Source organism: Ochotona curzoniae, unplaced genomic scaffold (assembly GCF_017591425.1).
Source record: "Ochotona curzoniae isolate NIBS_2020 unplaced genomic scaffold, NIBS_Ocur_1.0 contig_66, whole genome shotgun sequence".
Taxonomy (NCBI): domain Eukaryota; kingdom Metazoa; phylum Chordata; class Mammalia; order Lagomorpha; family Ochotonidae; genus Ochotona; species Ochotona curzoniae.
In genome coordinates, this window is record NW_024466512.1 from 19,889,917 (window position 1) to 20,093,231 (window position 203,315).

The 203,315-nt window shown below is 53.1% G+C and overlaps 1 protein-coding gene and 1 non-coding gene across 6 annotated transcripts; both read left to right on the top strand.

Annotated features, from left to right (window-relative positions):
• Positions 1-9,072: 9,072 nt before the first annotated feature.
• SH3PXD2A (SH3 and PX domains 2A) lies at positions 9,073-197,234 on the top strand. Of its 5 annotated transcripts, XM_040992165.1 has the most exons (15): positions 9,073-9,144; positions 61,340-61,420; positions 96,289-96,364; positions 113,679-113,755; positions 119,505-119,596; positions 134,957-134,985; positions 152,204-152,248; positions 158,136-158,267; positions 181,323-181,436; positions 184,493-184,576; positions 187,930-188,047; positions 190,272-190,609; positions 191,889-191,938; positions 193,933-194,052; positions 195,239-197,234. In XM_040992165.1, the coding sequence occupies exons 1-15, from the start codon at positions 9,073-9,075 to the stop codon at positions 197,210-197,212; spliced, it is 3,402 nt and encodes a 1,133-aa protein (XP_040848099.1). In that variant the 3' UTR covers positions 197,213-197,234. The 5 variants fall into 5 exon arrangements, with proteins under 5 accessions (XP_040848099.1, XP_040848100.1, XP_040848101.1 ...); XM_040992166.1 differs by lacking the exon at positions 184,493-184,576; XM_040992167.1 differs by lacking the exons at positions 9,073-9,144; positions 61,340-61,420; positions 96,289-96,364; ... (1 more) ...; positions 119,505-119,596; positions 152,204-152,248 and having other exon boundaries at positions 134,928-134,985; positions 195,239-197,219.
• Positions 133,719-133,792, top strand: LOC121164418. The gene has a single exon (XR_005885087.1). It is a non-coding gene; the product is annotated as a small nucleolar RNA SNORD36 (small nucleolar RNA).
• Positions 197,235-203,315: the final 6,081 nt, after the last annotated feature.

A 203,315-nucleotide genomic window follows, 5' to 3' on the forward strand; every position in this document is an offset into this window, starting at 1 on the left:
ACTGCTTTCTCAGGCCACAAACAGGGAGCTGAATGGGAAGTGGGGCTGCTGGGATTAGAACCAGGGCCCATATGGGATTCCAGTGTGTTCAAGGCGAGGACTTTAGCCACTGGGCCATGCCACCGGGCCCAAGGAAGACTTTTGCTTTGTTTTAACCACTCCATGAAATGTTGGCAGAAATATAGGACTGATGTTCAAGTGGTGAGAAATCAGTGATGAGGAAAAATGACAAAAGAGCGGCTTTCATGAAGCAGTAAGCAAGCTGAGCCAGGGTTAAGCTCCATCATCTGATACACACCCTGTGTTAGCCATCGTGCGGAAGACCACATAAATAATGTGTCCCCCCTGTGCAGTTCACTACTTTTATCACAGACGTATATAGTCCTAAACCTACATCCCAAGTACAGGAGTATTTTTTGATGATCACCATGTATCTGAATGGTATCCCACAATGCGCTTCTGTGCCTTGTGTTGCACTCACTCACCAGGATCATGCAGAAATTTATCCAGGATTTGTTTAGTTTTACTTCATTCATCCTTTTCATTTACATTAAGTTGTAGCATCCATGCACTGAATATGCAGCTCCAGCGCACAGTGTGCAAAACTTCGTTGCGATAAAGAAACTGAAAACAGGCAGCTCAGACGTGTCCACGCATGGGTCTTTATGTAACTGGTAACTATGCCTTGGTGCTTCAGCAAGTTTATACACAATTAAAGAGGATATCTTACGGAGCTAAACGTAGTCAGTTGGTTCCTTTTGCAAGGCAATGAACAAAGATTTAGAACTCAGAGATTTCAGTTGAAAGGTTCCCAGCAATTCCCTTTATGTTCCATTTAAGAGTTATTCATTAACTTAACAAATATTCAGTGAAGTCCCTCCCCCAACCCCACCCCACCCCTGCTGCAGTAACCTGGTGACTAAAGTCCTCACCTTGCATGCCAGGACCCCATATGGGCACCAGTTCGTGCCCTGGCTACTCCACTTGCCGTCCAGCTCCCTGTCTGTGGCCTGGGAAAACCCAGGGCTTTGGGACCCTGCACCCATTTGGGAGACCCAGAAGAAGCTCCTGGCCCCTGGCTTCGGATAAGCTCAGTTTTGGTCATTGCATCCACTTGGGGAGTAAACCATCAGATGGAAGATCTTTGTCTATGTCTCTCCTTCTCTCTGTAAATCTGCCTTTCCAATAAAAAAGTAAAGCTTAAAAAAATTTAGTGAAACCTTGTGTATCCAACACTGTTCTCGGCTCCGGAAGTGTGTCTTAGGGAACTAAAGAGGCCCAAATTCTGGTGTTGAAGAGTGTACGCTATGACAGTTTAGTGATATAATTCATTCATTCATAATCAGACCTTGCCTACTTGGTTTCTTGGCAAGGTTTTTCTATTCCCATTGTGGAGTTTGGAGCATTGGCCACACTCCATGTTTTACACAGCACAGACAAATGGCCAGAAGTCTTGGCCTGATACATTGGGATTTCCCAAGGGTCTCCTGGCACAAGTGATCTAGCTCCTAAAATGATCAACAAGCTCCTCCAGTGGAATCACAGAATCTCTTGTCACAAGCACCTGCTGTAACCGGGGAGCACAGGCAGGCTGCTTTGTTCTAGCAGGCTTGACTGTGCCATCGGCTCTGACCTGTGCTACCAGCAGGCAGCTCATCACCCGCACCCTGCAAGGTCATGTGCACAGGTGGAACCTGGCCTTGTGTTGTTTGCTTAGAAGCAAAGAGTTGTGTCAAGGAAATCAATGCCAATCAATATGGCTCTCCAGAAGTTAACTGTTCAGAAAGTGGATTCCTATCTTCTCAAATTAAAGCAAATACAGCAACTCCAGAAAAGAACAAAACTTCCGACTCCCATAAAAGTAAAAACAAACAAGCAAACAAGAACAGAACAACTGTAATATCTGTAAGACTTTGAAGCTGCCTTCGTGTGAGTTATATTTTACCTTTGACGAGTGTGTGAGTAGTAATATCATTGGTAAGAGAAGCCCAGAAACAAAAGATGACCCAGCAAGCCCTGCCTTCAGCCTCATCTCACAAACATCTTCCTTCAAATGTGAAGATGTGCTTTCATAATGGAAATTTTATTTTTTTCCATTGAATAAATACTTATTCCATGAAAGAGATGCTAAACAAATATTAAAATTGCAGTGCTTTGAAGGGACTCAGATGTCTTGGTTTTACCATGTGTAATTGCCATCAGCTAAATTGTGAGTTCTACAAGGGAGCAATTTTCTTGTCTGGGACCAAATTTCCATTTGTGGGGGCGGACATTTGGTGCAGCAATTAAGATGCCACTTGGGGCACTTTTTAGAAATATCTAGGGTCCAGATTCTTGGTTGGTGATGTGCATGCTGGAAGGCACCAGATGACAGCTCAAGTGATGGGGTCCCTGTTACCCACGTTAAAGTCCAAGGTGGAGTTCCAGGTTCCAGGCCTCAACCCCATTCAGCTCCAGCTGTTGCAGACATTTGGGGAGTAAGCCAACAGATGGGAGATCTTCATCTGTCTCTGACTCTCTCTCTCTCTTTCAAAAACAATTGAAAAATAAATACATGAGGATAATGCTTACTGAGCACAATTCCTGCACAGCCCATAAAAGGGGCTTAAACAATGGCTGGAATTACTACTGTTGTTGTGGCTATTATTATCATTATTACAACTTGAGGAAACTTTTGATATGGACTGAATCAACTTCATCTTTTTTAAAAACAATTTTTAAAAATTTTTATATTTATTTTTATTGTAAGATTTACAGAGAGAAAGGGAGACAGAGAGAAGGCTCACCACCCACTGATTCACTCCCCAAGTGGCTGCAACGACTGGAGCTAAGCCAGAGCTGAGCTGATCTGAAGCCAGGAGCAAGGAAACTCTTCCGGGTCTTCCACATGTGTGCAGGGTTCCAAAGTTTTGGGCTGACCTCAACTGCTTTCCCAGGCCACAGGCAGGGAGCTGGAAGGTAAGTAGAGCAGCAGCAATATGAGCTGGCGTCCAAACGGGATCTTGGCCCATGCAAGGCGAGGACTTCAACCACTAGGTTACTGCACCAGACCCAGCTTCCTCATTTTACAGACAAAACAAAAAAAGTCAGAAAACTTACTAGTCTGTCACTTCTCTTTAACCTTATACCTGACAAACTGTACCAAGCAGAGAGGCCCCCTGCCTTGTAGGGTTCCTCTCACTCTACCCCAGTAGTATCTTTCAAGCTCCTATGGTCTACTACAACACTTCTTTCCTTCCTAACCACCAGGCCCACTACCAAGTGACCATAATGAATCCTTTTAAAACCTGTAAATTTTAGGCGCTGAAGTTGTAGCATAATGGCTTAGGCTATTGCCTGTAATGCCAACATTGTATATGAGTGCTGCTGGCTTTATCCTGGTTGCTCTACTTCTGATCCAGCTATTTGCTAATGCATCTGGGAATGCAGCAGAAGATGCCCAGTGTTTGGGTCCCTACACTTCTAGGGTGATCTAGAAGAAACTCCTGGCTCCTGGCTTCAGCTTGGCCCAGTCCTGGTCATTGCACATATTTGGGGAGTATAGACATGAGCCAGTGGAAGATTTCTGTCTGTTTCCCCCCCGCCCGATCTTGTTTCTCTGCCTTTCAAATAAGTAAATCTTGTTTAAATGCAATTTTTAAAGTATTGAAGATCTCTTTTATTATTATAAGAGAACATGGGGTCTGCAGAATTTTTTTTAAAGATTTATTTATTTTTATTGGAAAGGCAGATATATGGAGAAGAGGAGAGACAGTGAGAAAGATCTTCCATCCAATGATTCACTTCCCAAGTGAGCACAACGGCTGATGCTATGCCAATCCAAAGCCAGGATCCAGGAACTTCTTCCAGGCCTCCCACACAGGCCATGCCACTGGTTCATTTTTAAAAGTCGAAACTTCCCATTCCCACCTGCAGGGTTGAATACTTAAGCATATGTTCACCACCCCACTTTGATAGCATTCATCACAATTGAAATTCTAGATGCATCTTTATGATTTTTAAAGCAATATGTGTCTTCCTCTAAAACTCACTAAAGACAAGGAGCATGTGTGGTTTACCCACAGCTGCATCTCCAGATCTCAACAGAGCAAGTGATACACACCGGTAAGTTGGTAAGTTAACAAATATTCGTTCAGTGTATTCAGTAAGCACATGAAGGCCCTGAAAAAGCAACCAGTGATTGAGTAGCTGGGCTTGTATGCCTGGCTTTCCAAAATTTTTGCACCAGTATGAACTCATTTTTGAATCCATTTGCCCCATGAACCTTTTGAAGTACCCTCCCTCACAGTTTGGAACACACGGCTTGCCCCTACCAATCCTTTTGCCTAGACCGAATTCCTTAACTTAGGAAAAAAAGAAAGGATCAAGCTGGCGTTACTGAACTCCACTCCACGGTAATTGACTGGATGGAGGACACATGGTCAAAGTTAGGCCAATCAGAGTCTTTTTTTTTTTTTTTTCCCTCAGTGATCTGAGAATGGGACCCTTAAGGCAAACAGTCTCAGGTGAGTCTAGAATTGAAGGACTGGCAGAGACTGGGGCCGTGGAGCATTCCTACTGTGTGAGTGCAGACACAGAGCACAACTCTGCCATCAACGAGTGAAACAAACACCCTCTGTTGGGCAGAGAAACAACAGGAAGAACGTGCCACTATACTCCTCCAGAGAAACCCAGAGGCCTGCGGAGTCCGTGAGACACGCCTTACGTCAGGCCTAAGGCTCCCCCTCCTCTTGAGCCAGCTCAGCTTCTAGTCCTGGTTAACCAGAGTCTTCACCAAGACCTGCGCTATTCGCATACAGGAAGCAAGATGCATCAAGTTGAGCACAATAGTCTGCTGATGATGGTGCTAATCCCAGCCAGATTTGTCCAGGCAGGAAAACCCAGCCTGCTACAGCAAGGAGGGAACCAATCCTGAGGTCACCTTCCGCTTTAGATAGAAAAGGGGTAGGGCTGCAGTTGGAGCTAGACTTGACGTTAAGAATCTTGAATCATTCATCCAAGAGAAACTTGTGGATTTCAACATGACTGTAAAGGACAGTCATGTCTATGATATTTCTGAATACAGAACTGAAAGGAAAAAAAAAAACCAAGACCAGTCAAACCAAAAACAGACTCATATTTTGATTATTTGTGGCCTCAGGCTATTTTTAAAGAAACTGCCTTTGAATTTCCCAAGGGATTTCCACACTCCCCCCCGCCCCCCGCCTTTTCTATTCCTTTTCTTTTTTTTTTTTTTTCTGGCTCCTGGAAAATCCAGAGAATTTTGAAAAAGAAAATCTGTTGTGATTTATGGTCACAATGGGTCTATACAGACAGATTCTTTATAGCACACTGATGCTGATAACCCCCACCAGGCTGGAACACACCTCCAAGGGTCGTGGTAATTGAGAGGGATGCTAGGACACCGTCTACGCTCTGGTTCCTGAAGGTTTTGAGTACACAGTGCACTAGAGTAGGGGACCAGATTTCTAGTCAGGGTTAGAGCCACAACCCAGAGTTAGGAAACTATATATACTTATTATTTTCCCTGTGTGAGTCTGTGTCCTTGTCCTCTACAGCTGTACCAGTTACCAGATTTCCTTCCTGAATTCCAGGGGCATGCTCATTTATCAAGGCTGGAATTCCAAGTGATTGCATGAAAGAGTTCTGCTGTCCAAGGACCCTCATAAGAGGGTCTGCGACAATCAGTGACACCATGCAAGGACACATGCCTCCGTGTTGCGGATGGACATGCCTGATCAGGCATCAGATAAATGGCTTCTACTACCGCGTCTTTTGGCAGAGCGGGAGGGGTCTGCTCTGTGGCTGACATCAGTGAACAGCAGAGCTGAGCAGACAGCAACTCCTGCACCCTCATCCTGGTCCGGTGTTCTTAGAAACCGAGGACAAGAGAAGCCTGGCCAGCAGTTTGCTTCCCTGGGAAGATTGGGCCTCCCTGTGTGCTTTCAATTTAGGAAAAACCACCCTCCAACATATAGAAAAGTATTAGAGCCAACTGAGAGAGGAGAAGAAGAAAAAGACAGAGGAAGGAGGATTAGGAGGAGGAGTATAGCGCAGGTAGCCTGGACCAATCATGGCCTGTGCACTGGCATTTTCCTTCCAGGCCGTCCTGTTCTCTCTGTCAGAGGTCACCCCTCAGCAGTGACTGCACACACCAGCTACAGCAGTTATAGCTGCTGAAAACCTCTATGGCCAGGAGGGGGCCCCAAACAGCACTCCAACTTGCTGATTTCCTGGTAATCAGTGGCTTAGACCTCAAGCTAACAGTCACCCACCATTGTAGGTAGAACATTAAAAAGACCAGAAGCAAAGTTCCCCAGAGACCAGAGCCAGGTAGTGGGTCCACGGTCACAAGACTGACACCAAGCTGGGGTGTGTCCCGCTGCGAGACTTGGTGCTCCAACTTCTGCCACTCAACGGTAACAGCACCTACTGGGATTGGCTGAGATGCTGCTCGTTTTAGAAGACAAGTGTCAGTGAGTGCTTGGCCTTAGGGAGGTCTAGGCTGACTGGGGAGTGAGAGCTGGCAGGTGGCAGGCTACAGGCCACAGGATGGCAGAAATGAGGGTAGGCTGGGGCTGGGAAGGAGCAGGGTGGTATGGAAGGAAAGTCTGCACTCCTGACTCTCGAGATCCTCCCAGGGCTTTGTACTGGGTATGCAGCCACGGCCTACGTACAGGGAGGGAAGTCAGATTACACAGGAAACACATGAGGGTCTGGCCACTGTAGTGGGGCAATAAATGAATGGATGAGCCGTTGCCGTGGACTGTCTGGGGAGGAAGAGGGGATTAGGCATGCACTTTGCTTAGCACTCGGCAGTGCTCAGTGCTCTGTTGTGTGTTGTCATCCTTGGAGTGGTCTCAGAGACCCTACATGGCACAGCAGGTGGTACCCATGGCCCTGCCTTGGAGGGCTGTTCAGTCCTCCTTGCTGGGGAACCCAGGTGACTTGCAATGCTCATGTGAACGGAGGATTGCAGCCAAAGGACCCAGGAGCGTGACACGCTGCAAGCTTGTGGGTTGGACCATGTGACAAGCTTGCCCTCCTGCTCGTCAATGGGGAAACTGCTGCTCTGGGACTAACTGGCTGTGGGGTGTCAGGCAGCTTGCTCAGCTTGTTTCCTGCCTGTGTAAGAGAGAGGAGGAAAAAAGCAAGCCCTCCGGTTATCCTGGTCCAGACTGGTGTGATTAGTGGGCGGGGTGGGATTCCAGGTAGGAGGAAAGTCAGAAGGAAATCGCTGGGGGTGCCCTGGGTGACTGCTGTGATTCACAAGTTCTTCCTTCCCTCCAATTGCTAAACACCAACTCCCCTCCCCAGTGGTTTCTCCAGGTTAATTAGCTCCTCTGGGATGCTTTGGCAGCCACAGGGGAAGAGCAGCATGCCGTCACCCCCAGGCCATCCCAATTCAGCATCAAGAAGGCAGTGCCTTCCCAGGTTCTGGGGCTCCGCCTGAGGGCCTGTCTTGGGATTCCCAACCCTTTGCGGAACCAGCCCGCCCACCCAAGGTCAGCACATGCAGGGTGTTCCTCTCATCTCCACATCCTGTGTTGCCTGGACCCCAGCACACTGGAAACGCGTGGTGGTCCCCTGCACCTAGCAAGCCCTGTATGCATACAAAGTCTAGTACAATAAGATCACAAGAATCCCCTTCCCACTTCACATGTTTCTCATTGGTCCATGGTCACAAAGCTTTATTGTAATTGTGAAACAATTGGATTAGTTAGGAAAATATTACTCCCTGAAATATTTGAAAGCAGAATGGGAAAAATGTGGAACTAGACGTGGGGGTTGATGGGGAGGCGGGGAGAGCTACATTGAATTAAATAATAACTCTGCCCCAAGTGCCAAGATGCACAAGTGGCTTGCAAAGCCCACTTTCCAGGCCACACAGGGAAGAGTAGAGACAGAAGGCTGGAGCCTGGAGCCCCGTGGATTTTCCCACCATTGTATGCTGCCTTCCCTGCTGCCCAGGTCTCCGGGGAGTCCTGGCTGTCTTAGGGCATTGGCGTGCAGGAGTCTGTGGAACTCTGTCCTTGGTACATGATGTCACAGTAGTTACACAGGCCCGGATCGATGGACTCCCCCGGCGGAGGATCGATCCTCTTTCCTAGGGGAGCTGGCCTTCTGTGGCTAGCGGGGGAAGGGAGGAGGGGGAGGGGGGTTGGGGGCAGGTTGCTCCTTGCAAACCGGCTGCCCTCCTACAGCCGGCTATCAGTTATTTTCCTCCTGGGATAGGAGTGGTAGGGGGAGCTTAGAGTTGGGACCAAAAGGCACAAACCCGGAACGCTGGGGGGCATGGAGAGGGTTCTCTGGGTTCACTCCCCGCGCCCCACCGCCCTTCCAAGCCACCCGGAGGGGTGTGTGCCTGTGTGTGCTGGGAGAACACGCCCAGCACCGCGCCAGGCCGCGGGCCGCCCTCGGTGCCCGGGTTGGGGGGGCGCGCCGGCCCACCCCCACCGCTCGGGACGCGGCTGCAGCCCCCTTCCCGGCGCCGCGAGCCCCTCCCCCGGCCGCCGGGAGCCCCTCCCCGCGCGCTCCGCTCCCTCCCCTCCCTTCCCCCGGCTGCCGTCCGGCCCTGCCTCCTCCTCCGCCTCCTGCGCGCACAGCCTCCGCCAGCGCCGAGCCCCCCGGAGCCCGAGCGCGGCTCAGGGGCGCCGCCGGCCCCTCCCCAGCGCGCTGACAGCAGGCTCCGGGGCCCCCGCCCCGTGCCCTCGCCAGCGGGACACACCCCCGCCCCTCCTCTGCTGCGCCAGTTCCCGCCGGACCCCACCGGGCGCCGGAGAGAAGCGGCGGGCGATCCGAGCGCGGCGGCGGCGGCGCGGGAGGCAAGGCGGGCGCGGGGCGGGCTCGCGGGAAGTCGCCCGGCGCACGGAGCCCCCGTGCCCTCCGGGATCGTCTCCTGCCCCGAGGTCCGAATTGTGCGCGTCGGGAACCTCGGGCAGCGATCAGCGCGCAAGGCCGAGGTGGCGGGTGGCCCCAGGACCTGGGCAGCGGGAGAAGGAAAGCCGGAGCCCGGCCGGGATGAGAAGGTGACGCCGCCGGGGGGCGCCACTCGCTGTGCTGGGGGAAAAGATGCTCGCCTACTGCGTGCAGGACGCCACCGTGGTGGACGTGGAGAAGCGGAGGAACCCCTCCAAGCACTATGTGAGTACTGCCCTGGCGGGCCCTGCGAGAGGCCGGCTGGGGGTCCCGGGAGGGCCCGGGTGGTTCTCGCTGCCCGCGCTGTGCACCCGCAGAGCTCAGAGCCCACGGGCGGCCCGGGTTTGGAGTTTCTCCACCGGGCTGTGATTTCCAGGGAAGTCTTTTCTGCTCCTTCTGCACTCCCCCCCCCCCACCCCCCCCCCCCCCCCGCATCCCGCTGCCCCGTTTCTTTTTTTGGCATTGGAATTGGCAAGTGGCTGCCCTTGTCTGTCACAACGGTGAGGTCATATGTCCGCCTGAGCTTTGATGGGTGGGTGGGTGGGTGGGGGAGCTCTTGTCAGCCCCTCGCCGGGCAGCCCCCTGGGGTCGAGGAGCCTCGGGGATTCACTGCACGCAGGCCTAGCTGATCCTTCTCCCGCCCCCCGCCCCCAGGCTTGGCGGGGAGAAGGAGTCTGGCGCGCTGTCCCCCTGCTCCTGTAGGGCTCCCTGACCTCCCCTTGGTTCCCCAGGTCAGGGTAAGGGGCGGAGGCGAAAGGAGGCTGCCGCGCCCCCTGCTCCACCTCCATCCTGGGCACTGAGCCCCTGATTTCCTTCTTAAAGCCATTGTGTCCGCCGGTGTGAGGAGAATTGTGGCTTTTCCTTTTATCCCTCCTCTGGACGTGACCCTTAACCGGGTTCATTTCCTCTTAAGTGATGCGCTGTCTCCAGACACCGGGAGGCAACTGCTGGCTGTGGTCCCGCAGGAACGGCCGGCCGCCCCTCCCCCTTCCTGCCCCAGATTTAATGAGGAGAGTGAAGGTTGGCCCGGCCTGCGCTCCAGGGTCTGGGCCATAGCCCCCTTTCATCTCAGCTGGCCCTGTCTTCCCATCTTTCACACCTTGCCACGTAAATACGTTGTCCTTGACACCCGAGTCCACCTGTCTAAGCGGCGTCTGGGCTCCTGAAGTTGAGAGGAAAGGGACTCACAAGGACAGAGGATCGGCAGCCTGCATCTTATTTGCAAATGAGCATTTCAGATGCTCAAAGCATTAATTTCAGCAATTAAAACAAGCTGTCAGTGGCTGCCCTAGATTGTGTGTTGGTCTCCAAAGTGCCTTTTATTTCCCTGTTGGAGGGGAACTGGAGTTGGTGGTGAGACCGGCCTCAGGCTACTCATGCTGCCTTCTTCAGCAGCAGCTTTGAGTGCTGGGTTTCCTTCCAGCTGAGCAAGCAGGGTAAGGCCCAGGTTAGGGAATGAGGTCAAAGTGGAGGTTGGTTGCTGACCAGACAGGGAAGAGGTACAACCCAGGGTGGGGTGGGGGTAGGGGAAGTTGTCCCTGGCACTGATCTTCCACTACAGTTAGAAGAAAGCTGTTTTTTGGAGGGCCTGGCCACCCCATGTGGAGGGATCGGATGTCCGTAAGCAGCATCTCAGGATTTATTATCAAGTCAGCCTTCCTAATCCCATGTCTCAAATGTTGCAGGCTAATTTTGAATGGCTCTCTTTGCTATCCCTCCATTGTGCTTGGCAGCCTGGCCTTGCTTTCACCAGATGGCACTCTCTGCCCTGAAACCCAGGCAGGTTCTGGGTTTTAGACCAAAACATGGACTCTTAGCTTGAACCAATGAGGCCCAGGGTCATGGATGCAGGGCCCACTGGCAACAAACCAGCAGGAGGCTGGCACAGGAGTCGGGGACCCGCTCACTGCTGGTAGTGCCTCAAAGGCAGCTAGTTCTTGGGACTCAGGTAAACTGGTTCAAAGTTCGACTCGGCCGCCAATTAGCTGTACCACCTTGGGCCAGGTCTTCAACCTCCTCGGGTCTTCAAGTGAGGGTAATAATAATGCATTCTCCCTAGGGCAGTGGGGAGAATTAAATGAGATCATCTATGTGCAGCACTTAGCCCACCCAGTTCCTGGCACAGAACAGGCACTCATTACATGACTGCTTATTACTGGTACGATTCTGACTAAGAAAGTCCTTTTTTGAAAAGCAGCTATTAATGGTCTGGCTAAGAGGAAGAAAGATTCCTGGTGCAGAGATGGAGAATAACTTGTTCTGTACGGAAAAGACAAAAGAAGTGCTGTCCAGTTCCCTTGAAGCAATCATTTCCTCTCTTGCTAACAGACAGAGTACTTCCCGGGCCATCTCGGCTTCCCCTGTTAAGAAAAGATGACTTTATGTTTGGGGAAGGGAGTGATGTCAGTGACCAGATGGGACTAGACCGAGCTCTGAGCTAAGATTCTAGAAAACAATGAGAGGAGGAAGGGCTGTATGTTGTGGGATCATGGAGCTGGCAGGAATGTAAGGATTTATTTGCCCTCCCTGCTTCGCCCACCAGTTCCCCAGTTTACAGATGAGAAAATAGAACCAGATACCCAGCAGGTCACAGCACCTGGGGCTGTCTGGCTTCTTGCCTAAGGTGTGGGTTTCACTCTTTCAGCATATACTAGGTCTGTTTGGGGTTGACCAGGAAGACAAGTACCGAGTAGTGGAGAGGTTCCTACACATTTAGGGCATGAATGGATAACCTAGGGTGTCTGACAGCAGGAAGAGTGTGATGGGTCCAAGAAGGGCAGGAGGAGCCAGCTAGGGGAGCCTGTGGCCTCCAAGGCTTTAGAGTGCCCTCTGTTGTGGCCTTTTCACAGTGAATAACCCATGCCTTCAGGTCAAGTGCTGTGGGGAAGGCACTCTGGCATGGTTAGCTGGTAGAGCTAGTGGCGTCCAGATCCACGGATGCTCTGGTGCTGCAGAAGCAGGCCTGCTCCCAGCCTCTCCTTCCATCACTGGGGAGTTTGGAGTCTGTGGTTTGGTTAAATTGCAGAGCAGAGAGGTTTTATTGGATATGCACATTAGCTGGAGCTAGCTGATGAGAGGCCTGGGGCCTAGCTCCGCGATGCTGGGGACACACTGCAGAGGTCCTCTTGGGACATGCAGTGAAGGACACACTCCTCCCCACCCGAAGGGGCAGCCACTCCCACCCCGAGTGTCTTAAGACAGGTAGCTTGAGTAACCTCCATCATTGGATTAGTAGAGCCAGCCCCCTTGAGCTTCCTTCCTTCTTTGGACTGGCTGGGGTCAGGAGGGCAGCTGTTCCATATCAGCCCCTTGGCATGGTGCTGGGCTCCTCTCCCAGTTTGTCTGAGCTGCCGAGGAGACAGTGGGTAAACTGTCTGTGGCCTCAGACCACTTGCCTTTAAAGTGGTCCCAATGATACTGGATGCAGGCTGCGGCTTCCTTCCCTTGAAGGTTTTCCAAGAAGGAATCCGAGTTTGGTGCTGCATAATTCTTTGTACTCCCATGTACGTGTTGGTATTGGTCAAGGCGTATGGCAGAGAGAGAAGCTCATTAATCTAAAGCAAACAAGAAATTATGTCTGTTTGGGTTTGGGAGGTGTTGTGCTTTCACAGTCGTTTCCTCTCCTGATTGTTTATTTCAGACGGATACCAGTCGTGAATGCTCTGATCCTGCACAGGACTTGTTAGAGAACACAACTAGTAGCTAGGATGTTACCATCCATGGAGCCAAGCCCTGGCCATACATGTGTTGATGGGATTCCAGCATGGGGGCAGGTTATTTGATTTTTTTTTTTGGCACATGGGCTAACTTGGTCCTGGCGAGGGGAACTAGCTCACAGCACAAGGCAGGCTTGGGTCAATGTAGGTCAGTTCACCTCCCAGGGAGGCCATGGCTAAGATGGGATGCCCTTTCCTTGGGTGGGGAGGCCAGGCTCAGGCCCATGTGACAGTGAAGGAGCAATGTAGAGTGGTGTTAAATGTAGGATCCACCCTATGGCGATAACTCATTCTCCTGTGTTTAGATTATCACAGATTTTGGTCTTGGCCCTGGCAGCTACATTTTTGGGAATTGGCCTCAAACTCATTCGTCTCTAGGCCCTTCTTCACCCCCACCCCCAACTCCACACCCAAGCCCCTAGACCTTAACCACAGCCTCCCAGGAGTTAGGTTGTACAGAGCCAATTCTGGTATAAGGTGTGTGGTGCTGGGCACCCCAGGGCTTGGGTCCCACCTCAGGCACTCCCTTGCCCCATACCTTTGGGCTGATTGCCCTGCACCTCACTGTCCTCATCTGTACCCTCAAGAGGCTATTTTGGGGAAATATTTGAGATTATTTGAAGTGATGCTTCTGCCCTGTACCTATCCCCCAATCTAGTCATCACTGTTTGAAAAAATATTTCAAAAAGTTGATAAGAAAGTGGTACTAAAATGTTTCTTTTTGATACAAAAAAATTGGAATCCATGCATAGCTTGTGCTTAATAGGAATTTCTCATGGTTGTTTAGATCTTAAAATTTATTTTTAGTTTTTTTTAGAAAGATGTAGAATGATAGAGACAGAGACAGGTGGAGATAGAATTTCATCCACTGGTTGCAGAAGGTTAGGTTGGGCCAAGAGGAACTTGGGAGCCAGAAACTCAGTCCAGATCTCCCACACAGGTATCCGGAAACCAGTTACTTGAACCTTCACTGCTGCTGCCTAGGGTGTGCACCAGCAGGATGTGGAGATGGAGAGTGGAGCTAGGTTGCGGACCCAGGCATCCCAAGCAACATCTTAACTGCGAGGCCAGATGCTCTGCCCCTCTGTGACCCTTTTGAAGACCTGTTGTATGCTAGTTTCCATCTAGTATTCCTTGTCACCAAAGCACCGAAATACATTTAGCATGCCCTAGGTGACACTGAGAAGAAAGGGAAGACGAAGGCAGAAAGGAAGCCCAGCTGTTCCTAGTCTGATGGGAAACTGGGCCCCATGCCCCATGGACAACACCCAACACACACGAGGAACAGATAAACACAGAGCAGCTGTTCAGGCCTGGAGTGGATTCTGGACCTGAGCTGGGGGACCTAATGAGGGTGTTCCAGGGAGCTAAGCAGGAGAAGGCAAAAAAAGTGGTTGGGAGAGGAGAGACAGGTCTTCCAGGGACAGGCAAGGTCAGAGAAGATCTTATCTCCAAGGTCAGGGCTCCACTCGAGTTAGCCCTGTTCCCTACTTTTCCTCTGTAATATTCTCTCTCTCTCTCTCTCTCTCTCTCTCTCTCTCACACACACACACACACACACACACACACACACACACACAGGAACAGTTCCTTCTCTGGGCAGGGAGGTGATTGAGGGGTGATTCACGGTTCTGACAAGGTTCCTGCTCATGGAACAACCGACCACATCCGTCAAGGCCGTTGGAACGGGGAATGCAGCCAGGCATTGATCGTGGTCCTGTGTAGAGCAGGGGCAGAGGGCCGTGGGAGTGGGTGCAGCAAAACAGGGTTGGAATCACTGTGTGTGGTGGTAGGCAGAAGAGAAGGGAAAAATAAACCCATTTGATGTCATAGAGAGAGTGATTCCAGCTTCAGAAATATAAGCAGCAGCTGCTACATTTTCCAGAGAAATCTTCCAGGGCCAGTGTGAGTTAATGGACAGGGGAGGCTCTGAATTGGAGAAGGGTTGTCAGGCCTTCTGATGCGGGGTTTGCAGAGTGGTTCCCTGCAAATTGCCTGTTAATTCCTCAGTCTGAGTCACCAACCAGACTATTTCTTGACCAGAAAATTCTCATTGGCCACTTTGTTCCCTCATGCCCCTTAATTAAACAGAATAAAACATGAAATTGAGTTTCCATGTGGTAGTCACACTTAGCTTGCTTCTGAGAATCCAGGAAGGAGATAACGGATGAGGATAGGGACCCAGGAAGGAGACAGGAAGGACAAAGGGTGTGTGTGGAAAAGGAGGTGGAGATTCTGGCTTTGGAAACAGGTTCTGAGCAACGGTTCAAGAAGTTTCTCTGCCTCGACAATTGCCAGAAATATTGGAAGTGCCAGGAACAGGGTGGTCAGCACGTTCAAGAGGCAGATTTCTGGAACTGTGAGTTAGCCTGCTGTCCGGGCTGGGTTTCTGTGTGTAATGGAATCAGGCACAGGTAGAAGGCAGGGGAACTGGACCACTGGAAGTCCCCAGGCACGTCACCTTAGCAGCCACAGGGGTTGAGACCCTGGCTGTGTGCACAGTGCTGATCAGACTCCAGTCACAATGTCAAGATGTACAGTAAGAAGAATTAACAGATGAGTGCCTGCTAGTGAAAAAGATGCCTTTTAGAGGAATTTTATTTGAATAATCACACAAGGTTGTTTATATTCCTATTTTCTAAAAAAAAAAAAAATTACCTATCTGTTCATTTCTTTAGAAAGTCAGTTACAGGGCCCGGCGCGGTGGCACAGTGGTTAAAGGTCCTCGCCTTGCACGCCCGGGATCCCATATGGGCGCCGGTTCTAATCCCAGCAGCCCCGCTTCCCTTCCAGCTCCCTGCCTGTGGCCTGGGAAAGCAGTCGAGGACGGCCCAAAGCCTTGGGACCCTGCACCCGCGTGGGAGACCCGGAAGAGGCTCCTGGCTTTGGATCGGCATAGTATCGGCCCGTTGCGCTCACTTGGGGAGTGAATCATCGGATGGAAGATCTTCCTCTCTGTCTCTCCTCTCTGTATATCCGCCTTTCCAATAAAAAAATAATAAAAATAAATCTTTAAAAAAAAAAAAAAAAAAAAGAAAGTCAGTTACAGAGAGGAGAAGAGACAGCAAGCAAGGGAACATCCATTGGCTAGTCCACTCTCCAGCTAGCCTCAACAGCCCAGGGTTTGGACCAGGCGAAAACCAGGAGCCAGGAGCTTCATCTGGGTTTCCCATGTGGGTACAGGGGCCCAACCACACGGACGATCTCCTTCTGCTTTCCCAGGCACATTAACAGGGAACTGGGTCGAAAGTGAAGCAACCAGAACTCAAACCATCATCCATATGGGAAGCGGCACTCCAGATGATGGCTTAACCCATGACACCACAACATTGGTCCCTTTGTCCCTATTTGGTAGATGTGGAAATGGAGGCTCAGAGAGCTTGTTGGGGCTCTCAGGGTCATTCTGTGGCAGCCTGGGATTCTCAACCTGGTTCTGCCACCTAAGAGTGTAAGCTGGCCACTTTGTTCGCCACCAGGGCTGGGTTGAGAGAGAGAGGGTGTGAAGATAGCCAAGTCCCTTCAGCATCTACTGAGGGGATGAGGGGTGTGTCTGGAGGGGCTGAGTTACCAGTGTCACCTGGGCTATAATTGTGTTTCTATCACTTACTGCCTTGGGACTGTATGTAAGCTACCTGTCTCTGTGCCTTCCCTTGTCTGTGAAAGATAAAAGATGTGGGGGAAATAGGTCCTTGTCCAAAGCATTGTGGTGAAGATGAGGTAAGTTCAGAAATGTATAATACTTGCAACAGGGCCTGGCCCAGATGGAGCCTGAGGGAAGTTAAAAAAAGAAAAAAAAGTCCTAACACTGGCTAGAGGAAGTAGACTTCAAGAGAGGGCTGTCTGGAGAAGGCAGGCCTTGGGATGGGCTTTGGGTCATCAGGGTTTTTTTTTAGCTGGGACAGAGTCAAGTGAGGTGGGAAAAGCTGGACCAGCATTGTAAGATCCTGAGAAGTGCTGGAGGTGGGATGTGCAAGGCAGATCTGGGTCAAACCTCTGGTGATTGTGGGGGAGGAGGATGAAGGATGAGGGAGAGAAGGAGGTGTCAGAACTAACCGTAGCTCTGGATGGTAGCCAAAAGACTCCGAGTTCATTGGGCAGGGACCTTGAGTCCTTCCTTTTCTCCCAAGGGCTGAGGATAAGGGAGCTGGAGATGTGGTAGGGGGGTGGTGGGGCGTCCAGAACTGGATACAGGATTGCTCTTGCTCCATGGTTATGACAGAACCAGGTCCAGCCCCTGGAACTCTTCTAGTCCTGCTTGGGGACTACTGGGTTAGCCGCTGAGTTCAGCCCCTCCTGTTTATGGCTATTGCTGCTAGGAGTCAGGCAGCCCTGTAAAAGTGGATTACACCCTGCCTCTTGGGGAGGGAGTATTGAGAAGGGGGAGTGGCAGGGAGGGATGTCTTGGAGTTGCCTTGAGTCTCCACCCAGGAGGGTCCTGGTTGTATCTCACAGAGGAGCTTCTTGCAGGCCCTAGTGACAGGAGAGAGGACATTGGGCCCAGAGCTTATGCTGAACAGCCAGCCCTGCCAGAGCCCATGTATCTTTGAACCTTGTCATCTGAAACACCCTTCCTCCTGTTCCAGACCACTGTGAACTCTAGATTTGAAATCCCCTCTCCAGATCCCCTCTCCACTAATTGGACCTGCGACTCAGTACCAGGTGTGCCGCCAAGCCTGATTCAGTTGGCAAACGGCCTCCAGGCTATACCTGGGGCTGTCGGCGAGTCCTCTCCCAGCAGCCCCCATAGAGCCATGGAGCTGCTGCTGGCATCCACAGCATCCTGGCGAGGGTGCGAGAGCCAGGGAGCATGAATAAACTGCAGATGCTGCACCAAGGTTGAGCCCCTGGCAGTCACTGGGCTGGCTGAAGCATCTGTGCCCTCCTGTGAAGAATCTTCTAGAACTTCACCCTGGGACCTGCACTTTACTTCTTTCCAGCTCTGTGTCAGTGTGAATGGGGAGAGAGACCCATATTCAGCCCTGCCTCTCCCTCCCCAAGTACCTGAGGGGAGGAAGTGACTTCCAGGTGCTGAGTTAGCAAAGGGGAAACAGCTGGGCTTTCTGTCCACAGCTTCTACTGCTTTCCCTGGCCCTTTGCTGTCACTTCCCTCTGGCAGGGTGGGGTGAGGAAGCCACCCTCCCATGGCTTGGGTGAGGCACATGGTGGCAGGGGAGGGAGGCCGGAATCCCTTCCTCTGTGGGTATCGATGCAGTATAAATTATGCAGGGGAGGGGGTTGGGGCTGCTGGGCCCATGAGCCTCAGATCTGTCTCTGGGATTTCTATGTGTCAACTTCAGATCTGATGGAAACTGATCATTCTCAGATCTGACTGCAAACTGTGGGGAGCCATGCTGACCGTGAATTTACCCAGTGTGTTTGCTCACCAGTGGTGGGAAAAGGGCTTGCATGGTGCAGCTCTGCCTGTCAGTGCCCGGGCCCTGGCAGAGCGCCCTGGCAGTATCCATTTTCAAGGATTATTCTCACTTGGTAATCATTAAAGGAGACCTTGACCTGTATTATGTCACCACTGTTGTCCCAAACATATCACTGGTTGAATTCGTGTTTTGTGCCAGGCTCTGCCAGGCCTCTAACTTGTAAAAGCTCCCAGCACAGGGCCCAGCACTGTGGCCTGTGGCTAAAGTCCTCACCTTGCGTTTGCTGGGATTTCATATGGTCACTGGTTTGTGTCCTGGCTGCTCCACTTCCCATCTACTCCTTGCTTGTGACCTGGGAGAACAGCAAGATATAGCCCATTAGGATATATAAGATATAGGGCATTAGGACCCTGCACCCGTGTGGGAGACTGGGAGGAAGCTCCTGGCTGCTGGCTTCAGACTGGTTCCCGCCATTGCAGCTACTTCGGGAAATAAACCTGTCTCTCCTGTCTCTCCTCTCTGTGAGATCTGACTTTGTAATGAAAATAAATAAATCTTATTTTTATTGGAAAGTCAGATCTCACAGAGAGGAGGAGAGACAGAGAGGAAGATCTTCTGTCCAATGATTCACTCCCCAAGTAAGCGCAACGACTGGTACTGTGCCGATCTGAAGCCAGAAACTTCCTCCAAGTCTCCTACAAGGGTGCAGGGTCTCAAGGCTTTGGGCCGTCCTTGACTGCTTTCCCAGGCCACAAGCAGGGAGCTGGATGGGAAGTGGAGCTTCCGGGATTAGAACTGGCGCCCATATGGGATCACGGCACGTACAAGGCGAGGACTTTAGCCGCTAGGCCACCGCGCCAGGCCCATCTTTTTTTTTTTTTCTTTAAATAAAAAAGGCTCCCTGCACAGCCAAGAAGGCTTGTGTTAGTAGCCCCATCTGACACACAGGGAGCTGAGGTCATGTTGGAAGTAGAACACAAACTTTGTGAGCCTGGCTCACCACCATCACCATGCCATGCATACCTGCTGCCCTCCCAAGCTACCTCCAGATCACAGGGGCTTCTGCCAGGTTGCCTTCCCATGTACAGGGCCCCTGCCAGGCCCCCTGCCTTGCCATGTTTGGTTACTGAGAGATTCTGAGTGCCTCTGTGTTGTATGTGTGGCTCAGAGTGGCTGCATTGTAAACTTTCATGGCAGGCCCTTTCCCGACCCGGCTTTATTCTGTTTCCTCATGGCCCGGACCCAAAAAGCTATTTTAAGGGACTTGCCTGTGTGGGAGAATTTCTCTTTGGTGACAGCAGAGGAGGAGGAAAAGGAGGCCTTGCTGCCTGGCATGGTGCTGGCAGTGAGAAGGAAAATCTGAGCCCTCAGCCTGGTGCCGGGCACCGAGAAGGGATGTAACCCATTCCTCCAAAGGCAGAGTGCAGCTGGCCCAAGCCCTGCTGGGCTGGCAGGCATCCTCGCTCTGGGGGTTCGGGGCCATCCTAGAACCACACCCGAGCTGTGCTCTCAAGTGAGATTAAGGAGAGGTGTGATTGTCCCCTGTTGGCAGCTTGAGCACAAGTGGCTTTGTTTTCTCCTGCAATTTCTGAAGGTGGCAGCTTCCAGGCTAGAGAAGTGGGCAAGTCTGAATATAGCAGCCAGGGCTGCTTGTCCATTGTCTCACAGAATTCCTACAGCCGACTTCGTCATCATCTGTGTTTTATTGAAGATGCAGGCTGGAAGAGGGGCGGCTCCTTGCTTCAGTTACTGTGATCAATGCAGGAAGCTAGCATTTGCACCCAGGTCTCTGCAGCAGCATAGGGGCCCCAGGGTGTCACAGGGGGAGGGTTCTGGTGTCAGGCAGAAACTCCACTTCCCTGCTTCCCCCCTTCCTCAGGCCAGAAGCAGGGGCGCATATCACAGCTAAGTGTGCTTGGCCTCTCTCTGCCCTCTCTGCCCTCCAGAGGTAGCTATCCTAAGCAGACCCAAGGGGTCTGTACTCTGGTTTGGGGCTCTGTTGGGATATGGAACTCTGGCAGTCCTGCCCTTGCACCCTTAAGAATGGTAGGGAGTGAAAAGGGGGCATGGTGAAGTTGGAGCTGATCCAGTACAAGACAGAGGACATGTGGCATCATGCTGGCACCAGCCATTCCTCAGGGGGCTGGAGGACTGGAGGCACCTCATGTGGACTCCAGGTAGAACTGTAAGGGTTTGGATTGAACCCCTGGCACCTGCTTATTCTGCTCTTCCATCCAGGTGCCTCCCTTAACACCTTGTATTTTTGAATCCTGTGGTTACGATAACAGACTTATTACTGGGAACAGACCCATCTTGCTGTTAACATTCTTATTTTTGAATCCTTCTTTTTTTTTTTTTAAGATTTATTTTTATTTGAAAGTGAGAGATATACAGAGAGGAAGAGACAGAGAGGAAGATCTTCCATGAGATGATTCATTCCCCAAGTGACTGCAACAGCTGGTGCTGTGCCGATCTGAAGCCAGGAGCCAGAAACTTCCTCTGGGTCTCCCACATGGGTGCAAGGGCCCAAAGCATGGGCCATCCTTGACTGCTTTCCTAGGCCACAAGCAGGGAGCTAGATGGGAAGTGGAGCTTCCAGGATTAGAACCGGCTTTCAAGGCGAGGGCTTTAGCTGCTAGACCACAGCGCCTTGGGCCCTTGAATCCTTCTTGTTCAGGGCCACTCATGAAGAGCTGGTCCTTCAGGGTGTCCTCTTTTGGGGGACGGTCAGATAGCACAGCTTTGTGTTGGGGGCAGGGCCAGGTTAATATCCTGGACAGTTTCAGCCCTGAATCTGGTTCAGGCAAAATCAAGTTCTGAAAAGAACAAGTTCAAGAGAAGATGGGTGCTGAGGGCAGGAGGAGAGGGACGGGACATTGATGACCTCAGCCGGGCAGGCGCCGACCCTGAGATTGACCGTGCACCTGCCTCTCACCAGCTTGTTTCTTGTGGCCGAGTTTCTTAGCTCAGTGATCCTCAGTTTCCTGGTCTGCACATTGCCTAGCCTGTGTGGTGGTTGCTGTGTTCAATGTTTGGCATCTCATAGCTGCTCTACAAGTGACAGGTATTGTTATTAATGTCACCATCAGGATCCTTCATGATTTCATTCCATTTCTGTCACCTTCCCCAAATTTTCATCTTAAAGTGACAGCTCCTGTCTCTAAGTTTTTATGCTGCTAATTGACTTCTCATTTAACTGTCCCCCAAAAATGGCATTGCGTTGTTGAGAGTTTTTGGTATACTGGTGCTTAATCATATTCTTTCACTCATTCATTCAATACCTGAGTGTGTTCTATATGTCAAGTCCTGGCAATGCAGCAGAGCAGTTTGAAGTTCATGCCCTTTTAAAGTTTGTGCTCTGGCCAGGGAATGAGGGGATGGCAGACAAAGAGGCTGGGTGAAGTAACCATGTATGAACTGAGAGGCAGATGCTGTAGAAAAAGCCAGAGCAGGGTTGACGGTGCAGGGAACGGTGGTGGTAGAGGGGCCTGTGCTGAACATAGCTGGGAGAGCCCTGTTGCCTATGTGACTCATGAATAAGAATCAAAGGGCATAGAGAAGTAAGACCTGTGCATATTAGGGGCTGGTGCTGGGGCCCTGGTCATGCCTGGCCTTTCCAGGGAAGAAACTGGGGTGACCCAGTGGAGTAAGAGGGGGAAGAACAGTTGGCAGAGGGGAGGTCTGATGGAGGCTTGTACCCACCACCCCTAGCCCTGGGCAGTCTACTTTGCTCTTAGAACATGTGACCAGTGATCACAACGTGACTGGGGAAGGTACCCAACGTGATTGAGGATTGGCTATGGACCCTTTGGGGAGACTGCACTGTGTATCATGGATAGCAACATCAGCATGTCTGGGAGTTTAACCACTGAGTGCACATGTGTTCTGTACCTGCTGTATGTAAGGCAGTATACTGATACAGTTCCTGCATTCCTGGGCCAACAGAGCCAGGAGAAAGGCACTCTGGCCAGGTCTCCCATATGGGTACAGGGGTCCAAACACTTGGCTGTCTTCCACTGCTTTTCCAGGCACATTAGTAGGAGCAGCCAGCAGAAGTAGAAGTAGAGCAGTTGGGACCCAAACCGGTGCCCATATGGGATGCAAGCATTGCAGACAGCAGCTTAAGTCACCATGCCACAACACTGGCTCCCAACATAGACCTCATTCTCCTGAAGCCCTTTGCTCTCACCTCACACTACAGTATCCGACAGTCACTTGTTTGAGCCCAGAAACACATTTCTCTCTCAGTTCCTTTCCGAATTAAGACTATCTATAGGTAGAACCATCTCCATAAGAACCAATCTCTCCAGTTCTCTTGAGCTCTGGGCTAATCTGGGAACCCCCAAGCTGTGTATAATATCCAGGGAATTGACTTCCAGTGGTCCCTGCCCCAACCCGGGGAGAGGGATGCCCCCAAACTGAACACTCATGACAGTGCTGAGTATGTGTCAGCCATTTTCAAAAGCACTCTCCCATACCCCTTCCTGTGACAAAATCACTTCTGCTGCTGTGGTCCTTTCCTTACCGATGAGAGAATAGAGGTCCTTCACTGTTCACAAGCTAGGAGGCAGCTGAGAACTGGGCTTCGAAGCACACAGTGAGTCTCATCTGGGAAACGTCTCCTGAGCTGGCCACCCTTAGACCCTCTGCTAGTCACTAGGTGTTGTCCACTTTGCAAGAGTGGAGTTGCTAAGTGTCCCTCTTTCTTCCCTGAGACAGGAAAAGCCATTTGTTACTGGAGCCTGACACTGCAGGGGGTGAGCATGCTGTCTGGGCTTGGTTTCCTGGGCCATTTGCTGGTCCCGCCCACGGGGCTGCCTGGGTGTGGAGCTACTGTTTGGGCTGCCTGGGTCTGGGGGCTACTGTGTTTGTAGGCGGAGGCCAGATTAGGGTGTCTGGCAAGATGTCTTTGACACCTAGAGCATTCTAGTCTCAGCGTGGCCCACAGGTGGCTGGGGCTGTTGGCTTAGCTGGAAGGGGGTGGCGTCCCCACCCAGCCTGGGGAGTGTATTGTTGGAACTAAGTGGGTTTCTGGCTCTATTCTAGCCCCAAAATAAACAGCAGCTGTCCCCACTGCTGGCTGCCAGTCTGCTCACAGCCCCAGTATTGGTCTTGCCCTTTTGGGATTGATGACAGGAGGCATTGGACCTGTGACTTTGCCCACTTGCCAGGTAGCTAGTGTACCCGCCATGTCATCTCTTAGGTCTCTGGGCCACCTGTTGGCATTCAGTCCCTCTGCCTGCAGTGAGGCAAGTGTGGTAGTGGTTACAGAAACAGGCTCCAGCACCTAACACCCTCTTGGCATCTGGCTCTGCTCCTCGGCTGGCGACCTTGGGTGGGCTGATTGGCCCTGAGCCTCAGTTTCCTCGTCTGTCAAAGCCATCAATGGTGACCATGTCCCAGGCTGTTGCGAGGGTTAGGAATGGTACTCTAGAGGAGCAGGTGAGGTGTGGAGGGCAGAGTGCCTGCTGGGAATCCTTGCATTACCACTTGAGAGCAATGTGGCTATAGGAGAGGTGCTGATCTTCTCTAGGTCTCCATTTCTTTGCTCATCTGTGAAATGGGGATAGTCAGAGCATTTCGCCCCAAGCTGCTGGTGAGGATTGAATATGGAATGGTACTTGTGAAACCGCTCAGATCTGTGCTGACTCGCATGGAGAGCTCAGGGAAGGGCACTTGCTCCCATTGTTAGGTAAGGCAAGAGTCTTCTAGAAGAGGCATTCGCACGTGCATAGCCAAGTACTCACGGGGTCACTGTCTGCTCTCAGCCAGCTTGTGGTCTGTGCAGCTGAGCCAGTTGGCTTGGCTTCATCTCAGTCCCACAATGGGAACTTCCGCTTTCAGGGTTGCTGGTTGTGGTGGAACTGGTTATGAAGTTAGGTGGAGGTATGGATAGGGAGCACTGTTTATTTGATAAATACAAATACATTTGTATTTATTTACTTTTTAATTTATTAACTTTAAATTTTAAAGAGAAAGTGAGGGATTGTCCACCACCCCTGGTTTCCTGTCCACATGCCTTGACCAGGCTGAGCCAGAAGCCCAGAACCCATCCCCAGTCTCCTACATGGATGGCAGGGCCCCAAGTATTACAGTCACCACCTGCTGCCTCCCAGGGTGTAGATTTAGTTCAGGGAGCTGCATCGGAAGGAGAGACTCTGAGACCCAAATCAGGCACTCCTCTATGCGATGTGGGAATCCCAGCTGGTGACTAGGCCAAGTATTCACCCTGGGATCTCTCTTTTTTGCAGGTGTGGTTTGGCTGATGTAATAGAAGAAATGGAAAGAAGGTTGTCCATGGCCCTTAGCTGGCCCATGGTTCCCTCATGGGGTTGACCAGTTGTTGGAGCTGATGTTCGTGCCCCAGGATATTGCACAAGATTCCCACAGTTTTTCTGTGTGCTGGCCCACTTCATTCTCTCCCTGGCTCTGGACTCTGGGAAACTCTTGCTCTTTTTTGGCTCTTCCTTACTTTTTCTTTTGGAAAACAAGCGTACTAAGAATTCTCATTAGAGAGCATCCACATAGGAAAGTCATCATTCACAAAAATAAAGTCATGGTGTTTGGCCCTAATCGATTCTGGCTGCAGTGCCAGGTGCCTCCATGGATACACCAATGCCCTAGGGAAGGAGCACTCACCCAGAACCCAGCATTTGCATTCTCTGCCCTGGAGCCTGCTCTTTTAAGAGGCAGCTAGTCTTGCTGATTTGCCTCCCTGGCCTCTGTCAAACCTTGTTGAAGGGCAGAAGGCAATGTAAGTTCCACCGTCAGCATTTGGAGGTACTTGGGACTTCTGCTAGGTAGAGAAGAAAGTGAAACATTGCTGTCCCCAGGAGGAATGTTGCTAAGAGGCTTGGAGTAAGAGTCCTGGAACCAAGCTGTGAATATTCAAATTTTAGCCCATCTGTTTCTTGCTGTGAAGCCTTAGGCAACTTACCTAACCTCTCAGTGCTTCCTTTTCCTTATCTGTAAGGTTGTAGTGTGGTGGTGCTGGGGGTTTACTCACAGTATTTCTGGGAAAGGAAACCCTGAGAGCGAGGGGAGAGAGCACACTGCACACAGAGCCTGGTGTGGAGTTGGTGTCGTGGAAGCGTTGCCACCATTAGAGCACCCCATGGCACCCCATGGCACGTGGAGTCTCCTTCCCATCAGCCTGGAGCCCGTGGGATCTGGCAGATATCTGCAGGGAGTCCCTGGGAGCGCCACGGTGGTTCTGTGACAAAGGCATCATAGAGAGAGCCTGTGAGGTTGAAGGGCCAGTGTGAGAGCTCAGCCCAGCAGGGCCCTGAATGCTGACCCTATCCACCATTTCACCCCTGGGTGTCTGTGGCCAAGTCACTCATGGCCCATGGGATCTTCAAAAACACTGGCTCTTGAATTCCCATGTGATATTATTCACCTTCAGTGAATAGTAATTGCCTCCTTTAAACAAATGTGAACTCCTCAGACTATTACAGTCCCTGGCTCTTCGCCAGTCCCTGGGAGAACCCAACACAGCACATGGAACACCCAGTTGGCACCCCCTTTAGCTGCATGGCTTGGCGAGGGGAAATGGGTGTGGGGTCAGTCAGTGGGTTCCAGTTCTATGAGCAGCCCTGATGGGTATTGCAGCAGAGCTGTGGTTGCAGAGGGCGACTGTGTCTGCCAGTTTTTAGCATAGCTGATTTCCCGCAACCAGGTCCTCTTTTCACGATAAGTTTACTGCAAACCTAAATCCCTGATGCAGCGAGGTGCTTAGGAGGTCCTTTATTCCAACAGGGTAGGAATGGGGCTGGGAGTGGAGGAGGAGAGAACAAGAAGGGAAATGTCTCCTGCCATAGTGGCAAGATGGGGGCTGCCAGGGCAGGGGAGGGGGCAAGATGGAGGAGGGCAGGGGAGAACCATGAAAGGGGAAAGGGGCACACATGGGGGCGCATTTTGTATAACCCAGATGAGTCTGGGGGGGGAATGCGAGGAGAATTGGGAGGGGCTGCGGGTGGGCCCTAAGGGGTTGGTGACTGAGACTGTCACAGGTGATTGCCACGGGTGATTGGTAAGTGGGTGGGAATTTGGGGGAGGGGCCGCGAGAGAAGGTGGGTGAGCTTCTCAGGTAAGGTGCCATGAGGTTACATCTCATTAGTGGACAACTGGAATGTCGCAAATTTCGAAAGCTGTGGGAAAGGGGAAGCAGATATAAAATAGTTCACTCCTCTCAGTGTCCCTGTGTGCCCCGCTGTTCATTTAGGCTGTGAGCACCTGGCTTGAGGGACCCTGCTAAGAGATAATGCAGGCCTGGGCCTGTGGCTACTTTCACAGAAAACAGGCTCAGAAGAGGCTTGGGACTTGCAGGAGCATGGTGGGTACCACTGTGGGCTCACCTGAGTGAGCAACACAGCAGCTATGGCATCCAACACGCAGAGAGTTGCCATTTCAAGCATTCAGCTTCCTCTCCCAGCTCTGTGGCCCCAGTGAAGCTCACTCTAACCTACCCGAGAAAGATCAGGGTGACTGAAGGCAAGTGGCCAACCTGGGGACACAATTGGAGCAGTGCAGTGTGTGGGGGGGTGGGGTGAGTTGGCAGCCTGCACACAAGGCCTTGTCTTCTTATTTCCTTTTCAATTTTGTTTACATGAGAGGGATGCACACCCAAGTGGCACCAAGGCCTTGTTTTAAGGTCTGCTTTGGAAGGAAATGAGCTAACAGCAAACTTCTCCTGCAGACAGCTGGTGGAGCTGGGGCTAACAACCCCTGGCTGTGACTCCAAGGTCCCCAGGTCATGCTGTCATCCTAGAAATTTCTGGGATTCTCACTGCAGAGGAGTCTAGAAATAACCTTATTCAACACAGTCTTTGCTAAAAAGTGGGACATTTCCAGAGTAAATCATGATGTACCAGACTGAAGAATACTTGGCAAATCCAGGAACTTCTCAGGGCTCATGAGGGAAGGGGCTCAGTGAGTGCACCCAGGAGTGAGGAGCTGGGCCCTGGAAGCATGGGAACCTGACCTTATATAGACTTGCCCCGGCAAAGAAACAAACAAGGGACTTAGGGGCAGTAAAATCTCCTGTGCTCTTCCACCAGGGTCAGAACAGGAGGAGCAGCCTGGTGAGTATGCAAACAGAGGCTGGGGGTTGCAGGCTGCTGGGCCTGCTAGGTGCAAGGTGATCTTTGCAAGTAAGATAAGGCATGGCCTGTTCATTTGCAGAATTCCCATCTGTGACAGATCAGCAAGGAGCTAGACATCAGGATCCTAGACACCAAATTTCCATTGGAGGGTGGAAAGCAGGGGTGGGCATTGTAACTCAGTGGGGTAAGCTGCTGGTGAGGTGCTCACATACCATAATCAAGTGGCTATTGACACTCCTGGTTACTGCATACTTCTTTTTCCTTTTCTTTCTCTTTTTTTCTTCTTTCTCTTCCTTTCTTTCATTCATTCTTTTCTGTCTTTCTCTCTCCTTCCCTTTTCTTTCTTGCTCCCTTCCCCCGCCCCCAACTTATTTATTTACTTGAAAAAGTTAGAGCAAGAGAGAGAGAACTTTTGTCTGCTGGTTTATTTTTCACATGACTACAATGCCTGGGACCAAGCCAGCCCAGGCCAAAGCCAGGAGCTTTTTCCAGACCTCCTGCATGGGAACCTTCCACTGCTTTTCCAGGTCATTAGCAGGGAGCTGGATTAGAGGTGGAGCATCCAGGACACAAATCAGTGCCAATATGGAATGCCAGCCTCACAAGTGGCCGCTTTACCTGCTCCCACAACCCCAACCCCATGACTCCACACTTCGTATTCAGCCTCCAGTTGATGCTTCTGGGCAGTGTTTCCTACCTGCTGTGTCACCTTGGGAAAATTGCTTAGTTCCTCTGAGCCTCAGTTTCCCCATGCATAACATGAGGATAATAATGTAGCAGAAATTTCTGGACCTGGCAGCAAGTCGAGGGTTAGATACAGCACACGTTGGGTGCTTAGGGTCTCCTCTCGGTGATGGCCAGCAGTAACCCACGTGGACGCTGCCCTCGCCTCTGCTCTTTTGGGAGCCGCTTTATGGAGGTCAAATTCCTGGGTTGTACAACCAGCCCCTTTAAAGTGTGTAATCCAGAGGCTTTTTTAAAAAAGAAGATTTATTTATTTTTATTAGAAAGGCAGATATACAGAGGGGAGGAGAGACAGAGAGGAAGATCTTCCATCTGATGGTTCACTCCCCAAGCAGCTGCAACAGCTGGAGCCGAGAATCTGAAGCCAGGAGCCAGGAACTTTCTCTGGGTCTCCTACACAGGTGCAGGGCCCCAAGGCTTTGAGCCATTCTTGACTGCCTTCTCAGGCCACAAGCAGGGAGCTGGTTGGGAAGTGGGGCTGCCTGGATTAGAACCAGCGCCCGTATGGGATCCTGGCATGTTCAAGGCGAGGACTTTAGCCTCTATGCTGTCACACCAGGCACTCCAGCAGCATTTAGTGTATTCAGAGTTGCACAGCCACTGCTGTAGTCTCTTTTTTTTTCCCATTAAAAAAAAATATTATTGACAATCTTTGCATAGTTAATTAGGGTAAAAAGGTTCAAGGGCTTGCTGTAGTCTCTTAAAGAACAGTTTTTCCTCTGAACAAAATCATGTCTCTTTTAGGGGTCATTTCCAAGGGTCCAGCCACCAGGGGCAGACACTCAACTGCTTTCTGTCTCATTGGATGGGCCTGTTCTGGTTGTTTCCTGTAGCTGGAGTCCTTTGTGATTGGCTGCATTTACTGACAATGTTCTCATCAGCCCTGGTCTTGTTTGACGGCCTGTAAAGTGAGTTGGAATGGTTCCCTGGGGTGGCCATGGGGAGTTGTGGGCTTGGAGAGTCCTTTAGGCAGGATGGGGCTGGTCCAGAGTCTCAAAGGCAGTTCCACTGGACCCCGTGTGGCCCCGTGGGGTTCTCTTCCCACACCACTTTGAAGCCTGCCCAGCCTGGGCCTTTCTGGGAGTGTTGAGCTTTATTCCCATCACTTCCTCAGGCCTGGTCAGAGCAGTGGGGGTGGGGTAGAAATCTGGTAAATCCTCTGTTGACCTCCCCCCTGGGACTCTCCTTCCGGGAGGGAGTGGAAAGCGAGAGAGACACAAAGTGCATCTTTATTCGTTTTCAGGATCAACGTCAATCCCTAGTCCCCTTCCCAAGTGCTGGTGAACAGTTGCTGGCTTCCTGGTCAAGTTTTGCTCTATAGAGATCTAGGGTCATGGGACTTCTGTGTTGGGGGCAAGCTGGCAGAGAAGTGGCCCAAGTGTTGGAGTTGTCTGTGTGAGGAATCAGGCTGTCTTGATTTGTCCTCCAGCCAGAGCTGGACCAGTGTAAAACTGGTGAATCTCTTGGGAGGCGATCTGCTGCACATCACAGCATCGCAGCCATGATGTCAGCACATGCAGAAGTCGGTCTTCTCACTTGGGAGGAAGTAGGTAATTTAAAAACTCCCCCTTTCTTAGTGAACATTGAGTTTGCTTACAAAAATTTTTGTTTGTTGTAGCACATGGAGCACTACCCTCAATATCTGAATGTATCTTGGAAAGTTAGGTTAGTGTGTTTGTTAGGAAATTAATATTATTGATTTTTATTTGTTGTTATTTTCTCTGAAAGGTAGGAAGAGAGAACAAGAACAAGAGAGCAAGAGGAGTGAGGGAGAGATCTTCCATTTACTGGTTCATGACCCAACTGTTCAAAACAGCCAAGGCCAGGCCAGCCAAAGTTGGGGAGCTGGGCATTCAATCCAGGTTTCCCATGTGGGTGGCAGGCACTCAAGTACTTAGGCCACCACCTGCTGCCTACACACACACACACACACACACACATATACCAGTGTACTTTTAAAAGTTTGCAGAAAATGGAATTAAAAGAAAAGTCTATGGGGATGGCATTGGCATAGTGATTAAAGCTACAGCTTACAGGGCCAGCGTCCCATATGGGTACTAGTTTCATATCTGGACTGCTCCATTTCCAATCCAGCTCTCTCTGCGAATGTTCCTGGGAAAGCAGTGGAAGATGGCCCAAGTACTTGTGCCCCTGTACCCGTGTGGGAGGCCTGGATGAAGCTCCTGGCTGTTGACTTTAACTCAGCCTGGACCCAGCAGTTATGAGCATTTGGGGAACGAAGCAGCAGATGGAAGATCTCACAACAGTCTCCACCTCTGTAACTCTGGTTTCCAACTAAATCAATAAATCTTTTTTAAAAAGTCTGTTTTGGTGCAAAAAAAATCTTGAAATCGATGTGTGTATATAGGGTCTTCCAAAATTTTGAAGAAAATGAACATGTTGGAAAAACTGCATGAGTTTGGTTAAGTGACTGTTGAAATAGCAAGCGAAGATCAGCTGCAGACTAGCCTAGAGCCAACCGCTTTGATTGGAGTTGAGCTAGTTTACTAGGAACCACGTGGCACTGTGACAGCCTAGTGATGATTTCCACTGACAGCAGTGCCTCCCTCAGCCACCACTGTGGCTCAGGCCTCCAATGTTGGGTCCTACTAGCAGCTCCCTGGTTGTCCTCCAGCGTCTGAGCTTAGCCCCTGTGACCCTGACACATCTCACCCCACTCACTCTGGCAGAACCAAGCCAGGATCATCACCTTGCACATTTCTGAGTGGTTTGCTTTCTTGCTCAGAAACCTGGAACGATTCCATGTTGCTTGTTTCGGTCCTCTTCCTGCTGCTGTAACTGAAAACCTGAGACTGGGTCATGTGTGAAGCAGAGGTCTATTTGGTTCACGGTCATGAAGGCTGACAGGGGCCTTTGGACTGTGTTATACCAGACAAAGGGCAAGCAGGTAATGAGGTTGCAGGAGAAGAGTGGGAGGGGCTGGGACCTGTTAGAGTTTATCACTGCTCCACTCCCCAGTGTGAATTCAGCACATCTCAAAGGTCCCACCTCTTGGCTCCTTGCTCATGACAGATCAGTTCTAGCATGAGTCTTGGGAGGGGCCATGTTATAACATTTGGCCCATGATGTGAGCTCAAAGTGGGATGGCCTCGAGAGTCTGTCCTTGCCTTTGTGAAGCTTCCAGAAGGGCACTATTCACTGGAATCCAGGCGATAAAGTTAATGTCCCCCAGGGCTTGGTGTGCTTGCCCAGGAGCACCTGTAGCTCTGCTCGGACTGCTGGCTGCATGCCTGGCACTGTTAGAGGGCTCTGTGGGTATTACATCATCATGTCTTCCCCACAGCCCTGGGCGGTAGGTCATTCCATCACACCTTCCTGGTCTTCCCCCAGAGGGCAGAGATTTAGCCAGAGAGGCAGTTTGCAACCTGTACTGTCAGTCCTTAGGTTGGGAAGAGAGGAAAGAGGGAAGGGTAGGTCATCTCTAGGGAAGCTACATTTGGTGTGGATGACAGACGATGAGGAGCAAAGAGGTGCCCGTAGCTGGGAAGTTGGAGCATGTGGCTGTTGAAACCGGAATGTCAGCGTGGGAGTTCAGTCTCCCTTGTGAGCACCCAGGTCTGCTAGAAGTGTTAGCTTGACACTGCCCAGAGTGTGAGGATATTTCGAAAAAGTTCATGGAAACTGGAATCACAAGATGCACTTATTTTGGGGCAAAAAGCTTTTTAAATCCACACAGATGAAAGGTTTTCAGAAATTGAAAAAAATGCATGGTATGGAAAGCACACATTGTGCATGGATTTAAAAAATGATCTGTCCAGAAAATAAGTTTATCTTTTGTTTTCTTTTTTACTCACTGGGAAGAGAGAACCAGGGGTTATTGTGGCATAGCTGGTAAAGCCAGTCGTGGCCATTGCGGCTGTTGGGGAAGTAAACCAACAGGTCCAAGATCTCTCCCTCTCTCTCTTGTCTAACTCTGCCTTTCAAATAAAGTAAAATAAAATTTAAAAAAGGAAAAGAGTAAGCAAAGGAGAGAGCTGGATCTCTCTTACCTGCTAGTTAACTCCCAAAAATACCTGCATGACCAGAACTAGACCAAACTGAAGCTGGGAACCAGAAACTCAATCTATGTCTCCCATGTAGATGGTAGGGACCCAGTGGCTTGAGTCATCACCTGTTGTTCCCAGGAGCTGAGATCAGGAGCCAGAGCCTGGAATCTAACCCAGGTGCTTGATATAGGAAGAAGGCCATCTTAACTGGTAGAACAAAATGCATGCCTTTTAATTCCACTTTCAGTTCCACAAACTGTTTGAAGTGCTCTGTTATGTTTGAGGCTACAGTCACACACAAGACTCAGGAAGACACTGGGGGGACCGGTCGGCCGGTGATGGCATGGTGGTGATGCCCTTAGCTGATGCCTGGGTCAGACTTTGAAGTCAGCAAGGAGGATGACAGCCCTTTGGAAACCCCTTCACTTCCTTGTCAAGTTCGCTTTCATGAATCCATGCAGGGTGAAAGCAAACAGCTAGAGTGAAAGAGAATGGCAGGGCAAGCCAATGCCCAGACCTATTCACCTGTTACAGGACCAGGACCCCTCCTAGGTGAGGGTGTTCGGGCTGCAGACTGCTTGCCCCGTTACTCCCTTCTGCTTAGGGTTAGGGCTGTGTAACCTGCAGTCTTATCAGCAGGATGAACCCAGAAGGCAAAGTGAACAGGTAGGGATGAGTTCACAGAGGCAGGCTGAACTTGGCTCCCAGTGTTTTTCTGTCCTGGTTTCCTCCCATCTCTCCCCTTGGAGGACTTTTTCCCACCTCTTAACTGAAGCTGTCTGCCTGCACTAACCTAGTTTTGTCCTTTCCATTTTCCTCTCTCTGTTCTCATTCTTGTAGGTCCCTCTTTTCTGCTTAACTTCTTTGAACTTCTGTCTAGAGCCAATGTGTTCTCTAGCCATCCCTGCCTGCTTCCTGAGTTTCCAGGACTTAAATCAGTGGCAGCTCCAATCTTCCCACCTCCACAAGAGTGGGCTTTGACTTCTCCTCTGCATTCATTCAGACTCTGTTCTGTTGATCAGTGGCTCAGGTTAGGTCCCCAGGGAGCTGACAAGGAAGAACTTCCTGGGGCTCCTGCACCCCAGTTCTGGAAACTGGTTCCATAGTCTGTGAGCCTGGCCTGGTGTGAAGCCGAGGGGAAAGTCTGATGATGATCCCCTCCCCCCTCCTTGTGCTGAAACTGCTGCCCGTGGCCGGTGTCTGCTTGTCACCTGCACTCCATTCTGTTCTAAGTCACATGGCTTAAGTCCAGGTGGATTTCTGTGGGTGCCCCTAGCCACCTGGCGGCCCCCCAGCATCTCTGCATACTTACCTAAGCCATTGCCATTGCCTGAAGCGTGTCCATGACCCGTTGACATCGTTTATGGCTCAGCTCAGATGGCTTGTTTAAAAGGCCTTCTGGACTCATCTGAGACCCAAAGGTTCCCGCCATGTGGATCTTATAAAAATCGCTTGTTCACGTGTTGAATGAGCACTTGGGAAGCCCTGTGCCAGGCACCATGGGAGGAGGCAGCAATCTGGGTCCTGTCAGGGCCTGTTCTGGACCTTGAGGGCAGCCCTGGCAGCATTTGCCAGTTCCATGTAGAGGTGTGGCCTTCCCCATCTAAATGTGCCAGTGTGGCTCCTGCTGTTCTCCACTGTGAGGCCTTCCTCCCGCTTCTTTTTATTCTTCCTCTTTAGCCGCAATCCCCACCCCTGTTCCCTTTCTCCTCTGATATCTCCTCCAGTTGGTTTAATCTTACCCTACAAGTCTAGGGGCTGACACCTGTAAAGCCAGCTTTCCTTATGGGCATTGACTGGGGTCCAGGCTGCTGCAGTGCTTGATCCAGGTCCCTGCTGATACACCTGGAAAAGCAGCAGAGGGTGGCTCAGGTGCTTGGGCCCCTGCACCCCTGTGAGAAACCAGAAAGAATTTCTGGCTCTTGGTTATGGCTTGGTTCAGTCCCATCCATGTGGTCACTGGGGAGTGAACCAACAGATGGAAGATCTCTCTGTGTTTCTCTTCAACCCCCTACCACTTCTGTTTCTAACTCTGCCTTTCAAAAAAAATAATAAATAAGTCTTAAAAGTCGGATTGTACCGTTCATGTGTGTGGTTTGTCATCTGGTGGTACCATGCTAATGATTTTGTTCGGTTATTTCCCTTTTGACTCAGTAAGATCTGCTTGCATTGCTGGATACGTCTTTGTCTTCTCATTTGCTTCTGATGGCAGTGCAGCATCCCACACCACATGCACCCATTTGCCTTCTGGGCTCTCCCTTCTCAGGGAGACCCAGGCTGCCTCTGGTACCCTGTGCTGCAGACAGGACTCCAGCCAACTGCAGCCCTTGCAGACTCTGCAGAGAGCTCTCCAGCACAGACGTCCAGGACTGGGGCACACGTAGATTTAGTCAAGCGAGTGCTGCCTTCCCGCTTTTCTGAACAGCCTGGCAGCGAGCATGGGCTCTGCTCTCCCTGCGTCCTTGCCAGCACTGGACATTCTTCCAGACCCTGCAGGTTGTCCGTGCTTCTCCCCAGGCACCCCCTGCCCCCAACTCAGGCATGCGCTGGGAAGTAGTGCATTTCCACCCCTTTTTGGCCCTCCTTCCTGGCTGCTCTCCCTTGCCTGGAATGAAAGTCCTTGTTAGAATTTTCTACCCAGTTCTCACTCATGAGAGCAGAAACCTAAAACCTTCCTCCATTATCTGCAGAACCTAGCCACCTTTTCAAAAACTAAAACCTCCTTTGTTTTTCCACCTAATCTGAAATAAATCCCTCTTATCACCTTACCCTATCCCCTTGCTGAGCGTCTGGAAGCCTCCTTGTTGCTTCTACTGGACTGCCCCTGTCCCCAAAGAGGTTGCTTCACTTGAGTAGTCTGCCTGTGGTGCAGCTGGCAAAGGGTGCAGCTGGTTGGGGGGGAAGGAACGAAACCTTCCCCGGATGTGACCCCAACCCCAGAAGCCAGGTTTGGGATTAGCTTTGTTGAAACTGTGGCCTGTAGCCTCATGTGCAAACAGAACTGAGTTGGCTTTATCTGTTGGGGATAATTAGAGAGAAGAAAGTCCTCCACCAAACACTTCCCGACTTTTGGCCTGAGCCACCCACCAATAATTCATCATGGCTGTTGCAGGGCATCCTGCATTGCTCTGGGGTATGCTGCTGTTGAAGTCTTTTTTTGTGCTGGTGTTTGTGTTGCCTGGTCACAGCAAAGGCTTGAACACAGCTGTAGGCTGTGGATTTTGTGCATGTTCTGAGCTGGTCTGATTTCTCCACTGAAAACTGAGCTGTGGGCTTGCAGCACTGGGGTCTCTCTTACTCCTCTTCTTCCAAGGAGCCTGCCGCTCCTCAGCCCATCGAGCTTGCACTTAGCAGGTGCTCAGTAAATACTTGCTGGGTGGCTGACACAGGATTACATGTTAATCCATCATTTTCAAAGGCCAGAACAGATCCATGTAAACAAACAAATAAGATCCTTCCCTTTAAACAGTGGCACTTTAAACAAACAACAACAGCAACAAAAGCAACAAAAAATAAATAAAAAGTGGTATTTCCAAGCTCAGCGCAATGGCCTAGTGGCTAAATCCTCGCCTTGTGTCTGCTGGGATTCCACATGGGTGCTGGTTCTAATCCTGGCTACTCTACTTCCCATCCAGCTCCCTGCTTATGGCCTGGGAAAGCAGTAGAGGATGGCCCAGAGTTCTTTGGGACTCTGTACCCTCATGGGAGACCTGGAGGAGGCTCCTGGCTCCTGGCTCCTGGCTTCACATCAGTTCAGCTGAGGCCATTGTGGCCATTTGGGGAGTGAACCAGCAGATGGAAGATTTTTTGCTGTCTCGCTCCGCTCCCTCTCTCTGTAAATCTGACTTTCCAATTAAAAAAAAAAAGAAGAAGAAAGGAAGTTTAAAAAAGTGTGGCATTTACCTTACAAATGTTTGTTTTGAGCTCATTTCTTGCTTTTGATGGGTGAGGAGACTCCCAGGGGAGTTACTCAGGGAGCCTCTTCAACTTAAGAGCCATAATAATAAACGCTTTGGGGGAGCCAATTTACGCGCTCACCTATGTCCCAGAAGTGGGTTAGAAGTCAACATTTTAAAAGGCTCCTCTGTGCACTTACCACCCGCATCTGCAGGGCTGGCCTCCTCTAGCCATGTGTGGTATCCCACAGATCACCACGAAATAAACAGTGCCTTGAAAACACAACACTAAAGAAAAAAAAAGTGACGTCTATGTATTGTATCAAGGAGAGCTAAACATTATGGAAAAGGCCAAATATTTCCACTGTGTTACGAAAATAAGAACCCGGCAGCATGAAACTTCCCACTCAGTGGGCAGAAGGCGTGGTGGAGACTTCAAAAGGGGATTAGAGCTCTGTAGCCAGCGTGCGCTGCCATGGGTGACTGCCCCGTGAGAGCAGCGAAGCGCGTGTGTCCTCCATCTGCAGCCACTACCGCCTCTCACTTGGGAAGTGAATCAAAGCTCCCGCGTAGGGATCACAGCTCACCCAAGCAACCGTGCAGCTGAGCCTCAGGCTGGGAGGGAAGGGGAAGTGCCAACAGAAGAGTTCTTTGTTCTCCAAAAGGCAGGTTCACAGGAAGGACCTCTGTTCCCTGGGCTCAAGTGATGATGGGCACTCAGCGATGAGAATTGTGGCTCTAGCAGAGGCCCTGGGCAGTATGTTGGCCTGGAGGGCCACTGAGCCCAGAAGAGCAGTGTGTGAGGGCTGAGATTCTTTGGATTCCACCCACCTGCTCCCATCAGCAGGTAGCTTAGGGCAGGCAGTAAGGCCAGGCAACCTGACTTTAATGGTAAAGAGACCCAGGCATTTCTTGCTTTTATTAAAAAGTCAGGGGCCCGGCATGGTGGCCTAGCAGCTAAAGTCCTCGCCTTGAACGTGCCAGGATCCCATATGGGTGCCGGTTCTAATCCTGGCAGCTCTACTTCCCATCCAGCTCCCTGCTTATGGCCTGGGAAAGCAGTCCAGGACAGCCCAATGCTTTGGGACCCTGAACTCATATGGGATACATGGAAGAAGTTCCTGGCTCCTGGCTTCGAATCGGCATAGCATCCACATTGCGCTCACTTGGGGAGTGAATCATTGGACGGAAGATCTTCCTCTTTGTCTCTTCTCCTCTCTGTATATCTGACTTTCAAATAAATAAATAAATAAATAAATAAATAAATCCTTAAAAAAAAAATAAAAAGGCTGAGTTACCTCAGGGCTGCCTCTGAGGGAGGATGGTCTTTTAAAGCTTCCAGGCCGCTTTAATGAACTGGGGAAGCTCATTTGCTGACTGTTGGTCAAATCTCACTGGACTCACTGTGTGACAATGTTGTTTGTAACCCGTTGGGGAGATGTCCATGTGTGCAGGATGGACCTTTGCTCTGCCGGCTGACTTGGGACCTGGCACTTGCCAGCTTGCCGGCTTTCTCTCACTCAAAAGAGTCCCTTCATGCTGACCCCGCCACCTACCCATTGGCTCCATGACCCAGATCACAAAAGCCACAGTCCCGGAGTTTCCTGTGATGGAGACTCCCTCTCCCATTCCCTGAAGACCCGCCAGGGCTCCATGCCCTTCCCCCCATGCCAGGCTTGCAGGAATGAGTGCCTAGTCTCCCACCTTGACTGAGCTTTAACTCTGTGTCAGCAACTGTGCCAAGCATTCTCTGCCCACACCTGGGTCACGTCTCACAGCAGCTCTTTCCTGAGTAGGAAGATCTCTGTGTACTCTTGTGATCTCCACTTTACAGGAGAGGAAGCAGAGACTTAGGAAGGCTTGAGAACGCTTGCCCACCATCATGTGGACAGTCTGTGGTGGAGCTCATGTTCAAATGTGGGCTCTGTGACTTTTCAGCTCTCTCTTTCTCTCACTTGCATGCGTGCTTTCGCTCTGTAAGTACTGTAGGGAGATGACAGGATGTAACCCTGCCCTCCGAAGTCTCATAGTCTAGGAGCTAGCATTGTGGCAGAGCAGCTTAAACTGCCACTACCTGTAACTCAAGCATCGTATAGGAGTGAACTCCTGTTCGCTCTCTGGCTGCTCTGCTTCCAAACCCAGCTCTCTGCTAATGCATCTGGGAAATCTGAGGATTGGGCCCCTGCCACCCATGTGGGAAGCCAAGATGGAGTTCCAGGATTCTGGCTTTGGTCCATCAGGTTGTTGTAACTATTTGGGGAGTGACCCAGCAGATGGACAATATCTTTTTCTCCGTTTCTTTCTGTGACTCTTCCTTTCAAATAGGTCAATGAATATTTAAATAAATATTAAAAACTGTCTAATTTTTCTATTGAGAGAAGACTTCTTGGAATGCTAGTCCTGTGGGCCCTGTAAAAGCAGGTGTCCCACAAGCCAGGGACTTGTCAGGAGGTGATGACAGGAGCTCTAGGGCATGGAGTGTGCTGTGTACTGAACCATTCACCCATGCCTTCTGTGCATGACCTCCTTCAGTTCTTGACAGCACCCTCTGACTGTATGAATTCAGGACTGAAGCTCAGAGAGGTTAGGAGGTCTACCCAGCACCATGCTGCTCATGGGTGTTGCGGCTGAGCCTCACATCGCACACCATTTGCACTCCCAAGCATGTTTTTTTTTGCACAAGGCCATACCAGAGACTCTGTTTAAGTGAAGTTTTGAGGGGGCGACAAGGCTGTGGAGGGAAAGAGGTGAGACAGGAGATGAGGAGGGCGTGGGAGTAGAGGGAGCAGCAGAAATGACACCAGCCCCTCCCTTGGGCAGGCCAGTCTTCATCACCTCCCCAGATATTTGGCTGTGCTGTTAGGGGTACTGATATGCAGTTGCTGGTGAGAGCGAAGTTTCCTTGATCTGGGAGTGATGCCTGCCTCCTGCCCCTCTCCCATGTGGAGCTCCCTGGATAACTCATTAGATGCGGTCATCTGCAGTGGGTGTGGATGTGTCAGGATGACAGATTAGCCCTGAGACACGCTTGTGTGCAAGGAGCTGGCTTCCTCCCTTGATCACATCCACACACTCTGCTTCTCCCCACCTCCTGTCCAAGCTGGAGGACACTCTTTCCTTGGTCCGTGACTGCTCCCCCTTCCCCACAGGATGCAACTCTTAACTACCCTCCTGGTGACCATGCCACCCCTTGCTACCCTTGTGAAAAGTATCACCTGGGATCTCATCCGAGGTCTCATCTGAGATTAAGTGCCTGCTGTGTGCCAGGGATCATGGCAGGTGCACGGATTCCTGGATGAACAGCAGTAATGATGGGCAAGAAGAGGAGGGAACGAACAGACTAGCTGGGATAAACAATATTTGCTGGAGGCATGGGAGTGGATATACAGTAATGGACTGAGGTCAGGATCAGCTGGAAGGGGACAGAAAGGCAGCCCTGTAGATTGGGAAAGACAGAGAAGGCTGTTCAGGGCAGAGGGAATGACATTTGGCAAAAGCCCAGCAAGGAGTTGGCAGGGAAGTGGTTCAGGATTTTCAGCACAGTTCTGGAGGTCAGTTTCCGGTTACTGCTGTGGTGCATTCTACGGGTGGTCAAAGTGAGGCCCAGCCCGTTTTCTTCTAAACATAGGGTAGGGAGGTCCTGGACCTAAGAGGGTTAAGGCTGCCACCAGGTTCTAAGGTGAGGTGTGCTCAGGGCACTGGAAGATCTTGTACTTGGTAGGGGTCTGTACAGTGTGGAAAGCACAGATGAGTCCAATGGACCTGGGTGGGCTTCTGGATTTTCACCATCAGATTTTGCAAGTCCCCAAACCTGTCACAGCACAGCATCCTTACTTGCAGAATGGGGGTGACTGGTATCCCTTCAGAGCCCAGCATGCTGTGGGCCTGAGTAGATATGAGGGGTGTTTATTAACTATCTATTTCATGAATATCTGACTGTGCAAAGCAGGTCCATTTACGAATTGTTCAATTTATAAGAAAATCTCATGAAAAAAAAAAACTTGCTGATGATTTCTTTTCCACGGAGATCTCATCTTGTGGGTTTGAAAAATAAAGCCGTGTATTGTGCAAAGCCAGGAGTACCACTGCTCTCTACTTCACACAGATCCAAGCTGAGCAAGCATGTCAGCGTTGGCATGGAGAAATGAGTGTCTCCAGGGGTGGGGCTCTGTTCTCTGTCGCTGGCCCAGGTGGGCAAGTGACTTGGATGGGATTCTCATATCCTCATTCTCAAATTTATGAGCAGCACAGGGAGGAAGGGGAGAGTGCTTCAGAGAGCGGAATAGCTTTCAGACCACCTTGAAGAGGAATGGAATTGGATGGGCACAATATTATGAGTTTTGAATGAACAACTAGAACAGAAGTTAAGAAAAACAATTGTTTACATCACCATCAGAAATAATGAAATGCATATATCTCATGAAAGTGAAACTATCTTACCTGTCTTCTTACACTTATGCCTTCAGCCTCGGTCCACCGCCATCATGCTGAAGCAAAATCCATGGTAGGTTTGGATCCGGGCAACCCAGCAGTAGGAGGTAGGGGTTTTCGTATATGTTGAGTGTGACCTGGGAGAGTGGCTGGTCCTAGGGAACAATGCATGAGAGGTACCTAGGGGCATCCCGTCAGTCATGTTCCATAGGACTGTGGGCTTCCTGCACAGGACAAGCCTGTATGCCTCATCCCGGGGATCAGCAGGAAGGACTGGGTGCAGAGATGTTCTTTGTCACAACTCTGAGGGTGAGTGAGGCCTGGAGAGCTGCTATCTGCCTGTGTATGGCTGTCCCTTATAGGGCTGTTCCCTGCCTGCACCTCTCCTGCCTGTACCCCAGCCTGCACTGAAGTCTCCTCCCATCTCCCACTCCAGGGGGGTTCATGGGGCACCCCCTCAGGCTCTTCCAAGAGCAGTCCTAGCGTGAGATTCCGTTATGAAGTCTGGATCCAAGCTCTATACCCAGTTCCAGATGTGTGACCTTGGACACATGGCATCCAATCTCCGAACCTCAGCTCAGCATTTCCAGGACTTGTGTAGCTGTCGCCTGAGCCTGGTTATGCATGGCCACCTCAAGCACAGGGACCTTGCTCTCACATGGATTCTGTGCCTTGCTCAGATGCCACGAAATTGTGGTACTGGCCAGCATGATGCTCCTGCCCCTATCAGGGCCAGACTCGATCAAAGCCAGCAGTGCCCCAAAGGCTCATATAAAGCCCTGAAATGGATAGAAACTTCTGTACCTTACTCTGCCCAAGGTAAAGTATCCCTAATGGCAAACTTGGACTTGTCTTACTTGGGGAAAGGGTGGAGTGGCAGCAGACTTTGTTGGGAGGAGTCTTTTAACAACCCAGGGCATCCAGCCAGAGGCACCTTTAGCCCTGGAACTTGATCGTGTTGTGTTGTGTGACAACGTGCTCCCTGAGATGGGTCGGACAACGTGGGTTCAAGAGTTTGTATTTCTCTGTTTATGTGCGCTGGCCAAGGTCTCCCTGAAGACTGCCTCCCTCCTGCCAAGACTGAGATGTGGCTGTTTGTATTCTGTCAGTACTGGGTCTTAGCAAACTTGAGTGATTTTGCCAGTTGGGCTGGAAGAATAATGTCATTGAGTGGCACATGGGCTTTGTTTCATTACGCAGGAGGCTGAGTGTCTTCTCTTGCATGGACTGGCTGTTTGTCAGGTGAATGCCTGCTGGTGTTCTTGATGCGTTTGCAGTTTTCTGGTTGGGTGGTACAGCTCGTTGCTTTGGATGGAGAGGTATGCCCTGTGGGGAAAGGGCTACCTGCCACGGGGTTGGGAACATGAGTGGTCTTATTCTCTCTCAGTCATGAGTTGCAAGTACACATCTTCACCCTTGCTGGGGAGGATCACCCTGTGCTGGTTCTAACTTTTCTAGGGGTTCTCCATATCAATAAGTATAAAATTGTTGATATCTTACACCCCATCCTCACTCCCGAAGACTGAGCTTACGTGATGAATGGCTGAGCAGGGGCTTGATGTTGAACTTACAGAATTAGGGGAGTGGAGCAGCCATGGCAGACACCCGGGAAGAACTTGGGGGAAGGGGAGTTGGGCGGGTGAGGAGATGGAAGGATGGGGGTTTGTGTAGGGAGCATATAAGGATAAATTAAAATAAGTGGGGGAGGTTGATGGGGGAGGTAGTAATTTGATGGGGATATATTGGGTGAGTGGGAAGTGATTTTGGGAATTGTGAATGTGGAGGGAAGATTGTGGGTGTGGTAGTTTTGATTTTGGATAATGGTTTGATGTTTTGTTTTAATTAAATGTATGGGGGGTATTGGGGGGTAAGGGTTGGGTGTTTATATGGAAGAAGATATAATAATAATTTTTGGATATGTTGAATGGTTGGTTGATGGGTGAGGGGAGGATGGGGGATAGGGGGGAAAAAAATAGTGATGGGGGGTTATGAAATTTGATGATGGAGGGTGGAAAGGAGGAGGATAGTAGTTGAATGATAAAGAGTTTGGGAAGGGTTGGGGAGGTGTGGTAAGTTTGAGGTGGTAAGGAGGAAGAGGGGTGTTAAGGTAGGTAGTGGAGGAGTGGAAGATGGGGGAGGGATATGGAGAGGACTAATGGGGGGGGGGGGGGGTGGGGGGGGGGGGGGAGAAAGGAAGAGAGGGTTAGGAAGGGAATATGGTGGTTGTTTTTATAGAGGGGAGTGATGGATGGGGAGGGTGAGGGGATGTGGGGGAGAATGATAGGAGTGGGGGGGGGAAGGTGGGTTTGAAGATATATTAATGAGTGGAGGGAAGATGTGGGGTAAAGATATTTGTAATTGGGTTGGTTAAGATGTGGTTTGTGGGTTCGGGGAGTGTGAGGTGGTAATGGAGGGGGGATGATAGATTGGGGAGTTTTTTTGTCTTTCCCCCCAGGCCTGACCCCCTGGTTAATGCTTCAGGGGGTGGGGATTCCATTTGGCTAGTGATGGCAGGGATCCCAGTGTTCTGGCCCAGTGCCCCGGCCCTACTCTGAGTGAGGCAATCCTGACTTGGGGCTTTGGTGGGAAGGCTATAGCTCACACCTTTCCCTGCACTGCTCTGGGTGTGAGCAAGGGCATGGGGAGGGGGCCCCGTTCCCTGAGGGTGGGTGCTGGCCAAGTGAAACAGGCTGAGGTCAGAGGGTGGGGGCCGCCCTCCCCAAGGGAATGCTTGGATGACGTGACTCTGGGGGCGCCCCAAGGAGGCGGCGAGCTGGTTGCAGGTTTCCTCTCATCTCCAAGCCTTGGTCTGATGAGGGATTGAGGAGTCAGGGTGGGAAGCCTGGCCACATGCAGCCCCTGGCAGGCTGCCCTGGCCGCTGCACAGGGCTCTTTTCCAACCAGCTTGGCACGTCCCAACTGCCATCCTAGGAGGAACTGGGAGCAAATGACATCCTGGAATTGGCAGAGAGCAGGTTTCTCTCTGGTTCCATCGCAGCAAGGGGCAGGGAAGAAGGGGCTGGGGGCTCAGCACATGTGTCCTGGTCCCCTACTCCCTCGTCCCACTGGCTCTGAATCTTAGCCAAGTTTGAGAAAGGGAGGGAGGTTTGAATGGTTTGCCCTCGGATCTGGTGCATGGGAGTGAATGGAGCATGAAAAGCAGCCTGACTTTTAGCGCTTCAGCCCTCTCCTTTCTCCAGAGTCGCTGACATTCCCATGCTCAGGGTCTTTGGGCTCAGTGGCTGCTTGAGCTGGCCCCTCACCTACCCCAGTGTCTGTCTCCAGGGCTTCCTGACTGAGCTCCACCTGGGCACCCAGATGCCTTCAGTTGGGATTTCTCAACCTCTACATGTCCGCTGCTTACAGCCTCCTGCCCAGAGCCCCTTTCTCTGTCAGGAGCCCCATGCCCGTGGCCACCTGCATTCTCTCACCCCCCAAGCCTGGTTGCACTGCTATGCCTGTCCCTTACCTCCTCTGTGCCCTTCAACCTTGCTGTTCCCTCCTGGAGCGCTTCGGCCTTCCAACACCGCTTTCCTTTCTCTCCAACCCCATGCTCTGCTGCCTGAGAGCTGCCTCAGCTAGCCTTGAGCCCCTGCCTCTTCCCCCTCCCACCGCCTAGTGTTTCCTGCCTCTGTCATCCCCTCACACCTTAAAGCCAGGACTGGTTGCTCACCTGCTGCTGCTCCCTCCCTGGGGCTCCAGGCTCCAGCAACCCCCACCCCAGCTTCACATGCAAGAGCTCAGCCTCCTTCATGCTCCTCCCACCCCAGCCCTTGTCTGTACCCCATCTTCTCCCTAGACATCCCACCCTTCCCAGCCACTACAACCCTCACCTCCTCACCTACCTTTCTCCAAAACCACCTTCTCTGGGAAGTCTTCTGCTGGGTTCTCAATGTGCTCTGTCTCCTCTGAAACTCAGTGTGGACATTTGCCGTCAGGATGTTGATTGAGGGGGAGAGGGGGTTGGGTAGAAAAGCAGGATCTGTGTCCTTCTCATCAGAGTGGGGTACCTCTCTCAGGAGTTGGGTTACTCCTCAAGACAGTGGGCTGTTCTGTGGCCAGGTTACATTTGTATCCTCCTGACTGTGGCCTCCCTGCCCCAGCACCTGTCCATCAGGGTATAGTGCAATTCAAAGCCCTCCCCTGGAGCCACCATCATGCTTTTGGATTTTCCAGCGGGCAGAACCGTGAGCCAAAGTAAACGTCGTTGCTTTATAAACGGTCCAAGCTTAGGTATTCGGTTACAGCCACAGAAAAATGGATTGAGACACCCTCCTGAACCAGCCTTGGGGATGCCCCCTGGTGCACGTGCAGCCACCAACCTAACATGACCATGCCTTCACCATGGGAACCCCAAGATCCACAGCCCCCCAGTGACCAGCACAGGATTTTATTAGACTTTGTATTGCCAGCATCTGGTGCATAGTTTGGCATGTAGGAAGCACTTCTGTACTGCACCAAACTGGATGGCCTTGTTGAAGACCTGCCCCACACTCAGTGTAACTGGATACAGTAGACGAGACAAGGGGCATGGGATCAGGTGTTTGCTTTTGAGGATGTTGTGATCCAGTTGAGGACAGATCTGGACATGCAGGAAGTGGACTGCCTGGCTCTTTAGTGTAGAAAGTTAGGGCTGTACTTACAAGTACCTGGAACAAGGCAGAGGACTAGGAGGCAGGGTGCCCTGTGAGGCTGGACAGGGGCACAGGATGAGTGAGATCTGATGGAAGGAGGGGATGTAGAGCCACACTTCAGGGCCAGGACCATGGGTAGAAGAACAGGTTTGCAGAGCAGTGGTTTTCTCTGGTCCCAGGCTCTCCCAGTATCAGAACAGGGATTGCGCCTTTTAAGTGCAGTTTCTTTATTCTAGAAGCCAAACAGGAGCTGATGGTGTTCCCAGTTTTGCTGCTTGATTGGGAAATGTTGACCGTATGCCAGGGTCTGCCGGGGCCAGCGAACTCTAGGCAGAGAGTGGAGTGTTTCAGGCATCCATTTTTAGTAGAAGAGAACTCTGTTTGTTCTTGATGCACCTGAAAGAGCAAGCATGTTCTTTATAAAGTCTGTTTTTTTCTTTTTACCAGGTAAGTGCCTGGACTGTGTGCCAGCATTGTTGACTGGCAGCCAGGAGGTTGCAGACCAGCATGGTGTTGCTCTGGGCTTGATGGACATAGTCCAATCCCCTAACCACACCAACATGGTGTTGCTCCAGGCTTGATGGATTTGGTTGAGTTTTTATCTACACCAGTATCTGTACAGCAGCTGAAGCACAGAGGGAGCACCTGAGGCTGCTGCAATCCTGGGAGGCTCCTGGGAGGCTCCTGGGAGGCTTGTAGGAGACTGTGATTCTTGACTACATCTTGAAAGAGTGAGGCAGGTCTAAAAGGTTTACAATGTATGTATTTATTTAAAAGGCACAGTGATAGAGAAGGAGAGACAGAAAGAGAGAGATCTTCCATCTACTGGTTCACTCTACAAATGCTTGCAGCTATAGGGGCTGGACCAGGTATAAGCCAGGAGCCAGAATCTCCTTCTGGGTCTCTCCTGTGGATGGCTGGGACTCAAATACTTGGGCCATCTGCTGCTTCTGGGTGCATTAGCAGGAAGCTTGTTCTGAAGAAGAGGTAGGATCCCTCCCCAGGCATTCTGATATGAGGTCAGGTGTTCTAGACAGCAGACTAACCAACTGCATTGCCATGTCCACCCCTTGCCTAACTTTTTAATATTAGCTTTGTTGAGTTACAATTCACTGGCCATACAATTAATCCATGTAAAATCCATGACTCAGAGGATTTTTACTGATTCATAGCTATGTAGAACCATCCACCACAGGCAATTTTAGAACATTGTTAGCTTCTGAAAAAGAAATGCCATGAGTAATCATTTCCTGTTTCCCCAATGCCACAATGCCACAATGCTACAACACCCCCTAGGTTGGCCATATCTAGGAAACCACCTATCCACATTGTCTCTACAGATCTGCTTGCCATTGCTCAACTTCCAATTGTTTTTTAATTGGAAAAGCAGATTTATAGAGAGAGGGAGAGACATAGAGAAAAATCTTGCATCCACTGGTCCATTTTCTAAGTGGGTTGCAGTGGCCAGAGCTGAGCCAATCCAAAGCTAGAAGCTGGGAGTTTTTTCTAGGTCTCCCATAGGAATGATGCAGGATCTCAAGGCTTTGGGCCATCCTCCATTGCTTTCCCAGGCCACAAGCGGGGAACAGGATTGGAAGTGGAGCAACCGGGACAATAACTGGTACTCTTACAGGATGCTGGCATTTGCAAGGGGAGTATTTTAGCCAATTGAGCCATCACACCAGGCCCCCACCCCATCTCACAGCTTCCAATTTTTTGACTTTCTGATCATACAGAGGCACACTCATTCAGAAGTTCTATTGTTCTCTTTGAATGCAGCACTCAAAAAAGCACATGAGTCTAGTCAACACTATTAGAAACGAGTCTAATGTGTTTCAAGTGCATTTAACGTCTGCTGGGCTAAGCTATAATGGCTGGTAGGTTAGGTGTTTTGAGTGTACTTTCAACTTAAGGCATTTTCAGACCAGAGGAATCTCTAGGTGGAATCATACATTATGTAGCCCTTGCAGACTGGCTTCTTCCACTTATCATGATGTGGTCAAGGTTGTTCATTTATAGCATTTGGGAGTATTTTGATTCTTTTTATGGCCAAATAATACTCTGTGGTATGGATATGGTGCATTCTATCTGTTCATTCATTCATCAGTTTGTGAGTCTCTCACTTTCTGATTAATAAAATATTGCAGTGAACATTTACACACAAGTGTCTCTGTGAATGTGAATTTTCATTCCTCCTGGGTGGAGACCTCAGGATGGAATCGTTGAGTCATGTAGTGACTCTTTGTGTTACCAGTTGAGGAACTGATAAGCTGTTCAAAGTGGCTGAACTATTTTGCATTCCTTCTAGCAATGTATGGAGGTTCCAAGTTATTTACCTCTCTGCCAGCGCTTGTTATCTGTGTGATTATAGCTGCTGCAGTGGATGTGTTGTGATATTACACTGTGGCTTGATGTATATTTCCACGATGAGCATCTTTACACACGCTTACTGGTCATTTATGTATCTTTTCTGGAGAGAAGTCTACCCAGATTCCTTGTCCATTTTTAAAATAGGCTATGTATCTTTTTTTTATATTGAATTCTGAAAATATATGCACACCTATATATTTAAGATGTAAATGTAATGTTTTAATATACATACACATATATATAGTGAACTGATTACTATGATCAAGCCAATTAACATACCCATCTTCTTCCTTATTCAGTTATCTTTGTGTATATGTGTGTGTAATGAGAACACCTGAAATCTGCTGTCATAGTAGGTTTCCAGTATATAATCCAGAACTATATTTTTTTAATGTTTATTTTCATCTTCCAGCCATGGTTCATCTCCCAAATGCCCATGACAGATAGGGTTGGGCCAGGCTGAAGAAAGAAGCCTGGATCCAGAACTATCATCTGTTGCTTCCCAAGATCATGAGCAGGAGGCTGGAATCTGTGTGGCCTGGGCTCAGGGGATATTCCGTTATAAATGCTGGCATCCCAAGTGGTGGCGTCATCTACTGTACCACAACACCCTTCCTAGGTCAGCATTCTTAAGCGTTCAAGCTGTCCGTGAGCTCTCCAAAACCATTCATCTCACAAAACTGTAACTTGGCACTGTTTGACCACCTTGCTCCCTTTTCCTCTGCCTCCCTACCCATAGTGACCATGTTGTGCCTCTATCTATTTGACGTTTTGAGGTTGTGTATATAACTGAGTTCATGTGGTATTCTTGTGCATCTGGATTATTTGGCTCAGCATAGTGTCTCTCCCAGGTTCATTCATGTTGTTGCAAGTGGTAAGAGCTCCTTCTTTTCTGAGGCTGCATAGTATTATTACACTGCCTACATAACGTATGTTCTTCATAAATTCTAATTACAAGTCCTGTGTCTGCTATGTAATTTGAAAATATGCTGTCCCATCCTGTGTATTGTCATTGTACTTTATTGCTAATGTCCTTTGGAATGCAAAAAAAAAAAATTATGAAGTCCAGTGTATCTGGTTTTCTTTGCTTAATGTACTTTTGGTGTCATTAGAAACCACCGACTAATCCCACATCATGAAGATTTGTTATGTTTCCTTCTAAGACTTCCTATGATTTTTATCTCTATATTTAGGTCTCGGATCCCTTTGAGCTAATTTTTTGTCTGTAGGGTAATTAGGGCTTCCTGCTAATTTTGTCCTGAGTTCTCAAACACCTCCTGAGTTGGCAAGCATTTTTAGCTTCTGCATTTAAGTCTTAGATCAAATAATCTCACCCCAGAGAAGCCCTTCCCTAACCATCAGTCTGAGCTTGTAGTCTGGTCTACAGTCAGTTATCTCCATGTGCCACACTATTGGTCAGTCCTAAACAATCTTGTGTGTTCTCTTGCATGTTGTGGTCTAGGTCAGCTCCATGACCACAGATCCTGGCTAGCTCATCACTTAGCTGGTGTTCAGGCTATGCTTTTTGAGAGAAAGAAAACTCCCTTTCATTTAAATGAACAAACAAAAGAAAACCCCTTATATTCTCAGTGGGTTTTGCTACTAGAGTTGGCTTTTGGAGTTTGAACTCAGAGGGCTGCAAGATAACACATCTTCTAGCAATGTTGCAGGTACACGACTTCTCCTGCTCCAGTAATCCCATTACTTCATGGGACAGCCTCTCTTGTCCTTGGCCAGTTCTAGTGGCTGGAATGTTCTTCCTGAGGGACAAGGATCTGTCTCCCTGTAAGTTGTGCTCATTTCTCACGGCCTTCCAATTGGCACAGCTGTATTTGAACTACACCTTTTGATTGTCCTGGTTATCTCTGCCACCAGCTATTAAGTGCTTTTGCACCTATAGTTGTTTCAGCTGTTTCCCTGGAACTGTGAAGGGCTAGGCTCTGACCTGCCCAGCCACTGATGTAGGCCCATGGCCTTGACGGCATGCATGTAGGGGCTGCCAAAGAAAGCTCATGCATAGCCATGGCTTAAAACTCATGAGCCCAAGTCTTCTTGTTTCCTTTTCCTCATTTGAGCTGATAAATCCCCAAACTGCAGGCAGAATGTGGAGGAGTACTCCAAGTGCAGTCATGCCTCCTGAAGACAGAGCCGAGTCCTTCTGGTACAAGTTATACTATTCCTTTCTAAAGAGGACATCTAAAGAGGTGTTTTGTTTTTCCTTCCAGCTGATTTGGTGGTCTTTTCAAGGTTGGTTCAGTCGAGACTCTCTCATCCTTGTAACAATCAGGAGACTTGCCCTAGAAGCTCTTCCAAAACCTCCAAGGTGCACCCCACCTTCCAAGACTATGATGAAAAATGTGGGGAGGGCCTGGGCAGTGGCACTTTGAGAGCACCATAGGTGATTGTAATGTGCAGCCAGCATTGGAGACCTTGGCATGCAGAATTCAGCGTTGAACTTGACGTTCCTTCCAGCTCCACAAAAGGGGAGCTAACGCTGGAGGTCAACAGAGTGGTCAGGAGCAGGAGGACAGGCTAGGACAGAGCTGTTTTCAGAAAGGGACATTGTGTATGAAGCTTTGAAAGCCATGCACATGTAAAAGAAAGGAAACAATATAGACTTGTGTGAAATAGGAAGTGAACTTTTTTGCCTATTTCTGTTCTCTCTATCCCTCTTCCCCCTCCGTAACCATTGTTTCTGGGTTGATGTTTTTCTTCCTTTATTTTTCTTTATTTATCTGAGAGGCATAGCTACAGGGATGGGGGTAGGGGAGTTGTTTGTGGCAGGAGAGAGAGAAAGAGATCTTCCATCCACTGATTCACTTCCCAAATGGTCACAAGAGCCATGACTGAGCCAGACCAAAGCCAGAAACCAGGAGCTTCATCTGGGTCCGCCACGTGGGTGCAGGGTCCCAGGGCTTTGGGCTGTCCTCCATTGCTTTCCCAGGCACATGAGAGGGAGCCGGAAAGGAAGTGGAGCAGCCAGCACTTGAACTCGTACTCTTATGAAATGTTACCTTTTCAGGCAGAAGTTTAACCCGTTGTGCCACAAGGCCAACTCTGTTTTTCTTTCGACTGTGCAGATACACAAGTGTATAGTACACATGCACCCCATAATAAATGTAATCACTTTATATAAAGCTGGTTTTGTTTCCTTCTGATTGTCTCTTCATATACAGCTGTTTTGTAATCTGTTGTTGTTGTTTTTTTTCCTTTTCTCAGGATATTGTGCACATCTTCCCACAGCAACACAGAAGGTTCCACCTTACCTTTGATAGGTGTATAAGCCAAAATTTATTTTATCTTTTAAAAATATAAGTTAGCAATCCGTGTCTTAATTTTTGAGGCATTGGGCAGCTTCATATGCATTCACAAGACACATGTACACACATGCATGTGTGTGTGGGAATAAGTTCTTGGGAGCCACATTGCTGAGTCAAACAGAATGCAAGTTTGGGGCATAGAAATTGCTGAAATTGAGGCAAGCATTGGGTGCAACCACTTGCTCTATCAGCAGAGTGCCTGGATTTGAGTGCCCGCTGTATTCCCAATTCCAGTTTGCTGCTAATGCACACCGTGGCAAGCAGCAGGTGATGAGCAAATACTTAGGTTCCTGCTTCCTATGTGTGAGGCCTTGACTGAATTCCTGGCTCAGGCCTGGCTGTATTGTGGCCCTTTTGGGGAGTGTACCATCAGAGTGGTACTCTTTATCCATCTTTGGTTCGTTTCTCTCTGTCTTTCTCTCTCCCTTTCTCTTTCTTTTCCTTTCAGATACAAAGAAATTGCCAAAATGCTGTCTGGAAAGATTGAGCCAGTCTGCACCCAGCAGCAGAATTCCTAGCGAAAGCTCTTTGCCCTGGGTCAGAAGCTATGCTTTGCTGAGCACAGCACAGAGGAAGGCCTGAGTGCTTCAGATGGTGGCAAGGAAGCAGCGGGGTCACTTCCCTTGCAGGCTGCGTGTGGGGTGGCCACTGGCCTCTGGCCTCCACCTTCCCACCCCCAGCCCTGGGCTGCTATGCTGCCCCAGGAAGAGGAACCCAAGCTGCGTGTGTTAACCTTTGCTGTGCCCTCCGGGTTGTGACTCCAGAGTGGGGCACGTTCCAGGATGTGCGTGTCAGGATCAGCGGGCCTAGTACCTATGGAGTCAGCAGTGTGTGGAGCCAGGGCCCCTCTTTCAGGAGCTTGGTGAGCTGTATGTAAGTCCCCAACAAGGCCAGGAGCTTCTTTCTTTGGGTGGCTCAGCAGAGGCTGCATTTTCTACAAGTATCCAGGACTGTACCCCCAAGGGTCACTGTGTACTTGGACTTAGTTTCCAGCACAGGCTAAGCCTCATCCCCAGCCTGGCACACTGCCACCCTTTCTGGCTCCTGGGCATTCCCCAAGTCTGTCCACAGCCTCTCCACTGGAGCACCTGCCAGCTCAAGGTGGTCACGCTTGTTTGCTCTAAGTACTGGCACTGGGCCAGAGAGTGAAGGCCAGGTTGTCAGGAGGAGGTACAAAGGTCCAGGCGCATGCCTTCCTGTGTTCTACAAAATGCCCAGTGAGTGCCATGCCCAGAAGTCTCGAAGCCCAGAGCAGGTTTCTTTACAGGCATGGTGCCAGTTGGTGCCTCCAGAACTTTCTAGGGAAAGTGACTGATGTTCTTAAAGCATAGACTACACCAGGCACCTCGAAAGCAGGGAGCAAAATGAGAAGTCACATTAATGAAAAACCGGAGTTTCTCAGGAGGTGTCATTCACTGTCATAGTGAGGCAGTGTTACTCTCCCATTTAACAGATGCAAAGTGGAAGCTCAGAGCAGATCTGATAGATTGTAAACCCTGCCACACAAAGCACTGGTCCACATCCTGGGCTCCTCCCACTTGGCTTTCTCAGTGATGTTGTTCCTGGGTCATGGAGCACTCATACTGGAGGCAGCCAATGGGCAGAGCAGCACATTGAGCCCCTAGGGCAGACCCTGGCAGTCTGGTTCCAGGACATCTGATGTGATCACGAAAGAGGATGAAGTCGAGACAGGCACAATAGCTAGTGGCTAATGTCCTCTCCTTGCACGTCCAGGATTCCATATGGGCTCCGATCCATGTTCCAGCTGTTCCACTTGACATTCAGGTTCCTGCTTATGACCTGGGAAAGCAGTAGAGGGTGGCCCAAGGCTTTAGGATCCTGTGCCAGCATGGGAGACTCAGAAGAAGCTCCTGTCTCCTGGCTTCAGATCAGCTCAATTCAGCCTTTGTAGCCGCTAGTTGAGGAGTGAGCCGACAGATGGAGGATTTTTTTCTCCTTCTCTCTGTAAATCCCTTTCCAATAAAAATAAATAAATCTTTTTTAAAAATCCATGAAAGAGGATGAAGTGCTCCAGCTCTGGAGTGAGTGGCCACATTGCAGGCTGAGCTTTGTCACTTGTTCTAGAGGGGACCTAGAGGTAGATCAGGGACCCCTGGAGACAGTGGCAATTCCTTCCTCACAGAATGACTGTAAAAAAGAGACAAGTCCATCTGGATAAAGTGCTTATCTTGGTTCTTGTGACTGCTGAAGAATTCCAGCATTCACGTGAGCCAGGGCTGGGGACAGGACACCGTTTGTGCTGCTCTCCTGTTTCTGGGGATTCCAAGAATAGCTCTTTGAAGAAAAGAAGTGGGCTTCTTTTGGGTCCATTCAGGTTTGGGAGTCCTAGGAGTCCTAGCTTATGCACCTGTTTTCCCTCCAGGAAGCCTGAAAAAAGAAAAAGCCTCCCACCCCAGAGGGGGTGACCACAACACAGCCATCCCTCATGCATGCAGGTGCTCCTGGGGACAGTCATTGTTCTTCCAGCTCTTCTGCTTTCCCAGGCCAGGCTTGTTGTTACTAATGATCCCACCACTGCTGTGTGTGTTTGTGTTTGTGTGTGTGTGTGTGTGTCCACATGCCACTGCCTATTGCTTTCCTATTTCCACCTACAGGTTCAAGTCCCCCCTTCCACTCCCTGGGTGTCTTAGAGCTGATTGCATTGATTATTTCCCATGTGCCAAGTCCTATGCTAAGCACCCAGGACATGAGCGCATCATCAGGTGTCATGGGCAGCTCCATTCCAAACCCTAACACAGGCTAAGCTTCTTGGTCATGTCTCATACCAGGCCTTGCTTGATTGGTGAGCAGGAATTTTGCTCTGCCAAGCTGGAAGAGCTTGGAGATCAGGGACTTGACCTCATCTTGTCTTTATCATGGTGCCTAACTGGGTTTCATGAGCACCCACCTGATAATGGCTCATTGCTTTGCTTCCTCACTTGTGCAAGGATGGCATTGAGCTGGGCATTAGGATGCCCTGGTTGCCTTCAGGGAGCTTCTGTTCTAATGAAGGGGTAACTCACAGAGCTCCCATGGGAGACTCTAAGAGATACCTACTGTTACTCTCAGTTTTCTGAGTCTTCAGTGGAGGCATTTAAGACATAAGAAGGCTTCCTGCAGGCCCTCTTGCCTGCATGTGCTCCCTACACCACCCTGATTTAATAGCAGAGGGCTGTCATTCCTGGACACAAAGGCAGCACCCAGTGGGATAGGTTCAGCCACCCTGATGGAGCATTGGAAGCAGCTGGCTCTTCCAAGCCTCTAGTTCCCCCGGGAGATGGCTCATTTAGCTGGAACTGCAGTGGTGCTCCTGTATCATGGATGTGTGGTTCTGCCAGGGGCCTTGAGCAGACACATGTCCCCACCACTACCAGAATCTTTCTGGGACTCATTCTCACTGTGTTTACTGAGATTACTCTGCAAACATGAGGTCCAAAAGGAGCAAGCCTAGAGGAAGGTGAACCATGGCTTCAAAAGGTTCTGCCGCCTGGCTGGTAGCCCTGTAGTCAGCATTAAAGTGTGTGTCTGAGTGAGGGGGCAGTGTTTCCCCTGTCCCTCTTCCCTCCCTAGCCTGAGCAGGGGGCTCAGCCCCTGGAGGAGGAGTTGGATTCAGAGCAAGACCACACCTGCAGAATTCCCAGGCTGAGCACAGAGCTCAAGCCATGCAGCCACCACAGATTATGAAATTTTATTTCACTGGCAGGGTTTGGGGCTGGCAGAGATCCTTGCACTGAACCAGATGTGTTTGTATTCTGCACCTTGGCCACTGGTGATTTGCTCCTTGGGGAGATGGGGGGGCAATCTTCAAGTGTGCTGTTAGGTCACCTTGGGTCTTGGCTCACTGAGTAACGCTAGCCTGGCAGGTCTCCTGTGAGCCTCATGGGTGAAGAAGTGGTCAGAATGTGCTGATAGGGAGGGAGAGGGACTCAGCTGTGTTCAAGAGAGATGGACACAGCAGGTATCAAGCACTGGTTTTGCCAGTGATTGGCAAAGGCAGAGCGAATGGAGCAAATCTAGGGATTGAAGCACAGACTTGCTAGCCTGTCTCAGGTGCTAGGTCTCTGGGGGGGCTTTCCTTCTGATGGAGGGGGATCTTTCACACAAGGCCACAGGGCCACAGCAGGGAGACCAGGGGCATGCTCAGTGTTTGCTGTGACCACTTGCAATGGAAACAGCATCCCTAGAGTCCTCTGCCCTGCTGGGTGGTCTGGATCTAGAGAACCTGTTGGGCCATGTTCTTTACCCCAGCCGCCATGGTAGAACTTAGTAAATGGAACACTTTTGGAGGCTAGGGTTGGCTGGCTGGCTGGCATCTAAGATGAGTTTTTGTTTGTTTGTTTGTTTGCTTTTTCAGCAGGAAGCCAGGGTGGTGATCATGTCCCCAGTGTAAACTCCTTATAAGCCATTGGGTTGTGTTCATTCTGCTTTTGGGGGACTTAGGCTTTAACACTGAGTCCCAGACATGGATGTACCTCCCTCCTCAGACTCCAGAAGATTTGGGAATGGTAATGAGCTTGGTTCTGAGGAATTCCTGTGACTTCAAGGACTCTGGAAACAAAGTGCTGAGTGCATTAAGAATAAAATGATTCTTTGGGCCCAGGTGCGGCAAGGGTTAGAGGTCCCCTGTACATGTCCTCTGGGCTAGGCAATCTTTGGGCAGTAAAAGATTTGCCCAGCTCTATGCAGTGGGCCTAGACTTAGCCACCTAGTGGTGTGAGCAGGTGAAGGAAGATTGCCACTGAGTTTCCACTTGGCCAGGGGCCAGGAGCTGCTGGCATGGGTCCAGGGAAAACAAGTCCTTCCGCAGCAAACCAAGCTGCAGCGCTCTGGAAATGTAAGATTCCCTCTAGCAAAGCAACTCCAACTCTCGTATTTTCTGTCCGCACAGAGAGTGACAGGTACTTACTGGCACTTTCTCATTAACTGTGGGGCAGATCCTGGGACCTCCCAGGAATGGTTAGGTGCATGTTTGCTCATGGGTCATAGCCCAGATCCTAGCACAGCCTTGACCTCCTTCTTGGTGCTTTGCAACAGCTGTACATCAGATTGGCCTCAAGGCCATTTCCTTGTGGGGAGGAGCATAGTTCAGAGAGGACAGGAACACTCTACTAGAAAGGCAACTTCGAGTGACTCAGACCCTGCTGGTGGACTCCTGAGCTGAGTGCCAACTATAGCCCTGAAATGGACGGACTACTTGGACAAGGACAAGGCCTGGGGCTTGGCTTCCAGAGAGAGGTTGCCTGTGTCTCCCTGGGAGCTGTTCCCCTCCCCACCCCCGCCTTTGGAAGACCCTGTCTCCTCTTTGGGACTACCCCAGGCAGGCTGGCGGCTTCTCAGAGGCCTGCCATCTGCCCACGGAGGCCGGGGGTGTGGAAACAGAATCCGGGGGGTTTAAATCCAGAAGGAAGGGAAACTCCACCCGGGAAACCTGATCGCAAGTGAAGTATTTGGAAGCAGGATGTTTAATTGCTAAGCCTTTCTTGAGACCCAGCTGCTGGGTAATGTTATCTAGGCTGCTGCCAGGCTGGAGCAGAGTTTATCTGGGCTCCTGACGCAGCCTCAGTAAACAGAGCTGGCTTCCTCAAGTGACCTCTGCCCTGTGTCCCGTCCCGGCACCTGCTCTGTCTCCATGGTTTATCTCTGAACTTCCACAGAAACTAGGGCCAGGCTAATGTTATGTGTGTCCTTCATCCTGAGTGAAAATCTAGGATGTGTGAGGTTTGAAAGAAGGTGAATGAGGGCCTGGTGGCATGGCCTAACGGCTAAAGTCCTCGCCTTGAATGCGCCGGGATCCCATATGGGCTCCAGTTCTAATCCCAGCAGCCTCGCTTCCCATCCAGCTCCCTGCTTGTGGCCTGGGAAAGCAGTCAAGGACAGCCCAAAGGCTTGGGACCCTGCACCTGTGTGGGAGACCTGAAAATAAGTTCCTGGTTCCTGGCTCCAGATCGGCATAGTACTAGCCATTGTGGTCACTTGGGGAGTGAATCGTTGGACAGAAGATCTTCCTCTCTGTTTCTCCTCTTCTCTGTATATCTGACTTTGTAATAAAAATAAATCTTTCAAAAAAAATAAAAAGAAAGAAGGTGGATGAGATCAAGAGCTAGGGGCCTGGCCACTGCCCTCCTAACTCTGGCCTTGTCTCTAGGGAGGCTTCTAACCAGGATTTAGACCAGCAGGGCAAGTTCCTGAACGTGGGGATGGGCGTGCATTCCCTCTGCAATAACCCAGCCATGCCTGAGTCTTGCTCTTACCTACCTGCTGAGGGCATAGCAAATGGAGGAGTGCTGTTTTGCCCAACAAGGAAAGAAGTGCTCCTTGGGAGGCTGCAAGGCCATGTCCAAGCTGGGTGACTCCCTGGCGGCTCTTTCATCCCTTCCCTCCTGCTGGTTCTCCAGAGGGCCTGCCTCTGGTAGAAATGACTCACTGTGTCTATTGTAGTAATTCTGAAGAGCAAAGGGCTAGGTACCTGCCCACACTGGGCAGGCTCTGCTGCCGTGTGCGATAACCCTGGCTGGGTGTCCGGAGCTTGGGCTGTCCTCTTGGCTTGGTCACCTGCAGGGAAGCACATACCTCTCAGGATCACGCCAGGCCTGGCAGCCCTGAAGGTCATGATGCTCATTGGGCAGAGATGAGTCCCAGGGCTTGAGAGGCTGTGCTAAGCATTCATGGCCAGTAAAGAGGATGCTGAGATTAAGACTGGCCCCTGCCAATTCCAGACCCTACTCCTGTCCCTTGGCCATACCCAGCCTGGGCCCTGGGTTCCTATGGCTCCTCTGGGTTACAAGGAGGGAGGCTGTGGGCCTGTGCTGAATTCTCTGGGAGGCAAAAGGAAGCTCCTAATTTGCAGGGAAGATGAGGGTGGGTGTTAATCCCCAGTGAAACCCCTCCTCCAGGCTCTACTTGACTAGCTCAGGAGAAAGGCCCCTCAGTGCCCACAGGCAAGGGCAAGCTTGCTCTCTCTGGGGAGAGGTGTGCAACTCGGGCCTCCTGGTATTCAGCTGCCAGAGCAGAGGTGGGGAGCAGGGCAGCACCGAATTCAAAAGCAGCATCTCTTCCCTACACAGGGACCTGTGGGAGCTGGGGTTGCAGGCAGAGATGAGAGAGCGGGAGACAGAGCTGGGAGGCTGGGAGTCAGCAGGGGGAATGGTAGGACTGTAACCTCCATGGAAACCCCAGAGTGTGAGGGTCTCCTTCGTGAGGAGTCTGGTTTTGTAGCATTCCTAGTGATTGGTCCGACTGGGTCCTGAGTCCTGACAGTTGCTGGTTTCAGGTTCTCAGACCTGCGTTCTGTGTCCCCTGTGTTCCCCTCGCTTTCAAACCACCTAAAGATGCATTCAAAGAAGGTGCTTTTCAGTCCTTACCAAAGATTCAGATTGCAATAGCCACATGCCTAAATTTACAGAGGGAAATGGTCTAATGCCCTGGTGTGAAGGGCTCCTTCAAAACACATGCTGAGATTGAATTGCCAGGAGGGGCTTACGTTACTCCTTGGGATGCCCACGCCCTGTATCAGGGAGCCCCCCTCTGCTACCAGCCCAGCTTCCTGCTTATAAACAATGCCAGGCAGTGGGTGATGGCTCAAGGCATCAGGCCCCCACCACGTGAATTGAGTTTCAGCTTTGGCTATTGTGGGCATTTGGGGCAGAGCTGAAAGGTCCTTCTTTGTCTCTGTCTCTTTGCCTTTCAAAAAAAAAATAATAATAAATGCAGTTGCCTTTGCAAAAGTGTTAGGGGACAGGATCTTTCAGAGGTGACCGGGCCAGGAGGGCCCTGAATTCATGATTGGATTGGTGCCACAATTGTAGCTGTGGGTTTCTCACTTTTTCCCCCAGCAATTTAATTGTTTCACAGGCAGAGCAACATATAAAGATCAGAAGTGACAGAGAGAGAGAACTTGAGAAGCTTTCATCCACTGGGTCTTTCCCCAGGTAGCTGCAACAGCCAGATGAGGGCCAGGCCAAAGCCACAAAGCCAGGAGCCTGGAACTCCATTCAGGTCTCCCAGGTGAGTGGCAGTACAAGAGAGCTGAATTGGAACTGGAACAGCCAGGACTTGAACTGGAACTCTTATGGGATGCCAGTGTTGCAGGTGGCTGCTCAATATGCTGTGCCACAATGCAGCCCCAGCAGTGGATTCTGATCAAATGGAGAGTTTGGTCCCATTTCCCATCTTTGCTGCTGCTTGCACACCCTTCTGCCTTCTGCCTTCTGCCATGGATGTCCCTCGCCAGATGCTAGCACAGAACCATGAGCCAAGTGAACTTGCCTTATTTTGATAACTTTCTCAGTCTCAGCTGTTCTGTTGTAGCAGTGGAGATAGATTGAGATGAGTGTGGTGAAGAGCATGGAGAACGAACTCATCAGGTCTGGGCTCCTTCGTTAGCTGTGTGATCCTGGGCAAAGTACTTCACTTCACAGAGGCTCCCCTTCTTGATATACAACATGGGGCTGGCCAGGATGGCAGCATCCTGACTGAAGACCAATGGAGCTGATGCACATGCCTGCTTTGCCCTCTGCCAGCATGTAGGGACATTCTGTTGTATTTAGTGATCGAAGTGGTTACACATTTTATTGTTGAAGATGCACATTTACATGGCTACGAAGCAAAGGCCGGCACATCCATAGTCACTGTAATAATAGCAGCTTGCTTTGAATTTGTAAGGGTGGGAGTGGCCTCTGACTTTCCCTCCTTCCTGGTCAGATGGCCACAGAGGACTCTGATGACCTAGTTTTACGACCCTCTCCTCTCCTCAGGCACAGGGACCCCTCCATGGTGAGACTGCTGCTGGAACTTGGCCGCAGGAGGGAGGAGGGAGGGCCATGAATTGAGCAGCCAAGCCCTTGGTCTCACCAGTGCCACGTGCAGACCTTGCTCCTGGCCCTGGAAGTAGGTGGGTCAGTGCCCAGGTGTCTGCAGGCTTTTCTTCCTCACCAGCATTTTTCCTTCTCACTTTGTTGTGGGCTGTTATGTTTTTTGTTGTTCTTGTTGTTAAGATTTATTTATTTTTTATTACAAAGTCAGATATACAGAGAGGAGGAGAGACAGAGAGGAAGATCTTCCATCCGATGATTCACTCCCCAAGTGAGTGCAATGGCTGGTGCTATGCCGATCTGGAGCCAGGAACCAGGAACTTATTTTCAGGTCTTCCTGCACTCACATGGGCTGGCTCCCAATGCATTGGGACATCCTCGACTGCTTTCCCAGGCCACAAGCAGAGACCTGGATGGGAAGTGGAGTTGCCAGGATTAGAACTGGCGCCCATATGGGATCCTGGCACGTTCAAGGCGAGGACTTTAGCCGTCAGGCCATGCCCCCGGGCCCATGTTGTGGGCTGTTATACTCTCCTTACAGGTAGAGAAGTGGGAACTTGAGGATCTCTAGGCAGAGGCCCAGAAATCTGCATTTTCACAGTTCTACAGGTGGTTCTGATAGATGGTCTCACATCAGAACCACCACAGGGGAACCCAGAGCCACTACCTGTCCCCTGAACACAGATGCACAGCACAGGCTGCACTTGTGTCGCTCTTCTTGACTGTGTGCCTGGAGATGTCTGAGCGGGCAACAGGGCAGAGTACAGCAGAGTGGCCCCAAGGCTAGAAGAGGGGCCTCTCCCAGGAGGGACAGAAACAGTGGGCCAGAATCTGTGGTTGTTGTAGATGGTTGTGTGTGTGTGTGTGTGTTCTCCCCTCCTGTGACCTCCTACACAAGTGAGCTTTCTAAAGTGGCTTGAGACAGCCTCTGGGATGGAGTCTGATGTCTGGTGGGGACATGGGATGCTAGCCTGGCCCTGATACACCTTTGTTGCTAGAAGCATTTTCAAATCCTCTTTGAGCTGACAAGTCCCACAAGTGTGCTTCTTGTGCAGAGACCAGCTCGGAGTTTAGTAGAGAGGCACGTGCTGAGCACCTGCTCCAGGCCTAAGCTACAGGACCCTGAGATGAAGCCTACTCTCCTGAAATGTGTGTGGTCCCTGAGATCCAAAGCTCCACTGCAGATGGATATTTGGCAGATGTTCAAAGTGTAGCTCTCTGCTTCCACAAAGTTTCAGGAAGTAAGGCCCAGGCACCTGTGGTCTTGAAAGGCCTTCTGGAAGTTTCACTCACTGTAATGTTTGAGAACCAGTGGAAATTTGCTAGCTATAGATAAATAAATTAGAATAAATAAATAAAACAATGATCTAATTTTTATGCTCATTATATAAGACATATGCATTAAAAGAACAAAGTTAAAACTACTTGTTTTAATCCTGCCCTTTTCAGACTCATCATCCTTAGCATTGTGCTGAATGCCCTTATAGGTGTGTGTGTGTGAGTGTGTGCATGTATTTAGACACATATGGTACCTAGTGCTGCACTGTGCATTCAAGACCGATGTGATAAGAAAAAAGAAGGCCAGGCCCACATAATGGCTCAGGGGCTGCATCTTCGCCTAGCAACCTCCAGGATCCCATAAGGGTACTGTTTGCATCTCTGCTGCTCCACTTCCCATCCAGCTCCCTGCTTGTAGTCTGGGAAAGCAGTAGAAAATGGCCCAAAGCCTTGGGACCCTGCTCCCACGTTGGGAGACCCAGGGAATTTCCTGTCTCCTGGCTTTGGATCTGCTCAGCTCCAACCATTGCAGCTGTTTGGGGAATGAACCAGTGGACAGAAGATCTTTTTCCTTCTCTCTGTAAATCTACCTTTCCAATATAAACAAATAAATCTTAGAAAAGAAAAAAAAATAGTCCTGGCCCAGGAGCCTCCACCGTTAGATTAATGATGCCTCACAAAGCTTGAAGCCCAGCCTTGGTCACCTGCTCACATGCACTTTTGTTTCTTCCACAGGTGTACATCATCAATGTCACCTGGTCCGATTCCACCTCTCAGACCATCTACCGGAGGTACAGCAAGTTCTTTGACCTGCAGGTGAGTTGGCCCAAACTGAGGTGTTGGCCTGCTTCTCTCTGTGGCTTCTGCAGAGGTCTCAGGGCCTGGATGAGTCTGGAGCAGAGGGAGGGATCTTAAAAAGCCTCTTGGGCCCAGCATGGTGGCCTAGCGGCTAAAGTCCTCGCCTTGAACGCACCGAGATCCCATATGAGCGCCAGTTCTAATCCCGGCAGCCCCACTTTCCATCCAGGTCCCTGCTTGTGTCATGGAAAGCAGTCGAGGATGGTCCAAAGCCATGGGAGCCTGCACCCACGTGAGAGACGTGGAGGAAGTTCCTGGCTCCTGGCTTCAAATTGACATAGCACCAACTGTTGCACTCACTTGGGGAGTGAATCGTTAGATGGAAGATGTTCCTCTCTGTTTCTCCTCCTCTCTGTATATCTGATTTTGTAATAAAAATAAATCTTTTTTAAAAAGCTTCTCATAATCCAACAATATGGGATTGAATATCCCATAGAATGTGGACTTTCAAGCCCCTCTCTGCCCTCCTGCCTTCTTCCTGTTCCCCTGTGTGTCGGGACCCTTCCAATCTGAACTGGGGGGTATCTGCTGCTTCCCCATCAATGGGTGCAGTGTGCTAGACAGGAAGTCACTCTGTCGGGGAGCAGGGACCTTGAAAGGGCCACTTGATGAGCTGGAAGAGGGCTGATGGCCCCCAGGAATTTACATATGGAAGCTTTTCTTCTCCTTCCTCCTGCTCTGTCCTCTACCCCCTCCCGTTTTGCCAAATCTCATGGGAAAGGAACGCTGCCCCCTCCCCCTTGTCAGGAGGGTTCATTTCCTGTTGTGGAGACAGGGACACAAGTGTGGGGCCACTTGTACAAGGTGCTGGACCCAGCCTTGGAATGAACATAAGCGTGGTCAGTCTGATCCACAGGGGTCATTGCTACCCCGGAGATGCTTTGCAGAGCATTAGGACTGGGTCTTTGGCATGTAACCTTGGAGCCAACGGCAGCATGTTTATAAATTGTTTTGCATGCCATGATGACTTTCATTTGTATTCATTTTTATTTCAGTGACATCCATTCATTCATAAAAAATATATTTACTTTAGTTATTTGAAAGGCAAAGTTACAGAGGGAGAGGGAAAGATAAGGAAAGGAGTCTACTGATTTACTCCCCAAATAAGCACAACAGATAGGCCTGGACCAAGCCAAAGCTAGAAGCCAGGAGCTTCTTCTGGGACTCCCACATGAGTTCAGGAGTCCAAGCTCTTGGGCCATCTTCCACTGCTTTCCCCAGGAGCATTAGCAGGGAGCTGGATTGGAAGTGGTGTAGCTGGGACTCGAGCCAATGACCATATGGTGTGTCAGAGCTGCAGGCAGAGGCTTACGATGCTGCGCTGCAGCACTGGCCCCGTCGTCCGTTTGTTTCTATGACCTATTTGTCAGGGTTGCTGATTTTGAGAGGGTGGCACTTCTGGGGAGGAACAAATAGAACTGCTGACTCTGGCTTTGGTCATCAGTGGTGGCCTCTGAACTTGGCTTCCTGAACACCTGCATGGGAAAGTGACTACATGCTTAAGTGGGGGCACTGTGAGTCTGTGACCATGTAACTCCCCACAGGGCCCTTCTCAGCTCAATGTTCTTACCTGTAGAATAAAGATGTGCCAAGTGCCCACCTAGTAGGGTTGTGACAAGGATTTTTTTTAACTGCTCCACGTGTTTCCTGATTCCCGGTTGTCTAGAGAGTTATGTGGTGCCACCAGCTGGCAAGGACACTGAGCTGCCTGGGGACTCAGAGCCTGTCTCGTGGTAGCCACTCTGTGATGGTCCTGAGTCCAGGGATGATCATGGGCCCCTCTCTGAGGCAGGTGGCAGTGGGCCTGAGGCCAGCAGGACTTGCTCTCAGAAACATTTTACTCCTATGCTTTTGGCTTAGCCCCTCTCTGGAACCCTGGAAGGCTCAGACCCACTGAGGCAGCCTGGGGTCCACAGATCCTCTGTGCATCTGCTAGAAGCCCCCACTCCTGACAAGGATGTGTTCATGCAGCTTTAAGGCAGTGTGGGGTGTTGCCTGACCCCTGGGGGTCCTCAGGAACCTGATCCATGCACATCATCAAGTTCCCATTTGTTGCTGTGTGGGCACCAGGTGGGCACCTATTTGGGGCTTTCAAAAAACAGTAGTGTACCTGGACACCCTACTGGTAGACCCCCTGGGTCCTCCTCTGTAAGCTGATTGCTCTAGTGTGGGTCCCTGCCATACATTCCCGGTTTTCTTTCTCCTTGTTCAAATGGTGTCTGTTGCCCCTGGCAGGGGCCAGGTAGCCATCAGGAAGCTCTGGGTGCCACCTCTTAATGTAACCCAGGAAGCCTGTGCAAAGTTCTACCAGGTGGACCCTGGCCCTCCCAGGTAGACCATTGTCCTCTGCGGGACTGGCGTGGAAGGGGACAGCTTTGTCCTTTTTATTCCCCAGCCATGAGTCCAGGAAGCATTTGAAAGGTGCTTGGTTACAGATCTCAGGTTTTCCATCTCTCTGCCATCCCATCGCACAGTCCCACTCTATACAAACCAAGATGCCAAGCACAGAAGCCCTCCGTGGCTTCCCAGGAAGCATCCTACATGGAGAGGTACCTGGAAATCCTTGAGATGACACAATCTCTGGCACACACCCAGGCAGCCAGCTAGAGCAAGAACCAGGCAGGGGAGTGGGTCTTGTGCCTGGAGGAGAGCCGTGTCCTTTTGAGATTACCATGGCCTTAAAAGTCCTCTCTGGGGGGCTTAGAACTCCCCTGGGGAGTGAGGAGAGAGGCCACAGGATGAGGGGGACAAGGGAGCAGAGAAATCTCAGGCAGAGTGCCAGCCCACCATGCACCCCAGGTTCATCTGAAGCCAGAATGCTGATCTCAGCAGGTTCATTTATCTCTACATGCCGTTCCTCCCTTGCCACCTGCACTCCTCACCAAGCAGCTGCCTTCCTGCTCCTCATGAGGCCCAGGATTAAAGTTGACAGATAAATACAAGATGCTTGATTAAAATCAACTTTCTAATAAGCAGGGAATACTGCTTTTAGTGTGGGTATATCCTGCATATGTCACTAGAAGTGCTTACACTGTGAAAGTTGTTTGTTCTGTATATGAAATTCAAGTTTTGCTCTGTCCTGCGCCTTCCTCGGCTCGATATGGATACCATAATACTCTGGCAGAGGGTATCAGCAGTGAGAATAACAGGATAAAGAAGAGTAATCCAGGCTGGCTCATGATAAGAGGACATGGGTGAGGTCTAAGGTCTCCAAAGCATTTATACCACAGGACAGAAGTGGCACAAGCTGAGGGACACACAGCTGAGGCAGACAAGATCCCCTCCTTCCAGGAGTCTGTGTCCAGGTGGGGAAAGACTTTGAAATTGGTCAGTCTGCTAAAGATAAAGTAAATATTAGATTGTGATTCAAACACCTTTCTATGGGGTGAAGAAGGACCACTCATTTTGCCGGGGCGGGGTGATAAAAAAGATGCCTGTGTGGTCTCCAGGAACCTGGAGACATGGAGCCACATACACTCCCGCTTTAGACTGAGGAAATATGTATTTTTAAAAAAGATTTATCTGTTTTTATTGGAAAGGCAGATTTACAGAGAGAAGGGGAGAGGCAAAGATCTTCCATCTGCTGGTTCACTCCCCAAATGGCCGCAATGACTGGAACTGAGCCTATCCAAAGCCAGAAGTCTAGAGCTTCTTCCGGGACTGCCACTGGTGCAAGTCCCAAGGCTTTGGGCCATCCTCGACTGCTTTCCCAGGCCCTGAGACCTGACAAGGCTCAGGTCGCTTGGCTTAGGTCATGGAGCCCACCTTGTCGTGGGGGTGGGTTCCTGAGCCCTGGGGACAGAGGAACCAGTGGAGTGTGGGTTAATTGGCCCAGATCCTAGGGCCTGCCTTTTAGGTGGATGTTGGTGTCGTGAACCTTGGGGGTGGGGGATCTAGCGGGGCTTGGGTCGCCTGACCCGGGTACTAGAACTTACCTGCAAAAACATGCCCTACTTAATGAAAAAGGTGGAGCAGTGGACACAGGCCCTATTGTAAAAGAATATGGCAACACCTTTGGTGCTGTAGCAGAAAAACAGAACTAATTGGATAACTACCCCAAACAAGCAATGACAGCAAAAATCTCCGTAAATGGAGCCAATGGACACAGGGAGGGTGACATCATCCTTGGATCAGTGGAATCAGCAGCATTTCAGAACTATCCAAACCTCTTGGACGGAACCATCGGAATATGTACACATTGAGACTCTGGATTGATATGGGGTGGCGGTTCCTCATCCCTGGATACTGGGATGAGTGGAAAGTCATGAGTGGGAAGTTCCCCCTTTGTTTCTCCCCTTCCCCCAGAAACAAGAAGAAATAGCAAATTTTGAAGCAATGAATTCACCCAATTTTCCCTAAACCTCGATCCTTCCCACCCTGATCAATCATGTAATCATTATTAAAAAAAAAAAAAACAACAGATCCAGGCTGTGATATTTCTGACTCAGCACTTTGCTTGTGGCCTGGGAAAGCAGCAGAGGATGGTTCAAGGCCCCTACACCCACTTGCAAGACCCAAAAGAAGCTCCTGTTCCTGGCTTTAGATCAGCCCAGCTCTGGTATTTATAGTAGTTTGGGGAATGAACCAATGGATGGAAGATCTCTTTCTGTCTTTCCTACTCTGTAACTCTGCCTTTAAAAATAAAAATAAAAATAATCCTTAAATAAATAACAATGCATACATAAATACATCTTAATAAACAAATCTATTTATTTATTTTTCATTTTCCTATTATTTGAAAAGCAGAGAGGGAGAGAAAACCTTGCAGTTACTGGTTCTCTCCTAAAATGTATATTGACAGCTCAGGACTGGGCCAGGCCAGAGCCAGGAGCTAGGAACTCCATCCATTTCCCACGTGAGTGGCCAGGACTCAGGTACTTGAGCTGCAGCTTGCCACCTGCCACGGGACATTTTAGCCAGGTTCTGGATCAGAAGCTTTCGAGTTGAGACTCAAATCAGACACTCTGATATGGGATGTGGGTGTCCCAAGCAATGGCTGAAGTGCCCCAAATTTGTTTTTTTGAGAACCAGGGTTATATTTTGTGCTAAAGTTCCTCTTTCTTCCCTCTCTTTGGCTTATCTTTCCTTCTCAGACTTGGGGGGATACCTGGATGAGCAAAAGCAGATCTGTTTCATGCCTTGATGGAATTTGCAGCATAGTGAGGGAAAACAGATGCCAGTTTTTAAAAGCTGAGCTGATGTCACAAAGGAAGGTGCTGTAGACGTAATACAGGGAAGACTTCCTGTCTGGGGTCAGACTGTGTCTGATTCATCATTAAGTTGTTGTCACTTCTCTGAGATTCTTTTGTGCCATTGATGAAAGCCAAAGTCTCTCCCCCAGTCAAAGGCATGAATGGCTGAATGTTCTCTGGGATGCACCAGGCCCAGAGGCCTGTGTTAGACCTGTGTTGTCCAGTGTGGTTAGCACTAGCCTTAGGTGGCTATTTATGTTTCTGTTCTAATTTTCTGAGGCTGAGGAGCAGAGTAGATAGAGTGCTGCTGCCTGTGACACTGGTATCCCAAGTGAGCACCAGTTCGAATCCTGGCTGTTCCACTTTTTATTTATTTATGTGAGAGGCAGAGTTACACGGCAAGAGAGAGAGATATCTTGCATCTGCTAGTATACTCCCCCAAACAAGGGCAGAGACTGAGCCAGGCTGAAACCAGAAGCCAGCAGCGTCATCTGGGTCTCCCCCATGGGTGCAGGGTCCCAAGAACTTAGGCCATCTTCCACTGCTTTTCCAGGCTTTTAGTGGGGAACTGGTCTGAAAGTGGGGTAGCCAGGACCCAAGCCAGCACTCATATACAATGCCAGCATCCCAGACTGTCCACTTATGATCCAGCTCCCTGCTAGAAAGCAGCAGAAGATCGCCCAGTCTTTGGACCCCCACATCCACATGGGAGAACTGGAAGAAGCTCCAGAGTTCAGGCTTTGGATCAGCCCTGCACTAGCTGTTGTAGCCATTTGGAGAGTGACCAGTGAATGGAAGATCTCCGTGTCTCCCTCACTGTGTCTATGATTCTTCCTTTCAAATAAGTCAATAAATCTTTAAACAAATGTTCTTAAGGCTGCATCCCCACCATTTAGAAAACTGGGTTTTGTTGTTGCTGACTTTTTAACTTTACTTGTGAGGCAGAGAAACAGAGAGGGAAAACTTCTGTGAGCTGTTTCATTTCACTCCCCAAACGCATGCAGTGGCTGGCAGGAACTTGATTACTTGATTTACCATCATTTGTGTATTAGGATCTACACCAACAGGAAGTTGGAATGGGATCCAGGAACTATGATGTGGGCCATGGATATCTTGACTGGTGGACTGAACACCCACTCCAAGCTGTTTTAATTATTTTAAAAATTAAATTTAGAAACAAAATTAAAATGTTTGTTCCCCGATGGTTTTTGCGCTTCAGGGGTACCCAAGTAGCCATGGTGGCTTGAGTGGTGCAGAGTGTTGCTTGTCATCCTTGGGCATTCTGATTGACTGCCTTGATTTAAAGCTTCCATGACATACGGCAGGCTCGGCCTGGTCTTATCAAGTCCACCCAAGAGTGCCCTGCAACCCTCCTGGCCCCTCATCAGCTAAAATCTTGTAAGGCTTCAGCAGGAAGAGGGAGACCATGTCTCCACACGATCCACCCCGTCTATCAAATAACCCAGCCCAACAACAGTCCTGATCACCAGGCTGCATTCCTGCCAAGGCCTCCAAGAGCCTTTCTCTTGTCACACTGAGAGCAGGGAAAAGGGGAGGCTCTTGTTGCCAAGTGGAAATAAGTCTCTTCTAAAAATAGCTCACCACTGCACACTACCCCTCCCACATCCACACACACACACACACACCTGAAAATGGGCCTGACCCAGAAGTTGCTGACCAGTATGAGGCTTGACAAGGAGGCTGGTCTGGTGGCAGAGGACCTACTGGGTGGCTGGGAGGCACAGTGGAGCAGGATGTGGGCTGCCCCTGCCCAGTTCAGCTACCTTCTGACTGATGGCATCAGTTTCCTTGCCCAGATCCTTCGCTGTCAAGGCCCTGGTGTGGGTTCCCTCCCCGCCCCAAGGAATCACCGGAAGGCTTTCTGAAGCCCTGACTCCATCAAGGGTTTTTTCACAACCTGACCTACAAGGCACTGGGCTGCAGTAATTGCTTTGCAAACATTGGCTCCACAACACTGCCTGGCCTTTAGTCTGAACTCCAGCCAGCAAGTGCACAGGGTCAATATTTGAGCAGAGCCTGGAAAGGCCCTTTCACGGCCCTGGCACCACGCTGCCCAGGTTCGCACTGAAAGACTTAACCTGTGGTGAATAACTTTAATCTCTCTTTGTTATTCATTCCCCCTGACTCTGCCCCTGCACACCCCACTCCACACTCACTTTCCAGCTCTCAAATAGCCCACATGATGATGGGTGAGCAAAATTGAATTCCCCAAATCGTTAATAGCAGGCCTTAGAATGGGTGTGGTGCTGACATCATTCGTGGGATCCTTTGCAGTTTTAGAATTAGGTGAGTCGTGATCCAAGTTGCTCACTTTGTAGGTAGAGAACAGAATACTTTTTCAATACCTTTTCTATTCATTCAATCTAGGTGAGCTTTAATTTGGTCTGCTTTCCAGAGCAAGCCTCAGCTGAAGTCAAACTGGAATGATCCAGATGTGTGCGTGAGGGTGCAGCCTGAGAGCGGAAGAGGAAAATGTGTCTCCTGCGGGCACCGTGCCTTTTAACCACCAGGGAGTTAATTTGAGGTCATTGAACCCCAAAGGAGAGCCAGGAGCCAAAGCCGGGGTGGGAGGGCATGTAACTTGCCAAGTTCTAGAATGATTTTGTATCAAGAGTTCCAGAGAGTTCTGGCACCTTCCACACTGGCATGACATTTGCAGCTCCAGCTCCAATGGTCATTGTGATTGCTCAAACACATTAGAGGGAGGAGATATGGGCCTTGACTGAGGTCAGACCCAGGGAGGCATGGAGAGAGGCTCCTGCTCTTGGCTGTGATGAAAATGGGAAGCAGCCTAAATGGCCGTCTATCTGTGGATCATCACTAAGTAAACCAGCCATGTTGCTACAGTGGAGTGTAGCTGTTAAAACGGATGAGGCTGGTCTTGGCTCCCTGGGTGGGTCTCCGAGACATGCTTGTGAATGAACAATGCAAGCTTCCAAACAATGTTCACAGAATGATAGCAATCAGAAAAACAACAGTCTTTGCAGAGATGTAGACAACGTATGTATGTAAATATTTTTAGGAAATATAGCAGCTTATATTCCAGGAGGCCATCTCTAGAAGGGAGACATCAGTTAGAGGGAAACCCCAACATTATCTGTAATATTTTCCTTTATTTATTTAAAGTTTACTTATTTTTTTATTAGAAAGGCAGATTTACAGAGAGAAGAAAAGGGAGATGGCCGAGTCTTCCATCCACTGGATCACTCTCCAAATGGCTGCAATGGCCAGAGTTGAACTGATCTGAAGCCAAGAGTCAGGAGCCAGGAGCCTTTTCTGGGTGTCCCACATGGGTGAAGGATCCCGAAATTTTGGACCATCTTTCTCTGCTTTCCCAGGGCATAAGCAGGGAATTGGATGGAAAGTAGAACATCCAGAACATGAACCAGTGCCCATATGGATGCTGGTCCTTGCAAGTGAAGAATTAGACCCTTCCTTTATTTTTTTTTTAAAGAGAATGCATTGTTCAAAACATTAATGTTTAATAATAAAAGAAGCACCATTAGAAGATCAGGGGAAATCAAATTTTTAATATTTATTTATTTGATAGGCAGAATTAGAGTGACAGAGAGATAGAGATCTTCCATCTACTGGTTTACTCTACAAATGCCTATAATGATCAGGACTGGCAGGCCAAAGCTAGGAGCCAACAGTTTCTTCTGAGTTTCCATGTGGGTACAGAGGTCTAGGCAGGCTGTCTTCTGCTGACTTCCTAGGCATATTGCTAAGGAGTTGGATTGGAAGCAGAGCAGCCAGAACTTAAACCACTACCCACATGGGATGCTGGCATTATAGGTGGCAGCTAACCCATGATGGCAAAAGGCAGCCCTTGAAAGTGGAAATTTTAAAATGAAATGTCTCACTACAGTATGATGACATGGAAAATACAGGTTTTAAACCTTTACACTGAGAGCATGTTTAAATGTAAACAGAGAAAGAAGATAGGAATAATTAGGAAAATCAGATTACCGCCCTTGTCACGGGCCATCATCCTAGATCATTCTTGTAGAATGGAACTGGTTAGATCTCATTGCATCCAGCCCTGGGGATCTGCCCAGATCATCTTGTCTTACTGGAATCTGTGTCCCCATCTTCCTGAAAATTCATGAGCTACATCCCACAGTGCCAAGCCCTTTGATGGCGTCATGGGCGAATCTTACCAAGGGCTCTGTGTAGGTGTGCTACAGCGATTTGGGCTTGTACTCCAGGGCCGGGATGGTTGGGTTCCAAAACTCAGCACCAACATTTACTGTCTGTATAACCTTCGTGGGTAATTAACCCTCTTTATGCCTTGGTGTTCTCATGGTTCTAATGGGATTCCTAAAAATGCCTGTTCCAATAGGGGGCTAGTAAAAATAAAGGAGACAGTCCACACCAAGAAAGCCTTTAAGATGGGGACTGGCCCAGATTCTGCCTTGGGGAGCCAACCCATCCTTAGACCTTCAGAGAGTTGTGGCAGCTTTCTTCCTGGGCCTGATAATCCAGACCCTACTACTGTCATCTGATAGCTCCACCTGCCCCCAGGCGGGAGGCAGAGGGTAACCTTGAGAGCTTTTCAGATCACTGTTCTTCACCTGCAAAGCTTTATTGTCAACCTTCTCTCCTCCCAGCAATACTTCTAGGAAAACACTAAGAAGGAAAAGCCCACAGCTTTTCCTTGCTTTTTCAGATCCCTGGGCTCCTGGTCCCTGCTGGCTCTTTCCACTTTCCACTTGGCAGGTGTTTTTTTTTTTTTTTAAAGATTTATTTTTTATTATTTTTTCATTGGAAAGGCGGATATACAGAGAGGAGAGAGAGAGGAAGATCTTCCGTCCGATGATTCACTCCCCAAGTGAGCGCAACGGGCCGATACTATTCCGATCCGAAGCCAGGAGCCTCTTCCGGGTCTCCCACACGGGTGCAGGGTCCCAAAGCTTTGGGCCGTCCTCGACTGCTTTCCCAGGCCACAGGCAGGGAGCTGGAAGGGAAGTGGGGCCGCCGGGATTAGAACCGGCGCCCATATGGGATCCCGGGCGTGCAAGGCGAGGACCTTTAACCACTTGCGCCACCGCGCCGGGCCCTTGGCAGGTGTTTTGAGTGGGGCAGGGAGGGTTGTGGAATGTTGGAAGGAGGTTCCTGGCTACAAGGATACCAGAAGCCGGCTCAAGATGAAAAAACTGTGTATTATTATTATTATTATTATTATGAAAAGCAGAGACAGAAATTTTCCAGCAGCTGGTTCTGGCCCCAGATGCAACAGTCAGGGCTGGGGCTGGTCAAAACCAGACCTGAAACTCGATTTGGGCCTTCCGTGTGAGGACCCAAGTACTTGAGCTAATACTTACTGTCACCCCAGTGTGTGCATGAACAGGAAGCTAAAGTCAGAAGCAGAGCCAGGACTCCCACTCAAGCGCTACAGTAGAGATGTGGGCATTCCAAGCAGTGAGTTAACTGTGCCCAATGCCCTGCTTTGCTCCATCAAGTTTGAATTCTGCACTTAGGTCTTGTCTAGCTGAAAGGTGTGGGCAAAGCTATTTTATTCCACCACCACCATCCTCTCTCTGCCCCTGCCTCCACCATCAAGCAAATGGAGCTTGCAACTTTGTGTGCTGTTTCCCTAGACCTGATGATTGTGTGTGGTGGCGGAGGGGGGCAAAGTGATTCAGGGCCTGGAGGTAAACAGATGCAGAGGGGTGGTGGCAGCAGGGAAGTATACCACCCACATTTGGGTTCAGGCCCAGAATCCACTACATCAGGTACTTCAGGTACTAGAGAAAGCAGAGAGGCTGCCTAACCTGGCGAAACAGCCCGGAGTTGTGGGAGGCTCCCTGGGCTGCAGGTGTGCCTGGAAAACTGCCTATTCTTGGTTTCTTGAGAACTTGGTCCTGGAGCAGCGTTTTGGGAGGCTCCTGGGCCTGGGGAGCTCAGTTGTATCCTGTTCCTGACCCTGACGGATCCTGACGTGTGCTCTGGAAGACCAGATGCTATCCTGCCCTGTGCTAGTTCTTGACCTTTTCTTGGGGCCTGGGTGGAAGCTCCTTTGTAGACTGTCCTCTGAAGTATTAGACCCGGATGCTGTTTGTTGACTTGGAACTCCTGCCAACAGGTGCAGTCTTGAGGTGTCCAACAGGAGTATGAGAATGACTTTCAGGGGAAGGAATCTGCTGTATGCAAATATCAAACTATGAGAGATACACATTTCTCAGCTGCTACTTTCCACATCCATGGGGCAGTTGTAGGTAGAATTGTAAGGTTAGCAACCACAGGCCTTTTGAGGTCATCTACCAGAATGATAAGTAAATGTGACACTCATGTTGCCATTCCACCCAAGCCCACCACAGACATCATTAATTGATCACATAAGCTTATGGCCATGGCAGACATTGTTTGTTGATCACAAGCTCAGATGTGGTCTCAGAATCTGTACATGACAGATATCTTCAGGAAGTGAGCTGTTGGCAATAGTACAATGGGATGAAACTGACCACCCTCTGGCCATTTGACAGATGAGAAAATGAGGCTCTGAGAGGGGAAGTCACTTGTCCAAAATCGCAGGATCAGCGAGTGACAGCAGGCCCAGAGCCTGGGTGCTTTGGCCTCTGCCTCATTCCTACCCTGGCTGGCTGTGGAAGGCAGAAAACTCCTGGTGGGGAAGCTGGCAGGGCTGAGGGTGTCTGCTACTGCCCAGTGTTTCTGGCTGAAAGTTGCCTGTGCCTGGGGCAGAAGGTCATTCTTGGCCTCCCAGGAAGGCTCGGCTGCCTCTGGGAGCTCAGTGCGCACCTCCCGTCCCCGCCACTGCCTCGCTCAACACCGCACAGTCTACCCCGACACTGCCAGTCCTGCTGAGCCTGTGTGACTACTTAGAGCCACGCACCTGGTTTTACCTGGTTTTCTTGGGTGAGTGTCCTGTTGGGGTGTGTTTGGGTGTCAGTCACATCAGCGACGCCTTGGAATGCAGTAGCTGCCTCTGTCCCCTCCTTCCTCCTCTGCTCTCAGACCCAAAGGCTCTGCACCGTCTGGGTCTCATCCTCGTTGACTACCCAGCGGCAGAGCTGACTGGGATGTTGTTGGGGCCCCAGTGCCCCCCGCCCCTCCAGTCTGGAGAATGAAGGGGAGAAAGCCGTCCTGTGGTGGCCAGGTGAGCTTTCTGCATGTGTGGGTGTGTGGGTGGAGGAGTGTGAGTGTGTGTACACGCTCTGAAACTTCAGATGAACAAGTCATTCCCTTCCCCACCAGAGGGAATCTCTAATTAATCCTGGCATCTCCCCTGTAATCCCTGGAAGATAGCCAGCTCTGTGCTTGGGTCCCTGAGGGGAGGAGCCATCAGCTGGTGGAAGAGTTGGGATTATCAGAAACGCCCTGAGTGGGTGTGGCCCCAGAGAGGTCTCAGATGTAGACCACCTCCATCAGACCTGCATGCTGGGGTCCCTGCATCCAACCTGTGGAGGTGGATCCCTGAAGGCCTTGGCATCCCTGCCTTCCCAACCCCTTGCTGACAATGGCAACACATGAATTTCCTTTTGACTCTTAGGAAACCACTGTGTGGGGCTGCCAGGGTGGGTTGGGGCCTGTGCAAGGATTTTTCAAAGGGAAGACTGAATCTGATTGTGTGTCCCAGGGAGGTCATCTGTTCATGGTGGCTGATGTGACTTGGATCAATTAACCCCATCAGCCACCTGCCATCCCAGGCTGGCCCTCGGCTCCTGGGTGGTTTTAGGACTGCAATCCCTGAGTTTCCAGGATACATGTTTCCATCATTTCATTATAGTCATCTAGCAGGATTAGTGCCACCTCCTTTGTATGTCAGCTGAATTGGAATCCAGAAAAAGGAGATATTCTAAGTCTCTGGAGACCTCCAAGTGGGATGACAGGCGACTCCCATGAAGGACCCATGGGATTCCCCATGCTGGGTGGGTCAGGCCCCTGTGACAGCTGGGGCTGTCATCAGAACACCTCTGCCAGGTTTGCTTCTGAACCCTGCCTTGCACCAGCACCAGCTGGGGAATCCTGGGCAGTAACCTAACTTCTCCACCTGGTGCCTGAAGCTTCTGGAAGAGTGGTTGTAAGATCTGAAAGAAGTGAAACCAGAAACCCTCGCTGCTCTGCTAGGGCAGCTCAGGCTCTCATTACAACTTCACCTCTTCTGGCTTCCCAACCCCTCCAAAGATGGAGGGATCTGCTCAGCCTGGATGAGGGGGACATCTCCAGGCTGTGTGAATGAGTGCTCATGGCACAAGGAAGAGGAGCGTGGCCTCAAAGCCAGGGCTTGGCTCCATTCGCTAATTAGGGAGCCTTTATCTGCTGCCGGGCAGAACAAAGTGGCCAGTTCAGCTCTACTGCAGCTCTGAGCTCAGTGCTGGCTGGGGGTTGGGAAGAGGTTAGGAATGGGCAGGAGGGTCCTGGGGGCTAAATGGGCCACATTCAGATGTGCCTTAAAAAAAGAAACCCAAACACACCAAACAGGAAGCATGAGGCTGCTGTACGGGCGGGAACCACACTGCTTGCAGAGGGCAGCCTGGTGTGTGACAAGTGGCCATTCTTCCCCCAAGACAGGGTCCAGCTCCTGTGGGCATCCCTGGTAAAGGCTGGACTGTCTCACTTCCCAGGGAGACAAGCTTGTTTTGTGTTGGGATTCCCAAAGCTTCATGCCTGTCTTGGACTCTTGGGAGGAGAAATCCCCAGAGGGAAAAAGGGTAGGGGGAGAGACTCCTTGTGTGCATCCCTGAGAGATGCTGGGGCCACACCTGCCCTCCCTTCACCCAACAGTGCAGAGGGTGCAGGGGCGGGGAGGTAGAGAGACCGGGTGAAAGCACCAACACTTTAAGAAAATAGTATGGGGGCCCAGTGAGATAGCCTAGTGGCTAAGTCCTCACCTTGAACACACCGAGATCCCATAAGGGCACCAGTTAGTGTCCCAGCTACTCTACTTCCCTTGCAGCTCCCTGCCTGTGGCCTGGGAGAGCAATAGAGGATGGCTCAAAGCCTTGGTCCCTTCATCTGCATGAGAGACCCAGAGGAAGGTCTGGGATCCTGGCATTGGATCTATTCAGCTTTGGCTGCTTGGGGAGTGAACCACCAGATGGAAGATCTTTGTCTCTCCTTCTCTCTGTAAATCTGCCTTTCCAATAAAAACAGATAAATCTTAAAAAAAAAAAAATTGTGGTTGGGCCCGGCGCAGTGGCGCAGTGGTTAAGGTCCTCGCCTTGCATGCCCAGGATCCCATATGGGCGCCAGTTCTAATCCCGGCAGCCCCGCTTTCCATCCAGCTCCCTGTCTGTGGCCCAGGAAAGCAGTCGAGGACAGCCCAAGGCTTTGGGACTCTGCACCCGCATGGGAGACCTGAAAGAGGCTCCTGGCTTCGGATCGGCATAGTATCGGCCGTTGTGCTCACTTGGGGAGTGAATCATCGGACGGAAGATCTTCCTCTCTGTCTCTCCTCTCTGTATATCCACCTTTCCAATAAAAAAAAAATAATAAAAATAAATCTAAAAAAAAATGTGGCAGAGGACTAAGAAAAGGGTATCCATTTGCAACTTTTCCCTTTTTTTTAAGATTTATTTTTATTTTTATTGCAAAGTCCGATATACAGAGAGGAGGAAAAAGAGAAAGATCTTCCATCCAATGAGTCACTTCCCAAGTGGCCACAACGGCCAGTGCTGTGCCAATCCAAAGCCAGGATCCAGGAACTTCCTCCAGGTCTCCCACGCGGGTGCAGGATACCAAAGCACTGGGCTGTCCTCAACTGCTTTCCCTGGCCACTAGCAGGAAGCTGGATAGGAAGTGGGGCCTCTGGGATTAGAGCCAGTTCCCATATGGGATCCCGGTGTGTTCAAGCTGAGAACTTTAGGCCACCACACCAGGCTCCAGCTTTTTCTCTTTCTAAGTGCTGCTGCTGCATTCTGGTGGCTGGGAAGGGCCTGGTTTAGGGCACTTGTGCATTGCTTGCTGGGGAACTGTGGTTGAGCAGCTGCGTGGGGAAGGCTGGACTGACGGGTCTGTCCAGCTGAGCATCGGAACCTGTGAGGGATGAACGACAATCCAGAGGCCTCTTTTGTCCAGTCCGCTGCATCTGGAATGGGCCCAGCTTTGGGAAAGGGTTGTGGTATGAAGCCATACTTGAGAACTGTGGGATCTTGGTACTGAGGAGACTTCTGTCTGAGGCCTTGAGAGCTCCCTGACTCCCACTGCCACCTGCAGTGGCTCTGGGCTACCTCTGTCCACCCCATCCCTGGCCCTGGAAGCTTTCTCTTCAGTTCTGGAAAGATGAGAAGAAAGGAACGAGCCCAAGGCTAAACCTTGAGTGGGGAGCACTCTGTAGGGTAACAGACCCTCAGGCTGGCAGGTGCAATCCCAGATCTTGTGCCTATGTACTGCTCACAACCCACCCCGGGATGTAAGCTCTACTATTCTCTATTTCTTACCATATTTATTCATTTATTTAATCTATTTGAAACACAAGAGACACAGAGCTATCCCATCCATTTGTTCCTTCCCTAAATGCCTGCAACAGCTAGGGTTGGGCCAGACCAAAGGCAGGAGCCAGGAACTCAACCCAGGTCTCCCACATGGATGGCAGGGACCTAAGGATTTGAGCTATCATCTGCTGCCTCCTAGGAGGGTATACTAGCAGGAAGCTGGATCAGCAGTGGAGCCAAGATTGTAAGCATCCCAAGCAACAGCTTTACAGCTGTGCCAAACACCCGACCTGTTCTTTGTGTTCTCTGTTCCCTTTCTGTGTGTGTGTGTGCTCGAAGAGACGAGGGTATGGAGGTCAATAGGGTGAAGTCCACCCAGTGGGCATTCAGGGCAGGTAACCTGACTCAGGAGTCCTTGCACCAACCGTCACCTCTGACTGCTTTGCTGTGTGCCTGTGTGACCAGAACCCTGTGCGACCAGCCTGGGAGGCCTTGCCTCTCAGAGGAGAGGGGGCTGGCTGGCCTGTTGAAGGGGATGCTCCTTGGACCTGCTGCCCTTGCTGGACGCTAGCTCTGCTCCAGAGTCTCTGATTCCCTCTCCCAGGATGTGTTCTCTTTCAGTCCTCAGCTTTTACCTTCCTTTTTCTCCCTGAGATGTTCAAGACTGTGTTGGAACCAGTGGTCCTGGGCTGAGCCCCCTCCCGACTCTCCTGAGCTTGCCTCCTCAGGGTCCTGTGTCTTGTCTTGATTTTGTTTATACCAGTCTCAGAGCTTCTCCTGCCCAGGATGCTGCCCTGTCCCAAGCAGGAGGTCTGGGGGTGCAAAGTCACTAACTGGGATGAGGGAAAGCAAGGTCCTGGGGGGTTGGGGGTAGGCCATGGGGGCTGTGGGACTCCCCATTAAGCCTTTCCTTGAGATGGACTCCCCTGCAGCATTCCTTTTGGAGTCAGAGGACAGTCTGGGGACCTCAGTGTGTGGGCCTTGTGTCTGGTACCTGCGCCTCCTCTGCCCCCTTCTTTCTCTGTCCCAACAGAGGATCTCTCAGGTCTTATTCGCCTGTCCCATTGCTAATCCCACCACAGCCAGAGCTAGCTGTTCCTGGCCCACTGCTGTCCCTGCTAGAAATAGCTGAGCCATGGCATTTGTCTAGAGGGGAGTGGTTCTTGTTAGGCGTGGCTGTCCCCAAAATACCCAACAGCTGTCGGGGACATGGGTCAGGTAGCCTTGGGGAGCAGGTTTGGGCAGGGCTTTGCATCCATGAGAGACAGTTCTCTCTGGGCCAAGCCTCAGTCATCAGAGTGTGAGTGTGCACCTGTTATGGGCAAGTGACTTAGTTCAGGGTGGGATCTGGGGTGGGTGGCCTGTGAGCAGACCCACAGGCCGATTCCTGTCTCAGTGGACACACCTGCTGGACTGACCCTCCTAGTGCCCTGACTTGTAAGTCACATATGCTTCAAGCCCAGCTGTTGTCTGCACCCCTTCCCCTCCCACACCTCTCTTGGTCAGTCCCTGCACTGTCCTTCCCCACAAACATGCCTGTCCTGCTTCCTCCCCTGCATCCACAGCCTTCTTATCAGGACTCTCCTATACCCCCAAGTCAGCCCCTTCCAGAATCTTCCCTGGACAACTTTTCTAGTGTTTATTTCCAATCATGAACTCCTACAGTACATACCCTAACAGGTATCAGTGCTGCCTGCCCCATTTCACAAGTGTTGACATTTTGCTCCTGTTTGCTTCAAACTTTAAAAACAACAAGGAAACTGGTGCCGCTGGAGGAGGTGTCTCAGGAACTTTCCCTTTCCTTCTGCCTTGTGTCACAGGGATGTGCTGGGACCTGCTCACTGAGAAGGTGGAGCGAGGGGAAGGGCTTGCGTTCCCATGCTCCGCCTTCCTGCCCTTGTGGTCAGGGAGCCCAGTGTGGACAGAACTGAAGGGGGCAAGCCCACCCTCAGTGCCCAGCAACCCCTAGGCAGCTGGTGTTCCCCTACCCCTGCTCACCTTCCCCACTCCCACCCTTGGAGGGAGCTATCCTCCTGTACGAGGTCGCCCAAGATGCCGTGCACACAGGTCAGTGGCTGGGGTGGCCAGCTGCAGAAGCAACCCCTGATCGGGCTCCATGGGAGAGATTTTCCTGTGGCATTTCCCACTTCCCTGGTTTGAGTCCTGCTTCCCAAGCTGGCAGCAGAGCTGGCCAGACAGGGATGTGTGGGCTGCTTTGTAGGGCCTCCCTTGGCAACCCTGTCTTTTCAGTTTGGGGGTTCTTTTGCTTTTCCCTGGGTTCTACCTATCCTCCCCTTCTCCCATTGTGGAGAGACACCAGAAGCCTGTGGCTGAAGAAGGTTCTATAGCAAGGCAAAGGAGGAGGGTGTTTGGCCAGATGACTGACCTTGGAGATTGGGGGTGAGGGTGGGACCTGTCCAAGCCAGCTCCTAAGCCATCAGACTGGTTAGGGCACTTGGGCTGCCTGGGCCTGTGGTGTGAGCAGTTGGGATCACCCCAGACCTGAAAGTGATGTCCCATATCTAAGCCTACAGCTACTGGCTAATTTTCTAGGCCTCCCTCAAGATGGGCTTGGATTTACCCACTTCCTCTCCAGCCACTGCGTCCCCCATCCTGGTCCAGACCCATCACCTAGGAAACTAAAAGAGCATCTACACAACCCAGGCTTTCTATCAACTAACTTGACCCCTCTTTAAAACCTAGGTCAGGGGCAGGCTGAGCTGCTGTTTGAGATGTCTGCATCTCAGATCCGGCTACTCTACGCCTCTGATCCAGCTGTCAACCGGCCTGGGTAGGAGCAGGTGCTGCCTAAGTGCTTGAGCTCCTCTCACTTACCAGGAGACCTGGATAAAATCCCTGGCTCCTGCTCCAGCGCCAGCTGTTTCAGAGGGCTGAAGAAATCTTTCTCCTCTCTCTCTTGCTATCTCTCCCTTCTTCCCTCTGTACAAATAAATGAATACACTTTTATTAAAAAAATATGTAAGTCAGATCCTTTGCTTAGCTTTGTTCATCTTTCTGGAAGATCTGCATTCTTTATTTTTTTTTTAAAGATTTGTTTTTATTTTCATTGGAAAGTCAGATATATGGAAAGGAGAGAGGAAGATCTACTGTCTGATGATTCATTCCCCAAGCTGCCACAAAGGCCAAAGCTGCGCCAATCCAAAGCCTGGAGCCTCTTCCGAGTCTCCCATGCGGGTGCAGGATCCAAAGGCTTTGGGCCGTCCTCAACTGCATTCCCAGGCCACAAACAGGGAGCTGGATGGGAAGTGAGGCCGCTGGGACATGAACTGGTGCCCTTTTGGGATCCCAGTGCATGCAAGGCAAGGACTTTAGCCACTAGGCTACCGCACCAGGCCTGATCTCCATTCTTTTTGACATGAACCCACGCCCTTGGCCTTCCCCCATGCCCTAGGTGGCCAGCCCCTGCAGGCTCTTGCAGTCTTGACTCCTGCCAGCCTCCTGTCCCCGGTGCTGTCACTGAGACACCAAAGCACAATGCCTCTCCAGGGCCTCTAGACTGATCTGGGATCACTTGGCACCTCTCAGAGACACCCTCAGTGCTCAGTCCTGGTCACTTTGTCACCTACTATTGTCTTCTAGACATGTCTCACAATCTCTCATTGTCTTACTAGTCGTTGCAACCCTTACGCACTCTTTCTCCTTCCCCCCAGAATGTTAGCTTAGGAAAGCGGGCCCTTGGGCCCGGTGGCGTGGCCTAGCGGCTAAAGTCCTCGCCTTGAACGTGCCCGGGATCCCATATGGGCGCCGGTTCTAATCCCGGAAGCTCCACTTCCCATCCAGCTCCCTGCTTGTGGCCTGGGAAAGCAGTTGAGGACGGCCCAATGTTCTGGGACCCTGCACCTGTGTAGGATACCCAGAAGAAGTTCCTGGATCCTGGCTTTGGATCGGCATAGCATCAACCGTTGCGCTCACTTGGGGAGTGAATCATCGGACAGAAGACCTTCCTCTCTGTCTATCTGACTTTCCAATAAATAAAATAAAAAATCTTCAAAAAAAAAAAGAAAAGAAAAGAAAGGAAAGCGGGCCCTTGCTGGCTGCATAGATAGCTTCTGTCTACTGGGTGCCTAGAGCAGCACCTACCACATGCTGTGCACTTGGGAAGTCGCTGTTGAGTAAAAAACTGCATGCAGAGTGAACTGATACTGCGAATCCAAGAGCTATGACAGAAGCCTGCTACTGCCCCCACCAAAACCAGGTTCTCATCTCTCCTCCTGTGCCCCACCTTTGCCTGTCAGTTGGGCTTGCTGTCTGTGGACTCTTTATGGCCAAAAATCAATGCAGACTTTATTTATTTTTATTTATTAGAAAGGCAGATCAACAGAGAATGAGAGAGGAAGAGAAAGAGATCTTTCATCTATTTGTTTAGTCCCAAAAGGCCACAACAATCAGGGTTGGACCCGGCTGAAACCAGGAACCAGGAACTTGATTTTGGTTCTCCCACGTGCTTGGCAGTGACCCAAGGACTTACGCCACCAACTGTTGATCCCAGAGTATGCGTGAGCAGGAAGCTGGACTGGAAGCAGGCTTCAGGCACTCAAAAATGGGATACAGGCATCCCAAGCAGATGTTTAACCCCTGAACACAATATCTGCCCCCTTCCCAGATTTTAATGTGCACAGAACTACTTATCAGTCTTGTTGAAATACAGATTGTGGTTTAGCAGTCTGGGGCTCGAGGACACCCTTCCACGAGCTCTTGGCCCATGTGGGTGCCATGAGTCTCAAGACTACGCCTTGAATTGTGAAGGTGTAGATTACTGGAAAGATACCTCTTTACCCTTCCAATCTTCTGTCCACATGAAGCCTTTGGTCGTGGCCCTGAGTGACCAGGAGGGAGTTCACCCTGATGACCTCACTGCATGGGAAGGAACATGGACACAGGTCTTTCCAAAAGCTTTCGGGGAGGGTGGTGGATTCCCTCCCTGGAGGTGTCCCTGGGAACTTGCGTGATCACTTCTCTGAGTGCTAATGCCCCTGGTGGGGGAGAGGAGAAGCTCTTCTCTGCCCTTCAACTTGGTGCCATCTGCCAGCTTGTGAAACCAGGCTCTCCAGTGAGGCTCGTACCCCTGTGCTGACTTTTCAAGGTCAAGACCTCCACTCTAGTCAGTCTTCATGGGGAACGCCAGGCTAACATACTGAACATGGGATTTGACAGACAGTGCTTGGCGTGCACAGTGAGACCAACCCCACCAACAGTTTGGCAACATAGGAAGTTCACCAGGGCCTGGTTTAACTGGGTGCCTTATGAGGATTCTTTGTGTTGCCTTCCCTCTCTGCTTGGTCTAATGGATCCCGATTAAACTCCTTTCTGTTAGTCTGGTACCAGCTAACTGCTGTGTCACAGACTCTCCATCACTCACTACAGTAAGGATTTGTTTTTCTACTTAGACCCTAAGCCCTCCTTGGGTGACCTTACCCTCAGGATGGGGTGGGTAACAGTGCATGTGGGGCTGACACTTGTTAAGCTGCAGGCAATGTCATGGGTTGTGTTGGGGGACATGCACATCGCTCCCTGCTCCTGTTCCCTGGGCCAGGATTCAGTCTCATGATGAGAGAGGCTGCAAAGTGGGGTCTGTTTGTGTGTCCAGCCACGGGGAGGGATACTGGGGCTTTTGAGGCACAGATTTGGCTCCCGAGACACCTGCAGGCTTCATAGGGAGGCAGGTGTGGGAGGGGAGCATTGCAGTGGAGCCCAGTAAAGGGAGTTCTGCAGAAGCCACAGAGAGCAGCACACTCTGCTCAGGGTGGACTTGAGATAGGCTGTGTAGGGTGTGGCGACGTGCGAGGGGGGCAGGCCATGTGCCTGGAGAGTCCAGGCAGGGTGGAGGTTGTGAACAGGCTGGTGGGCCATTTACAATAGAGCCAATAGTGAGAGTGGAGGTACCTGGGGACAGGAGCCAGGCGGGCAAGGTGGATTGCCATTCAAATGGGTTCCTCCAGGCTGCTCAGTCCTGGAAGCCCATCACAAAAATCTGCTGGGTATCAGCTAGCTGTGCTTGCTGGGGCCCACCTCTGCTTGCTAGAGACCAGTGCTGCCTGCTAGGGACCAGTGTTGCCTGTCTGCTGGGACCCAGCTCTGCCTGCTGGGGCCTTGTTCAGCAGCCTGCGTCCAGGACTACCGTCAGAGAGTAATTAGCCTTTTTGCCAGACTTTGGTCTACATTTGATCCCACAGTAGCTCCAGGTGTTTTGGGGACCACAATTTAGGGCCATTTGGAGGGTAAAAAAAATCCAAAAAAGCTGGATGGAGGTGGGGGTTGTCAGCCAGAAAGAGAAAGTGAAATCCCATTTTCCTTCCAGCCCTTATCCCCTTCCCCATCAGAGCCTGTTCCTTAATCCCAGTGGTCCCAGGAATAAGGCAGTGTCAGGTAGCTTAAGGGAGAGTTTGGAGACCCTGAGACGGATAGCTGGAGACTCCCAGAAGCAAACACGGGTGCGTGGGCCAAGCCTGTATCACACAGCATCCCTGGCCCGGACATGTGGGCGTGTCACCACTGACAAACTGGGATGGTGCCAGGATCCCACACATAGGCGTCACCGCTCTCCAGCCTGTGTGCTGGCCAAACATGTTTTCCTAGAATGCATTCTCATGGTCTTTCTCTGCTCAGAGAATCCCCGTGCCTAGGCCCTTCTCCCTGTCTGGCACACAGCCTCTCTGCCCCAAGCACCTCACTGGGGGTGAAGGAAAGTGAGACTGACGTGCCATGCAGCTGGCTTAACACACCAAGGATGTTGAAGAGACAGGAGTGTAGTGCTCCGATTCCAAAGTAGGAAGCCACGTCCCAAGCTGTGAGTGTCCTGGAGAAGCTCCAGTCTCAGAGCTGGCTGAGTCCGTGGTCTGACCTGGCAACCCTGGTCACTAGCTCCCCAGGTGGTCTGCTCTGGCAGCATGCCTTTCAATCTTGGCCAAGAGGAGCTGAAATCGTGTTGAGTGATCTCGTGTTGGGGTAGAGGTCAAGGGTCTGGCAGCTCAAGGCCTAATGACAGCCCTGGGGACTCCCTGGAAGCAGGGGGCGGACATCAATCAGGGAAGTACCACATGGTCTCTTCACCTTGAACCTAGTCAGTCCATGTCTGTAGTCCTGGCAGACACACTTGTCCTCCTGGACGAACTCCTGTAATCCACACTCTGCCACGGGATGCTGTTGGACTCACCCTCACTTTGCAGGACCACAAGCAAGGATAGGACTTGACCAAGGTCACGTAGCCAGGAAGAAGAAAGCTGGGAGTGGCAGCATTCCACTAACTGATTGGGATGATGGTCCTTCTGTGCTTAGCACTTGCCAAAGCTCTTCTCATGCACATTTTCCCTTTCCAACCTCACATCTGCCGCCCCCACTCAGGGGAGTGGGGGTGGAAAATGGTCTTTGCCCATTTCATGGAGGAGCAGATGGAAGGTCAGAGAAATTTGGTGGGAATATTTGTGCCTGGCATTTGGCAACACTTTCTTGAGTGTCTCCTCTTTACAACCGCTGTGGAGAAAGGCAGGGCAAATGTTTCATGGAGACCAAGACCACTTGCTTCATTTGCTCAACAGGTGCTTGGCAGGCAGGAGCTGGGACCTGCCTCTCTCAACTTCAGTGCCCTTTTTCGTCTGTGTGAAGGCTGGTGGATGGCAGGCAGGGTGCATGGGACGAGCACACTGTGCTAGCTCACGCAGCCTCCTTAGGCAGCTTCTGAGCAGCTTTCCTGGGCCTCTTGCAGGCCTTTGATTTCTTCTCCCTGTGTGCATCTCGCTGTGTATGTCAGGTTATCAGCCCGGGCCCTGCCATCTGAAAGGTGAAACCCATCCTGGCCAGCCCCTCCATGCATATCATGAGGCCTCCTCTTTGAGCCTGCTCCCACGTGCCAGCCAGCAGCTCCCCTGGCACCCATGGGTGCTCCAAGACAGGCCAGGCTTGGCTGAGACACCCCACACTCCTGCCTGGCCCTGACAGTCTCCCTGCTGTCTGTCTGTTCTTGGGCCTAGAACTTGCAAAAAACTTTCTCTGATATCAGGGACGCAGTGTGGAATCATAACAAGCGGTGACAGTGGGGATGGTTGTAGCTGGGCTCCATGTTAGGCACTTTACGTACATGATCCCATTTAATCCTCTTGCATGCCTGAACAATTGGGTTCTTCACTGTCCCCGTTCTCCAGATGCACAAACTGCCTAGCTCTGCATCATTTATTATTATTTATATTTTCTTTGTTTACATTTTCCCAGTTTTAAGATTTTATTTGAAAGAGTTACAGAGACTGAGCAAGAGATTTCCCATTATTTGGCTCACTCCTCTACATGGATGCAACAGTCAGGGCTGGCCTGGGGCTGAAACCATGATCCCAGAGCTGCTTCCAGAGCTCCCACTGGGTGCAGAGGGCCCAGGGACATGAGCCGTCCCCTGCTGCCTTCCCAGGTGCATTAGCAGGAAGCTGGAGTGGAAGTGGAGCAGCTGGGTCTCAAACCAGCTCCCACATGGGATGAAAGCCTCACGAATGGGCTTAATGCGCCATGCCACACTGCCAGCCCCTATTATTTGTATTTTCTGACATGTTGTGCAGGTACCACTGTGTATGCAAGAAAACAGTAAACATTTTGTCAGTCTGTGAGCAAGTACGTGGCTGTCAATAGGCAATGTTGTTTTCATGTGTGCTGGTGTTAGGGGGTAAAGCCATATGTGTTTCCCCAAAAAACTGAATGTTAAAGTCCTAACCTCTGAGAATGTGCCCTTGTTTTGAAATAGAGGCATTGCTGGTGTCGTTGGTGAAGGGGACATCATACTGGAGCATGTAGGTGCTTAATATGTGCACGGTCGGGCCTAGTGCAATAGCCTAGTGGCTAAAATCCTCACCTTGCATGCCCTAGGATTCCATATGGGTGCTGGTTCATATCGCAGCTGCTCCACTTCCATCCAGTTCCCTGCTTATGACCTGGGAAAGCAGTTGAGGATAGCCCACAGCCAGTGTAAACCAGTGGATGGAGGATCTTTCTGTCTCTCCTTCTCTCTGTGAATCTGACTTTCCAATAAAAAAAAAATTGTAAATCTTTTTTTAAAAAGTTCTTTTAAAAATATATGTGCACTGTCCCCAATAAAAGGAGAAAGTGGGGACACAAACCTGCACTGGGAAGATGAAACGGAGGTGGGGAGTGTGCTTTTACAAGCCAGGGAAGAACAGAGATTGTCACAAACCACCTGAAGCTGGGGAACACAGGGATTCACAGCGCTGAGAAGGGGCACTCTGCTGGCAGCTCCGCCTCAACCCTCAGCCTCTGATGGCAGGGCAGCAAACTCCTGGGGTCTTGGCACACTGGTCCAGGCGGAACCCAGCAGTGTGTGCACACATGTAAGGAGCGGGCCATACACCGAGGATTCTAGGGACGCTCTGGAATTTGGAAGGGACGAGGGGGCAGATTTCACCCCACCTCAGAACTTTGTGCTTTTCCAGACCCAACTGTTGCAGCTTCAAGAGTGTGAGGCTGGGCCATTAGGGCCATCCCACCTGCCAGGCCCCACCACAGAGACTCCAGCCACATAGTCTGTCCTGGAGACATAGTCTAGAAATGACTTCATCCCTACCTCATCCTGTTCCCACTCATGTCTTAGGATCCCCTAACTTCTCCTGTGGAACAGCCTGTTGGACATCTGCGCCTAGCCAGCGTGGGTGCACTGTGAGATCATCCCCAGTCCCTGGAATAAATTATCATGGGCCTCCACCCCGGATTCTACTACTTCACCCCAGATCCTACTACTTTCCTCGCCCACAGCAGTGTTTTGTGCAGTTGGTGACCAAGTTCATTCACGCCCGTCTGACCACCTCATGTAGCTGTGCTGACACCCCTGCTAGCAAGCCTCTGCCCTTGCCAATCCTCCCCTGCTCCAGCTGTCTTTACTTAGGGCCCAGTTGGAAACGTCTCCTCCTCTTCTGGCCACATTGGTTGTCCTTTCCGGAACTCGCTTGTGCATGGGTTCTTTCCCTCTTAGCAGGTTGATATTCACCTTATGCTACACAGACGCCCTGACTCTCCCATCTGATCATGGAGTGTAACTGACCCTCCTGGATCTTGCTGATGCCATGCATGGCATGGCATGGGAAAGGGCTTGCCTGAGAAGGGCTTGGAAATCAAGGTTTATATGTGTCCCAGAAAACAATCAGGGGAGATTTCTTGGACTTGTGGAGGGTTTGGGATGTGTCCCAGCATCCCAGTGCAGGCATCTTGCTGCCAGGTGGATATGTCCTGTCCATCTCCCTCCCTGGCTGCTTCTCCCTCAGGGGTGCCTGTGATGGCACACCTGCACAGCAAGTCCTGCAGTAACCTGGGTAGGGGAGCCTGCATCCCTCCTGTCTACCCACCTTCATTCTCACTCTGCTGGGGAACTCCGTGAGCAATGGTCACATCACCGCATGTCTATGTGGCTCATTTCTGTTTATACACCATAGCCTTTGCCTTCTCTGGATTGTCCCATCTTCCTCCACAGTGCAGATGAGGGTGACTTGCAAGGGCCATTTGTCAGCTGGTGTGGTTTTGGAGGCAAGGTTCCAGGTTCATTTGTTCTGCACGTTGACGGCTCCTGGGTGGACAGAATGCGCAGGGGAAGTTTGAAGAATACCCCTGCAGTAAAGGCCAATGTTAACAAGACAGCTGGTTTGCCTAGCTCCCTCCTACATGCTGTCTGAACCTCTCTGGACCATGCCCTTGCCCTGTTGGCTGTCAATGCTATGGAGCCTTAGGTCTTATGCATATTCTCTCCCGCCCCCTCTCTCTTATGATAAAATATATGTAATGTGAAATTTAGCCTTTTAGCTTTTGTAAAGTATACAACTCATTGACATTAGACATGTTCACATTGCTATGCAACCACCGCACTGTCTTTTTTCCAGAACTTCTTCATCTAGTTACTCTTCTAAGGCTTTGTGGCTTTCATCTTCCAGGGGTTAGTTTCTTCTTAAGGAGGATGTAAGAATCCTTCACAGGCCAAAGATATATGCATCTCTTGAGGGTTCTCTGGTTTTGTACCCATCTTCTATTGGTTGGGGATACTGCAAGTTTCATTTCTTCCTTCATTGTCTTTATTCTTCTCACTTCTGTGTGTATGTTAATGCCATGGCAAAAATTATTATTAATACAATAGCAAATAGAAATAGTAGTAGATAGCATCCTTGTTTATTTCCTCCATTTCAACTCTAAGTATTATTTTGAATAGGTAAATATTTTCAGACTGAGAGAATTCACTCATTTCTTGTTTGAAAATCATAACTGGATGTTCTGTTGTAGAAAGTGCTTTATATGAGACTGGCCATATAGTTCTTATCCTTTGTTTGATAATGTTATTAATGACATTGGTAGATCTTGTCTCAGCCTGGTAATGTAATTCTGATGGTGGAATTTCTCAATTCTTTTTTTCTTCCATTGAATGTCTTCACTTGATCTATCGTAATCAAGAAACCAGATTTCCTGAGATTGAATCCTAGTTCTTCATTGGAGCCAATCATTTCACTTATTGTGTTTCTGTTTCTTTTTCTGGAACATAGGGTACTGACAGCATCTACTTCAAAGGGTTGATCTGAGAAATTAGATAAGCCATGTAAAAATAGTTGGCATTGGGCCTATCACAATACAAAGTACGTTCTCAGTCTGTGTTATCTTCACCATCACACACTTACTGAGGGTTGGAGCCAGGGCCTGTCTTAGAAGAACTCAGGGTCAATCGGCAGGGTCCCGTTAGCTGCTACAGTTCTGTGAGTCCTGTTTTACACCTGCTATTCTGATGTAATTATCACCAGCAAGTCCTTTCACTCTCAGAATTCTCCCTGTTGGGGTAATAAATTAGTGGGTTGTTTAATCAGAAGGTTGAAAGTAGCTTGTGTATTCTTTTTGGGTACCTGGGTATTGAGGTCCTGGCTGCACTTAACTCATCATTGAGCTTTCCTAATATGAAAGCAAACTGGTCAGAACCAAGAAGGACTTCACTGGTCTCCTAGGTCCCTCCACATTCTCCCAACTGCCTGTCAAATCTGAAAATTCCCATCTAGACCTCAGGGAAATAGGCTGTTCTGACTGTGCTGGGATTATTGGTGCCAAGCCAGCCCAGCCCTCTTAGGATGAATAGTGAGAGACCCAGACAGAATGCAGGAGGCAAATGCTGACAGGCACTGAATGAGAAGCACAGCTCAGCTACAACACTTGAGAGAAATGAACCTCTCGGGACAGGCTCCCTACTGAACTCTAGGCAACCACAGTCCTGATGGATCTTGAGCTGGGGGCAACTTCAGCGCTTGGACTCCAGGGCAGGGTGCCCACAAGGAAGGAACTCTGCTGAGGGTGCTCTGGAGGCCTGTGGGGGATTCCCCACAAGTTATTGGCTAAGGGCAGGGCTGCAAGAGGATTACAAGAAATACTTGCAGAACAAAAGTCACAGCACTATTAAGCCAATGGGGAGAATCTTTTATAAAATCCTGTTAAAGCAACAAAGAGCTACATTTTAAGAACAAAGACCTTAGTAACACCTTAAAATAAGATGTATGGTAAACTTGTCCTAATAAAACCTAAAAATAAGTTCTAACAATATCCATGCAGGAGGCAGAATTTTAATGTTGCAATCCGGTCAAGTTGCCGGGTATCACTGTAGGTCTGCTGCCAGCAAGCACAAAACCATGCCAATAGCAGTTTAAGGTGGTTAACTGGTAACTGAATTGCCCATTGTAACAAAAAGCATTACAGTGCAGAGGAAGACAACAGAGTCCAGAATCTACAACATATCAGCACAGTGACAGGCCCACAGTAAGAAAACCATGTTCCAAAGAAATAGGATTATATGACCCTCTAAAATTGGCCCAAAGGTAGTCAGATAATAAAAGACTTTAAACAGTTAAAAAAAAAAACTAAAGAAAAATATGTTTAAAGAATTAAAGGAAGATAATGACTGAACAGATGGTAGAAAAATGGAAATTATAAAAATAACTGAATGGAAAATTTGGAACTTAAAAGGAATGAAGTTAAAATTTCACCGTATGAGTTATCAGCAGCTTGAAAATGGTGTCACTAGATGTACATAAAGATGATTAGAAATTGTCCATTCTAAATAACAGAAAGAAGGATGAAGAAAAATAAGCAGGGTCCTTGAGACATATAGTGCAATATGAAGCGTTCTAACCTGCATGTGATAATAACAACCCAGAAAGAGAAGAGTGACAGTAAGATAGGCAGAGAACAATGCTAAGACAAAACAAAACCCCTTGCTGAGAATTTCCTAAATCACATGAAAATTATCAGTTTACAAGTCAAGGAACAGAATGAGCCCCAAACAGGATAAATATAGAGAAAACCAATCCAAGTTCAGTTTTTACTTAAATGATTTTAAAAAATAATAATTTAAATGTTTAAAAACAACAATTAAAAAAATGATAATAATCCTTTTGCCTCAAAGATTTTAACATTTATTAAAACATGGAATCTGCTGGTAGTGAGTTATTTCAGCGTTTATATGATTTAAAATATGTTGTTTATTTTATTTTTAAAAGATAATTTGGACCCAGCGCAGTAGCCTAGCAGCTAAAGTCCTCATCTTGCATGTGCCAGGATTCCATATAGACACTGGTTCTAATCCCTGCAGCTCCACTTCCCATCCAGCTCCCTGCTTGTGGTGTGGAAAAGAAGTTGAGGACAACCCAAAGCCTTGGGACCCTGCAGCTGTGTAGGAGACCAGAAAGAGGCTTCAGGCTCCTGGCTTCGCATTGGCTCAGCTGTGGCCGTTGTGGCCACTTGGGGAGTGAATCAATGAATGGAAGATCTTCCTCTCTGTCTCTTCCTCTCTGTATATATCTGACTTTACAATAAAAATAAATAAATCTTAAAAAAAAAAAAAGAAGACACTTTGGGGCTAGCATTGTGGTATAATAGGTAAAGCTGTTGCCAGCAACACCAGCACCATGCTGACGGCCAGGGAAAAGCAGCAGAAGATGGTTCAAGCATTTGGGTCCGTAGGTCCATGTGGGAGACCCAGAGGAAGTGTCTGGTTCAGGCCTGGCCCAGCACTGGCCGTCGTGGCCATCAGGGACTGGCCCCACCAGTGGTTGGAGGATCTTGCACTCTGCCGCTCCCTCTTCCCTGTGTAGCTCTTTCAAATAAATACACAGAGGTTTTTTTTTTTTTTAAAGATTTATTTATTTTTATTGGAAAGTCAGACTTCCAGAGGTGGAAAAACAGAGGGAAAGAGCCTCCATCTTTTAATTTACTCCTCAAATGGCCACAACGACTGGTACTGAGTTGATCTGAAGCCAGGAGCCTCCCCGAGTCTCCTACATGGATGCAGAGTCGTAAGGCCTTGGGCCATCCTCCACTGCCTTGCCAGGCTATATGCAGGGAGCTGGATGGGAAATGGAGTAGTCAGAACACAAACCAACACCCATATGGGATGCCGGCACTTGAAGGTGGGGGGATTAGCCAGTTGAGCCATCAGTCCAGCCTCAGCCCTGGATATACAGATCTTTATTTAAAATGTATATATTTTAAATTTGGGCCCGGCAGCATGGCCTCGTGGCTAAAGTCCTCGCCTTGCATATGCCGAGATCCCATATGGGTGGCAGTTCTAATCGGGGCAGCCCCACTTCCCATCCAGCTCCCTGCTTGTGGTCTGGGAAGGCAGTCAAGGACAGCCCAAAGCCTTGGGGCCCTGTACCTGTGTGGGAGACCTGGAGGAGGTTCCTGGCTCCTGGCTTTGGATCAGCACAGCACCAGCTGTTGCACTCACTTGGGGAGTGGTGAATCATCGGATGGAAGATATTTCTATCTCTCTTCCTCTCTGTATATCTGACTTTGTAATAAAAAATAAATAAATCTTTTATTAAAAAGTATATATTTTAAACTTAAAACATGTATATTATATTTCCCCCCTGGTTAAGATTTCAAGTTATCAAGAGGTTTTTCTTTTTTTTAATTTCAGTAGTTTATGAAACATTATTTCAGTGTTTTCTTATTTGCTTTATTTCAACATGAAACCTGTTGTCATTATCATTGTTTCCCCATGTATGCTTTTTACCTGTGGCTACTTTTCATTTTTTTCTTTTCTTTTTACTTTCTAAAGATTTTTGTTTTCTTGAAAGATAGTTATAGGGAGAAAGGTTTTCCATCTTCTGGTTTACTCCCCCAACAATACTCCAAAATGGCCAGGGCTAGGCCAAGCTGACTCCATGAACCTGGAATTCCATCTGGGTCTCCCATATGGGTGCAGGGGACCAGGGTCTTGAGTCAGCTTCCATTGCTTTCCAGGCACATTAAAAGGGAACCATGTTAGTAATGGAGAAGCTGGGACTCATTGGGGACATGATCCAGTGGATAGGAAATCTTTCTCTCTGTCTCTTTCCTTCCCTCTGTAAATCTGCTTTTCCAATAAAAATAAGCAAATAATTTTTTTAATGGAAACAGAAGAATCTTAAGTTCCTCTGTATCTATTAAAGAAATTGGATTTGTAATCAGATACTTTGATATAACAAAAACTCTAAACCCAGAGAGCTGTGCTGGTGAACCCCCTCCAATATTTCAGGATGGATAAAACCATCATTGTCACACTCAAAACCATCATTGTCACACTCAAACGGCAGAAAGGAACATTTGCTAACCTGTTGTATCAGTGAATGGTCTACAAACCTGACAAAAGTTTTATAACCAGAAGATATCAAAATAATATTTATCGTGAACATGGATGCCAAAGTCCTAAGCAAAATACCAGCAAATCAAATCCAGCTGTATATCTGACGGCTAACTGTAACCAAAGAGGGTTAGTACCAAAATTTGCAACCTGGAGCCCAGCACGGAAGCCTAGTGGCTAAGTCCTCACCTTGCACCTCCAGGATCCTGCATGGGTACCAGTTTGTGACCTGGCTACTTCACTTCCCATCCAGCTCCCTGCTTGTGATCTGGAAAAGCATTTGAGGATGGACCAAACCCTTGGGACCCTATACCACTGTGGGAGACCCAGAAGAAGCTCCTGGCTTCGAATCAGCCCAACTCTGCTGACTGCATCCACTGGGGGAATGAACCAGCAGATGGAAGATCTCTCTGTTTCTTCTCCTCTCTGTAAATCTACCTTTTCATGAAAAAAGAAAAAAGGAAGGAAAGAAGTAAGAAAGGAAGAAAGGTAGGAAGTAAGGAAAGGGAAGGAGAGAGAGAGAGAGAGAAAGAAAGAAAGAAAAAGGAAGAGAAAGGAAGGAAGGAAGAGAAAAAGAAAGAGAAAGAAAGAAAAATTTACAACCTGGCTCAGCACTTCAAAATCAACAGTGTAGTTTGTGTAGTGTAGTGTAGTCAGTCTTTTTTTTAACATTTATTTCTTTTTATTGCAAAGTCAGATATATAGAGAGAAGAAGAGACAGAGAGGAAGATCTTCCATCTGTTGATTCATTCCCCAAGTGGCCACAACGGCAGGAACTAAGCCAATTCGAAGCCAGGAGCCCGGAACCTCTTCTGGGTCTCCCATAAGGTGCAGGGTCCCAAGGCTTTGGGCCGTCCTCAGCTACCTTCCCAGGCCAAAAGCAGGGAGCTGGATGGGAGCGGGGCTGCCCTCATTAGAACTGCCACCCATATGGGATCTTGGCACATGCAAGATGAGGACTTTAGCTGCCAGGCTATGGTGCTGGACACTCTAATCTGTCTTTTTATTCCATGTCACCACGTGCGTGTGTGTGTGCGAATACATCAACATCAGGATCTGAAGGACCTCAGAAAGCTCATGAGAAAATAGAGTAAAAAGAGAATGCAAATTTTCTGTGAACTTTTTGGACCTGTGAGTCCGTGTACTTCAATGGGAATTGAACAGTGTTTTCCACAAGTCATTCTGGAACTCTAGGATATCTGTGTTCCTAAACTCACATATAGAGGAAGAGCTCTGTTATTAGATGTCACTTGAGCAGAGAGCTCTGCTCCACTCCCTGCTTCCCTTAAGGAAAACTGTACAGATTGTTGTTTTAGAAGTGCTTCCCAAATCTGTTGTTTTTAATATCTTCGTGTCAGTTTGTCTTGACAAGGGTGCCAAGATCGTCCTGTGGGGAAGGGCGTTTTCCCTTGGGTGGCGAGATGAGCTTGTAAAAAGAGTCCATCACAGAAGCCTGGGAATTGCCGACCTTGGAATGCAAGCCAGGGGCACTGTGAGAATTGCAAGAAAGGATGCATGATTCATCCTCAGCTGGGATGACCAGGGAAGGCTGCCTGGAGTAGGTGTTGCCGTAAGGACATCAGAAGGCAGAGCACATTTCAGGGCAAAGGGGTAAATGCATTAAGAAAAGCTGCATTTCCTGTTAGTGCATCTCAGTGACACTGCTGGTGGCTGCCCAGCAGGTGACCCAAGGCCTGCAAGAGTCCTGACCAGGTAGAGTGGACATCTCAGCTATGCCTGTTCCTTCATGGTCCCCATGCAAGTTGGGTGACCTTGTCTCTTCCTCTGGGGACGTTCTGGGTCAGGACCAGTTAGGGTTGGAGACTTGGGGGCCCAGTGCTGTAGTCATCCTGCCCGGAAGGGCAAGTGACAGACACCCTACAGCTGGGCAAGACCCACACTGTCCTCGCCCAGTGTATGCTGATGCAGAACCTGCTCCGGGTTGGCTGCCGAGCCCTCTGTCTACAGCTGGAGCCAGCACTCAGCTCCTGGCTTCGGATTGGCTCAACTCTGGCCATTATGGTCACTTGGGGAGTGAATCATCATACAGAAGATCTTCTCTCTGTCTCTCCTCCTCTCTGTATATCTGACTTTCCAATAAAAAAAAGAAATCTTAAAAAAGAAAAAGAAAATGGGAAAGGGAAAAAACTGCAGTTCTTGTTTGTATAGAATTTATTTGCAAATGTATGAATTGAGAAAGATCCCAAGTACAGGTTTACATAGTGCTGTGCTGTGTTGACAGGCCACAGGCACTGAGTGCTTGAGATGAAGTTGTGATATTAAAGAATGCATGAGGTACCCTCTATTACATTTCTACTTGAATTGGAGAAGTGGAAGTCGCTATCCCCCCACCCACCTCCTGAGGGTCCCTGCTGAGTAAGGACTTCCTCTTTGTCCTGTATCAAGTGAGACCCTCTGTGTTCCTGCAGTTCCTTACATTACATTTCTCTCTGTAACTCTCATCTCCCTGACATACAACTCATTGTGGGTCTTCGAGGAGTTCATGGAAAGGTGTTTATGAGAAAACCATGCATGAAGGTCGATTTTGTGAGCCAGGATAAATTCTCTCCCGGTTCCATTTTCCACATTTTGAAGCTTCCTGGAGTTCACTGTTTACCTTCTTCCGCTAGAACATAAACTCTTCTTTCTTTATTTCTGTGTCCTTAGTGCCCAGGGCTGTAACTAGGTGCCCAAGAAGTATTGAAGGGAATGGTGTAGTGGGTGGGCTTCTGGTAGCTGCAACCAATCTTCCCTCAAACAGTGAGGTCCCTCTGGGAAGGTTCCATGCCCTGGCCAAGGTAACACAGCTTGGGCACCCAGATGAGATCCTGGCTTTCCACTCTGCTCTAGCTCCCACCTGTGGGAACCAACACCACACACACACACACACACTCGTCCATCCTGTTCCCTGTGTATTTTTCCAGTTTATACAGAATTTCAGCCCAGAACAGCAGCAGAAGGGAAAAAAAGTTATTCCTCCAGAACAGTGGAAACTCTTGCAGTGGGTCTGTCCCTGGAAAAACAGTAGCAATCTCAGGGTGGGAAAGGAGGAAGTGGGGGAAGGGGTCTTCCGCAATGGGGGTAACGAGATAGGACAGGTTTTTAGTTAAAATAACATCTGGGGGCATTTCCGCAGAACAGTGCTGGAAAAGGGGTGGTCTGACTAAATATTGGGTGGGGTCTTCCTCTGTTCTGGTCTCGGAGGGCTTTAAAGATGGCTAGCAGCCGAAGGTCTCACCCTGCAGAAGCAGCAGGAGATAAACTGGGGCTGAAGAAACTTCTGGAAGCTCCACCTTGCAGCCTGACCTGCAAGTCTGCTGGTGCCAAGCCCATCCTCACACTGGATGTTTCCAGACACTCCCTCTGACCTTGCTCCCTGAATGTTCATAAACCCCTTTTGAGGCAGGAGAGCTCTGACATCCCCTCTCCCATGCCCCATGTGGCATGCTAATCAGGTGTGAAATGAGAAATCCCCGCAAGCACAGGGGCCCTGGAGAGGCGGGAAAGTAGGGAAGAAATGGCCGGGGCTCTGCCAGTCTTCTGAACCTGTTCCCTCCCTGTCTGGCTCCTCAGATGCAGCTTCTGGACAAGTTCCCCATTGAAGGAGGCCAGAAGGACCCCAAGCAAAGGATCATCCCCTTCCTCCCAGGTAAGTTTTGGGTATCCCTCAGTTGAGATCTGCCTGGCCCAAAAGGCTCCAACCACAGCGGCATCCAAGACCATGGTTACAGTCAGTCAATTCTGTTGAAACTTCTCAGAGTTGTCATAGCCAAGCTGCCCCTGCCTACGCGCCTGCCTATGGTGTTTTAACTTGTGTGCTTTGTGTTCCTCAACACACCTCCTTCCAGAGCTGTGAATTGTAATCTCCAAGGGATGAAGATGCTGAGGTTCAGAATGCAAGGCAGAAAGCCAAATCTCCTGACCCACCCTTATCTCTGCCCTGAACTGGGTGGGCAGTGCTGCTCCCGTCTCTCTGGATACCCTCCTGCTCCCAAGCCCATGGGCATGGCTTCCCCAGGGTCATGATAGATGTCCCTGTCCTTGGCAGCCCAGCCCCCAGCACCACAGAAGCAGGTCCTGTCTCATTCATTCCCAGGCACTGCTAGCCCATGGTCAGCACCTCTTTGTGACCTGGGGCACCTGCCTCGGGGAGTGGCTCCGCTCCAAGAGGTTTCTCATGTGCTGTCATGCTCCAGAGCGGCAGGAGATGTGAGCTGGGGATGCTACCTCTGCTCAGAGCCTGACACCACAGTCAGGCAGAACTGGTTTAGCTCTAAGGGAGAACTCTGTAGTTGTGTGGCTGGGAAAAATTGGTGCTATCAGCACAGGTGAAGGAAGTCTCGGCTCCTGCTGCTACACCAGGGGAGCAGACAGAGGGCTGCTGGGGCGCTTCTCCATTCCTGACCTTGGAGTTCATGTGAAGAATGACTTCGATGCCTCACGTGGCCTTGTGTCACCCTCCAGGGGGGGTGGTGGGAATTTGGAAGGTCTCCTACCCAGGTGTGTCAGACCTATAGATATTGCTTCCACATGGTCTGGATGCTCTGGCCACCTGGGCACTGTAGTGTCCCAGAGGCTACAAGAAGCTGCAGGATGCTGCCTCGTTGCAGTCTCACTGCAGCGTCATTGCAGCGGTGGCCCTGGCCTTTGGGCCCTAATGGCTGCCTGCTTTCCCAAGAAGGATGGCGGCTTCTCACTCTTGTCTCTCTCAACCAGTGTGCTGGAAACAAGTATCTCGCTCGCTCTCAGTAGCAGGTGTTTGTGGGGGCCTGAGCCTATGCCAGGCTGAGGGGTCTGGGTGATCAGCTAGCTAAGGGAGATCTGGATTCACGTCCTTAATTTGAGGATTCCTTGAGCTATTGGGAAACAATCCCCCATCACCATCCCAGTGTCCTTGGCCCCCAGCGTTGTCCCCAACTGTAAGCCCAGGAAGCCAGCAAAGGCCTCCTGCAGGCAGCTGGACAGGGTGCAGGAAAGCTGGGGTACTGCACATCTGTCCAGCCCCAGCTGTCAGAGCCAGAGGACCCAACCACAGCCAGAGACTTGGGCTGTGTCAGGTTCTGGTTGTAGTAAGTGCTGCATGCTTTCTCTTCTGCAAAATGCAGATACTGATGGCCTTGACCTCATGTGCTTTTATTAAGGACAGACTGAAGCCATGTATCTCAGGGGCTTAGGACTGTGGCTGCCCTAGGGAGGGCTCAGAACACATGAGCCCTTGTTCTCTTTCCACCACATGTGCATGTGTGTCATCCTCCCAGGAATCCTGCTGCCCCATTTTACTGACCAGCAAGTTGAGGTTAAGGGCACTGTTCTGTTTGCATCAGACCTCGCAGCTCTTCCTCCTGCCTTGTGGGCCAGGACTCTTACATCAGCCAGCCCGGGAGGTGAGGAGCCAGCAACTGCTTGCAAGGCTGTGGCCCAGTCTCAGCTCCAGTCTCCTCTCCCAGGATTGGGGTGAGAACTCAGGACTCACATGAAACCCTTGACATGGTGCCTGTCTCTTAGGAAACACTCAGCAAATAGCAGCTATTAATAAAAACCACCACTTATCCCTGTATCATCTCCACCTGCTGGGAAAAATCAAATGTGGGGACCCCTGGCAGCAGTCCCCCCATGTGCAAGTGGGAGCCATGCAGAGTGGGTGTCTTCCCCACCGGCAGCAGCCTGCTCAAGGGGAACACTCCTTCGGCCTGACTTCGCTTCCTGTCCACCCTGCCTTCTTTCTGTGGGCTTCTCTCTTGGGCTGTCACTCCCTCCTCCAGGACTTTGGAGTGGACACTGTTGGCCATTTGGAATCCCAGGCTGTTTCTGGTGTTCCTCCTGCTCACTGTGGGCTGCCTTGTTTTATTCGGCTTACCCTTCAGCTCGGACAGGAAAGCAAATAGCACAACCAGAATGAGACTAGAGTGAGCTGAGCAGAACCCAGGATCTGCACATTTCTCATCTCACCTTCCAAATTAAAGCAGCTCACCTGGAAGAGAGGGGAATAGAAGAAAGGAGGCAAGGAACATGGCCTGCCCTAGGGCTGAGCCAAGGACAGGTTTGCAGGTGACTTTCAAGGTTTGCTTTCCTGTGACTGTCCCAGGGCAGAGTGAAGTAAAGCAGAGACATTGGTTCAGCTAGGTCTGGCCTTACCCTCATCCCACGGGGGACTCTGTGGCTCTCCAAAGAGACATATCAGTCACCCATTGACTGCCCCAAGGAAGCAAGTTTTGGCCTAGGTGTCCCTGACGACCAAGGGCATGCAGCTGAGGCAGGGGCAGCTGTGAGCCTTCAGAGCAACTGAGGAACCTGGTAGGTGCGCCATGTCACCTGTTGTGTCATCTAATACCAACCATGGCAGACTGTGTTTCTACCTCCCTGCCTTGGCAAGTAGAGTCCGGGAGGGGATGTCTGAGCCCACCTGCTGATTGCCTCAGGCTCATCCCAAGCTGAAGTGATTCAGCAAAACCCCAGAGAACTCCCCAGCCCTGGCCCCACCAGGCTGGGGGAGCAAGTAGCCCTGAGTCAGCTCTGTCAGCCCTTGGCTCCTGCTGAAACTTCAAGGCTAGAAAAGGAAGCAGAGGGCACCTTTTGTTTCTGGGAGCATCTCAGTTGTAGCTCTGCGCGTTGCTGGGACACGGAATATTTACGCTACCTGGAAGGGGGCATTGTTTGCTGCCTCAGAGTGTGTTTGGGCTCTGCTCTGGATCCCTGGCCACAACTTCCAGCTAGTGGAGGTGATAAAGTAGAGAAGTTGAGGAAAGAAACCGTTTCTAGGTTACATGCTGCTCCCTCTCCTGCCCCTCAGGTCATAGCAGAAACTCCCAGAAATAAGCCATATGTCTTGGAATCTAGGACAGTGGTTTTTAATGTATCTCAGAGGAATATGGTCCAAGCTCAGGGTTAGCCTATAGATTGGAGAAGTGCCTGGGGCTCCTGTGGCCAAAGATGGAGGTGCCATCTGTGGAGTGGCTCATTCCAGAAGGTGCCTATTGGCTCCTGGAACACAGCTAGGGTATGGGGGTTATGAGCAAGATCAATAGAGGATTAAAAGAGGAGGCCAGTATACTGACCCCATAGTTTGATGTTGTATGTCAATCAAAGTTTTATGCAGCTTTGTAGGGAAACTGTCCTTCCTCCCCAACAATTGTATTCACCAGGACTAGAACCTGCTTTTCAGTCCCTAAGGGTGAAGATGTGCTATGCCTAGAACCACCAGCCTTTGTTAGGCCTGGGGAGCCCTAGGAAGTGTGAGCCCCAAGTGTCTAGGCTGCTCTCCAGCAAGGCATGCTGGGGGATTGGTGGGGAGGGGAATCATATGGGGTTGAGAGTTACGCAGGGCCTGGGCATCCTGGGCGGCCAGGAGGGGAAGGACTCCCTCCAGGTCTGGGTCTCCAAACCCCATGTGTGCAATAGGGCAGCAAACACATGATCCTGCGGCCTCCTTGATAAGCAGGTCCTTAAACTCCCCGGTTGATGTGTGTGTCAGGAGGCCGGGCACAGAGGGAACACAGTGGGAAGACTTGTTGATTGTCCTGCCTTCTGTCCAGGCACCTTCCACTGAGGTCCCCTCTGGGATGACGTCTCCATGTGCCCTCCCTCCAAGTACCTGCAGCTGCTGACAGGGAAGTCAAATCATCACTCCCTGCGGTCACTCCCTGCAGCCGTGGAGTGGCAGGGCTGTAGTGCTTCCTATCACGGCCGGGAGCTGCCACAGCTACTTCCTCTGCAGTCTGTTTCCCGGCTCTTGCTTCTCAGCCCCTCCCTCCAAGCTCCTTCGCTATCTCTTGATTCAGGAGTGCCCTGCCTGGGGAAAGAAGAGATCTTGACCCCACCAGAACTCAGGAGACCTGGAATGGCTTCCTGGTTCCATTGAATGACTGAGGTCACTGGCACCAAGTAACTAATTTTTTGTGGGCTTTTTTTTTCTTGGCATTTGAACTGTTCAGTTGATTACTTTAATATGATTCAGATAAGATAGTCCCAGAGCTTTCTAAGCAGTGTATTTATTCAGTTATGAATCTTACAAGATCAACTATTTAATTTCCTAAGTCATAACTTTTTTGAACTTTTTATTTGGAAATAATTATAAACTCACAGATGTTGCAAAATTGCTAGGTACTCTCCATTTCTCCCCTCCAATTCCACCATCACATCACTTCCTCTGCGTGGTCACATCTTGATGCAAGTATAGTATGTTATCAAACCACCACACTGACATTGGCATAACTCAACCTGCAAGATTATTTTAAAAATTTTTAAAGATTTATTTATGCAAAAGGCTGTTAGAAGGAGAAAGACAGGAAGGTCTTCTATCTGCTAGCTTGCCCCTTCCCACAAAGAACTGAAAGAGCCAGGCCTTGGCCAGGCCAATGCCAGGAGCCAGGAGCTTCATCCAGGTCTTTCATGTGCATGTTAGGGGCCCAAGCATTTTGGACATCTTCCTCTGCTTTCCAGGCATAGTAACAAGGAGCTGGGGTGGAAGTAGAGCAGCCAGGGCTCAAAGTGCCCGTTTACAATTCTGGTGTCACAGAAGATGGCTTTACTGGTATACCACATGTTCTAGTTATTGATTTTTATTTAATTTTTTAAAATGTATTTATTTACTTGAAAATTAGAGTTATGGAGGCAGGGGAAACAGAGAAAGAGAGATCTTTAATCTACTGGTTTTGGCCAGGGCTGGGCCAATCTGAAGCTGGGAGCCAGGAGCTTATTCTGGATCTCCGATGTGGGTACAGGGCCCAAGAACCTGAGATCCTCCACTGCCCTCCTAGGCCATCAGCAGGGAGCTGGATCAGAAGTGGAGCAGCCGGGACTGGAACAAGAGCCCATGTACTATGCAGCCATAGCAGAAAGAAGATTAGCCTGTGAGTTACTGCGCCAGCCCTTGATTTTTATTTTAAAGAGGTAGAGAGTGCTAGTAAAACAAGTGTGATCTTCAGGAAGGAGGCCTAATCATGGCTCCCAGGACATTCCACTGCCAAGCCCAGCTTCTTGGCATTCCCACCTGGGAAACTGGGTTCACACAAAGGCATATTCCTGAAGCCTTTAGTGCAAAGGCAGTTCTTTGAGATGAATCACATTATCTTTGAGGACTCCCTGAATGTTACTGTTTGGAAGAAGCCTGTGATAAGTTCTGTTGTTAAGCAAAGAATTTTTTTAAAAAGTTGCCTATTGCTTTCATTGTTTATTTGAGAGAGAACCCTTATTTGCTGGTTGACTCATAAAATGCCTTCAGTGGCCAGGTCCTGGCTGGACCACAGCTGGGAGCTGGAAGCTCTGTCCAGGCCTCCCCCGTGGATGGCAGGAGCCAGCTGAGCCATTGCCACTGCCTCCTAGTGTGCATGTTGGCAGGAAGCTGGAGTCAGGAACAAGAACCAGCTATCAAATCCAGGTATTCTGATAAGGAACATTGACTTCCTAATGGGCATCTTAACTCCTAGGCTAAGTGTCTACCCAGTGCTCTTTAAAAAGCAGTTCTTGGGCTCAGTGCGATAGTGTAGTGGCTAAAGTCCTTGCCTTGAACACGCCAGGATCCCATATGGGTGCCGGTTCTAATCCCGGAGGCCCTGCTTCCCATCCAGCTCCCTGCTTGTGGCCTGGGAAAGCAGTCAAGGATGGCCCAAAGCCTTGGAACGCTGCACTTGTGTAGGAGACCCGGAAGAGCTCCTGGCTCCTGGCTTCGGATTGGCTCAGCTCCAGCCGTTGTGGTCACTTAGGGAGTGAACTATCGGATGGAAGATCTTCCTCTGTTTCTCCTCCTCTCTGTATATCCACCTTTCCAATAAATATAAATAAATCTTTAAAAAAAAAAAAAGCAGTTCTTTGCCTGGCTTACATATGTTTTTGTGCTGTGAAGATTCTTTTAAGTTTTCCAGAAACAAGGCATACCTGGAGCTTGGAGACCAGGCAGTCACCTTGACACCAACAGGAGCAGCGTTGTCAGGGACTGTGAGGAGTCAGGTTTTGCCATGTTTGCTAACCAAATTATCTTACCATGGTTTCCTGGATGCCAGCAGGAAGCTCAAAACTCCTGGGTCGGAGATGAGACTGTACGGCTGCACAGCAACAGCGTTAGCTTGGATACATTTCCTGCAGTTCCCATTGCCCCTGGATTCTGATCAGATGACACTATGCTCTCATGAATGCCTGCACATGCAGTGGTTCAAAGGTTGACAGGAGCCCAGAACCGAGGGAGTCACATCTTTCGATACGGGCAGTAAGCAAACCTCGATTGTCCAAGGCTCCAGGCAAGCCTGCTGTTTACACCTGAGCAAGACACCATCCCCATCCCCTAAGGCTCTACGCACGCACCTCACAAGGACAACTGAAGCACAGGGAAGTTAGTGCCTTGCTTACAAGTCGTGTACAAATACAAGAGTCCCAGAGAGAATTTTTTTTTTTAAGATTTATTTTTATTGGAAAGACGGATATACAGAGAGGAGAGACAGAGAGGAAGATCTTCCGTCCAATGATTCACTCCCCAAGTGAGCGCAACAGCCGGTGCTATGCCGATCTGGAGCCAGGAGCCTCTTCCAGGTCTCCCATGCGGGTGCAGGGTCCCAAAGTCTTGGGCCGTCCTCGACTGCTTTCCTGGGCCACAGGCAGGGAGCTGGAAGGGAAGCGGGGCTGCCGGGATTAGAACCGGCGCCCATATGGGATCCCGGTTGTGCAAGGAGAGGACCTTAACCACTGCGCCACGGCGCCGGGCCCCACCTGTATCTTTTACATTCTGGTGTCTACAGCTTTTTGAAAGGAGAGGATGGAAATGAGATTGTTTAGGATATTGGGTCAAGTATGGTAAGGTCAGCTGCCTCTCTGAGCAACCCACTGTTTACATGGAACTTTCTGGCTTGTTTTAAAAGACTATTGTGGAAAATCCATCTCCTGTTACCCATCCTGGGATTGGAGTAGATTTCCTGTGTATCCTGAGTTTGCTGGCCAGAGGCAGATCACTGGGAGGAAATGGTCATTGCAGAGTGAAGGGGAGGGCTGCTGCTGATGCAAAAAGCAAGCAGCTGCTGCCAGGGGCCAGGGGGCTTCAGAAGCCAGGTGGTGTTGCCGAAAGAGCAGAACTCGCTCTGCAGAGGCTGGGCAAGAGCTCAGCTTGCCAGTCATCCATGTCCATGCCAGGCTTCCCAAAGACCCGCTTCACCTTCTTAGCGGAGTCAGCCCCATCTGTCGCTGTCTATATGCCTGGGGTTGATGAATCATGGGGAAGCAGAGAAAAATAAGCACCATTGAGGTAGGCGCTGCTGTCCCGCACATAGGCACGTGGCCTTCCTAGCTTATTCAGGCATATTTTGGTTCTTTTGTGTCAGCTCACCAGCTTGTGACATGGCCCCCAAAGAAGTGGCAGGCAGTTTGGAGCCCTGGTGCTGGCGGGTGCTGGGTAAAGTGTAAGCACATTCTCTGGGACCTTCCTCTCTCTGCCCTCGGAGCCCCATGCAGCAGATCCGGTGTTTGTTCCGGCCCAGGAGGAAGCAGGGGGAAGGGATGTCCCCAGTCCCAGCTGACAAGCAGCATGAGGGAAAACCTGCCATGGCTGTGGGTTCTAGGCACCTCTGAGCATCTCCCTGGGCATCTGATGGGAAGGCTGCTCAAAGGGTCCTGGAAGCGGTGAGGGAAGCCGGAGCTAGGACATGCTGCCAGGAAGACTAGGGCTGTGGGGAGCTGGGAGGTGTCTGAGCCCCACCTGAGAGACAAAGCCATGCCCATGAAGAAGGAGCAGCTGCTGGGAATGCCAGGGCAGGGACCACACCTGAGGGTCAGCAGTGGTCCTCGTTTCACTTCCTCCTCCTGAAGTGCAAGGCCCTCTTTGCCTGTAAGCCCTACTCCTCACCCCCAGACTCAGTCTTGTCTCTGTAATTTGGGTTGCAGCTCTCAGGACCTGCCGTCAGCAGCCAGCCGCAAATACATCTGTGTGTAGACTGAGTCCATTATGCCGGCCATGGGGGTCCCTGGAGCCCTTCACCAGCACCTGGCTGTCTGTACTGAAGACACGTAGGGCCAGGGTGCTAACGTTGGCCAGTGTACCTTCCAAAGAGGGGAACTGGCAGAGAAATGAACACACAAGCCATTCCCAGGAGCAATGAAGGGCCAGAGAGAAAGCTGACCAGGTTGGGAGGCAGTGACAGCAGCTCAGGGCATCTGGGGCACGTGGTCATGAGGGCTGACCTGCTGAGCTGAGTCTGTACTAGCCTGAGAATATCAGGGCCCTGGGTGGCAGGGTGCCCAACATGTATAGGAGGCCAGTGGCCACAGAGAAGTGCAAGAGGGAGAATGCGATTATCTGACCCAGACTCACAGCCTCCACCACCTGCAGCCTTGCCCGTTCTGTGGGTTAACCATGGCCTGAGGCAGTGAGTGCCAGATGGACCGCGTGTGCAAGCTACAGAGTGCAGAGGCCACAGCTGCCAGCCTGCCTCTGCTCCTTGCTGCTTGGCCATGGAATGTGAATGTGGGGGTTTCTCCTCCCCCACCCCCTAATGCCAAGTCATTCATCCCCTCTACGCTTCAGCCAGTGCTGCTTCACTTCCTGCTGTTTATGCCCACCTTACCTGTGGGAGCACTAGAATTGATGACCCAGATGACCAGCAGGTGTGGGGGGGCGTTGCTGGGCAGCCGCAGCTCAATAGCCTGACTGCATGGCTAGGTTACCAGGTGCCTGGCTATCAGCCCAAGTTTCACCAAGTCCCACTGAGAGGAACGAGCTTTGTCAAGGCTGGTTGGGAAGGCAACACCTCTGAGGTCCTTCTGCTTTGGAAAGTGAGTATGCATCTGTGCATCTGGCCCTAACCCCCAACCCCTTCCTGTAAGTCATTCCCATGTCCTGGCAAAGAGCCAGGCTATATCATGATAATTTATCGTGTCTTCCTTACCTAGGGATAATTCTAGAAGGGAATTAACTTGCAGAACACCTACCTGACCCCTTGGCCTTGAATGGGACATCTGTACCCTTGGCTGTGTCCCAGAGACATTACTGAGTAGAGCCAAAGTCATGGCTTTGCATCATCTTCATAGGTGTACATTGCATAGTTGGCGGGGAGCATGCCCTGCTCAGGTTGGTACTGCGTACTTACCATGGCACAGAACTAAAGAGACTGAGCTTATTAATAAGCCCAGTGTGTGTGTGTGGGGGGGGGGGTAGGAGGACTGGTAACTGTACTTGTCAGGCAAGTGACAGGTGTGATTGCAGCTCTGTGATGCTCCTGACCCACCCCTCCCGCCTTCCTGCCTCTTCCCCTGGAAAGAAATTGCTTCCTTACCTGACGTCCAATGTCCTTCCACGAGACCGCATCCTCTCTCTCTGGGTGCCCGTCCCTGGGAGTGGTGCTGTCAGCAATTCACACTCGAGTGAGATGACTGACAGATCGGCTCATGAGCCCAGGGTACCTGGTAGAACCACAGAAACAGCAGAGACGAGAAAAGCAAGATGGTGGTCCTCCATGGAGCCCGGTGCAGGTGTGCCATGTGGAACCACCTGCAGGGGAGGGGATTAGACTGCTGTGCTGCAAGAATCTCTCAGGGTTGGGAGCTGGAGGCCTGAGGCCTGTAAGAGGTGAGGGGCCAGGAGCCCTAGGGCACAGCTGACAGGCTTACTTCAGGCACTGGGGTCACAATTGGCAGTGCTTAGGGCTCCTGTGTGGGTGGGTGGAGGGCAGCCTTGGCCAAGACAGCAGAACCAGCACCTCACAGGACTTTTCTCCTAGCTCCTGCCCTAAGAACGCTAGTCTTATTGTACCTGTTAAGGCTGCTTTGTGGCGTGCAGCCTCTCTCCCCAAGAGCCGCAGGCACCTGGCACTTGGGTTTCAGAGGGCAGCAGTGGGGGCGGCAGGGGTAGGGGCGGGGAAAGAACACTGAGTGCCATTGAGGGCGCTCATCCCCAACTTAGGAGACAAGGGGCATGTGTGGCGAGTCTCCACACTGGCCCCTGTAGCTTGCCAAGGTCACCCTCCCTGAACCCAGGCCCAGGGTTCTGTGCTGACTAGGCCCAAGTTGGCTTGGGGATTCTCCCAGCATGGAAGAACTGACACGGCATTCATCTGGGGCTGCCTGGCATTAGGCAGACCCTGGGAACCCTGCCTCTTCCCTCACCTCCCCAGTTCTCAGGGCTGGCATTGGCTGGAGAGGTCCCAGATGCCAGGCCTCCAGACCACAGACTGCCCAAGGGGCCTGGTGTGGCCTAAAGATGGGCTCTGTTGGTCTGAATGCGCCTTCAGAAGGTGGTGAGCAGGGCAGCAGGCGGGGTTGGTAGGCCTGGCCCATCTCCCTCCTTCAGGGGCCAGATGCTGGCCTCATGGGATGGAACAGCCACAGTGAGGGAAAGGGGCTGTGTTTCTGTCTCTCCCAAGCCAGAGAATGGGGGACCCTCTTCCACCACAGGGAGAGCCAAGCTGAGCAGATCTAGAATTTTCAGGATTGCACTGCAAAAGGGAGTGAGTAACTGCTGAGTTTGGGGACCCCTGGAGTAATTGGGGTTCTGAGCACTGGCCTTGTTTGCTGTCCAGCCTGTAATTGCACCATTGATAACCTGCAGCCTGTAACTGCCAGCACCAACCCCTCCAAGCACATGCAGCCCTCCCTGGGCAGCCACCTGGAGCACAGCTTCTGCCATGTGCCTGCCTGGAACATTCTTGCCGTTTCGCCTTGCCTAGACCCCCAACTGTGTGTCCCCATCATAGCAATACCCTGCTGCATGAGGCCCACACACCCTGGGACCTCTCTGTGTCCATCGCTGTCACATGAGTGACACCTGCTGACCTGACTGGTGAGATTGGAGTAGGGTTGACCTGTTCCTCCTGGGGGGGAACCAGGCCAAAGGAAAACACAGGTCTTGGTACGGGAAGAGGCAGGCAGGCAGCTAAGTGAGTAAGAGCCTAGGTAGGCACTTGGAGTCTGTTTCTCAAAGAGCCCAGGGCCTACTGCTGTGGCATAATGGGGAAGGTCTTTGCAATGCTGGCATCCCATGGGGGTGCTGGTTCAGGTCCCAACTACTCCATTTCCTATCCAGGTCCCTGCTGATGCCTGGGAACGTGGCAGAAGGTAACTGAACTCTGTAGTCTCCTGCTACCCATGTATGAGACCCAGAAGAAGCTCCTGGCTTCTGGCTTTAGATAAGCCTTGCTCCTGCCATTACAGACATTTGGGGAATGAACCAATGGATGGAATCGCAAAAAGGAGAAAGGGAGGGAGAAGCCAAGCACATCACATCACCATCTATCCTTGGCTCTGTGACCTTGGATAAATCATCTGCTGTTTCTGACCTTTAGTTTACCTATCTGAAAAATGGGAACAATGACCACACCAGTCCCTATATCCTAGGCTGTTATGAGGATCAAATAACATGATAAACTTGAAGGACATAGCACATGCTTCAGCCCATTGAGTGCTGGATGCTACGGGTGGATGCCATGTTTCATTAATAGGAGCATCACAGTATCCTTGAGCCAGAGAATGGATGTCTAATGTCAGCAGGAGGTGTCTGTAGGCTCAGCTCTGCCAACCAAGCAAGAGAACCAAGCAACCCCCTCATGCTGGCATGGCCTTGACTGTGGCTAGGGACCCTTTTAGATGGTGGCCAACCCACTTCCTGTGCTTCGAGCATCAGAGGTGGTCAGGCGCCTTCCAGCAGTGCCGCTCAGAGCCAGGACTTCAGCCTCCTCATCCTGTGGGGCCTCTGTAATGTGTCCCTCTGAGCCCGGCCCTGCCGCAGGCAGTAGCTGCCAGGAAGCTCTGCCCAGGGTCCTCTGTCCCCTTTTCCTGAGGGCAGTTCCCTTGCAGGGGAGGAGCCAGCCTGCCTAGGCTGAATGGGGTGCTTTATTCCCAGCTCCCCCCAGGGGAGGCTGCTGGAGCCACCGCCCACCACGCCTTTTAACGCCCACACAAGCCAGCCTGGCCTGGCGCTTAGACTTAACCACTCACAGGCCCCGCTCTGTCTGCATCCGGCTCCCCTGTGCCTGAACACCCAGGGTTTGTGTGTAACAGTTAGAGGGACGCCTGGGGTGAGGCTGGGTGACCACAGTCCTCGTTGCTGACTCAGCACGTGTCAGTCCTGGCCACTGGGCCAGGACTTACACCCACGCACACATGTTAGAGTCGTTGTGAACCAAAGCAAGAGCTGGAAGGGTCCTGTTAGGTCCTCAGTGAGGTGCTACCCAGGGCAAAGCATTCTGGGAGAGAAACGGTCTGAGCCCAGGGGTGGGTAACCTCTCCTTGCAGCCAGCAACATTCACATTGAATGCTGCCAAGTGAGAGACGCCGACTGTGCCGAGGGCACAGGAGGAAGCCATGTGCCAGAAAAGGGGGTGGCCGGCACCCAGGCCCAGAGGTGGATAGAGTAGCTGTGTTTATGGTGGGAGCCATTCATTAGTTTGCTGCACCCCGACCCCTAGTTGCCCACAACAACTGGTATCCTCCATTCAGGTCTCCTCTGTGAGTGACAAGGACCTGGATACTTGAACCATCACCTGCTGTTCCCAGGGCGCACAGCTGCAGGGAGCTGGAATCAGAAGCAGAGCCGGGCCTGCAACCCAGATCCTCTGATGTGGGCTGCAGGCATCCCAGAACAGCAGGCCGCTGCCCCAGATGCATGCCCTCCGAAAGCAAGTTGGGATTGCACTCTCAGTACCCTGGGCAGTCACTGAAAGGGTTAAGCAAAGGAAAAGTTACGTTTTAAGAAAATCACTCTGGCTTCTGCAGAAAGCAGATCGGGAGGAAGGACAGGGGCGGGATTGGGCACAAGACAGACGATCACCACAGGCTCCCACATGTTGTCGGCCAGACGTCCGGTGGCTGGGGGTTGCCTGTCCCTATAACAGTCCTGCGCCCATCAGTGTGTGCCTGTCCTGTGCCTGGGCCAGGTTCGGGCTGAAGTCCCATCTGATGACAGAGAAGACTAAATCAGGAAGGATGATGTGCCCAGGACACAGTGCTGTCAGACACTGCGCCCACTAGATTCTGCCTTCTTTCCCACCTTCCCTCTGGACCCAGTGGCTGTGGCCATGGCTATGGCTGAGAAGGACGGTACTCTGTAAGCCCCCCAGCCTCTGCTGAGCCACAGTTTGCTTCCTGAAGCCTGACTCTGGCTGCTGAGTACAGGAACCTACAGGCCACACTCAGTGCCTATTCCATGCACCCCGCTTTTCCCCAAGCTGCAGCTAGTGGGTTGTGGTTTCCATTGCCGGTAAGACCCTGTAGATTGGTGCGAGGTCTTTATCCCAGAGTGCCTGAGAGGGGTGCGGCTGCACAGGGAGGAGGCTAACCTGAGCAAATCACCAGAGAAGTCTCCCAGGTGCCTGAGGTGGATGAGCCAGTTTGCTCAGCATTTTTGCTGTGGGCTGGGCTCTGGGTTCAATGGCTTCAGGCACTGATTCATTGGCGCCTCACAGTAATCCTTGGAGAAAGATGATTCTGTCCTCATTTCACAGACTCAGAGAGGCTGTGACTTGTCCTGTGTCACACAGAGCAGTGGCTAAGCCAGATGTGCTAGGCAGAACTTCCCAATGTTGGAGATGTAGATCTTCCTCACTCTAGCTTTAAAATGTAAAGGGGAAATATACCTGAAATCCAGACCTTGCTGGATCAAGGTCACCTTATCTCTTATTTCTTCAACTCTCAGCTTTGCTTTCTTTTCTGTAGACTTCATCATTGAATCTGCTTCCTCCCAAATGGTAAGAGACAACACAGAGGGGCTCCCTAGAAGCAAGGGAGCCTGGAGAAAGTTTGTGACCACTGGAGAAAGAGAACACTCCTTTTAATTCTTGCTCCAACAAAAGTCCCAGGCTGAGTCTCCCTGGACCGTCTCGGGCCATGGGCCCGTGAATGGGCTATATTCACTGATGATGCCCCGACTTTGGGGTGGGGTCAGCTCCACTGAGAAGCACTTGGGGCTGAAAAGGAAGGAAGGAGGGAGTGACTCCAAAAGAAAATTGGGGCACTTCCTTAAAAGTAAAGGTGGTGCACACGACCCACCTATATCCACCCATCAAACCAGAGACAGGTTGATGGAATGGGTCTCAAAGAGAGAATGAGTTGCCACCCTTTCCTCGGTAGGTGTTCCTCCTGGAGCTTTCCCATGCTCAGTGCCTCCGGTCTCATTGCAGCCCCTGGGAAGAGTGGGTAAAACCAGGAATTGCAGGTGAGAAGTAAGACTGGGCATCCGGGTATAATGTGAGGCAGACAAGGCTTCGGCTGCTGTGGATATATCCCGGCTGCCATGGGCCAAGAGCAGCCCTGCAGGGGAGCAGGTGGCCTATATCCTTCTAGGTGCAGCAGCAGGTAGCATGGGTGGCCAGGGTCATACCTACCAGCAGCTCTCTGCTTCACCTGATCAGGGAGAACCAAGGTGAAGATGTTATGGGGTGCACCATACAAGTCTAGGATGTGTTAAGGAGTCTTTATTAACCAAGTTTGGTGATGGCAGGGCCCACTAGAAATTAGCAAATGAAAAGTCCAGTGGCAGTCCAATCTGAATCAGGGTCCATGCCTCCCAGCCTCCCCTGCCCCTCTCTGGCTCCTTGGCACCACTGGGGCACTAGGTGTTCTGTAGCATCATTTGGTACTGGTTCTCTCTGCATCTGCACCAGGTTCAGGGTCTCCATCTACGGGAGGTTTCGCCTCTTGGTGGAGCTGGGAGGACCCTGTGCATCTCTCCATCTCCTTCCTTTCCTACTTGTGCTCTGACGGGGACCAAGGGCAGGTGTGCCGTGTTGGGAGGCCCAGGCCTCTGCTGCATCATGGGCCCCAGTCCCATCTATGGTCTCCCCTTTGGTTTTCTGTGTTTCTCACCGAGTCCCCTTGCTCCAGGGAGGTACCCTGACTGCTGTTGTCACAGGGTCTGGGTAGTGTCCAGCCCCTGATGGACAGCTGGCCCTGATGGAAGGCCCAGAGCTCCAGCGCAAGGTCTGCCTGTCATTCTGTCAGACCTGGGCATGTGACTCCTCAGGCCACACATTTATTTTTACCCAGGGACCCCACAACCAACCACCTATGCTCCTGCAGCTTGCAAACAGTAAAGCAGCCGGCAACTGGAACAGACACACAGGCACAGAGACAGGAATCCCACATCTGTGACATCTCCCCTCCCTCCAGAAGGGCGGCTGTGTTCTGAATCTTGATAATTCACGTTTGATCTCCTCTCGGAAGGCACGTATGACGGGGCCTCTTTATCTTGATGACACCGTGAGGTCTGCACAGCCTCAGCTATCTGGCCAGGCATGGCCTGTGCACTGGCTTGCAGACAGCAAGGAAGGAAGGCAAGCTTGGGAAGGGTCTGGCAGAGGAAAGTGAATGAGTGCACTGTACTCAATGAGCACCTGCTATATGCAGAGCCTTGGACGACCTGGAGCAGGTAAGGCAGATGGGGAAGGAGCTGTAGACCACCTACAGGGGGATATGAGCCCCAATGGGAAGCTATCCCACAGGTGCAGGCCACTGGAGTCTCCCTGTGTAGCTGAAGTGGGGCTGGACCAGGCACCTGCAACGGCAGGGAGGTTGGGATGACCTCAGCAGCTGCGTTCAGGCACCTGTTTCCACTGCTCCCTTGGATGCCTGGGACCCCTTCTCTGAGAGGCCTTTGGAGCAGCCTTGGGCTGCAGTGCTGTGGGGGAGCATCTTCAGAAGCAGCAGGGAGTTGGTGGATAACCCTTTTCCCCACTCCCACCCCCAGCCTCTGTTCAGACACCTCGGAGGTGTGTTCCGTCTCCCGGGCTGGCTGACAGTACTGAACTCCAGCTGCCCACGATGCTCACTTACTGTCTTTGTTAGACTTGCCTTCCTTGCCTCGGTTCCCTTTCCCCTGCCCCTGGGCTGCTTCTGGGCGAGCAGCAGAAATCTTTCTTGCTGCTCCTGTGCACAGGACAGGGCCGTGCAGTCTGCATATTCACCTACAAAACTCCAACTAGTTTGAGGGGAAAAAGACAGCGTGTGATTGTCTGACACATGGGACAGGGGCTAGGCTGAGCCGAGCTTCAGAAGCGGCATCTGAAAAGAGGTGTGGGGAACCTGGGACTCCTCCCTTCTCCCCAGATTTTTCTTTCATGCAATGATGACATTGGCCACCAGGGGCGCCAGGCTTACATCCTGCCAGTTTAGCCACTCCAGGAAAAGGCTGCCGCCCAGCCTCAGGTACCTGACCCATGCCCCTAGCCAGTCACAGTGACTCTAGCTGACTAGGATGCCTGCCTTGTTACCAGGGGGTGTGACTCACCGTACTGGTACTACAAGGGTTGGGAGTGGAGGACACTGTCCTTCCCCCTCTCATCCCATCCCCGGGTCAGCAAGTAGACAGGGACCACAAAGGCCGTGGTGGCCCTGGAAGAGCATTTCATCATGTGCTGGGCTCCGTGGGCCCACAGACAAGTCACAGGGATGATAGCATAGCAGTGTGTTCTGAGTGCGCTAGGAATGGGCATACTATGGGTGTTGTAGAGGGAGGCAGCCTGTCTCGCAGGCTGTCCCAGACACACCTACCCACACCTGCAGAGAGGCCGACCTGGCTGGAGGCAGGGGCCACTGGGATTCCTTTGGCATGGGCTTGTGGAAATAGCCACCCACCTACACTAAGAATAGCAGTTCCATGTCCTGCGGGCAGGAAGGAATGCCTGTTTCTCAAGAGGCATGGACCTGTGTGCAGAGCTGGGCAGGTGGGTTGGGCCATACTTGATTTATTTGCAAGTCACTCAGTCACCACTTCCTACCCCTGGGAGGCCCTAATCCTGCCTCTTTGACACCCTGAAGAGGTGATGTGGCCAGCTGGCTCTTAGGAGCCAGACATGGCCTTCCTCAGGGCTCTTCACCTGCCGGAGAGGCCCTGGCCCCTCAGCCTGGGGCACGTCCTGCCCTCGAGGCGAGGTGACCACCCCTTTCTTGTTCCCTTGGTGGCAGGCAGAGGTGGTGTTGGAGGCCGGGGCAGAGGGATGGAGAGGGTTTTTGGGGCAGCTGTACCAGGAGCACCCAACTCAGAAGCCTCTGTCTTCCAGGCAAGATCCTCTTCCGGAGAAGCCACATCCGGGACGTGGCAGTGAAGAGGCTGAAACCCATTGATGAGTACTGCCGGGTAAGGGTGTGTGGGGCTGTGAGAGGGCTGGAGAAGGGCTGGTTAAGGGCATATGGGTCTGGGGGAGGGCTGGGGGAGGGTTGGGGAAGGGCTGTCAGCCTGGGGCCTGTCTGGGAAGGAAGGCTGTCTGTCTCCTGGCCTAGGAGGCTTGTATTTTGGGAGGTGGGTCACCCTGCTTGGACAGATTCCCAGCTAAGCCCCTGTTCCTTTTGTGTCCCCTGTGCACACAACACTGGTGACAGTCCCTTCCACCAGTTCAGGAGCTAAGGGAGGGACCTGCTGCTGTGGGGGAGGTGTGTGTGCCATTTTTACAACACAGAGAATTGCATCTCTGAGCCCCCTGAAGGATGTTGTTCTAGTCATTGAGTTCACGAGAAGCTGGAATGGCTGCCCCTGTGAGCACAGACACATCCATCTTGTTTAAAAAACATGTTGATTTAAAAGGCAGAGTTAGAGAGTGAGTGGGAGGGACAGAGATCTTTCAAATGACCGCAGAGGGTCTCCCGTGGGTGGGAGTGGGGTGGGTCCAGGGAGACAGGACCCTAAGCACTGGGGCTTTCCCAGGTGTGTTGGCAGGGAGCTGGAATGGAAGTGGAGCAGCCAGAACTCGTAGAGGATACCAGCATTGCAAGTGGCAGTTTAACTCACTGCACCACAACACTAGCCCAGCACACGGCCACGTACACATTTTCAAAGAGGCCAGAGTGCTTATAAATGTGCTTATACAGCATGCTTATGTGTTTGTATGAACACACACATACACGAGGGGGACACACAGCCAGGTAGTGTGTCTTGGATTTTGGTTAGAGCCTGCAACCCCTGCAGTGAGGTCAGGCAGCTACAACTTTACTGTCCTTGGTACATGGCCTCCAAATGGCCAGCCTACGAAGGTTCAGGCTGCTACCTGGCTCTGTGGCCTTGGGCAGTTCCCGAGCTGCAGTGTCCACAGGCGCACAGCACTGCGGGTGAGGGGAGAACAGGGCCTCAAAGGTGGATGTGACATGTTAACAGACACACGTCAGGCAGCCACCCACAGTGTTTCAGAGCAAACATTCAGGGACACCTTTTGCTATTATTGCAAAGTGCAAAAATTCTGTGTTTTACCAGTAGATTCTTAAAATGCTTCATTAAGAGCAAATAGGAAGTAGAAAAAAAATCAAATAGCAAATAGAAAAAAAGAAAACACAATTTTACCTTACTACTAGACCCCCCCCCCCCCCAGCTTCCATAGAGAATTTCCCCGGTGGCATGAGTGGGCTGTCTCCAGCAGAAGCAGGTGTTGTTGGATGCCTTATGGCAAGAGCAGGTGTTGATGTCAGAGTGAGAACTGCAGTGGGATCCCGGCATCCCCTGACCAGCTGGGTGATTGTGGGCAAGCTGCTTTACCGCTTTGAGCTCAGTTTCTTCACCTGTAAGTAGGTATGAGAGCAACTGTGGGGCCTCCCTGACAAAGTGTGCTCAGAGTTTGCAATTTGCATCTCAAATGGCCAAGCTGTACCCAGAACAGCACAGGGCGCTAGAGTCTGACCAGGCAGTGTACCTGCCCAGAGCTGGAGCTCCCAGCCCTGACCAACCAGCCAGTCCTCGCCTAATGATGGCATACAGCCGACTCTGAGTTCACGTGGATCATGGACAGGGTTACGTGGTTGAGCACCCCGGGGATACACACTGAGAGCCCTAGCCCATGGCTGTTCCAAGCACTAGATGGCTGTGAAAGGGGCTCCAAAGGCATTTCTTCAATCCCATAAATTAGTTTACTGGGCAATCTGATTATGTGGTTACTATTTAATGGTTCTGGGACTTCAGCAAGTTGAAGATTTTCAGAAGCCTAACAAGCATCAGCTACACTGTAGGAACCCCAGACTCAGTGTTTTTCTAATAGACCCTGCTGGCCATGTCTGTGCCTACAGGGCGTCCCCTCTGTCTCCAGGGCTTGAAGGTAGCAGTCCAGAGAGACTGTTGGAGAATGGTCAGCTTGCCTTTGAAGCCAGCAGAAACAGGGAAACGTTGGCTCCCTGCAGGGTACCCATGGGTTTTTAACCAGATAGAAGACTTGGCTCTTTGTTCTGAGACAGGTGTCTCCCAGTGAGCACACTGCGTGGGTTGCCTAACCTGCCCAGGCCACTGGCATTCGCATTGTATCTGCTGCCATATGAATCAGTGCTCTGGAAGCCACAGCATCTAGGCCTGTGCTGCCTGCAGCAATGACACCTGATACAGGAAGGGGGCTTGGAGATGATGCTGCAGGAGCTGGAGACCCCAGGGCAGTTTGGGAATGGAAAGAGGAGAGACACGCTGGCAACACTTGGTTGGCTTGCTCCCCAGTAGCCTCAACCCGAACTCCCTCTGCCCCTAAACCCGCTTCCACCCACTCCCTATCCGCCTGGGTCACAGAACAGCAGGATCTGGAAGGGACTGAAGTCACCTGAGCCAACATCCCCAGGAACCTGAGGACCAGCAGCTGCTCTGGGCAGGGCTCCCCTATCCGGATGCTGAGGGCCGTGAGGTCACAGTCCTTCCAGCCCTGAGCTCACCCCGGGCTCAGCCCTGTTATATTAGAGAGGCCCAATTCAATGGAGTGACAGATTTGACAGATCAGTTCGCTGGCCAAGGTGCTGTCTGCAGTCCCAGAGCCAGAGACTGTCCAAGCCACAAGAAACCCCAGAATGTCTGTAAGCCACCTTTGCCCCAGCTGGGCCCAGGGGATGTCAGGAGGGATCCCCAGGTCAAATGCCCATAGGTGACATGGGTGATGCTGGAGGAGACAGAGAGCAGATGAGACTGTGCAGAGGAGCTGGCTCAAGCAGCCTGACTCAAAATGTAGCTGTTTACAACCTGTGTGGCCTCAGGGGTGACAATCTCTTCTTCAGCTGCCTCTTCTGTAATGCTACCATCATAGTCATCCCTTTTTTTAGTGTTGGTGGGCCAGCTCCAAGCCCGGGGTGCATTTCATATGGGCCCACAGGGCTGGTTCTGGAATCGCTAAGCTGGTCTGTTTCATCCTGGAAGAAACTGCGGGCAGAGGAGTGATGTAGGCTGCCCCAGCTGACAAGGCAGGTGTCTGGCTGCAGAGCCGGAGCCCCATCAGGGGGACTGCCACTGGGATGCACCCTGGTTTTCACCTTGGGTGTAATTGAGAGGACAGGCCCCAAAGTGGAGTATCCGCTCTGTGCTGGGCACTGGCCTGGGCCCTGCTGAGCCATCTCTCCGGAGCTAGGCAGGTGCCGGAGCATGGGAAATGCATCCAGCCCCCTGCAGCCCACTAACAGCTGGTGCTAGGTCATGCATCAACATCTGCCTGGCCTCCCCATCTCAAAGCCAGTGTCATCAGTGTCTGGTGGCAGACCTGAGCCAGAAAACACCCATGTGTCTGGCCCCCACCTGTTCTTCTCCCAACAGCAGGGTTCAGGGCCTACCCTCTCCCCTGTTCTGGCTCTTGGTCACACAGGCCCTAGGGACTCCACGCCAACCTCTCCTGCCAGATGCTTCTGGCCTGGCTTGGCAGCAGCGCTGATAAAAGCTGCAGTGAGGACGGCCTCCACGTGGCTCCCCTCGGGCTCTGCCACAGTTCTTCCAAAAGGCTCCTTTGTCTGGGGCCCTCACAGCCCATGCGGCCCTTGAGCCCGGAATGCTGTCCTCCTCCAGTGGCATCAAGAGCCCCTCTGTTCACCGCCAGGCCTGGGGCAGCTGGGGCATGTGCCTGGGGAGGGTAGCTGCACTGAGGTTGGGGGAGGGGCAGATGGCTCTGCTACCCCTCCCCCACCCCTGCTTTTCTGGGAGGTTCCAGGCAATGGTTGTGCAGGCAGCTGGACCCCTGGTGATGGATTCTCTGCCCCTACCTCACCCCCAGCCTGGCTCCCTCTCCCTCTGTCCATCTGTCTCTACATATACGTCCCTCCCTTCGCTTCCCCTCCCTGTCCCTGCATCCTGTTCCAGGGGAAAGCCAGCGTGTGGCAGGTGAGCATGAGGCTGGGACAGTTCCATTGTCTGACTTATGACCTCAGCCCACAGTGGCCCCAAGTCTCCACCAGGAACAGGCTCTCCGAGCCTGCCAGACTAAATGTCCGAGCCTGCCAGGACTAAATGTCCTTGTGTCCTGGTGACATTAAGGCCATACCCGTGTCCTGCACACTCTGGCAAGTCAGGGACCCTGGCCCTTGTCAGTACATGCCCTGCTTTTCTACTTCCTCGCTGGTCTTGGAGGTGCACGGCATGGAGGCTCTAGAAGCCTGGCTCCAACCTGCACTGAGAACTCCCTGCCGCTATCTGCTGCTCTCCCATCCTGGGTAAGGATTTAGAATGAAGGTGCGTTCTCCTGGTAGGATGCCTTGCGCCTCTTGCCATCCCCACCTTGTTGTATGGCCAACTAGGAGGAGCCTTAGCTCCTGGTGTGCCTCTCCCTGCTCCCTGTAACTCTGTCCATGTGCCCCAAGGCCACTGTGCTGGGCTTGCTCCCACTCTCAAGTTCATGCCAGGGAAAGTGGCTAGACAGGGGTCCCAGGCATACCTGCCAGCATGCAGCACCAACAGAGATGTTTGCTCTGCTAACCCCTCCCAGCCCCAAGTGACCGAGCCTGCCAGCCTGTCACACCCTCACCTCGGCTGGGGTGCCCACTTCACTGCTTTCTGCTTGTCCAAACTCCATCTTGCCCCTTCCGGCCTAGCTCATGCCCTCCCTTCTTAGAAGCCACCCACTCCTGTTAGCTGACCCTATTCTCTAGGCATGCTCAGCGTGGATAGGCCCCTGTTCCTCATCCCTATAATCTGTGTTCAGGGCTCTGGCCAAATCCACCTCTGTTCCACACCTGTAGCTGCCCTGCTGGATCTGTGTGCCCACTGGCCAGGTCCTTTGTGCCCATCCTTCAGAACTCAGCCTGAAAGAGTCATTGCTGAAACACCCTGCCATTGGCCTACTGGGGTCCAAGCCTTGCAGTTGTCCTTGGTGGTGGCTCGCCACTTGTCATGCAGTCATTGTGTCATCAGTGTCTAAGGCACGTGACTGGAGTAGCTGGACCGTGGCTGGGGGAGACAAAACTGGAAGCATGCAGCTGGATAGTTCAGCTAAGGATGAGGGCACAGCTGGACTTCAATGACCATGATGTTTTTCTTAGTTGACTTGTTATTTAGTTGGTTGATGGGCTGGTGGGAGAGTTGGTTGGTTATTTCTTTGTTATTTTAAGTTATCTTTACTTTTATTTGAAAGGCACAGTTGCAGAGAGAAGGAGAGACAGAGAGATCTTCCATCTGTTGGTTTACTCCCCAAATAGCTGCAATGGCTAGAGTTGGGCCAGTCCAAAGATGGAAGCCAGAAACTTCCTTTGGGTCTCCAACATGGGTGCAGGGGCCCAAGGCCATCCTCCACTACCTTCCCAGAGCATAAGCAGGGAACTGGATCAGAAGTAAAGCAGCCAGGACTCAAACCAGGACCCATTTGAGATGCCAGTGTGGTGAATGGAGGCTTAACCTACTACACCGTAGCATGGGCCCCTAGTTTTCTTTTGTAGTCATTTTGTCTGTTGGTAATTGGTTGGTTATTTGGCTGGTTAGCTGCCTGGCTGGCTGATTGGAAAGGAGGAAAGTGACTGCAGCGGTGAGCAGGGTAGGGAGCTTTTGGATGGGTGAGTGAGTGGCTTGCCAACAGCAAAGTCAGCCCAGTCCTAGGAGTCTTCCCGTCACTGCCTGTCTAGCTTGGTCTTCCTGTTCCCAACTTCACCATGCCTAATGCCCTTTCTTCCTGTCCTTTCCCCAGGCTCTGGTCCGACTGCCTCCCCACATTTCACAGTGTGACGAAGTCTTCCGCTTCTTTGAGGCCCGGCCTGAGGATGTCAACCCCCCGAAGGAGTAAGTAGTGGCTCGGGCCCCTCCTGTGTGCTCGGGAAGGGGGACTGAGGCTGGGGGCAGCTGAGGGCTGGGGGAGCAGGGAGGTAGGAGGTGCGTACATGGAGGGTGAGCTAGCAGGGCCAGCTGGGCTGGGGGCACAATGGGCCAGTGGTCGCCCAGGCTCCTTGTTTCCTTGCACCCCCAGCACTGGCTGTTGAGGGCCTCTCTGCATCCAGGAAGCAGCCTGCCTACAGAATGTAGCTCACAGCCGGTTAGAAGGAAAGAGGAGCCAACGGAGGCTGATGGGCTCACAGCTCTGTAGCTGTCTTCTCCCTCCTAGCAACTCCCGTCCTGATTTCATAATCCTCCCAAAAAAGCAGCCCTGTTTTCACCCAGTGGCTTTTATGTAGCAATGGACAGCTGTAGACCTGCGGCCCTGGGAATGAGGGTCAGCAGTGGGCAGAGCCGCTGGGAGCTGCTGAGAAACCTGGTGGGAGACCCTGGAGGGGACCCTCAGCTGCCACCCTCTCTACCACAGAACCCCTTCTGCAAGCACACATACCTAGGCAGCCCCCCACTTTCCCCTGGAGGAACCCCAGAAGGGGTTCCTATCCGGTGATGGCATGTTTGGACTCTGGAGCCCTGGCGCGGTGGCATGGCTGACAGCTTATCACAGCCGCTAAATTTCACTGGAATTTTGAAGATAACCCTTGCTTCTTTCAAGTACAGTGCTGCAGGGAGCTTGAGAATTCTCCAGGCGGCTGGGCCAGAGGAATGTCTCCTGCATATAGGGAGACAGGATAACCCAGGCCTGCTGGGGTGGGGAGGACGTGACAGGCTCGGCCCCCTTCCCCCCACCCCCAGCCTTTGATCTCAGGCTGCTCAGTGGCCCCTGCGCTGAGTTCATCCCTGGAGACCAGTAGCCAGTGCAGAAGGCACACGCTGCATGGCTGGCCCCACGGCAGCCCTGCCGGCTTGGCCATTGTAGGCACTGTCCTCCCTGCCAGAAGGTTGCTCCCGGGACCCATCCTCCCCTCCTCGAACTCCTAACACCCATATGTACAAGGAACTTATGGGAAAGGTAGCTTTTTCTAAAAACATATTTCAATGGCAGAATGAAAGCAAGAGAGAGAGAGAGGAGAGAGAACCTCCCATCTGTTGGTTCAGCCCCCAAATGCCCAGGAGTTTTTTATGAATTCCATCTGGAGCTGGATGCTCCTTGAAGGCCAGCAGCAGACAGCACAGTGTGTCCCTGTAAGTGCAGATGTACACAATGAATGCCCCCATGATGGCGGGTCAGTGTCCGGCCAGGTGAAGGGCAGAAAAGGGAGGGGTGGCCTTTGCTCTCAGCCCAGGCCTGTGGGCAAGGTGGGCACCTTTGCATTCAGTACCCCTATGTTCCAGATGGGAAACCTGAGGCCACAGCTGAGCTGCTCAGCCTCCCTCTGGTCACTCACACAGTATCCCGCCCAGCTGGCCTGCTGCCAGCCTGGGAGCCCCCAGCCCAGACTGTCCACTGTCCAGAATGGTCACAGAGGGTCTCCTGCCCCCTGCAGCCCCCCTGCTCACTCAAGGCCCTGTATGTCCCCTCAGCTGGTTGCATTCCTGAGACTGCATGGGAGGAGCCTGGCCCTGCTAAACTGGTTTTTGTTCGGCCAGGGAGAGGGGGCAGACAGAACTACCCTCAGCTGTGACCCAGAACAAAGCCCCAATGTTCAGAGGAGCTGGGGTGACAGCAGAACCAGGCCCCCTGCTCTCCCACCACTGCTACAGTCCAGCTCCCTCCATCTGCTCCTCCCTGCCCTTAAAGTTCATGGACATGCTGAGAAGGGTAAGGCTGGGTGGGGGCTTGTCCCCCCAAAGAAGCCTAGCCCCACGGGAACTGGGGGTACCATGCTGAGACCTGTTGGCCTTGAGGACACCCTAGGAGATTCCAGGACAGGAAGAACAGGGCAAGAGCTGTTTGGGGGCTGCAGTGGGGTTGAATCAGAGGGAAGATAGCTCTCTTCCCTGCCTCCCTTCCTGTATTTTAGAACCATGCTGTGTCACCCAGGACGGGGAGGTGGGTGGTATCCCACAAAGGCTATCGTGGCTGTGGGGTTAAGGTGGCTGTTGTACTGTGGCCTGGGCAGCATCCAGAATGTGGGGTGGCTCCTCCAGAAGACCACTCCAACCCCTGAAATCCAGGTCTGGCCTGCTAGGAAGGCAGTGGACCCCTTGAGTGGTGTCTGGCCGCTATGTCTCAGGTCACAGCCCATGGCAGTGCGCCCTTGGGTCCATGCAAGCCATGGCCTTCCCCTCTCTGGATGCTGCATAGCCAGGCGCTGGTAAGCATGAGAGGAGAGAAAGTTGAGAAGCACAGGCCCCTGCTCTGACAGCTGGGGAAGCACTCTCCACTTCAGCCTTGCTTCACTCAGCAGGTACTTATTGAGTACCAACTGTGTACCAGGGACTGTGCAAGCCAGTGAACCCCAGGCTCCAAGCTCCCACTGGGCTGGAAGCCAATGAACTGCAGGCTTAGCTGAATACTCAGCTGATGCCACAGACTCTGAACAAATCACTGTGTCTTTTTTTTAAGATTTATTTATTTTTATTGCAAAGTCAGACATACAGAGAGGAGGAGAGGCAGAGAAGATCCTCCATCCAACGATTCACTCCCCAAGTGCCGGCAACGGCTGGTGCTATGCCAATCTGGAGCCAGGAGCCAGGAACTTCCTCCAGGTCTCCCATACGGGTGCAGGGTCCCAAAGCTTTGGGCCATCCTTGACTGCTTTCCCAGGCCACAGACAGGGAGCTGGGTGGGAAGTGGGGCTGCCAGGATTAGAACCGGCGCCCATATGGAATCCCAGCGCATTCAAGGCGAGGACTTTAGCTGCTAGGTCACGGCACCGGGCCCATATCACTGTGTCTTTCAAATCTGTTTCCCCATCTGGACAAGTGGTCCATGGTACCGCTTTGCAGGACAGTGGTGAGAGCCTGCCGAGGCCGCAGTCCATCATGCACACCCAGTCCACAGGGCTTGGTGTCCCCATCTCCTACGGCGTGCACCCAGGCACTGAGGAACTGCTCAGGGTGGCCATGGGGCCAGGTGCTTGGTGCTGTAGTTGAAGTCCCGCTCCTGACACCTGATGTCCCACAACAGAGGGCCTGGTTCAAGTCCTACCAACATTTCCAGTCGCCGCTGCCTGCTCGTGTATGCCCTGGGAGACAGGGGCTCAAGTACTTAAGTTTCTGACACCACTATGAGAGACCCGGCTTAGGTCCCAGGTTCCTGGTTTCAGCTGGGCACAGCCCCGGCTGTGACAGGCACTTAGGGAACGAATCAGTGGACACAAGCTGACTCTCTCTGCCTTTCAAACAAAGATGAAAACTTTTTAAAAATTTAAAAAGAAAAGGTTGGGCCTTGGGGTAGCCATGGATCTTAAGATGCCTGTGTCCCATGTGGGAGTACTTAGGGTCCAGGAACCTGCAGACCCTGGTAGGGTAGACAAGGGGGTGTCAGTGGTGGTCCCCAACACCTACTGGAAGGCCTGGCTTCCACCAGGCATTCAATCAATGAGAAGGGTGAGCAGAGCAGGATGAAAGTGAGGGTGGGAGCTGTGTGAGCCCCACTTCACACCTCCCAGCTTGGGGAGTCTTTGACGGAGCTGCTGCCACCTGTGGGGTGAGGCTGAGCCGTTGTCCCTGCTGACCTGCCAGCGTCTTCCTCGCTGTCCCTCCCCGAGGTACTGGGGGCCTAGCAGTTGTGCTAGAGAGCTGCCTACCCCATGCTTGGCAGAGTCTCCTTGGGCCTTCCCTGAGCAAGTAGCCCCTTCATGCTGCCAGCATGTCCAGCCCACCTACCAGGCCCCTTTCAGCCTGGGTGGGCAGTGCCCAGAGGAAGCAGTGTCCAAGCCACAAGGAAGGGGCATTGGCGGTGGGGCACAGGGACGTCCACAGGCCTGGCTGGCATGCTGGGTGGACAGGCTGCTGGGATGCCTGTTCTGACTCATTGGTCTTGACTCAGAGCGGAAGGTGCCAGGGCAATGTCCAGGGAAGAAGGTGTCACTGTTTGGGGATTTCCAGTCTCCCATGCAGGGGTGGGAGGGAGCCGGCAGGCCAGGAGGTCCTGGTTTGTGTGTGGCTGCAGGTCCTCCCTGGTTACATTTCTCCAGCTTGTTCTGCTTCCCTGAAATGTGTGACCCACCCCCCAGGATGGTCTCCATGTGCAGGTGTCTGAGGCCTACAGCGCCCCCTGGAGGCTGCAGCTGGAGAGGCATGTCCTGCACAGAATCCCAGGTCGGTTTGGCTGCGGTGCAGTGGTCCTCTCTGACCTCATCCGACTCTGCCTCATAAGGGGCAGGGAGCACCCCTAGGCCATAGTTGGAGGCAGCAGTAGTTTCGAGACATTGCTTAATTCCATCTCCCTGGAGGAGGTGAGTGACCACCACTAGCCTTTCCCACACTTCAGCATCAGGTGCCGACCTTTGGGGCCTCTGGAGTCCCTCCTGGTCATACTACTAGGACATAGGACATCCATAGGCTACCACTGTGGTCCAAGCATGCAGCCATTTAGGGCCTACAGCGGGAGTCATAAATCGACGCAGGCCAGTGTGTAAGAGACAGGCATTTTTGAGATCAGGGAACCCGCTTATTCTTCTGAATCTTTGCGCGTATGTTGAATTTTAAAGTCAACCTGAGCATATGTAGGCACTACTGCCACCTGTGAGTCCAAGTCGCTCGGTTCCTGGGATCCGTGCACCTCGGGCCCCACCTTGTGGCAATATAGAGTATCACATGCCCTGCTCACTGGCGGGAGCCAGCAGAGGGCGGACCCGCTGGGATCCAGCACACTCCCGGAGGACTGGTTACCTGGTTCCCTGCTGATAAGTGTTCGAAGTCTTTTGCACTCCAGCTCTGCCTCGGGCTGACCACACGGGGGCGTGCTGTGGAGGTGCACCTGACCCTGGCTTGTGTGGGACTCACCATCGCACAGAAGGGTGTGACAGAAGGGGGTTCCTGTTTATGGGCTGCTCCATGGGGAGGCATTTCATGCATCCAAGCATCTCGCCTCCAGCCTCCAGGTGCAGTTACCCAGTGATAAGCCACAGCCACCAAGGCCTGGGGAAATCATTTGACTTGGAAAGCCTGTGTGTTGCACAGCTAGCTAGACCTGGGCACCCCCCACCCACACACACACACCAACTGTTGCTACTGTGTGCCCCTCAGAAAAGATCTTCAGGTGCCCAGAACCCTTGGGTAGCACAGAAGGGCTTGGCAGTGGCCTGGCTGAGCACGTCCATAAGTGCCACCCAGGCTACAACCACACAGGGCCTCTCGGGCACAGGCTGAACAGGGGGCTGTTCCTGGTCCCCGGTCCCAACCTTCAGAATCCACGGTTCCCCAGATGGTACTCAGCTGCTGCCGTTTCTCCAAGCTCATTGGCATGGAGCTAGAGCGGAAGCAGGGTAGCTGAGAGTCAACATGGCAAGCGCTGGCCTCACCCATTGTACCCCAAGACCAGCACCAGGTGGTTTGGCTTAAGGCCCAACACTCTTTGTGGTTCTGGCCAGTTGGGCCCAAATCTCATCTCCATCACTCTCATGCTGTGTGACTCTAGGACAGTGGCATGCTCTCTCTGGCTCCCCCCATTTCTCTTCTGAAAGTGAGGACACTGAGGGGAGCTCCTAGGCTGTCAGAGCCCCTAGTTTCTGAGCCCTGTATCTCCCAGGAGGCGTGGTGATGGCTCGACGAGTAGGGTTCCTCCTACCCACATGGGAGACCTGAATTGAGTTCCCTGCTCCTGGCTTAAGGCCCAGCCAGGAGCCACTGCAGACATTGAAGGGGGAGCAGAGACAGTGGGAGGGTGTCTCCTCTTTGTTCCCAGTCTCTGTCTCTCTGCTGCTCAAATTTTTAAAAAAATAATTAAAACGTTAATAAGAAAATCACCCGTATGAGCATATTATGACGATTGGATGAGCCGATGCATTATGGTGCCTGCCACACTGTAAATGCTTGACAAATGCAGAGCTCATGTCCCTAGTCATATTAGTAATAATACTAATAGTAATATAATAACAATGATGCTACTTGTCCCTCACCACTGCTGAGTGGTGCCTTCATCAAGACCTGTATCCCTCCATTCTCTTCTTCTATATTTCCCACAAGGCCCTAGGGTACTTGGACTCAGGCTGCCCCAGGGCATGGGCTGGTCTCTTCCCTAGACATTCAAACCACTGCTCATTGGAGGATGGAGTGAAGGAGGCAGCCTGTGCCAGCTCAGCAGCAGCCATAGCAGGTGCCCTGAACAGCAAGCGTCCAGGGCTGACTCGGGAGAGGGAGGGCACCGCACTGCACAGGGACGCAGATACAGGAAGGTGGGAGAGAAAGGGGCCCAGATGTCCCTCCTGTGACTAGAAGGATGTGGCCACAGGCTCAGGTGTTTTAGCTGGGGAAACTGAGGCACAGAACTAGCTGCCCAGGCCATGCATGCTACCCGCTCACAGGAGCCAAGCCCCGGCTAGGGATCGTTCAGCATCCCTCAGCAGACTGTGAGGGATGTGCTTGGGGAAGCAGCTGGCAGGCCCCTGGGAAGTCTCTGCCCTGTGCTGGGCTCTGGCTCACCCGGGAGCTGTACCAAGTCCCCCTGGCTGCGGGCCTGTGGCTGACAGTGCTTTTGTCCATCCTGTGGAGTGCCCGCTGTGCAGAACGTGGCAGCCGCCTGCCCCTTTGTGGAGCAGTCTCCTTGAGCTGGCTTCTTGGAACAGCGGTGAGGGGCCAGGCTTGGCTGTCACTCTTGTCACCTGGGATCAGCCAGGGTTCCCTGGAGGGCTAAGAGGCCTGGGTGTGGGGGTGCATCCTGGGAAAGGTAAAAGAGAAAGAACAGTGGGTCCCATGGGACTGGAAACCCCCAGCCTTGCCACCCCCAGCTGTGGCCTCAGCAAGATGGCTTAACACAAGGAGCCTGGTTCTCCTCCTACCCTGAGCCCTCCCAGACCCCTCCTCCCACAGCCCCTGCCCTGCCCACCTTTCTGAGTGCCCTCCTTTGGCCCTGGCCTTCCCATAGCAGACAAGCCGCCTAGCAGAAGGTTGGAATCACTGCTGTTCTAAGATCTGTTGTCCAATAAGCTGGCCACAAGCTACTGTGGCCTTTTAAAATTTTGGTTTTAAAAGATGTACTTATTTATTTGAAAGTCAGAGGGACAGACTAGGAGAGATCCTTCATAGGCTGATCCATTTCCCAAATGGCCACAGTGGCAGGGCTGGGCCAAGCAGAAGCCGGGATCTTGGAGCTCCATCCAGGCTTCCCATGTGGATGGCAGGACCCCAAGCACTTGAGCCATCCCTCCACTGCCCTCCCAGGCATATTAGCAAGGAGTTGGGTCAGAAGTGGAGCAACCGGCACCCAAACCTGTGCTCTGCAATGGAATGTGAGTATTGCAAGCAGCATCTTAAGGCACTGCACCACAACCATGGCCTCAGACCTTTAAAGTCTTGATTAAATACAGTGTAAAATTCTGCTTGGGGAGCAGCTGTTATGGCATAGTGGGTTAAGCTGCTGTTTTGGGGATACTGTCCTGGCTACTCCACTCTGGCCAGCTGTCTGCTGATACACCTGGGGCACAGATGGTGATGACCCAGGTGCCTGAGCCTCTGCCACCCACGTGGGAGACCAGGATGGAGTTCTGGACCCCTGATTTTGGCCAGGCCCGCCTTGGTTGTTGTGGGCTTTTGGGGGAATGAACCAGTGGATGAACGGTTTTCTTTCTTTCTCTCTCTCTCTCTCTCTTTCTCTTTTTCTCTGCCTTTCAAGTAGATGCAAATGAATAAGTATTTGGAAAAAAAATAAAGTAAAGTAAAATCCAGGTGGGTTTCCTGCAGGAGGTTCCCTCACTGGCTGGGCCTTGAGTTGTTTAAAACAGGATTGGGAGGGCAGAGGGACCCCACAGCACAGACTTCACTGCTCTTCCAGTCTTGCCTGTTCAGGACTAGCTGGGTGAGCCCGGGCAACGTCCTTTACCTGTCTGAACTTTGTCTGTGAAATGGGGCTAGAGCAACCACCCCCAAGGTGGGACTGGCACAGCTGGGTGTTCGAGCTTGGGCATCTATGACATGGAGGCCAGGACAGTCAGGGTGGTGTCTGTGCTCCCCAAGTAGAGTGGGTGGCCAGGGTGCTTCAGAGAAGTTTGGGTTCCCACGACCTGCCCTAAGTCCCTTTTCCCACCGAGGCTGAGGCAGGAACAAGCACAGGTGGGCCTTGGACTGGCTCTTGGGCTTCAGTGGGAAGAAGGGAACCCTTGGCCCATCCCCTTCCTTCCCAATTCCAGCTTGAAAATCCTGGGCTGGGGAGCAGGGTGCCGCAGCCAAGGAGCATCTTGAAGGTGTGTGTACAGCGGTGTGGCTGTGGTAGCTGTACACACACACGCACATGCACACACACACACACACACCTGCCACACCTCTGCCAAGGGGACTGGGTGGGCTTCCCTGAAACAGGTCCCCTCCCTGCTGCCTATGCAGGGAAACCGGAAACAGACAGGCTCTACCTCTCCACCAGTGAGCCAGGGCCACTGCTTTCCAGGGAGGCATCTCCCTGCCGCAGGCATCGCTCAGGAAACCTGAGCCCCTCCCTTCTCGCCCTGCTGCCCCCAGGGTGCACGCCAGCCTCCTGCTCACTGGTTGGCTTCTTGGCTGGCACTCACAGCAACACACGCCCGCTGGATGCCACATCCTGTCCCTGCACCTGCCCCTGGGCTAACGCGGCCCCGCCCACCTCCGTCTCCCCACCAAGCCTCCCTTCTCACAGCATTCTCATCTCCCCATCCTAGAGCTTCTTATCTCTGTGTGTTTTGAGCACCTACTCCCCTAGTGATTTGTGCGGTTTCTTTCCCTGGCTGTTTGTCTCATCCCTTCAACAAGAGGGTGGATACATGGATGGATGATGTGAGGATAGGATTGTGTCTTCTTCTACCTCTCTGCCTATTACACAAGACCAGGTCCACACCAAAGCTCAGTGAAGGATGGAGGATGGAGGGGTAGAGAATTAGTAGGTAAATGATGAATGATGGGCAGATGGGCAAACAGATAGGGGAGACCTCCAAACATGGAAGACCCCTCCTTGTCCATGTCTCTGAGACTCTTATCACCCTGTTTTGCTGCCATTCTGCCTGGTCCTCCAGCTCTCAGAGGTGGCAGGAGCCCCATGGCCAACAGTGGCCTGGTGATGGAGGCAGTGGCTCGGGCAGCCTGTGGGGAGCACATAGCACCCATGACCCTGGGCTGAGCTGGTAGGCCTGAGCCCCACTTTCCTTCACTAGGAAGCCAGCTGTGTCTCCCCTGCCCCCACCTGACTCCCCTCCAGGGTCCACACCACCCCATGGGGTGCCCTAGGCAGGAGCCGGGGCTGTAGGGTCATGAGGTCCTACATAACCACCCTGAGCAGGCAGCAGGTATCCCGCAGCTCATGCCATGAGGGCTGCCAGTCAGCACCTGCCATCCTCCGGCTGCTGTCCTCACTCAGATCCAGCCACACTGTGTACCCAGGCTGCAGGGCTGAGGGTTCTCCTTAAGGGCCAGGTGCACTCTAAGAGCTGTCACAAATCCCACAGGATCCTGGGCAGGGGGCCCCACTTCCCTTTGGCATTTATCTGAAGGTGCAGGGAGGGTTGGCTTTGGAGTGTGGCCAACACCTGATGGGGCTGGAACCCGCCCACTCTCTTAGCTGTGAGGCCTGGGCACAGCAAAGCCCATAGCCTAGTGGGAAATACCCTCAGAGCCTTTGCCCAGAAGACCCAGATTGGCCAGGGCAAGTAGGTAGGCAGGCAGAGTGCTCTGGCCTTTTGCTGTGGGTGAAGCAGCTTGCAGACGTCTTCTGGGGTGTTCAAGAGACAAGCCTAGTGCCCAGGGGCAGGGGTCCCAGAATCTGTGACCACAACTGTAGCTTCTCTGGGACACAGCCAGGAGGCCAGCCTGAGACTCCCCTCAACACCCCACAGAATCCAGCTCAGACCCAGGCCAAGACTCTGGCCTCTCTGGGTCACAATGAAGCCCTTTCTCAGCACCCTGGAAAACACAGCCCTGTGGAGAGCAGGGAGCAGGGGCGGGGTGGAGGGCGAGTTCCTACGGGACACAAGGCTCTCAGTACAGCAGCTGAGACCCTGGAGCGCACAGGGCAAACAGCCACATTCATGCCCCCTCCATCAGCCTCGCCTGGGGGCGCAGACCATTGCGTGCAAAGGCATGCTAAAGTCAGAACAGAAGGCCTTCTGGGGCCGAGTGGGGTGCAGCGTCCCTAGCACCCTCCAGACCTCAGCTGACCCCAAAGTCCTTATGCTCAGACACATCCTTCACTGGGCTACTGGACAAGCAGGCCGGCTTGGTGGCAGCCATGGCTGTCTGGACTCAAGGAGAATTTGAAGTCTTAACTCCCAGGTGGCCTCCTTTTGGGGATGGTGTTCTTAGAGGTCACCTGCCCTGGAAAACAGACACCTGACTCATGGCACAAGCAGCTTACCACTCACTTCTGTTCTTTGGGAAACGTCTCAGCCCTATGATTGATGCCAAAACTCACGACCAGGTTCCTGCCTTGAAGTGGCGGTAAGAGGCGGAGCCAGGCTTGGCACTCATGTTACACACTGCATTTGCCCAGCCTGCCTCCTGCCCCATCTGTCCGCTCACCCTCCATCGGCCAGCCCTTCCTGTGTCTGAACCTGTGACTTCCTGTCCTTTAGAGCTTACTCCTCGCCTGTCTCCATTGATTTCTCCAGTCCTCCCAGGAAGGAGCCCGGGATATCCTATAGGCCCCTGCGCCCTCCCCTCTCGTGCACTTGAAGTGCCACCCTTCCTGGGACTGGCATGGATCGTCCTGAATGTTGACTTTCTCGTTGTGCAGTGTGGTTTGTTCTCCCCATCTTGCAGGCCTTAATGTGGTTGTCGACATCAGGAGCTTTTAAAAAGTGGGTGGTAACGATAGTCAAAGTCAGACATCACATACCAAGGGCTCCACGTCGCTCCCCTGACCAAGGTGATGTTCCAACCGCTCCCCAACCCTCCATTCCACATAGTGCCCAGGTCCCTCACAACCACCTTGCTCTCAAGGTTACTGCCAAGCCAGCCATCGGGCACCCAGCCAGCCCCTCCAGCTTGCCAGCAGCATTAGGCCCTACAGTCAGGCACCCTGGGCTGAGCAGCCAATGTCAGCCAGGAGGATGAGAACATCAGACTAGAAGGTGGTGCGTGTGTGTCCTCTGCCAAGGCGAAGGGTGGCAGGGAGGCTGGGGGAGGGCAGATGCAGGCTGTGTCTAGTTCTATGTGGTGGGGCCTGGAACAGCCCAGCCAGACCTGACTTCCTTCCCTACGCCTTCCCTTGCCCCCCTCTGCTGCTCGTCCTGGCTGCTCGTCTCACTCTGGAAACCCCGACCACAGGGCAGCTACCTCCTTTCCCCAGCAAGAGCTTGGTGGACTGCAGCATGGCCCTCGGGCAGTGTGCTGGACCAGGACTGCATGGCTGGCTTCGCAAGCCTGGACAAACCCCAAAGCCCTCACAGCCTCAGTCTACTCATCTGTGAGGTGGATTAACACCTGCTGCACCCCAAATGCTTGCAGGTGTTCAAGGTCAGGATGCAAGGCGAGGGACACCCACAGGCCACACCTCTCCTACCCTCCCTTGGGTCACCCCTCCTTGCTCTCCCCCTCGCCAATCTCCTTGGAGGGAACACAGCACACAGCATCTCCTGCGTGGGGGTTAGGGTGAACGTGGCTCACTCACAGCCTTTGGCTTCCAAGAGTCCACTGCTCCCTGAGACCTAAAGGATGCTGCTGATGGACATGTCCACAAGAGTGTGCCCATGCCAGGGGGGTCCATGTCACCCTGGAAATGGGACCATTGTTTGGTGAGTCTGCAGGCTCAGCAGGTCCGGGTGGGAAGGATGATAACAGGTCCTGAGTAGTCCAGCATCCCACACACCCTCCACCACTTGCCCCTGCCTTGACCTCCACTTCTGAAGGGTCTGGACTGCTCTTGTCTTTCCTGCAGTTAAACAGGGGTGAAGGCTTCACCCCCGACCAATACATGCCATGGGTGTAAGAACTGGAAACTGCCTCTGGAACCTGTCCTTGCCCAGACAGGCAACATCACCCTGAGGGCCAAGGCTTGAACTGCATCTCTTGGCGGGCAAAACTGGAAGCCTTGATGGGGATGGGGGTCCTTGTCATGAATGAAGGGGCACGGAGTTGGGCAGGCATCTCCACCCTTTATCCCCAACTCCGGAGCCCTGTGAGTCCTTTGGTCACCGTAGCTATGGACCAGTTGCCCATGAGGCTGAGTGGCCTGCTGGGAGCTGAGTCCTGACCAACCCAGCCAGGAAGGCCTTGGGTGACATGAGCCTCTGGCACTGTTCTCCCCTCCTGTCCCCTCACTGTTGGTGGCTGCCAGAGCTGGTGATTCACAGCAAGCTAGCTCAGGAGTGGAGTCCCTGCAGGGAGGGGACTGGTGGCGGCAGCAGCAGCAGCAGCTTGGGACAAGAACTGGAGCAAGGAGGGGCCGTGGGAGGAGTGTAGGGAGGGGGCCTTAGGCTGCTGGGGAGCTGATTTCCAGCTGAGTCCTGTGCTGTCCGGCTCAGAGCCAGGAGCAGTTGGAGGGGGGAAGGAAGGGAGCCCTGCCTTGTCTCCCCCTGCCCCAGAGGAATAGGGAAGCCCCAGGCTATGGATACTCCAGCTGCTGCCCAGCAGATGCAACCACAAAAAAGCATGAAATGTCTGCTGAAAGGTGCCCCACCGGAAGCCTCTTAAGAGGTTTCCTATTAGGGCAGCCTGCTTGGGCCAGAAGCCAGATAGTGTATGAAGGGTTTCTCTGCTTGCCATTCCCACCATTCAGGCACTGACAGGCTTCCCCCCTGCCAAGCCTCAGCCACAGCCCACTAGCCGCTGCTCCCGGTGCTCTGCCACCCCCTCCTGCACCTGCTGCTGGGTCCTGGGGATTCAAAGGGAAGTCTCCGAGCCAGGCAGGGTCCCTGGGTCACCCCAGCACTATGTGACTGGTGCCTAGTCACCCTGCTTCTCTAAGCTTTCCTCCTTCTCATCTACAAGACCAGGTCAAGGAGACCACACTAACTGCAGGGAAGACTCCAGGAAAGTCCTTGGTGGGGAGGGCTGTGTCCTCCACTCGCGGTCAGGTGGGCCAAAAGATGTTGTGATGCTGCGAGGCAGGGGACCTGATGCAGATGATATCCTGCTGACTGAACACCCCCACCCCACCCCATTCCTGGAAGCTGGTGGGCGGGAGATACAGATTCCATCTGAATCTGTAGGCAGCTTTCTGGATGATTCTGTTGCCTGGCTAAGCTAAGTCTCCTTGCCAACACACCTGGCACCAAGAAGGCACCCAGACATGACTCATTCCCATTCCCCATGCACACACACACCCACCCACCCACACACACACACACACACACTCAAGCACAGCAGCCCAAAGCTGCACACACCGGGATTTGATGTGGGTGGGTGGTGGGGAGGAACGACCGTGGCTGTTGAGGAAGCCACCCACCCTCAACTCCCTGCTGGCAGCCCAGGGGGACAGTCAGCAGGCCATGTGATCCCAGGGGGCTCTTCCTACCTGGTCCAGCAGGGAAATGGTGACAGGAAGAGGCCAGTTGCTCGTTACCATCACCCCCTTGCCCTTACCCAGTGGCCTGAACAATGAAGTTCCATCTTGGACATGGAAGGTCATCCTGACATGTAATGTTCTCCTCTTCCCCATCCCTGGGCACTGCCCCCACACTTGAGCTCCTGGGGGGCATAGCTGGGCACTCTGGGTGCCTGCTTGTACCCTAAGAAGACAAGCACGCCCCTGTTAGGGTCCCCTAGAGCAGTCAGGTGTGAGGGGGGTGGTAAGTGGAACTGTCATGCATAGGTTTTCCTCATCCACCCTGCAGCTCCCCACGTTGGGTGGCCATGGGCAGGAGGGGTCAGGACCTTCCTGCTAGCATTGCCAGGATAAATGAGGGAGACACGGATACCAGAGAGGTTCCCGGATGGGGTGGGAGAACTGCAGGCTCCTGGGCCCAGCCCCCAGCACTGATTCACTGTGCTTGGAGTCTAAACTGTAGGAACTGTAGGAACCAGGGGAGTGGGACCCCCTGACTGCCAGCTTGCGGGGGAATCACCCTTGCAGTGATGCAACTTTTTCACTGAATTAAACCTTGAGATGTCAGCTACATGAGCTTTTTATCCCTGAGCAATTGCTACCAGGGGAAGTCACCAAGGGGCTAAAACACACTCCTACATCCCAGGTACCCCAGGCTCTCCAGAGCCAGAGTCTCGGGATGTCCCCTAGAACTTGGTCCTGCTCTGTTCCCTGTGAACCTCTGTCCATTCTCCAGCAGCCAGACCCCTTTGCCCAGAGACAGGGGACTGCCCTTTGCTTGGTCCTCAGGGGAAATGGGAGGGGCCTGCAGAGCCAGTTCCCAGGCTCCAAACACCTACCTGACAGCCTCCAGCCTGTGTGAGGCTCTGGCCAGGGCCCACGTGGGGAGCATGCCCAGTGCTGAGTGTCAGGGATGCCTTGCTGGAACCTAAGTATTATGCCCGCCTCCTGGGGTGGAGGTGGTGGGGTAGATCCTGGGGCAAGCCTGGCTAGGTGTTCAGGTTCCCATCAGGGGCAGGATTTTCCCTGCCTGGTCTGGGAGTTCACCACCAACCCCCAAGTCTTTCAAACACTTCATGGATCTTAGAGTTCTCTCTCTCTTTTAAATATTGTTTTGCATCAAAAATATTCCAATGCCATCTCTCAGACAACTTTCCGAAATCTCCTCCCCTTTTTAGCCCCTCCCCCTGCATGGCCCAGGGGGCGGAAAGAGGCCAGCCCCGGGGTATCCCTGGCACCTGCAGACTTCTGTCACGGGGTCACACACACACACACACAGCTGTGACGGGGGGGGGGGACAGGGTGGGTTTCAGAGGAGGTGACTTTCGGGTTGGGTGTTCTGGCAGGGAGTGGGGGATGGAAAGAATCAGGAACGGAAGCACCTGGGGTTTGGGGGGCGTAGCAGGGCGAGGGGGACAGCTCTGCAGGAACCTCAGTCTCCCAGCTTACCAAGTGCGTGGGAAGCTGCCGAGCCTACCCCATCCTCCCGGGATGAGGGACGGTGAGCCCCCGGGGGCGGGCCACGTGGGCGGGCCGGGCGGATGGTGCCCGGGGGCGGGCGGTGGAGGAGGCGGCGGGACCTCGGACCGGCGCGGCGCGCAGTGCGTGCAGCTGCAGAGCGCGCAGCTCGCCGGCCGCCAGCGTCACATGAGCAGCGGCGCCGGCCGACCCGCAGCTCCCTGCCAGCGTCTTCGGAGCCCGTAGCTCCGGGGGCCCGTCTCGGCCCTAACCATGTCTGTCTGTTGTTGCTTCTTTTTCAGAGACTACGGCAGCTCCAAGAGGAAATCAGGTAAGGGAGCCCCGAGCGTGCTTCTCTCCCCGCTCTCCTCTGCTGTGACCCCCACAGAGGACTTTGTGGGCTGCGGTGGTCCCTGGCTGGCGGATTAGCATCTGCACCTTCAGTTGCTCTCTTCCCAGCCAGTGCCTTGAGGCCCATAGTAGGCGCATCTTCAGTCTCCTTCCCCACCGACCCCCCTAAGGCTCTTGACGCCACGGGAGTGGGTGAAGTGGGGAGTGCGCCGTGTCTTGGGAAGCGCCTCCCTCTGCACCCCCCAGCCCCTGGGCTGCCGATCCCTCGCGCCCCCAGTCGCAGACCCCTGGCTGTTGGCCCGCATTGCTGTGCCTTCTCGGGTCCTTCTGGAGTGACGGGCAGGCTGTATTGCAAGGAGGTGGGCACTGAGTGGCCTGAGTTTGTAGCGCCTGCCCGGTGAACCTAGCCCCCTCCCCGACCCTGAGCGCCTTCTCCTGCCTTCGGGGCTGCCGAGGGGTTAGGGGGTGTGTGGCATGCGATGAGTCACCCTGTGTGGGCTTAACAGGTGCCAGGGCCTACCGGGAGTTCGCCAGGGTGGGGACAGGGAGAGGTGCGGTCGGTTCTTGGACACTGTGTGCTGGGCGCTGTCCACCGGGGTCAAGGATGGGAGAGGCAAGCGTCGGGGTGTGGAAGAGGGAGGGTGGTCCCTAGGAGTTGGGCTGTGCCCGTTTCAGAGGTGGAGCAAGAACTGACTGCAGCCACCCACCGTGCTGGCTTGGGGATGGGGGCACGTGGGTGGACTTCCCAGAGATGTGGGAAATACGCATAATGGAGGCTCACATGCAGGGGCCCTGGGTAGTGGAGGCAGGAAGAACCAACGTGGACACAAGTGTAGGGTGGGGCTCTGTGTCTCCAAGTGCTCCCTCAGTGCTTGCAGGAACCAGGAAGGTTGTGGCCAAGGTTTTGTGTTGGGGCAGGCAGGTGTGTAGAAGAAGTTGTGTGTTCATGGGTGTGCCCTGGGATATGTTTGTGTTTGGATGCCTGGGGCTGCAGTCTCTTCCCATGGGTGTGTGTGTCTGGCCAGGCAGGTACACAGGCCCACCCTCAGGGGTGTCTCAGGTGATCCGGCCTACTGGTGCCTAGAGCATTTCCTTTTGTGAGTGAGCAGGCTGGGCAATGCCTTGGGACCTGACCTGGGGCGGTCACTCATTAGAGGGAGGGGCCAGCCTGGAGGTACGCCTGTCCTTGCATCCTCACTCAGGCAAGTGGTGGCACCTCTCTGTGCAAACTTGTCACGCCTCTGGGCAGTGAGTGCATGTCCAGGACACCTGGCATCACCATCCCTGCCTTCTTGTGATCCTAGGACTCAGTCCAGCTTCAACAGCCACTTCGCTTCCCCATGGGACCTTCAGCTGACGCCTTATCACTCAGGGCCTCAGTTTACCCCACTCACCCTGAGTCTCCCATTTCTCAGCTTTCATGCATGGCCCCACCCAGCCTGCTCCCCTTCTCCACCCCCAGTTTCTTCAAGGCCTCCCCAGTTTCTCTGCCTTCCACCCTCCGGCCAGGAAAAGCACTGAGGGAGAAAATTTAATTTGCTTTCGTGTGCTTATGATGATGGCCGTTTAGTGTCCTGGTTAGAGGAGCCAGCTCTGGAGCCAGGCAGCGGGACCCAGTCTGGCCTCTTTCCTCTGTGACCTTGGGTAGATTGCTTACGTCTCTGAGCCCATCAGGGCTAATGTTCACGCCCAGCTCGTGATGGGAGACCCTGCGTGATTAAGGGGATATTCCTGTGAAGGTGTTTGTGATGAGGGTGGGAAGATGAGATTACCCTCCCGTAAGGTGGGTCTGTGGGCCTCATCCAGTCAGTTGAAGGGCTTAATAGAACAAAGACTGCCCTCCCCTAGGGAGGTACAAAGACCCTGGGGCAGGAGCAGACTCACTGTTAAAGGCCTCCCCAGCATACTGTGGCCTCACCAAGCCCCCACCATTACATGAGCCAGTTACAACAGCCATCTCTATCATACTCAACCTGATGGCTGTTTCCATGGTGACTCCCTGAGTCAGGCACCCCACTCACTGGCAGTTGGGTAACTGATCATGAGAACCTACTGTGTGCTAGAACTTTGCCTGTTCTTTTTCTTGCTGCATGGAGCCACGTTGTGTGCTGGGTGTTGGGATTTCCCTCGCCAGGTGAGGCTTAAAGGGGTAATGGGTCCTTGTCCTTGTCCAAGTACAAACTGGAGTTCATGGCCAAGTGCAAACTAGGGCCATGGGCTGCTCCTTGATGAACCTCACCAAGCTGCCCCAGGTCACTGCAGCCGGCGGCACTGGCACAGAGAAAGTGGCTTTATTTTAACGTGCAGTTCCCAAAGCCCCAGCTTCTCCTTGAAGGAGCCCTTGCTGAGCACAGTGTGTGGCCTGGAGCAAGGCTTGGGGAGCAAGGGGTCAGCAGAGGAAAGTTCCCAGGGGCCCCAATACCAGGAGGAGAGTGTGGCCTCTAACACACCCGCATGCCTTCCCCCACCCCCTCTGTCACATCTGCTGCAGCTTGAAGTCGGGAGGCGTCCTGGGCGCCTCCTTCCTCTCACCTACCAGCCCTACCTCCAGATGCACCTGTTTCTCCCACCTCTACCACCACACCTGTTGGAAGTCCTCTTCCTCTTTTCAGGAAGCTCTTGGCTGCCTACCTGATTCCTCTGTTGTCACATTTACCATCCACACCACAGTCAGAGAGGCCTCCTGGAATCATCTCCCAAAAATCATGTACAAATTTCCCCAGGGGTGCCAGCTCCTTTCCCTGAGCCCTGTGTGATCCAGACAGGCACACCTGTCCTCTCGGCTTGGGCTTAGTGCTCTAGGGCCCACATAGCACATACGTTGCCCTCCCACCCCCACCCCCATCCCTGCAGCTCTGCCAGCCCCTTCCAAGCAGCCCTTGTCCTTGTCGTTTCCTCTGTCTGGAAGACTCTTCCCTCATCTTGCATGTGGCTGGCTCATTGAGCCCTCTGCCCTTCCCCGGCTGCCCCCGCAAGGCACTCTGCATCACCCCTCCTCTCCCACGCCTGGCCTGTGCTGTGTGTCTGTTAGCTGCCTCTCCCTTCGCCTTGAGAGTAGCAGCTTTCACTGGGGTGCAGGACGGATCAGGATTTACCCAGACCCGTTGAGGGCTTGAGTGAATGGAAGAGATGTTCACGGATGAGAGAACCCGCTGCAGGCATGGCAGGGGGACACCTGCAGGAAAGAGCAAGCAGTTTTTTTCTGGTTTGGGGGTTGAGAGCCGGAGGCTTGGTGATCTAGGAGCAGTATGGAGGCAAGAGGAGTTACTGCAGCTGGCTCTGTGGAGCACTTGATGTATGGAAATGTTGCGGTTACAGGCGTGTGAACTGCCCTAGGCGGGTTTGCAGCCCGTTCTGGGGGCCAGCTGCTAGAAGAACGGTACTGGGGGTGGAGGGAAGCTGAGTTGTGACAAGGTTACCTGGGGAGAGGAGTCTCATGCGGAAGGGCTAAAGAAATAAGGCATAAGGCTCTAGGCTGGGGAAAGGCTCACTGGCCCTTGGGACTGGGCGAGGTGATAGGGGAGGGGAGAAGCCTAGGGCAAATGATATTTTAGAGACCTCCAGGTTGGCCTGGAAGCTGTTGATGCCTGCTGAGGGAGATAAGGAGCCTCTGCAGGGGTTCTGAGTAGCTTTACAAGGGAGGCCCAGCGGCCTCAGGGGAGGGGGTGGGGGGCGGAAGGCCGTGGTGGATGTGGGGGTGGGGAGTCAGGCGCACGGGACCTTGGACAGAGGCCTTTGCCTCTGGGATAGCCTCCCCGCCCTGAGTTGTCTCCTCAGGGGAGGATCTAGCCTGAGACACCAGGGCAGCAGGAGGCCCACGTGAAGAGGCGTGGGGGAAGGCGTTGACCAGCACGGTGGGTGCTGCCTGGGTGAATCTGAACTCCATAGGGCAGGCTGTGGGGGCAAACAGGCTGAATGCTCAGGTCAAGCTTCAGCTGCTGTCCACAGGTGGGACTTCAGGGAAGCCTCAGCTCAGCCCTGATGGCCCCTCAGCTCCTGGACTCAGCCCCCTGCCCGCCCCGCCCCTGAGTGGGTTAGCTGAGTATGGGCTTTGCTCACACCTAGCCCTGGGGACTGGAGGCCAGCTAGATCAACACCTAACATTGGCCCCGCCCCTTCAGAGAGGAGGAGAGACAGAGAGGAAGCTCTTCCATCCTATGGTTCACTCCCCAAATGACCGCAACAGCTGGAGCTAAGCCAATCCAAAGCAGGAGCTTCTTCCAGGTCTCCCACGCAGGTGCAGGTTCCCAGGGCTTTGGGCTGTCCTCCACTGCCTTCCTAGGCCACAAGCAGGGAGCTGGATGGGAAGCGGGGCTGTCGGGATTAGAACCGGCCGCCACATGGGATCCCAGCTCGTTCAAGGCGAAGACTTTAGCCGCTAGGATATTGCGCGGGTCGGATCAGGTGATTTGTTTTGTCTTGTTTTTTTTACCTGGCTGTAGCAAACTGCTTCTCCAAAAATCTCGTCTGGGGAGTTCTGAGATGCAGCCACTAGAGGGCGCAGGAGGGCCTGGAGTGTGATGGGATCTCTTGGTCTGCAGTAGGGCCCAAGTCTGAAGCTCCATCCCAAGTCCTGGAGCCCCAGGATGAGCTCCAGCTCGTTTAAATGCAAATGATGTTGCTCAAGAGCACTGCTGTAAGTTTGTTCTCTTAGGCAAGTGTTGACATCTTGGTGAAATCCTGTTGATTTCTTTTTCCATCTCCATGACCGTAAAACTGCGTTATTGGCCTGAGCTAATGCGATCCACATTACTGCCCTTTCCTCAGCGGGAGGGAGGCGGTGGTGCTCAGAGCTTGGGGCGGAAAGCTGGGTTTTTGGCATCCGACAGGCAGGGTCTGGGCCTCAGCTCGGCCACGGGTTAGCCTTGCTGTTGTGCAAGGATTGATGGATTCCGAAAGGAGAGGAAAAGCGGTCTAAAGTCGCAATCGAGGCCTGTCCGTGCCGGGCTCCAGCACATGGCTGAGCCGCTCTCTGTCGGGCAAAGAGTGCTGACTCCCTCAGAGCCATGAGGCCTCATTCCATGCCCCTGCACTACAGTCCTGTGAGTTCTCCGTGCCTCCTTCTTCCTCTATAGGAGAGGGCAGTTGATACGGTTTGGCCAGGCTCTTTGAAGCTTGGGTAAAGGCTTGTGAAGTGATGACCCCAGTTGCTCCATGCCCAGCCGGACCGATGCCATGGGTCAGGCGAGTCCTGCTGTGAAGGGCGGCAGCCGGGCAGGTGCTGACTTGGCTTTTGTCCTGCTCCAGCCAGACAGGGGAGGCTAAGTCGGTAGCACCGGTCACTGCCTGCCTGTGAGCCTTGTGGCAGCCTGGGCAGGCAGCCTTGTGCCCATTTCAGCAGATAAGGTCAGCCAGCCAGCCGGACATGAGTCTAGTCCTCCAACCCAAAGTGCGCCATGGCCACAGGGATGGGTCAGTGGCCAGGACTGAGCTGCTGAGGCCCTCTGCCAAGGAGCCTTTCTGAAGTTTCTAGAAAGAGCCATTGATCACAGGGTCTGAATGGGTGAGAGGTCTCTTTACAGGGTTATGACTGATGCTCTCATATCATGTTTTATGAGTTTGTCATTCATTCATTCATTTTAGATTTATTTTATTTGTGTGTCAGAGTTGAGAGAGACATCAATCTTCCATCCACTGCTTCATTCCCCAGAGGGCTGAAGTGGCCAGGCCTGGGCCTAACTGGAATGGGTGCTTCCTCTAGGTCTCTCCTGTAGAGGACAGGAGGCCAAGCTTTTGGGTCATCCTCCACTGCTTTCCCAGGCCATGGCAGAGAAGTAAAGCTGTTGGAACACCAACCAGCACCCACATCGGTGTTGCAGTCTGAGGCCCACTGTGTCACAATGCTGGCCCCTGCAATTGCCTCCCAATGAATGAGATTTGCTTAAAGATCCACCCATCAGTACTGGCTGCTCTGAAAAGCCAGTCTACCCACTTCCTTCTATCAATGAAGTAGTGTAGAAAGATTTGCCCATAGTGAGGGCTGGCAGAGGTGAGCCGGAGCCATGACAGGTCAAAGGAAATAGGTGTCTGGGGCCTCCGGGGCCTCATACTCCTCCATCCCCTGAACAGATGCCCCCTGCTGCCTACAGGGCTCAGAAGTGAGTGACAACACTCCGGAGCTGCCAACCAGGGCCGCCTTCCTCCCCACCAGAGCCTAGGCCTTTGCGAGGGTCCTGTGACAGCCTGTGCTGGTTCCAGCCCCATTCAAAGAGAACACAGTTCAACTGAGAAGGCAGGAACCCCCAACATCAATCAAGACGTGACATCCTCCCACAGGGGTGAGGGCCACACACATGTAAGACAGAGGAGACCAGCCTGGAACTGGGTGCTGCTGAGTGAAAACGATGCAGGCATGTACCTGCGGCTGCAGTGGGCTTGCAACGTTTAAGGGAAGGGAGGTGTCGCACCTGCAGAGGAAACCTCCAAGTGAGCATGAGTGGAATTTTATAAAGCGCTGGCCGAGCATCCTTGTTCACCCAGGCCCCGGGTCTTCCTGCTGCCCTCCCAAGGCCCATCCCAAGGGCGAGCAAGTCTCATGCTGGCTCATTGGCTTCCGGCCCATCCCGCCCAGTCTGACGTTTTGCAAAAGTACTCTTTGCGTGTTCAGCCTCAAATCACCCCTGGAGTTGAAAGCCCTCTCACTGGCACAGAACAGAGGCAGATAAGCTTGACAGCTCTGCAGGCAGCCCACATGGCAGTGATGCCATGGAGAAAGTGAGGCTGCTTACGTGCAGCAGGCCTGTCTGTGTGCCCTGGCCCCGAGCAGCTCCAGGCAGCTCAGCCTTGCTGCCTGGCCAGCCTGGACCCTTGAAGTGGGCAGGGGAGGGGAGCATCTATCAGGACAGAAGAGAGTAAACCTCTGGTCCCTGAGATCACAGCCCAGCCTCTGGATGGAGGCGGGGGGCTTTCCCCACCACCAACCCCTTCAGCCCCCACAGGTGGCCTCATCGGGAGGCAGTGGCTGGACCCTGGTGTTCCATCAGCCATTCCTTGCTTACAAGGTTTTGTTCCCCCGTGGGGGAGGAAATGCCTGAATTGTGGTCCAGCAGAGAAAGGCTTCCCGTCCGGCGGCCCTTAGCCAGAAAGTAACTCGTTCCTGGCTCCATTTCTCTGGTCTGGAGCCACATGACACCAGCAGCTACATTTGCAGGGGTGACAAAGCCAATGGAAAAACAGAGATGGTGTTGGGGGGAGAAAATATACATTGCTGATGGCTCTAGCACCTTTTTCTGATCTAAAAGTTGCTTTGTTGAGAAAAGGGAAGACGGCATGCATAATTCTGCTGGCAAGTGATATTTGTAGATTGAGTTGGTTTTTAAGTGTGAGGGCAAAAAAACCACTTCCACCCCCCCCCCCAATATTGCAGTAAAACTTAGATGCTTACAGGAAAAAATGGTGCTTTTTTCCAACTCACTGTGTTGCCTCCTGGATCTTGTGGTCATGTGAGCCCCTGGAGCGCTGGTAAAGAGATGGTTTTGGTTAATGTTGGAGCTGACTCAGGAAGCTTCTGCTCCATGCCTAGCTGTACGGGAGGCTTCCTGGGCCTGGGAGCTGCTTATGGTCAGAGTCAGAGCCCACATGGGCTCCTGAGGGCTGCCAGGTTTGGGTTGTTTTGTTTAGAATGTACGTTACTTAGTTAAGTGAGTTCTTACTTCATTTGCAAGCCAGAGGGAGAGACAGGCAGAAATCTTCCTGTCGGCTGGTTCACTCCCCCCCAGATGCCTGCTCCCGTCAGGGCTGGGTAAAGTGGAAACTCCCAGCTGGGTCTCACACAGGTGTCAGGGGCCCAAGTACAAGAGGCATCCCTGCTGCCTCCCCAGGGGGTCCATCAGCAGAGTTCTAGGAGCAGGAGTGGAGCCGAGACTGGCACCCAGACACCCTGCTTGGCCACACAGTGTCTCTGGCAGCACCAAACACTCCCCCTGGCTAGGGGGTTGCCAGTCAGCTGGGTAGAGGAGAGCTGCCAGGTACCGCCCTAGCTGCCTCTACATGCCATGTTAGGGCGCTATCTCCCAGGAGACACATCCTCAACAGTGAAAGGTGTGGTGCTGATCAACTGGGACAAGCAGGCTAAAAAGAACGACCTTTCAATTCCTAGGTGGACGCAGAGAGGTGGCCCCACCTTGCCAGCCTGGTCATGGGTCGGGGATCAGAGCTGCCTGCATTCCAAGTCCCAGGTCCCTGAACCAGATTGCTCAGGGTGGTAGCTCTGCGCTCTCTAGAACTCTGGACTCTCTGCCCTCCCTGGGGAATCCACGCACGCCTGACCCTGTCCTGTGCCCCTAGGCCTCTCAGCTGTAGCGTAGCTGAGTCACGTGAGAGCCAGATGTGGGGATTTCCCAAGCAGCGTGTGTGTGTGTGTGTGTGTGTGTGTGTGTGTGTGTGTGTTTGTATGATCAAGTGTGCGCATGTGCACACTACAGCTCTGTTTACGTGGCATCTGAGAACTGAGGGGATTGGAGCAGACCCAGGCAGGGCAGTGGGGGAAAGAGACCCGGCTCGCAGCAAGCCCTGGCTGCACTCCCACCCCTACCCCTACCCCTACCCCCACCCCAGAGATAAGCAGCTTGCTCCCGTTTAGGCTCCCATTTCCTGCAACAACCATCTTGTCTGAGGTCATATTAGTTAAAGGGGCATTGAAGCAGATGTGGAGAGCTAGTAGCCTTTCAGGACTGTTCTCGCAGCCTTGGGGGTCTGCCCAGGAGCCACTGTCCCTGCATTCCCAAGGCTCAGCGCCTTTCCTGGCCTGTGAAGGTCTGTGTGTGACTCAGGAAGCAAAGCCTGGACTAGAGGGAGAACTGGTACCCATAAAACCTGTTACACTGACAGCAACAAGCATGCCAGCCTTTGTCTTTCTCTATGCCTCTGAGAGCTAGTTGGACACCTCTGTGTTTAGGGTATGGGGGGGTACTAGCAGGGTTAGGGGCCTACAGGAATATCAAGTCATATGGGCGAGACTTATAAGCACCTGTTATGTCCCAGTCTTAACTGGAGATGGTTGAAACAGAATGTGTGAAGATCCAGCCTGGGGCACCTGGAGAGAGACAGGCAAATGGAAGCATGGGTGTTCTCAGCCTCCATGGGCAACAGGCTCTTCCCTCTCACCCAGGCCCCAGCCCCCCCCCCCCATCATGCTGCAGCAGGTGGCAGGCTCAAGCTTGTGACCTGCAGGACCCCGATCAGACAGGAGTACTGGAAAGGTGTCTGTGGATGCACTATCATGCCATCTGCCCCCCTCCCCAGGTCCTGTTTGCAAATAGCACATAGGGAGTGCATAGGTACAACCTGGGCACAGCCCCTGTGTACCATCTGGCATCTCAGTTTCTTGTGGTACATAGCATGGCAAAAATGCTTTGGGGAGTGATAATAAAGAAAAAAAGATCTGTACATTTGTTCAGTACAAATGCAGGAGCTTTTTTCCCCTCTTCTCAAATATTTTCTTCCTCTGGTCAGGTCAGTCCAAATGCAGAGTTGGCAGGTACTGCGGGCCCATGATGTGCCCTGCATCTCCTGCTTTGGGGAGTTGGATGCCTGGGGCCCCACTGCTGCACATGGTCAAGGCTCAGTAGATAGCTGCTAAGTGATTCAGGCAAGGAGGGCCATAGTCCAGACTAGGGGAAACAGACCTGTCCATTGCTCGTCCCTCAGTGGGAGTGTCTGGCCCAGGCTACCGTCTTCTCCATCACGCAGTCAGTCAGGGGTCTCATGGTGTAGGCCTAGGGGGCCAGAGCCCAACAACTGCTGACCTCGGGCTGCTTCCCTGGCTGGGGCTTCCGGGGCTAGGGTGTGGCGGGTAGGGCCTTGGATCAGAGAGATCCCAGTAAGTGGAGGAGGACCACCAAGGCAGACCACCCGGGGTCACAAAGGGTTCCAGTGGCCTGGGGAGAGATGAGAATCTGAGAAATGAGGGGGTGGCCACCACCCAGGGGGCTGCTGCGGGGTCGGGCAGCAGCTGCTGGGAGCAAAGACTCAGAACCTGCCGGCCTCCCCCCCCCCCACCCCCCCCCACATCAGGCACCCTTGTCTGCCCACAGCGCCTCTGGCAGCACTTGCCTCCCCAGAGAAGCTGCTGGTCTTTCCTCAGCAGTGTGGGGGAAGGGTGGCAGAGGCACCCTTGGCCTCCCCTAGACACCCACTAGGGCCAGGCAGACCTTTCCAGTTCCAGGCTCGGCCCAGACAGGCAACCTCGGACTTAGGCCTTTAGGGGCCGTGGAATGACTTCAGGCCCAGCTCCACCGCACCCCATTCCCCACCTGGGCAGGGGAACTGACTGTGCCCTGACCTCACAAGGTGGGGGGGTGCATTCCTGTCCCGGGTGGGGCCACCCCCACATGGCTCAGCTTCCCACTTCCCTGAGTTGTGGGAGAAGCTGCACTGCCCGGAAAAGCCAGTCCTTTGTTACTGAGTCGGACTGTGGCTGCAACTACCGGGGAGATGCACAGGCCAGTTCCCACCTGAGGATCCTGTCATTCCCCACTTCTGCCTGGGCTGCAGTCTAACAGTCACTTCCTTGCTGTGGGACCTTGGGTAGCGCCCTTCGTGTCCCTGAGCCCAGGAAATGGGGACTACGGAAGATAATACTCAGGGTGTTGAGCAGCCAGCTCACAGGAGCATTCAGTAAACAGGCTTGGATATGATTCTATCCCAGCCCTGCCAGTCCTGTACTGCATGCTCTTGGACAAGGACGTGCCCCCTTGCTGGTCCCAACTCCACCTCTGGCTTAGCCTATAGATGCCACCAAGAAACAGGAGCTGGGTCAGAGGGAAAGGGGCATGGAGGCAACAGCCTGCCTTTCCCTTTAGATTTGCCTTCAGCATGTAAGAAGATGCCCACCAATAAAACTGCCCTATGGAATTCCTCCATGAGTCTGTTGATTGAGCTCAGAAGTCTGTGGTCCTGAACCCTCATGCCTCACGCATAAGCAGGTGCATAATGTGCAGGGCCCATTGCAAAATGAAAACACAGGGCCTCGTGCTCATGAGCTATGAATGACTCACAGGCAAGCAATAGAGCAGCCACCAGGTCTTTGCAATCATGGGATCCAGGTGACTGCTTGAGTCCCACTAGGGTCCTGCCTTCATGAAGGCCAGCCCTGTCTTGGATGCTGCGAACATAGGTAGGGCCTACCAACCTACGATCTCTACTGCTGCTATAGTAGCAGCAAAATCTCCCATACCCGGGCCTTAAGCTACTGCTGCTCACCATAGCCAGGGGTGGGGAACCTTATTCTGCCAAAGGACCATTTGGATATTTATAGCATCATTCACAGGCTGTATACGATTATCAGCTTAACATTAGTCCGCTGTAGGCTTATTGGCTTTTCATGTCCCGCCTGCGGTTGCCTCAGCAGGACCTGACCAGGTGATTATGCCCATGAGGCTGGATGTTTTGGTTCATTTTCTGTTGCTTTAACCAAAGTCCTGAGCCCAGGTGGTCCGTAAGACCGGAAGGTCAGTGTTGAGCAACTGTCAGGGCAGTGAGCTGGAAGGGACACAGAAGTGTGTGTATGGAGGAGAGAGAGAGAGAGAAAGAACAGAGGGAGCTGAGTGAGTGCCCCTGCTCCTGGGAGAGAGGCTCACACATGTCCTGCCCCAAGTGCCCCGACAATCACAGTGCCTGTGACAAGAGTGTGCAGCTCTCATGGGATTTGGTTGCAGCAAAGGAGAATGGAGACCAGCTATTTCACAGCCGGCTCAAAGCTGCTCTAAGAACAATAGGATCCTAAGGCCCGGAGGACTTGTGTGCTCCGGGTGAGAGGGCAAGGGGCAGGCCAGGAGGTGCTCACTGTGTCGGAGCCCTTGTTGGAGCCCGGCTCCCTGGGCAGAGGCCACAGAAGCTAAGGCGGTGTGACCCTGTCCCAGGCCCGGGCTTTCTGGATAGCTTTTCCTCACCGTGGAACTTGTGCTGCTGGCTATGCTCATTGCCAACTCTCCCACCTGGGCCCACAGCCCACTCTGGATTTATTAGTATGGATGGGTGGGACTCACTGTACACACCAGGGAAGCATTCCTGGAAACAATAATTGGAGACTCGGTGTGGGGAAATGGAGCCCGCTGCTTACTGCTCTGGAGTTACTCGAGATGAAAAGAGGCCTTATTGCAAACCTCAGGAAGCTGAAGAGCTACCCAGATTTTTTGAAGAATTTATTTTATTTATTTGAAAGGCAGAGAGAGAGAGAGAGATCTTCCATCTGCTGGTTCATTCCTCCAAATTACTGCAATGGCCGGGGCTGGGCCAGGCCAAAGCCAGGGGCCTGACACTTCATCCAGGTCTCCCACAAGGATAGCAGGGACCCAAGCACTTGGGCCAGCTTTCACTGCTTTTCCAAGTGCCCTGCATCATTGTTCTAGGATTTCCAATCATCACTTGGTTCTGACAAAAATAAGGTTTAGCTTTTGAGTGCCCTTGGGTTTCTGTATTTGGCTATAACCTGAGGTGCCCACTTTCTACCCCACCCCTGCCCCTTGGATTCTTGCAGTATTTGTAAGGTGGGAAGAAAGGCTGAGGTGACTGAAGTAGAATCCTCATCTCCTGGGAAGTCACTGCTTTCACCACCAGACTGCCACACATCCCCTCATTGCCCAGAGTCCACGTACCCACAACCTTTCCCAGGCACTGGGCCATTCAGTCTGAGCATGCCTCTGTGGAGAACAGGTAGGTTTTTTTTTTTTTTAATTTGTTTTGTTTTGTTTTTTGTTTTTTAAGACTTACTTATTTTTATTGGAAAGCCACGTTTACAGAGAAAAGGGGAGAGAGTAAGATCTTCTATCTGTTGGTTCACTCCCCAAGTGGCCACAACAGTCAGAGCTGAGTTGATCTGAAGCCAGGAGCTAAGAGCTTCTTCTGGGTCTCCCGTGTGGGTGCAGGGTCCCATGGCCTTGGGCCATCCTTGACTGCTTTCCCAGGCCACAGGCAGGGAGCTGGATGGGAAGTGGAGCAGCTGGGCCACAAACTGGCACTCATATGGGATGCTGGTATCACAGGGTGGAGGATAACCCTTCTGAGTCACAGCATTGATCCCAGGGTAAAATTTTTTAATCCCATTTGCAAAAAGAGGGAAAAAGGCTCTGGGATTTGCTAAAGTGACCGAGTGTGCACACAAGAACCAAAGGTTCTTTCTTTTCTTTTTAAGATTTATTTATTTTATTGGAAAGGCAGATATACAGAGAGAAGGAGAGACAGAGAAGGAGATCTTCCATCAGATGATTTACTCCCCAAGTAACTGCAACAGCCAGTGCTGTGCCGATCCGAAGCCCAGGAGCCAGGAGCTTCTTTCCAGGTCTCCCATGCAGGTGCAGGATCCCAAGGCTTTGGGCCGTCCTTGACTGTTTTCCCAGGCCACAAGCAGGGAGCTGGATGGGAAGTGGAGCTGCCGGGATTAGAACCGGTACCCATATGGGATCCTGGCGTGTTCAAGGCAAGGACCTTAACCATTACGTTATCACACCAGGCCCCAAAGGTTCTTTCATTCTTGTTTCAGATCCTCCTATCTGGGCTGATTATCTGCCTTTTTTTTTTTTTATGCGGATTCCCTGCGCTGAGCCTGCATGCACATGGTCTTCCCTGGAAAGTATCTGTTTCTCTAGGAAAATTGATGACTTCAGCTGCAGTGCATTTGTGTAGTGGAAATTGCCAGGCCTCTGCTGGGAGAGTCTGGAACATCCAGCAACTACCTTAGCAATGAAGAGGCCCAAGGGCTTGACTTTCCCTAATATGGCCATAGGGGCCCAGAGCAGGAAGCCACTTGCCCAAGGCCACACAGTTAATGACCTGTAAGACCAGCTCACAGATTCCCAGGCTCGGGATCTGCCCTTCCTAGCAGGCCCTGTTGGTTCCAAGCCGGGAGCTGGCAGAGGGAAGGGAGGGAGGGAGGGACAGCGGGAAGGGCCAGGAGCAATTGGTTTGTGTCATTTGGCCATGTCTGTGTCTTGTTGCTTCACCCTGCTCTCTGTCCCCCCATTTCTGTTTTCCCTGCCCTGAGCCAGCAGCCTTATCTCTCCTGGCTCTGGGACAGGGGTCTGTGAGCCAGGCGCCCCCCTCCATTCATTCACTGTAATGAGGCCAGTGGGTCTTTCCCCCACCCCTTCCTCCAGGAGGGAGACTGCTAGGGTGGGCTGGAGAGAAAGGAACTCCACGCAGGGAGGATCCAGGGTAAGAGCAGCAGAACTGGACTAATTCTGCAGACCCAGAGGACTGGGGAATAAATCACTTTAAAACTTTCTTTTAAAGGGCTTTGTTTCTGGTCCACTTCCCATTTTCCTTTGAGGAGAAGGAAGAGAAGGCCTCCTTAGGATTGGGGGAGGGATGGAGGGCACGAATGGCTGGGGGAATCTGCCCCGGGTCAAGTCTAGCCTACCCTCACCATGTGGGTGTGACAGTAAAGCTGTTTTGAGCCACTCACTACCTTCATAGGCCACACAACCCCCAAGGCCTGGGCTCTTGGCTCCCTGGGTCTGTGCAGGTCCCCGTTCTAGCACAACAGGTCTTCCTGGGGCCTCCAGCAGCATGTGTTCCCCTGGCTCACTGCTGAAGCATCACATTTTCCAGTTTCTCTCTGCCAGGCAGATGGTGTGCACTCAGGTCAGGTAAGCCGAGGTGGAGCGAGACATGGCTGACCTCTTCTTAGCTGGGCCTGCCTAGGGCTTAGAGTGGGCCTGGCACTAGGCATGTGCAGGTGTATGGCTGGGTCTGACTCAGGAGCAGCCCACTTTGGCCACATCAGAGACACAATAGTAAGAGGGTGGAGCCTTAGCAAGGACTGGGCACCGGGCAGCCAAGCCCACCCACACCCCCATTCTGCCTTCAGACCTCCTTGGCCGGTAGCAGCAGCTGAAAGCCTTAGACATGGGTCTGTTCCCAGCCCTACCAGGGCTTGCAAGCTGGCCCTGTGTGCCTGATGAGGTCTCCAGGAACCCTCTCTTCCCCTTCTCTCCTCTCTCCATCCCCCACCATTACAGCTGACCAGCATCCAGTGGCGACTGGTGGTGGCTGGGGATGTCACTGTGACCCGGTGCCAGCCAATCCTCGTTGAGTCTAGCATGGGACACCACGTGCTTTTTGTCCTGGCAGTCACAGGAGCCAGCTTCTCATGGTGGCCCCAGTGCCAACTGTACCAGGGGCCAGGCCTGTGCTGATCACATTCATGGGAGATGTCGCCAACAGTGGCTGACCCTTTACCGAGCACTGACCGTGACCTTGCGCTGTGTTGGACACCATTATATATTACTTCACTAAGCTACACAGCCATCAGAAGGGGAGCATGCGCACTTTATCCTCAACATCTGCAGTTTCACACACGGGCTCAGAGAGGCTTCATAACCTCCTCAAACAGGAGGGTCTGAATTTGAACTCAGGCAGCCTGAAAGCTCTCCACTCTGGTTGTCCATGAGTCCTGGAAGAGAAACTGGCAGGAAGCCCTGATGGCTTTGAGGTCTGTATTCTGCAAGAGATGGGCATCGCCCTATCCTTGTGTCCTTGGGCAAGCTTCTCACCTGCTGATTCAGTTTTTTTGTCTGCAGAGTGAAGACAATGGTAGCACCCGTCACAGCAAGTCAGGCATGAAAAAGAAATGAGTGCTCAGCTCAGGGCATGCACAGTACATGCCTATGACGGTGTTGGGAGCCTCCTGACCAGCATAGGGTGACAAGTAAAGGCGTGCCTCTCAGCCTCACCTTGCCATTGTCCCTGCTGCTGCTTTGGAAGTGCTGGTCAGCCCATCCGAGAAAACACTGGCCAGGGCTGGCGTGGTAGCAGAGCCAATGAAGACGCCACCTGTGATGCTAGCATCCCCTGTGAGCTCCCTGCTAATGAGCTGGGAAAGATGAAAAGCTGAGCTTGGACCCCTGTAACCTGTAATGGGAGACCTTGTTGGAGTTCTGGGCTCCTGACCCGGCCTTTTGGGTCCGTTTGGGGAGTAGACCAGCAGATGGAAGACCTCTCTGTCTCCTTTCTGTAACTCTGCCATTCAAATAAATAAATCATAAAAAAGAAAAAAAAAAGGAAGAAAAGGAAAGAAAGAAAGAAACTAGTGTCCTCAGGGTACCCAAGGGAACCATGTAACTTGGATTGTTACTGGAAGGTTCCTCTGCTGCTGAGCAGGGCCAGGAATGCACACCCACCCTGTGAGGTTTTGATAACCCTCCTATATTGTATTGTTATTTATTCAAAAGGGAGAGACACTAACTTTTAATCTGCTGATGCAGGCCAGGAGCCAGGAGCCAGGAGCCTGACCCTCAGTTCTGGCCTCCCCCATGGATGCCGGCACCCAACGTCCTGGAGCCATTGCCTGCCATGTCCCAGGGTCTGTACTAGTAGGAAGCTGGAATCAGAAGCAAAGCCAGGACTAGTACAGGAAGTGGGCATCCCAAGTAGTGACTCAGCCACAGTGCCAAACACCCACCCCTCCGTGATGTTTCAGGCAGGATCAGATGGGGAGCTCTCTGCCTCGCCGTAATGCTGCTGCACACATCTCCTAATCCTGCGCTCTGTCATGGCGCTTTGGATTCTTGTTCCTCGCTCTTAGCCCCATTTCACCCATGGAAAAACTGAGGGCCAGCTTACACTCTACTATCAGTCTGGAATGGAGACCTCATTTCTTCCTCAGACTTCAGGGTCCCTGTCCTTCAAGGTCAAGTTTGGGAGGAAGAAGTGTCTCCTGCTATGGTCTGTCTGCCTCTTGGGCAGGATGGTGGCAAGGTGGTCCTTAGGGTCCCTTGGATGTGGTATCCCCAGACTCAGGGAGCATCCTCTGCTACTCTAAACCTGGCACTGAAGGTTCAATCCAGATTGTTGAGCTTGCCAAACTGTTAGGAGAAGCCACCTGACCCAGTGGGACCAGCCACCTACGTGGCCAGAGAGAAAGGGCTGGGCCTCCTGCTCTAAAGCCAGAGTAACCCGTGGGCCCTCCTTCCAGGGAGAGGTTGTATAGGATCCTATGTGCTCTAGAGGATTCCAGTGTTTCGCCAGACACTTCATTATCCCTGTCCCAGCCTCTGTAATCACGCGGGCCCACGCCCAACAGCCAGCCCAGAGCCAGGAAATCACTCCCATCCCCTCCCCCGCCTTCCGCGTTGGCGGCCAAGCCCGCCGGGCCCTGCAACCACTGGTCTCGGACCTCCTGCCTGCCTAACGGTTCTTTCTCTCTCCTCCTCCTCTGCTTCTCCTTCCCGTTGCCGCTTGCTCTCTGGGGGACTCAGAAGTGTGGCTGTCCAGCTGGGCAGAGTCTCCCAAGAAGGACACGACAGGTACGGGCTGGCATTGCATGTGAGTGCATGTGTGTAACTGGTGTGGCCAGCACGTGAGCGCGGGTACCTGCAGGCTGCATTCCTTCTTCACGCCCCGCTATACCCTGGGCCAGCCTTCACCCTCACGGCAGGTGGGCATCCTCCACAGCTGTGTCCTTGGCCTTCCAGGGCCACCCAGACTAGCTTGTGGTGCCATCCTCCCAAGGAACTGTGTAACAGGCATGGGGGTTTTGAGTCAAGGCTGGGCAGCCTCCTGTAGGGTCTGAGATGCACACCCGACCAGTGGTGGATGCCCACGACTGTTCAGCGCTGTTCATTTGCCTGATCAGGCGAGGAAGGCCACCCAGTAATGCCCAGTCCCAACTTTCAGGCAGTTTAACTGAGACCAAGAGCAAAGGAGTCTGAGCCTGGCTCCCAGCCATTCCTGGCGCTGCACCCAAGCCTGGGTCTCAGCACCCATGCCCCAGACTGCTTTTCTCTGGCCCCCTGCCTGGCTGAGATGGCCCGCAGGGATTTGGGCCTTGATCTGCTCCCGGTAGAGCAGGGCTGGAGATTGAGAATTTGCCTTTGGCCTTTGGTTTTATTGAACAGAACAATGGCAGGCCTCCACGGCAAACAGAGTTCTTGGCTATGGAGGGACAGGGAGTGGGCTTGTTTATTTGTTTGTTTTAGATTTATTTATTTTTATTGCTAAGTCAGATATATAGGGAGGAGGAGAGACAGAGAGGAAGATGTTCCATCTGATGATTCACTCCCCAAGTAAGCGCAATGGCCGGTGCTGTGCCGATCCGAAGCCAGGAACCTCCTCCAGGTCTTCCACACTGCTGCAGGGTCCCAAGACTTTGGGCCATCCTCCACTGCTTTCCCAGGCCACAAGCAGGGAGCTGGATGGAAGCTGGCGTCCATATGGGATCCTGGCGCGTTCAAGGCAAGGGCTTTAGCTGCTAGGCCACCGCTCTGGGCCCAGGAAGTGGGGTTTTTCCAAGGGTCTTTTAGGGTGTCTCTCCATTTCTAAAAGTGCTACCCACCCCCATGCCAACCCCCCAGGTACAGAGCTGCTGGCTGGGGGAAGGTCCTGGCTCCACTTTAGGGGCTAGAGACCCAGGGAAATAGGAGGCAGCCAGGTTTGGAGAAGGCGGAGCCTGGGAGTGGGTGGGAAGCCAGGCCCCTCCACCTTGCCAGCACCCTTCTGGTGCTCTCGGTGCTGAGGGCCTGGGCCTGAGCTAATCTCTGGGCTCTGCTCCCTGCTTCCCTCTCCTTGAGCCAGTAAGCAGAGCCCACTTGGCCCGCGGTGATGCATTCTATTCACCACACGTATGGCTGAGAGGCCAGCAGGCCCCAGTGGCCTGGGAAAAGCCAGCGGGAGGGAGTAGGGGACCTTGGTGGCATGCCCAGGGCTGGGGGAGGCCACCTTTGCAGCTCGGCATCTTGGGATGAACCAGGCTGTGGCCAGCAGGGGAGCAGGGAGATCTCAGCTGGTCAGAGGTCTCAAGCAAGCTGCCCGGTTTTTCTGGACCTTGGTTTCCCCATCTAGAATGTGGGTGTATTGTGTGAGGTGAGGGGCTGGGGTGGAGCTAGATCCTTGTAGATAAGGCTCTGCCGGCTGCATGGCTTGGTCTCTGTCCGCCCCAGCATGGCCTCTGGATGCTGAGCTGGCTCTCTTTCCAGCTGGCCAGTCCACTGCCTGCCTGGAGATGGGATGTGGGAGGGGCACTGCGTGGAGCCACAGCCTCCCTTCTCCACCCTCCTTCCTCCTGGCTGCCCTGGCCCTGAGCCTGCGGGCTCTCAGGCAGCTGAGGGACAAAAGCTCTCCAGCACTTCGTTTCCTCTATTGTTCTATAAACAACACCTATAGCTTATATAGCGCTATCCTCCCCAGCAGGGAAGACCCCTGCAGATCTGTCACTACCACTGCTTGCAGATAAGGGAGCTACAGCCCAGAGAAGGCCAGTGTCCTTCTCTGGGACACAGAGCTAGCCAAAGCAAAGCTAGGTTCTAAGGCTCGGCCTCTGGTGATTAGAGTCTCAGGTTGTGATCATGGCCATGGTTGTGTCATGTGCACTAGCTCGGGGCTGTTGTCCTAGAGATAGTTGCCCGCTGGCTGGCTTGGGGTAGCGGGGAGATGCTCCTGGAGGCTCCCCCAAACTTGGGCTTGGTAGGAATGCTGTTGGTAGAGAGAAAAGGAGAAGGCATTCCTGGCAAGGGACAGTAGCTAAAGCAGAAACTTGGAAAGTTAAGAGCCTGCATGGAACAGTGCCTTTGGCCCATAGTAGGTGGATGGGCATCCTTTCTATTGGTGTGGAACCAGTGGAGGTGGGGTGTGGGCAGGTAGAAGGGCACATGGGAGCTCACACAGGCCAGAGGATCGGGCTGAGATTGGTGGAAAACAGGGAGCATTAGAGATGTGGGAGTAGGAGATGGAGTTGATAAACGTCTAGTTGAAAAGTTTGAATGGCAGCCAGGACCAGGCAGGGGCTAGGATTCTGTCCAGGTGGTAGTTAGAGAAATGCAGGTGACCCTTTTGGGTCTCAGCAGGTGCAGCGGGAGCCATGTCAGAAAGCATAAGGCTCATGCAAAGCCCTGTGTCCACTTGGGAGACACTCCACTCTCCAGAAGGGGTGTACCCCTTCCCTTGGGTTCCTGCCAGGACCAGAGCCCGTCCCACCCCCACCCTTGGGCAGATCCTTCCTGTCCCCAGTTTTTGCAGGACTGTTCTGGGAGGGGATCCCCTGAAGGAGCAGCCTCTCTGCAGGATGACGTCACCTCCCACCAGCTGCCAGGGTTTCTCCCCCAGGTGCCTGCTCCCAGCTCCTGCCCACATGGCAGCCAGCACCCTAGGAGCTCGCTAATCTGTGTGTCTGCCCGTCCGTGCTGTCTGTGAAGCCCAGAAGCCGCTTCCTCTACTTTTCTACCTATCTCTCCCAGTGGCAGTTTTCTGAGAGCTCATGCCAATTTTCCAAGGAGGCCCCTCTTGGAAATCCTGCCTCAGATTTTCTTGACTTGGCCCGTCATGAGCCAAAGTCTCACCACACCCAGGTACTGCCTTCCCTTCCCATCTCCTTGCTTGCATCTCCTGTCCCCCAGGGCAGAGCGCTTGCTCACCCTCATTTTTTACAGCTGCCTCTTCTGTCTGTGAGCCTAGGCATTCAACTGCCCCCATCTGCCAGCAATGAGGCCCTGCCAGTCTGCCCGCATCAGCTCAGTAAACTCAACAGCTCCCTGTGTGCCTATCTGCCAGTTCCCTAGAGCCGTGCAGGCAAGGCAGACTGTGGGTCTGGGCAGTGAGGGTAGAAAGAGGCAACTGGAAGTCCACACGGCAGCCTTTATTAAGCATCAATTGTGTGCTAGGACTGTGAGGATAGAGTGCACCAAAGGCCTGCTGTTCCTTGCAAGACTGAAGATCAAGATTCCAGGCAGAGTTGTCCAGGTGGATTTGGCCTCCTTCCCAGCCTTAAGGAAATTGCTTACTTTCTCCAGTCCCAGCTTGCTCACTTTGTATAAATTGGGGCTGGAGCAGGCTCTGCTGTAAGTAGCTGCTGTGAGGATGGCACAAGCCGACGCGGTCTGCTGCCTGGCATAACTCGGACCCTAATTAGAAGAAGCAGGCTCGCTGCCATCATCTGGGTAACCTAGATGCTCTGCCACCTGCTGTGTCACTCCTCTCAAGTTTTCCTCTCTAAGCTTGCCAGGTGGGGAGGAGGCAGGGAGCCCTCAGAGCTCACTCTTACAGGGCAGGCCCTGGCACCCATCCACAGGCACTTCAAGCACAGTGCCCCCAGGGCAGGTCCTGAGGTCCCCTGGGCCACTACTGTGGGAGGTAGCCTGTGAGCCCAGCACTCAGTACTGCCACTGTTTGTGGGGTTGGCTACATCTGTGTGCAGAGCAGAGCTGGCCTAGGTACCTGGCTGTTGGTCGCTCTTCTGCCTATAGTGGAGGAGCTAATGGGGCTGTGCTTGGGCATACCCTTGGGGTGCAGCCCAGCTGGGACCAGGTCCCTTCCAAGCCTCCAGAAGGTCAAGTCGGAGCTTCAGCGCCAACCCCTCAGAGGAGGAAGCCCAGGGCAGTGAGTTTATTTCCCCTCCAAGGAGAGCTGTTCAACAGGTGGTGGTTTTTCTATGACTGAGAGCCCCTGCCCTGGAGTGAAGGAACCTACATATCCGAGCGTGTCTCTCACTCGTGGCTGCAGTAAGTACTACGACAGGTGTCAGTGATTCTGAGCTACCAGGTGAGGGTAATTGTGCTGGAAGAACAGGCTGCATGGAGTAGCAATTAGATGCAGCTGTTCTCTAATGGAAAGAGAGGGGCTTAGAAGACATTGGATTTGTTCCCTTTGATTAGTCTGTGAAATGGCTTGAGAGGGAGTAGTGAGGATGAAATGGGGCAGTAAATGTTCCCAGTGCTTGAATCAGAATCAGGCGTGTAGGGGATGTGGCTGTGGGTCAAGGCCCTCAAGGAACCACATGGAAGCTTAGAGACCCTCAGCCATTCCCAACTCCTGACCAGTGGTGTGACGCCCACCCTCCCAGCCCCCCAGCCTTTGTGGTGATTGGCGTATAGGTAGCTAGCACACAAAGTGCACTAGAAAAAGGAAAAAGTGCATAAGCAGTTGGGATGGTCTGAGAGGCCTTAGGGAGGTGACTCCTCCAGGGTCTGTGGCTTGTGGAACCTGTTTAGCTCCTAGCAGGGTTTGTAATGTTTTGGGTAACTTCTCCTTCACCCTTAATGATGGCAGCAGTTGACGACCAGGGAAGCTTGTTCAGCCATGCCCAGCACCACTCAGCAAGGAAGCTGAGCTGGCCACCCTGACTAACCACCTTCCAACATGGTGCTAGCTCTGGGAGCCTGGGGCCGCCTGTCCTGTTTCTGCTGCACCCCTATTTTGGACTCCTTGGGCTCCCCTAAGCCCCTTTGAGGTGGGCGGAAGCAGCTGGGAGTCACTGGAGTTTGTGTGATTGCCGGCAGCCTCCAAGCCCACTCAAACCCTGTGGAAACAGGGCTGAGCAAGCCAGCCTGACGCCCATCCCTCAGTCATGTCCTTCCCAGGGGGCCGGGGAAGGCAGTGCCTTAGTGTGCCGCCGGCCCGAGGGGTCCAGGGAGGGGTGCAGGGGGTAGGGACAGAGCCGAACTTGAGGAACAGTCGGCAGGGGGTGGGCCGGGCTAGGACTTTCTTCTTGGATTTCAAGTAAACAGTCTGGGCCCTCCCCCCTGGGCTGCCTCCACCCCTGGCTCCCCATTCGACGGGTCTCATGTGTTTCTATTTAAGGGTTGCGAGCAAACCCCTGCGATTGGCGGCCTCAAACCCTCGGACTGCTCGCCGGGCCGGGCTGCGGGAGCTTGCTCTCCCGCTCTGCTCTCCCCTCCACCCTCCTGCCCGCCGGGTGCACAGCTGCCCTCGCTCTCCTGCCTCCCAGGGGCCTCCTCCGGGCCTTTCCTCCTCCTCCTCCTCCTCTCTACTGTGCTCTGGCCTCAGCCCTCATGAGCCGCCCACGGACTCGCTCACGGCCCAGTCCGCCTGCCCTGGCTGGCCCGGGCATCCGGAGAGCCCACGTCGTCGGCCCCAGGCTCTGCCCCATGCCGGGCTGTGACTGCTAGCACCTCCTCGCGGCAGAGGGCCCCTTCCCCAAGTCTCCTTGGCCTCTGTCTCCATCTCTGTGTCTGCTCCCCTCCCTTTTCCCCGGTCCCCTGGCTCCCCATGTCCCCCCGGTGTGGGGCCTTGCTATATGGCCTGTCCTTGGGGCCCGGTGAGCCGCAAGCCCTGGCTTCGGGCCGTCCCTCGGAGCAACACTGGCGACCGAGCAGCCTCCCCCGAGACCAATGGACAGGGGGCGCCCCGGCCGCGGGGCCATGGCCGGCCGCTGGCTCACCGCGTGCTTTCTGCCCCCGCCAGGTGCCGACAGCAACGCCGAGCCCATGATCCTGGAACAGTATGTGGTTGTGTCCAACTATAAGAAGCAGGAGAACTCAGAGCTGAGCCTCCAGGCCGGGGAGGTGGTGGACGTCATCGAGAAGAATGAGAGCGGTGAGTTGGCGGCCCGTGTAGCCGTGGCCAATTGCTTGGGGGTGGGAGGACACGCTGCCTGCCGCCTCACCAGGGCTGGTTTTTGTTCCTTGCCTCCTCCCCCTCCGCAGCTATACGTTATTTCCATCTGGCAGGAGAGGGCTGTGCAGGCTGAAGTTTTCCCCCGTTGGTCTGGGCTGCAGGCCAGCACTTTGCCTGGTGCTGGAAGAATGTCTCCCCAACACGTGGTGTAATTAACTGGCTTGTGTTAATGTGAGGCTGGGGCAGCAGTGTCCAGCCCCAGCTCAAGGGTGCCCAACCTATCCTGGTGGGGCCAGATTCCAAGCCAGGTTCCAGGCAGAGTCAGAAGACCTGGCCAACTGGTGGTAGGGAAGGTGGGCCCTGACATTACCATGGGGCCCCAGGGGTCCCAGTTTCCCTGGCAGGTTGCCCAAGCAGGGGCTGGGCCTGTGGGAGCTGGAAGGGTCTGGGCAGTGAGCTGACTGCCCCTGCTGAGCTAGAGGCCCTCTGGGGCCTGGTAGGAGACCTAGCCTGGGAGAGGTGAGGCCAGATCCCGTGCCAGCAGGGTTCCTGTCACAGGAGCTGTGCCCATGCTGCCCAGAGCTTTGGTGAGGATGAGGGTCTAACAGTGCAGACCCAAGTCACCTGCTGTCCTTGGCAGCAGGTGTTCATGGGAAGGGGGCTGGGTTACAGCCCTTAGGTGCAGCTCGTAAAGGCTAGGAATAGGACGTGGCTAGATAATGTGCTTACACCTGGAGTCTCGGGTGAGGTGTTTGGTTTTGGTTTTGGTTTCAGTTTGCTGCAGGGAAGTCTCTGTGCCAGGAACTTTCTTGGTCTGTCTGGTGGACAGAGGGGAGGGGTCTGTTTGCCTGGCTTTGCTCCACCCCCCATTGTGTTTCCTTCTGGTATTTGAAGGACTCCTGTGCCCATTTTGTAGATAGGAAAACGGAGAGCCAGAAAGATGGAAACAGCTTGCCTGGTCAAAAGCAGAGCTGGGACACTGCTGGGATCCTGGCTGCCATCCGCCCACCCCCAGCTCCTCATTCCTATGCCTAAGTGGTGAACAACAGGGTTCTCTTTATGGCGGAAAGAGAACTAAACAGTAACTTGGAAGGTGGGAGAATTTGGTACATGGGTTATGATGCCCCATGAGATACCATGTTCGATACCCAATGCCCATATTTGCATCCAGCTTCCTGCTAAGGTGCAGCCTGGGAGGCATTGGTGATGGGCCAGGGTTCGGAGCCCTGCCAGCCACGTGTGCACCTCTAAGTCGACATCTGGGCTTCTGGCTTCAGCTGTTACAGGCATTTGGAGAATGAACCCATAGATACATCTCTCTGTGCTTCGGTTTCTCTTTGCATTTCAGATAAAGGAGTTAATTTGGGGAACAAATAAATTGAAACTGTGTGCATAGTTGCTTGTAATTACGCATTTTCCATGAGCTTTTTGAAGATGCCTTATAGCTGTAGGGATGCTCACAAGATTTCAGGGGCCTCCCAAGGGAAGCAGGGGCTCTGGGACATGCTCTCTGGAGCACGACTATGCTGTGTGACCCCAGGCCTCACCCACGGCCCTCTTGGCTCCTGTCCCTTTGCAGAGAGATCAGCACCTTGTGCTAGTGGTCGTCAGCAAAGTGGTGGGCAGCACAACCAGGTCCCGCTGTCCCAAGGGCACACATACATTTGGCTATCGTGACACACAATAGACTTCAAGTTCAAGGTTCCATGCTCCCCAGGGGCTCATGTGCCCTTCCCACTTCACGTTCATGACCGTGGAACACTCAGTCCTATTCAGGAGCAAGCCCGTGTTGGGTATGGAGACGCCAGCTGTCCCAGGAGGTCTGGGAGGGTGGGTGGCTGGCTGGCTGGCTGGCTGGCTAAGTAAAACCCCTCATATTCTATAGCCCCTCATATCCTGTAGCCCCTATCTGGTCCACAGACCCTGCAAGGGAGCTGCTGTTCCTAGAAGTAGGATTCAACCTGCCCACCTGCTGGCTAGGTGGCTTCAGGTTCCTTGCCTTCTCTGAGCCTCAGTTAGCCCCTCTATAAGTGTCTGTGGGAGGAAGGCAGGGGAGTTGCTTAGAAGCAGGGCCTAGAGCAGATGCCTGCTACCCCTGGCAATTGTGTACACCTCGGCATGGCCAGGTGACTCACTGGGCCTTGGGTATTGGCTGGGGAGACACTCACTGAACACGCCTTTTCCACCTTTCCACTAGCTTGCTGCCTTTGTCCCAGGCACAGATGGCAGGCAGCTCAGCTGCCCAGTTGCTCTTGGGGACTGGAATGCTATGTCCCCTGTTGCCTTGTCTGTTGCCATCAGTCACCAACCGGCCTGGCATGTGCTCTGGCTGAAGCAGAGGGGAGAAAGACAAGGGTGCCCAAGCCGTGCATCTCCAGGAAGGTGGTGCCCCTGCTAGAGGAAGCTGGATGCCCGGCATGGGGGGAGGGGAGGCGGGGAGGGGCATGCAGCCTGCATGCTGGCTTTGGAGGGAGTGGTGAGTGAGGCTTTTGAACTCTGAAACAAAGGCCCAATTGTGATGCCTTTGACCTGGGATGGTATGGTGGTGGGCGTGTTGGCATTTCCACTGGCTGTGTGGGGCCACAGCCCCAGGCAGGGCTATCCCCTGTCTTTGGGGCCTGATCTCGCCCACTGGGTGCCCTCTCACTTGGCTGGGCGTAGCTCAAGTAAGGTGTGTGTGTGTGGAAGGCTACAGCCACCTGGCTTTGCCTGTTCGTGAGAGCCCTCTGGCTGCGCTTACTGCCACAGGTGGTACATGGGCATTTGTGGGCACTAGGCTCTGAGTGAGGAAGGCAACAACTGCCAGGCTGTGTGCCCATCTGTGAAAGCAGTAGGATGGAGGACAGCTCCACCCAATGGAAGGTATTTTGTCCCTTTTGTGGCTGAACTACCTGTCTGAGCAACTCAGAATCTGAAGGTCCTCCCTTACCAACTCACAGTTGGATGACCATGGATGTCCCTGTGTCGCTGTGCTCAAGTATGGCAGGAATTCCCATGGGTAGCAGTCAAGAGTTGGGGCTGGGGTCTGTGACTTCTGAGCATGGAGGATGAGCCCCTGAGGGGCAGCCAAGGAGCAGGAGTCAAGACACCCAGAACCAGTCCCGTGTGGCTTCAAGGAAGGCATTATTGGTTGGGTAGCAGCCTTGGGGCCCAACTCTGGAAAAGCTTGCCTGGTTGCACCACAGGATCACCTGTGAGATGGGTATAGGCAGTAGCCCTCTAGTTCTGTCTGTGGGAACCCCCTGCCCTTGACATAGGCAATGGTGCCTGAGATGCCGCCCCATTGTCATACCTCTGAGGCCACATCCACTGCACCCTTCCATGGACCCCATTCGGTCCCCGTTCTGGGGTAAGCAGCGATGCCGGGGTTCTGTCATTTTGGTTTCTCCTCCAGCCTTCCAGAGTGGGTCCCTCCTCCACAGGACTGCAGGCCAGGGAAGGAAGCAGGGAGATGAGTCAGCAGAGTTTTCCCTGCCTCAGCTTTCTCTCCGCGTCTCTGCTTCCTGGCACTGGCGTAGTGCACTGGGAATTCTCGGGCCTCCTTGGAAGCCAGAGCTGCCGAGCTCCTGTGGCTTGTCCCTTTGCCTGGCCAGTGAGAACAGGGAGCCTTGGAGGGAGTTTGCGAATCTTCGTGCCCCTCCAGTGTCAACACTTTATTCCTAACGGGGTTGCCAACAGAGGACTAAAACTCATTCAGACATGCCCAAGAGGTCAGTGGAAGGATACAGGAAAATCTCAGCAAATCTGAGAGGGAGTGAAGTAAATGGCAGCTGCGGGAGCTTGAGGCTGAGACTGGGAGCCTGGTTCTTGGCAGGGGCATGGGCAAGCTAGGGTGGTGGTATAGACTGCCTGTTGTCCTGTGTGGATACCAGATGGATCTGTGTCTTTCACTTAGTGCTTACCAAGGAACCTGCTTAGTGTGGTACCCCGCCCCCCCCCACGCCCCCGACATACACACACACACACACCCTGCATAGCTAACTCAGACTTTAGGCTACCCTGCTGCTAGAAACCATGTCCCAGCACAGACAGGACAGGCTGTCAGCAGGAAGGCATGTTGCTTGCAATCTGCACTAGAGATAAGTGGATGCCTAAAAGGTTTTTTGGTTTTTGTTTTTGTTGTTTTTTTTTTTAATTGGAAAGTCAGATGTACTATAGAGAGAAGGAGAGACAGAGAGAAAGATCTTCTGTCCGCTGGTTTCAATTCCCAAGTGACCGCAATGGCCAGAGCTGAGCTGATCTGAAGCCAGGAGCCAGGAGCTGCTTCTGGGTCTCCCACACAGGTGTAGGGTCCCAAGGCACTGGGACATCCTCTACTGCTTTCCCAGGCCACAACCAGGGAGTTGGATGGGAAGTGGAGCAGTTGGGACACAAACCGGCACCCACATAGGATCCTAGCATATGCAAGGTGAGCCATTGCACCGGGCCCGGGTAATGGATTCTTACTCTGCTCTCCACAGCAGTCTTTTAAGAGCTTGAGTCCCAAAAAATGCTCTACATTCCCCCCCCCCCCGCCCCCACAGAGATGGAGTCAATGCTACCAAAGTCTTGCCCCGACCATCCGGGAACCTTGTTCTCTGCTAACTCTCTCAGTGCAGGCCATTGTGTTTTCCTGCTGACTGGTTTGCCCAACTCCAAGGTTCCTCCTGGTCCCAGACTATGTCTGGTCTGCCACTGTTGTCCATGTTGCAGAGCTGGGCTGAAGGATCCAGACCCAGCGCGGCTCACACCCAGGGAAGAGGTGCTGTTGAAGGCAAGCACTGTTGAAAGCAAGCACAGAATGATCTGGCAGAGAGGGCGCCGCAGGCTGCTTTTCATCTTAATTCGCTTGCTCAGTAAGAGAGGAGGACCCTGGGCCAGTTTCTTGGGTCCTCTGGGCATCAGTGTTCGGGCCTGTGAAATGGAGCTCACATTGCTCACAGCTCAGGTGCTGGTGGATGTTGGTTCCTCAGCATCCGGTTCTTAGTGCAGGACTTGGAGCACACTGAATGCTCCATGTGTGCCAGCAATCCTGGGACCACTGGTCTGGGTCACCTGGTGGGTGAACCCATTTTTCCCTCCCCTCACCTCCATTTCCTCACCAAGCCAGGCAGTGGGCTGCACTGGGTTATTTACAAGGATGCTGCACCAAGCTGGCATAAGGTATGGGTATGGAGGATGGGGTCTGTATGTCAACCTGGGGCAAGAAAGAGGGCTGCAGGTAGAAGTCAGCGTCTCCTGGTCACCCAACAGTAGTATTCTCATGGGAGTAAGGGCCTTCATGCTAGGTTGAGAAGGGGGAGGCCCACCAGTGCCATTCCTACCCAGGCTGTACCTTCCACTATAGCTCTGTGGTGTGGTACCGAGTGCAATGCCCGCCCCCCCACTCTCTCAGGTCATCACAGGTGGACCTGGTACAGATAGCAGGGCTATTCAGAGGAAGAGGCATCGTTAAACCAGGCCTTGGAGAATGCAAGGGTGTAGCTGGGCAGAAAGTGGAATGTGAGATAGATGGCAGAGTAGGCATATGAGTGCCCGGGGCAGGAGGAAATGGAAGCTAGGCAGCAGTTTGACAACTAGCCTGGCAGGAAGATAGAGGCTGGGGGAAGTCACTGGACTGGCCTCTTGGATCCTACCTGCACAGAGGAGGATGGCAGAGGAGGTATGCTGGGAACAGGGAGGGCCTGGAATAGCTCTTTGCTTGAGCTAGGGTACATTGCCAGAGGTTCCCCAGCACACTGCCAGCCACCAGCCTGGAACTGGACACCAGGCTGCTGGGTAGAGCTGCCAACACAGGGATACCCCCTGTCATTCCAGCACCCTGCTCAGGTTGCACAGGTAGAGTGATTGGTCACTGCGACCTGGTATTGGCATTGTGAAGCTCCTGATCCAGCCCTTCCTTGGCTCAGGTGCCTGGTGAGCAAGGGCAGCAACCCTGGAATTCACCACCCTGCCCAACGCATGTACTCACTTGTTCATCTCAGTCTCTGTCCCCCGTGGAAGTGGCAGGTCACAGCGTCCGACTGACGTGCAAGGAAAGAGTTCCCCACACACTGTCCCCCCCAACTCTTACATAACTGATTTTAGCAAAGTGTAAGGAAAGAGCTTGTAGGGAGTGTAATTTGGCAGGACCTCGGGGACTTGGGGTGGAGAAAGTGCCCCTCCTCGTCCTTCCGCAGCGTCTCTCTGGCCGTGTGATATTACACCCTTCACGCTGGCTTTCAGCAACCACCCTGGTAGTTTTCAGCAGGACCCACGCTAACCACCCTCATCCAGATTCCATGACCTCATCCTCTGGGTTACCAGAGACCTTGAATCCCAGCCTTATGATGGGGCACCAGCCAAGGCCACCCAGCAAATTCATGTGCCTGACAAAATTTGGGAGAGCCATTGGTCAGATTGGGGGACTCCCTAGTCCAGGAGCTGAACTATGGGACCCCAGGAAATCTTGTATAGCCCCAGATACTTGTCCCTCTGCATTTGCAATGTGCTGTGTCACATTTGGGGTTGGGCTTTTTTCTGTTTATTTTAGTTTTTTTGTTTTGTTTCTTTCATTGTCTCGGTGCAGCCCTCTTTCACTGGGCACTGGTCAGGCTCCTGCTCCAAGTCATTGGCCTCACTGATGCTCTGATTAGACTGGACTGTGGGGAAGTGGCCCAGGAGCAGCACAGGAAGTGAGAGAAAGCCAGACTCCAAGCAAGGATGCCAAGGGCAGGCTGTAAAGGGAGCTGCCTGGCAAGGCCAGAGAGGGGAGGTGGCTCTCCTGGAGGACTGGCCGGCTGGGAGTTGGGGCCTCCATGTCAAGCCATGGGGTGTGTGTCCAGTGTTGGGCGACTTGGGGGCTTGCATGGAGGCTCTTCCTCCTGGGAAAACCAAACCACAAGATGCTTTAAAAAAAAAAAAAAGATTTATTTATTACTGGAAAGGCAGATTTACAGAGAGGAAAGACAGAGAAAGATCTTCCATCCACTGGTTCGCTCTCCAAGTGGCTGCAACAGCTGGAGCTGAGCTGATCTGAAACCAGGAGTTTCCTGTGGATTTTCTTTTCTTTTTTTTTTTGAAGATTTATTTTTTATTATTTTTTTTATTGGAAAGGCGGATATACAGAGAGGAGAGACAGAGAGGAAGATCTTCCATCAGATGATTCACTCCCCAAGTGAGCGCAATGGGTCGATACTATGCCGATCCGAAGCCAGGAGCCTCTTCCGGGTCTCCCACGCGGGTGCAGGTTCCTAAAGCTTTGGGCCGTCCTCGACTGCTTTCCCAGGCCACAGGCAGGGAGCTGGAAGGGAAGCGGGGCTGCCGGGATTAGAACCGGCGCCTATATGGGATCCCGGGCGTGCGAGGCGAGGACCTTTAACCACTTGCGCCACCGCGCCGGGCCCTTCCTGTGGATTTTCCATGTGGGTGCTGGGTCCCAAGACATTGGGCCATCCTCAACTGCTTTCCCATGCCACAAGCAGAGAGCTGGATGGGAAGTGGGGCAGCCAAGATACAAACTGGTGTGCATATGAAATCCTGGGTATTCAAGATGAGGATTTATCCAGTGGGCCATTGTGCCAGGCCACCCACACCCTGCCCCCACAACAGTGTTTTGTTGTGTCCCAGGATGCAGAGCATAAAACAGAGACTACCCCTCACAACCTCCGCTGGGCTGCAGAACAGGGCACCTGTCAGGGAATCTGAGGGAAGGGGGAGCATGTGGACCCTGCGGGATGTTCCTGCCTTGGGCTTCCCCAGTACATGGCTGGCTCTGGATGGTGTGGGCTGGGGGTCTGCCCCCAGCCTCCTTGCAGGCAGGGCTGAGGATGTGAGGGTGGAGCTGGAGCTGAACCTGAACCTCAGTGGTGCTGGTCAGGGCTCCAGCCCCCACTGCCTTTGCCTGCTCTCAGCTACAACAGAGCATATACTGGGCTGTAGCCGACCCTGTCTTAATTTTGCTGAAGGTGACAGCAGGGCTGTTGCTCTTCCTGCACGTAGAAGCCCAGCTGCAATGAGCTGGATACTGACGCTGGGCACTTGAAGGTGTCGCTGAGGACAAGGGTTGCATGTGGGTGCTGCTGGTGGCTGGGCGGTGGGAGAGTGTCTGGATGAGGGTTCCTTGAACAAGGGACAGGCACCAGGAGACTTACAAGGCTGGCAGTGTTCCCAGTGAGGGAACAGGTGGGAGGGGCCTGTTGGAGAGCCCCCAGAAGGTCCTGGATGTGTCAGAGCTGGTGGCAGCTGCTGCCCAGGTGGCTGCCTCAAGTCCAGGGAGTGGTGAGTGTGTGCTGGGGAGGGAGCAGGCAAGAGGATCTGCAACTGTGGGTTCTTGGGCACCTTGCAGAGCCTGGAGGCAGGCACGGCAGGGACAGCCCTGCACCACATTATAGCTGCCAGTGCTTCACCTGCCCTAAGGTTCCTTACATGTCCCTACTAGATGAGTTTATTAGCTTTGAAGACCCAATGGGAGATTTCCCCAATGAGTGAGGGGCAGTAGTGAGGCTAGGAGGAAAGGGTGTGCTCTTGGAGGGCGGGGAGGTAGGCCTGGCCCAGAAGGATGCTGAGTTTCCCCACACCTCCTTTTGTTCCTCCCTTTCACCTGGGAGGGGGTGAGGCCACTGTTGAACGTACCCAGGTGTCCAGTCCTGGGGTTTCTGGACACTTTGTCTTTCTTGTTTGTGTGGTGTGGCAGGATTCTTGAGTTGCTGCAATGGGGTGGCATGCAGGTATGGCCAGGGTTCCAGTCCTGGCATCTCCACAGTGTAGATCCTGGGCTTCTCCCACATGTGGCCTGGCCAGGTGCCCTTCCATGCCCAGGCAGGCCTTCTTGCCAGTCCTGTTGCCCACGCCTTCCCTAAGGCATTGGATCAAGGGATTGGTACTTGGCACAGTGCTCAGGCTGTCACATGGATGAGCAGAAGGGACACCATGCTCTGCCTATGAAGGTCTTGGTCAATCCAGGCAGCTGAACTTGGCCTCCAGTCACCTGAAAACCTTTAACGAGCTTGTGTTATCACTGTTAAGTACTTAGTTTCCTCGTTTGCAGTATGGAGGGTGGCCAGATGTCATGGTCATGGTCACTTTTCTCCCCGATCATGGCAGTATTGTCAAGCTGGGCAACTTTAGAGGTCTGAAGTTTCTGTCCTGTCCCCTGGGACTGCAAAAACAAGCCTGTCTCAGCTCCGATGGAGCGGGCAAGGGGAACTTGACCATGTTGGCAGGCCTTCTTCTTGCTCTCCCTGGCCGCCAAATGGGTCACTGGCTGCATGATGCTGGGTTTGTAATTATGATCACAGGATCGTGGGCTCTTGGACACCTTTGCAATGGGCTCTGTGAGGGCAGATGCTTTGCAGATTAAATTTCCGGAGGAAGAACAGCTGAGAAACAGCCTTGAGCTGTCCGGCGCCACTTGTGAACTATGTCAGCAAAAGGTTGTGTGTGTGTGTGTGTGTGTGTGTGTGTGTGTGTACATGTGCACGTCCTCCCCTCTATCAAAGGGCAGTGTGGACCAAGGAGGGCTCGGTTCCCTCTTCTTTAATTTGCATCATCTCTGGGGGCAGCCAGTATGTCTGTTTTCCAGGACATTGCTGGGGACAGAGGGAATTATGATGAGTGGCATGGAATTTCATGGCTGGGGGCTTGGGGGTGGCTCCTTCCCCCCTTCTGGAAACAATGTTTTGAAGAGTTGCCATGGAGAATTGCTGAGCACAAGAGGCTGAGGGATGCCTCTGGTCGTGTCACATGAGGACAAGATTATCCAAGGGAGCGAGGGTGTCTCTCCCCGTCAGCTGGGCCGCAGGGGTTCCAGGCCACCCTGCCAGAAAGCCAGCAACAGGGCCTAATCACGAACAGGCTGGGATCGCTTACAACCCCAGGCAGGGCTTGAGACAGCTCGGCTGGCTCCACCGGGAGGAATGCAGCTTTCCTGGCGCACCCCCTCCCCGCCTCCCCCACTCTCCCCAACTGCCTGCTCAAGTGAAACAAGATCTGTGGGAGCCAGGGATCTGCTTGAAAGCAAGGCCCCAGTGTGAGGCAGCCAGTACCGGCCGGGCCCCTAACGTCCTACACCCCAGACCCTGGCAGGCCTCCTGCCAGTCCAGACGCCCACTTGCTGCTTTAGACATTGTCACTTGGCACAGTGCTCCGTCACATTCATGGGCAGACCATGGACATCAGGCTTCGCCTGCAAGGGTCTTGGTCAAGGGTGTGTGTTTGTACTGCTCTTTGGGCTGAGCGGATGAAGCCCATTTCCCTGAAGTCTCTCTTGTCTGCCGGAGATATCCTCCCCTCTGCCTGACCTCCCAGCCAAGTGTCTGTGCGGTGCCCTGACATCAGGTATGTGTGAGTGTCCCATGCCCTCACGTCATGTCTGTGAGGGCGTGGGGTAGAGGTTAGTAGGTGCAGAAGAGGCAGTGGTTAGGACATTGGAGCAGATGGTGACCAGCTAGTGAAGTTACCTGTCCAGCACAGGAGTCCACTTCTCAGCCTTGCCTCCTACCCACACAGTCACTCCTGGACAAGCATGGCTCAGATCACCTCCTTCCTGTTCAGGCACCTTAAACCTGCTTCCCCAGGGCACCGGCACTGTGGGATGTGTCTCCTGGGGAGCAACTCCATTCTAGAGGCAGCTGGATCCAGGGCTGGGGCCTGGGTAGAGCCTGAGCCAGGTCAGGCAGGAATTTGGGCAGGGTGACCAGGCTAGAGCGAGCAGGGAGAGTGTTGTCCGTGTTCCAGTCAGAGGGACTGGTTCGAGTTGGGGGTAGTGAAAGGCCTTGGAGGTAATGACGGGATATTGCTCACTTCTGGAGACTGACATTGGAGCCCCAAAGGCTAGGACTGGGTTGGTGGTGTCTGGGGTCTTGCTGCCAAGGCATGTTTCAAAAAGGGAGGATGCTACCATCCAGGCTCCCTTGCCCCAGGACTGCTTCCAGAATGGAATGTCTCTGCCAAGGGCCCCAGAGCTGGTATCTGGCTCCCTTAGAGCCAAGGTGGGGGTACAGAGGTCACAGTCCCCCAGGTCTTTGTGCCACCTGCTGCATCTCTGCCTGTGGGCGCCAGGGCCGTCCCCATGACCATGTGAGGAGGTCGACCAGAGGCTGGGCCTTGCACAGAGCTGAGAAGGCCAAAACCAAGCACGCAAGTGAGAGTGGTCAGAGCCAGGGAGCAGACATAAGTTCATTCACTAAATCCCCAGCTTCGGTGACGTGAGGACAACAGGAAGTCACAGTCCTAATCTCCTCGGAGCCAAGGGGCAAGAGGGGAAGCAGATGGCTAGCTGGCGTGATTCAGCTGAAGGGACTTGGTTGCTGGCAGCTGGTAAGGCGAGCAGGTACCTCTGCACGCTGCTCCTCTGGGGGCGAAGAAGAGCAGGGCTTAGGGCTTAGAGCTCCTTAGGGCTCATGGATGTCATTACTTGCCATACCAATCACTAAGGAGCCAGGCCTGAGTGTGGTCTTCTCATGTCCTGGAAGTAGGATCTGAACTTGGCTTTGGGGAACCAGAAGCGATCAGAAGGGACTTGAAGCAGCAGAGAGCGTGGAGAACCCATTCTTAGCCCACCACAAATCCAGCTGAGGCCTCGGGGTGGCTCCCGTAGGACCGGGGAGTTCTGAGACAGGACAACATCAGAAACAAGCGCACCCCTGAGCACTGGGTGCCAGCTTTCCTCTGCCCCATGCAGCCTCGATCCTGAGATGTCCACTTCACAAGGTGAGCAGGCTGAGGCTCATCCCTGATTCTTTCCTGTATACTCTTGGTTACTGCACTGCCACTCTGAGAGACCTGTTTTTGGTGTAGCCCAGAAGGCAATGCAGAGATGGGTCTTTGTGGCTGCCCATTCCAGGGTCCTGGGAGGTCCTCCACCCCTGGTGGAGGCTTGTGGGGTGACCTCGGACCAGTGTGGGAAAAGGCTTCCAGCGGCATCTCTGCACTCCCCTAGGCTGGGGACCTGTCCCTGGGAGTAGGCCTGCTTGCAGGAACTTGCTGAGGTTTCAATTCCTGTAAAGGGAAAGGCCAACTTGGTAAGACCCATGTTGGCAGGTATACCCACAGCCTGCAGTGCACTCAAGATGTCAGGCCTGAGAGGAGTGGCTTCCCTCTCTGTTCAGGTCCCTCTGTAGGTAGATCCCCTGAGCAAGCTGAGGCTGCTGTTTCAGGTGGGGCACCTTCGAGGGAACAATGACCACGCCCAGAGAGACAATGAGGACAAGGCTGGTGGCAGAAGGACCTGGGGTGGCCACAGCAGCTGCTCCCCAGGCACCTCCTTTATTATCCTAAGCATGGAGCCGGGTCGGGGATCACCAGGATGTGAAGAAGAGCCAGGTGTGGCCTTCTTGCTCACAGAGCTCTTGATCTGGCTGGGATGATGGCCAGCCCCCCACCTGAGGTCAGGGTGCTAGGGGCGGGACTGAGGGTAGGAAACCAGATGGTGCCTGGAATAGTCACAGCAACATCACAGAGATGGTGATGTCGAAGGGCGGGGCCTGATAAGGTGATGAATCAGACTGACACCTTGGGGAACTTCTGAGCCCTGCTGGGTGTCAAAAAGCAAGCCAGATTGTGGTCACCCACAAAAGGTGAGTGCTCTGGTCCCATGGTCCCCTGGAGCCAGCCAGCTGGAGGCCATTATGCTGAGTTCCCATGTCTGTGCAAGGGACCTCATATTTGAAAATCAAACTGAATGACGCCTATCACGGGGTGACCTGGTCCTTGGTTCCTTGCCTCTAGCAGGCGGGGAGGGCTGGAGCAGGCAGCAGGTTACACAGAGAGGGCATTTGGAATTTGCCAGGTTCCTGAACTCGATGGCCTTGGTGCCCCCTCTGCCCACCTGGGGTTTTGTAGTCGTCTTGCCCAGCCTCTGTCTCTGAGTCCTATGGGTACAAGTAGGGCACGTGTCTCTGCTTCCATCCTTCAGAGGAAACGGGGTCCGAGGGAGGTGCAGCATCGGCACATGCCCTCACACCTTGCTCATGGCTCAGCTGGGCTTTGGACCACGGGGCTGGCCACAGGTTCTTCGCTCATGGCCATGTTGTGTGTGGCTGAAGCCCATGCTTCACAAGAAGGTGGTTTGCCTCTGTTCCTCAGTGGATCGAGGGGAAGGTCTCCACTAGGGGTCCTGTGTTGCACTGGCCAATGTCGTGTGTCCTTTCGACCAGGAGAAAAGTCTGATTCAGGCTCTTGTTGCCTTGGGTCTTGCTGGAAGGCATAGCATTGCTGTTTCATTCTTATGCATCTGTCCACTTTTGTCCTATTTTTGCCAATGGGTCCTGCTTTTCTATTCAGCGTAGAATAGGAACATTGCCATTATGAAAGATAGATTTGTTTAAGTAATGCCAGTTTAAATCAGGCAAATGCTAGGACAGGAGTGACTCAAGAGTGTTAACTGGGTTCCATGGCTGTCTGGCGAAGACAGAGTTAAAGGACTCCAAGTGGTCCCCTAGGGTGACACCAGTGGCTCCTAGATTCCAATCGGGAAAGGAGCCTGGAAAAGCATGGGCATTCATGGTGGCTGCTCCCCACACTGCGTGGAAGAATCCACGTGGCCGGGGGCTGCTGACGTCAGGCGGTATGGGATTTTTTTCAAGCCCTCTATTTAAAATTCCCCAGAGATGGAATAAGGAACGTTTGGAGGGAGGGATGCCCCAGACAAATTGCCGAGTAGGTTTGTTTTGTTTATGGAGCTGGTCTTTAAAGTTGAAATTGTCCCTGTTTTATTTTTGCCTGATTGGCAAAGGGCTGACCCAAGGCAGGAGTGGGGAGTGGCTGCTAGCCCACAACTTTCAGTTGAAATTCACTCAGTTCTAGGTCTGGGATGCTTCTGTTTTTAGCAAAGGGAGGAAAGTGGGAAAGTAGGCATGCTCTCAGGCTCTCCAGGGAGCAGCTTGAAAGGATGAGTGTGACCTCCATATTTCGAGGGGCCAGTGACAACTGTAGGGATGCCACTGGCTCTGCTCACCAGCTGCAGATTCATGCGCAGCAGGTGGTGTGCTGCACAAGGCTCTCTATTCCTTTTTTTTTTTTTTTTAAGATTTATTTTTATTGTGGTCAGATATACAGAGAGGAGCAGAGATAGAGAGGAAGATCTTCCGTCCAGGGTGACGGCAGTGACGGGTGCTGTGCTGATCCAAAGCTGGGAGCCAGGACCATCTTCCGGGTCTCCCACACAGTGCAGGGTCCCAAGGCTTTGGGCCATCCTCGATTGCTTTCCCAGGCCACAAGCAGGGAGCTGGATGGGAAGTGGAGCAGCCAGGATTAGAACCAGCATCCACATGGGATCCCGGCACATTCAAGGAGAGGACTTTAGCTGCTAGGTCACTGCGTCAGGCCCGAGGCGCTCTATTCCTACCTGGTCTCTCCCCAGAGCCCTGGAAGTGCAGTTTTCCACATGGGTGCAGGAGTCCAAGGGTTTGGGCCATCTTTTGCTGCCTTCCCAGGTGCATTAGCAGGGAGCTGGATCAGAAGTGGAACAGCCAGATCTCACACCAGTGCCCCACATGAAATGTGGAGGCTTAATCTACAATGCCACAATGCTAGTAGCAAGAAATCTGTTCTTGCTCAAGACAGGCTGCATTCCCTTTTCCTCCCTGCAGATGTTTCCGATGTGTGATTCTTAAAGCCAGGGATGTGGCATTCACACCTACCATGCCTGTTGCTCGGTTTTGTGTCCTTGGCCTCTTTGACCATCTCCAAGGACTGGTCCAGTGTGTTTCCTAGAAAGCTCACCCATCGCTGTGGTGCAAGAAAGATGCAAGCTGGGCAGAGATGGGGCTGAGTGCTCACTTCGGACACAGAGGTGCTGGCGGGGGGAGGACAGAGGAGGGTGCAGGGCTCCTGGCTTCAGCTCCAGCTCTCTTCTGAGCCTTCTCGTTTATTCCAGTTGATGTTTGGCCTGCATCCCTCTCCAGCAAACACCTTCATGGCAGGAACCAGCCACAGTGGTGCAGCTTGGAGAGAGCACGTGGCAAGGTTCTCACGTGCACTTCTGTGGCTGGATCTGGTGGTCCCTGCTATTTATTCCTGGTGGTGACCTGAAGAACACTTTAGGTGTCAGCTGCAAAGGATTTCATTGACTTCAAATTACTTCACTGAAGTTTTTGGAAATGATGGATTGCTTTGTCAATCTGTATGTTTTGTGCACATCGGTGCAGGTAGTTCAAGGACAAGTATGGTTTTGGAAATGTTGATCCTGCCTGGTAGAGCCTATGTTTGAAGCCTTGTGCCAGGCAACCCTTTGGGTCTGAGCGTGCCTGCCCCGCCCGGCCTTGTGTGCTCAGAGGAGAGGTTACCTAGCAGTAAGGGGCCAGAATCTCACCTCCTGACTTTATCTTGGGTAGGGTGGAGACTCAGGGCTGCTTGGTGGCCTTTGGTGAAGTGAAGAGGCAGATAAGATCCTTAGGGGCTCATCTATTGGATAAAACTTAAGGAGCTAAGGAAAAGCTGGCACGGGTCCTTTGTACATGAGCATGAGCAGTGGGAGTCATTAAATAAATGTGGTGGTGAGACACCAGTCTGGGTGCTGAATCTAGTGCAGGTGTTGAGTGGCCACGCTTTGTGGCTTTGTGGCTCAGCACTGAGGTTTCCATGGGTGACTGCATGCTGCTGTCCACCCCCCAGACTGAACCCCACCACCCACCATCACCACCAGGTAAGCCATGACCACACAACCCAAACCAGCCAGCCAGCCACTTTCGCCTCACGCCCAGGGATTTTTATACAAGCATTAGCTGTGCTCCCTTCATTCACTCCCACAAGCATAGGTGGTAGGTTGTAAGATCACTTTTCAGAGCCTGGCTTTGGTTTGCATCTCGTCAGATTGGACTTGTCAGTATCAACCTCACAGGCCTTATATTCTTTGCAACCCCCTAACCTGTCATAGCTTTTGCTAAAGGAGATGGTGACTCCAACACAGGCCTGCCCTAATCCCAGGGTAATTAAGTCACAAGTTTCCACTGGGACCATACATCTGGGTTGTGCTCAGTCAGGTGCCACATCCCCTGTACATGTGGTAGCACAGGCCTGAGGGTCCAGAAGAGACCCAATGCCTATAGGTCTTGGTTCTGGGGCATCCTGGAGCCCCAAGGTACATCCTCTTGTCTGGCCAGTGCCACCTTGGTTGGCATGTACAGCCCTCAAGGACTCTGTTTTACATGATCAAGACCAGCATTGTGGCTGCCAATCTCTGGATTTCTTTATCTGGGATTTCTTTGCAAGTTGGGGCCTCTGCCCACTGTGTGTGCCCTAGCCTTGCTCCTGTCTACTTTCCAAGGCTGCTGGTGACAACCATGCTTGACGTCAGGTGCCTTTGAGACCTTTGCTTGCAGTGGCTGAGCGAGCACCCAGCTGGTCAGTGTGTCCAGTCCCAGCGCCCTTTCTCCAAACACACAAGTGGAGCTGTGGGTGGGGACCCAGCAGGCCCTACCTACTGCCCCAGCCTGCCCACAACTGTGCCCTGGTTAGGAGACTCCCATCTGGCCAGGGAGACGTGTTCCCCTTGGCGTTTTCCCACAGCTCCACATCTGACACTGGGACCTTCCTGACCCAGTTCATGGAGGCCAAACCTCTGGACTGCTGCATCCATGATTCCCACTGCTCCATCAGCTCCACTGCTTCACCCTCACACTGTGGTCAGCATTGGCTTTTTCAGGTCTCCTTCCTGTGCCACCCTCTGTCTGAATAGGACCACAGGTTCAGCATTCCATGCTCCCCTCTATCATGGGGCATACAGAGGACAGTGGCTGTGAGGGAAGCCACCTCTCATTCCCATCCAGAAAAATCCATGGCCCAATGTGGCTGGGGCCATGTGGACTCCTAGCATTTTGCCTTCACTGCTGCTGCTCTTCTTACTACGTCACTTTTTCCTCTGCTCTCTGCTTTGTCTAAGGTCCAATTCTAATCTCTTCTGGAAGGTTCTCTTGTGATGACTCAGTCTATTCCCTACATGCCTGCAGTACCCTTGGCAGGCATCGCACCCCTCACCACCATGTCCTCACTGTGGTCCTGGGTGCAGACCATGCAGGTCACCCATCAGCATGTGCCACATGTATCCTCATGCTAGGAGCACTCTGGGGGAGGGGGTGCAGCTACACATTGAGTCCCTTTGCTGCTCTGCCGTGCCACTCTGTTGGCTCCTCTTGGTCCTGCCCCTCCTCTCTGCCAGGGTTCAGGAGCAGACCCACAGGGCCACATGATGGAGATGGCAGTAAGTCTCCCTGAGGTCCTCCCTGCCAGGTCCTGAAGTCAGTCATGGTGGCAGGGGTGAGGATTCCCAAGAATTCCCCCACAATTTCCCCCTTCAACGTTGGCATTGGTGTTTGCTCCTGGAGCTCTGCCAGAACTAACACTTGTATGAGTGTGCCCACCTGATCCTCTCTTTAACCTGCTCTCCTCCTGTCCCTGTCATTCAGTGGTGGTCCCTGCTCTGCCTTACAGACACTCCTTAGCCAATCCACCTTCTGCACACCTTGTCTGTGAGTCCTACCTGCCCAGACTCACCCATACCCTGCAGGCTTGGCTCGACCCCAGCCTAGCCTTGAGCTCCTTCAGCCATCCAGGCAGAAGGGCAGCTTGAACTGGGGTTGGGGGTAGGGGAGTGGCAGCCGTGCAGTTCTTGCTGTCTGCTTGCCACGGACTCCGCGGAGCCTTCCAGATGGTGACGTAGCTGCCTGTGCTAATGGTCTTGGAATCCAGGCCCCAGGCGCCTGGGGAGGGTTCTGGGGCTTTGGTGGCCTCAGAGCCCCCTCTTGGGGAGGAATGGTGGTGGGGTGGGTGTCAGGGGTCAGGCCAGAGGAACAGGGTGGAAAGGCAGGGGACAGGAGCTATGCAGGTACCCACAGGAGGGAACCTCGCCCACTCGTGTTTGCTTTGGACTGTGGAGGTCACATGCTGTGAGCTGGAGTATGTCTTGGCAAGAGGCCCAAGTGACAGAGCTTTCTGACCAGGGGAGGCCTGGCCAGGGGAAGAACGGCCTTTCGCTGTTCTTAAAGGCACCACGTGCTATGGACAGCCCATGTTTGCAGCTCCTCTGGCCCCTTGACAGTTAGCAAGCCTTAGACCCGAAGTCATAGGAAGGGGTCAAGGCAGAGGCTAGGACAGAAGCAAACCCTTGGGGCCCCCCAGAGTCACTGCTGGTGACCTGTGTGCCAGGGTCAGATCCCCTTTGGTCCCTCTTCTCAGCAACACCCCCTTGCCCTGCCAAAGCCCTGTTGGGGACTCTTCAAATTCGCACCCTGTTCCCTCTTCCATAGACGCTCAAGGGATGCCCGGATGTGGTAGCTTTCCAGGAAAAACAAGGCCTGGGCTACAGTGGGGGCATTGGTGATGGCAGATGAGGGTGCTTGGTGTGGGTCCTGGGGTTGAGAGTGGGCATGGCTCCCAACCTCTGGCTCCCAGAACCCCGAAGCAGCAAGATAGTCAGCTGTGCCAGGCCAGGGGGTGGAGCAGGGCTTGGAGTCCTGTCTCTCCCAGAGTCCCCCACCCTAAACATGCTAGAAGGGGGAGGCCCAGCCTGCTGCTGCTGGCCTCAGGAGCCAGTGCGTGATCAAGCCCCTGCCAAGCACTTTTCCCCAGGGGCTGAGAGCACCGGACCTGATCCTGTATGTTGTCCATTGTACATATCCACATGCGTGTTAGACGGCTGGCGCGGCCATGTCTCCAGGAGAGGTTAATGCAATCCCGCAGGGTTGCTGTGGCTGTGCCCCCAATCATCCTGCCTGGCGAGCAGTGAAGCTGGGGTCCAAGCCAGAGTCTCTTCTGCAAGAGGAGGCCATGAGGCATCCGTGGGTCATGAGGGTGGGAAAGGTCCAGAGGGAAAGGAAAACCATGAGGTTTCTGGGACAGGGGAGGGAGCGGGGTCCTGGCTTTGTACCAGGCTGAACTCTGACCTCACTGGGCTTTATTAGCACCCTGATTGTGTACAATTGGCCTCACTCTGACCCTAATGAGTCCGTTACCTTCTCTCTTTAAGGAGACCATTGTGGCCTGCACACCCTGGGGATAGCACTGGCCAGGTTCAGACCCCCTGTGTACTGCAGGGGACCCCCCGACTCTGTGTTTCTCTGTTGCCCATATTCCCCAGCTATGCTGGCACCACTTAGATCCCACTGGGGTGCTTGGACTGGACTTAAAGGTGGACTTAGGCTGCTGGGCCAGGCCACTGATGCCGGAGCTGGGCAGATGGAGGGTCTGGCTTTGGGACTTAGCTCAGACTGCAGGACTGGGTGTGTTGGAGGGCTTCCTCCACAGCTGAGATGAGGTTGGAGATCGCCCAGCTATGCTGGGCTAGAGGCCCTGGCCAGATCTGGAGTTGCCTTCTCCTCTGCATGGCCCCAGGACCAGCTAATTTCTGAGCCCCACCAAGCAGACCTGGCTTCTACGGTCACTGTCCTGGGTATACTTTGTCTCCTGCAAATAGTCAGGTCTGGCTCTCTGGCACCAAGCGGATGTGCTCCTAACCAGGGGAAAGTCAAGCAGGAGACAGCCTGGATGGGTGCTGACAGGTTTGGGGCTCTTCTGAGATGACTGCTCAGGCTGGGCAGTAGTCCGGAAGGCTGGGCCAGGATGGAGGGTTCTGCCGCGTGTCAGGGGTGTGTGGCATCCTCTCTCAGGATTGCTGTACTCTGCCCTGAGCCACCGGTCAAGGAAATGGGCCAGGCGCTCTTCCCTGCCCCGCTGTGTGGTAACACTGTATGTAGGTGAGGGGGCCTGTAGCACCGTCCCCAGTAATGAGCAGTGTGTGCTAAGAGGTCTTCCAGCCAACCCAGACCCCTGAGTGAGTGCTTGCCATCTGCTGCCTCCAAGTTCCCTGCCTTGTCCCACGAAGAAAGCTGTTTGGTCGTCTGCCCAGAAACTAAAGCTGACCTCTCACTTGTGGCCCCTTGTTCAGTCAAGCCCGAGTCCTTCACTGAAAGCTCACTGAGTTTCCTTTTGAAGAAAGGAGGCTGGGAGTATGTGAGACAAGAGCTTGGTGTTCACACCCCTTTTCCCCGGGGACATGTAAATAGCCCTGGTTATGCCCCTGCCTGGGGGTGATTCCTGCCAGGGCTCCTGGGAGGTCTGTGTGGAAGCGGGTGGGCACCCTTGCCCACCAGAGCAATGTTCATCTCCCGTGCCCACAGCCAAGCCAGTGGCAGCTCATTCTTTTATCTGTAGCTGTTGTCTCTGACAGGGCCTGACGCTGGTGGGACCTGAGGCTGGAAGCCACCCAGCCCTGCCCTGCACATGCCTGGGCTGGAGCAGGAGCCAGGCTAGCCTTCTCAGGGAAGGTCAGCAGGGCCCCGGGGATGATGACACTGTCAGCCCGAGTCCTGGGAGCATGACAGGAACATTGGTCTCTACATTGGCTCTTCTGAGGGTAAATATGTGTTCCTGTGACCCATGTAGCCCAGCAGCCTCTGGTGCATTGTGAGATGGAAGGACCTCCCTGGGCCCTGAATACACCCTCGGTGGTGTGCAGGTGGCAGGAGCTATTGGCATCTCTACCACCCCTTTAGCCCCTCCTCCTGCCCCTCCATGCCAAGGCCTTAGGGGCATGGATCAGAGAGGGAACTCTGCTCCCCATGGGAGGAAACAATATGGATAGGGAAGGTTTCCTTGAAAGTGAAGCAGAAGGGAATGGATGCAACGTTCCCAGTGAAGAGGCCCAAGTCCTGGGGTCCGGGGCAGGTGGAGCAAGAGCAATGCCCAGGCAGGCCTCACAGTCACCTGCACTGGGCTTCCCACACACCTTCATGCACCCATCAGGTGCTCAGGTTGGACAAAAGGCTCAGGTTGACAGTGAGCCCAGCCATCCATGAGACCCTCAAGTCGCCTGTCTTCTGGAAAGCCTTGGAAATCTAGTGCAAATCAGCAGAAGCAGGGAAGGCTGTTCCAGAGGGTGGCACTGGTGATAGGGACACCTTGGTATAGGAGAATCCTTAGTACGACGCACATCTCCAAGCTACCAGACCCTGGAGCATGGCATTGGACTGTCCATGGAGAGTGAGATCCAGGACCAGCTCGGGGAGCCATCTCCAGGAAAGAAGGACTTCCTGGTCTTGTGGGTACCACCTGGGCCCTCCTGGAGCTGGGCATCAGGAGTGAGAGCAGGAAGCAGCCTGGGTGCCACGGGAACCCAAGAGTGACTCTGAGCTGCAAAATGGGGCGACAGGGTGACAGGGCCTTGAGCAAGATCTGGGTCTTGTCTCCTTGGCTGGTGTGACTTGGAGGGCCAGGGTGCTCACAGATGCCCACTTGGTGTTTATTCCCCAGACTCAGTGATTGTTGGCATGGGGAAGGGTGCAGCAGGAGCAAGGTTGTTCTCTGTCCAAATGACTGAGGCTCAGCTTCGGGTGAAGTAAACAGAACAGAAAGTTCTTTGACTCATGACAAGTAGGAAGATCAGCAGGATGGTCCAGCTTGAGCACACCTGGAGCCAGGAGCCGACATGACGCAGATCGGGGCTGACTCACACTCTCCATGTGTGTCTGACTTGCTCGCAATGGTGCTTTCACGCTCAGCTGGGCTGCTATTTTGCTGACTTGGTTCTCAGGCTGCCTCCCTAGTGAGTTACTCACTTGGGTCAGAGCAGAAGCTGAACCATCACAGTCCAGGCAGGAGGGGATGGGCTGCAGCTGCCCCTGCTGTAGCCTAGAAGGAAGTGGGGGAGATGCACACTCTGGCAAGCGGGGCAGCCCCACTCTCTGCCCTCCAGCTGGGTTCTGGACAAGAGCAGGTGGGACTGGTGCCTCCTGGTAAGGGCAATCGGGGTCCTGAGTGTTCCCCTACCAAGCCATACTCTCTTAACCACCAAGTTGCTGTGACCGACCTGGGCTTTGGTGGTGCCACCCTGGGCTGCCTTCTCTGTGCATGGTAGGTCATGATGTGTAAGCTCCTGTGGGTGAGGGGAAGGGGAGGAATGATTTAGCAACCCATGCTTTACCACACACACACACTCACACACACGAAAAAAATAGGTGCTGGGACAGAACAGGAGCTGACTAGGCACACGTGGGATGAATGGATGCAATGATCAATCAGAAGCTAACAACTCTGGTTGGCACTCACTGCTCAAGCAGTGTCAGCAGGATACATGGGGGTGTACACACATACCTGGTACTGAGGGAGGAGGGAGGTATCCACCTGGAGCCAGGTGCCCTCCTCTCCCCGAGTGGCCAGCCCTTTGGCCTTTGGCCTTTGGCCTTGTACCTCCATCTAGCTATTTTTGTGAGACTTCCTTGGGGATTGTGGTGGAGATAAGAGCGTAGGATTCTTAGCCCACAAAAGTTAGTCTCTCTGGGCCGTGGAAATGGACAAAGCCCTCGCACTGTGTCAGCCAATGGCAGTTTTCCCCATGGGTGTGAGTGCAAGGAACAGCCTTATTGTCAGTGCAAGTGCAGGAACATCCAATGCACAAGCAGAGCTGAGGCAGGGCTTTCCAGGAGCCAAAAGCCACCTCCTACAGGCCACCCTTGGCTCCAGAGTGAGCCTCCCCCGCTTCCTTAGCTGGCTCCCAAGGCTACTCAGTACTCTAACAATGACCCAGAACCTTCCTGAATTGCTGGTGCTACAAACCACCTGGTCCCATCTTGTCACCCACAAGTTGAGTAAATGCAGGTGTCTGTCTGGCGCTCTAACCAGCATCCCCAGCCCCTGCAGCTGAGCCGCAATGCTGAGTGTTGGAGATGTGTCCACTGGCTTTTGGCTGCCACCCTGGGCGCATGGGTTGCTCAGTGGCTTAAGCTGCTAGCAGTGTACAAGTCAAGCATTCCTCCCTCCTCAATCTAGAAAACCTTTACTGTTGGCCTTCTTGCAACCTGGGCTCACACGCCCAGTGCGAGAGGTCTCAGGGCCTCTGGACTAGAGGGCTAGGACCTGGTAGGGGCATTGTAACCTTGAGCCCCTTAGCCTTTTGCTTAAGTGGCCAACACTAGGGGTAGTGAAGGGGACCCAACTCATGCCACCAGGGAGCCCTGGGGTCTCTTGATGACCAGGCATGGCCCTCTGCCCTGCCACCCTGCCTTCCCCCACCCTCCCTATCTGTAGCCCCTGGCCTGCCTCAGCCTGGTTCTCAAAGCCCTGTTCTCTCTGTCCCCTCTGCAGGCTGGTGGTTCGTGAGCACCTCTGAGGAACAGGGCTGGGTCCCTGCCACCTACCTGGAGGCGCAGAATGGGACTCGGGATGACTCGGACATCAATACATCCAAGACAGGGGAAGGTGAGGTGCTACGGGCCACGAGGTTGGTGGGGAAGGGAGCAGGGGTGGGGCGCGTTGTCTGCCTCTAGAGTCTGCCTCATCCCGGGCCTCTCCTGAACCCAAGAGAATTCCTGAAGGGGGCTTGGCCCACCCCCTCCCCTGGGCTCCTGCCTCACTGAAGTGAACTCCCAAGCTCGCCTCCAGTCCTAGGCCTCTCCCTGCTGGGAACAGTGGACTGGAGCCCACAGGAAGTTCCAGGGCCCCTTGTGGGACTGCATGTAGACTTGCCCTTGCTCTCCATGTGTTGGAATGCAGGGTGTGTGGCTGCGGCTGCGCAGGTGGCCTCTACACGGAGTCTGGCTGCCTGATACAGATGCAGGCAGGGTAGGCCTGAGCACTGGTGCTTGGTGGCCCAGCCCAGCAATTAGCCTTTCTTTGGCTCTGGGCTGACTGCACCATTGAGCCCTAGACATTGGGACCACCCCCAGCTCCTGACTGCCTCTCCTGAGGCCTCTCATGCCTCCATGGCCTGGCAGCAGCAAGTCTTTCTCTAACGGTTGGTCTGGACAATTGAGACAGTTGTGTCTGAGAGCCAGAGGGCAGGCCTGCCCCGGCATCAGGTCATCCCAAGCTTCCCCATGCCCAGCCAGAGTCAGCATCCAAACACTAGCTCTGAATTCACCCTTCCCTGTAGTGGCAGAAACCTGGCTGGCTATAGGGACCCCACCCTTCCTCCTATGTCTACATTGGTTTTCAGACCCTGGACCAGAGCCTTGGACCTACCAGGCATGGCCAGCCCCTCTGCTCTAGGGCCAAACACACCTATCTCAGACCCTGTGGCAGCCTCTTCTTCTCCCAGTTTGTGCTCTGTGCATGCTAGGGATCAGGTACCAGGTGTGCTGAGGGTCCTGGGAACCCTGAGAACGCTGTTGCCATTGCTCTTTCTCAGGAGAGCTGAGGTGTCAAGGCACTGTTTTGTGCTGTCCTGGTCTGGGTAGAGCTCTGTTTTACCCCAGGGCACGGCGCTGTGCATGCTTGTAAGCTGTGGGTATGACTCTGAGCACAGCTTGAAGAGCCTGTTGGTGCTGAAGAGACTGTGGTCCAAGGTCAGAGTGGAAGGATAGAGGGCGAAAGGCCTGTTGCCGAGCTGGCTGCAGCCAGGGCATGGAAGGGCCACAGGCCAGCCTGTAGGGAGCCAAGAGCAGGTGCAGGAGTCGAGTGCTGTGGGGCTGTGCTCCTTGGTGGAGGACAAGGTGGGCCTGCACACATCTGTGCACCTTGTGCCTTCCTCTGCCTGCCTTTGTGAGCTTTTGGCCTGACAGGACTTCTGGCCACACTCAGGATTCCCCTTTAACACGTGGAGCATTTCCTGCTCAGGTCTTCATGAGAGCTTGGAGCTGGGTACTCCTCCCAGGGCCCCTACTGCCCAGCTGTGTCTGCCAGTTGGCACCTGCATCCCAGAGGTGAACTCACAGTTTCCCAGGTCCTGTAGACAAAGACTGATGGGTTCCCTCCCATCCAAGCTTCCCTAAGAGCTCTGGTCTCTGTGCTAGGCAAACACAGGAGCCCAGCTCTGGTGCCCATCTATCAAAGCCCTGTGTGCAGTCTGGGAAACACTTGCCTTAGGGGTTGGGAGCCCTCTTGCCTACTCCGGTGATGCAGGTCCAGACCCAGCATTCACAGGCACTCTGGTGGATTGTGCCACCCCTCTCAGATGAGCTGGAGAGGTCTGTGACCTCCTTGATCCCTGAGCTTACTCTATGGCAGGGCCACGTCCCAACCCTGGTTCCCCACCTGTGTCCCAGAGATGCTTGACCGTGTCCTGTCTCACTCGGTGAGGCCATGGTTGTCTCTGCATGTTCCCCAACGGCAGATGCTGCTCTGGGCCTTGCCTGCCATCCCCTCCCCTGGGGCCTTGCTTGTCAGCAGAGTAGAGGAAGGAAAGCAATGACTGGCTACAAGTGTGGGCCTTTAGCCAGCTGCCAGGACTTGGGTGCTGCCCCTGTAATCCAGAGGGTTCCCTCACACCCTAGATCTCTGTTTCTCCCACATGGATGGGGGACTAGGCTGGTGTTAACCACAGGGGTGCTTCTCTGAGGCCCTTGGGAGGTGACTCCTGCCACCAGTCTTACCTAGGCCCAGTACACAGGGAGGAAATGTCACCTGTGGTGGAAGTGGCTCCTGTCCTCAACAGCTGCACCAAGAAACCCCACACAGCCACCCTCCCTGTCCTGACGGGCCTCCAACAAACCCTGATGGGAAGCAGGGCACACAGGCCCCTGGTTTGGCCCAGACATGCCTGGATAGTTCTTACCCTAACCCCTGGCTTTGTTCCTGCTACCCAGACAAGGGCAGTCAGACAGCTGGCTCCATGGTGCCAAGAGGTGGGCCAGTATCTGCTCCACCCAAGGGTTCTGTCAGAAGGCATGGCCCCTGGAGCTGAGGGGTATGTGTAGGGGAATGCTCAAAGCTGAACAGCAGCACCCAGTGGTCACCCCCCAGAAAACATGCTGCAAGCAAAGGAGGGCATGGACAGCAAGCCTGCTGGGCAAGCTCCTGGTGCCAGAAAGCCACGCAGACAACATGAATGGGGGAGTGAGTCCTGGGCCTGTGTATGTTTCACTCCACTGACATTGGCTGGGACACAGATAGTACCAGAGGTGCAAGACCTAACCTTTGCCCTCTGCAACTGGTGGGAACAGGCAAGAAAGCAAAACAGACTGACATGGAAAGGCCGAGCTCCATGCCCACAGGCCAGGGAGGGGAAGTGGGGGCCAGATCTCTTACGTGCTCATTCTTGCCCTCTTGGTGCCTGGACCAGGGAGTGTGTTGCCTGGTGAGCGAGCGGTTGCAAGCCCAGCCCTCCCTGGGAGCATGGCCCAGGATGGGATACCACATGCCTATGGCATCATCTCTGGCTGGAATAAGCCCTCAACTCGGTCGGGGTACCCCAGGCATGAGGGCCTCCCCTGCCTCTGTCCCTTCCTGTCCCTACCTTGCCCCCCATCTCATCCACATCTCCATTCTCTCCACCGGTTCCTGTTGGTCGCATGCTCCATCGCCACTTCCCACATCAGTGTCCAAGAGACGCAAGGCCCATCTGCGGCGCCTGGATCGCCGGTGGACCCTGGGCGGGATGGTCAACAGGCAGCACAGCCGAGGTGATGGGCGCTCCTCTCCACGGCTGCCGCCTGACTCTCACCTTTCTCTCACTAACACCCCTCCTTTGCACTGCACCCTGCAACCTCCTCACTGGCCCGGAGTCTGGGCAAGCCTCTTCTCTCACCTTCTGCAGCTAGGGTGGGGTAGGGTGGGGGTTGGAGGGGCTGTTTGGGAAACTGGGTGGCACAGGGGGCAGCCCTGACTTGCCAGGGTCCGGGAGACCAAGGACACAGCTGGGAGTCTCTAAGAGGCCTGTGTGGACCCTGGAAGCTGTCCATCCTCCTGGGCTCCCTCCACTGAGAAAAGGCTCCTGTGGCCCCAGCTGGACTGCCAGTTGCTTATGAGCAGGGTAGAAAGAAGCAGCCTTCACCCTTCTGCTTTGCCAGCTCCTTAGCAATTAGACATGGAGCAAAAGCTACAGGAAGCTGGCACCAGGGCACAGCCCCACAGCTCTGCCAAGGTGTCCGGTCCTACCTGGGGTCTCCTTGTGAGGATTCCAGGAGCCCCCGACCCTGCTCAACTGGACTGATGGGGAACCCAACATTAGCTTGTGCAATGGTTTTGGGCTCTGGGCTTTTCCCACATCTAGGAACTTGAGAGGTGAAGGAGCAGAGGGCTGGATCTCTGGACAAACCCCTAAACAACTTCAGACCCCCAGTGCCAGTGGGTGGCCAGTTTGCACTGCGCCGCCTCCAGGAGTTGGGTGTGTGGCTCCTGGCACATGATCTCCCAGAGGGGCGTGCTCAGCACTGGCCTTCTTGGAACCTGGGACACCGTGACTCATACCCCACCCTCAAAGCAGCTCATTTGGTAAATGGCAGTGGGAGCAGGTTGCCCAGGCCCAAGGCAGCAGGAAGCCAAGACTCTGGGTGGCCAATAGCTGAGAACGCTGGCCATGAAGAGCCCAGCCTGGGGCTGCAGGCAAACTGTGGGCTGGCCTGGGGGCGCAGGCAGCTGGTACAGGGCAGAGGCCAAGCAATGGAGACCCTCCATCTGAGAGTGAAGCAGAAGCTACCATAAAACCAGAGGGAAGGGATGGCACTGCTGGGAAGCTGGCCGGGAAGTATAGGGGGAACTGAAGTTTGACCTTCCCTGGTGACCACAGATGTGATTCCCTGTCTTCAACACACACAGCTCACACTCAGTCCTGGGCATACACTCAGAAATATACATGTAATTCTGAGCATGCAGCTGTAAGGAGTCCATGCCCACCCACGTGCTATTTGTGGGCTCACCACTAGTGGTCCAGTTATACAGCATGTGTGCACCTGCAGTGACACCCACAAGGACACAGCTTCCCATACCCAAGCCCTCAGATCTTGTCTACACAGGGGAAGTGGGTTCCAGAGATAGACCACTCTATGCCATGTGTAGACACAGCCAATATAAACAAAGGAGATTCAGGGCTTCCTGTATATCATAAATAGGTGAGTCCCTGGTCTTGTTGCTCTGGACTGAGCAGAGCCGGGTGGCCAAGGAGACCTCGTGAGGAGCTGACTAACCGCAGCACAGTGGGCGGGGAGGCAGGCAACTCACTGGGTGACAAGTCTAGAGAGCCATGCTTCCCCTGCCTCTGTCCCCGTCCCATCAGTCTGTCTGTGGCCGTGTGGCCTGGAGACTGCTGACAGAGGGGAAAGTGTTTGGAGAGAAGAGGCTTTTGTGGCTTGGAAAGTAGGGCATGCAGCCCCTGCCTCCTAAACCAAAACAGGCCTGTCCATCTCCCCAACCCGTGTACCCGGCAGCTGCCTGGCCAGTCCTCCCAGGGCAGGGGTCCTAGAACTCACAGCCCTCCCTCCCTCTCTCCTTCCCTCCCTCCCCATGTCCTCATGGAGGAGGAATCTCCTTTGCAGGAGACCAGAGCCAACTGAGCAACTCTCACCCACTGAAGCCACCTTCTCCTGTGGGCTTTGCCTTATGTGCCCCCCCCACTCCCCTCCACTGACAGGTCAGGTGGCCTGGTTCCATGGAGAAGGTCTCTGCATGTCTCGTGGGATATCTGAGACCTGCAGGGCTCATGTTCCTGGAGGGTGTTTTCATTTCTGCTGTCCCAGCCAGCCAGGACAGAAAACTCAGTACCAGAGGCAGGAAGCCTTGGTCTGAACACCTGGCCAAACCCAGCTCTGGCCCCTCCTCCCTGGAGCCTGTGCAGTGAGCAGGACAGGATGATCCTCTGACCAGGAACACATCAGCTTCAGGGATTCTGGTCATGGGGGCTTTGGCAGGAGCCACTTGGCTTTACTGCCCAGTTTTGCTAGCCCTGCTCCGCCCCCAGCTCCCCTAAGTCAGATACCAGGCTCTGGCTGCCGCACACTGCCCTGAGGCTGCAGCCACACAAGGTGGTCTGGGCCTTGGTCTCTGCTGAGGAGCAGGGCGGGAAGCCTGTGATTTAACTGTAAGGAGAGCTGCCCTCTTCTATGTATGAGCAACCTGGCCTAAGAGAACTTCAATGATGGCTTCCTGCTTCAAACCACAGGCTCATAAAAATAGCCCAGTGTTTGGAACAAAGGTGAAATGTGGAGTCCAGGCCCCGCCTTGCCCTGCCCTAACTCAAAAGTCCTGGATTCCCAGGGCCTGGTGCTGCCTCTTGGGCTGAGGCCTGGGCCAGAATATACCGTGCCCCACTGGAAAATGGAATGGGAACAGGCAGAAGAGCTCGGAGCGCCTCCAGAGACTGAGGTGGAATCTGGCCCAGCAGCCTCCTCCAGCCAAGCTGGGATGGAACCCCAGGGTTGAGTGGGGCTGTGGGGGGAGGCTCAGGAGCGAGGGCCTTCTGGAGCCACTGCCCAGGACACCCACAAGGGAGGTGCTGGCTACAGAGTGGGGCATCGCCCACCTTTTGGTTGGCAGCCTTTCACCTTCTGCCAGTGAACCATCCACGGTCCATCCGGCGCACAGCCTGGAAGGACAGCTGCCTCTGCCCCATGGGAGAGTTGTGGGGAGCTGCTATCGGGGCCCAACATGGGGTTGTGGACAGGACCCTGATAATCCATGGGAGAATGAGCAGATGGCCTCCCTTGGGGGCTTGGCCGCAGCTGCCGTCTTCCCCTAAAGCTGCAGGAGACCCAGGCAGGCTGCCCAGGAGCATCCTGCCAGCAGCCCAGGGTGGCTGTCACCACTGGACGCTGCAGCAGAAGGCGTCTGAGGGCTGGCCTCCTTCCACTCTGGGCTCACCCAGCCCTGCCCTTCTCTCCAGCTGTGCACACAGGGTCTCTCCTCCCGGGTGCTTAAGGCTGTCAACCAGGAGGGGAGGATAGCGGAAGGGGAGCAACAGCGTGCAGGAAGCTGTCCCTGGCACGCTGACCTCAAGTAATCTTGCTATCTTGCTTCCCCCGCCAACCCCACCTACCCACAGAGGAGAAGTACGTCACCGTGCAGCCATACACCAGCCAAAGCAAGGACGAGATCAGCTTTGAGAAAGGCGTCACTGTGGAGGTGATCCGGAAGAACCTGGAGGGCTGGTGGTACATCAGGTAGGGTACATCAGGCAAGAGGGTGGGAGACACCAGGCCCCTGGTGCAGAGTCACCATGACGGCCACCTCACAGCAGGTCCCTACTGCAGGCAGCAGCTGCGTGCCCACGGGCTGGGCTGTAGTATGTTCCCTTCCCGCGTATCTGCCAGGAGAGCTCGGCACATCTGCGTTTGGTTTGCTGCGTCTGCCCTTGGCCATCCTGCCTGTTCTGCAGCTAGGGCCGCCCCTGGAGTGCTGGCGTCCATGGGCCAGCTGAGGCCTTGGGAGGCAGCTTCTCCCAGCTCTGGATCCATGAGCGTCCCTCCTGGCAGACACCAGCTGCTCCCTGGGGGGGCAGTTTTGAGTCTCAGGCAAAAGTGACGCTAGAGCCCAGTGCAGCTTGGTCCACCAGAGGCCTCTTTCTTCCCCACCCTGCCCTTCTCTCAGGACTGAGAAACCTGCTTGGGGTTACAGGCAGGGGTGCGAGGGGCTTCCTTGACCTGCTGGAAGCAAAGGGAAGCTTCTAGGCTTCGCTCACCACTACGTGGCCAAGCCCTGCCTCTCCAGTTTGCTTCGTCCTCCACAGGAACTTCTCTTAGGAAATTCTTGCAGCTGCAGGCACCTTACCCAGCTTCTCTTGCCCGCCTGTGACCCGGGCACTGGCTACCCTGGGCATGCTGTCGGCAGGATATGTGTTCTGAGTGGTCTCTCGCTAGGGCCAGGGTTGTGCTGCGGTCTCCCTGTAGCTGCAGCCAGGAGCTCACAGGGGAGGTTGCTTGGAGCATGGCAGAAGATGCTGATGTGGAGGTTCCTCCACATTGTGGGATCAGATGAGGGGGCCCTGAGCCCCAGTGTGCCAGAGAGGCTCCAGAGGGGCTGAGGAGGCCCTTTCTATTCTACTAGGTGGGATGGGTCTGTGTTGATGGATGTGTGTCACCCAGCGCCTCACTTCTCCCCGGGACCAGCAGCTGCGGGCCTGATGTGGGAAGGCCAGCAAGCTCCCTAGTGGCCACTTGACCGGGGGTCCCTCAGAGGCTATCTGTGTGGCTTCCCTGTGATTCTGTTTCATTTTCTGCTTTAAAAAATTGACCTGCAGAGTCCCTCCATAGCTCCTTAAAGCCACCTCTTGTCCCTACAACCTAGTACTTGAGCCAGCAGGAAGCTCGAGCTGAGGAGATTCTACCTTAAGACGACTGCCAGACACCTCCTTAAATATGCTATTTCCCAGCATTCCAGGCTCTGTGTTGATCCTCATTTCCTGTCTTTCTTCTCCCCACCGCCCCTCAACACTCCCTCAGCTCCCTCCCTCCCTTCCCAGCCTGCTTCCCTCTGGAGCCGTTCCATGCTCGGAGCTGGAAAGCAGATGTGAGCCACGCTGGATGCAGACACTCCCTCGCTGTTCTCAGCCTGGGATCTAATTTTACCCTTGGAATGAATGGGAGCACGCGGGGCTGCAAGCAGGCCTGAGCATCCTAGAGTCCCCCGTCCCCATAGTTGAGCAGTGTGCATGTGGGCATACAGGGGCCAGGCCCATGAAGGAGGCTCGTGCTCATCTTTCCTAAGAGGCACAGGACCACCTGGCTGTAGGCTGCATCCTCCTGTTTCTGCAAGCCCTGGCTGTGGGCGTGCAGCGAGGACGGACCTTCCTGATTGTCCCCGTGCATGCCTGTGTGTGCACCTGTGACGTCACGGAACTCCCTGCAGCCACTTGATCGTTTATGTCTGTCATCCAAGGGCCTGCCAGGTGAGGTTGGCATGGCCAGGCCACCTGCACAGTCCTGGGATGTGAGCAGAAGCTGCTACTTGTGCCCCAAGCTCTCCAGGAAGTGAGTGCTTAGTGGGATTGGTTAGAAGTGCATGCCACAGGGAGCAAAGGGAAATGTCTGTTCTGAGAAGTCATCAAATCGCCCAAAACGATGTCCGCCCTGTCATTTGCCTTTGGTTTTGTATCATTTTTATTTTGGTTTGACCACACCAGTGGTTTTTAATTTGACTGTCTTGTGTTTTGATCCTTTCATTTATGTATCTGGCTTTTGGAGCCCCACATAGAAACACACTCTCAACCCCTGTGATAAGATAAATATTCATGACCTTAAAAAAACAAAACTGCTGCATGGGGTGAGGCCAGAGGCTTACTCCCTTGTGTTCTAATTAGAGACTCAGCGGGACAAGGCCAAGTGGAGACTAGGTCCCTGGGGTGGGGTTCTGGTGCTCCCATGACGGTGTGGCCCTCTGTACTCACAGATACCTGGGCAAAGAAGGCTGGGCGCCAGCCTCCTACCTGAAGAAGGCCAAGGATGACCTACCTGCCCGGAAGAAGAACCTGGCAGGCCCGGTGGAGATCATTGGGAACATCATGGAGATCAGCAACCTGCTGAACAAGAAGGCATCTGGGGACAAGGAGGCAATCCCGGCTGAGGGCGAGGGCCCCGAGGCTCCCATCGCCAAGAAGGAGATCAGCCTGCCCATCCTCTGCAACACTTCCAACAGCAGTCCACTGGGCGTCCCTGAGAGGACTGTGTCTAAGCTGGCCCAGGGCTCCCCGGCCGTGGCCAGGATCGCCCCTCAGAGGGCCCAGATCAGTATGTGTCTCGTGGACTTTGGCTTCCAGAGTGTGGGTGCGAGGAAAGCCAGAGGGTGTGCAGGCAGCCCCCACCCCCACCCTGTTTTCCTGAACCACATGCTGACCTCTGACCCTCATGTTGAAACTCATTCCATGCCCATCACAACTCACCAGTGCATGGCTCTGCTCCTCCTCTGGTCATGCATGGATACGTGTGTGGGGGGTGGGTTTAAATGGACTTTTTTTAAGATTTATTTTTATTGGAGAGATCAGATTTACAGAGAGATCTTTGGCCTGTTGGTTCACTCCCCAAGTGGCTGCAGTGACCAGAACTGAGCTGATCCAAAGCCAGGAGCTTCTGGGTTTCCCACGGGGGTATAGGGTCCTAAGGCCTTGGGCCATCCTCTACTGCTTTCCCAGGCCACAAGCAGGGCACTGGATGGGAAGTGGAGCGGCTGGCACAAGAACCAGCATCCATATGGGATTCTGGCACATACGAGGGAAGGATTTAGTCACTGGGCTGTTGTGCCGAACCCAGATAAATATATTATAAGGGCACTGGGGTGGGGCCCTTAAGAGCAAGAAGCACTTTCTGTGTAACCAAGGCTCTGAAATCGAAACTGAGGATGTATGACTTTTTTTTTTTTTGGCAGCATGCACAGTGTACTGTCTGTAGGACTGCCCTGTGGAGCTGCAGCCCATGCAAGAAAACCTGCCCATGCCTTCCTGCCCCATCCCACCTCTTTTGCCAGTTCCTGGGAACCCAACAGGCTAGGCAGTGTGTGCCAGCAGTTGCCACAAGGCCTCCTTCACTCTGATGGGGGAGACACTCTGATTGGGCACACACCAGCTTCGGCCCCATGGCAACTTTGAGGGGAGAGTTTGGCTGATCTCGTCTGTGAGAGCCCAGCTTCTGCTCTTGTCCAGCCATTCCTAAAGCCTGGCTGGCGTTGGCCTTATCTGTGAACTTGGTTATGTCAGCTCTCGTGCTTGAAAGCTAGTGGGCCTCCTCAGTCGGGATGGATGCACCAAGTACTTCCTCCTGCCTGAGGTTGTGCCATCTGCTGGGGACACCGCCATGAGCAAAGGTTTAGTGTGGTTCCCAAGCCACGGCCTTCTGTGACACTGGGCTGGTGCCAGGCACCAGCACCAGCACTCGTGAACTTGTAGTGAGAACCTGTGCTTCCAAGGACCAGGCGCTGGGCACACTTGGGGGAGGCAGGTGGCAGTACCATTGTGTGGCAGTACCGTTGTGTGTCAGCTTGTGAGGATTTCTGAAAGCCCATGTCTTCTTCCAGGTTCCCCAAACCTGAGGACGAGGCCTCCACCCCGCAGAGAGTCGAGCCTGGTAGGTGACTGGTTTTGTTTTCTCGGTTGCTGGCTGTTGTCACCATCCAGGCCACACTGTAGCAAGCCCATCTGTGTAACGTTTGTGGTCAGTCTGTGTAAGGACTACTGGCTGCAGAGCCTGTTGTCCCGAGGCCTTCAGGTTCCTAGGGCAGGGGAGGAATGGCTGCAGAGGCAAGCCTTCCTGGGGTCCTGGCTGGACAGTTTTATTTGTGCATTTTCACTTTATTTGAAAGACTTCCTATCCTTGCTGTTTTTGCTGCCCCAATACCCACAACATCCAGGGCTTGAGCCAGACCAAAGCTGGGTGTCTGGAATTCAATCAGCTTCTCCCGTGTGGATAGGTCTGTTGGGCCCTCTGCTGCTTTCCATGGTCTGTCAGCAGGAGGCTGGACCAGAAGTGGAGGAGCCAGGTCTTGTCCAGGCATTCTGATGTGGGATGCAGATGTACCTAGCAGTGTCCTAGCTGCTGTGCTCAACATCCGTCCCCAGGGGCTAGACAGTTTATAATCGGAAATGCACTGCACTCCAGAGCTAAATAAATCCATCCCAGCCGCTGAGCTGGCAGACATAAACATTTAGACTGGCCGGCAAGAATGTCCAATAAGCAGTACATTGCCAGGGGCTGGAAATGGAGCTGTCCCATGTTAGCTTGGAAGCATTTTGCTTTACCCGATGGATATGGCAGATGCCAGAGCTGGGGAGGGCAGGAGCATCTTGCATAGGTGCAGCAGATCACAAGGACTGGCTCCCGCTCATGTCCAAGCTGTAAGGCCATTAAGACTGCTGCGCTTCTAGCCTATGGGTGCGGTTCCCTGGAGTCCAGATCTGAAGGCAGGTAGGGGCTAGGTGTGGTACAAGCACAGTGCTCTGGAATCTAGAGCAGTCGGGGTGCGAGGCCCAGCTTGGCCTTCTATGTCTAATACTTCGAGCAGGGGGATGGGTGGTGAGTCACTCAGTTTCCTTATCCATAGGCTGGGGGCAGTGCAGGCCATCTGCTGGAACTACTGTAAGGTTGAGACAGCTGGTTTATGTGGCTGGTGGGATCCTTCTTCCTGAGCCGACTTTGGATGCTTGAGTTTTCTTGCTGGTGTGTACTGGCTTGAGAGCTTCCAAAGCCACATCTGGGCTTGGCAGCAGGGATCACGGGATTCAGTGATGTTGGCCCTGGAGCATGTGTGTGCTCAGCCCGTGGCAGAGGCAGCCTTCCATGCTACAGGATTTCTGAAGATTTGGCCCCTGGAGTTTGTCTCTTCCCCCTTAGGTTTTCCAGCTGCTTGACGGATTCTCCATTCCCCAGTACCGCCCAGCTCTGGCTAATTGTTTTCAGGCAGACTTGACTTTGGCAAGAGTAGGGTGATTCCTTCCACACATAGCAGATGTGGGGATGCTGTTTCCAGTTAGGCCCGCCTGAGTCCCACCTGTGTGGTGGGGAGGGGTAGGGGAGGGGAGGGGTAGGGGAGGGGAGGGGTAGGGGAGGGGAGGGGTAGGGGAGGGAAGGGGTAGGGGGACCTGCACTGGGCCAGCCCAGGCTTGGGCTGCATCTGTCCATGTTCACAGCCATTGAGCCAGGCAGTGGGGCTAGGAAAGTCGACACTTAAGCAGACCTTCCAAACCAGCTTCTGCTGGTCCCTGCCTCTGCTGCTATGTGTCCTACCTGTGGTCCTCACCCCTGGGCTCCAGGATGGAAGCTTTTCATTTGTATTTTAGAACCTCACAATTAATGTGTCTGAAAACTGGACCCCACAGACAAAAAAGGTGGGTTGGGGGGAAGCAGGGAGCCTTGTAGTAGCTGAGGTAAATCCCATGGGCATCCTATATGTGACTCAAGGTTCAGGAAGGCGGGCATGTGCTTGGACAGACATGTGCTTGGGCCAGCTGCTGTCCTGCCTGTCACTGGCCACACATACTTACTGGAGACCTCATGGGGCCCAAGTGTGGTCTGTTTACTGCCGCACTGGGTTGGTTTTGCTCACCATGTCCCTGTCTCCTTAGGGCTTCCAGCTGCCGAAGCCCCCGGAGCCCCCTTCTGTTGAGGTGGAGTACTACACCATCGCCGAGTTCCAGTCATGCATCTCAGATGGCATCAGCTTTCGGGGCGGCCAGAAGGCAGAGGTGAGCCTGGGCTGGGGGTTTGTGGGGTTCCCACTTCCTGCCTTGTTGGTGAGGCTCCTGAAGGACCAGTGGGAAAGACACAGAACTGAGCCCCACAGCTGTGGGCATCTGTCTTTAACCAGACAGGTGCTTCAGTCAGGTGTTCAGTGTAGGTCTCACAGCAGCAGCCCATGGAACAAGGAGCTGGCCCCAGGGACACCTGCGAGTAAATGGTCACCATGGTCTGAATGCAGGGCTGGGCCTGGGAGAGGATGCGGGTGACAGGATGGCAGTTTTAGAATACGTGTGTGTTCTTGGTTCCTAAACCAGAAACTGTGTGTGCGTTTTATTTGAAAGGGAAGAGAAATCCAGCATGATGGCTCAATTTGCTAATCCTCCTCCTGCAAGCCCAGGATGCCATATGGGTTCATGTCCTGGCTGCTGCATTTTCCCATCCATCTCCCCACTTGTGGCCTGGCAAAGCAACGAGGATGGTCCAAAACCTTGGGTCCCTGCACCCACATGGGAGACGTGGAAGAGGCTCCTGGCGTCAGATGGGCTCAGCTCCAGCCATTGCAGCCATTTGAGGGAGTGAACCAATAGATGGAAGATCTTTGTCTCTCCTGCTCTCTGTAAATCTGCCTTTCCAGTAAAAGCATTCATTTAGAAATAAATGAATCTTTAAAAATAAAAAAAGAAAAAGGCACACAGAAACCTTCCATTCCCTAAGCCATACCCCAAATGCCTACAACGGCTAGGAACTAGGAACCCTGTCCAGGTCTCATGTTTGTCACCAGAACCCCAAATAAATGAGCCATTACCTCCTGCCTCCCAGGAAACACATTATCAGGAAGCTGGGTTGGAAACAGAGCAAGTAGACTCGACCCAGGCCCTCTGATGTTGGGAAATGGGCATTCCAAGTGATGACTGTAGCACCAAAAAACTGCCACCCTCCACCTCTCTCTGAAGGAACATAAGCATAGTTGCTTAGGGGAAGGGAGGGGCCTGCCCCACCAGGGGGGTGATACAGCCTTGGAGGAACAGGGAGAGGGACATGGAGGGCGGGAGTCCCCTTGATATAGATGCCTGGATTTATACTCCGCCTCTTGCTAAGTTGGGTCTTAGACCAGTTACTCAGTTTACTTGTCTCTAAAAAGGAGCCAGCATAGCCTGGCAGTCACTGACCTGTTTGCCCTCTTCCCTCCAGGTCATTGATAAAAACTCAGGCGGCTGGTGGTACGTGCAGATCGGCGACAAGGAGGGCTGGGCGCCCGCGTCCTACATCGATAAGCGCAAGAAGCCCAACCTCAGCCGCCGCACAAGCACGCTGACCCGGCCCAAAGTACCACCCCCCGCCCCCCCCAGCAAGCCCAAGGAGACAGAGGAGGGCCCCGCAAGTGCCAGTGAGAGCCGGGACTCCCCCGTGAAACTCAAGTATGAGGAGCCCGAGTACGATGTCCCCGCCTTTGGCTGTGACTCCGAGCCAGAGGTGGGCGAGGAGCCCACAGAGGACCAGGGCCCCGGGGACAGGCGGCCCACACAGCCATCCCGACCCTCGCCGGCCTCCTCCTTGCAGCGGGCCCGCTTCAAGGTAGGAGAGTCCTCCGAGGATGTGGCCCTGGAGGAGGAGACCATCTACGAGAATGAGGGCTTCAGACCGTTTGCCGAGGATGCCCTGTCAGCCAGGGGCTCCTCCGGAGACAGCGACTCCCCAGGAGGCTCCTCGTTGTCCCTGGCCAGGAAAAACTCCCCCAAATCAGGCTCTCCCAAGTCCTCATCACTCCTGAGGCTCAAAGCAGAGAAGAATGCCCAGGCGGAACTGGGTAAGAACCACTCCTCGGCCTCCTTTGCTTCATCCATCACCATCAACACCACCTGCTGCTCCTCCTCTTCCTCTTCCTCCTCTTCCTTGTCCAAGAACAGTGGCGAGCTGAAACCCCGCTCTGCCTCGGACGCAGGCATCCGGGGCGTGCCTTCGGTTGGGGTGAGGAAGGACCCCGACACCAAGGCCGGGCTCAGCTGCTCCAGGGCCAAGCCATCAGTCCGGCCCAAGCCCTTCCTGAACCGAGCGGAGTCACAGAGCCAGGAGAAGATGGACATCAGCACTTTACGGCGCCAGCTGCGACCCACGGGTCAGCTCCGGGGTGGCCTCAAGGGCTCCAAGAGCGAGGATTCGGAGCTGCCCCCCCAGACGGCCTCTGAGGGTCCCCCTGAGGGGTCGAGGAGAGGTTCAGCTGAAACCATTGCCCCGCCAGCCTCCATGCCCCCTGGTCCCACCAGGAAGGACCAGGATGGGCAAGCAACCTCCTATGTGACGTGCAGCGCCTACCAGAAGGCCCAGGACTCAGAGATCAGCTTCCCCGCGGGCGTGGAGGTACGAGTGCTCGAGAAGCTAGAGAGTGGGTGGTGGTACGTGAGGTATGGGGAGCTCGAGGGCTGGGCCCCTTCCCACTACCTGGTGCTCGGCGAGAATGCGCAGTCAGACCCCTCTGGCAAAGAGCTGGACACGGGGCCTGCCAAGGGCAGGCCCAACGGGGGCAAGTCAGACAGCCTGGAGAAGATGGAGCGGCGGGTGCAGGCACTCAACACTGCCAACCAGAGCCGGAGGGCCACGCCGCCCATTCCTTCCAAGCCCCCTGGGGGCTTTGGTAAGACCTCTGGGGCCACCACCACTGTGAAGATGAGGAATGGTGTACGGCAGGTGGCCGTCAGGCCCCAGTCGGTGTTTGTGTCCCCGCCACCCAAGGACAACAACCTGTCGTGCGCCTTGCGGAGGAATGAGTCACTCACTGCCACCGACAGCCTCCGTGGTGTTCGTCGCAATTCCTCCTTCAGCACTGCCCGCTCTGCAGCTGCCGAGGCCAAGGGCCGCCTGACTGAACGGGCTGCCAGCCAGGGCTCGGACTCACCCCTGCTGCCCGCCCAGCACAATGGCATCCCCGTGTCTCCCGTGCGTCCCAAGCCTATCGAGAAGTCCCAGTTTATCCACAATAACCTCAAAGATGTGTATGTGTCTATCGCAGACTACGAGGGGGATGATGAAACAGCAGGCTTCCAGGAGGGGGTGTCCATGGAGGTTCTGGAGAGGAACCCCAATGGCTGGTGGTACTGCCAGATCCTGGATGGGGTGAAGCCCTTCAAAGGCTGGGTGCCTTCCAACTACCTTGAGAAAAAGAACTGAGAGGCCCCGGGGCCCTTCCAGCTGTGTGGTGAAATGCAGAAAAAAGAAAAGGGGGGGGAGGGGGTGGGGAGTAGGCAGTGTTCAACCCTCCAAGTGTGTGGCCCAGCAGGTGCCACCTCCAAGCTGTCCCCAGCTGGAAGGGGGAGGGTGTGGCAGGGGCCCACACTGGGGGTTGGGTAGGGAAGGGAATGGGCAGGGGAGGCCCAGGCCTGGGACCCACAGGTGCACCTTGGTGACTTCGCAAATGGACTGCATGTCATCTAGGACAGGCCATGTAGGAAATCCCGATCGTGCCTTTGCTGCAAACCCGGGAGTGACATGGTCATTGGGGCCTCTGGCATCCTGATTTTGGTTGCTGGCATTTGCCATCTTCGTGGGTATTTGAGTTTTGCTGGTTTCCCAGGGATATTGAGGCCACTGCTGCCTCTGAGCTTGGAGGTATTGCTGGGGAGCCCCCAGCTTATGTTAAAGGACAAGTGACTCTTGGGTGCCAGCCGTGCCTGCCGGTTCTTTGCCATTGCCGGACTGGTCTTGGGAGTGCGCCCTCCAACAGAGGGTGAGGCTGATTTGGGTATTTGTGAGCAGGAGTTTTTTGATCTGGGGGTTCTATGTTGGACCTTCAGTTTGGTTTATTTTAGAGGCTGTTTGGCGCTCAACACTGGGCAGCCTCCTGGGGGGGTAGTGGAGGGGGTGGGTAGCGGACAGGGCTTTCCTGTTGTACTCTTGTTGGATAAATAAGGGGGTTATTTTTGCCTTTGTCCCATGTCCTTCCCCTCTACAAGCCAAAGTTGTGTCATTTGGGCTCCACTGTGGGGGTAGGGTCCACACACGGCGCTCACCAGGGGCTCTGGGGCTGCGTGAGCCTGTCGCAGACGCCCTAGCTTCTGGTTCCCACATAGGGGTGCCGGGGGTGAGGGACTTGCTGTTTGAGGAGCCCAGCTGCTGTCAAGAAGGCCAAGGGCCCTGCGTGTGTTCCCTCTCCTGGGTGGCCCCAGCAGAAACCACCAGCTGCCCCCTTTGACCTGTTGCAACTCCATGGGTGCCCAAGGAGATGGCGAGTTTCCTGTGCCAGAGTTCAGCCAGCCTTCCAAGGGCACAGCACCGCAGGGGAGAGAAGCCAGAGAGAGGAGTTGCTGTGAGCCCAGCTGTTGGCCTTTCCTGGGGAGGGAGCCCTCCAGGTCCCCCATCGGCTCCCCCGAGGACTCACTCTGCTGGGAATGGACTGCCACACGTGCCTTTGCTATGGGACAAACCAGAACCCACGGCCACCAGCTGAGGTGCCAGCGTCTAGGACTGCGGGCTGCTGCCCTCCACGCAGGAGGAAAGTGTCGCCCCCTCCGGGACTCTCAAGCCCTGTCCCTGGCCACTCACCAACGCAGGCAGCTACAGTGACTGCTCCTATTCTTCGTGCGATGGCTGTGGTGAGGCTGTTTGGTTTCCTTTTGTTTTGTGAGTTTTAAAGTCATGATTAATTCTTTCCTTCTGCTGGACAGTATTCAATAGCGCAGGATGTGGTGTTAACCTGCTAGGTTGCAGTACTAATGGTAGTGGGGTAGTGTCTTCATATGAATATTATTTGTCCTTATTTGAACAATAATGATAAAGAAGTGGTTCATTATTTTGTAATTAATGCACTTTAAATAGGTGGAAAGGAACAAAACCCAGAGAGCAAAGTGCATTACTTAAAGATGCAGTATATGCTTTTCTCATTTTTAAACAGCACATATTTATTTAAAAAAATAATTTATGATTATTTAAAATAAAATTTAAAAGTAGAGTGGCTGTGGGGCTAAAGGAGCTTCCCCGTGGCAGTCTTCCATGGAGCAGGCCTGCGGCCTCACTCCTCAGCTGTCTGCACTGAGCCAGTTCAATCACTAGTGCGCCTGCCAGGCCAGGAGGACTTGCGGGCCAGTGTGTGTGCCCAGCCCGAGCAGCTCAGTTGGACTGGACCATAGTGCTGCCCAGAGGCTGCCTTGCCTGCCCCACCTTGTTCTGCCGTCCGCACTGCCCCCAGAGCCCTCCAGCATCCACATCCTTCAAGCTGCCCCCACGATCCTCTCTCCTGATTCCCAGTGCACCTCAGTGCTGGAGTCCTTCAAAGGCAGGGCTGGAAGGGACGTGGGATGTCAGCCACTGCACATCCCATCCCTTCTGGCTTCTGCAGCCCAAGGCCAGGAAATGGACTTCCCCCAAATCTCACAGCTCATTCTCGGCAGCTCGCCCCTGCCCACTGCGCTAATCCTGTGCTCCTCCCCATACCCCTTCACCCATGTCCCCACCCCCAATTTAGTTGACTGTTTGGTCATTGTGTTTACATTGTGGCATCCAGCCCCAAGGATGGTTGGGAGTTGCTCAGGCATCTGGGAAAAAGCAGAGAATGCTGCCACCTGGTGGGAGCATGTAGACATGGGCAATGAATGGGGATTGCTATGGCCCAGTCTCCACACCTCGCCCCCTCCCCATCACCCCCAACTCACAGCGCAGACCCTGCAAACCCAACGACAATAGTGATACTTGAAGCAAAAAGGGTGCATGCCAGTCCTTCTCCAGCATTGCCAAGGAGCCGGGACCAGGCCTGTGCCCCTGGGATCCCAGCCCTTGCCTGGAGCTACTGAGCTGCTTTTGTGAAGTCGGAGGCGCTGCTGGCAGCGGACAGAGGAGGAGGTAGGGGGCTGTGGCTCTGACCCATCTGGAGGAAAACCAGATCGGACTAAAAAGCAAAAGAGAAAAAACAATCTCAGCAATGTCCAAACCTAGTTTTTCATTAGTTGCAATTGAAAATGTGAAATGACATTGTATTGCTGTATACTGCAACTTTAATCATAATGAGCCCTTCTGAGGTCATTATTGAGGTTTATATAATGCCTGAAGATGCATCATTTGGTGCTTTTTCTTTCAGTTAAAAGACCTTTCCTTTGATCACTTGGAGAAGCATGTCTTCATCTCTTCCTCCGTCTCTCAATAGCAGGCCAGTGTTGGCTTGGTCCTCCAGCCTCTTCATGCTAGGGCCATGGGGAGTAGCTGGGAGGAGCGCACCCTGTGCCCTCGTGCTGGGCTCTTAAGTCACCAGGACTCAGCCTGACCACCTCCAGCCTGGCTCCCAAAGAGTTCTCTCCTTAACTGTCTTGACGAAGGCATTATATAGAATCATCTTAATTACGTTCAGATGTTCGTGCAGCATATGTTACTGGCATTTATATCCATTGCTTTCCTCAGCAAGGCATGTTACTACTATTTTTTTTTAACCCTAAAGGAAAAGATAAGGGAACTGTGGTCGAGCGTTATCCTGTTAGTAGTACTTGCAGAGTAGGTGTAGAACTATATTTAATTTAGACCTTGGTTTGGTAGTTCAAGAGGGAGTAACAAAATAACCCCGACTTCTCTGTTGCTTGTATTTAATTGATGTTTCTTAAGGTTCTTCACTTCCCCTATCCCCTCCAAATACTCTGCATTCTCGATTGAAAATGGAAACAATCCGAGAGACAGAAAAAGTGCAATATTACCAAGATGGACGGTGTCAAGCATGGGGCGCCACGGGCCATCTGCGGGTTAGCGCGAGGCAGAAAGGCTGCTGGCAGGAGCCAGTCTGTGAAGCAGATGGCAGGGCTGGAGCCCCCCTTTCCCGGCCACATGGTAGTTCTCCACCAGAGAGCAGCCCCGTTTTCTATTGGGTGGCATCCACCCAGGAGAAAGGATTCAGGGACAGGACGGTGGGGGGGGGGGACCCTGAAGGCCTCCCCCACCCCCAGGCAGTGCCCCCTTGTTTTCGTTTTCATTATCTGGCAGCCAGAGAGACCTGTCCCCACTCCTAGCCACCCTCTTTCACCCTTGCCTCCGTGTGCTTGGGCCATAAGCCTTTGGATATGTGTGTCTGTTTGAATCAGTCTAAAACTATAGAACCTCAGTTCTGTTTGTGGGTGGAAACCCTGGCCTTCGCCACCTTATCTTTGGAAGTGCAGGTGCCTTGAGCCCTGCACACCCTGCCCCCCACCCCAACAGTGGGGCCTGGGGTGGGGCTGGGCTCACCCTTTCATCTCAGTGGCCCCACAGCCCAGACCAGCCAAGAGTTTGTGGGGAAGGAAGGCCTTGAGGGATCTTCCCAGGGCCACTCCTAACAGGTACCAAGCCAGCAGCCTTCTTCCTTGACGTGGCCACAGAAAGCAGGATGGGACATCGGGGGTAGGCCCGCCCCTTCCCCTCCGCCCAGTATTGTATATGTGCTGCTCCAGCCCTGCACCAAAACTCAACATTTGGATCTGTGTCCCAGGCAGGGCAGCACCCCTGGGTGGGCCTCTCCCTTGGTGCATACACGGCTACACAACTAGTGCCAGGCTGTCTGGAAAGAGAACCGTCCATATCGTTAAAGGATTGATTCCCTCACTTCTTTTGAGGGTTTTAAATTGAAAGTGTGTGTATGTATGCATGTTTGGTAATTTCCCACTTGAACTAAATAATGTGGTTAGAAGGGGGGTGGGGGAAGTACCGGGCAAGCTGTCTCCACTGAGCAAAGTCCTTGGCATTGGGCAGGTCCCAAGGGACTCATAGCTTCTAGCAGCGTGTGTGTTAGTCACATGCACAATTCTGGCTGGAGAGTGCAATGTGGTTTATTATTTTTGGGGTAATTATTTTATTTAGTTGGAAACTTCGCACTGGCATTAACAGATCTAGCAGCAGCAGCCTCGGCCACTGTCCCAGGCCCAGAATGAAGACATGAAGAGATGCTAGTGGGAGTCCTGAGGGGTTTAGTTGCCCCTGCAGAGCGTCACCCGTGGAGGCTGGCTCCCACCCCCGTGGTCAGGGGCTCCCCGAGTCTCTTGGGTATTGTTTCTCACAATGGGCAGACAAGGGTGAGCAGCAGTTCCAAGTGCCCAGCATGACATGCCCCCTCAACAACCCGAGTCTCCATTGCAGGCCCCGACTGGACACTTCCTAGCCATTTTATGCAGGCTCCTGCAACCTCCCTAAGCTTTCTGGCTCTGCCATCATCCTTGTGCTCCCCAGGGGCTGTGGTCAAAGTCAGTGAGAGAACAGGGTCAGGGACCTGCAGTCCTGCCAATCAGCCCTTCCCTCTGACTTGGTCCCTGTACCCTTGAGGGTGGCCACGCTGGTGCTTCTACCAGGGGAAGGCTCCACCTTCCAAGGTCTTGATCCCAGCCTGCTCTCAGGAGGGCACTGGCATGTGATCTCCCTTTCCCCAATTCTACCTTTTTTTAAATCCTCAAGTTTGCACTTTGACAATCAACACCCTCTCCCATCCCAGTTCTAGAACTTAGTGGCCTTAGGAGAATTAACATCCCCTGGGCTTAAGCAAGGTCCCTGCCTTGGTCCTGGTTCCATCCTGGCCAGTGGGACAGCTGAGAGAGAGCACGCTGTAGAGCAGCAGACTGGCTTGAGCATGTCGGAGCATGTAAGAGGCATGTCTACAGGATGAGTGTGTACGTCGGGGTGGCTGGGGCCCCACAACCCTTCCCGGGGAAGGGGGCTTCCAGAGGAGGCAGGAGGAGGCCGAGAGGATTTCGAGGCTCATCTGTGCTGGGCAGGAGGAAGTCTGGATGTTTCAGAAAGAAGAGGTGGAGGGAGAATCTGGTGGCTCAGTCCCTACGGGCCTGACTAGAACAAGTTGGAAAATCCTTCAAATTTGGCCTTAGAAGCTGCAGGAGAAAACCGGCTGTCACTGGCCATAATCCGGGCGGGTCCCCAGCAGGTTCCGGCTGTTTACTTAGTGGAGGGGGACACAACATACCTTTGAGTTTAGAGCTCTGTCTCCAGGATACTTCAGTCCACCTTTCAGGTGCCCAGCTGATTGGCCCTGCCCCTTTGTCCAGGACAGAGCCAGCTCTCAAGCAGCATGACTGTTACAGACCAGAGGCTGTGACTGGCCAAACAGGGACCTGCCATCCCCCACGGGAGCCCTTACATCCTTGTGGCTAGTCCTGTGTAAGTCTGGGGGCAGCCTGTGGCAGGGGTTTATGGAGTCACCTCTCCAGGTATGACTCAGGCCTGGGGTGATGCATACCCTCCCACTTCTTGGTGGCTTGTAATCCACTCTTCTGAGGTCATCACTGAGGGAAGGAGGGAGGGTGGTTCTGCCAGGTGCCCCTGG

What these genes read in the sequence shown, in the direction of transcription:
- SH3PXD2A (XM_040992165.1), top strand. Translation starts at nt 9,073, where the DNA reads ATGCTCGCCTACTGCGTGCAGGACGCCACCGTGGTGGACGTGGAGAAG. An exon ending in GGAACCCCTCCAAGCACTAT is followed by an intron (nt 9,145 to 61,339) that starts GTGAGTACTGCC and finishes TTTCTTCCACAG; the next exon opens with GTGTACATCATCAATGTCAC. An exon ending in CAACAGGCAGCACAGCCGAG is followed by an intron (nt 184,577 to 187,929) that starts GTGATGGGCGCT and finishes ACCTACCCACAG; the next exon opens with AGGAGAAGTACGTCACCGTG.